This window comes from Crinia signifera, chromosome 12, assembly GCF_055691185.1.
Source record: "Crinia signifera chromosome 12, ASM5569118v1, whole genome shotgun sequence".
NCBI lineage: Eukaryota > Metazoa > Chordata > Amphibia > Anura > Myobatrachidae > Crinia > Crinia signifera.
In genome coordinates this window covers 40,766,494-41,054,851 of record NC_139228.1, presented here as the reverse complement: position 1 = coordinate 41,054,851, position 288,358 = coordinate 40,766,494, and the positions used below count along the sequence as shown (strand labels likewise).

At 45.7% G+C, this 288,358-nt stretch overlaps 1 protein-coding gene, 1 long non-coding RNA gene and 1 other non-coding gene across 3 annotated transcripts; 1 reads left to right on the top strand and 2 right to left on the bottom strand.

Moving 5' to 3' along the window:
* Positions 1–51,715: 51,715 nt before the first annotated feature.
* LOC146050932 (U2 spliceosomal RNA) lies at positions 51,716–51,902 on the bottom strand. The gene has a single exon (XR_014466383.1). It is a non-coding gene; the product is annotated as a U2 spliceosomal RNA (small nuclear RNA).
* An 8,070-nt stretch (positions 51,903–59,972) lies between these two features.
* PRKCH (protein kinase C eta) lies at positions 59,973–245,768 on the top strand. Its single transcript, XM_083166713.1, has 14 exons — positions 59,973–60,743; positions 125,196–125,259; positions 130,379–130,529; positions 139,104–139,138; positions 144,725–144,813; positions 148,414–148,543; positions 148,812–148,939; positions 150,938–151,075; positions 156,250–156,423; positions 189,217–189,371; positions 229,597–229,735; positions 230,754–230,942; positions 242,304–242,447; positions 243,699–245,768. Exons 1-14 carry the CDS (start codon positions 60,378–60,380, stop codon positions 243,876–243,878), a joined length of 2,082 nt encoding a protein of 693 aa, XP_083022839.1. The 5' UTR covers positions 59,973–60,377; the 3' UTR covers positions 243,879–245,768.
* On the bottom strand, positions 192,954–215,576 carry LOC146049993 (uncharacterized). Its single transcript, XR_014466250.1, has 2 exons — positions 215,485–215,576; positions 192,954–194,250 (listed from the first exon to the last, which is right to left on the bottom strand). It is a non-coding gene; the product is annotated as an uncharacterized LOC146049993 (long non-coding RNA).
* Positions 245,769–288,358: the final 42,590 nt, after the last annotated feature.

Sequence of the window (288,358 nt, the reverse complement as noted above, 5' to 3'; positions counted from 1 at the left end):
CCTTCTGAGTCCTGCCATGCACCCAAATGGTATGTTTTGGTCACATGTGAGGCATTGCCGTACTCGGGAGAAATTGGGGCACAGATTTTGGGGTGCTTTGTCTCCTTCATTCCTTGTGAAAATGAAAAATTTTGAGCCGGAACTGCATTTTTGTGTAAAAAATTTAATTTTTCATTTTCACTGCCCAGTTGTACCACAATTGGTGAAACCCCTGGGGGTTTGAAATGTACACTATACCCCTAGTTGAATTCCCTGAGGGGTGTAGTTTGCAAAATGGGGTCACTTGTGGGGGGGTTCCACTGTATTGGTGCTTTGGGGGTCTTGCTAATGCGACATAGCACCCACCAACATTCCACCAGAATCTGTGCTGCAAAATCCAAATATCACTCCTTCCCTTCTGAGTCCTGCCATTTTTTGGTCACACATGAGGCATTGCCGTACTCGAGAGAAATTGGGGCACAGATTTTGGGGTGCTTTGTCTCCTTCATTCCTTGTGAAAATGAAAAATTTTGAGCCAGAACTGCATTTTTGTGTAAAAAATTTAATTTTTCATTTTCACTGCCCAGTTGTACCACAATTGGTGAAACCCCTGGGGGTTTGAAATGTACACTATACCCCTAGTTGAATTCCCTGAGGGGTGTAGTTTGCAAAATGGGGTCACTTGTGGGGGGGTTCCACTGTATTGGTGCTTCGGGGGTCTTGATAATGCGACATAGCACCCACCAACATTCCACCAGAATCTGTGCTGCAAAATCCAAATATCACTCCTTCCCTTCTGAGTCCTGCCATGCACCCAAATGGTATGTTTTGGTCACATGTGAGGCATTGCCGTACTCGGGAGAAATTGGGGCACAGATTTTGGGGTGCTTTGTCTCCTTAATTCCTTGTGAAAATGAAAAATTTTGAGCCGGAACTGCATTTTTGTGTAAAAAATTTAATTTTTCATTTTCACTGCCCAGTTGTACCACAATTGGTGAAACCCCTGGGGGTTTGAAATGTACACTATACCCCTAGTTGAATTCCCTGAGGGGTGACGTTTGCAAAATGGGGTCACTTGTGGGGGGGTTCCACTGTATTGGTGCTTTGGGGGTCTTGCGAATGCGACATAGCACCCACCAACATTCCACCAGAATCTGTGCTGCAAAATCCAAATATCACTCCTTCCCTTCTGAGTCCTGCCATTTTTTGGTCACACATGAGGCATTGCCGTACTCGAGAGAAATTGGGGCACAGATTTTGGGGTGCTTTGTCTCCTTCATTCCTTGTGAAAATGAAAAATTTTGAGCCAGAACTGCATTTTTGTGTAAAAAATTTAATTTTTCATTTTCACTGCCCAGTTGTACCACAATTGGTGAAACCCCTGGGGGTTTGAAATGTACACTATACCCCTAGTTGAATTCCCTGAGGGGTGTAGTTTGCAAAATGGGGTCACTTGTGGGGGGGTTCCACTGTATTGGTGCTTCGGGGGTCTTGATAATGCGACATAGCACCCACCAACATTCCACCAGAATCTGTGCTGCAAAATCCAAATATCACTCCTTCCCTTCTGAGTCCTGCCATGCACCCAAATGGTATTTTTTGGTCACATGTGAGGCATTGCCGTACTCGGGAGAAATTTGGGCACAGATTTTGGGGTGCTTTGTCTCCTTTATTCCTTGTGAAAATGAAAAATTTTGAGCCAGAACTGCATTTTTGTGTAAAAAATTTAATTTTTCATTTTCACTGCCCAGTTGTACCACAATTGGTGAAACCCCTGGGGGTTTGAAATGTACACTATACCCCTAGTTGAATTCCCTGAGGGGTATAGTTTGCAAAATGGGGTCACTTGTGGGGGGGTTCCACTGTATTGGTGCTTCGGGGGTCTTGCTAATGCGACATAGCACCCACCAACATTCCACCAGAATCTGTGCTGCAAAATCCAAATATCACTCCTTCCCTTCTGAGTCCTGCCATGCACCCAAATGGTATTTTTTGGTCACATGTGAGGCATTGCCGTACTCGGGAGAAATTGGGGCACAGATTTTGGGGTGCTTTGTCTCCTTCATTCCTTGTGAAAATGAAAAATTTTGAGCCAGAACTGCATTTTTGTGTAAAAAATGTAATTTTTCATTTTCACAGCCCAGTTGTACCACAATTGGTGAAACCCCTGGGGGTTTGAAATGTACACTATACACCTAGATGAATTCCCTGAGGGGTGTAGTTTGCAAAATGGGGTCACTTGTGAGGGGGTTCCTAACTTTTAGCATCTTATGGTGCCTAGAAACCTACATGGTGCCTAAAAAATAATCTCATAAAAAGGAGGCTCCAAAATCAAGTAGGTGCTCCTTCTATTATGAAGCCTGTGGTTTGGTCATCGTGCACACTAGGGCCACATATAGGATATTTATGAAAACAAAAGAATTGGGGGAATCAATTTTTAGTCACATTTCTCTAGTAAAATCTACTGTGTTCCTTAGAAAAATGTATTAAAATTGAAAATCTGCAAAAAAAATGAAATTTTGAAATTTCACCTACACTTTGTTTTAATTCCTGTGAAACACCTAAAGGGTTAACAAACTTCCAAAATGCTGTTTTGAATACTGTGAGGGGTGCAGTTTTTGAAATGGCATCATTTATGGGGGTGTCTCACATACAAGTCCCTCAAAGTCACATCAGAACTGAACTGGTCCCTAAAAAAATCAGTGTTTGAAATTTTCTTGAAAATTTGAGAATTTGCTATTCATATTTTAAGCCTCCTAGTGTCCAAAAAAATTAAAAGGAGGTTGAAATAATGATGGCAGCATAAAGTAGACATATGGTCTTTGTTAGTTATTAACTATTTTGAGTGGTATGATTATTTGTCTCACAAGCAGAAAATTTAACATTTTGAAAATTGCTAAATTTTCCATTTTTTTACGACATTTTGGTATTTTTCACAAAAAAACACAGACTGTATCGACCCAAATTTACCACTAACTTGAAGTACAATGTGTCACAAGAAAACATTCTCAAAATCACTGGGATAAGTAAAAGCAAAAAAAAGTTATCCCCACTTAAGTGATTCATGTCAGATTTGAAAAAAAGGGCTTTGTCAGGAAGGCAAAAACAGGCTGCGGCGGGAAGGGATTAATGATGGGGGTGATGACTGGACTGACTGGACACTGCAAGCAAGGAATTAGTCTGTAGGTTTGGAAAAAAGCATAGTGTGATTGGCTCCCAGCGGCCAAGTTTATGTTTCAAATATTGCACTGCACTGGATAGTCCAACCGCCACCGGCTTCTCTGCCCCAATAGCTGTAAATATATAAATAGTAATTAGTGTTACCCTTGAACTACAAGTCCCAGCATCTGACTAATCATGTTGGGACTTGTAGAGCAAGGTTAACTAATTACTATCTATATTGCCCAGTAGCCAGCATTGTCCTCCCTGCCTTGGCTTTTCCCTGCATCACATGCAGGGAAGAGAACTGAAAGCTCCCCTGCACCTGACCCAACAGGCAACAGGGACCACGGGCAGCCGGAGGGAGGAGTTGGGTAGCGGGAGTTTGGCGCTGCAGGCAGCCGAGTCCCGCAGCCTGGTGTGCAGATAAGTCCTGCTACCACTCTGCCGATTATTACAGCTGAAGCTCACTGCAATTGGCCACCAGTTCCACTGCTGCCCCTACTCCTGCCAGCACCGCTTCCCTACTGGTTAAATTAAAAATAAAATAAAATCACTGTCTGAGTGTGTGTAACTTGGGGACAAAATAAATTAAAATCATTGTGAGTGTGTGGGACTTGGGAGGGGTCGGGATACATTTTTTAGATATGTGCCCTGGCCACTTTTTGCGGTTTTGGTTTTGGAACTATATCTGCCTCTGGTTTTGGATCTGTATTCGGTTTTGGCAAAACCGCCCTTTTTGGTTTTGGTTTTGGATCTGTATTTTTTTTTTTTTAAACTCATAAAAACTGCTAAAATCACAGAATTTTGGCCTGCTTTTGTTCCTATTGTTTTATTAACCTCAATTACCTTCATTTCCACTAATTTCCTGTCTATTTTGAACACTTTAAAAATAATAGTGTGACACTTTAATAAACTACATGAAGAAATGCTCCCAACAGCGCCTAAAGAAAAGAGGAGCAAGATGGAACTGTCCTTGGGCCCTTCCACCCATCCTTACGTTGTATAAACAGGACATGAACACTTTTACAAACCAATCATTTCAGCCACAGTGTCTGCCACACGACTGTGGCTGTGTTTGGGCCCCCACAAAAAAAAAGAAGCAATGCTCCAAACAGCGTGTAATGGTCACCACAGTCTCACAGTATCGTAATAACACAGCTAGGGTATGGACAGCAGTCACAGTACCCCATAAACAGATGGGGTACGGACAGCAGTCACAGTACCGTATAAACAGATGGGGTATGGACGGCACTCACAGTACCTTATAAACAGATTCGGTATGGACAGCAGTCAAGGTACCTTATAAACAGATGAGGTACGGACAGCAGTCACCGTACCTTATAAACAGATGGAGTACCAGCAGTCACAGTAACGTATAAACAGATAAGGTATGGAGCAGCAGAGAGTAGTCACGGTACCATATAAACAGATGGGGTACCAGCAGTCACACTACCGTATAAACAGATGGGGTACGGACAGCAGTCACAGTACCTTATAAACAGATGGGGTACGGACAGCAGTCACACTACCGTATAAATAGATGGGGTACCAGCAGTCACAGTACCGTATAAAGAGATGGGGTACGGACAGCAGTCACAGGGGATGCGGTCATTTGGTCTACTGCATTATGGTCGACAGTCATTAGGTCGAATCCATTAGGTCGACATGCTAAAAGGTCGACATGACTCTAGGTCGACATGGGAAAAGGTCGACATGATTCTAGTTCGAAAGGTCATTAGTTCGACAGGTCATTAGTTCGACAAGGTCATTAGTTCGACATTGTCTATGTCGACATTCACAAGGTCGACATGGAGTTTTTCACTGTTTTTTGAGCCAACATGTGCCGACAGGCGGTATTTCATGCCCTACCATCCACTAGGGCGTGGTGGGAGAATAAAATAGTGTGCCGAGCGTAGCGAGGCACCGTGCCCGACGCATAGCGAGCGATGCGAGGGGATGCAGTGCACTTTAAACTGTGTCCATGTCGACTGTGTTGACATTCAGGTAAAAAAACAGTGAAAAACCCCATGTCGACCTTGTGAATGTCGACATAGACAATGTCGAACTAATGACCTTGTCGAACTAATGACCTGTCGAACTAATGACCTTTCGAACTAGAATCATGTCGACCTTTTCCCATGTCGACCTAGAGTCATGTCGACCTTTTAGCATGTCGACCTAATGGATTCGACCTAATGACTTTCTACCATAATGCAATAGACCAAATGATCCCAACCCCAGTCACAGTACCTTATAAACAGATGGGGTATGGAGCTACGGAGAGCATTCAAAGTATGTGGTTCAGATAATTTTTTTTTCTTTGTTTAACTTTTAATAATTTTATTATTTTTAAGTAAACAGTGGGGTACGGCCTGCGGTCACATCAGTACCTTATGAACTGATACGGAGCTGCGGACAGCAGTCACAGTACCGTATAAAGAGATGGGGTAGGGACAGCAGTGACAGTACCTTATAAACAGATGGGGTACGGAGCTACGGAGAGCATTCAAAATACTACTAACTACTTGTTTGCAGAGCGTTCCAGCGGAACGTGCTGTTCCCCCTCTCTGGATCCCATATAATGGGGACGAGCCACAGGCTCGACGCCTTATATGGAATTCAGGTCTCGTGAGAATCCGCCAGCGGGAAGGCGCCGTTCGGCCTCGCTTTGGGATCCGAGTCTGCCGGAAATTGTAGAGCCGCGACTCGGCAATACTCGGATCCCGTAGTTCGTTGCGGTCCGTTTTTTTTCAGAATCCGGACTGCACATCTCTAATTTTGGTACTCTTTACCTAGCACGGCGCCCATCGCGGGCATCGCGGTCATCAAATGCACTAAAAATCGGGTGCGACGCGATGCCCGCGATTTCCCATAGGGATCAATGTTAAAAGTGTGATTGGACGCGATTTTACTGTTCAATGCCTCAATGCCCGCGATTTTTCCATAGAAAACAATGTTAAATGGGCCACAGAGCCCAAATACTCCCCCTGAAGTCTGAAATGGCCCCCACAATTGTTAACGCCACCCCACGATCAACGTGAACCCGAAGCGTGGCGAGCGCAGCGAGCCCGCGAGGGGCGGCGGTACGCGTCCTCCGACCTTTTCATACCCCCACTATCCACGTCGGCGTGGAGTTGAGAATAGAATAGTGTGGCGAGCGCAGCGAGCCACCGAGCCCGAAGCGTGGCGAGCAGTGTTCCCTCTAAGCTGTGCGCACGTGCGCGCGCACACAACTCGACGAGTGTGCGCACAGACATTACAACAGAGCGCACAAAGCAGCAGTGGTCCCTTGTTGCAGTTGTGGACTCAATTAATGTGTGTTTCATCCATTAACTACATTGTGTGTTGTGTTTTGAATGTTTAAACGTTTAATATCATTTTGAAGTAAAGTTAACACAAATGCTGAACGTCATTTTCCAGTTATATATGTGACGCACAAAAAAATTAATTTCCTTACAAAGTTGCACAGCCAAAATCTTTTGCCGCACACAGCCTTCATAAAATTAGAGGGAACATTGGTGGCGAGCGCAGCGAGCCCCGCGATGGGATGCGGATACCTTCACAGCTAAACGCGTCCCTTTGCGGGCTTCACAGGTAGCCGCGTCCCCTCGCGGGGCTCGCTGCGCTCGCCACACTATTCTATTCTCAACTCCACGCCGACGTGGATAGTGGGGGTATGAAACGGTCGGAGGACGCGTACCGCCGCCCCTCGCGGGCTCGCTGCGCTCGCCACGCTTCGGGTTCACGTTGATCGTGGGGTGGCGTTAACAATTGTGGGGGCCATTTCAGACTTCAGGGGGACTATTAGGGCTCTGTGGCCCATTTAACATTGTTTCCTATGGAAAAATCGCGGGCATTGAGGCATTGAACAGTAAAATCGCGTCCAATCACACTTTTAACATTGATCCCTATGGGAAATCGCGGGCATCGCGGGCATCGCGTCGCACCCGTTTTTTTAGTACCTGCGATGCCCGCGATTTTTTACCCCCGATGACCGCGATGGACATCGTGGGCGCCGTGCTAGGTAAAGAGTACCCTAATTTTTTATATGATAAATCATGTTATGTATAATGTGTGTCTGTGTAAGTGCAGTGTTAACTAAACACTTACAGTACAAACTAATACTGCTGACCAGGTCCCTGCAGCAGACACTGACACTCCGCAGCTCAGGGGCAGCGGGTACAGGCTGTCAGTGAGTGACAGCCTGCTCCGCTGTCCTATCACATCTTTCTCAGAGACAGGGGTGTGCGTTCCCGCCACTGAGGCAGAGGAGTAGATGCTGCTTCCCCATACAATTTCAATGGACTTCTCAGCCTCTTTCACCTATGGCAGCTACACCCCTGTATATAACACATGTAACTGTAACAGGGAAGGTGGCCCCTCTCGGGTCTGGGTCCCATAGAAGCTGCACCCCCTGCGCCTATGGTAGCTACACCCCTGTATATAACACATGTAACTGTAACAGGGAAGGTGGCCCCTCTCAGCTCTGGCCCCATAGCAGCTGCACTCCCTGCACCTATGGTAGCTACACCCCTGTATATAACACATGTAACTGTGACAGGGAAGGTGGCCCCTCTCAGCTCCTGGTCTCATAGCAGCTGCACCCCCTGCACCTATGGCAGTTACACCCTGTATATAACTATAACACATGTAACTGTGACAGGGAAGGTGGCCCCTCTCAGCTCCTGGTCTCATAGCAGCTGCACCCCCTGCACCTATGGCAGTTACACCCTGTATATAACTATAACACATGTAACTGTAACAGGGAAGGTGGCCCCTCTCAGCTCTGGCCCCATAGCAGCTGCACTCCCTGCACCTATGTTAGCTACACCCCTGTATATAACACATGTAACTGTAACAGGGAAGGTAGCCCCTCTCAGCTCTGGCCCCATAGCAGCTGCACTCCCTGCACCTATGTTAGCTACACCCCTGTATATAACACATGTAACTGTAACAAGGAAGGTGGCACCTCTCAGCTCTGGCCCCATAGCATCTGCACTCCCTGCACCTATGGTAGCTACACCCCTGTATATAACACATGTAACTGTGACAGGGAAGGTGGCCCCTCTCAGCTCTGGGTCCCATAGCAGCTGCACTACCTGCACCTAAGGTACCTACACCCCTGTACATAACGCATGTAACTAACAGGGAAGGTGGCCCCTCTCAGCTCTTGGCTTTATAGCAGCTGTACTCACTGTTTATTTGGTATTTAAGATACAGATTTCTTATGATGTGAACTATAAAACCTTATTCCAATCTGATGTGATACAGTGTATGTAATATTGTACTTCGGCTTGCTTAGGATACACTCATTGCCCTTTAGATTACAGCCAGGACACAAGGTTGTGACCTGGCTGTAATAATTTTTCGTCTTTGGGATTAATTGCACCACAATGCCACATTTGTATCGTATTATGTAGTTGTGTTTTGAGCAGATCATTTAAGTAGATTTATGTCCTGATTTTTTAAAATGGTAAACACTGTATACATTTTACATTTACAATCGCCACACTATTCTATTCTCAACTCCACGCCGACGTGGATAGTGGGGGTATGAAAAGGTCGGAGGACGCGTACCGCCGCCCCTCGCGGCCCCCCTGTCGCCGGGCCTGCAGCACACTAGTGAAAAACTAAAGTATAAGTATAAGAAAAAAGCAAAATCTCGGTTAAAAAGTGTTACATAAGTGAAAAATGCTACAAAGTATAATATTGGTGGAAAAGCAATATCATTAAACAAATGTTATGGTGTGCCACCCCAAGGCAACCCAGCCACACCAAACCAAGGGAAGCCACGCCCCAAATTCAACCCTAAAACTAGCCAGCTTTTCGGCGTCCCGCACCCCAGATTAAAACTTTATTAGGACCCCACTAGATATGTACATGGTCACCTAGATGCTGGTTCGTGGGCTAGGATTTCTTGGCCATTAAATTTACCAATATCCTCAATTATTGCTCAATATTAGCGCATCAGCACTGTAGTTCTTTATTTGTAGAACTACAGGTCCCAGCATGATAGCGCCTCATGATACATGTGTGTCAATAGGGTGTGCATCCCACATTAACCCCCCCCCCCCCCCCCCGCCCAGGATAAGAGGTAAGCACAATATACTTCATATAATAATTTTTACTGAACTTCCCAATAAGAAACTTTTGTCCTAGTGAAGCTGCAATAACCCTATCACAGTTCTCTATACAAAGTACATGCTGACATTTTTATAACTGCCATTTTCAGACACTTTATTGACCATTTTACCTGTAAAAAATGTTAATGTGCAGAAGAGAAAATATTTAAATGGTTTCGAAATCTTGAGGGCAGATCTCTTTAGAATGCTTTCTTTGGACTCTGCAATGTTTTTTCTTTGGCATTCATGCTGTGGTCAGTGCAGATCATCAGAATATTTAGCAGAGGCAGTGAGACTTGCGCATTTCCTATAGATTTCCCATAGGGAGGCCTCCACGCCCTTCTCTCTGTGTTCTAGGTAATGCATGTTAAACACAGGGGCTTTTTCTGCTGACTTCAAATGTGCTGCTACTTTGTTTTAAAGAATATTTAATCCAACCATGTGTTTCTGATCAGTTCCAGTTCTCCATAAGTAAAATATCTGCTTATATGTCGGCTTCTTATGCTGACTCAATTAGATGGCCATAGATAACATAAGATGTATGTATTTCATGATGAATTAATAAATTAGCTAAACAAATAGATCAATAGCTTTGGTAAATTTAGCTGGGACAAAAAAAAACAAATCATATTTTGGAAAATCAAAATCATATTTTATATTGGAGAGCTACAAAGGCAGTTCTTAGTACATAATACAGTCATTATCAGGCCTAGATTTCATTTATGAATCCTCCTACCAGAACAACAGCAAAGCCAGATTGAGAACAAACAGGGTCCTTAGCTGGCATCTCACCACTTTTAAGCCCACCACCAAGGTCTGATCAACCAATAGGCTGGTCAGGCTGCAGTCTGGGGTGCTGGGTCTTGGGAGGGCCCAGCGAGCGTGGGTCTCTGCAGATTCCATTCGACGGCATGGAATATGAATAAGTAGCCTCACAAAACGGCCATTGCCATCTAGGAGACAAACACTAGAGGTCCTACTATACCACTCGCGTCTGTCAGAAGAAGAATACCCGGAAGTGCTGATTCCACTCTGAGCAGTAACTCCCTGGCAACGAGCATATAGCCCCCTATCAACGAGCATATGTAAACCTAGGTAACAAATCAGAAACCCCAGGCAACAAAAATGTAACCCCTAGCAATGAGCAAAAAACCCATGGCAACAAGCAAGAAATCCCTGGCAATGACCATATAATCCCCATCAACAAGCATATGTAAACCATGTCAACAAGCAAGAAACCTCTGGCAATGAGCATATAAACCCTGGCAACAAGCATATAACCCGACAACAAGTAAGTAACCGCCTGGCAACAAGCACAAAACCCCAGGAAAAGAGCAAAAAACCCTGGCAATGAGCACATATCCCTGGCAACAAGCACCTAACCACTGGCAATGAGCATGAAACCCCTGACAACAAGAAAGAAACCACCGTGGAGCCCCTGGGGAACTGCATATGATACAGTGTACGTGGTCCTTTAGCAGACAATGTATCATATGCGACCCCAGCAAGTGTGACCACATACGATAAAACTTATGTGCAGCGCTTGTGATCTCCGGATCAGATGTACATGGGACCATGCATTGGAATCGGAGGGTAGGCACGTACGATTTGGGTACTTTTCACTGATTTCATGAATTCATTTTTATTTTATCATATGATTAATATAGAATCTGGATTGCTTCAGTAGGTAAATCCACCAGGTAACCTGCATTATGTGTTTGTACAGTTGCCTAGAGCCACTCAAAAAACTCAAAAAGTGGGGGTATGGCCTATTGACAAGGGGTGTGGTCTATGCCAGTACTGCTCCTCACGGCTGTGAGGGCATAGCCATGCTCCCCGCCCCTGTGTCTCCGGGACAGCGTGGCATGTGCACAGCGTCTGTACACCACTGATCTGCTCAGCAGAACAGTGCCGGCCAAGGGGACTTCCAAGTGCTCCACCCCCGCGGGACACTGCCAACCCCAAACAGGAGACAGAACCGTCCCAAAAAATGGGGTGGACCTGCAATAATCGGGACAGTTGGGAGGCATGTATTGTGTGGTCATCAAGTTTTAACTACATCTTCACAGAGCAGCCATACCGAGCCAATACACACTAAAGTTAGCACTTTTTGCTGAAATTAAAACCTTAAAAAAAAATTGCTGTGTCTAGGGCCCAATATACTCTCGTACAACTCTAATTATTTCCATCTTAATCCATTAGAAACCAGATAGCCAAGTACAGCCTAGTGTGCAAAAGTACTTTCAAAGAATAATAGTTGCTTTATTAATTTATAACTTGCAACTTTATTCATTTTTTTTTTTATTCATGTACATATTTCAGTAATAAATCATGGAGGCTTTTTTCCCCTAATGCATAACTTTTCAGGTATGTCAGATATAGAGAAATAACTGGCTCTCACATACCGGGATTGGTTGTACCGGATCTATAGATTTATTTGTTTTGGCTCGTTGTGTTTCTTTAGGAAGAGAAATCATCAAAATAAAGTACTTCCTCTGTGTATTGTCACAGGAAACACTACTTCTGTGCTTTTTCAAATATCATAATGTTTTTTTTCAACATGTACAACCTACAATTAACTGCTAGACTCCTGCTTCCCTCATGCTCACCCTTAAACAACCCAGCTCCCATTCAATGGTGATCAGAGGTAAATTGATATCAAAACCATGAGTGTGTGTGTGTGTGTGTGTGTGTGTGTGTGTGTGTGTGTGTGTGTGTGTGAGTGTGTGTGTGTGTGTGTGTGTGTGTGTATAAATATATAATTTTTCATATAGATGTAATTTGTTTAGGAGCCTTCTGAATAAAAAATAAATGCTTTTATTTAAAACAGCTGGAGAGGATTGAATGGAGTGCTGAAGAGGTCAAGGTTCAGCTCTTACACTACTCTCTGTGGAACTTTGAAGCTGACATTTTGCAGATTATACGTGTCTCTGTACACACTGGGCATGGCATATAAATTGGACTAAGAGGCCCCTTATTTGTTCTCTGTTTTTTTATGAGCCAATAGAGATCTTCTTTGAAGCCGCATACGCAAGAAAATAAAAGTAATTTTAATGTTCTAGGGCCATTCGCCGTAAATCATATTAACATCGTCATTTCCATTCCATAGGGGTATGTGTATCTGAGTTATGTTTGTATAACATTTTCCTACAACTTTATTCAGAGGTTCATTTAACTCCGGCAAAAAATACTCTTTCTGGTGTCATAACAGTGTGTAATATATCACAAGTTATACAGAGAGAGAGAGAGAGAGAGAGAGAGAGAGAGAGAGAGAGAGATTGTAACTTGTAAAAGCAATGGTTTAAGTCATTTGTGCAATTAATAAAAAATTGTCATTTTATTAGCATTTTATATGTTTATATTCAGTCACGTGGATGTGTGTGTAGAGGCTGTATGTTCGTCTCACAGCTGCACAATTTGGAAAGTGGAATATATAAGAGGGCAATATTAATGGCAATAAAAAAGGCTTAGAGGTAATCTTTCATTAAAAACATATTACCTTATAAATCTTAAAAAGCAGTCGTGAGCATAAAATTTTATGTTTCTGACTGTTGTATTCCAGGAATCGAGTTCCACGCAGTAAAGGTTCTGTCGTTATCTCCATTTCTCACTTAGAAGGGCTCCACAAATTATTTTGGAAAATTTAAATATTGGAAAATCAGTTAAAACGCTGTGTTGCTTATCTCAGTATATTGTTTATAATATCCCAGAAAACATTCATAGGAATGCCACTCCCCTTCAATAACATCAGCTTTATCTGGCATCTATGGGCTGCAGCTGATGCAGTCCCTAGAAGCCAGTCTGTTTAGCAGTGACGCCCTGCCCCTGGACCTAAGCATCGTCCCCATTGGCACCATACTTAAACCCAGCCTCCTGGTGATTTCAGCCTTCATTCACTCGGAGAGTGGGGAGGAAAGGGCTGCAAACCCCCCAGCCAGACAAGTAATGAGCCTCCGCTGTTGTTTATCTTAAGAGGCATACACATGGTGCGATATGAACTACTGATATGGACTACATAGTCACCATGTATGTAGCTTGTAATACTGATGCCCGCCAATGCAGTGTTGGAATTGCAAGAACAAAGAGACTGGCACTTCAATTTTGAGTAGAAAGTGTATAATGATAATCTGGTGTAGTATTTAAATAAGCTATTCCTAGTATAGCCAAAATCGCACTGTGTATAATAGTCAATATCAGTGGCTCTGGGCTCCGGAGAGTTCAAGGACAATCACAAAGTCAAAATTAGCCATAGCCAAAATTGTACCATGTGTATGCACCTGTACACTGATAAGCACAATCAAGGGCTCCTGGACACTGGACACAGCTCCTGTACACTGGACACAGCCCCTGTACACAGCCCCTGGATACTGCCCCTGGACACAGCCCCTGGACACTGGACACAGCTCCTGTACACAGCTCCTGTACACTGGACACAACCCCTGTACACTGGACACAGCCCCTGTACACAGCCCCTGTACACTGGACACAGCCCCTGTACACTGGACACAACCCCTGTACACTGGACACAAACCCTGTAAACTGGACACAGACCCTGTCACACTGTACACAGGCCCTGTCACACTGGACACAAGCCCTGTCACACTGAACACAGCCCCTGTACAGCTCCTTGTACACTGGCCACTGCAGCCCCTGTACACTGGACTTGTGTACAGCAGCCCCTGCAGACCCTAATCGAGTGAGCAGCAGCAAAATAATATATTATTATTATAGCACAGCACACAGCACAGAGCATAACCACCCTCTTCCCTCTCCTATGCTGGAGTAAAGATGGCGGGACGCGCGTGCGTCTTATATAGAATCAAGATCCCGCGAGAATCCGACAGCGCGATGATGACGTTTTGCCTCATTTTCGGTCCAGAATTTAGGCGGGAACTCCCGAGCCGGCTCGGATCCAGACTCGGATCGCGATATTCGGATCTGTCGGATCCCGGAGATCCGGACCCGCTCATCTCTATTTATTACTAGTTTCTTATATAGCGCACACATATTCCGCAGCGCTTTACAGAGTATAGTTGAACATTCCCATCAGTACCTGCCCCAGTGGAGCTTACAATCTATATTCCCTACCACATGTACACGCACACACAGACATTCTAGGGTTAATTTTTGTTGGAAGCCAATTGACCTACCAGTATATTTATTGGTTGGTTATAACATCTTTAAATACGATATGTGCAACTTGTGTGCTTGGTGATAAGCCTTTAATAGAGCAATTCTGGATATCTTAAGCTAGGTACACACCTACATACAATCTTGCTTTACATTCAAGCGTTCAATTGACCCTACTCTCTATTGAACGCCCCCAAACTACAGCCGATATGCACGTACACATCTATACAATTTTACTTTTTAGGTTCGATTACCACCCATCCAAACTATCTTAATAAAATGATTGTACCACTGTACATACTCTCCCGATTCTGGCTAAAGCCACGTCAGATGTAAACAAAATTACCATAATAGGCTGGATAAGGGGCATGATTACAGAACCGAAACAAAGAACCTACACAAAGAGACTTCTATCGCATCACTATAGTCAGTACTATTTTTCTGGAAAAATAGGTCCAGGAACTCCAGGTCTGGGGGCGGATCAATTAAATAAAAAAAAATATATATAATAGAGAGAGGGAGAGAGAGATAGATCTATATATTGTATTTAGAAACAAAGGCACTCACAGGTGACTTTAAAATACAATTTATCTTATGAAAAGTAGATGTTCAGTTCCTGATGATGTCATATTTCATTAGAGGTTCAGGAACTGAGTTCCTGCTGGTTCCTGCTGAAAAATAACACTGACTATAGTACTGGGGAGAGAACATGTTCATTCGTATTGTTTTGTTTTTCTCCCGCTCATGATGAGCTTGAGGAAAAGAAAGGCTTGTGCTTGTAGTTTTGCTAGTATGGCGACAATATTACACGCTATAATTGGAAAAAAAAGTGGAGCAAGAAGTGTAGCTGCAGGACCAAAGACTGGCTTCTGAGGTGAGACACATTCTCCCATCTGTCATTAGTACAGGAGATCTGAGAGAACAACCAGGAAGACTTCAGTCATTTCCTTTGTATGGATGACATTACCTTCATGGATCTTCCCACACTGGTGACCCTTTTCATTCAGTAAGAGGAAAGAGGTGGTCTATTTCTGCCGATCAGAGACTGGTGGCAACTCTACGTTATCTGGCTACTGGGGAGGTCCCCTGTGCATCTGAGGTACAGCACAGATATATCCTCTCAAGCTTATATGGGGTTATTAGGGCAGTACGGACGGTGTAATGGTTAGCATTACTGCCTCACAGCACTGAGGTCATGGGGTTGATTCCCACCACGACTCTAACTGTGCGGAGTTTGTATATTCTCCCTGTGCTTGCGTGGGTTTCCTCCGGGTACTCTAGTTTCCTCCCATAATCCAAAAATATACTGAACTGTGCTCTCCTGCTTGGTAGCATCTTATATTAGAGGCTGGGATGGGCAGAGCTATGACACAGCGAGCCCTGAGTGTGGCCACTGCTCGTTGGCCACCAACCCACATGCACGAAGTGGTGTGGCTTTATAGAAGCAGCTTCAATCATTGTATAGGCTCATGTTCGAAATAATGTTTATTGGTAGCACTAAAATGTGGCATATTGTGAAGTGGGGACACTACAATGTAGCAAAGTGGGTGCACTGTGTGGCATAATGTGAACTAGGGCACTACTATGGATTAACTTTCCAATTTAGCTGGTTGGAATGAACATCCGGAAATTTTTGGGAACAAATGACAATTGACCATTTGCTCCTAAACATGGAAAATAGACGAAAATGGTCAATTAAGAAAAATTGATTAAATCGATTTATGCAGATGACTGCTTTTGTCCATTTTCCAACTTTTGGGAGCAAATGGTTGATTGTAAAGTGTTCCCAAAAATGTCCAGATTTTCATTCCAACCAGCCAGATTGGAAAGATAATGTTCTAGTGTGTATGGGCCTTTACCATGGGCTTTATTCTGGGGCAAAAAATGAACAACTACTGTGAAGAGAGATTTCTCCCTAGAACAGGGGAAGCCAACTCCAGTCCTCGAGAGCTACCAACAGTTCACCTTTTCCAGACAACCTAGCTGCTGCACAGGTGCACTCATTACTGACTGACACATTTTAAAAGATCCACAGGTGGAGCTAATTACTTCCTTTGTGATTCTGTGTGGAGATCTGGAAAACATGCACTTTTGGTAGCTCTCGAGGACTGGAGTTGACTACCCCAGCCCTAGAAGCATCGGGCTAACGTCCCACAATGTTCTGACTTTGAATTATAACTTTTTCATGTGAATCATCAAAACAGTATATAGATCATTGCCTTATAATGAAAATATATTAACCTGCCCTTATGATACATAAAATGCTAGTAAATAGATAACTAAATCACATCTTGATATATATATATATACATAAAGCACTATAAAAAAAAATGAGAAAAACTTTTATTGCATACCGCAACGCATTTTTCTTTGAGTAGTTTCATAAATGTAATGATACTGTAAAATTACCTCAATATATTATGTATTTAGAATAATTGTTTTAGGGAAATAAAAGGGATTTAAATACACAGAGCTATGCCCTGGGGTATTGGATTTCACTCTGGGACAAGTTCTATTATTTGTTTTATTGAAAGATTATACTGATTATACTTTTTTTATGTTATTAGGTGTTTTAAATTGTGAATGCGGAGGACCTACAAGAAACAGACTGCCAGGGAATTTCGCTGCAGGCACTGTAGCCACCTAATTAATTTTCAAACAAAGCTTTCAGTGGTTAATTTGCATTAGGCGAAATGTAAATCATGAAGAGACAAATGGGGTTAAATTGCTATTGCGGGATGTGGGACACAGTTTATGGGCAGTGTAAGTACGAGCTGTGGAAATCCCACACAGACAGGGATGACCCACTAGACCACACTGCTATTCTTACAGCAAATTCAATCTCATTTAAAGGATTTCGGGTACTTGTAAGATATTTCACAGCGCATAAATAATTTACAAAAGAGTTCTAGTAAAACACAAGTAGTTTTGCATAGTGAAAGTTTTGTAGCCACAATTCTTCTTTTGCCGTTGCAATTTGACTTTTTTAAGTGTGAGGTGCACTACAAACACTAGAATTTAGAACAACTGTATCCCAAAGCCTGTGCTAATATTAGAGATGTGCACTGGACCATGGGCGTTTTAAAAGAGGGGGAGGCCAGTGTGCAATCTCCTCCGTCCGGGCCCCCTCCTCTCTCCTCGCAATTTGTAGAGTCTGAGCTCTAGAGGTCTCAGATGCTAATGTGCATGCACCAATGGCCGCGGCACCAAGGCCAAATTGAAGTAACAATGTTGTGGTCTGGAGGAGGCGTTCTCTCCTCTCCTCCTCCCCAGTGCTGGAGGAGATGTCACTGCTGCCATAGTGCTGCTGGAATATGGAGCAGCTGCCCTCTGCGTTCTCCCTCCCAATTTGCGCCCCACTGTGCATTTTGCGGAACCCCGTGACCCCCCTCCTGCGACTCGCGGACCCCCACGAGAAGGGGAGATTCTGTGCCGCCCCCCGCAGGTGCCGCCCATAGGCATGTGCCTCACATGCCTAGTGGGGAATCGGGCCCTGCGCGGCACCACAGTATTTCTTCCATTGCTGCAGAACTCCGGAAGGGTAAATATTCATAATAAAATGGAGTTGCATTGTGGGCCCACAAGTACTACCTAGGGGCCAAGAAATCTCCATCCTTTGACGGAGATCCTAGTATCATCCCTCCCCCATTGACGACATGCCTCATTTTTTTGAGAAACAAGAGAACATTTCCACCCCCACACGTCATCTGACTGTCAATTACTTTCAATCTGATACAGACATACCTACAGTATATCTACAGTATGCTACGTTTTGCCATCTGCTGGCAGAGAGTGAAACTACATCTCTTTCTCACACATGCACAAACACGGAAGGTGTTAATTTTCTGTATCCATTTTTTTGGAATACAGGAGGGAACCATACCCACCGGAGGATACCCACATAAACATGATGTGTCTGTAAAACAAAAACCATACATATCAGGCCCTGGGTGGGAATTGAACTCTTGACCTGAGTGCGGTGAAGCAGTAATGCTAACCACCATGCCGCCATGCTGCTGGCTAAAGATGTCGAAACTAAGAAAATCCACCCCTACAATTTAATTATCACAAATGTATTTAGTTCTAATCTTTCCGTAGGGTGTGTTAAAAGGATTAATGATCTCCTAACTAATTTTCAAGTAATTATTCTGAACATGTTGTCAACACATACTAAGCAATGAGTTAATGTCACATACCTTGCTCAGACCAGGACCTAGCCCCCCACCCCCCAGGAGAGTTGACCTTCCCTCACACAACAGCTGCTAGGGTTCATTAACTTAAACCATCATGAAACAAAAAAATCCTTTTAAGATCTTTCAACTTCTTTAAAGAGAACTGGGGAGAAGAAGAAAATCTATAAACTGGTGGCCTGGCTACTACGGTATGGAGTGGCTTAGGGCACAATGGGTGGCAAGAGATGATATATGGGAAACAGATGGAAATGCTTTGGTGATTGTACTAGGTATTGCATTTACTGCCAAATGACATCGGCAATGCACAGTCATTACTGAGCAATAATTGCTCCCGATTGCAGGAACTTTATCATATGCGTTTTACAGAAGAGCAACAGGAGTCATCTTATCACCAACATTCCGCAGGGAACACTGTGACATAACAGCGTGGACAACAAGAGGTTAACGATTTAAGCTACCTCTGCTGTGAAAGCATGCTCAGAGTCTGGTACTCCCATTATACTGTCAATTGCTGGTTTGATTGCAGCGTGTAAATGTCACCACAGGGGGCCAGGGAGAGGGCAGTTGATGCTACATTGAAGGGGTCAATAGGGTCAACAACTGCTGAAGGGAATGACTGTAAAAAAGGAAATTTAGAACTTACTTGAGTATTGTTGTGGGAATTATTATTATTACTACTTTACATCTGTACAACAGATCTCTATGGAGCAGCAGGAAAATGCTAACAAGTCAACAAATAAATTCTATTATAAACATAATGGAAGTACAGATGGAGAAGCTGACATTGGAGCTGCTCCTGGAGATTCTATCACATTTCGACAGCCGTCGCTTCCTGCCGCCAGCCGACAGAAGGGGGCGCGCGCTTACGAGACGCTGCCCCATTCTGCCTGAGCCCCCTGCCGCTGCCCTCCGCTGGCTCCCTCAAAGCCCCCGCACCCCTACTGCCTGTCTCCCTGAAGCCCCTCCCCCAGAAGCACTGCTGAAAGTATCCTCTCCGGACTACTCCCGCAGAGGAGAAATAAAAGTCGGATGCCACATTGGGAGCAGCGGCGCAGGCAGTGAATAAGAATGCTCAATGAAGTAGCAAAAATTCAGTAATGCAGCAAAAAGGATGCTCAGTATCTGTACACAGGCCTCATAGTATTGTTGATAGATTAGACGTTACCATGAAAACTCTGGCCATTCCCGTGGTAATAGCCCGGTGACGCTGGTGCGGGGGAAGGGCAGCTGACGTCATCGGATGTCAGCTGCCCATACACTTCCCGTACAGGGCGCGCGTGGGTCTAAGACACCACAGAGGTGTCTTAGATCTGCGAGCGCTTGCAAAATCATTCGATGGTCGGCGACCATCGAATGATTTTTGTCCCCACGTGCAAGGCTGCGAATGGGCGTTTATGCAAATCAGGGGAACGCTGTGTGCAAGAAGGAGTGGCGGCCGGCCGTGCGGGCGGCATTTGGTGGACTCGCAAAGCTGCAAAATTTGCAGCTTTGCAAGTCAACTAGAATAAGGTCCTCTGTGTGAGCAATATGGAGCGTGTGGGTCTTGGTTTTTAAGTAGCTAAATAATGACTTAATCTGTTTAGTTGCTATTGGCAAGATCTTGACTTTTATTATAATAAACCAGAGTCCTGCCACCTATCAGCACTATTATCACAGCCACAGGCTGCCTCTAAATAATAGACAGCTGAACATTTTTTTTTCATTCACTGCTGACTGTGAATTATAGGCAGCTCACACCCGGAAAGCACAAAGGGGCGGGGGCCCCTGTCACAGACAGGGTAGAGAGCACTGTGTTCCTGCCCCTACCAAGGTACATGCTCCCGTTTCTCCACACCATGCAGGACATTGTGCTTGTACCCCTGCCACCCACTGCCTCTCCCTGTCCTCAACTGTTCCCCATCACCCTCTGCCTCCTCAATTAGTGTAGCGTGTTCCCTCGCATGGCTCCCTTTACTCGCTATGCTTCAGGCCAGATGTTTCGCTCCACTACTGTTGTGCTGGGCACACTTTACCATTCCCAATAGGAGTCCACTTGGATGTTAAAGTATGGAAAAGTCCCCCCAAAAACTAAAAAACTCATGTTTCGACCACTGCCATGCTGACCTTTTGCTTATGTCAACCATTTGTCAAAGTAGACCTAGCACATGTCGACCTAGGGAATGTCAACCTTTTGTCAATGTAGACTGGGAATAAGAGCTACTGGTGACACCACCCAAAATAAATGGACACTAAGCCTCCACCTATTGCCTGTCGACTCAGCTTAGCTGTCACTGTTCTAATTAAATGCGTGACCTAATTATAGGATGTTCATAGAGTTACTGCTGAATATCATTTGTAAGATGCTTGTAAAGAATAAACTGTGCCTATGATGAGGTGACCTTGAGATACCATATGGCTGCACCTGAATGACGTCCGACAGGTAACCTCACCTCCTTTTCCCTCATGTCACCTGTATTCTGTTACTTGTTAATCAGGCAATCGAAACACTGTGGGATTTTTTCTTGACGAAGTACAAATGTCTAATTTCCTTTAATATATAATCAGTGGTGTAACTATAAATTTTACTCCCCTCCCCTGCTGTAAAAGTTTGTGGTGCCACATAGCATATACATGTACAGTCAGCAACCAACCAACATTTCGGAGCCCAATCACCCCTTTTATCAAGGTGTACAGAACTGTTCTACACACCTTGATGAATGGGCATTCGGGCCCTGAAATGTCAATTGATTGCTTTACAGGTTTTTAATACAGGCATTGGAAAATATCTGCTGAGTGCTGATAATTGATTACTTATTTGCACATACAAATATTCCCAGCGGCACACCTGTGCATGTGACATGATGATGTCACATGAAGTACTGGGAACACAGAGGGACATAAAGCCGAATTAAGGCTCCAGGAGGCCTGGGGAACATGCGCAGCATACATAAACACACACAAGCATACATACATATTGCATACATACATACACAACACTGCATAAATACATACACAGCACTGCTTACAAACAATACACACATCCACACTACACACATATATACAAGTACCATGAAGAATAATTTATGTCAGGGATCTCCCGCTATATACAGTAACACACACACAGGACAGTGAGGTCCATCTCCCTCTCACCTGAGATAATATACACAGTCCCGCTGCCACAGCTCATTCAAGGACACCAGCTCCTTCCTCCGGTGATCAGGTTTCGCTCTGCTGGGAGCGCTGTAGGATGTTGGTGCTGTAGGAGGTTGGCAGCTTGGGTGAGGGGGTGGCGGCCTCTCGCTTCTCTTCACGCAGTAGAGGGAGCCTGAGGTGGTCAGATACCATTGGCAGGAGGCACCGGGGGTGGCAGGGGGTGTCCGGCTACAGACAGAGAGGGGTGAGGGAGAGTGTCCGCCCAAGAGCTTTCTGGGCTCCTGGCTCTCACACAGCCTACTCACAGTCAATAGGAGTGCGACCTTGCAGCATAAGCCTCATAACACGCACCTGCAGTAGCAGCTCAGGTATTGTTGGTGCTCCCCGCAGACTCTGCCGGTGCTGCTCCCCCAAGCCACCGTGGGGTCTGCTGTACTATAGTTACGCCACTGTATATAATGCTGGTAAACTCAACACTCTGGTGACAGAAGGCCAGATATATCAAGCTTCAAAAAGTGATAAAATGGAGAGTGATACCAGCCAGCCAATCAGCTCCTACCTGTCATGTTACAGGCTGGGTTTGGAAATGACAGGCAGGAGCTGATTGGCTGGTCGTTTATCACTCTCTATTTTATTACTTTTTGAAGCTTGATATATCTGTCCTTGAAAGTTAGATGCAAATATACTCACATACATATATATATATATATATATATATATATATATATCACACTTCTATTACGCAAAATATCATTTGTCCGAGACACCAGGAAGTTCAAGGGAAATTGCTCGGCAATATTGCTCATGGAGCAATTCGTCTAATGTGTACCCAGCATAAGATCGTGTTTAGTTGTTCCGGACAACAGGATCCTATTTGTGTACATCACTTTCATCAGAGTCCCCAAGTGACTTTGCAGGTAATAATTTTAGAGCAAAATGTAGGTCTATATTGTATCTGTTACTGTTATTTTCCCACAACAGCATTGCATTTCCTCTTCTGGGGGGTTTATTCTTTCCCAAACTGAGATGAATCAATTATTTCAAGTTTTCATTGCAAATAATTGGTTACTCCAGTTACCGATGGTGCCGCTCGAGCAAAACAGAGTCAAATTAAATGCTTCATAAAATTACAACATGTTTTCTCGAAGGTTTGATTCTGATTTTATTAGCCAGACCTTGATTTTGCAGGGGCAGACGAATGAAAAAAATAGTTCTGGAAATGAAACCGTGTAGTAAGGTTTCCATCTAGTGGTTCCTCTGTGCAGTTACATAAACTACAGAACTGTACTTGTTTTCCTCTTGTTTAGTTTAACATTTTAAAATGATGGCGGTTATCAGACCTGATTGGTTCTCTGCTAATTTGCAGATACCTGTAATCAGGTAATCACCATCCAGCCAAAGTGAAAACCCCCTTTGTTTCATTAAGTAAAGTTCTATTTAAAAGTTTCATATATCTGTCTGTTGCTGCATGAGAAGAGGTGGGACACCACTGGTGACTGCAAAAAGACAGGTGAATGAATAATTGGAATTCTACATACCTTTCAAATAATTTAGATTGATTCACGAGGTGCTCATCGGGTGCGCCAGCGCTGCATTTCTGGCTGCTGGTGCCAGGGGCGAATTTAGGGGTCAGGCCGCCCCTAGGCACAACATTTTTGTGCCCCCCCCCCTCCCCCTATTTTAATGTAATCATATATGTATATAAATTGTTATTTATATATTTCATAAAAATGTAACTGTAGCCCACCTTAATATTTTTTTAAGCACTCTGGACTGCTCACTGTACGGAGGACCCGGAGGGAGGGAGGCACTTATTAGTACAGTGATTAGCACAGTGTCTCTGTCAGTCTCTCTCCGGCTCACACACTGTGACTGACTGAGCGCAGGGAGGATCTGTGCACCGCTCAGCTCAGCTGCTGGATACACAGCAGCCAATACACTGTGTGTGTGTGTGTAGAGTAGCCAATGGGCGGGAGCTGGCAGCAGTGAGCCTGAGCCATTTCCAGACGCGCAGGGGGACCATCGGACCCAGCCACTAAGCGGTGATGTAATGTGCATGGCAGAGTGGGTGGGCAGTGGCGGGTGACGAGCGGCCGCCGACATATGATAATTCATGTCTGCGGCGGCGGCGCTCGTCACTCGCCGCTGCCCACCTGCTGTGCCATTTAACAGAATGTCAGCCTGCCTGCCGCCCTTAATTGGTGCCGCCCTGAGGCCGCTGCCTCACAGGCCTAGGCACAAATCCGGCCCTGGCTGGCGCACCTCACACACTTGTGCATCCATTGCACAAGCGTCACAGATGAATGTGTGCCACATTTGCCGGTGTGCCTTGGTGAATGGTGCGCCGAAAGCATTCACTTCTGATGATTGCGCTGGTTCCACAGATTTCCTTATATCTGATATTTAGAGGAAAGTGGAATAAGATAACCAAGACTTGTCAAAAAAACTGGTCTAGTGTCTCAATTTACCCCAGGTCCAGTGGCGTAGTTATAGTACTCACAGACCTTGCAGTGGCTTGAAGCCACTTGGTGGCTTGTGAGTGCTGGGGGTACTGTGGGGACATCTTTCTCAGGCCTCCCCACTGCTGTGAGGAGGCCTGAGGAGAAGCCGGCCTGAGAAGCAGCAACGTGGGAGAGATGTCCCACCCAAAATTGAGACAGGGTTTGAGAATCTTCACGATCCAAGCCAGGATCTGAGTCTGACTTGGATTTTCCTGCTAGACTTGGATCCCAGATTGAGGCAAAACATCATCACCCCACTGTTGGATTAAGGACTACATGACTGTGACAGCCTGCTGGGTAGATGTATTGCCTTATGCAGCAATGCCAACTCATTCCTAGGCAAGCTATGCTGTGTATCACCGGTTTCCATAAGAGGTACACTGCTGAGGACCTCTTAGAGAAACTGAGGGACAACATCGCACAATGGCTTACCCCGCTTAGACTCTCCTGGGGATTTATGATATCTGACAACGCCACCAATATTGTGTGAGCAAATTCCAGCACGTCCTATTTTTTGTTCACACAATTAGTTTGGTGGTGCCGAATTTTTTTAAAAAAATGACAGGGACATGCAGGAAATGCTGTCAGTGGCCCGAAACATTTAAGGCCACTTTCGACATTCAGCAACTGCATGTTGAAGGCTGGAGTGCCAGCAAACTCTCTTGAATCTGCCCTGCCATCATCTAAAGCAAGAGGTAGTAATGGGGTTGAATTCTACCCTCTGTATGCTTCAGAGGATGGGGGAGCAGCAAAAGGCTATTCAAGCCTAAACATCCACCTATGACATAGGCAAAGGAGGGGGATGCACCTGACTCAAGAGCAGTGGAGAATGATTTCCGTGTTGTGCAAGGTTTCAGACACTGCCAGCTTGAGTCAGGTCATTCCACTCATCAGGCTTTTGCAGAAGCTGCTGGAGAAATTGAAGAAGGAGCTAAAAGGAGTGATTCCACTTAGTATGTGGGACTTGAGGATGGAGCCCTTCATTTACTTTGCCAGGATTCAGGGGTGGTCAATCTGTTGAAATCAGAAGACAACATTTTGTCCACTGTGCTCAATCCTAGGTTAAAATCCTACATTGTATCTCTCATTCCTGCAGACACAATGCTTCAGAGATGCAAAGACCTGCTGGTGAGAAAATTGTCAGCTCAAGTGGAGTATGATGCGGCAACAGCTCCTCCTTCATTTTCTCCTGCAACTGGGGCTGCGAGGAAAAAAATTTTTTTTCATAGCAGTTATGCAGGGCAGTTAGGAGCAATTTGGAGCCCCCCCCCCCTCCAGTGTTCACTCTGAAAGAGTTTTAGTCCGGTCAGGAACCTTGTCAGCAATCATCGTAGCAGGTTGCTTCCACAAAATGTGGAGCTGATCAGTGGTTAAAGTGGGGGGGGAACGAGGTGGAACTGAGTTCCACCACCTGTTATGGTAGGTGGAACTAATTTTACCTACACCTTGGGCCTACACAGTAATTCCAACAGACAAACACCACCCACGTCAATCGATAATGCAGCCACATCCGATGTACCCCTTCCTAAGTCCCTGGTTGCTCCATGGTTCTCTTCCACCTCCAGCCCACCACCATGTCTCCCCTGTCTCGTTCATTGCACAGCAATTTACAACTGTAATGTCTCTGCTTATTTGTCTGGCTGTTGCAACGACCAAGTGGCACCGCTGATGGCTGCCTATGTGCTGTGCAAATCAGCAAATATATATTCCCTGTGTCTGCCCTGTCCATGTCTATCACATTCCTTATGGTACATCTAGTGTACTGTATATCTGAATGTGCTATGTATATCTGTACTGCCCTGTTTACTTGTTACCTAACTGGCTGTTGCACAGCAATCCAAATCTAATTCCTTGTATACTCAAGTACTGTATACCTGGTCAAATAAAGCTGATTCTGAAATGATTGGTTTGTTAAAGTGTGCACGTCTTGTTCACACAATATACTGTAAGAATGGGAGGGAGGGCCCAAGGACAATTCTATCTTGCACCTCTTTTCTATGCATTATATGCTCTTTGGAGCATTGCCAGCTTGGTTTTCGTTGGCCCGCCCCCAACAAACCAACAAGGCTTAGCCTTTGACGCTGTGACCTAATCTCACACCTGCTCGTATCATACTCCAGTATACCTTCATCAGCTCAGCCGTATATGAGCATCCATTTTTTTCTTTAGCTCCTCATCCTTGTCTTTGCCAACTCCTACAATGACACATTGACATTTCTCCTGCCTAGCACCTGCAACCTCCACCACCAACATCTTTTTTTTCATTGCATCATGTGCTCTTTGGAGCATTGGCAGCTTGTTTTGTGGGGGCACAAACAAACCAATCATTGCAGCCAAAAGACTTGCAGGTGCGCTTACATGTGTGTAACTGGGAGCTGTGATAAAGGAAAACAAAATATGTATATAAAAATGCAATTGAAAAAGAAACCCAAAGGATTTTCACAAAAATAATTCTACAGACTCCGAGAAGGGGAAAATACCCAATCTTCATCCTATGGTATAAACCAATTTATTTGCATCCCAGCATTTAATCCGGTATGTCCGGTTCCCGGGGGGCTAGCAACGCGAGAGTGGGCCTGGAGCTGTAGCTCCATCAGGCCCATTGTTAATCCGGCCCTGACCTATCCGCTTGCATGCTAGTGAGGGGATTCAGGAGGGGGGAGGGTTGGGTGTTCAGCGGGGCAGCCTAGTGAGCAGGTCTGAATTAGACCCTTAATTAGAACTTCAGCTATTTTGATTTAAACAGCTGTGCTGCAGCCTGGATATACATCGCTCCGTGTATGGGCACCATTACCTGCAGTGATCTAGACAGATCCCTTAGGGCCAGATGTATCAAGCTTCAAAAAGTGATAAAATGGAGAGTGATAAACAACCAGACAATCAGCTCCTAACTGCCATGTTACATGCTGTGTTTGAAAAATAACAGGTAGGAGCTGATTGGCTGGCTGTTTGTCACTCTCATCTTTATCACTTTTTGAAGCTTAATACATTTAGCCCTTAGAAAATAGCATAAAATTTCCCCATGTGTATGCCCATTAGGCCTATTGCATGTGTTCTATTTGCACAGAATTTGGTTATGTACTTTTTTAAGATACTATAGGCTCCTTGTGGCACCATATAAATAAAGGATAATATAAAGGATAAATAAAGGATAATAAACATAGCAATAGATGCAATTGAAATTTCATTATAGCAATTTATTGTCTGATAGTTTTAAAAGGAATATGTACATTTTATAATATGCATGAAATTAGATTCAGTTGTGATTAACATTTAATTTATTTATGGGTGGCCCTGTTTAAACATAATTTGGAACACATATCAGTTGGTAATATTAATGAACTATGGTTTTAAGCTATATAAAACACATACTTGTATTATCATTTATCACATCACTTTATTGCTTTTAATTATATAAAGTGCTCTAAGAAGCATTGAATAATGTAATTAATCACTTTCCTTTCTCATTTTAGAAACACAAAAGAGAATAACATCAATGTAATGTCTCATGTTTAAATGCTCACAATGATATATTAACATATTGAGGAAAAGCACTTACTTAATTACTCTTTATGTGATGCACACTCTCACGTGCCCCTACATGATGTGCGAAAGCACCATGCGTTTTGAACTAGATGCGATGCAATCTAGTTCAAAAAGTACGGGCAGCACAGACTTTATGTGCTCTGCGGCGGGATGTGCGCTGGAGCACGCATCGCATCAGACACGTACATCGCACCGGGTATAATTACTCTTTCCAAGATGCTTACTTTCATTGGGGCATATGCAATTGTGTGCTCATTTTTTTTTTGCTATTCAACTGAAGGTTAGAAAATGAGCTTCAGTGATATCTATAGCAATCACTTTTTTGTTCTTGCAGCCCCAGGGTAAGTCTGAGTTTCCTAAAATCATTATCTTAAGGAAAAACTATTAGGACTTGCTCTGGACCCTTCCCCCTCCCCGATGACTAATTAAGCCATTGGAAGTGAAGCCCTGTACACACAAGGCGACGGGTTTAACAGCCGATATCATTGATATTGGCAGTAATCGAAGCTGTATAATTTTGTGAATACACACTGAATGATAGCACAATATTGATATATATATATATACACGACACATGACGGGAACCCTGGAAATATAAATGACACATGGTGGACCCCTGGAATTATGCACGACACATAATGGTACCCCATGGATTATAAACGTGGCATGGCAGCACCCCTGGAATTATAACGCACACATGGCAGAACCCCTGGACTAATACGGCACACATGGCAGCACCTCTGGAATTATACATAACACATTGGGAACACCTGGAATTATACAGCACACATGGAGCACCCCTGGAATAATACATGACACAGGGCAGCACCCCTGGATTTATATGGCACACATGGGGCACCCCTGGAATTATGCATGACACATGGCAGCACCCCTGGACTGATACTGCACACATGGGGCACCCCCGGAATTATACAGCATACATGACAGGACCGCTGGACTGATACGTCACATGGTGGCACCCCTGGGATTATATGGCACACATGGGACACTCCTGGAATTATGCATGACACATGGCAGCACCCCTTGAATTATATGGCACACATGTAAATGACACATGGCAGAACACCTGCATTTATACACAACACATGGCGGCACCCTGAAATTATACACGACACATGGCCTTGACTTATACACTACAGATTACGCGAACCCTGATTTATAAATGACACATATCAGCACCCCTGGAATTATAGAAGACACATGGCAGCACCCCTGGATTTATACATGACACATGGCAGCACCCCTGAAATTATACACGACATATGGCGTGTATTGTCACATCCATGTTGTCTGAAATCTAAAGCGGGAATGAAGATGGTGCCGATCCCCGGGCTCTGGGTCTTGTGAGAATCCGACAGCAGGAAGATGATGGATCTGGAAAATGGCGGGACGGATCTGACAGCTAGCAAGTCGCTTTGGATCAGGTAAGTTTGAGGGGTTTGGTTCTCTAGGAACCGATCCTGCTCCTGTCTACTTGTAGCACAAGCACTAGTGATAGTAGAAGTGGTAGTATACAATGGAGCCTATGTGAGTCTGGTGCTTGTAATTCTAATTGTGATTATACGTGATATCAAAATGACTTTACTATAAAGATACTATACAGTTTATAATGGTAAATAATAAACATTTTTTTATACAGTATAATTGTTTGGACAGAAGTCCTTCTGTTAGTATAGTAAGAGACTTTTATATATTACACTGTAATCTCATAACATGCAGTACTGTATGTATTTTTATAGCGCTGCAAGCTTCCCAAATGCATGAAATCTGCTTAACTTCATTTTCCCAAGTAACTACAGATGTGAAGGGGCACAGAATACATTGCAAAGTAGGTGGCTTTCATCTAGAGATGTGCAGGTTCGGATTTACCCGAATTACTAGGATCTCAAATCGGGATCTAATTGGCTATCGGCTGTGACATGTTTTGGCTCCAATACATATGACAGCCGGATAGCCAATAAGATCCCGATATGAGATCCGACCAATTCCAGGTAAATCTGAATCTGCGCATCTTTACTTGAACCAATATCATTTGTGATGTCCCAATGCCTGTGATGTCACTATGACTTCCTCAGTGTGTGGGAAGAACTACACGGATCAGCTGCCTGAACCAATGATAGAGGAAAACTCAGCTCTTTATCTGCACACAACACGTCCTGTAGTAAATGTGCTCCAATATGTAACTGCCAAAGTCATATTGTGATAGGTAACATATATAAACATCATACAATTTCATATATTATACATTTCTCTGCATGACTGTGCTGCAGTGTTGGACCTTCCTCGACTATGGGTCATTGGGTTGATCCAATTTAGGTGAACATGCATTGAGGGTCAACAGGCCTTAGAGGGACACCTGAAATAGGTCAACATGGGTAAGGTCAACAGGGTTGGAAGGTCAACACAAGCATTAAGTCAACAATGGGAAGGTCGACAGTCAAAAGGTGGACATGAATTTTTCCAAAAATGTTGTCACGTATGTAGACACAGTCGACATGAACAGTGTCCCCTCACATGGCTTGCTGCACTTGACATACTTTGGGCATGGTACCTCGCTGTGCTCCCATCACGCCGTAGGGTATGAAATACCACCTGTCGGCACATGTCGGCTAAAAAACGTGAAAACCTTATGTTGACCTTTTGACTGTCAACCTTCCCATGTCGACCTAACCTAAGGCCTGTCGACCTTTAGTGGTCGACCCAATGCATGTCCACCATAGTAGGGTCAACCTTATGACCATATACCCTGGGCGTTGCTTCTATGGTCCGACGTTGGAGACGGCCTCCTTCCACCTGTGTTCCCCTCTGGTCCTGTGCGAGTGGTGCTGTATCTTGGTCTGAGGTCTCTGCGGCTGAAGCTGAGCGGCGCTTATCCCCCACAGGAGTATCCGGGCTGTGACGGTGTGATGATCTGGCTGGCAAGCATTATACTTTTAACCCCTGTGTACGTGAGCTTTGTTTGATCAGTAAAATTCTGTTACTTTGTGCTCATTGGTGCGTCTTTTCTAATTTTTTGCAAGATTCCCCATGTCTGGATCTATGGCACGATCCTAAAGAAAAAGACTGCACACACTTGGAGTTGATGTGGAATTATTGACACTTAACACTGAGGACTTTTTGCGCTGGGTATATCTTTGTGTGTGTGTGTGTGTGTATATATATATATATATATATATATATATATATATATTATATGAACAAATTAACCTCTGTTGTGCGCTAATCCTAATTGATAACAGGCTGTTCCTCCTATAAGACTCTCCTGTTAGTGAAAGCCAAGACAAACAAGAAAAAAGATGGGGCTATCGGAGTGCGCTCAATCTAGTAGTATCACCTAACCAATCAGTACAGTTGGTATATTGACATGATATAACCATCAGATTTGTATATAGCATACCTCCCAACAGTCCCGATTTTATCGGGACAGTCCCGATTGTCAGGGCCTGTCCCGCTGTCCCACCCGCGGGCGGCAGTGTCCCGCGGTGTGGGGGGGCTGTTGGGAGTCCCCCCTGTCAGCTGCTAAGCAGCGGGGAATAAACGGTGTGCGCATGCACACAGCATCTATTCCCGCAGCCAGGGGGCTGGGGGCATGGCTAGAGGCTCACAGAGCCTCTGGGTCATGCCCCACAAGGTATATCGGGCGCAGATAAATATAAGAATATATGTGTAATTTAAAGTATCAAATAATTAATATAATTATGGATTAGCCACAGTTTTAATTTAATGTCGGGCTGCTCCCACAAGAATTATCAAATTCAACAAAGAAAACAAAATATTTATAAATTAAGAGAGCGCACTGAGTTGATTGAATAATTATATAATGTATATAAGACAATGTATTAACATTTCACATGTAAATTTGCACACATAGATAACAATTTATTATAAAAAAAATAATAATAATAGTAAAAATCAATATTCAAGTTATATATAAAAGCATAACATATGTCCAGCAGCATCACACAGTTAACCTATCCACTTTAGGTTGGCTCTTACCCACTTTATATAATGTCACAGTCTCCTTTAGGTGGGGAGCCTCTAGTGTCCTAATCTCCAAAGTTTTTGAACGGAGCCCAAGATAGGCACCGGGGGGACAATCTCCTTAATGTTTGTTATATAGGAGTATTCCTTTAAATGTTTGGAGATCCCAATGTGGAAAGAAAAAGTCTCCTTTATATATATGGTGTCCGCTGTATAATGGGTGTAGTGACGTGAGCAAGGTTAGGGCTATGTAGTGGGGGTGATTTGATGTTGGCGGTCCGCTACAACAGGCGTGGCTCTGTTGGAATCTGAGCCTGCGCCGGGAGCAGATCCACACACACCCACCTCTCGCTTCCTTCTCTGATGGCAATGAGAGGCGACGTACTCACCTGGCCAGGTGTCAGTAGCAACGAGATCAGGTTACTCCTTAGTGCGGCTGAAGAACAGCGGGACAGCGGGTATCCGTGGGGAGATAAAGGGGTCCAGTTGTAAACGAGCAGCTTTGGGTGTTTTAACTGGTGTTGCTGGATAGCAGATTCCACTAGCTTGACATGTTTCTCCGTCCCCACTACAGTATCTGACAGTTTCCTCAGAAGCATACTTTCTTTTTTTAAAACCAACCCAACGTGTTTCGTCAAAATGACTTCATCAGGGGTGTGGTTACAGGTGATACAAACAGAAGAAAAGGGGGCATACTTTAAGCATCATAGTACACAATGTGAATACACAAAATGTTTTTAAAATACAAATATATGGTACATACCGAAAGTAGAAAGAGTGTTCTTAAAACACTTAAAATGGTTTTTTTGTTAAAAATCTATAAAAATATGAAATAATGTGGTTCAGAGGAAGAGCAAGCAAAAAGCAAAAGATAAAATTCATAAATGACGATGGGAGTATATAGATAGAGTTTCTCACCTACCAATCACTGATCATTCAAATAATTGAACCTCTATAAGATCTTGATAGGAGTCAAGTCTTTAATCTGATCAAAGAAACAAAATGGATACAATTTTCACCTAGTCCCCATAGTAACAATAATTTATAATGGTGAAAATATCATTCATTACGTAGTAGTAGTAGAGGAGAACGGTCACCTACCGCTATTTCAAATATCAAAGTTAGGCACCGCCTACTTTTAGAAGTTCTTATAAAGGTAAACAATCCTCCGTTCAGAAACAATCACCCAGAAGGATGGTATACCTACGGAAAATAATAATACAATGGTGTCCTATTGTGAGATGTAAAATTGACATAAGACTAATTTTCATACAATACTATATCTCCATAGGATGGGAGAAAAAGGAGCATATTCTCCTCCCTAATTGATTTAGGGGTTAATTATTTATTACTAATAACCCAAAACAAAGAGTGTCACATAACCCACATAATAAATATACATACATAAAAACATACATACATCAGGGCCAGAGTGTAAGGCTTCTCAGCACCCTAGGCAAAACTACAACCTACTCTCCCCCCCCCCCCCCCCCCCCCCCAAAAAAAAAAAAAAGTTCTGTAAAGATTGGGACATTTGGGAGGTATGCAGAATCACAAGTAAAATAATTAGCTCCACCTGTGGATCTTATTCAGAGTTGATCGCTGATGTGCAAATTCGCTATCCGTTCAGAATCAGAATCAGAATCAACTTTAGGATTTTTTTGTGGATTTACAGTGCAGCATCAAGCAGGGATGAAGGGGGGGGGGGGGGGGGGGGTAGGCATTAAATACATTACATTAGGACATTACATGCAGGGGACACATGCCCGCTGAGCTGCACAGCGCCTAGGCAGCCATTAGCGCGGCCACTGGTCATTGCAGCAGCCAGGTAGGTAACAATATAAGCATGGAGACAGGGGGTTACATATGGCTGAGTGCACAGTTCCTAGGCAGCCATTAGCGGTGCCATCTTCCTGTAGCAGAACCAGCGCCCATGCTGGCTCTCCAGGCTGGTTCTCCTACAGGAAGATGGCGCCGCAAATGGCTGCCTAGGAACTGTGCACTCAGCCATATGTAACCCCCTGTCTCCTCTGATTAAAAACCCTCCCATGACTAGGCTGCTGCTCTCGTCCATGGGCCTTAGAAGCATGTAATGAGCTCCACTAATCAGAGCTCAGCACAAACCTCTCAGCCTCTGCCCTCTTGTGCAAAGTGTCATTGGACTTAGTCAACTCCCAGTAAAGCACTGCACACTTGTGCAGTCAGTGTTCCTTGGCACCCGATGCTCAGCACCATTAATCATTGTTACATTGGCAGATAGGTGAAGCTGCAGCACTACCCCACTCCCATGCACTGCGCTGGTTCTCCTACAGGAAGATGGCAGCGCAAATGCCTGCCTAGGAACTGTGCACTCAGCCATATGTAACCCCCTGTCTCCATGCTTAAATTGTTACCTACCTGGCTGCTTCAACGACCAGTGGCGCCGCTGATGGCTGCCTAGGTGCTGTGCAGGTCGGTAGGTATGTGTTCCCTTTGTGATAACTGTACTATCCCTGCGTATATTGTTACCTACCTGGCTGCTGCAATGACCAGTGGCGCTGCATACTTACTGATTTATCGCACATGTCCCAGCCAAAACAGTGACAAATATATCAAATGGATCAAATCCCAATCTTTTCGCAATTTGACTGACAGGAAGCCGCCATTTGGGAATGGTAACCATCCATTTTCAGGGAGTATCCAAAAAAGCACAAGGGTGCCCAGGCATTTTAAGGGAGGGTGTGTGACGTCAGCTCCGGCCTCTATCGTACGGCCTCTGTCGCAGAGTTGTGGAAGTGTCAGATTAACTCATATTTGCAGAGTGGAATAAAAATCATTCATGGTGATTGAATTGTACTGTATATGGATGTGCTACAGGATAGCGAATTGCTATATTTTTCCAATTTACTCGCAGATTTGCACAGGGCGGGTCTTCTTTCTGTCTGGGCGGCGGCTATCTACTTACAGTGTTCTGCAACTTTGAAGATGAGCGACCAGGTCAGAACCAGGCCCCTAATTGGGGTGAAGGTATGACAGTTTGTGAGGTATTGGTAGTCACTGGTGGACGGCAGCCACACACTCCTGTCATGGTTTGAATGGTTCTATTAGAAAAGAGAGATGAGAGGGAAGTCCAGCGTCATGGGATGGCCCTTGTACTGTGTGCTAGGCAACCATCTTGTGCACGTGTGTCTGTTATTGTCACAATTCCCAGTCACCAAAAGTTAGCAGGAATATTAACTTTCTATTTTATCAAAAAAGCATATTTACTCTGGTATGGAAACTTCACGTGCAGCATGAATATGAATATCATTATGTTACCAATACTAACAATTTGTGATTCCAATTTTTCCTTTAATGGAATTTGCATGTTTCCTGCTGAGAGCAATGAAAGGCCTGAAATATTACCTTTCACAAGTATAAGCTGTATCCTCGTTTGGAAATACTGTGCTGCAGGGATCTGTAAGATGATCGGCCAAGAATCACAATGGGAACAAATAATTTTATTTCTCCAAAGTTACATGCAGTGAAAACACTCTGCACTGGGCAGCTAAGGCGCAAAGCCGGTCCTTCATGAATTTATGCAGCATTTACACTTCACAGTCCCAGGTTCGGCCTTTGTGTCAGCAATTCCCCTAGATGAGTCTGTAATATAAACCATATTAAATCAAATAAACTAATAAATAGTACCGGAAGGAAGAGATAAACTAAAATCAGGAAGTGCCCGGCAATACCCTTGGAGAGCATAACAAACTTGGGATGATATTATATATAAAGCACAACTCTAGTTTCTCTTCACAATACATTAATCTTGCTGATTTAAAAATCAATAAATAGGGGTGGGCAGCAAGGTAAGGGGCCAGGAGGGGATAGGGCCAGAGTGTGAGATGAGGAACAGGGTGATGGAGGAGAGGATGGTGCCAGAATGTGAGATGAGGAGCAGGGTGATGGAGGAGGGGATGGTGCCAGAATGTGAGATGAGGAGCAGGGTGATGGAGGAGGGCATGGTGCCAGAATGTGAGATGAGGAGCAGGTAGATGGAGGAGGGGATGGTGCCAGAATGTGAGATGAGGAACAGGGTGATGGAGGAGGGGATGGTGCCATAATGTGAGATGAGGAGCAGGGTGATGGAGAAGGGGATGGGGCCAGGAGGGGATGGTGCCAGAGTGTAAGATGAGGAGCAGGGTGATGGAGGAGGGATAGTGCCAGAGTGTGAGATGAGGAGCAGAGTGATGGAGCAGTGGATGGTGCCAAAATGTGAGATAAGGAGTAGTTAGATGCAGGAGGGGATGGGGCCAGAATGTGATATGTGGAGCATGGTGATGGAAGAGGGGATGGTGCCAGAATGTGAGAAGAGGAGCAGGGTGATGGAAGAGGGGATGGTGCAAGAATATGTGATGAGGAGCAGGGGGAATGGAGGAGGGGATGGTGCCAGAATGTGAGATGAGGAGCAGGGTGATGGAGGAGGGGATGGTGCCAGAATGTGAGATGAGGAACATGGTGATGGAGGAGAGGATGGTGCCAGAATGTAAGATGAGGAGCAGGGTGATGGAGGAGAGGATGGTGCCAGAAAGTGAGATAAGGAGCAGTTAGATGCAGGAGGGGATGGGGCCAGAATGTGATATGTGGAGCATGGTGATGGAGGAGGGGATGGTGCCAGAATGTGAGATGAGGAACATGGTGATGGAGGAGAGGATGGTGCCAGAATGTGAGATGAGGAGCAGGGTCATGGAGGAGAGGATGGTGCCAGAATGTGAGATAAGGAGCAGGTAGATGGAGGAGGGGATGGTTCCAGAATGTGAGAAGAGGAGCAGGGTGATGGAGAAGGGGATGGGGCCAGGAGGGGATGGTGCCAGAGTGTAAGATAAGGAGCAGGGTGATGGAGGAGGGGATAGTGCCAGAGTGTGAGATGAGGAGCAGAGTGATGGAGCAGTGGATGGTGCCAAAATGTGAGATAAGGAGTAGTTAGATGCAGGAGGGGATAGGGCCAGAATGTGATATGTGGAGCATGGTGATGGAAGAGGGGATGGTGCCAGAATGTGAGAAGAGGAGCAGGGTGATGGAAGAGGGGATGGTGCAAGAATATGTGATGAGGAGCAGGGGGAATGGAGGAGGGGATGGTGCCAGAATGTGAGATGAGGAGCAGGGTGATGGAGGAGGGGATGGTGGCAGAATGTGAGATGAGGAACATGGTGATGGAGGAGAGGATGGTGCCAGAATGTAAGATGAGGAGCAGGGTGATGGAGGAGAGGATGGTGCCAGAAAGTGAGATAAGGAGCAGTTAGATGCAGGAGGGGATGGGGCCAGAATGTGATATGTGGAGCATGGTGATGGAGGAGGGGATGGTGCCAGAATGTGAGATGAGGAACATGGTGATGGAGGAGAGGATGGTGCCAGAATGTGAGATGAGGAGCAGGGTCATGGAGGAGAGGATGGTGCCAGAATGTGAGATAAGGAGCAGGTAGATGGAGGAGGGGATGGTTCCAGAATGTGAGAAGAGGAGCATGGTGATGGAGGAGGGGATGGTGCCAGAATGTGAGACGAGGAGCAGGGTGATGGAGGAGGGGATGGTGCCAGAATGTGAGATGAGGAGCAGGGTGATGGAGGAGGGGATGGTGCCAGAATGTGAGAAGAGGAGCAGGGTGATGGAAGAGGGGATGGTGCCAGAATGTGTGATGAGGAGCAGGGGGAATGGAGGAGGGGATGGTGCCAGAATGTGAGATGAGGTGCAGGGTGATGGAGGAGGGGATGGTGCCAGAATGTGAGATGAGGAGCATGGTGATGGAGGAGAGGATGGTGCCAGAATGTAAGATGAGGAGCAGGGTGATGGAGGAGATGATGGTGCCAAAATGTGAGATAAGGAGCAGTTAGATGCAGGAGGGGATGGGGCCAGAATGTGATATGTGGAGCATGGTGATGGAAGAGGGGATGGTGCCAGAATATGAGATGAGGAACATGGTGATGGAGGAGAGGATGGTGCCAAAATGTGAGATGAGGAGCAGAGTCATGGAGGAGAGGATGGTGCCAGAATGTGAGATAAGGAGCAGGTAGATGGAGGAGGGGATGGTTCCAGAATGTGAGAAGAGGAGTAGGGTGATGGAGGAGGGTATGGTGCCAGAATGTGAGATGAGGAGCAGGGTGATGGAGGAGGGCATGGTGCCAGAATGTGAGATGAGGAGCAGGTAGATGGAGCAGGGGATGGTGCCAGAATGTGAGATGAGGAGCAGGGTGATGGAGGAGGGGATGGTTCCATAATGTGAGATGAGGAGCAGGGTGATGGAGAAGGGGATGGGGCCAGGAGGGGATGGTGCCAGAGTGTAAGATGAGGAGCAGGGTGATGGAGGAGGGGATAGTGCCAGAGTGTGAGATGAGGAGCAGAGTGATGGAGGAGAGGATGGTGCCAAAATGTGAGATAAGGAGCAGTTAGATGCAGGAGGGGATAGGGCCAGAATGTGATATGTGGAGCATGGTGATGGAAGAGGGGATGGTGCCAGAATGTGATATGTGGAGCAGGGTGATGGAAGAGGGGATGGTGCCAGAATGTGTGATGAGGAGCAGGGGGAATGGAGGAGGGGATGGTGCCAGAATGTGAGATGAGGATCAGGGTGATTTAGGAGAGGATGGTGCCAGAATGTAAGATGAGGAGCAGGGTGATGGAGGAGGGGATGGTGCCAAAATGTGAGATAAGGAGCAGTTAGATGCAGGAGGGGATGGGGCCAGAATGTGATATGTGGAGCATGGTGATGGAAGAGGGGATGGTGCCAGAATGTGAGAAGAGGAGCAGGGTGATGGAAGAGGGGATGGTGCCAGAATGTGTGATGAGGAGCAGGGGGAATAGAGGAGGGGATGGTGCCAGAATGTGAGATGAGGAACATGGTGATTTAGGAGAGGATGGTGCCAGAATGTAAGATGAGGAGCAGGGTGATGGAAGAGAGGATGGTGCCAAAATGTGAGATAAGGAGCAGTTAGATGCAGGAGGGGATGGGGCCAGAATGTGATATGTGGAGCATGGTGATGGAGGAGGGGATGGTGCCAGAATGTGAGAAGAGGAGCAGGGTGATGGAGGAGGGGATGGTGCCAGAATGTGAGATGAGGAGCAGTTAGATGCAGGAGGGGATGGGGCCAGAATGTGATATGTGGAGCATGGTGATGGAGGAGGGGATGGTGCCAGAATGTGAGATGAGGAACATGGTGATGGAGGAGAGGATGGTGCCAGAATGTGAGATGAGGAGCAGGGTCATGGAGGAGAGGATGGTGCCAGAATGTGAGATAAGGAGCAGGTAGATGGAGGAGGGGATGGTGCCAGAATGTGAGATGAGGTGCAGGGTGATGGAGGAGGGGATGGTGCCAGAATGTGAGATGAGGAGCAGGGTGATGGAGAAGGGGATGGGGCCAGGAGGGGATGGGGCCAGAGTGTAAGATGAGGAGCAGGGTGATGGAGGAGGGGATAGTGCCAGAGTGTGAGATGAGGAGCAGAGTGATGGAGGAGGGCATGGTGCCAGAATGTGAGATGAGGAGCAGGTAGATGGAGGAGGGGATGGTGCCAGAATGTGAGATGAGGAGCAGGTTGATGGGGGAGGGGATGGTGCCATAATGTGAGATGAGGAGCAGGGTGATGGAGAAGGGGATGGGGCCAGGAGGGGATGGTGCCAGAGTGTAAGATGAGGAGCAGGGTGATGGAGGAGGGGATAGTGTCAGAGTGTGAGATGAGGAGCAGAGGGATGGAGGAGAGGATGGTGCCAAAATGTTAGATAAGGAGCAGTTAGATGCAGTAGGGGATTGGGCCAGAATGTGATATGTGGAGCATGGTGATGGAGAAGGGATGTGGTTGCAGTGGGAGATAGGAAGCAGGGAGATGAAGGAGAGTATGGGGTTGGATTGAGAGGAAAGGAGCACAGTGATGGAGGATGGGATTTGGCCAGAGAGTGAGGAAAGAAGCAGGGTGATGGAGAAGATGGAGAAGAGGATGAGGCTGGAGTATGATGGAAGAAGCAAGTATTTTAACCAAGGTTAACCAAATATGGAAGTCCTGTGCGAACCTTCCATGTGCACACAGTTTAACAGCATATTGTCTGCTATTCTTAGCTTAATAATCACAATGCCACAGAACCCAGGTGGTTAGAAGTAGGGGAGGAATGCATGTGTTAAATATGAGAGTGGGAGAAATTAGCCCATTTACAGATATCTGGGTACTAGGTTTGTGCCTATATCACATATTTTTGCACTGTAAAGAAGACACATGGCTATGGCACCTGGGAAATTCGTCCTTGATTTTTCCTTGATTGTTTCCTGAAAGTCCTAAACTATGAACTATGAAGGTCATTGGTAAGGATATTTCCTACAGCTAAGAACCTACAGTATACACAGAGGCAGCTGCAGTTATGTACAAAACAAGGCAGTTGTATTGTTATCCTTCTCCAACAATATTAGGAGAAGGATAATAGCCTTTGCTCAGTACATTGGCAATAATACTGCACTACCCATTTGTTAAAAAAAAAAAGAAATGCTTAAATAGGATTGTTGAACCCCGTCTGGCATATTTATTAACATTATTTTACTACCCTTTTCACATTATTTTATCACCTAAATGTACTTAATGGGCAATTGGATGAGAATTCTCTCAATTCTCCTTCCAGCCCTTAATATTGCATTACTTAATAGTAAATAGAAAATAAATAGAAGAAAACTATAGCCGCGGGTGGCCGATATAGAGTCTAGTTCTGGTTCACTCGTAGTGAACTGAAATCGGCCCGTGCCCCAATGGTTGTGATTTGCAGGCGCACACCCCGACAGCTAAAGGCCAAGGTGGTTTGCTCTGTCGCCGGGCCATTGACATAGAGTGGTGCCGGCCGGGGCGGTGGACTTGGGTAGCGTCCATGGGAACCCCCAGCATGTCATGGACAGCCCCATGAAAACTTTGGAAATTCCCACTGGGGGCGGGCAACTGACACCACATGACATCAGCCGCCTGCCCTGTCTTTGTCCTGCTGCCTGCAAATATATGTCAGTCTCCACTGACTTATATTTGCGAAGGCAGGGGAAATCATTTGATGGTCGCCAATCATCGAATGATTTCTCCTGCTGCGGGCACGTGCGAGAGGATGTATCTTTGTGACACTCCCCCTTGCATGGTTGTGAAGGGAAATGGAGGCGGGGGAGGCGTAACAAGGAATCGGTAAGCTGTGAGTTTCGCAGCTTACCAAGTCAACCATAATCACCCCAATTGTCCTTACGCACTGAATGATATTGTCCATTGATATCGTTCAGTGATGTCTGCATGACCTGCGTGTTTGGAAGATATTAATCACTGTGAACGACGCATGGTAGCGCGCATCGCTAATGATATTGTGTACACACTAGTCGATATTTTGAACAATGTCGCTCAGAAGCCTCCTGTCTAAGGTGCTCATACGATGAGCACCGTGCGTTTTGAACTAGAGCACATCGAATCTAGTTCAAAACGCATGGGATATGTTAAAGCACGATGCGTTTTGCACTGAAAGCAATAAGATCTAGTTCAAAAACTACGGGTCACACATACTTTTTGTGCTTTGCAATGTGCGATGCGCGGGAGTGCATATCGCCTCACTAAGAAGGATCGCACTGTGTATGGGCGCCTAACTTGTATGCAGAGCCGGCCCTAGGCATAGGCAAACTAGGCAAATGCCTAGGGCATTTGGAATGCCTAGGGGCCCCAGCAGCTTCTGCTGATTAAAATGATATGTAGCATGCCTATATTCTGTGTGTGAGTGAGGCTGTATCTGCATATGAAATAGTGTATTCATGGAAATCACTGTAACATAGCATTCTGTATGCAGGTACAGCCACAGTCGCACACAGAATATAGGCATGCCGCATATCATTATAATCATCCGAAGCTCCTTGTGTGTCCTGGTCACATAATCATGCAAAAAATACGAATTTTCAGCAAAAAACGTTAGCAGAACTGGCCAGGAGCTGCATGGCCTATTGAGGCAAGATGTATGAGGAAACATCTCTATCCAAGCAGAGGCAGAGGTCACAGTGTTAGCGGCTGTGTGAGTTCTGTCTGTGGGTGGGTTGGTTGTGCAATAGTGTTCGGCATATGTGTGAGGGGCATTAGGTGTGTCATGTGTATAAGGGCATTAATAATGTGCAACAGGCATTATGTGTGTCATGTGTATAAGGGCATTAATAATGTGCAACATATGTGTAAGGGGCATTATGTGTGTCCTTATGTGTATGAAGGGCATTAATAATGTGCAACATATGTGTAAGGGGCATTATGTGTGTCATTATATGTATGAAGGGCATTAATAAAGGTTGGCATAATGTGTAAGGGGCATTATGGTTATAAGGACATTAATAATGTGTGTTATGTGTTAGGGGAATTACTTTGTGGTATTATCAGGGGTGCAGAGAGAAAGGGGTAGGGGGTACAAAAAACCCAGGCCAAAGTCTGATAGAAGGGCCCAGTGGGGGCCCTGGGGCCCCTCCCCTTAAGTGACAGCAGCAGCTGCAGCTCTTCTCCTCTGCCCAGCACACACTGCTTTGTGCTGGGTTGCAGTGTGGCCATGGAGGTGCTTAAAGTACAATATTTTCTCAGGATTTTTTTCTAAGGGTATAATTTGAATGTGAGGTGTAATGTATATAAGGTATACTGTGGTACTACTGTGTGATGTAACGTGAATAAGGGACACTATCGCATGATATAATGTGAATAAAGTTGCACTACTGTGTGGCATAATTTGAATTGGGGGTACTATTGTGTGGCCATGCCCCTTCCCGGCAAGAACACACCCCTGTTTGGGCTCCGCAACGTGCATTGTTTCTATTTCAAATATTGCGGGTAGGAGCACCAAAATGATGACTGCCATGATGAGGGTTGATGAGGGTTGATGGTGCTTGGAAAGGGGTGCAGGGTCAGAGGCGGAACTAGTGGCGGTGCTAGGGGGCACCAGCCAAAATCTTGACTAGGGCGTCATTTAGGCTAGGGCCGGCTCTGCTTGTATGGGGCTTTAATTGTTCACATGAGTTTTTGTTGATTATTTAATTTTTTTTTGGGAAACTTTTTCATACTTTCCCATCCACTTGGACTCCGATGGAGAATGGTTGTGTGCGCAGTGGTAGCAAAGCGCCTAGCCCGAGGCATGGCGAGCAAAATGAGCGAGCAGTGTCCAGGGTCACCTAGTCTATATGGGGTTTAAGATTATCTTTGGCATGAAAAGCATGGGTTATATGAGATGCTAAATAATTGATTCACTGTAAATCTATAGTATATTGAGTCTGGAGAACTGCAGTGTAGTTCTAGAAATGAACTCATCTGTATATGTGTATGAGCCTTAGTTATGTTACAAATATATTATATATATATATATATATATATATATATATATACATGGCTAGTAACATTTCTGCCAGGCAGATCAGTGAAATTAAGAACAAATGTAATCACATGGATTATACAAACCAACTACAGAACATACATGGCTCTAATCTCCAGACAGACATATTTCTGGCACTGTGTGTCCCTGTGGTTCATAAAATTATTCTACTACATGTACAGTAAGATTCTTTAAACTACACAAACTAAATCATATACAGTTAGTTACATAGCAAACTGTACATAATATACTGTGCACATCATTTTATCCAAATGCCTGTGGGAGTCGGACATGTGAGTCTACCTGCAGGTCGGGCTGGTTGGATATGAAAAAGAGAGATGAAAGCTGGCAAATCATAGGACACACATTAGCATTAGTAACATGCAAAGGGTGTGAATCGTATTGTCGACCCGATTTATGTCGACAGTCATTAGGCAGCAAGGTCGACAGGGTTCCGTTCTAGGTCAACATGAGTGAATGTCGACAGGTGTCTAGGTCGACATGGGACAAGGTCGACATGGGTTTAGGTCGACAAATGTGTTAGGTCGACATGGGTTAGGTCGACAGGTCGACATGGGTTTTTCAGTTTTTTTACCCGAAAGTCGACAGTCAACATGGACACAGTTGGAAGTCAACCGCAGCCCCTCGCATCGCTCACTTTGCTCGCTGTGCTCTGCACACTATTTTATTCTCCCAACGCACCCTAGTGGATGGTAGGGCATGAAATACCACCTGTTGGCACATGTCAGCTCAAAAAACAGTGAAAAAACCCATGTCGACCTGTCGACCTAACCCATGTCAACCTAACGCATTTGTCGACCTTGCCCCATGTCGACCTTGCCCCATGTCGATCTAGACACCTGTCGACCTTCATCCATGTTGACCTAGAACCCTGTCGACCTTGTTGCCTGTCGACCCAACGATGTCAACCTAAGTCGGGTCGACAATATGACCGTATCCCCATGCAAAGCGTGTTGTACTTCTAACTTCCTTACATAGTATAAAGCAAAGTTCCTGAAGCGCGTCTCTCTGTCAAAACGTGTTAATCTCCAAAGCCACTGCCCAAATTCTTCTGCAGTATTCACTGTTATGTAGTGCAGATCTTCCAGAAGGGTTATGTATATATTCATCATCACCCTATCCCAAACACAATGGAGTTTATCATACAGCAGAGGAACGCGGCACTGGCCTATGTAGCCATGCCTGCCCACTGTGTAAATCATATCCCAGTGCTAGCAGTACAGCTGATGTTATAAGTAGAGATGTGCGGCGGCCACTTTTTCGGGTTTTGGTTTTGGATCTGGATCTCCCTTCGTGTTTTGGATCTGGATTGGTTTTGGCAAAACCACCCTTGCGGGTTTTGGTTTTGGTTTTGGATCTGGATTTATTTGGAAAAATGCTAAAAATTGCTAAAATAATAGTTTTCGGGCCTGTTTTTGCCCCTAAAGTGTTATTAAGCTCAATAACATTAGTTTCCACTCATTTCTAGACAATTTTGATCACTTCACAGCTCACAAAATCGTTTTCATATACTGTAGTAGGGCCATAAGGTTATCCCGAGGTAGCCGGATGACTAAGCTAGGCGACAGCAGTGGGCATCACATACATGTGGACCTTACACTTCCAACCTGGCACATGTTGGAAGCAGAGCAGCACTACAGGGGTAGACAGGGTGGCAGTTTAATAACCCCCCCCCCTTGTAGCTGCGCTCCTCTGTTAGAACCTCCACACAAGTACCAAGAGCCCAATGTGGATTGATTTTGCAGTTTGGCATGTGCAGCCAAGGAGCAGTGGGTGTTTGGTCACACTGGACACAGGATATATGTCGTCACACTGGACAATGGATATATGTCACGCTGGACACAGGATATATGCCGGAACACATTACATGTCACACTGGACACAGGATATATGTTGTGACTTGTGACACTGGACACAGGATATATTGTCGTCACACTGGCCACTGGATATATGTCGTCACACTGGACACAGGATATATGTCGTCACACTGGACAATGGATATATGTTGTCACACTGGACACAGGATATATGTCGTCACACTGGACAATGGATATATGTCGTCACACTGGACACAGGATATATGTCGTCACAGTGGACACAGGATATATGTCGTCACACTGGACAATGGATATAGGTCACGCTGGACACAGGATATATGCCGGCACACATTACATGTCACACTGGACACAGGATATATGTCGTCACACTGGACAATGGATATATGTCATGCTGGACACAGGATATATGTCGTCACACTGGACACAGGATATATGTCGTCACACTGGACACAGGATATATGTCGTCACACTGGACACAGGATATGTCGTCAGTCGTCACACAGGACAGGACACAGGATATATGTCGTGAGTGACTCGTGACACTGGACAATGGATAAGATATAGGCCGTCACACTGGACACAGCTCCTTAATGCTGCCCCTGTACACAGTGTACTACTCAGCAGCACTGCAGCCCCTGCGTGTGAGCACTGCAGCACTGAGTTAGTTAGTTAAATCACAAAAAAACACAGGGTTCAGGGCTAAATAAAATTAATCACAAGGGCTTAGGGCTAAATAAATCACAACAGGGCACGGGCCACAGGACAGCCCCTGGACAGTGGACACTGCAGCCCCTGCGTGTGAGCACTGCAGCACCTAGTTAGTTAAATCACACTACAGGGCTCAGGCCACAAGTCTACAACACAGGGCAGTGAGGGCAGGTCACGGAGCACAGCACAGCACGGAGCACATGGCACGGAGCACAGCACAGGGCAGTGAGGGCAGGTCACGGAGCACAGCACAGCACGGAGCACATGGCACGGAGCACAGCACAGGGCAGTGACGGCACAGGTCAGGTCACGGAGCACATGGCACAGAGCACAGCACGGAGCACACGGAGCTTCCCAACCACCCTCTTCCCTCTCCAAGATTGGAGTGAAGATGGCGGGGCGCGCGTGCGTCTTTTATAAGATCCCGCTCCCGCGAGAATCCGACAGCGCGATGATGACGTTCGGCCTCGTTATTGGTCCGGAATTCAGGCGGGAACTCCCGAGCTGGCTTGGATCTGGCCCGGATCCCCGATATTCGGATCTGTCGGATCTCGGGAATCCGGACCTGCTCATCTCTAGTTATAAGTCTATTCATGTTCCCATTCTCTATACTTGTAGACTAAGCTAAAATGTAGCGCTTCAGTAAAATCCTACCCGTTACCCCAGCCAGGCAAACAACTTATAGGATGTACACATGTTTCGATGTAGTCTATTTGTCTATTCGATTTTGGTTATATAAGCAAATTAAACCGAACGCATTCAATTCTGATTTGATCCCAATGCGCGGCCCCGTAGCATAGAAATTGGATATACAAATAGACTGTGCAGACAAGACCATATATATACAGATCTGTACTATATGGTCTACATCAGAGGTTCTCAAACTGTGGGTCCTGACCCCAAAGTGGGTCCCGACCTGCTCAGCATCCGACTCCATGTTGCTGACCATCAGGCTGATGACTTTTCTGGAAAATCTGTTGAATTGTCTGTTATTTTAGACTCCTCCAATCATTTTGAGCCTCCACAATGCTGCTGCGCCATGCATGTCCTGTCTGCTGACTACACATGCGATGTGATGAACTTCTGCAGTAACTTGCTGGGGTCCTGATATTATTTTTATTGTCTGATGGGGTCCCAGAGCAAATTAGTTTGAGGTTCCCTGGTCTACATGGAATGTGTACACTGTGCCAGGAGAGTCCATCCCGATTCTATCCTGCTTTGATTACCTTGTGACTCCTGAGGAAGTTCCTATTAAGATCGAAACGCTGAGATGGAAACACTAACAATGATGGTATTCATTGATTAAATACACAGCATTTTTATGTGCATAATATAAAGCTGGTAAATGGTCCTGTTTTTTTTCTATCTATAGAATTGCTCTGTTGAATTATACCCAGGGTTGCCTACCCTCCCGGAATGGCCGGGAGTCTCCCGAAAATTGGGTCCCCCTCCCGGCCCCCCGGAAGGGTGGACAACCCTCCTGGATTCAGGGGGACCCCCCCGATGCGCCCCTGATCGCGGCATTTAAATGCCACAATCCGCGGGTCTCAGAGGAGGGGGTGGAGCTAAAATGGCAAAATAGCATCATTTTAGCCCCGCCCCCTCCACAGAGATCCGTGGATGCAGCTGTTTAACACAATGTGGCGGGGCTTAGTGACATTGTGCTCAAGCCCCGCCCCCAAAACAGCTGCTGAAACTCTCCTCTCCGGGCTTCTCCCGGAGAGGACAATATTAAAGTCGGCAGCCCTGATTATACCTTGTACTGCGTAGCACTGTGGTGTATTTTCTGCAGTGCATTGTTGTTATAAATATACATTACCATGTATGAGCCAGCAGTATTTACAATATATATTTATTATATAAATATATATATATATTATATATATATATATTTATTACGTGGCCCGGGTGACACACTCTCAAAAGGTTAGGCAAACAAATTCCCACTGGAGACTGACCATACCCCTAAACATGGGCCCATACCACTGCATCAACTGATGGGCCCCAGTCCAATACAGATGATCCAAGTCAGGAGGGCGGGCCTGGAGACGAGGCGTGCGTATTTTTACAGTTGCAAATTAATTGACCCACTGAGGCTGTTCGCATGCACAGTAAATGATCTTGCGAACATAGATTTCTATGATGTAGGATTGAGCCCCACTAATTCTGATCCCTGTCCAAGAATTATCGGCTGTTTTTACCAATTCCACAAACCTCTGCGGCATCCACCATACACCACCTTCTCTGGCAACCGCTTAATTTCCATTTTACCACCCAGCGCCTGTTGGCGGGCTGACAAGCGGCGCTGAGGGCAGCCTACTGAAGACGTTTTATGGAGATAAACATCACAGCCGGTGCCTGTCACTTTTCTGACGTGTGGCGCTGAAATCCGTGATCTGCAGACAGCGCCTTGGTTATCTACTGCTGGACCCCTATTGGGCGAGATTCAGCAAGCTGAAAATGCCGTAAAAACCCAGTTTTCGGGGTTTTTACCGCTTTTTCATATGCAGCAAAGCCCCACCGCCGGGGCTTCACTGCGGGGGGTTACGCCAGTTCTAGATGGCGTAACCCCATGGAAGCCTATGGGCTTCCCTTCGCATCCCCCGCCGCCCCGCGCACCCCCCGCCGATCAGCGCCGCACCCCCCTCACCTGTGTCCGGGCAGCCTCCTGCTGTGCTGCCCAGACCAGTGATCTCCTCCTCCCTGCACAGCTTCCGAGTGCAGGGAGGAGGAAAGGAGCCGTCACACAGCCGGGTAAGGGAGCAGGGAGGGAGGGGGGAACCCGCTGCACATCGCCAGCCTTCGCTTTGGCGTTAATAATCGCATATGTTAATGCATATGCGATTATTAACAATGCGAATGCCGGCGATGTACAGCGTGGGTTATTAGTGAATCCCGCCCATTATCAGGACCCAGTAAGAATTACAGGTATAATAATGCCTACCGTATATAACAGACTCTATGTGGTGCAACATTTGGTGACGTTACTTATTATATTGCTCAAATAACAACATGGTTTTCTTTAATGGACACAAACGAATCCACTAAGAAGTGGCAACCATTTGCTCTTTTTGTGGAGAAAAAACTGAGATCCACTATACTCTTATGAGCCGGGATATTGCTAATAAATTGTCTACATAAATGGAATGTGCTCAGGGATTATAACAATTAGTGTAAACTGGATTGTAGTAAGGTTGTTTGATATTAAATGTATTTTAATTGCTTGAATTTTTATAAATAAATATAATTCAACTGGTACATGTGCGCTCTCTTTGTTAGATTTATTTTGAATATGGAGGAGATTGCGGGAGGGGTGCGTTTTTGGGATCCTGCCTCGGGAATGGAGGGCTGGGGACACTGGTGGGAGATCGGGGGGGGGGGGGGAAGGGGGGGTGCAGCTGGGTACTCATCCCGGAGATTGTGGAGGTGCGCCGTGGACACTGCCGGGAGATCACGGGGGGATTGGGAGGGTAGCTGGGAACCAGAAAGGAATGGAGGTGGTGCGCTGTGCAGACACACGGGAGAATGCGGGGTTGGGTGTTTGGTGCCGCTGGGGACTCTGCCGCGGGAAGTGGAGGATGTGGGGGGGGGGCACTGTTGGTAGATCACATGCGGGGGGAGTGCGGTTGGGGAACCTTCCACGGGAATGGAGGTTTGAAGAAACTCAGAAGCCCGAGGTGTGCTCCCTACCACCAGTGCTGTGCCTAAACACGTGCAAAGGGGGCCGTGCGATCGAAGTGGGCCATCTCCCGAAGGAGACGGTCCCCGTTTTTCCCCTAACCCCTCTCAACCATAAGGCCGAAGAGGGGAAAATAGGGAACGGTGGGTCCTCTTCGCCGAAGCATAGAGAGACCCTCATTCCTCAACCCCCGGAAGGGTTAGGACGGTGGGTCCTCCGCACCCGAAGGTTTGGAGAGACCCTCAGTAGACTTCCCTCCGCCTTGCGGCTCGGGGTCGTCCTCGGGGGGCACAAAGCTCTCCCCAAAAGGCGAGAGCTTCGGCACATTGGGGAAATGGAAGGCCCAAAAGGGTCGACCACACTACCCAAAAAAACGTGACAAAACTACAAAAAACAAGGAACGTGAAAAGTGACGAACGTGAGAGGGGGAAGAGAAATAAATAATAAAGATACCCTAGCCAGAGGGCCAGGGTGGGGGTGTGAAAAATTGTCCTACCCCATCCAAAAGGACGAGGTAAGGACGTGCAGCGCTACCTGAAGGGAAGTGCACAGTGCAAGTGCTTACTAGTGCATGGTGATTTTGGGATCACCCGTGCATGTTCGGCACCCCCGAGTTTCCCCGGGGGCACAGTGCAGCCTCGGACTCCAAGCAACCGACCGATCAGCGTCCGACCAAGGTTTCTCTGTTCCCATCGTAGGGCATTTTCCAGCCCCTGGCATGGGAATGGGTACTCCACTGGGCTTTTCGACTGACTCCCTTAGGGGCTGCGACCCCCTCGGAAGAGCAATCTACTCAGTCTCAGTGTTTCTCCGATCCCAAGGTTAAGGTACTAAGCTGGGCCTTTCGCGGTCTCCCCATCAGAGGCTACGAACCTCTGGAACAGGAGCCATCTACTCAGTCCCAGCCAATGTTCCCTCTAATTTTACGAAGGCTGTGTGCGGCAAAAGATTTTGGCTGTGCAACTTTGGAAGGAAATTTTTATTTTTGTGCGTCACTTCTATATATAACTGGAAAACAACGTGATATTAAACATTCAAAACATTTAAACATTCAAAACACAGCACACAATGTAGTTATTGGGTGAAACACACATTAATTTAGTCCACAACTGCAAAAAGGGACCACTGCTGCTTTGTGCGCTCTGTTGTAATGTCTGTGCGCATGCTTGGCAAATTGTGTGCGCGCGCACACGCGCACAGCTTAGAGGGAACACTGGTCCCAGCCTTTCTCCGCTCCTTGGGAATGGATACTAGACTGAGCCTTTCGCTGTCTCATCCTTCGGGGGCTACGAACCCCGTCAAGAGAGTCAAACTACTAGGCCCAGTGTTTCTCCCCCCCTCTTACCAGTGGATTTACGGAAACAACACCTCCTACCAAAGGCAGAGGTGAAGGTACTCAGCCAGACTTTTTACCACTCCCAGGCAAAAAAAAAGAGGGGTCCCACACCCTCCGCCCATCAGAGCAGCTACTCAGTCCAGCCTTTCTCTATTCTCTGCCAGAGGCCAGTCCATACCCACTGATAAGAACAGATACGGTACTCTTTACCTAGCACGGCGCCCACGATGTCCATCGCGGTCATCGGGTGTAAAAAATCGCGGGCATCGCGTCCATCGTATGCACTAAAGTAACGGGTGCGACGCGACCGACGCGATGCCCGCGATTTCCCATAGGGATCAATGTTAAATTTTTCAATGGACCCGATTTTTCACTTCAATGCCTCAATGCCCGCGATTTTGCCATAGGAAACAATGTTAAATGGGCCACAGAGCCCAAATAGGCATCCTTAGCAGTGAAATGTCCCCCACAATTTTTAACGCCACCCCACGATCCACGTGAACCCGAAGCGTGGCGAGCGCAGCGAGCCCGCGAAGGGTGGCGGTACGCGTCCTCCGACCTTTTCATACCCCCACTATCTACGTCGGCGTGGAGTTGAGAATAGAATAGTGTGGCGAGCGCAGCGAGCCACCGAGGCCGAAGCGTGGCGAGCGCAGCGAGCCCCGCGAGGGGACGCGGATACCTGTGAAGCCCGCGTAGGGCCGCGTTTACCTGTGAAGGTATCCGCGTCCCCTCGCTGGGCTCGCTGCGCTCGCCACGCTTCGGGCTCGGTGGCGCGCTGCGCGCCCCACACTATTCTTTTCTCAACTCCACGCCGACGTGGATAGTGGGGGTATGAAAAGGTCGGAGGACGCGTACCGCCGCCCCTCGCGGGCTCGCTGCGCTCGCCACGCTTCGGGTTCGCGTGGATCGTGGGGTGGCGTTAAAAATTGTGGGGGACATTTCACTGCTAAGGATGCCTATTTGGGCTCTGTGGCCCATTTAACATTGTTTCCTATGGCAAAATCGCGGGCATTGAGGCATTGAAGTGAAAAATCGGGTCCATTGAAAAATGTAACAATGATCCCTATGGAAAATCGCGGGCATCGCGTCGGTCGCGGCGCACCCGTTACTTTAGTGCATACGATGGACGCGATGCCCGCGATGGGCGCCGTCCTAGGTAAAGAGTACCACAGATACTACACTTGATCTTAGCCAAAAGGCCGAGAATGGAGGTGGTGCAGTGGGGAGACATTGGGAGATTAGGGGGGGGGGGGGTTGCGGCTGGGGACTCTGCCGGGGGATTGTGGAGATGCACCGGGCACACTTCCGGGAGATCTCGGCCGGGGGTGGGGGGGGGGCAGCTGGTGTTTGCGGGGATCAGCAGCAGCAGGCGGCTGTCTTATCTTCCCTACAGCCAGGACATCACCTCCATAGAGGAACAACAGCGGCACCCGTGATCTGCTACAACCACGCCTGGCTGGGGGCGGGCTGAGGAAGATTAGTTTACTCTGTCAACGTGTTAGCATGGTGCTGTATGCAGGGTCCCGATCTGTCAGTGTATGGTCCGGGCAGGAGAGATGGGGGTAAATAGATGGCATTGAGTGTCTGCCAATGAACTGCTCTCCACCATTGTGCTGTGGTTGTCTGTGTCAATCTGTCAGTGTGTGTATTCCTTGTGTTTATAACGCTGGGCGTGGGGCAGAGTTCACTCTATGACTCCGCCCTGTGTTATACACACACTCACAGATTGACAGTTCTGGGCTATTATATAAGAGAAGATATTCCTGGGTGGAACTCACCATTATACTCTCCAGCTACCAGGCTGACATCACTAGTTCATCTATTATAAATATATATTTTACAGGATATAAGTATATAATAATATTTAGATATATTCTGCAGGATGTTTTACATATAATCTTGTTCTTTGTGTGGAGTGTGTGTGTAAATGTATTACTTGTTACAAACACAATAATAACTCATAGTGACAGACATTAGACAACGATGGGGATGAGCAGCTCCAGTATTTCCGGAGAACACATATTACTCTAATAAAACAGTTACCTTTTGCAAATGTCTTTAGACTTGGTCAACTCGACTATATAAAATACACACCAGTATAATTCCCAATGACACGACTTGTCCCTGTCTTGAATTAAGAACAAATTGTACGGTACATTTAAAATAACCATTTATTAAAATAGAATTGTTTTACGGAGACAGAAAACATATGGGGCAGTAAGGATGCCAACATAAACTCTCTAGGGTCTGATGAGATTATGCAAGATGTTCTTTCCAAATATTATGCCCACTGTGTTTACCTTAGAAGTGGATTTGTGCAGAACTAGACAAAGCCACTTGAGAAATAAGATAATTGAGTATCCCTTTCTTTGTAATGTTACTGTATGTTGTGTTTGATGGTCATGGACACTGCCACTAAGAGGGGGGCTGGTACTAATGCCCCAGGATCACCAATAGCACCCTCACCACTACCACCAGCTCCGCCCCACCTGGCCCCTGACCTGTCAGTAGCAGCAGCTTCATTTGCAGGCATGGCTGTGTCGGTGCAGGGAGGTTGCTGCTTAACAGCAGTCTCTTCTAGGGATGGCCATCGTTGCCATTGCCATCGATAGTGCAACTGCCCATCGATAGTGGCATACTAGCTACCTGGCTTATTGGAGAACACCAACATAAAAGGAACTCATACATAACAACATTGGAAGTGGCATTGCATTACCCTAAAGGCACATACAATGCATTCACAAAAAAGTGGAGTATACTGTAATGCTTAAAGCAAGTGTACAATCTAAAGGGAAATAGGCATTAATACACAAGGATACCACTGCTAATAATGGTCCAGTCAGATTAAGGAGGTTCTTGGTGGGCTGTATGATATAGTCCAGTGGTGTAACTATCGCACCACAGACCCCGCAGTGGCTTGGGGGAGCTAGCGCCAGCGAGGTCTGTGGGGTTCGCTACATAAAATGGAGTTTGAGGGAGCCACGGCAGGGTGTGCCTGAAGTGAGAGGCAGAGCACCCACACTGAGAGATTGGCTCCTGCGCGAAAAGACATCAATCCACCTCGCCATCCATCCCCACTGCTACATCTGCGCTCCTGGAGGAGGTGGGAGGGTGAAGTGACCCCAGACTCCATTCGCGACACTGTGCAGTGCAGTGCTGGGCTTCGACGGCTGAGTCTGAATGTAAAGCTGCTGCCTGCGCCGGGAGTGGCTGGCGCTCAGGCTGCAGAATGAGCCAGGGTCCCAGCCACACGTGCTAGCACAGAACTTGACCTCCCTCACCTGCCCGTCGGTGCCTGCTGCCCACCTGCTACAGTACCTACCGCATCTCCCACCTGCTATTAGAGGTTAGAAAAGTGGCAGATATTTTGGTAGTACTTTTTATGATCTATTTATTTATTGATCTGTTTATTGGAGTATGATACAGTTGTGCAGGGGGGACACGGGGACAGAGAGGTGCAGAAGGGGCAGTGGGATGGAGAGATGCAGGGGTACATAGAAATTGACAAGTATTCCTCTGGGTGACTGGTCCCTGGCCCAGAAGCGCACTTTATGAGACTCATGCCCCAAGGTAGAGCTCCTATTGTTTAAAGCATTAAACAGCAGTAAAATAGGCACCATGTATAGCCTTAATCAATGGGAGCGCTTCCTTGCTGTGGGCACCCGTGTACTGCCTCCCTCCTTCCATGCCCAGAGTAATGCAAGAAGCATGTAACCCCTGGCAACAAGCATGTAACCCCTGGCAATGAGTATGTAGGAGAGAACATTTATAATTAATGTTGGGAGGGGGGGGGGTGCTGCAGACTTTTTGGGCTTGGGGGAGAGTCCCCACACCCCCCTTCCCTGCTGATTCAATTACCGGAATTTGCGGATCCACAGAGAAGTGGCGGGTCAAAAATGACGCAAGTGCCGCATTTCATGTAATTTAAGCCCTGCCCCCTCTCCGCAGTGACACAAGCATTAGATCGACAATGGGAAGGTCAACAGTCAAAGGGTTTTTTGTCCGAAATGGCGACATCGTCGACATGGACACCATCTAAATGTGCTTGGCATGCTTCGGTTACTGTGCCTTGATGCCTTCGGCACACTATTATATTCTCCCAACATGCCGTAGTGGAGGGTAGAGTATGAAATACCGCCTGTCAGCAAAAAATGTGAAAAACCCCATGTTGACCCTTTGACTGTCAACATTCCCATTGTCACCCCACCGATGCCGGCTTCCTGTAAGTCTGCTTGAGAATGACTTGTGATCAGAAAAGACGCTGGATTTCTCAGCTGAATGGCCTCACGCATGCTCGCTACGATCCATATGCATGCGCAGTTGTTCGATAATCAGACACCCTGTGAAATTGCAGGGCTACAATCACTTCAGAATAACCCCCTTTGACAGTTCTCTGGGCGGGATGTATTAATATACATCGCTGCCCTTCGCATGGCAGCCGCCGCGATGCTGCCGCATATGTACTAACATATGCGGCTAGCATCGGGTTGTGGTGACGGAGACCCCCGCGATACCTTTGATGTGGTCTGTGAGGGTGTCCGTCACCTCCCGGCGGCTGCCAGTGTCCCCCTGCGTCTCCTCCTCCCCCCTGAAGCCAGATGTCCTGCCGGCTGTGACACCTGCTGGGGGAGGAGGAGATCAGGAGGACGGGAGGGTGGGGGGGCGCGCGCGTACATCGGGCGGCGATAGAAGCCCATAGACTTCTATAGGGTATCGCCACCCTCTGGGTGGCGATACCCTGCCAAGCGAAAACGGGGCGGACGGGTGATGGTAAATAGAAAAATGCGGTAAAACCCCCGTTTTACCGCATTTTCCCTTTAGTACATCTCGCCCTCTGTGTCCAGATGACTTGTGTTTCATCTACATACACCTTTTAGGAAAAGTTTCAGTTGAGTGCTGACGGCTGATAATGACAGCAGCAGCAGCAGCAGCAGCAGCAGCACTAATGCTTTTCCTCATTGGCTGAGCGCCTGTTGTCCGCTGCAGCTGATGGTACTTAATTCCTTATCGTTGTGGATTTGTTATGTGACATCAAAGCTGTCTATTCGCTTGCTTGCATTTCCATTTGGACTATTGCAAGACAGAAAATATTTATTCAATTTAAAAAAGAAAACAACAACAGATGTTTGAGTTTAATTACAATGTCTTTAATTTAGTTTGTAGCTTGTATTTGTGTTTGTATATAATTACATTTTATGTGGAACATGCCACTTTGGCATTTATTAGGATCAAGACATTGGGGGAAATTTACTAAGGCGAATATGCCTGAAATTGGCGTATTATTAGGCAGTCGTATGAAAATATGACTGCCTATGCTTTTTTTTGGCATTTACTATGCCGACGCCTATTCGTCAATTAGTATTCTTTTGACAGGCATATTTGTATTCCTAATCAGGAATATGAATGCATCATCAAAAGAATATGACTAGGAATCACCATTCATTTGAATGGTGAGTCCTAATTTGCTAACCAGCCATATGTAATATACGGCTGGTAACTTCAGCGAAAATATGTGTGGAAAATACAATTCATTTCCCAGGCGTATTTGGGTGAAGACTGCACGGATAGAGCTGGTCCTGGTTTAAAAAATTCATGGGGCAAAAAAATGTTGGGGATACCTGGAATTTTTAAAATCAGCATCAAGCTCAAAGTCTGGTCCTGGTTCCCAAAATACGGGGGACAAAACTAATAGGGGTCCCCCATATTTTGTGAACCAGCACCAGGCCCAACCAGCCAGCATAGATGCCACAGTCGGGGACATTTATTATATAAGGTCCCACAGCCAAACCATTATCCCCCTGACCCGTCAGCCCAGGCAGGAAGCCTTGGGGTGTGGGGATCCCTTAATAAAGGGATACCCCCTCCAGGATTAACCCTGCCCAGGCTGATGATGTCATTATGATATGGGTCACGTGATCACATCACATGACCTTGCCGCAGTGTAATGACTTTAAAGCCCATAACACTTCGGGCGTCAGTCACGTGACCAATATCCCGGAAGTACTGTGCCCGGAGATGTCACATTGACGTTTGATTACAGGCCTCATTTGGCCTGCCGGGGACTACAATACCCATGCGTCATCAGACGCCGGTCACATGATACATACTTGCCTACCTGACCTCTCCATGAGGGATAAAATTCTCCGTTCTTGGACTTCCCTCCCTGGTAATGTATGATTGCCATCACCTGCGGTGAAACACATTTCTTGTCAATTAACTAGCTCACCACAGGTGATGGCAATCATACATTACCAGGGAAGTCCAGGAACAGAGCATTTTCTCCCTCATGGAGAGGGTCAGGTAGGCAAATATGTCTTTAGATATATTGGGCATCAGCTCTGTTGCACAGCCGACGCGATATAACTGTGAATGACGCCGTTCACAGATCGCTCTGTCAATGGTTCACACTGGCCAATGATGCATTGATATATCACCCATATCGTCCTCCGACCTTTTCATACCCCCACTCTCCACTTCGGTGTGGAGTTGATTTTAGATAGTGTGGCGAGCCCGAAGCGTGGCGAGTGCAGCGAGCCCCTCGAGGAGACGCGGATTACTTTACATGTATTCCGCAGCCCCTCACGGGGCTCGCTGCAATCGCCACGCTTCGGGCTCGGTGGCTCGCTGCGCTCGCCACACTATCTAAAATCAACTCCACACCGACGTGGATAGTGGGGGTATGAAAAGGTTGGAGGACGCGTACCGCCGCTCCTCGCGGGCTCGCTATGCTTTGGGTTGGCGTTGATAGTGGGGGTCGCGTTGACAATGGGGGGGGGGGGGGCATTTAACATTCTGGAGGCATTTAACATTGTATGGCATTGTACATTATTTTTACACTGAAGTTTAGTTTTTAGTTTCAACACACCCAGGGCCGGCGCCACCACTAGGCAGGACTAGGCATTTGCATAGGGTGCCGGCCACTGGAGGGCGGTACTGAGCCACCGAGGTACCATAAAGAGGTACCAGAAAGCTTCCTATCCCGCCCGGCGTGAATTATTGCTGTCCCCCGGGCGCGCTGCCCGCTCCCTGCTGGGGGGATTTCAGCAAGGACGGAGAGGACTCGCAGCACCCGGAAGCTGCATATCGCGGCTTGTAACAGCAGGTACAGTGCTCCGGGGGGTGGGGGGTGCGAGCGCCCACCGCAGTATCGGCTGCAACCCCCCCCCCCCGCCGTGCCGCAGCAAGTATCGTCCGCACCCTCCCCACAACCCCCCCCCGGGCAGGCGGCGCTTTTTTTTTTTGCATGGGGCGGGCGGGGGGCTCGCACCGGCCCTGAACACACCACACCCAAATGTAACTCTCTCTGCACATGTTACATCTGCCACAACTGCAGTGCAGCATGGTTTTGCCCATTTTGAGAACAAATTTGTACTGCGATCAGCTCTGAATAAGGGCCATAGTGTGTATGCACCTTCACTATCTCTGCATATGTTACATCTGCCCCACCTTCACTGCAGCATGTGTTTGCCCATTTGAGAAATATTTTGCATTTGCGATCAACTCTGAATCAGTCCTTATCATTTTTTTTATTGCAAGAATCCAACTATTCTATATTGTATTTATATGATTGTGTCTTATTAAGATCTGTGTTATTTTTGTAGGCAATAAATCAATTTCCTATTTAACTGCTATGTTCCATTTTATAATTCCTCTTTGGCAGCTGACTGATCTGTTCCTAACAGTTATTTTTGTACGTAATCCTCATGGGTCTATATAGCATGGAATATTTGTGAAGTAAATACTTAGGGCAGGATGCACTAGTGAAAATGCCAGAAACAAACAAGATTTTCATATGCACTAAAGCCCCTCCATCAGGGTACCACTGTCACTATAAAGGGAATCATCAGAAGAAGCTATGCACTTCTCTCCACAGCTCTGGGATCTCTTCCTGCATACCCCACGGCTGGTGCTATCTGTGCATGATCCGGAGGTCCAGCACCGTAGCTGCATCACAAAGGACAGTTCTTATCGGGAGAGCTGTCCTTTACATTAATAATTGCATATGTTAGTGCATGTGCGATTATTATGAATGCGATAAGTGTCAATGTGCGACGAAGTAGAGTGGCTGACGTTAGCGCATTTAGTTACAGATAAAGCACAGACGAATCAGCTTCTGTCATTTCACATGCTGTGTTTGGAAAAGTCACAGGAGCTGATTGGTTGATGTTTTATCTCTCGCCCAGACAGGCTGTGCGCTCCTCCACAGGCTTCCAAGTTATGAAATCAACATGGAAGCCTCTGGGCGGTTCTCACCATAGGACCCTATGTTATGAGTTTACCATGGAGTCCTATGGTGGGAACCTGCAAATGAGCCTGACCGCAAAGTCAGATGGGGTCACCTTTGCCGGTTCCCACAAAAGGACTCTCAGATTTGCACAGGGCGGCGGCTAACCATTCGCAAATTTGCAAATGAGCGATCAGGTCTGAATTAGCCAATCATGGGGTATGGGTGAAAACCGGACCAGGACAAAATCCCCGGACCGCCGGACCAGACAACAAACTCTGCATTTTGGAGCTTGTAGCCTCCGGTCCGTGGGTGTCCTGTCCTGGGGCGTCCTGTCCGGGGGGGCACCCTGTGACACCTGTCACCAGGTAGAGGAGGAGGGGTAGAATAAAGCCTCCCTGTATGGTCCGGGCATGTAGCAAAAACCGGACGGTCCGGACCACATGGGGAGGCTGTGATCTCCCCTCCACCATGTCCCTGGTGATAGCTATCACAGGGGGACCCCCGGACAAGACACCCCCCGAACAGGACACCCCCCGGACCGGACCCTACAAGCTCCGGACTGCAGATTTTGATGTCCTGTCCGGCAGTCCGGAGTGTGGTCCGGGTCCGGTTTTTACATAGTCCCCCAATTATGTTCTTATTTAGACAAAGAGTTCTTCAGTCTACCCCTCAGGTGCATTTGGTGTGTACAAGATCATTTCCTACAGCAATTGGGTGTAAATCTAATGCAATGGTTAGCCTTATTGTTATTGTTCTCCTTCATTTGCATATATCCATAATGGCAATTTGCAGACTATTACCAGATGCAGTACTTGCAGAATTGACCTTATGCAAACTCGCACCAACATGTTGTACCTAGCAAATACATAACTTTTTTTGCAATCAAAATATATACCTGACAAAAAGTATTAATTTATCTTGTCTCCTTGGTGTAATCATACAATCGTCCTTACATGTATATGCTTGTATCTAACAACTTTGTAACAAAGCAGATTGGCAACAAAGGCTCACATTTGCACTGCCTGCAAAGTGCATGTCTGACCGCTAGGGGCGGTGTTGCACCCGGCTCCTGTAGTGGAAGGCTTCCTGGTTGTGAGTGACTCGCCTCTCACACCAGCAGCAGCAGTCTCGGGACTCAGTGCACAGAGCTGATCTGTGCACCGGATCCCAGTGCTCGGGCTGCGTGACTTCGGACTGATTAATAAGGGACGGAAGAAGACTGCGCCTACTGCTAATCTCTGTGCCAGCCCAGGGAGGGGTGCAGAAACTTTGGGAGCCTCTCTAAGGTGAGACTGGCTGCAAACACTGAATGAGGTCTGGGTTAAACCCCTCTCTCGGAGTCTTGGCAATGGGCAGAGGAAGACTTGCTGCAGGTGCAAAGTGACAGAGACCACCTGCCCCAGTAAGGAGTGTTTGCAAGCTGGATTCGCAACTGCCCACCACCCCAAGATCTCCTTCCATGTCTATGGCTGGGACCATGAGGTTTAGTGGTAATCTAAAGCTGAAGATCGGAGAAGCAGTGGGTCTGCAGCCCACCCGGTGGTCCCTGAGGCACTCAGTGTTTAAGAAGGGATCGTCCTTACTGGACCCTTACATCACTATCAATGTGGATGAGTGCACCATCGGGAAGACCACCGTCAAGCACCGGACTAACAAGCCCACCTACAATGAGGAGTTCTGTGTGACCATCTGTGAGGGCAGCAAGATGGAGCTGGCTGTCTTCCATGGGACCCCTATAGGGTATGATGACTTTGTGGCCAACTGCAACCTCAGCTTCCAGGACCTCCTCAGGAACTGCGGACCAGCAGACTCCTTTGAAGGCTGGGTAAGTCAGATCAGTGGTCCATGGAGATCTCAGTTCAAGTAAGAGATATTGCATTTCTTGCAGCAAGTGGGAGGTTAATCATGATAGTCCTACTACAGTGGAGCTAGCCAGCAATGTCTGTGTTACATTGGGGGTTATTCTAGTATCTGGGGGTATCTTTGTCAGAAAGAGTGAACCAGAATAAGGCCCATTGTGTACCACCTACTCCTGATGCAGGTGTTCCTCTGAAACAGAAAGGGAGACATTTGGTAAGAAATCTCCATATATTTTTATTTAAAGCGGCAATCATTTACACTGCTGATTGCTGCTTTAAAAAACTCGGAGATTTCTTACCAAATCTCACCCTTTCTGATTCTCTCATCCTATTAAATTTCACCCCTGATATTCTCCAACTGAGCGCTGATCTCACATCCAGTGTTCCTATTACAGATAATCACTGGGTTAAACAACCTGCTAACAAACTATATTGTCCAAAGCATATTATTAATGTTATTGGTTTTTTAATAGTCATTCTTTATTTTACTTAACTGTGAAAATTATTCTATATTTACTAAACATCAGCGCATAAAAGTTTGATGAGATCTGCGTTGTTCCTCCTTGGAGTGTAATAAGAATACTTGAATGCTGAGTGTATACTGTAATACTTCTTGTGGCTTTGGGACTTTAAGAAATAAAAATAGGGGTTTCCACATTTATAAGGAATGTACAATATGTCTACTCCATTAGGGAGAATGTAAAATGAAATGCAATAATATTTTGTTTAAAAATAAAATTATTTTAGGGACCTGGGTATTAAATTGGGGCAGTGCGTATCGCAACGGCCTTTTTTTGTTTTTACTCAAACTATCCCACTATGTACTAACGTAACTTGCAGGGACTGTGGTTGGGAGAAATGGTGGGTGAGATTTAATAGGATGAGAGATTCAGAAAGTGAGAGATTTGGTGAGAAATCGCCAGTTTTTTTAAAGCGGCAATCATTTACACTGCAAAATCAAACTGGTTTTGCAGTGTAAATGATTGCGGCTTTAAAAAAACTGGCGATTTCTCACCAAATCTCTCACTTTCTGAATCTCTCATCCTATTATATCTCACCCGATGTCTCTACAAGTCACCGCTTGTTCACATCTGGGGATGGCATTAAGCAACAGGGCCAAATTAGTGTTGTCTTTGTTATTATGTTGTTCTGGCCCTACACATTTTTTGCAAAGGTCATATAAAAATATCCTCAATAACCTATACCAGCAGCATTCTCTTTAACAAAGTGACACGTTTATTAAGAGTTAATGCACAATACATTGTGCACGGCCACAGCTGGGTACACATTAGACAATATTTGTAATGATTTGGCCGATTCCGACGTATCGGGACTTTAGAATTGTTCCAGTGTTTATGACACGCTCCCATGAGTCGTTTCGGGTTGTTCATGCGTGCAGCTCAATCTGATGATACCGCTATCGATGTCACGCTGCCGATTGCCCTCTGTCCTTCTGCCGCTTGTGTTGAAAAGTGTGTATGCACCCCATTGAATCCCGCTTGCAAACTCTCGGTTGAGCAGCCCGAGAACGGGACAGGGTCACGGCTGTCATGCCAGCTCAACAGCCCTGACCCAAGATTGAATGCCCCCCTGTGGCACTGAAGATGCACATGCCCATGCATTGTCAGCTACAGCCTCCATCGGTCATAAATGTAGGACCGTCGGGGATGTCGTTAGCAAGGGCCATGCAACATGGCCACAGCTGTTGCTACCGTTATCGGCAAGAAAATATTTGTTGGTGCAGGCAAATTACCTATACAGTATATCATCTATCATGACTATGAGCCTAAAATAAGCACAATGAGATCAAATAATTCTCCCATGTGCTATATGTCTATTATTGCCCCAATATGGGATCATCTGTAGACCTGTCTGGCTTGAATTGTGATGCGGTGACGCTGAGTGCTTGTCGAATTTGACTGTCCATGTTATAAACTGATCAATGTGCTCACTGGACCGGTCGGTCTGTGTGTGGTTAGCATAAGTAAATAAGGACTCTTCCTGTAAACGCTTGCACTGTAAACTGCCCATACAGTACATGTGCAAATGTGGGGATTTAATTTGATTGTTTGCAATCAGATTGGCTACGTATTGTTTTGTGTGCAGCCTACAGTACTGCATCTGTTCAAAATCAAATGGGTATTCCTGGCATTTTCAGTATTAGGACTGAAATATGATCTGCTGATATGAACAGATATGTGCAGATGTTAGCCAGGTACACACTGGGCAATATGCCATCCGCCAAGCGGCATTGCCAGAGACATAGTTCAAGTTAATGAAGGATAGAACATTGGGGGTTATTCAGACCTGATCGCTGCTCTGCTAAATTGCTGAACCCTGCAATCGGGTATCGTCCGCCCAGACAGAGTGATGTCCCACTTAGTGCAAGCCTAGGAATTGCTTAGCAGGGCTTGGGAAAATGAGCTGGATCAGCGATTAGCTACAAATCCATTTGCCAGCCGCAAACCATAGGATGACTTTCCCAACGTGTTCAGTCTTTGTGTAGCCCAGGACTTACTCGGCCGCTGCGATAGAAGCAGTCGGATTGGTGCCAGAGGTGACCTCGCACGCCTTCCCATCAAACGACTGGGCACACCTACCTTTTCCCTGACACTCCAAGAAACCAGCCACGTGACACCCACAAATGCCGGCTTCCTGTCAATCAACATGTGATTTAAAAAAGTAGCAGGATTCTTTTGCAGGATGCCCGCTACAACGCGTACGCATGCACAGTCACAATATCACCCTGGACTGCAAATTCTCTGCCGTGCTATCAACACTCAGTGATTGTTACATCCTTCATTAATATTGCTATAGTGTGTATGGGTGATCTGGGCTGACGGGGATGATGAAAGGACTCCCCATCACTCCAGTGTGTACCCAGCTATAGGCTACTTTGTTGATGAAACAAATGATCAGATTAGCTAATTATGTATAGTAGACAGTTGGGCCTACTTAATAAAGTGGTGTTGCCAAAAGCGACCAAAGAACACGTATTGAGCACTGAGTAGTCAGGAGTGTGGTTTACTTGGATTGCCGGCATTGAACTCGTCCAACATTCATTAAGTAAAATGTCAACAAAATTTCCCTGGTGCTCTAGTGGTGACTTATCTGGTATAATAGTGTTCATTCTAGCACCCTGCTCCTTGTAAAATCCTTGCAGTTCCTCCTTCTTGCCTGGGGTGTCGCTGTCTGCTGTGGTGCTTCAAGAACAGTCGAGTTTGAATCTCAATGTTGAGATACAAACCAGACTGTTGTAGAAACACCACAGCAGAGAGTGACACCCCAGGCTGGAAGGAGGAACTGCAAGGATTTTACAAGGAGCAGGGTGCTAGAATGAAGACTATATAACAGGTCATATGACTCCAGCTGTAACTGCTGGGCCTGGCAGTCCGGTGATGATGTCCTTTGGTGGATTTGGCGGATATTCCAGCAGGGAGTATAGCCCTAACCATTAATCCTCCACTGGAGATCCATGCAGAATGTTGACGTTTTACATGTCTGTATTGTGAGCATTCCAGCATTCTGCAGATAGCGACATGTCATCGTCGTATGATTGTCGACGTTGTAAATGTCAACTACATGACTACATCCAATAGTGGGGAAATGAAACAATTTAGCTGCAAGTATAGGACACGTATTCTGTTTGTACTATTTAATTCAGCAAGCCATTCAATGCCGGGGCGAGTGCGACCGCTCACCCACTGTCACAGCTCGCCCTGTCAGTATTCAACTGACCCCCCCTCCGTTTATGGAGCTACGGGGAATCAGCATATGCGGCCGCAGAAACAGTGAGACTCGCGGTTAAATGCAGGGGGTTACCTGCATTAGCCGCGCGCCTCTCTGTTTGGGGGAATCCTCGCCGCCCTGTGAGGAACATTGAATACGGTGAGTGGCTGGCGCAGGGGTTAAATAGCAAGGATGGCTTGTTTTCTACGATCCCCCCGTTTAACCCCCTCGCCAGCCACATTTAATAAAGGCCATAATGTATTAAGGAAATATTTGTATCACTAGCTCTTTGGTATTAGAAACAAATAGGGCTATTTCACACACTCCGGCTCCTGCCGGGCGGCGAAAACCCGTACGGCCAAAAGCCATGCCGCACACTTTAGTTGTAAATGGACACTATTGTGTCCATTGACACGGGACAGCCACGGCCCAACCGTCCGGTTGCAGCCGGTTACCACCACTGGAAGGGACGGCTGCCGGGCTGTGGCCATCCACTCCATTCTAAACTGCTGTGTGCTGCACTACTTCCAGGGCCGGCACCACCACTAGGCAGCCTTAGGCATTTGCCTAGGGCGCCGGCCACTGGAGGGCGGCAATTGTGAGCAGCCCCCCCCCCTGGATGGAGGTAAGTGCCGCCGCTGCATCCCCCTCCCCCTCAGATTTCTCTGTGAGCGACCCACCCCCTGTGAAGTGACCTACGGTCGCTTCGCGCAAACATTCCCTCCCCCCCCCCCCCGTGAACCTACGCAGCCAGCAGCGCAGCATTACCCAGCGGCAGCATCACCCGGGCGCAACGCACCTTACCATGGAGCAACGTGGCGGCCACAACGCAGCCATCCCCCCGCCCATTGGAACAGGTGAGCACCGGGGCGCCCCCCTCCCTATCCCGCCTGGGGCGCTCCGGTGACTTGCACCGGCACTGACTGCTTCCTGGCCCTAAGGGTTTTCACCGCCCGGCAGGAGCCGGAGTGTGTGAAATAGCCCATAGGGGAATGTTGAATGTACTGCTCATGTTCAGTCTGAGTGTGAATAAGACCATGTAGTGCCCTAGGCAACATGTCAATGTAGAACACTGGGTGCCTCAGTGCCAACTGGGCCATAGACAGAAGTCTATGTTATCTAATAATAATATTATTCCGTTCTCGTATTCGGCTGTAGAGAGCTTGTTGTTGTGCTGAGAATAACCGAATGATGAGAAGACACCAGATGACACAGTGTGAAACCCATAGAGCCAGAAGGAAATCTCGCATATACAAACACTATACATACTGTCCATACACATCCGGATGTATCGGCACAGTTCTACAACATAGCTATTAAGCCACATACACATTAGGCGATCCCCACCAACCCTGATATAGTGGGTGTGGCAGGGTGCTGGCATCAGCAAGTGCATACACACTTGCCAATGCTTAGGGTGGGGGGGGGGGGGGGGGGCAGGCAGGGGAGCCATTTCTCCCCTTTGATGATTATACAAATCAGCCATTCGCATATCTGTGGTGGTTCGGGTGGGGGGTCGTGCAGACGGCATTTTGGGGACTCACAAGGCTGCGAAATTCGCACGGTGTCCCTGTAAAAGGTTTATTTTAAGAAGCTAAATCAACTATGCAGCAGTGAAGCAGCCTTGCTATGATAATGTTCCTCTTCTCCTCACTTACAGCTCTCCCCTACACAGCACCCATCTTTGCCTGAACACTCTCCTACTGCTAAAGGCTCTTCTCTCTACAGCTGCCAGCCCCTAGTAGTACGCTGATTACTCCCTGGCTACTTACATATACGCTGTATTGTGTATTGAATTGTGGTGCACTTTGTTACCTGTTCTCTATTTTTGTTATTAATTTACTGTAATGTTAAGCTCTGTCTCCCTGTACTGTTGTATTGTATGCTCTCTGTACAGCTCCTTGAAACATGTGTGGCACCGTCAAAAGGTCAACATGGGGTTTTGCACTTTTTTTTTGTACCAAATTTCGACACCGTCAACCAGGGGCGTAACTATAGCACCGCATGTGCATGTGGGGGCGCCGGGGGCTGCGGTGCTATAGTTACCCCCCCCCCCCAATCCCCCGCAGACTTACGTATCTCGCTGGTCCCGGCGGCTCCGTTCTTCTGATGAGGACCACCACAAAATGGCCGCCCCTATATAGCACACTGTTCTCTGAAACTGTCTGCTGTATGGGGGCGGCCATTTTGTGGTGGTCCTCAGCAGAAGAACGGAGCCGCCGGGACCAGCGCGATAGGTAAGACTGCGGGGGAGGGGGTTAGCATAGGCGACGGGGCGGCCGGGGGGGGGGGGTGGGGGTGCTTGACGGGGCGGCGGCGGGGGTGGGTATGGGCGCTCCCCCCCCCTAATGGCGGGGGGGCGCCCAAAATGTAGCTACGCCACTGCCGTCAACATGGGCACTGAAACGTTGCATTGCGTCCCCTCACATGGCTCGCTGTGCTTGGCACACTATTGTATTCTCCTACCACGCCCTAGTGGATGGTAGGGCATGAAATACCGCCTGTCAGCTCAAAAAAAAAAGTTAAAAATCTCCCATCTGAATTTTAGTAACTTCTTTACCCTATCACCCTAGCTGAATCCCCAATGCCTTATTCTAGGGGTTGTTGCACAGCCACAACCATAAATTGGAGCTTTTTGATGAAAGCGAGTGCTCCAGGTGACTTGGCCTGCCAAAAAGACTTAGCCATGCAACCTTCTGGTATTCGTGATTGAAAAATCCTAGGATCCTGTATTGGCTTCCCTGTTATAAAAAAACCCGCCCCTGACACTGTGCATACAGTATTTACTTACATGGGCGGGTACAGCCGGGGGGGCAGCTGTACTGCCGGGAGCTAGTTGGTGATGCTGAAAGCGAGGCTGGCGGTGTGGCCAAGGAGGCAGACGGTGTAACCGGGAAGGGAGAATACGGGCAGCGGGTGCTCAGGTGCTGCCTTACATTAGACTGTGCATGCGCGGTCTAATCCTGAATCCTGGGATTGGCAACTTTAATCCCGTGTTCGAAATCCCGGCAATTTTGGGGCCAACTCCCAGGATCCCAACGAATCTGACCCCAATATTGGCCACCCTAGACGTAGCCCATTCTTGCCTACCTCCAAGAAATCAGTTCGGCAAACCCCATTCCGCAAATCAAATGCCGGCATTTTCAGCTCTTCGGGAAACGGGGACTAAAATGACACATTGTTATTTCATACCCTCCTCGTGGACCAGCAAATTGTGCCATTTACAGTAAGGGGCGGGGCTTGATGATGCCAGGCCTCTAGGGAGGAGAAAAAGAAGTAGGTGAGTATGGCGTGGCCTTTCCCACACATTGGACCCTATTCCGATTGACTCGCAAGGCTGAAAAATTTGTCCATCAGACGCTGCACGCAGTGCATCCATTCGCAGGCGGGGAGATATCGTTCGATGCTCGCCGACCATGCTGACCACTTGAGCTGCGGGCATCCTGTGCGAGGACAGCGCGGGCAGCTGACATTACGGTGATGTCAGCTGCCCGCCCCCCCCCCCCCCGACACACACACACACATGTTCGTCACGGCCTCATTAGCCTGAGAACGCCCATGTAACGCTCGGCATTCCCATATGCTAATGAGGTTGCCCGGAGCCCCCGCTCTTCTTCACCCCCCCACTCGCCGTGTGGCCTGTGTGCACCCAGCGAACCCGTTGTTCGCCGTGGGTTCACGCACCCTGTGTCTGTACATGCGCAGAAACGCGCCTGCGTATGCGCAGACGCAAAACATTGCCCGAAGCGATCTAAATAAGGTCCAAAGTTACAGAAATACGCACTGAGATTAACTTTAATAATATATAACGTGGAATCATTGTTTTTACATGTCCAGTAATTAGATTATAGAAACATAAGTGGTATTAAACGATTAGGTGCTTAGAAAAAACATGGCACCTCTAACAAAATCTGTGAACAATAAAGCAGTAATAACACTAGATGCAGTGGCGTAAGTTCGTTCCAGTTGCCCGGAGGCAAGATATATATTGGTGCCCCCCCAACACACACACACACACACACACACACACACAACCCTATATAACCTTATATAAAATATATATTTCTGTTCAGTACTTAGATAGAGAATACATATATATTTCAGAACTCAAAAGCTAACTCAGAAAGAAATATCGTTGGCTTTTAAATAACTGATTTAAACTTGCAGGGGAGGAAAGGTGCCCCCTTGGGTGCAGGAGCCTGGCGGCAGATGACTCCATTGCCTCCCAGAGTTCTGCCTCTGACTAGATGTGTAGATTACTTATTGTGAAGTGACTCGGCAATATATATATATATGTTTCAGTTAGTATCCCTACTGGCTAAGCCGTCTCCTCTATCATGACCAAACATGCCAAGCTGAATTATGCATTGTATATATATTGTCAATTACTGTATTATGAGGCAGATCTGCATTTACTGACTTATTGTTGTAGGCCTACAAACTTACTTCCAGTTTATGGGAGAAATTGTGTGGTGCTTAAGTTTCATTAGTCTTAACATGGATCAAGCCCATCAAGAGGAATGACGGGGACCCGCTTTAGGACTTATTGCATACAATAGCAGGCTGTAAGTGCTGCATTCTTAAATGTATTACTCTGCAGCTGAAATAAACACCCTGTCCAAGAGAACTTGGCTACTGCATAAGGCAATAAGCACTAATACCCAACCAGTACAGACTCTGCGGTAACAGTAAGACCAGGCAATATGGGGGAGAAGCGGTATCCGCGCACATTATTTGTTCTGATACCTCTTCTCACCTATGGAAAATATTACCAGCAAATGCTGGTGAAGCATAGCTATCTAAAAGTTAAGGTCCATACACACAGAGCCGGCCCTAGGCATACTAGGCAATTTGCTAGGGCGGCGGCCTATGCCTAGGGGCGGCAGCCTCCCATGCCATTGGGGATTAGTGGGGGCCGCCTGGCGAACGCCCGTCCTGCCCGCTGAATGTCCACCATGCCCACCCACGAGTAGTACGCCCTATTGGGGACTCACTGTTGCACAGTATTAATCGATATGGAATTGCATTACTTGTATGTGCCTACTGTTAATGTTTAACAAGACCTGGTGTGGCAGCATATTGTGCGAATTGTGGCCCATGGAGTACACTGTTGCCATTTACTGCAATTGTTCTTGCATAATTACGTACAGCGGTGACCCGTGATCCAGTGCCGTTCAATAAAACATCTGTTCACCATCCACACGTGTGGTGATCGCATTATTGTGTGTGGGGGGTTCTTTGTCCCTTTGCCCACAGAGTTCAGGCGAGTGAAGCGGAAGAACCACTGACAGACAGCGATGAGGACCGCAAAGAGAGGAAAAGGAGTACAAGATAACAGCCACATACCTGCACGCAGTCTGACAACATCACACACAAATGATGAGTGGTACTGACCATTCTGACAACTGCGACCATCAATTTTGATAGCTGCAGTTGTCGTTACTCATTCACCACAGCGAGAACAGCTCTGCGTATTTTCCACAATTTTGTGCTTCAGGCTATTCAATTATCTCTCTGAGTCTATGGGTGAAAACACGAAGGGCAGGATCACTGATTGAGCACAATTTCAAATGTGAGTACAATATTTATTGTTGCTTTGTGTGAGAGGTCGTTGGTCATCATCTTGCAGGCTGTTGCCACATTTGACCATAGGACATGTGTATGTGGTCAGATTTGGGTTTGGTTTGAGATGTCAAAGCAAAAAAGTGACACTTTTTTTTAAACCAGTACTTCCCTGTGGTAATGGGTTTTGTTCTATATAACAAAGTTATTACTTCCTCTATATGTATAGAAGTAGAGTTGTGTTATTAGACTTTTTCCTATGGGGGTGTGCTAGGTTACCTACCCAGCAGATCCATGTCTATTACTCAAGCAATATTTGTTTAATGAGATGAAACGTCTTTGAAAGACCCAACCAGTTCATCCAGACATCTGTTTTGTGTTTATACCTAAAAGTAGCTTTCACTTATTACCCATTGATTTCTTGTGTTCCTGGACTTCAACCAAACTAAAACCGCTATTAGAGTTGATATGTTATACTGGTTTTTGTATATTGCATACAATTCTGTTTTTCTCTGACTGTGGCGTAGATCTGCCATAGCTTCTACAGGCCCATACACACCAGACAATGTTGGCCATGGCCATCATAGTTGGCAATATCGGCCGCGGGTGCCCAATGCTGGGCCCGATTTCAGACCTACTCACCGGTGTGGGAGGGATTGGAACCCAGTGAGCAGGAAAACACTGCCCCGCCCCTGTGCACACAGGGGGAAAAGTGACTCGCCATCGAATTTTCCCCTGCTCGGCAAAGGCCGTGGTGAGAAGGAGGCCGCTGCTGACGTCAGTGGCCCACCCTCCCAACTCCTGGGCAACGTCTGCGTTTTCTGGGGCATGCTCAGGAAATTCCGGTGTTCCTCCCCATAAATTGCCTGGTGCCTGTCCTTCACCTTGCGTATGGCCAGTGAACGCTAGCCTTCACATGGTCCGTATGCAGTTGCTACTGAATAAATTTATCTTGACTTTTTACTTTTTTATCGCCCCTATTACTTCCTTTTAAGTGTTTACTTTTTTATACATACCAGTAAATGAAAATAGTTTGAAGGTCTAAAGCCCCATGCACGCGAAGCGATTTATGGCTGTTTTCTAAGGCATCTAGACAGAAAGTAAGTACAGTATGGATCGCTCCGTGCTGCAGTCAAATCGCCAGTGAACACTGGTCCGCACAGATCGCTCTGCAAACATCGCTGGTGCGTCGCATGTGTGCTGAGCGATCTGTGCTTAAGCTCCTCTCAGCACTGAGGCTCCGTCGCCCCATTTGTACGGGGCTTTAAACCTCTTACAGGAAAAAGATATATTCATACTGTGTCACCCCATTTTCCTTGCTGACTAGAAAAAGGGCATGAGCAATGTGTATTACAGATGTTATGTTGATCTGTGGTGTGGACAAAAATAGTAATAAATGCGTAATCTAAATGTAAAACAAACCTATCATGAATAGGAGCTAATTTTCTTAACAGTAGAAAGTGCTGCTAGTGTCCTCATTTTAGGTGGGCGATGTGGGGGTATGGATGCGTCATTGCGCCACTCTCTCCTATCTGGGAGAAAGGGGTGGGTGGAATTAGTGCGGTATGTGGTTGTCAGTCATCGGAGAGGGAGAGGTGGGTGGTATTAGTGCGGTATGTGGTTGTCAGTCATCGGAGAGGGAGAGGTGGGTGGTATTAGTGCGGGATGTAGTTGTCAGTCATCGGAGAGGGAGAGGTGGGTGGTATTAGTGCGGGATGTAGTTGTCAGTCATCAGAGAGGGAGAGGTGGGTGGTATTTGTGGGGGATGTGGTTGTCCGTCATCGGGAAGGGAGAGGTGGGTGGTATTAGCGCGGTATGTGGATGCATCATTAGGGAGGGTTGGGTGGTATTAGTGCGGTATGTGGATGCCTCATTAGAGAGGGAGGGTTCGGTGGTGGTATTAGTGCGGTATGTGGATGCGTCAGTAGGGAAGGAGGGTTAGGTGGTATTAGTGCGGGATGTGGATTTCAATCATCTGTAGTATTCATTCTAGCACCCGCTATCTTTGAAAATCCATGCAGTTCCTCTTCCCTGCCTGGGTGTCGCTGTCTGCTGTAGTGCTTCTAGCACAGTGTAGTCTGTATTTCAGCACTGATATCCAAACCAGACCTGTGCTAGAAACACCACAGCAGACAGCGACACTCCAGGCACGGAAGAGAAACTGCATGGATTTTCAAAGATAGCGGGTGCTAGAATGAACACTAATTGGGGAGGGACGGGTTGATGGTATTGGTGCACAATATGGAGGCCAGTCATCAAGGACGGAGGGGTCGGTGGTATTAGTGTGGGATGTGGATGTGTTATTGAGAAAGGAGGGGTGGGTGGTATTAGTGCAGGATGTGGAAGCCAGTCACAGGGGAGAGGTGGGTGGTATTAGTGCAGAATGTATGTGTCAGTCATCGAGGGAGGAGTGAGTGGTACTAGTGCGGTATGTGAATGCCTCATTAAAGAGGGAGGGTTGGGTGGTATTAGTGCGGGATGTGGATGCGTCATTAGGGAGGGAGAGCTGGGTGGTATTAGTGTGGTATGTGAATGCCTCATTAAAGAGGGAGGGTTGGGTGGTATTAGTGCGGGATGTGGATGCGTCATTAGGGAGGGAGGGTTGGGTGGTATTTGTGTGGGATGTGAATATCTGTTATCGGGGAGGGAGGGGTTGATGGAATTAGTGCACCATATGGGATGGAGGGGTTAGTGGTATTAGTGTGGGATGTGGATGTGCCATTGGGAAAGAAGGGGTGGGTGGTATTATTGCAGGATGTGGAAGCCAGTCATCAGGGAGAGGTGGGTGGTATTAGTGAGGGATGTGTATGCCAGTCATCGAGAGAGGGGTGGTTGGTATTAGTGGGGGTTGTGGATGCCAGTCCATCGGAGAGGGAGGGATGGGGGATGTGGATGCCAGTCATCGGGGAGGGAGGAGTGGGTTGTATTGGTGGTGGATGTGGAGGTGTCATTGGGGAGGGAGGGGTGGGATGTGGATGCTAGATAAAAGCCCACTTTTCAGGTGGGTGGGAGTGCCACCGGTTGTTCTTGAAGAGAAGGCAAGCATGACAAGTGGTGAAGGTGGAGGTTGCATTTATCTAGAACAGTCAATAATGTGCAAATGGTTTTGCCCAGTTGCTTGATTTTTATTATTATTATTTTTAACTTTACCTACTATCATGAATCGAGCCGTTAGTTGCAATATTGCTCATGGAGCCATTTTAGGGGCAAATCCACTGGGGGCAAAGTTTTGCTTGGAAAAAAAAATTGAAGCCCTTGCGCCAAATTTTTAAATACTGTGGCCATCGCCAGCTCCCCATACCCGTGCATGAGTCTAAGCAAATAACTGTCTCTCATTTTCTGTCCACTAATTAAATAGCAAAACCCTGTGGCTGTAGGGAAACCTGTCACTGAGGGGTTCTCACAGTTAATGTGTTTGGGATTGTACAGTATATGTGCTGGTGTTTTTGGAAGCGATAGCAGAGATATCAGGAACTGTGTAATTGATAGTTATTATATTAGTGTTTTCATTTTGCTTGTTCTCTGTTGTCTGCATATAACTGCAACAAGTAATTTCTATTTATAACTTTCTAAACATTTACTAGCTGGCAGAATTTTAACGTGGAACACATTTTGGGGGTATTTTCTCATGAGCAGGGCCCTCTGCTTTTTTTTCTCTTACTTAAACCATCTTTGATGGCAACAAATCCTTCAGTTTTTTGCCACACTGAGAATTATCCCAGTGTCCTCTGCCGATACAGCTATGGTTGTGTACATTGGAGGCTTTCACCTATGGGCAGCAGGGCTGCAGCTCCCCCCAGGTAAAATTTTCCACTGTAGTGAAGCCAGATGCAGTTTGTGAGACTGCACTGGCTTCCCTGTAACTGGCAGTAACATCCTATTGAAAGTCCGACCTGGCAGTCCCATTGGGGGTTGTCTCCATAGAAGCTGGCTGCATGCGCAGTACAGAGGTCGGTACTACACATGCGCCAGTCCCGGCACCTGCCATTACAGTACAGGCACGAGGTATGAGCCGCTACTGGTTATTTACCCTTTACTTGTCCTCCTATTATAGTTATCTGTAAGTCACTGTTTTGCTTATTCATTTATGTAATTGAGCTCTGCAGATCCCTAGTGGCACCATATAAAGATGGAGGGGAAGAAAGATGATGATAATAAAATATAGAGATTCCAAAACCAGTAGTAGTTGTAACTACTGTATGGAATCTGTGTATGCCCGGAGAGAAGCTGTGCAGTTAACCCAAAAACAAATGGTATTTACCATGATTACATGGTGTCCTTCCACTTAAGAGGTCAGTGTTAATTGTTAAAGACATAAATTTACATAAATACCCTACAATTACTTCTCCATGCACAACATAGGAAAGTCTATGAAATAATTATCATGACAGTGTGTGGCGTCTAAAGGTGGCCACACCAGAATGATTTTTTTTTTACTGATTTCTGATCGATCGATTTTACATGTTTATACTGATAATCGTCCAATCTCGATCGGATGCGAGCTTACGCGGATCTTTTGCTAATGCTGCATAAAAGATCAAAAGATTTAGCAAAAGATCCATAGGAATGCACATCGGATCTTAAGAGAAATCTTTGGTAAAGATGTGCGCTTGCCTGAAATCTTTTGTCCAGGAAGGACAAAAAATTTCAAGGCTAATGCTGGGTACACACCAGGACGACTAGGGCCCGATCCCCTCAATCTAGATCCAATTCCGAACAATTGGATGTAGATTGTGTGCTGATTGTGCCCTTTTCTGTCCTGGTGTGGACCGATACCGATCCGATGCGCGGTCCCGCGGGTCGGTCGTTATTGAGATCCTACCTGCTGCAGGTAGGATCTCAATGATGACCATACAGCCGGGTGCGGGTCGCCATCGGATCGGACCCGCTCACGGTGCACATCGTGAGCGGGTCGTGCCCCCCCCGCGTCACCGTGAGCGGGTCGTCCTGGTGTGTACCCTACATAATTTATGTGCACATCAGATCACAGATCTTTCTAGTGTATGGGCACCTTAAGATTTAGCCATTATCAAACTTTGTGCTTTAATACTAAATCTACCTATCTGTACAGTGTAGTATTTGGGGTGTGGTATGGCGGTCCTTCAGGGGGGATCCCGATGGTCAGTATCCCGATTTTCCAGTGCTCCGACCGGGGGGGGGGGGGGCGAGCACACAGGTTCTATACCAGGGGCAATAAGTGGCCCCCCAGCTGTTTATGAACTACACATCCCAGCATGCATTGCATCAGTATCAGCATGGCCAAATAGCAAAACTAAGGCAAAGCATGCTGGGATGTGTAGTTCATCAACAGCTGGAGGGCCGCATATTGCCCACCCCTGTTCTATACTCTACTACCTCTATGGGGAGTAGCCCCCTGTCAGTTGGGATCCCTCCTGTCGGAGCGCCAGCAGTCGGGAATCCTAAATCAGGATACTGACCGTCGGGATCCCCCTGTCGGGCAGTCATCTCGCACACTAGTATTTGTCCTTGCTAATTCCTTTATGATATACCATTTTTTTTAAATATTAAACTGCAGAGATCACTGTTCCACTTGCAGCTAACTGTACTTCTCAGTTGCATCCAAGCGCATCAGATGCACTGAAACGGAACAAGAAAAATACACTGAATTCTGGTAAACTGACATACTGTAAACAAAACAAATACTTGCACTGATACAGTCACATCTGTTTACATATACTTTCATTACGTCCTCAAATCAGAGCAAATACATTTTTGGTGTTTCAAATATTTATGAATTGTAGTGAACAGAACATGTAGCGTTTATTCACCGCACCCCACTTCAATTATGCCCCCATCATTTTGTCTCACAAAATCATTTCTGAACACCTGCTTCCTATTTGTAAGCTTTACATATTGCGGACCCTTGGGATCAACCTGCTGTTCATAGACTAGATCAGTAATCATGAGGTCATTGTCGGTGATCTCTCTCGGTAATGGAGCTTGGAGCTTGCAGCTGACAAAGTAGACTTCATATCTACTTAAGCATTATAGGATAGGATTGACATAGCTGCATTTTTCTTACCATTACTTTCTACCTAGTATAGTGATCAAATATCACTTGTATGACAACAGCATGGGTCACACGTGATTGGCATTGCTATCATTGGGCCTCATTCAACCTTGATTGCAGAGCAAATTTGTTCTAAAAAATGAGCATAACCATGTGCACTGCAGGTGGGGCAAATGTAATATGTGCAGAGGGAGTTAAGGGCACCATACACTAGTTTGATTTGACCCAATATCACCCACATCCAACGGATCGGGCTGTGAAATTGGGCCAAATTGGATGTGTTTTTTTTATATCCGCTCCGACCTGATGCGTGGTCCCATGGGTAATACCAGCAGATGACCGAGCGGGCCTGCGATGATGTGGGACCGCACATCAGTGCTCATTGCTGCTCCGTAAACACCAAGCTACTTTCAAAGTACTTTGAAAGTAGCTCAAACGAGTAAACTGAGCGGCTTTCAGCTCAAAGTCACCCAGTGTGTGTGGGGCTTAAGGATTGTTTCATATTTACATTATAAAATGTTTTTCTATCCAGGATAGAAAGTTCACTGATCAGTGTTAACCCTTTCAGGTCCAACGTCTAGTCAGGCTCAACAGCCCTAGCGCTAGTATAAGATCCGATTCAAAATAAGAAAATTAACATCATTCAACAGACCATTTCTAAATAAATAAAAAAAATACAATGAATTTCAACTAGCCTGTTTGAATTGCAAAAACAAACTTTTGGACTGCAAAGGGTTGAAGATTTATACAGAAAAGCATATACCTCATCCTGATCAGACATATTACTGCAAGGTTACATTGGGTGTGGTATGATCTGTTGACAATCCTAATATATTTTCAATAGCCATTGCATGTACAGCACTGTTTGTAATGTAGCATGCACAAGTAGGTGCAAATAAGAACACAGTATAGACTTCCGGGACACAGTATACAATTATAATTCTAAGATAAATACTACACCCCTGCTGCAGTGATTTTCATGTGTGAGATGTTTTGATTTATTTCCTCCTGTACAATTCTCTGCTTCTGGTGCTTTAAAAAAAAAAAACGATTTTCTTATTTATATTTTAGTTTGAAAATTAAAAGATAATAAAAAATAGTATCTGACATTCATGTAATCAAAAATAAAAAAAGAAGTTAAATCCCAGATTTATCATCATCATCATCATCATCTGTCTGTGAGTCTCCGAAACACTGCCATCTGCTGGCTACATCTTTCTCACACATGCACAAACACAAAAGGTAGTAGACTAGCTTTCGAAGCTTTTGCTTCGAGCGGGTTTACTAGATTTATATATGTTTAGTGCCCATGCGGCTATGAAACACTGCCATCTGTTGGCAATGAGTGAAACTACATCTACAACAAGGGATAAACTATTACAAACCTAGGTTGAACTAGATGGACGCAAGTCTTTATTCAGCCTCACCTACTATGTAACTATGTATGTAACTATGTACTAGCTTTGGAAGCATTTGCTTTGAGCTGGCTTACACTGCCATCTGTTGGCAGCAAGTAAAACTAAATCTACTAGCTTTTTGAAGCATTAGTTTCGAGTGGATTTACTAGTTGTTATTATTTTTTGTGATATGGGAAATGGAGGAACTGACTGCTGAAATTAACTGCTCAGGGTATTTTGGGGCCTAACTCAGGGACAGATTGGACCACCAGGAAAGATATGGCTTGGCTTATCCCATGCTCCCCTCTGCTGAGCCTGGCAACATTGCTGGGCGGCCTGTGACAACTAAAGGTACCTACTGTCGCACTGTGGAATGTAAACTAAAAGCTCCGGGCTCATTGTCACTCATCTCTGTCCCCTTACTGATCCTCCACTGTTTCTGTGGTATGGGAAGGCCATTCCCTGGGGCTTCCTGAGTAAAGCAGAACCATGCAGCGTGAGGAGAGAGGGGTGTGTTCTGCCTCAAGAAAGTAGGAGCCGGAGGAGTGGGGCAAAGATGTATGCGTCCTATGCGAGGCAGCTGTATCCATATGCTGTATCCCATCTTTCCCGCTGCTTCTCACCTATTTTATAATAATAATAATGATATTTATATAGCGCTTTTCTTCCAATAGGACTCAAAGTGCTTCACCATTGTCTTTACAGCTCAAAATACAAAACAAGCTTAACAGTAGATGTCCGTGAAATGCTTGAGTAAATATGTCTTTAATCTATTTTTAAAGGATTCTGCAGTGGGGGCTTCTCGCACTGTGCGAGGAAGAGCGTTCCATAGAGTTGGAGCAGCAAAGTTGAAAGCTCGACCCCCCAGATGAATTCAGGGAGATTCTGGGTACTGTTAGTAGTCCTTCAGTGGATCGTAGTAGTCGAGAAGGACAGTAAGGAATCAGCAGCTGCTGCAGGTACCTTGGGCCTTGGTCATGTAGGGCCTTGAAAGTGAGTAAGCTAATCTTGAAAACAATTCGCCATTTTACAGGTAGCCAGTGAAGGGAGTAGAGAATGGGAGTTATGTGGCTGGAGCGGGGCTGGTTGGTTAATAGTCTGGCGGCTGCATTTTGTACCAGCTGCAAGCGGTGCAATTCTTTTGCTGGAAGACCCAGGTAGAGAGCATTGCAGTAGTCTAGTCGTGATGATATAAATGCATGTATGACTTTAGGCAGGTCTTCTGAGTGAATTAAGTGCTTGATTCTGGTTATGTTTCTCAGATGAAAGAATGAGGATTTGATTGTGGCTGACACCTGATGTTTAAGTGTCAGGCCACTATCCAGGACCACACCAAGATTTTGGCCACTGCTTCCTACTGCTGCTCCCATCCTGCCCCCAAGTCCCACTACTGCTATTCTCTTGCCCCTTGTTCCATACTTCTATAACGATCATCCTGCCCTCTTCAACCCACCACTATACTATTCTACTACTAATCCCATTCTGCACCCTGCTCCACACTATTACTTCTCCTTCTTTCCACTAATTCTACTCCCATTTTGTCCCCTGCTTCCCTCTCACCTTGGCCCCTGCTCCACACTACTGCTACCCCTTCTTCCCACTAATTCTACTGCCGTTTTGTCCCCTGCGTCCCACTACTAGTGCTCTTAGCCTGCTCCCTGCAGCAGTGGAGAATATGGAGCTTGGGCTCCAAGCCTCATAATACAAGACCCACCCACATAAGAACCACCCTAACCACCTTTCCTGACTTGGGAACATTACCATATCCCCCAGCCCATCGTGCTTTCACTTCCCGCCATACATATTTGTGAAATGTACTTCCACCCTGGGAGACCTTAATAAAATGTATGTTCTTCCTCAGTAACAGTACATAAATACACTTGTGCTAAACCTTCCCTTTTAGGCTAAGCTTTTATTGATGTGTATTTTCTCTGTAGGGGCTAGTGTGGGGATGTGTGTTTTGTGAGGGGCTATGTTTATTTACATTTTTTCCTGTGGGGGACAATTTTTGGTACTTGTTTCCTAGCACGGCGCCCAAGATTTCCATCTTATGCCATCGCATGCCATATAGCCGCATACAATGTATGCAATGCGATTTGTAATTGTATAAGCACCCTAATGGGTGCTTACAATGTTAAATGCACCCCCACTATCAACGCAAACCTGAAGCGTGGCGAGCGGCGGCGGTATGCGTCCTCCGACCTTTTCATACCCCCACTATCCACGTTGGCGTGGAGTTGATTTTAGGTAGTGTGGCGAGCGGAAGCGTATTACTTTACATGTATTCCGCGTCTCCTCGCTGCGCTCGCCACACTATATAAAAATCATTTTACTTTGATCCCTTTACTGTTCAGCACATAATTCATGAGCCATATCTATGAAAACCCTGGTTCCGGACGCTTGTTCTTTCAGTAGCCTCAATGGAGCTTTGCACCAACCTATCTTATAGTAAGTAAGTAAGTATTATTTATATAGAGCACTTTCTCCAACTGGACTCAAGGCGCTTTACAGACATCAAAACAATCACATAATACATAGAATTTGGGTAGTACAGCAATAGATAAAGCACACAGATATAAAAGAAAGCACAATAGACACACTGGTATGTATTCAATGCTGTTTGCGAGTGGTGACAGCGAGCAGGGCTTCCTGCTCGCTGTCACCACTCACCCTGACAGCATTCAACACAGCCTCCGCATCCGCCAATTCCCCCTCGCTCCATTTTTTGAGCGAGGGGGAATTGGCAGATGCGGCTCCAGAAGCAGCGAGACCCGCGGCTAAAAACTGCGAGTTTTCTGCAGCAGCCGCGGGTCTCGCTGTTTTGGGGAAATCTCGCCGTCCTGTGACGGCGAGGATTTCCCCAGCAGGTTGAATAGTGCGAGCGGCTGGCGCGGGGGTTAAACAGCGAGGATAGCTGGTTTTCAGCAATCCTCGCTGTTTAACCCCCTCGCCGGCCGCTCGCTGCGGCATTGAATACATGCCAATGTAGTGTTGGTGCAGGCAATTTGGTTAATAACTTCCATGAGTTATGTATTCCGCCCTAACAGGTACCAGGTGAGGTAGCCATTTTAGATGCACTGTGTAGGATTACCCTGGATGGAATTGGTTACCCCTAGAACAAATGATGGAAAATAAAGTGATTGCTGTGAAGTTGAAGGTCCAAATAATACAGTCAGGTCCATGTATTTTTCATCCCATCCACAAGTGTACTAAATGAGGCAGCCATGTTGGAAGCACTACGAAAGTTACACATAGTAATGGATTATCTGGGATCCTAACCTCTGTTACTGGGTCATCTTTTTTATTTTATTTATATTTTTAACCTTTCCATTTATGTACCTTTCTCTTTAGCTTATTTTATACTTTCTTTGGCATAACCTTTATCTAAAAAATGGTTATCCATTTCTTTAATTTATATATCACAAATCTGTTTCTCAGTGCAGTTCTGTTAAACCCGAAGGAACTGACCAGATGGAATTCCGTATAGCCAGTTCCTGTGGTGCTGACTGTCACAGATGGAGGACTGGGAGGGTTCGTGTGGTGCTCAGGAACCACTCTAGGACTAGCAGAAGTAGGGTTAAAACGTGCTGGTTTAATGATGGAAGGTTTCACAAGACTACAAAAAAATAAGGTAGTGTCCCTTTAAGAAACAAACTTGCAAAGCAACAGTACTCAAATACTTCTTTGAGCAGGTGCAGAATACTAAAAAGTCTTAACACAGGTTTGTGCTTCTTGCGTGAAATAGAATTGATAGTCTTTACTGAGTAGTGAGGATGATGACGGCTGATAATTATGGAGAAAGAAGTTAATTGCAGGTGTCTGGAGTTGATTGCTGGAAAGAGGTGCAGATGATGGATGTACTGAGAAGCCCAAACTTGAACAGCTGAAAGATGTGGAGTATGATTGAAGTAATAAGCTGTGAAGAGTTGGCAGGATTGGAACCGGAGTCAGATTGAATACTGCAGGCAGATCAATGGTGGGTATTTGGAGTATACTGGAGTGACACCCAGCGGGTGGACTGACAGGATCGAACACACACACACACACAGACAGGTTAGGGCTGAAGGCAGTGTATTGTGGAGAGTCCCAAAACCGACAATGACCACCAGGAAAGGAAGCAGGAATGAGCCGCAGAGAGCCAGGAGTCTCCAGCTGTAGCTAGCTAGGAAGACTTTTTGCACTAACAATGGTTTGCACTAGACAGCCTCCCTAAATCCCTAGAGAGCAGCTGCCAATGGCTAACCAGCCCAGAGGGGCAGGAACTAACCTGGCTGACCCAAAGATGATTTTGCCCATATCCAAGATGGCGGCGCCAGCCTCACGCCGGTTCCAGAGTCACTGCTGCCACCAGAACCTGTGGCTCCCACTGCACCTTCCAGCCGTTGCCCTGTTGCCGCCCGCCTGCCGCCCGGGACTTGCTGCACGATAGGAGAGCCACGGGCGGGCATGGAGGGGTGAATAGTGAACCCACCGTGCTCCGTCGGGGCTACTCCTGACACTGTCCCTCTCAATGTAACTGTTTACTTCTGTAATATTTAATATTAATATTAAAATTATTCACAATTAGAGATCAACAAAAGGAGTAGAATTTATCTTCTGTTACAGTCCAAATAAACATTTAGAAAATGTTCCAAGAACAACAGGACTGCCCCCAATGTATTGCATTTCCAAATTGCTTGTTACTTCCAAAACTCGATACATAATTAGCAGTAGCTGCAGGGAAATTGGTGCCCATCTCAGTACCAATGTGTATGCAATATGACCCATTACAATAGAAGTAGTTATTAGTTACAATATAATACTTCTAGAAATAAACTCATTCACTTGTATTGATCATCAGATGTATCCATAAAACTTGATACTGCCTGTAGGCCCATTTCCCTGTCTAATTGTATGTTTCAACTCTATTCGAAACATTGACTGTGACTTTCAATTAAGCTTTTGTTCCCTCATTAGGGGTTGTATGTACAAATCAGTAAGTACAGACACGTTTGAGGTGACACTATTAGTACTCCAAACTATACAATCATGTTCCAGTTCACTTTTAATCACCTTTTGGAAACTCTGTTAATTCAGGAATCTCCTTTTGAAATCAGTTTTATAGGGTCATAACTAACTACTGCGTCTCTTCACCTGCTGGTTGGAAGCAGGCCAGTGTAGATTTTTTCCTGGCATCCCTGAATTTGTGTCATTTGCTATCTCTTTTACAAGAAACTCTGGAGGCATCAGCAAACCCCTGCTCTAGAATTGTGGGACCTTAGGGCAGCTGCCCAGTCAGCCCATCCGTTAAGCTGGCCAGGAGCTCACTGTCTTCTCTTCGAGACTTCAGTGCTTGATACTGTATTACACTTTTTTTTTGTTTTATTATACTTCTTTTTTTCTTCTTCGTACTTGCTCTACCTTATCTTTTACAATTTTACAGAAGCAGTCCATAAAACTCCATTTCTGATGAGCCGGAAAGAAGGTGGACTTGAATGAAGACTAGGAAGGACCTCATATTTCCCCAATCTCAACCTTTTCTTTTTTCTTATTATTACAAAAACTTTGACTTTTAATTTATGACTATCCTTTTGAAAATCCACCAAAAAAACAAAAGAATCAGTTTTTCTCTTTCAATGGTCCTGGTGACACAGCTCAACACTGGGATGTAGGAGGGTCCGAAGGAGCCAGGCACCTATCCTAAAGCTTTAGAGGGTAGGCTCCTCCCCTACTGCATCCCTGGACTCTTCAGTTCGTGTTAGGTGCCCACTGGAGTGGGTGCTATTCTAAAGGGCTGCAGGAGCAGCCGAAGAATTAGAGTAGTTAGGGGATTTTTATTGTTTTATTAACTTTCACCCTAGCTAGGTAGGCACAGTGTGAGGATTCTCATAGTGAATCCTCACACTGCTGGCGCAGCAGGAGCTGACAGAAGCGCGTCCTGTCAGCTCACTGTGCACAAGGGAGACACTGTCTGGTCCCCCTGTGCAGCGCTTATAGCCTTTTCTAAAAGGCTGCCTGGGCTCCGGAGTACCCTGAAACCGGCTCCACGTTTAGGTGGGGATCATGGGGGACAGGCGCTCCGTGATGGCGGCGGCCATTTTATGCGGAGCTTACACGCTGAGCTCCTAGATGAGAGGACAGCAGCGTTGTGACAGGCATGTTCCAAGTGATCCCCATTTGAGGGGGAGACACTGGAACTAGGAAATCCTACCTAAGGAGCGGCTTGCTGGGGGTGGTTGGCGCCAAAAGGTCACGGACCCCGCAGCAGCAGGGACCTGTGGTCTCTTCCTTCACTCTGACTTTGGCGCCTTTCAGAACGCTTGCAGCGGAGCTGAGCTGGCTTACTGATCCTGGCAGAGTGACTTGGATTTCCTGGGCATCGCTTCCCCGCAGTTGAAACCAACAGACAGATAAGTGATTGGGTGCATTGCCTCTGTATAAACGCTTGTACATGGTTTGCACTGTGTATACTGATAGATATACATTTATCACTTGCATCATGTCTGAGCATCAGGCTGTGGTTTTGGGGGAGGGAGCCCTTAATGCACTGAGCGCGTGCAATGTTTGCACACAAAAGTTTGTCCCTGAGCAGATGGCCAAGGGGGGCTTATGTATTACTTGCGCTGATGTGAGACCCATGGGCAGTGATCCCCATAGGGCAGAGCATATGGAACCTGCGTGGGCCAGGGCCCTAGGCAGGTCAGTAAACGCTTTGGTGCAGCTTTTGGACAGGCAGAGTGATGGGCTGGTAGAATCACAGAGACCTATGCCATCATCTCAGCAGTCGTCTGGCTCCTTGCCTCTTACCCAAGCAGATCCTGCACTTATCCAGGTGATGCAGGATACTGCAAAAGGGATTAACAGGTTCAGTGAAATGCTGGACAAAATGGATGAAAATGTGGCAGGGACCCCTAGAAGGTCTTATGCTTTAACTACTGTGGTAGATGAAGAGGAAGGAGAGTATACTGACATCCCCTGGGATCAGGGTGATGATTTGGAAGAGAACTCTGCTGCTGGTATAGAGGATCTCATTGTAGCTGTGAAGCAGGCTTTAAAGCTGACTGTGGAGGATAAGACTCCTGTTAAAGGTGTTTTTAAGCGACAGCGGAAGGAGGCTGTTACTTTTCCTTCAGATGAGGGGTTACAGGAATTGTTAGAAGGGGCTTGGAAAACTCCTGATAGGAGGCTTCAGATGCCAAAACGATTCCTAAATCTGTACCCCATGCCAGAGTCTCATGCGGAGCTCTGGGAAAGGGTCCCAGTTGTGGACGCTTCAGTGGCACGTTTGTCCAAGGCTACTGTATTACCAGTACAGGGCGGTGCAGCTTTTAAAGATTCTGTGGATAAAAAGCTGGAGGGAAACCTCAAGGCTATCTTTGAAGGGGTGGGGTTTACCTTACGACCCCTTATTGCTTCAGCCTGGGTTTCTAAGGCCATGATAGAGTGGGCTGGTGAATTATGCACCATGCTGCAGGCTGACCCGAGTGCATTACTGCTTGCAGAAAAGATTAAGGCAGCAGCAGAATATGCAGTTGAAGCAGAGGAGGAAGCTATTAAAATGGCAACCCGAGTGTCCACAGTCTCCATTAATGCCAGGAGAGTGCTTTGGCTTAAAGCCTGGGAAGCAGACAATGAGTCCAAGAAGGCTCTGGAAACATTAGCCTTCAAAGGAAAGGTACTCTTTGGTACCGAATTAGAGGAGATTATAAAACAGGCCACAGGCGGCAAAAGTACATTCCTGCCGGCCTCCTCAGCAAAGCAGACATCCAGATTTTCTGCTTTTAAGCCGTCCTTTCGGCCCTCCCCTAGAGGTGGTGCGTCCTTTCGAGGACAGTCTTTCAGGGGAAGGTTTCAGCCCTCTAGAGGCAAAACACAAAAGTCAAAATTTGGCTCTTTTCACAAGAAGCCTGCCAATAAAGGAGAGGATAAACCCTCTGCATGACTGTCAGGGGCTTTGCCCGACAGTGACAAAAGTGGGCGGGCGTCTCACACTCTTCAGGGACGCTTGGGCTTCTCTAGACCAGGATGTCTGGGTGCTAGACATCATAACACAGGGTTACAAAATCCCTTTCAGAGGGCCACCTCCGAAGAGGTTCATTCCCACATCCTTACCAAAGGAGGCACGGCTGCGTACAGCTCTTGTGAGAGCAGCGCACTCCCTTTTGGAAAAAGGGGTGGTGACACTAGTCCCCAAGACAGAGTGGAAGAAAGGCTTTTACTCCACGCTGTTCCTGGTGCCCAAACCAGACGGGTCTTTCAGACCAATACTAAATTTGAAGTCTCTAAATGTTCATTTATGGGTAGACCATTTCAAAATGGAGTCTCTACGGTCAGTACTCCTGAGTCTGGACCAGGGAGAATTTTTGGCGTCCATGGATGTCCAGGACGCATATTTGCACGTTCCTATACACCCGGAGCATCAGACCTTGTTGAGGTTTGCCATAGGAGACCTGCATTTACAATTCCGGGCGTTACCCTTTGGGCTAGCAACCGCGCCAAGGGTATTCACAAAGATAATGTCAGTAATGGCGGCGGTGCTGAGGCTCAGGGGAATCATAGTAATACCCTATTTGGACGATCTCCTGTTCAAAGCAGAGTCAGCAGCCATGCTGCAGAGTCACTTGGCAGAGGCCATCAGTTTTTTGCAGGCTCACGGCTGGATTTTAAATTTGCAAAAATCTCAGCTGGTACCGTCACAAAGGCTCCAATTCTTGGGAGTCATACTGGACACCCATCTTCATCGGGTATTCCTCCCGGAGGTAAAGGCCAGGGATCTGGTCACCCTAGTCCAGGAGATTCTCAGGGCTCAGAGCATTTCAGTATGGAGGTGCCTCAAGCTCCTGGGGAAGATGGTGGCGTCATTCGAGACGCTTCAATTTGCCAGGTTCCACTCTCGGAGGTTCCAATGGAACATTTTGTCAGCTTGGTCAGGAGATACTTTGACCATGAAATCCGAGATGATAGTGCTGTCTTCGGACACCCGAGAATCCTTGAAATGGTGGACAGAAGTAGATTCCCTTCAGTGGGGTCGGTCATTACAGACCTGGGACTGGTTGATAGTAACTACCGACGCCAGTCTCAGGGGCTGGGGGGCAATAGTCCTGGATCTCAGGCTTCAGGGCCTGTGGACGGCAGAGGAATCAGCGTTACCAATCAACATCTTGGAGCTGAGAGCTGTCTGGAAAGTCATTTCCTTGGCGGGAGACAGGTTACAGAACCTCCCTTTGAGGATTCAGACCGACAATGCCACAGCTGTGGCGTATCTGAATCACCAGGGAGGTACACGCAGCAAATTGGCCATGTGGGAGGTGTCCAGAATCTTCCTATGGGCGGAACAGAATGTTCCAGCTGTATCGGCTATATTCATCCCAGGAATAGAGAATATAGAAGCCGACTTCCTGAGCAGGGAGGAGCTCAAGGAAGGGGAATGGAGCTTACACCCTCAGGTGTTTCACCAAATCACTTCGATGTGGGGAACTCCGGATGTGGACCTGATGGCATCCAGGATCAACCGTCAAGTGCCCAGGTTCTATGCCAGAACAAGGGATCCACTAGCGGAGGCAGTGGATGCCATGACTATTCACTGGCAGGGAGATCTCCTTTATGCATTCCCACCAGTACCAATGTTACCGAGACTTCTGAAGAAAATACAGGGGCAGAAGGTTCCAGTGATCTTAGTGGCCCCGGATTGGCCAAGGAGATCCTGGTACTCGAGGCTTCAGAGGTTGTCTGTGGACTCATGGCGTCTACCTCTGAGACCAGACCTTCTAAGACAAGGCCCATTCAATCACCTGGATTCAGATCGATTGATTTTGACGGCCTGGCTATTGAAACCACCATTTTGAAAAGAAAAGGGTTTTCTGAGGCAGTAGTACAGACTATGATAAAAGCCAGAAAAGCTGTATCTTCGGCAAATTATTATAGAGTCTGGAAGACTTACATTCGATGGTGTGAGAGAAGAAAGGCTCATACATCTCATTTTAAGCTATCAAGAATGATGGAATTCTTACAAGATGGTTTTTCATCGGGCCTAAGCCTTCAGTCACTGAAGGTGCAGATTTCGGCCTTGTCCATCTATTTCCAGAAAAAGATAGCCATTTTGCCGGAAATTCAAAACTTTTTACAAGGAGTATCCAGGTTGAAACCTCCATACAAGCAACCAGTAGCACCTTGGGATCTATCACTGGTTTTGGAATGCCTTCAAAAGGCACCTTTTGAACCTTTAAGGTCGGCTGACTTTAAGTTTCTCACGTGGAAGCTAGTGTTTTTGTTAGCAGTAGCATCTGCTAAAAGAGTTTCAGAATTGGGAGCTTTATCATGTAAATCTCCCTTCTTAATTTTTCATGATGACAGGGCTGTTTTAAGAACAGTGCCTCAGTTTTTACCGAAGGTGGTATCTACCTTCCATTTAAATCAGGAGATAGTTCTACCTGTGTTTCAACCCCCAGAGGGTTCTAAGAAAAGGGACAAGTTGAGAACTTTGGATGTTGTGCGTGCCTTACGCATATATGTGGACAGAGTGAAGAGTGTCAGGAAGACTGACACATTGTTGGTATTGTATGACGTACACAAGATTGGTTGGCCTGCATCTAAGCAGACTATTGCTAGGTGGTTGCGGTCTGTGATAGCCTTTGCATACACCAAAGTGGGTAGACCAGTACCGGCCAAAATAAATGCGCATACCACCAGGTCAGTTGCCACCTCTTGGGCGGTTCGACATGGGGCCACAGCTGAGCAGGTTTGCAGAGCTGCCACTTGGTCATCTGTTCACACATTTGCCAAATTCTATAGATTCCATGAGTTCGCGTCGGAGGACGCATCATTCGGGCGAGCAGTGCTGAGAGCTGCAGACCTGAGCGTACCCTCCCAAAGGACCGGCTCTGGAACGTCCCAGTGTTGAGCTGTGTCACCAGGACCATTGAAAGAGAAAAAGGGATTTTTGTAAGAACTTACCGTTCGAATCCCTTTCTCTGATATGGTCCTGGTGACACAGCGATCCCTCCCTTACGCTCAGTAAGTATGCCAGAAGTTTCATGATGTTCATGTTAAAATGGTTAAAAGTTAACAGTTTTCTGTTATAAAATGTGCATATAATATGTGCAGGCGTTTGTACTGAGTTAATGTATTCCAGTGGCTTTGAAAGATGAACTGAAGAGTCCAGGGATGCAGTAGGGGAGGAGCCTACCCTCTAAAGCTTTAGGATAGGTGCCTGGCTCCTTCGGACCCTCCTACATCCCAGTGTTGAGCTGTGTCACCAGGACCATATCAGAGAAAGGGATTCGAACGGTAAGTTCTTACAAAAATCCCTTTTTCTGTTTGGGGCAAATTTGAGGCACTTTCTTCCTGTACCAAAAGTGTTCTTTTTACGAAGATTAAATACGTCTTTTCTTTCTCCCTTTCCTTTTCCACCCCTCTTACCTATTTTAGTCTTACCGGTTTTATTTTAATTCTTTGGGCCTATATTTAAAACCGTTTTCTGTGTCTGAACCCCCAATCTAAAAAGGAATTTGTGCAACTTTCTCACCTTTTTCTCACAAAATCTAATTGAGCTACAGTAGATCATACTGTAATTCATAATCTGTTCTAGGGCCCATACCTCTTCTTCAAAACCCTGTTCTCCCCATCTCCAATTTTGAGGAGGTGGATTACAACTTCCAGTGGAGGTGGACTACAAGCTTCAGCTTCAATTTAACCCCTCATCAGCTGCCCGAACCAGCCTGGACGGACCGGAACCTCTTTGCCCCCAGTACCATCAGCGGTGTATGCCACACCTATATTGGATATATAAAAGGGACTTTGGACCACAAAAATAACAATCTGCAGTATAAATTTGGATCCATGACCCCATAATCCAACAGGTGGACGGTAACTATTACTACTCTTAACATAATATAGAGACGGTCCATTATCTTCCCAGGTGCTAATAGGAACGGACAGTGAGGATAATATATACCCTAATAATAGTCCTGCCACATTGTTTTTTGTAATTTAAATTGCCTTGTTATAAAAAATTTTTTTATGTAAAATGACAATCTTTTTCTTTTTTTTTTTCAAATTTTTTATATGAAACATGTCCTATCCAATGGTTTAATTGCTTTATATTTTATGAAGATAAAAATTGTGTAAAGTCAATCCAATATTATTGTGATTTTTAATTAGCGCTGCACACCCACCTACATTTCGTGGGAAATCAGGAGAAGGGTTAAGTTACAGGCCTTTTAAGATACCGAGCTGTCCCTGCTGCAAGACCACTGTCCTGAGAGGGTGATGTCATCACGGGCATTGCGCTGCAACGTTACACACCCCCAGCATGCTGCAAACTCCTGACTAAGTCCGAAGACATCAGTGGTGAGTGCAAACCGGGGTCCCTTCAGTGGGGTACCCCGGTTCATTGTGCGGCAAGATGGCGGCTGCTGTCGTGGTGTCCCTGCACAGGGACCGCGCAGGCCCCCTGTCACAGACTGAACCACCAGGGCAGTTCCCCACAAGAGTGCTGTGAAATACAGGCAGCGCCAGTATAAACATTAGTATAATCCCAGCGCCATTACAGGGGGCGGGGCTTGCTCAGAGCGGGACCAGAGAGCTCTGTAGGTGCCAACACTGCTTCCTCCTGCTGCGCCATTACTATCTGGCAGAAGCTCCTCAGTGGTGAGGCATTGAAGAGGGACATCCGCAGTGTGTGTTACACTGTGCACTCAATATATGTATGCATATTACTTGAGGTATTTATGCTCATAAACCAACTCATTCTGGGAGTTCAGGTTAAGGGTGTGCTGGTCCCCTCAGTTTCTCTGAGTACTTCCCCAAGGGCTTATTAAGCTGTACATACATATCAGTGTTAGAAGCTTACACATAGTTTCTATACACTTCACACTGATTGATATCTGTATTTCACTGTGTCATTCTGTGTGTTTGTGGGAGGTTACAGTTCTCAAGCATGGTGAGAAAGATAACCTGTGTGATCTGCAGCACAAAGTTTGTTCCTGGGTCCACTTCGCAAATTACTTGTGATCAATGTATGTCTCCACAACTTAGTGGGGTGTCACCTCAACTTAGTGGGACGCCGCAATCAGACTCCCAGGATCCTGCGTGGGCCACTGGTATAAAAGCCATGCTGCAAACTGTGTCCTCACAATTGGCTACAAACACTGTGCAGATTAAGCAGGTGCAGCAGGATTTAACAGTCCTGTCAGCAAGGGTGGATAATATTGCCTCCACCCCGGGTCAATCACTCATGCGCGCCTCGGCCGCCATTTTGCCTGATTCTGAAGAGGAACAGGAAAACAAAAAGGAAGAGGAGCCATCACAGGACTCTCATACTTCCCTTCGTGGCCCTGAGCCTCTTGTTATTGCTATTAGAGAGGTGTACGATCTCTATCTGGCTGAATCAGAGGAGGGTGACCCCTTTTTTGTTTCTGAAAGAAAACAGAATATTGTCTTTCCTGAGCAGGCTGAATTAGAGGACATATTTAAGGAAGCCTGGAAACAGCCAGAAAAGTTTCAGCTGTCCAAAAGGTTCAAATCCACATTTCCCTTTGACCCAGTCAGTAGGAAGGTGGGGAGGAGCCTCCTGTAGTTGACGCCTCAGTATCCAGGTGTTCCAAAAAGGTGGTGCTCCCAGACCCAGGGTCTGCCACTCTGAGGGATAATTCAGATAAAAAGCTGGATACCACCCTATATATGGCAAGCGGGGCATCTCAGAGACCAGTCCTCGCCAGTTGCTGGATGGCAAAGTCTATTCACATTTGGGGGACTCAAAAACAGGAGGGCATGTTGGCAGATATGTCTGTGGCACAAGTGGCAGAAAAACTGCACCATATCCAGGACACTGCAAAAGTACTTTGTGAGGCTCAAAAGGAGCTAGGTGCCATTAATGCCCGCACCTCAGCCATGGCGGTGTCGAGTCGCAGGGCCATGTGCTTACGCCAGTGGGTAGCTGACGCTGACTCCAAGAGTTGTGTAGAAAATCTTCCCTTTAAAGGGGAAAAGCTGTTCGGTAGTGAGATACAGTAGATGAGCTAATTTCCAAAGCAATGGCTTTTGACTTCATCCACGTAAACCAGATGCCCTTTCGGGCTACAAGGCCTAAGCAGAGGGCAAGAGGAGCTTCCTCTGCTGCCAGAGGTGGCCAGGGCAAGTTCAGAAAGGCTGCAGCCCCAGTGCCATAAGACCGAAACTCTGGTGCAGCCACTTCAAAGCCCTCAGCGTGACTCGTGGTCCCCCCCATGAGAGCTTCTTGAGGTGGGGGGGTCAGTTAGCGCACTTCAGCCAAATGTGGGATGCCTCTCACCTGGATTCCTGGGTAAGGGATCTTATTTCCAATGGCTACAGGCTGGAGTTCACCGGAACGCCCCCTCACAGGTTCTTCCGATCAGGACTACCAGCAGCTGCGGAGGACCAGGTGATCCTGATTGGTAAAATCAAGGGTCATTATACCGGTCACTGTGGAGGAACAGGGCAGGGGTTATTACTCCAACCTGTTCGTAGTACCAAAACCGGACGGTTCGGTACGGCCCATCCTGAACCTAAAGAATCTGAATTCACACATATGTATTTAGATATTGACCTATATCCTTCCTCTCATATGTTTTACCTCAACTGGTTCTTGGGTGGGGAATCAGAGGGGAGGAGCCAGTACACCCAGTTCAAAGTTATATATGTGTCTGTCTCCTGCGGATACCCTCTAATACCCAATGTCTTGAGACCATCCCAGTATCCCATAAGGACTTTGTAAAAAGGATTTACCGGTGGGTATTAAAATCCTATTTTTTTTTTATTCTTATGGATTCATTTTTAAGGGTTCTTCTACCTGAATTTCTCCTCACTATTCTCCTTAGCCTCTTTCACAATTATTTGTCTTTATTTCTCTTTCAACTCTTTTTTAACTCTTTATTTTTCTTACAATTTCAGTCTCTGCCCTTTTTAAAATCATCTCGGTCCCTGAATGGTTTCACCATAGCCTGAAGTGAAATAAGCTTATCATTCAGAGTCTGTAGATCGCATCCCCATTATTTTAAAATTAATTCAATAAGCCTAAAGGAACACTGATTTAAAATGAGATTCCACTCTTTTCTAAAATCTTCATTTGCATTATTAAAGGAGGGTGGTTTAATAATTTTCAAACCTTTGGGAATCAGTTGGTCTGTTTGATATCTCCCCAAAATTATGATATTCTACCATATAGGATTTTCCATTAATATTGTATTTTCTAATGTATGCATTACAGAATATAAATCCTCATCTCAAATATTATCATCATTCTTATTGTTTCCAGAAATATTTTCTAGGAGTTTCCTCCTATGGTATCCGAATGGCTGTCTGACCATGTGTAGGTCGAAAGTCAATAGGTTGGAGGCAAAAGTGGAGACTCTATTTAGTCTTTCACAGGCTGAAATCTTAAGTGTTTGGTTAGATTTTATTTACTTTCCTTGGTTATAGTGTCTGAAATTGGGCATTTTAGTCCTTCCATATTTGGATGCATGGATGTACACGAGGGAAGTGCCTTGCAGCCCAAAAGCTGCAGATGCGACTTTAACTAAAGACACAATGGAGACCCTATGAGGAAGCATTCTGACCCCTCAACTGCCTCCATACATTTCCTGGGCTGGTTTTCCATTCTCAATCCGCCCCTGGCCTGACTACCTACTTCATCAGACAATGGTAATTATGATGGATCAGATGCTTTGGTGATCATCGATTCCTTCTTTGATCTCTTTTATTTGTTTTTTTCACAATTATGGATTGAGATCCATTTTTGTGTTTTCGGGCTGGTCAAGAGTTTCGCTTAACTTTTAAAATGCTCAATGCAAATTGAAATAAAAATAAAAATAAATTCCTATTTCCAATTAACATTAATATAATTTGCAATTAGTTTTTAACTTTTCTGATGATCTCCAGAAGCATATATAATCATTTCAATTTGTGAGTTTGGAATTTCAGCCGACATGCAGAAAATGAGTTAGAAAGATCATGCACAATTAAATGATATGTGTGTTGCCTCACACGTCATTACTTCACGTGAACTTAAATGTACAAGTCCTGCAGTAATTATCGCGTCTGCAAATGTGACTGATGTCGCACAGTTTTGTTTTCACCCTTAGGAGGGAATTAAGCTGTATTTTCATATGCAATCATTACCGCAGGTATTGTAAAGTGAATGTCTTAATTTTACATAAAAAATGATGCGCAAGGCAAGAGCCTCTACTACAGTACAGGCCTCTGAACTACAGTTCTCTTTCCTGTGACCATTAACTCTTCAAGCAGCAACGTTTGTTAAAATGTTGTTGTTTTCTATGCATGGGGCTGCTGAGAAATATTTACTCGGTATAAATTGGATTCATGTGAGTAGGGATGCCAATCCCGGAACATTTTTTAGGGATTTCAAAATACTCATATACCTAATTTAAAAAAAAACACCCGTCCTCCCCAAAGCGTCTCCACCGCATATTTACCTACATGTGCAGCGGCAGGTGGTGGGAGTGGGGTGTGAAGTGGTGCTGCCGAAAGCAGATGGATGGGTGCGGGGATGATGCTGGAAGCAGGTGGGCGGCAGTGGCATGGCCTGCGCATTGGGACCTCTGACCATCACGCTGCGCAGAGCCACACGCAAGAGAACAGGAACAGCCAGGCAGCGTCTGAGCAGGTACACATGTGCAGTCTAGTCTCGAAATCCCAGGATTGGAAACTCCAATCCCGGGTTTGAAATCCCTGCAATAACTACTAAAATATTTATATGGTGCAGAATTTTGTAGTCTTTCTTCTTTACTATATGTTGGTGTATGGGGGGAGGGTACATTAAATATCTCAGTGATGGGAATGCTGGCGATTAAAAGACCAACTTTGGCGTTTTGATGCGGAAAAGCCCAACAGGGGCTCCATAAATTACCTTTCCATCTCCTCTAACCCACCCTGCTTGAAGCCTAACCATAACCCTCCCCCATGCTGCCTAACCCCCGTCGCCCACCGCCTAACCCTAACCTCCCTTGTAAGTGCCTATACTTAACTCTCCATCCGCGCAGTCTAACACTAACACCCATGGCAGCCTAACGCTATATTTTGCCTTAGCTACTGACCCTAACCCACCCTGGCATACTTACGTTCAGGATGCCAGCTGTTAGGATTCCGGCGTCGGCATCTCATCCATGTCGAAGTTCCAATGCCGGTGACTGCCGGATTATAACTGCATCCCCTGGAAAAACATGGGGGTTGATCTTGTAAGAGGTGGGGAGACACCCAGTATTGTTCATACCTCCCCTGCATCTCACAATAGGCCCTTCATAAATGTCAGCCCTATGTCACCCTTATTCTGGCCCTGTGAATTTATAAGGAGGTTTGAGAAATGCATTGTGGACAGAGTTTACCTGCTTGTCCTATGTGTCTAAATCTGCCTTTGACACATTTCTGGGCACAGTTATGCCATCATCTGGAGTATTCCCTATAGTAATTTTGCACTCCCAAGCTCCTACAATGTGGAGCTGAATGCTGTACGTAATGCCACCGGTGCAGGCCAGAGCTCCAATTTTGCTGTCGTAGTGCCCTGCGCTGAGTGGCAGCTCCTGGTTGGCTCCAGGTCCACAAGCTCGGATTTGGCTCATGGCCAGCTCTGTATTCCCCAATACCACCGCTACTAGTCCTCGTCATCAGTGCAGACTTGCACCTTCGCTACAAACTAGGTGTAAAAGAAGCAACTCAAGAAAAGTACATTTTTCTCCTGTCCAACTCATACACACTGGGCATTTTTGCACCTAGCCTCCTTTTATGAGGGGAGACAAACATTTTGCTAATTTGTAAGTGTTGGTTGTGCCTGGTGGGCCACTTAAAACCCTGATAATGTCAATGAATTCTCATGGCTTGAAACCTGTTCCTTTGCAGAGAAAATCATCATACAGGGGTCATTCAGGAAGTGCTGATCACGCTCCTTTCACCTGGCCGTCGCACAGTCATTCTGATAGACTCTGCAATTCTGTTCTCACTTCAGGGGAAATGCAGAACAGAGGAAGTGAAATGAGAAATATTCCGCTTTACATTGCCCTATTTAATACCAGAAACATGGGGGTGCTTTGGCATCGAAGAGAGAAGTAATTAGCAAAATATGGTTGTGTGAACTATACTTGCAGATGGTGTTTTTCTGTCAGGATTCTTTGCAGATTATTATATGCGTTTATTGGAACAGTTTTCGCATAGTGATGTCACTTGAACATGTAAATCCAGGATTTAGGTTAAACTGTCAGTCACATGGTATTTTTTTCCTTTTTTTTTTTTGTTTTTTTTTTTTTAGTAGGACTCAGGCATTTTGGTGGTTCTTATACATCTAGTGTAATTCAATTTTTATTTAAGTCTCATCTGAAAAGTACAACAATACATACATACATTCTACGATTGTTTCATTCAAATAGGATGTGTATACATTTCTGTTAAAACTTTAATATCCTGTTCCTCACCAGCTTTGAGGGGTTTCTTTACTAAGATGTGCTATTGAAGATGGAATGTTGCTATGGGCAACTATCAGATTCTATCTGCTGTCTTCCTTAAGGCGCTAATTGGTGATTCACGTGCTCAGGTGTTGATGTTCGGTGCAATGAAATATATACAACGGCATACAAGCTTTCAAGATTTACATAGACAAGGTGTTAGTCTGACACTAACATGTGGGTTTGTGTTAGTAACCAGTCCTTTTGGTCTAGAAGGGTTTAGATGATAAAGTCCTTTCCCATTCGCGGCACAGTGACGCCAAGACATTTTTTCTACTTGCACTATTGGGTATAACACAACACTTTGAATCCTCATGCCACAGAGACAACAACCTAATGCATTTCGGACATCAATGTCCTTCCCCAGAAGCCACTTGGACTTGTTACTAACATTAGCACCTACTGTTCTTGTTGGTTTTTGGTGAAGACCCTAAACACCGGTATCAGCTGCGCAAATAGTGTATTATTGTTTTTGAATACAGATGTTATTGACACCGAAATAGTGTACGTGGCAACTTTTTCAATTGCGACCTTCTGTCGAAGCCGATCTTTTGAGTGTCTACTTTTTGCTGATGACCTTGACATGGTCTGTGAGCTACAAAGTTTAAACACCGAGAATTAGCAGCGCTCTTATTTAATGATGAGTGAATGCCACTTAAAATGAATGTTTTAATATTAAACATGAATGCTCATGGAACACTTTAAATGCACATATGTGGATAATAACATATATCAATGTAAATGGTCTGTGAGCTATACCCCACCCAGAAAATTATTATTTTTTTCCCCAGTGACTGTTGCATGTGTGCAGCCATGGTTGTTAAAGCATACTGGGCTCAGTAGTGTGAAAAACAGTAGATACCTATGTACTGTCTGCCAGGCATTGAAAATATGTGTTTAGTTTGGCAGAATTTGGCACTGGAATTATACTATGGTCTGTTGCCATGTCCACTGTGTAACATTAACCTTTCTTGTATGCAACAACCTGAAGCTAGTCTAGAGCCATACTTGGTCCTGGCACAATATACAGGTATAGGCCAATATCTGTTGGTAAGCTTCGCATTTATCTGACTGGGTCCGTATATTATACCAACTCATTAACCCGAAATCGCATGTTTTACATGAATATTTCTGATTCACCTGAGTGGCTTAATAGTATGGGGGTTATTATTTGTTCACTCGCAAAGGCAAATTGAGTTACATTGGTTGGAGTGTGTACTTCAAACTGATATCTATATTGCAGTGTAAAAATAAAGCAGCCAGTATTTACCCGGCACAGAAACAAAATAGCTCACCCATATCTAACTCTCTCTGCACATGTTACATCAGCCCCACCTGCAGTGCAGCATGGTTTTGTCCATCTGAGAGTGAATTTGCCTTTGCGAGTGAATCAGAATAACCCCCTATATCTCAAAGATCTTTTCACCAAGAAAATTCATTGTGTTTTGCATAGTTGTTGTAGTTTCTATGGCAATGGTCCCGTGAGCAAGACCCAATTAAATTCTCCTCCTCGTACCGCATGATCTTCCTTGTAGGAGGCTAAATAAATTTTTTGTATATTCACTAAATTAAATTATGGACTTACAAAACAATGAGTTGAGTGCTTTTGGCATGGAAATATGGATATAAGTACTTGTAATTTGCAGGCTAAATTTAATTAGCCGCTATAAGTTTCCACAGGCTTATTGCTCCCCCGGGGCTATCCAGTTGACCCCGAAGTCAGCCCCGCTGCAGCAATTATCAGGGATTTTTGGGGGTCCTCAGCAGGCTCCAAAAACATTCCCAGATAATTTGATTATTTTCAGGAAGCAGACAGCATGAATACATAGGTCTGTGAGCAAAAAATGGTCTGTCATTGAATTGCAGTTGGGGGTGGGGGGGGGAGGTTTGGAGTAAAAAGCCCCCCTTTTTGTTGTGCTGCTTTAAATATTATATAATATTATTGGGGGGTAATTCACACACGCTGGGTGGTCATTTCTTGATAGACTGGGCATTTGTACCGCCTGTAGTAAGCATGTAACAAGACCGTCCTGTGATTAAATCCTGCTACTTTTTTTAATCGCTGGCTATTCACATGGTGATCGACCAGACGTGAGCATCTGGGGTTAGGAACCGGCGTTTCATAGGAGTGCCAAGAAAAACGCAAGGCTTCCCTGGGAGTGACAGGGAAAACATGTCAGTGGGCAAGCATTTTAGGTGAGGGCGTGTGACATCATCAGTAACAGGCCGGATATGCCTGATTTCATCGCAGCCCCCGATTGTTTCTGGCTACTCTGAGTCTGCGATGACTGATGCCCAGTGGAAAAATCACTTACGAATGGTTTGAGATATATTCGCATGCAAATAGATCTGCAGCCGTACACTTCCATTCGCACAGGGATCCCATTCATTTGTAAGGCAGGATTTAACTCTTAGCAGGCAGGCGTCTACCTGATGCTGGCCGCTGCAAATACTGCAATACGAACCGGTAAAAAGCAGAGTTCTAACCGGTTCGTTGCCCTGTTGCTTGGTGGTGTTAACGGGTTAAACAAGTCGAGCGACCAGTGTTCCGTTCACATTATGGAGGAGGCAGCGCTTGGAGCAGTGCCAGCTCTAAGTGCTGCCTCCTCTCCCGATGACGCACCGACTCCATGCCGTACCCCCGGATGACATCAGCGAATTGGCAATAATGCCGGGTCGCTGTGAGGATGTGAACATCCCAAAATGCAGGTTCGTGCTGGGACCGAACCAATTCAAAGTCCCGGTGCGAACCTGCATTTTGCGATGTGAAACTGGTATTATTCATGTATTAAACAAAAATGTAAATGCTACAAATAGTTACTACAGTGAAAACAGTGTATTCTTATGTGCGTGATTTCTTATACACATTTCTAATCGAATTATCCATCACGGGTCTTCATGCTGCACTCCAGCAGCAGGCACAGAACTAGAATCGGTTATTATAATACACATTGCTTTTTGAATATTGCAATTAATGTGGATAATCTTTGGCTACACGGATACTTTACCCAGCTTCTACTTACATTACTGAGGTCATGGGTTGTGATTCCCACCATGGCCCTAACTGTGCAGAGTTTGTATTTTCTCCCCTTGCTTGCGTGGATTTCCTCCGGGTACTCTGGTTTCCTCCCACAATCAAAAAATATACTTGTAGGTTAATGGAGCGAAGGAGTGCATTCCACTGAAGGGGTGCAGCACAGGCAAAGTCCTGACCTCTGACGTGGGAAGCAGTGATCAGGGTGGAGGAGAGACGGCAGTTGTCGGCCGACCGTAGAGGAAATAATAATCATCACCATCATCCTCGGCAAAAATGTGCGAACATGTGACCGTAAGAGGTCTCTGCGTACTTTTATTATTTCTTTTTAAAATCATAATTTATTCGTGCCAAGTAAATGAAGTCCCAAAATAAAATAATAGTTTCTTGGCCTCTGCAGCAGAAGAGATTATCCTAGCAGACCAAACATACAGTAAATAAACCTGAAACCCGGGTTTAAATGGCATCCGGTGCAATAGCAGTTCATTGTCTGTTTTGTGGCCTCTCTGCCCTCTATTGTCTTGCTGCCTATTCAAAATGTAATAGTCAAACAGGTACAATCTGTGCTGTATCGCTGCTGTACTGGACTATAGCTCCTTAAAGGTGGCCATGCGATAGCAGCGTGCGATGCGATGGACATACTTTTTGTACTGCCCGTGGATCGCATCGCATGCAAAACAATGCATCACAATGGTGCCCATACACTTATGCGATTAGATGCGATATCGCTTTTGCATCGCATCTTTTGTGGTGCCCAGTGTTTTTTCCAGCACCTGATGTCGCATGCCATCTGCGATGAGAGATCGGGTGCTGGAAGAGAGGTGGCAGTGGAATTGGCACCTGAGCATTGGCGGCTGTGTAGAGGGGCCGGAGTGCTGGTGACCAGAGCGGTGGAGCCTTAAAGCACTGGACGGCCCTCTGTATGGTTGAGGTAGCTCTCTCAGCCAATCAGCAGCTGCTTGAATGTGAGGCCACTCTCTCTCTCAGCCCTTCTCAGCCAATCAGAGGGCCGTTCAGTGTTTCAAATTCATCTGCTGCCGCTGCTGGGTCCCGCCGCCTGAAAGCGCTTCTTCACAGGCTCCACCGATCCAGTCCTCAGCCGCCAGCGCTCAAGGAACCCGCTCCCCGCCAGCGCTGCGGTCCCGCTCCTCCACCGACACCAGTGCTCCGGTCCCTGCCCCGCTCCCCAAACTCACCGTTGATTGCATTCGAGCGATTGCATGTGGTTAAAAACCTCATGCAATTCAAAAAAAATATTATGTGCAGCACATAATCTCTATCGATGCAACATTTCAATGGGGTGCCCACGCATCGCGTCGAATGTCGCCTTAAAAATGCATCCAATCATTCCATTTATCGGCCAGATATGCATGCAATATCTCACATGTGTATGGGCAGCATAACATCAATAACCAGAGATAACAGAGTGTCGTTTTAAGCCTTGTGGAGGGTCTCTCATGCTCCTGTCTCCGCCTCCACTTCACTGTATTCCTGGGTATTATTGGACTCGGTACTGTGCATGTGCAGACCCTGGATACTATGGGCTGCAGCCGAAGCTGCCCCTAGAGGCAACCCAGAGGCAGGGCCGGCAAGAGGTGACTTGCCCTGGCTTGCTGGAGGGGCCCGGTGGACTGCTTTGGGTGACTGGTAGGTCGGACTTCTAATAGGGAGTCACTTCCAGTCACAGTGAAGGAACTGCAGTCTCACAGATGGCATCTGGCTTAACTTATTCAGGACACAGTGGTGGATTTTACCTGGGGGGCTGCCACTGTTGAGAGGAGTTTCCACTTCAGCTCACCCCTGAAAGGACCAGCTAAAAACCTTGCTTGTGACCAGGGTAAAAATCCTGGGTCACTTTATTCAACAGGGATTTTTTGCTTGTAGCCATTTCCACTGTCCAAAAATATTGGGTATGTATTCATGTGAAAAAAAAAAACACAGAATTTTTATGTCGGTGGAAAAGGGATATTAGTATAATGTATATCTGAATTGCTTACAATTAATGTGTACTTTTTATGATAGAGCTTCGGTTACTTTTTAATGGGTAAACAGAAGGACCACCTTGAGCGTCACTTCCCACCAATTATAGTACCATGGACCATTCATCTAAGTACATTGAAGCACAACTGATGGTCAACTGGGCAGTGACTTTGTTTTTTTTATTTCATTCTTTAATCTTATAAGCATGGAACTTTTGTGGGAACCCCCAAAAAATAAAAAGTGGTTCCCCCTGTCTGGACAACAACCAGCTCTGGGCTGAATGCCCAGGGTTATGTCTGAACTCCTGATGGTAGTGGGTGCAGGTTCATGGTATGATGATCGGCGAGTAATTTGCCAATCCACGTGTTTTCTGACAATTTTTAAGTTGAGTTTTACAGGAGTCATTACTAGCTGCATTTACAGCTGCCACTGGAAGACTGTGATGTGACTGATCTTCTCTTCTCGGGTACAGTACTGTTCCACCAGGCGCAGGTTATTGGAGCTGAAGTGCTTTCTTGGATCTGATTCACCTTTGTTAGCAAAGCATAAAAACACAACTGGGGAAAAACCATGCTGCACTGCAAGGGGGCAGATGTGACCGAGAGAGTAAAGGGGCATACTCACAGGGTGATAATATCCCATTTTCTGCCATCCAGCAATGCCGCCATAGCTACCTGGCATTTTATACCTCTTGTGCTGCCCGTGTCAGGCCACTTCTATTAAAAAAAATTCAGAACCACTTCCAGTTTCCGATCCACCACTGATGGTGTAATTATTGTGTGTGGTGGATGGGGACTATGCTTACCCTGCTTTCCTTCAAGACAGAACTATTGTTCCTAGCATTGTAAAGTGAGAGACATAATGATTTGAGGCTCTGTTTACCAGATGTACTAAGTGGTTGTTGTCTTTACCAACAATTGATTGAATTACTAGTTAAACAGAACTTGCTTTGTTAATTCTACCTGATGGCCTTCTGGGTAAAACAATTGAGGGTTTCAATGCAAAGTTCAATGAACTTGAAAGGTAAAGTCTATAGAACCTTCTGTAAAGGTGTTTTCCCTGCAACATTGCCTTGCCAACTCTTCTGCTTCCTGTCAGTCTGTTGAATGGTTCCAAACAACTTACATGTACGGTTGAGTATCCCGTATCCAAAAACCGAAATATTCCCCTCAAAACTTGGTTTTTCAGAATATTTCGGTTTTTTTTTTTTTCCTCCACCTGCCCCTTTTTTAATACTTACCACGTCCCCCGGTGTCCGCGCCGGGCTTCAGGATCCTCTTCAGCGGCATCTCCGGCCCCTGGGGTGCATTGCGCAAGTGCAGCGGCGTGCCGGTGAGGTCACTGGCATGCCTGCAAACTCTCGCAATGCCCCCCTGGGACCGCTGAAGAGGATCCTGAAAGCCGCCGGGGGACCATCGGGGCACCACCAGGGGACCAGGTAAGTATGTTAAAAAAAATTATTAGCAGGGAAATGTACACTCCCGGGATAGGCCTGGCCGTTTTCATGCTCATGCTGTCGTGAGTTCAGGGGAAGCAGGAGCAGAAAAATCCCGTTGGATCTCTCTTTGCAAACAGATTTCTTTACCATAGGTAGCATTAAGGTCCTAAGAACTAAAGCAGCATCCACCAGACATAATCATGGAACTCCGTTTTCAAGTCCTGATGAATAAAGAACGGGCCCATTACTAAAGCCATGCACAGACATCCACCTGTGTGATGGGGCCATTATGAATTGTCAACCAATGAGATTTTGACATTTGACTAAATGATAAAGGTCATGAACATCAGTGCACGGAGTGATGAGTCATGTTTTACACACTGCTGTCATCAAGCCGATTACCTGCGTATTTTACTATTGTTGTTCAGCATGTGACACAAATACAAAGCACGAGGCAGCAGTGCACTGACAGCCACAACCCACTCACCTGAAAGTCAAGGTAATTAAAGACTGCAAAAAGAACACACCTGGGGTTGTGGCTGAGTGAAAAGATATTTTAATTCTCATATTTCCTGCTGTTCTTTGTGACGACAAAATACTTTTTGTTGTTGTCCTTTTTGTAGCTTTTTGCAAAGATTCTTGCGCCGTTCATTGCAAGCTATACCATTATTGCAGTGTGTATCCTGTGCAGCGAGGCATGCAAGGCAGAGTGCAATACGAGGACACTGGCTGGGAGAAATACTTTCCTAAAAATACCCAAAGATGAAGCAATCTACACATGGGTCCAGATATGTTGTTGCCCTGGTGGGCATACTCATTGCGGCACTGTTCTGGAATGCCAGGCTGCATACACTTGCTCCAGCGGGTTTTGCATTCTGGGATGCACGTGTAGACACGCCCCTGAAATCCCATAATTTGCATGTTGCAATGCGTATGTATTACACCACCAGCGTATCTGGATGTATTTCTATTTAATAGAAGTCATGTGCGGGCATGAGAAATCCCATATATTAAAGTCCACTGCTCTTAGGCACCCTTACATATGCCTGCACGTTCAGAAGGAAGTGAGGGAGCAGCTGACATCCTGTGATGTCAGCTGTCCGTCCACGTCACAGCCTCATTAGCATGCGTTAGACGTTCCTATATGCTAATGGGGTCACCACACGCCCCCTCTCCGCCCTCCACCCGCTGTCCTGGGTGGGTGCACCCAGCGATCCAAATATTTGCAGTGGGTGCACGCACCCGGCGTATGCACATGTGTAGAAATGCGCACAGCTAAAACATCAGACCCCGTGCGAACGCAGCCAATCTGCAAACGAACCTGAATAAGATCCTTAGTGCCAGATGCTATGCAGTCAATTGAATAGCTCTGCAATCCTTGCAGTGCTAAATTAATCACCCCCAAATATTCTATACTGGGCATATACATCCTGTTGACCACAGTACTACCGCCTTGATTGCGTGGACATGATCATATTCTTCCTTATTTGAAATATGTTGACTTGTTTTTCATATAATCTTCTGCCTCCTAATACCACATAACTGTGCCAATATAGGCTTAATAGCAGGACACCTGATCAGCTCCTCACCAAGCTCCCTGTGACTACTTAAGCATCAAGCCCTTAAACCGGGACACTGGGACTGACACCATCATTGTTAGAGAGGGAGCAACAACAGCTGCCACCAACCAATGATGATTAGTGGATGACAAGAGGAGGAGGGGCTGGCAACCAGATCTGGACCCATTGACATCAGAGATGGGTGGTATCGGACTGGAGCAGGAAGAGACCAGTGAATAGTTGAGCTGGTGATGGTAGTTGTCAACTGGTTTGGGCATCTGTAGATCTGGGGACAAACCTGAGAACCGCTTAAGGCACACAAGTGGGACACGGCACAGTGGTTGAAAAACGTTGATGTACTTTGTACTTGTCCTCTATTGTATTCAACTGTAAGTCACTGTGTTGCTTATACATTTATGTACTCTGTAATTGGGCTCTGGGGATACCTTGTGGTGCTATAGAAATAAAGAATGATCATATATCGGACTACAGCCAAAAGCTGCAGGTAAGAGAGAAAATAATGGGATAGGGACACTGAGAGGGGGGGGGGGGGGGGGAGTAGATTGGGAAACACTGATAAAGAAGAGAGAGTTAAGAAAGGGGAAGACAGATGAGGAATATGGTAGGAGCAGAGACCGGAAGATACAGTGAAAGGTAGGGGAAGAATCCAAGGAACCGGCAAATACTGCCTTCTAATGTTACATTAGTGCAGTAGAATTGTGTAGCACACTATAGATACAATCATTCATGTGATGTACAAGCTTGTCCTGTATTTCTTTCAGAAAATAAATTTGTCATCTGACAATTTGATGGAGATTTCCTAAAAGGTAAATAAATGACCTACTTACCTGCTGGGTGTTCAGCGCCGTTCTGCTAAGCTGGGCAGATTCTCCAAGGGATGGGTAAGGTTGCCGTGTTCTGCATGGGGGACTGTAGGTTTATGTTGATTTTTTTGCCAGACTGCTAAAACCATACCTCCCAATTATGGAGAGGAGCAAGGACAGAAACCCACGGCACGCATCTGAAATTTGGGTGCGTGGCCTCACGGCCAGGGGGCATAGCCTATGATTGCGGCACTCCCACAAGTGTACAGTGCAGGCCCCCGTTTTCATCACTGTGGGGGCATGGCCTGCACTCTGTGTGCTGCTGGCCATGCCCCCAGCCCCTCTGTCTCCCTAAATAGACTCTGCGCATGGGCAAATCATTTACTCACTGTTCTGCTCAGCAGAGCAGCAGCAGACGAGGAGGACTCCCCAAAAAAAAACCCATGACTGTCCCGAATCAGGACAGTTGGGATGTATGCTAAAACACACTATAGTATATACTGTAGGCTATGTCCCATACTGTAGTATGCTGCTGTGTAGTTTGGTGTTGACTGCTGATTTTACAGAGCTTTGTGAGCGTGCTGAATGGGGTAGGTTCTGGAATTGGCGTGTTTCTGCTTAAAAACAGGTGCAATACAGCCTATGTTATAAAGTGTTAAATAGAACATGTTCTGCATGAAATAAGCCGGTTCTGATATTGGTTGACTCCCATCACTGATTAAATAGATGAGTTATCTTAGCATGTAAAATTTGTAACAGGATGATGATCCTTAAGTAAAAAGTGTGTGTGCCTAATAGAAATCTAGATAAGTGTATATAATATTACCTTGTTAATATGCATATGATATATATTGTGCTAATTGTTTTGTGTGGAGTGGTCTGATACACAAGACCTCACCATCCAATGTTGTTCAGTTGTCTCTCTGTTGTTGTACATGCATAGAGTAGACTTGGGCCATGTGGTGATAGTCAGTTGTGTTTTCCTTTGTTGTGCCAAGGCATGCCCAAACTTGAGCATTCAATTATGACTTGTTCCAGCAGTCTGAAGCATGGGAATGAAGGTTTTATCCTACAGTCTCCGTGTGCTTATAAACAGAAACTGGCCATGCAGTGATTCATACCTGGTAGTAGCTTGTTTTAATGCGGTCTGTCAGGGAGTATCTGCAGAATAGCCCTACTCCCAGGTGACACGTGAACTTGACGGACAGGTATAGTATAAAATGTCATGCTAAGAGACCCCGTCTGAAGCAACAGGAATTAGTTCTACCCTACTAGTCTGTGCATGTCTGTCCCGTGATGGGAATAAAAAGCCGCATATTGCCGTACTAGTTAGGTCAGGGTTGCCTACCCTCCTGGAATGACCGGGAGGCTCCCGAAAATCAGGTCCTCCTACCAGTCCTCCAGAAAGGTGGGCAACCCTCCCGGATACCGCAACCCCCGCGCACGCATCTCCTCTGCGGCAGCAGTAATTTCCTGCGATTCGTGGCTTTTCCGGGGAGGGGGCGGGGCTATAAAGACTTTTTAAAAGTAGGCAACCCTGAGTTAGGTTGACATGGTAAAAACGGTCGACACGGACATTTGGTCGTCATTCATAAGGTTGACTTTCTTTTTCAAAAAACGGTGGTTTTTCATTCTTCGCTATTCAAGTGGGCACGGAGACGCGGTCGCGGTACATTGCTATGTGCCCACGACTTCCAACGACAACAACACAAAAAAACATGTCAACCTAATGCTTGTGTCGACCTTTTGACCATATCAACCTAACGTGTGTCGTCCTTTAGTGGTCCACCTAATGTATGCCGACCGAATGACCCATTCCCTTCTAGACTTCTCTTGTTGAAAGATCCACACTAAGCAGTAACTTGGCGCTTTTGTTCAAGAGACATATTCTATAAGTCAGTTTGGTACTTGCTGGTGCTTCCATTTCATCATTTGACTGGGTGACCTCTCTGACTTTTGCATTTTGAGCCTGTCAGGGGGGCCCTGGATTGGACACACAGTTTTTTTAATTTGGTGGCTAGTGCGCCGGAGTCAGCTGTTCAGCGGCAGCATTGGGAGTGCGGATGTGGGCCAGTGTGGGGGCAGCAGCATCACAGAGGTCCTTCTGTGTCGTTCCGCTCTCTGATTCCAGGGCCTGCTGAGAGCCAGCCATGTGACTTGGGAGTTTACCGTGGCTCAGTGACCGGAGGATACTTAGGGTCCCTCGGTGTCAGGAGGAACTGGGTCAGAGAGAGGCCACATCCTGTGGGAGTACCAAGCACTCTGCAGAATCCAGCCCGCCCCGCTCCCCACATTCCCATTATAGCTGCCACCAGCAGCAGCAGGTGCTAGTGCCATGTCTCCAGTCTAGCAGTCCCAGACCTGGTTCCCCACCCATATCTAGGTCACTGTGTTCCAAGGTGGAAGGTGGGTGGCTGGTTATTCTGTGTCTGCTGCCTCCCTCCATGCTGCTGGGGTGGAGATCCAACTCTGAAAGTCAGCATGTAACCCCTGGCAGAGAATGGTAACCCCTGGCAAAGAATATAACACATGGCAGAGCATATAACTCCATGGCAACGAACATGTTAACCACTGGCAGAGCATGTAACCCCTGGCAGAGCAGGTTAATCCCATGGCAAAGAGCATGTTAACCCCTGGCAGAGAATGTTAACCCCTGGCAGAGCAGGTTAATCCCATGACAACAAGCATGTTGACCCCCTAATATGCAATGAGCATTACGGTGTGTGGAATAACATGTAATGGGCATTATGGCATGTGGAAAAATGTGTAATAGGTATTACGGTGTATGGCATATAATGTACTGCCCACTAAGGTGTGTGGCATAATGTGTAATGAGCATTATGGCATGTGGTATAATATGTAATGGATGTGTGACATGTTTAATAGGCATTACGGTGTAACTTTTGTCCCTGTATCCACCTTGGAAGCAGTGGCATAACAACTGGTCCGCAGAATGTGCAGGGAGCTCCTTCCGTGGGGGCCCCAGGAAGTTGTTGTACTGGGGCCCAGGATTTCTCTTGGCGGCCCTGGTAATAGCATTAATTCATCCCCCCCACCCCCATCACAGCAAATGTGACTTCCGGTGGCGAAGGGACAAGGCTTAATGAAGCAAATTTGCATCTATTCGCTCCATGCCTTCTGATTGGACCCAGGTTTCAAGCAGTTATACCTATTCTGAACGCTTCAATATGAAGCGGGTGGAATGTGGGAGGAGCAACCACTCTTTCAGGGGTGTGGGATACTAGTTAAAGCAAAAATAAGTATGGGAACATGTTTGTGCCGGTCCCGGGTTCTTACAGGTGTTAATAATTTTTCCATAAGCCAAGAAACTTCATATAGTTATAAAATAGCAAGTGCTGCTACTATATGTGTTTTTGTCATATTTATTGTGTTTATTTATTTTGTATATATGCAAATGTTTTGAGCATCTGGATTCTAGGTGTGTAGCAATATTGTGTGCAACAGACCTTTTTGCCTGCAGCCATCTGGTCAGAGTATCATAGTAATGATGTCGCTGAATGTGTTATAATATAATCACCACACACAAACTATAAATCTGCCACATGAGGAAATGAAGAGGGTGTGTCAAGATCCAAGGAGTGAAGAACAAATATTATTTTATCCTGCCTGTCAAACGCTAGCAAATGATAACTCATCCTAGCCACTAGCATGGAAACTTGGGAATCAAGGCCTACAAATTTGCTTAACGCGCTTTCTGTGGTGCAGACCGGGTGTGTAGAGTAGCACTACTCTACTGTACTTCAACTGCAGGAAGATTGGCATTTTCAAAACTCCACTTGCAGCTAATGAGACTAAATCTGATTGGGAAGTAAAAGAAAAAGAAAGTAACTTTGGAACAACCCATGTTGCAAATGCTAGGGGAGCATAGACATGTTTATTTTATCTGCAAGGTATACTGGTCATTTTTTGTTGGACAGCTTTATATTTACATTGCAATTATAGATTTCAGTCTAAATTTCTCTGCACATGTTACATCTGCCCCACCTGCAGTGCAACATGTTTTTGCCCAGGTGCACAGTTAATTGTTTTTGCTGTTCATGGGTTTTTTCTTTTGTGTGTGTGTGTGTGTGGAGGGGGGGGGGGGGGGTACATCCATCAGGACCTATGCAATATATCTAATTGATCTTAAAAGATATGTATTATTAATAATATTGGCATGAAGTTTTGTTCTGAGATGTTTCTCTTATCCACAATGATAGACATAGTGTTCATTCTAGCAACCGCCATATTTGAAAACCCATGCAGTTCCTTTTCCCTGCCTGGGGTGTCGCTGTCTGCTGTAGTGCTTCTAGCACAGTGTGGTCTGTATATCAGCACTGATATGCAAACCAGACCTGTGCTAGAAACACCAGAGCAGACAGCGACACCCCTGGCAGGGAAGAGGAACTGCATGGGTTTTCAAATATAGCGGTTGCTAGAATGAACACTAAGACATACTGTATGGCTGCTGATCTTATTCTGAACCCAAATAAAACACCTTACGCGTTTTGTCCATTAGGACTTCATCATGTGCATGTCGGGATTAAGAGGTACATTAAAGTAAAACTTCAAAGTGGTCCCACCGAAGGGAATGAAAAAATGACCTGTGGAGGGAATCAGAAGGTTGAAATCCCAGGATCCCGACAATATCGATCCTGGTTTTGGTCCCTCTAGTTACAAGTAAAAAATCTTTTCTTTTCTAATTTAAAAAAAATATATTTTTCATTTTAATTTATTATTTCCTTTAAGCCTAAGCTATAAGAGGGTACATGTCCGCACTGGAAGAGTGATGGCGCAGTAAGACAGTCAGAATCACTAATTACCCTTTGATGAAGCTGCAGTAAAATGTGTTACCTCTTGAGCTGTTCATGCTTGTTCTAATGCATCTGTGATGATAAGTGTGTAAATATACTGAAGTGAGAGAATTCCCATAATAATGTGGATCCCTAACAGTGAGGTGAATATAGGACTATAGCTGTGCAAACAACATTATCTGTTAGATTACAGAATGCGGGTATACCTGCTATAAAAACTAAGTATTATGATAGTGTATTTAGGATTAAGCGTTGTGACTGGGTGAACTTAAGTAACCTGTGCTGATCCTTGTTAACTTCCTGATTCCATTCCGCCACATACTACTGAGTTTATAAATGTACACACACACAAGAGTGGTATGAGTTGGGTTTATGCAGCAGCGTAACAAGGTGCCTGTGCCAGCCCCGCTCTCTGACCACGTGACATCATGATGTCAGGCAGAGGTAATTGGTCCACCAGCACCTGGAGGAACAGTACTGCCCAAGCGACCCAACAGATTTTAGGGTGTGTTTCTGGTGCATCCGAAAGGCATTGCCTACGCACATGGGGAGATAATAAAAGTGTGGATGAGATTTCAGCAGCTGCATTCAGCATCGCTAGAAAACAACTATGGCCCCGCGATAAAGTGATATGCTAGACAATTATGTGTACAATGCGGGTGTTGCGCGCCCCTTGGGGTCACTTTCACTTGGCCAAATAGACTGTGCAGACAAGGCAATTTTTGACAGCCGTACACACAGTGTATTTGGCCTATAGCCAAATCAGCCTAGTCAAAATGGGCCTAGTCATAATTGCTGCCTGCACAGTCTGTGTGTACGCCCCTTAGGTTTACCCTATGGAGTATGTGACAAGCATCTTACACAATTAGTCCAATTTTCTTTAGAAAAATTTGGGGCCCCCAGCATTTCGGTTCTCATTGTTTAAAATTAAAAAACTTAGATGAAAATAATTTGTTTCAAATATTTCTTATGCGAGATTTTCATTTATTTATTTCTTTATAACATTTGAAACTCGATCTGCGGTACTCCGGCTGCTGGTGCATAGTTAATTGGCTCTACCCTTGTAGCCCTCCTAACCCCTGCTAGGGAGCAGGATGGATCCTGTCCGGAATCGCTTAGCCTGCGCTGCAGCTGATATAGTGCGCACACACACACGCCTTATTTGTTTAACTTTTTTTTAAGGGAGGGGTGCACCAAACGCCAACTTGCCTGGGGTCATTCGGGATGAGCTTACACCTCTGCATGAAGGACAACATCTGTGCCTTTTGGGAGTGTGTGGACAGAGATGAAACCCCCAATTATATTGGATCTTTAGCATCCAGAATAGAGTGGGTGAAAATGGCTGGACAGGAACCGTCCGCTGAGGCAACCACCTCTGAAGTGGACCAATATTGCATGTACAACACTTGTACATGCAAAAGGGAGGAAATACAGTCCCAAAGCGGATTATTGTTACCGTCCTTGTCCCTAAACCAGGGGTTCCCAATCTTTTTTGAATCACGGCACCCTAGAGTATCAGAATTTGTCCACGGCACCCCTAGGTCCAACAAAAAAAATCTAAAATCAAGTAGATTGTGTTTATATGTGCTTCTAATGCTGGGTACACACCAGGACGACTAGGGCCCGATCCCCACAATCTAGATCCAATTCCGATCAATTGGATGTAGATTGTGTGGTGATTGGGCCCTTTTCTGACCTGGTGTGGACCGATACCGATCCGATGCGCGGTCCCGCGGGTCGGTCGGTCGTTGCAGGTAGGATCTCAATGACGACCATACAGCCGGGTGCAGGTCGCCATCGGACCCGCTCACGGTGCACATCGTGAGCGGGTCGTGCCCCCCCGCGTCACCGTGAGCGGGTCGGACGAGACACTGACGACCCGCTCACGATGTGCATCGTGAGCGGGTCGTCCTGGTGTGTACCCCGCATTAGGTTCAGTTATGTGTTAAATGGCAGGATTTGCTTCTGTTTTTACACATATTTTATGATTGGCACCCACCAACACTGGTTTTACCCATAAATACTTAACCATAAATTATTTGCATTGGTCCTGAACCACCAACCTGCGGCACCCCTGCAAGTGTCCCGAAGCACCCCAGGGAGCCACGGCACACAGTTTGGGAACCACTGCCCTAAACTGTAATTCAGCCGGTCAGGCCACATGGCAACTTGGGCAAACATTATATTTACCACAGCATGGCCTATATAATAGTGAGACTTTGAACAGATGTTACACTTGGTTGTGACTATGGGGGAGACCTAGACAGTGACAGATAGCCAGGGGTCAGGAGTAAAATGCATAACTATTCAAATATAAATATAGATAGATCGATTTATTTATTTATTTTTTTTTTATATATTTTGTTGATTTTTATGTTGTTGTTTTTTTAGTTAAAAAGTGGCACCTATAGCAGTAGGGCACATATGCACACAGACAGTGTAGAAAGACTAAATAAGTTGTTAGCCCACTTGGCGCTGCCAGCCAGTATTACCAACGGAGCTGTGTATCACAGTGGCACTGGTAAACTGTTTGTGGTAGATTGGGGTGACACTATTTTTTCTTTTGCTCAATAAAGAGATAGATTATCTGGTTTGTCTCGGGGGCTTGAAAATAAGCAGTACATGAATGTTTAATAAGTACCTTTACTTGAATGGACGGGGCAACCAAGTGACTCTGGGCCCAATTCAGAGATCGCCGATTTGGAGCCCACCGATCAGGTAAACGTCACCCCACGCTGCCCTGCACATGCAACATGAAACATCCCACCCACATGCACGGCTGCAAATACATATGCACCCGTGCAAACGGGGAAGTCCATTCATATACACTCTGCTGACGTCAGTGGCACCCCCATCCCCCCAATGGCCAGGCAACACCTGTGGTTTCCAGGGCACTCCCAGAAAATGCCGGCGTTCTGCCCCCAAAAAACCCGGAGCCTGTCAACTTGCTGTCTTCGCTCATAGGGGGACCTTGCAGTCGTTCAATGATCGCTTGGAAAGCAAATTCACAGCTCAGTGATTCAGGCCTCTGTATCAAAAATTCAGCTCAGTCTCTCAGTTTCCCTATTACACATCTGGTATAGGGCAAAGTGAGAACAATACAGATCACTCGAAGCTAACACATTTTAGTGTTAAATAAAAAAAGCTATATTCCAGGTCTTTAAATTCGCCCTGATTATTGTACTAGTTGGGGGCAGGAACATCGGCTTGGTATAGTGCATTCTTTAAACGCAAACAATTCACTAGGAGAATTGTTTATAACCGCTTACAATCCCATGTCCATATGAATCATTTCTCTGCGGACTTCTATTCCTAGAGTGTCTGTCATGATCACATAAATACACAGAGTGCGAACACTAGTTTAGCAATTATTTTCACATATTGTGTTGGAGTAGCTTTAAATATAGACACCCAAGTGACAAAGAACACTTCTTATAGAACCTGCGTGGAGCGCTAGTAATATAGCGGATAACAGGTTTTTTGTTTATCGCAGGAAAGTTATTTCTAGTGGTTATGAAGAGGAAGGAGTAGCAATCTCTTGTAGAGTCCAAAACAACAGTATTCTAAATGAGTTCTACACAAGCCTTCTATAAGGGTTGGGATCGTTTGATCTACAACAACTAGGTCGACCAGCATTGGGTTGACACCACTACGTCGACATGGGTCTAGGTCGACATGGGTCTAGGTCGACATGGGTCTAGATCGACATGCCATTAGGTCGACATGCCATTAGGTCGACATGGGCTAGGTCGACAGTCAAAAGGTCAACATGGAGCTTTTCACTGTTTTTTGAATGTTGAAACAGTCAACATGGACACAGTTTGAAGTGCACCACATTGCTCGCTATGCTTTGGGCACAGTGTCTCGCTACGCTTGGCACACTATTTTATTCTCCATCCACGCCCTAGTTGATGGTAGGGCATGAAATACCGCCTGTCGGCCCATGTCGACCTTTTGACTGTCGACCCAGTCCATGTCGGCCTAATGCTTGCGTCGACCTTGACCCATGTCGACCTTAACCCATGTCGACCTAGTGGTGTCGACCCAGTGCTTGTCGACCCAGTTGTTGTAGACCTAATGACCGTATACCTTCTATAACTGTGTCTGCATCTACTTTACAACAAAGTAGTTATTTCATGCAAACACTTAGGTGAGCTCACTAACCCAATCCTATCTATCATTGTACGCAGCTAATATACTGTGGGACCTATACGTGTGAACATACAGATCCCACTATCATAAATGAGACTTAACCACTAGGAGTTTGGGTATAGTGCTCATCAATCAGTATCATTTTATTATTCGGTTTTGTGGATCTGATGCTGTATACCCTGTTGTATAACCTTTGGTTTAATGTGTTCTATTGAGTTAAATATTTTTTATGTGTTATAAATACAGATTCATTTTTACTACATGGATCTGCGCTCTCTTATATAACTTTCCAGTTTTCCGGGAGGGTGCATTACGTCGGGACCGGCCTCGATCAGCCGGAATCTATTACGCTGGCTGAGTAGATCTTGGGTTACGCACAGTCAGCGAACAGCGGGAAAATCATTTGATGGGAAATGAGTTTTGTATGGATTTGCAGCTGTGCAACTACCTGTAACATTTTCACAAGCCTTTTGCAGGCATACACAGGGCGGGATTTCACTATGGCAGGGAGGTGGTTATCTGAACTGCACATAATAACCCTATATGTTATTGTAAAAAAAAGTTATACAGGTATATATTGTGACAAGGAATCACATAGACTGGATAAATAAAGTTTTGTTCTTTATTTGTAGCCGGTGGACAGAATACAAGGTAACAGCATGGCAATTCTTCAGTTATAGCATAGCAGGTTTTCCACAGTAACAATAGATTCCAGAGAACACTTAAGGTAATCCCCACGTTTCCTGCCTATCGCCCAGCCTCTTTTAGGCATTGGGAGCAATGACCCCCTGCTCTGGACAAACATATAAGAGTAATACCGTTTTCAGACCGCAAATGCCAGGTTACACCCGGGATTAGGACATGGGTCTCATCCCCAGAGCGACACGACATTTGTGGTCTGAAAGCTCCTTGCCCGACCCGGCTTATTGCCGGGTTAGTCACATCGGTTGGAGCTGAGCGGAGGTGCATCACCGGAGGCTTGGGAGGAGGCAGCACTTGGAGCTGACAGCACTGCCTCCTCCACACTGTGAACAGGACCCGGGTCGCTCGACCCAGGCACCCGTTCACACTGCACTTGACATGGGTCAGAGCCGTGTTCAACCCTGGTCATTACCAGGGTTGAACTCCCGTGTTGCTTGATCCGAGGTGGCCCTTTCAGACCGCACCTCATACATATATATATATACATACACACACGTACGTACTGTATAGATAGTTTGAACTATAGAGTTGTTCATGTATTGAATTAACGCTTAGATCCATTTTCATCCTTGTATTTAATGGTGACATGGTTTGAATGTAACACAATAAGGTTACGCCCACTTGACATTCACTATTTGTGAAGCTAGTCATAAGTTTGAGAACATGTGGACCACAAGTTTCCAATGAATGTTTCCATTGTAGCAGTGTATCAGTGTGATCAGGTCAGATAAGTTATTTGCAGTTTATACATTTTTCGCCTTTTCTTAGAAACCATTAAATAAACGTATTATTCAAATGAGGCGTTCAATGGGTTCATTGTATGTTTTATTGTTCTTGTCAGACAACATAAATGAACCATGTGTGGTGATCCAGTGATTTTTATTTACTGAGATTTTGCTCTCCACTGGGCCTAATTTACTAATCACAACAGCTGAGGACTCTGCCGAATCTTCTGGTTGTCACGCAACTCCATGTACAGTAAAACTGGCAGCTGAGGTTATTGATGACAAAGAAGCAGAGTATTGCACAGGCTGATGGGAGATTTGGGTGCAGTGAGTGCATTCTGCCAAGTATTCGCCATAAGAGCATCTACTTTGTATGTGACAATTAGATATTATTTTGCACAATATTAAGATTAGAAACCGTTTTATTTGGTGTGTTCAAAAAAATGCATAAGTGTTTTAAAGGAGGGTGTATGACGTCAGCACTGACCTTGATCTGTTAATTGCAGAGTTGTGGAAGAGTAAGTCTTAAGGTCCATACACACTGGGCGACTTTGAGCTGAAAGTCGCTCAAAACAGCAGGTTTGAGCGGCTTTCAGCTCAAAGCCGCCCAGTGTGTACGCCCCGGCGATGAGCGGTGAGCGCTGCTGCGCGCTCCCGCAACATCGCCGGGAAAGCCATTCATCTGCTGGTTATAACAGCAGATGAGCGGCTTTGCATAGCGCTCCGCTACACAAAGCCGTCCTCCCCCGTCCGTCGGCGCCGGGCAGGGGGAAAGCCGCTCAGTCTGTATGCACTGAGTGGCTTTCCCCGCAGCGATGATTGACATCATCGCTGTCCATACACGCTGGCCATAGCTCCCCAGTGTGTATGGACCTTTATGCACATTTGCACAGACTAGGGAAAACATTTGATGGTTAGTGAATTGTGTATGAATTTGCGAGTGGATTGCAAGTAGCGATCCATTGTCGGCGGCTAACTACTCGCAGTCGTCTGCAACTTTGCACATCATTGGTCTGAATCAGACTTATTGTTTGCTGTGGGGATTGGTTGACGGTTCATCACTCTTCACTTTATGAGTTTTTAAAGCTTGGTGCATCTTCAAGTTTCAGTTGGTTATGTGTTAAAAATAAGGTTAAAATATAACAAAAACAAATATAATGCATAAAGCAAAGTATGACGGTGCGATACAGTATCCCTTTCAATTAAATTTGCACTATATAATCCATATTGAATTGAAAATGACCCTGAATCGCACAGTTAGCCGCATTTGATCTAGATTCGATCCCAATGCGCGGCCCCGCTGTGTCGGTATCGAAAGCAAGTCAATTCTTTCTTCGATCTGCCCCCATGCCGCCCCTCCCGGCCAATGCTGGCACTCCGACACTCATCGGTATCGATGGCCACCAGATAGCATCAATATTGGCCCTTCTGCACGATATTGACCAAAATATCATTCAGTGTGTATGTTATGAACGATGATGTGCGTACCCACTGGTTGTTCAACGACTGTGCAGGCAGCTCAGTTTGTATCCTTTTCAACAAAAGCCTATATAGACTGAAGCTAGATCGTTCATCGTCTTTCGGCAAATCGTTCAATGTATGCATCACATATTTCGTCCATCACACTAAGGGAAATTGGTCACCAGTGTCTTTCAGTGCATACATCGTTCAGTGTGTACGCACCATTATGATTAATTTCAGTCATTATTTTAGGTAAGGTAATGAATGTGTGATTGATCAATGACATATCTGTCATCTTCTTCCAGTGCATGGATAAAATGTATAATGTAGTATGAAATTGCAGAACTGTGTCTGGTTTGATGGCTTTGGAACACTATGGTACATCTATGCTCCGGTTTATCAAAGTATTATTTTTGGGAACTGTATTTCATGCAGGTGGTGTTTAAGGACTGTGCTCCCCTGTTTCTGTAAAAGGACCCCAGCTTATTTGGTTGGTTAGAAGCGTTAAAATGGGGCATACATTTAAGAATCAATCAGAATGGACTCCAGCTTGTTTTTTCTTCTTCCGTGCCCTCCCTCACTGCCCTCCCTCACTGCCCTCCCTTCCGTGCCCTCCCTCACTGCCCTCCCTTCCGTGCCCTCCCTCACTTCAGCATCACACAGCCTGACATTCTGGGAGGTATAATGGGAAATGGAGCCCTGGAAATACAGCTGCACAGAACACCTAGAAAATGAGAGGTGGACCATTGAGCTTTAAGGATTTCTAATGATATAAGTAATAATAATTGTACTATGTGTTCACTTCATAAAGTAAGAGAAATGTTGTTTGTGCCCATTCATGTAGCACTACAAGTAGTGATCATTCGAGCACACTGGCTCTTTCAAAACCTGTGCAGTTCCTCTTCCTGCCTGGGGTGTCACTCTGCTGTTGTGCTTCTACACCACAAACTATAAGCATATGTATGTATGTGTGTATGTATATAATGTGTGTGTGTCTCTGAAACACTGCCATCTGTTGGCAGTGAGTGAAACTACATCTCTTTCTCTTACACATGCATAAACAGAGACAATCACAAGGCAGCACACTAACTTTCGAAGCATTTGCTTCATGTGGGCTTACGTGTATGTGTGTGTATATATATATATTATATCTGCCCACAACTATTTTGTTCTTGCACAGTGATATCACCTATTTCAACAAACAACTTGCTGTGGTTTTGTGACGATAGATACACCAACAGACCAGGCCTAAATGTAACATGCAATACCATGTGTATCTTGCTGTCTTAAGTTGGTGGGTTTTTTTTTTTTTTTAACTCTAAGTCTGTAGCGAACAAAAAACTTTGAAAACAACCCTTCTGGGAAGAGTAAACTTAGAGGCCGCATCTATGTAACCATGGCAGAGGCGGTTGGGGCACGGTGCTGTGATTTTACAGCAGAGAATGAAGAAACTAACGTGAATCAGTGGGTAGCATGTAGTAAGTGGGGAGCTGACCCACTATCTTGGGAGTCCGGGAGAGCCCCTGAAATTCGAGACTAGGATATTTTTAGAGAGACTAGAACAAAACACGGGTACACAATGTGTTCTTTTTGTGTGCAAGGTATTACAAAACAATAAAACATGGAAGGATGACTGAGAAGGGGACGATAATTTTTTAGGGAGAGGAATTTTTAGGATGAGCTATAGACCCAGCGGAAGCCAGAGGGGGCGGGGGATCCATTGACAAAGAGAAGATCTCCTAAAAATGAGCCACTGGTCAAAAACCTATACAAAAGTAATAATACAGTTACTTTTGTATAGATTTTTGACCAGTGACTCAAATTATGAACCTAATCTGAGGGAACTAGATAAAAAAAAAAAAAAACAACAAAAGACTTAGGGAATCCATGGACATTTCTAGTACCACAAAATACCTACCTATATAATGGATATAGATAAGTTATTCATAGTGAAAGTCTTGCTTGATTTCTTGTGGTGGTTGATGTGATGTGTGATGATTAATTTTGATTGCATTTACTTAAGGGTTTCAGGACATTATGTTTGTAAATAGAGAATTTTACACTTCTGTTTATTTTTTCTTATTATATGATCCTGTACATTTGGTGTTTTGTGGATTCCCTGCAGGTTTGTGCTAAATATGATATTGCTTCTGTACTTCAACCTTGTTATTTTGTCAATTACTTTTCAGTTCTGTGTAGTCCCACGTTGCCTGCGCACTGCTTTTCCCAAATATGACCTTCAACTTTGCATTTCTTGCATATACATAGGTATAAAAAGTAAATACATGGCTTGAAACAAAAAATGATATTCAGAATATGTATTTTGTATGTTATGTGAAGTGTGGATACCCAAGCAATTGGATTGTTAGGAATGAAGATCAGAAAGTTGCCCAACAAGTTTTCAGACATTCTGAGGGCAGGGCAGTAACATATGATCTTGTTTTCCCCTAACCGGTACTCCTAGTTTACACACGGAGTATGAAACTGCAGTATTACTAATGGGACAGTAAGATGTGCTTGACGTGAAAGACTGTTGAATTTTTGAACTGGTAAAGACATTTAATCACCCACAGAAACTGACTGCTATCTATACTATATGTCCTGTGTGACTGGGTGTTCAAAACAGGTGTTTTTTTTTTTTTTTACCATGGGCCTGATATTTTGTTGCTTGATGTTGGATGTAGTGCAATTTTTTTTTTTAAACTTTACTTGTATTCAATAGCAATTGTGTTCATAGCCATACGGAGTCGCAGTGATGATATCAGACATGCTCGTAGAGAAATACACTGGAACTGTATTGGGAGGGGCCTATACAGATACACAGAGATGATCTTTGTTATGGGAATGTCGTGGGTGTGTCACTGAAGTGATATGCTATGCTGTGCGATTTGAACTATATCGTATCTAGTTCAAAACGCATACGATAGGCTAAATCAGCGTGCGTTTTAAACTAGATACGATGCGATCTAGTCCAAAAAGTACCTGCAGTTAATACTTTTTGGACTGTACAATGTTATGTGCCCAGGAGCGCGCATCACTTCGGCAGGTGTGCATGGGCAGCAATAGGGTGGACTGATGATCAATCATTCCTGTTGGAGGCCATAATCAGATGGAAAATCAATGGTGCATCGAAAGATGTACCAGGCAGTGTTTCTGCACCTTCAGACGTTTAAAAAATGGGCCTCTCTCTACTTCAGGGGTGTCAAACTCAAGTTCATCGGGGGACGCATCAGCAGTTTGGTCACCCTCAAAGGGCCGCTGTAAAATAATAATGCAATGACAGCACAGGCTGCTCCCGCTGTATAATATAACAATAGTAATGCCATGACACAAATTATTATACAGGGGGAGCATCCTGTGGTGTCATTGCATTATTATTATTATACAGAGGGAGCAGCCTGTGGTGTTATGGCATTACTTTTATATTATACAGGGGGAGCAGCCTGTGGTGTCATAATGCCATGACACCACAGGCTGCAACCCATGTACAATAATAATGACACCACAGGCTGCTCCCCCTGTATAATATAAAAGTAATGCCATGACACCACCACCAGATAGATTTTTTTTTTATGTAACTTACTGTATTTTATCCCTCAGGCTCCTTTACTGCTGCTGCGGCTCCAGTAATTTAAATTCCACTCTCTGCGCCGCGGCCTGTCCTGCTGCGGCCCCCCAACTCAGCCTGCCTTCCTTCCTCTCTGCAGACACGTGGGTGGGAGGCGTCATCGTCATGACGTCCCCACCCAGCGTCTGCCACTGCCTCGATAAGAGGGAACAGGCTGCCGGGCCCTCCTCCACGTAGCCGTGGAGGCCGGCGGCCATGTTCCTGTGGCCGAAGACATCTTAAAAGACCACAGTAACATGGCCGCCGGCAGTGCAAATACCTCTCAAAAAAAGATCTAAAAAAAGAGAATAAAAGGTGAAGGCTGGCGGCGGCTGCGCGGGCCACATGACGAGGTCTGTCGGGCCGGATTTGGCCCGCGGGCCTTGTGTTTGACACCCGTGCTCTACTTGAACATTAAGACACAGATGTAAACAGGGGAATGGCTTTGTAGCGCCATGTCACGTGTATAATGTTACAGACGTGTGACCAGCAAAAGACTCGGAATCGGGTCTGTGTTTTTCAAGCTACAGTAGCCGATTCCATTTTGAAAAGTATTGGAATATCTAATAAATTAAATCGGAACTGGGTGGGGGTCTAGCGACACAGCTCCATAAGCAAACAGCAAAGACCCGGCGGCTTTCCTCAGCGGCTGCTGGAACGGGAGGGGGTCCCCAGGCAGTGACCCGGCGGCTTCCCAGTGGCAGCGCTCACTACCATCACCACGGCCAGCGACAGCAAGCCGGGTAAGTACCTTTCACATCAGTCTGTGTCCCGGGCTGGTCCCAGGAGCAATCCTGCTAGCTAGCAGGGTTGAAATCTCAGCACATCAGTGCGGGATTTTGCCCCAGGAGCCTTTCACACCAGCGCTAGTCCCAGGTTGTTCCCAGGGTCAACCCGGGTATTTTGGCTGGTGTGAAAGGGGTATTACTAATACTAGTTTATCAGCTGCTCCATAGGTATCACTACAGTTTCTTCTTTGCATCTGGGTCCCATAGTTACTAGACAGGGGCTTCTCACTGAACTACTACTGTAGCACTGCGGAGGAACTGAGGGGCCCAACACTGGATTATAAAAATGACACCTGGCCCAGTCAGTTGTTGGCTATAATTTTACTGCCAAATTAAGCAAACTGCATGGATTCCAAAAATAATGGGTGGGGTATAGGGTTCCGACAGTCGGGATCCCGACAGTCATTAGCCCGACGTCGGTATCCCGACTGGCAGCATGGCGAGCGCAACAAAGCCCCTTTGCGGGCTCGCCACGAGGGAGAATAGCCGGTGGCCGTCGGCAACCCATCTGCCGGTGTTTTAACAGTCGGCATCCCAACGTCGGGCAAATGACTGTCGGGATCCCGTTCGCACCCAAAAATAATACCCACCAGTTTACAAGCATGGGATCATTTTGGAGCGATAGACTTCGATACAAAAACTGCAGTAAGTGTAAAACCCTATCAATAAATATCAGACAAGGAAGAGTGGAAGATAAATAGAAGCCAATGTAACACATTTTCTGCATTTCTGAAATATACTCTATGGCCAGTATGTCATATGGATGTTTGACATACTGTTGAAACGGAGACTCCTAATTTTACTATAACAAAGTCTTGGGATTTCTAACATAGTTATGTGACTTATGGAAGTTTCCGAACCGGTTTTCTTATAAAGACACAGTGATTAGCATTACTGTTCCAAAGCAATGGTGGTTGTGTGTTCAATTCCAAACAGGGCCCCATCTGTGTGGTATTTGTATGTTCACTTTTGCGACTTGTCATGGGGAGAACTTGCATTATAATTCCCTTGAACCACGTAGGAGCTTCCCGGGGCATCCGAATCACGTGTGATATATCACATGTGGTCCTTGTCCATGCGATAAATCACATTCAATCCCATTCCCCGCTACCAGGATGCTGCTCATGTCGGAGGTCGAACCTTCAAGCAGGTATGACCTCTGACTCTGATACAATGTGCAGGGGGCCACGCGTCGGACACTGTTCCCCTTGAATTTCGGGCCAGATCAATCGGAATCAGGTGAAAAGTGGCTAAAATTGGACAAGTCTATGGCCAGCTTCAGTTTTCACCAGGTGGTGTGGTTTAATTAGCTCAGAAGTAATTAACTAGTTTGTGTGTGTGTGGTTAGAAATATAGACTGTATGATTGAAAGGTGCATGGACTAATGCTAATGATTTGCTCTCTAAAGAGTTGCCTACCTGACCCTCTCCTTCAGGGGACAGTATTCAATGGCGATTCTCGGCATGTGCAGCAAATCCTGTTTAGGGTTCGCTGCACATTCACCGCGTTCCAGAGGGCTGGAGCATTCGCTGTCAGCCCTCCCTGTCGCCCTATTCAACGCCGCAGGGGCTCACTGCCCCTGACTGCGAATTTTAACCCCTACGGCAAACGCCGCAGGGAGCCAGGGGACAGCGGCAGGCAGGGAGATGGAAGTCTCCCTGCCTGCGCCGGAATGTGTGTGGGGGTGGGAGTGCTCCCGGGAAATAGGCAACAGCAGCTGCCCCCCGGAGAGCAGGCAGGGATGCGGGTAGGGAGCCGCTGCACTGCTCCTGCTCGTGCATATGTAATGAACGGGAGCAGTGTGAAGTGAATATGTAATGAGCGGGAGCAGTGTGAAGTGAATATGTAATGAGCGGGAGCAGTGTGAAGTGAATATGTAATGAGCGGGAGCAGTGTGAAGTGAATATGTAATGAGCGGGAGCAGTGTGAAGTGAATATGTAATGAGCGGGAGCAGTGTGAAGTGAATATGTAATGAGCGGGAGCAGTGTGAAGTGAATATGTAATGAGTGGATCGTAAATCACAAATGCGTAATCCAAACGGATGAACAAAATGTAAGACTAATGCTAATTATATTCGCATCCCTAGTGAATTAAGGGGAGTGGATCAAAATTTTTACATGGACTAGGTCGACATGGAAAAGGTTGATGTTGCCGAAAGGACAAAACAAGCAAAAAATCAGAAAGGTAGACACACAAAAAAGATCTACATGAATTGTTCATGTTGTTGGTGTTAATATGGACACCTGTCAACATGGACTCCAATTAGTGCAGCACGTGTCCTCGCAGGGATCGCTTCGCTCAGCTCACGTTTCCTTTCCCAACTGTAGTTTATCGTGGATCGTAAAGCATGAAAAAGTCCAACAAAAGAAAAAATTGGGAAAAATTAATGTCTGCCGTTTCGTGTCAACCATTGTTATGTTGACCACATGGTGTCTAATGATTGTGTCCCTATCACCCTTAATTCAGTCCAGATTCAAAAAAGCAACACGGTTTGTTCAAGAAACAAAATGACTTTCTATGCAAGAGAAGGAAATACATTTATATTGTTTCTCTGCAGGGCAAATACTGTCTGCTTTTGCATGTAGCCCACAGATGATAGACCGTTATATTTTTACACTTGAATTTACATTTCAGTTTTAACACACCCCATCCACATTTAAATCTCTCTGCACGTGTTACATCTACCCCACCTGCAATGCAGCATGGCTTTGCCCATTTGCATGATTTTTTTTCTTTGCTGTATGAGGCCCTAAGTATTAGGGGTTATATGTTTGCAGTCATCAGGAGCCACTAGACCAGTGGTAGCCAACCCCAGCTCGAGAGCTACCAACAGTGCACATTTTCCAGACAACCTAGCTGCTGCACTCATTAATCACTGACGCATTTTAAAAGATACACAGATGGAGCTAATTAGCTCACTTGTGATTCTGTGAGGAGACCTGCAAAACATGCACTGTTGGTAGCTCTCGAGGACTAGGGTTGGCTACTCCAGCACTAGACTGTCATCGTGATGCATTATGGTCCAATAATGATATCTGCCGATACTTCAGTTAGCGTATCCCTATGACATTACTTAAGGCTAACTTACACCCATTCCACATGTCTGTGCATAAGTCTATAGGCCCTTTACACTAATCCGATTTCACCCAATCCAGACAGATCCGTCAGATAAATCAGCCCAAATTGGATGTGTTTCACATATGATCCGATGTGCGGTCCCAAGCGGGTGCAAGCTGTTCCGACCTCCGACTCTTACCTCCCTCCCGGCAGCAGGGAATGGGGTCGCATGCGATACATTGCAAGTGAAAGAACGACATGTGATTCACTGTATGCAATCCGGACACCTGGGAAGGTCCCGGGCGGCTCGAAGGGGGTTGGATGGCCATACGCTGCTGCGATACATCACAGTAGTGTACGGCTCAGCTTATGACATGCACAAATCTGGTTACAGATAATGATATGTACAGTAGGGGAATCCGTATAGCTGTCATTTAGACACTTTAATCAAACAGGAGTGTATCGCTTGTTGTCTTGTGCATTGCGTTAGTAGGTAGGTGAAACTTAGTGCTACCTACAGTATGTGGCATGGGCCACAATCTCCTGGTGAAATGATCATACCCATTCTCATCATTATTGGTTCAGCCAACAAACTTCCTGTCTCCTCTGTGAGTAGAATGTATGGGATGCGGTCATTGGGTCACCAGCATGATGGTCGACATGTCTTAAGGTTGACAGGGACATTAGGTCAATGCGGTGCTACGTTTTAGTGTTTATGTTGACTGTGTTGACATTCCGGTTAAAAAATAAAAAAGTCGACCTTTTTTCACTGTCGACCTTACCCATGTCGACCTAATGACCCTGTCGACCTTACCCATGTCGAACTAATGAACCTGTTGACCCAAAGTCATGTTGACCTTCCTACATGTCGACTTTAACTCATGTCGACCTAATGCTTGTTGACCATAATGCTGGTGACCCAATGATCCATACCCGGATGTACAGTAGGCTGAGGAAGGTAATACAGAATAGCGGTTACCCAGTAGTGCTGTGATGTAGAGTTACCTGTGAAGGTGACATGACTGGAAGATGTCTGTTTACATTATGCATAAAAAGCAATTAACGCAACTGTATATAAACAATCGTTTCTCTGTTGTTTTTTCCCCAGATTGATTTGGAACCAGAGGGCAAAGTGTTTGTTGCCATAACGCTGATAGGTAGCTTTACAGAAGGTGAGCTATTTTTATTATATCTTTTAAATAACTTGTAATATAGCATTCATTTTTAAATGACATGTTAATACTTTCTCCCTTTTTATTTTGCCTTCTGTAATGATCATATAACTGCTAAGCTTTCTTTATTATGAGCCTTTTTTTTCTGTATGGTTAGATTATTACTGTGATTGTGCATGGTGATATTACTTGTCAGGGTCAGATTAACAAATAGACTATTTAGGCTGCAGCCTAGGGTTCCAGGACTGTGGAGGAGAAGGGGGGGGGGGGGGGGGAGATCAAGGCTTTATTTATTCCCTTATACCCTTTTACACCAAAATCCCTGGTCGGACCCTAGTCTTTGAACACAGGAGTTTCCAGGGTTGGACCCAGCTTCATACCCCACACAGCACTTCAACCTGGGTCGGACCTAGGTCTGCACCATTTACACTGAACCTGGGTCAGCCCTGCTTTTCCCTATGGATGACATTAAAAATGTCAATTTTAGGACTGATAAACTGCCAACCAACCTTCCCTCAATGATTTAAATAAAAATTAAAAGACATGAAAAGTTAGTTTTCAAAAAGTTATATTCAGTGCTCAAGCACACATAGGGGTATAAAAGTGCAGCATCTCCCATGTGCTCCCCCCAGCCCCCTTCCCCTGCAGCAGCAGACCAAATCTCCCATGTGCTCCCCTGGGATACGGTCAGTTGGTCGACCTAAAGATGGTAGACAGTCATTAGGTCGACACCACTAAGTCGACATATTGCAAGGTCCACAGGGGTCTAGGTTGACATGGGACAAGGGCAGCAGGTCATTAGGTCGACAGTCAAAAGGTCAACATGGGGGTTTTCACTGTTTATTGAGCCAACATGTGCTGACAGGTGGTATTTCATGCCCTAATATCCACTAGTGCAATGATGGCTAACCTTGACACTCCAGCTGTTGTTGAACTATACATCCCAGCATGCCCTGCTACAGTTTTACTATTTAGCCATGCTAAAACTGATGCAGGGCATGCTGGGATGTGTAGTTCAACAACAGCTGGAGTGTCAAGTTAGCCATCACTGTGTCCATGTCGACTGTGTCGACATTCGGGGGGAAAAAAACATGTCGACCTTTTGACTGTCGACCTAGACCATGTCGACCTAATGACACGTCGACATTGTCCCATGTCGACCTAGACCCCTGTGGACCTTGCAGTGTGTCGACCTAGTGGTGTTGACCTAATGACTGCCGACAATCTTTAGGTCGACCATACAATCCATACCCCTCCCCCCAGCCCCCCCAAAAAGAACATAAATGATTTCTGTAGGTAGGGTATATTCCTTGGTGTAAAGGGGGCATTAGAGATCACCCATCCCGATGTACTGTGTGGGGTGAAGTTCTTAAGGTGACTACCAGATTGATGTGCCAATGTAACTACTGACTGATCCATTATCTTAAAAACTTTTCCACCAGCAGCATTGGCTGAGTCATTGACTGATTTTACGCCAGTCATTATAATGGAGAGGTTTTACAGGCATTGCACACTCCAATTAAAATGAATAGGCCATTGAAATTAATTGTAGTAAAAATGCTGGTTTGCTGTCTGTTAACCACTAGTTTGTGTGTACATAATGCAGTAACACGCTGACATTGGTTTTCTTTGGAATATGGTGTTATTCCTTAAATTATTATTTATTTATTATTTATTTAACCGTTTCTTATATAGCGCAGCATATTCCATTGCGCTTTACAAAGGAGACAGTGATACAACAAACAGGGTATTTACAGACAGTCAAAATTTAGGAGGGCCCTGCTCGCAAGCTTACAATCTATAGGGAAATAGGTATTGATACATAAGGATAGATACTGTATTCTTTATTGCATCGATTCCACCAGTATGCAAGGTTCTATGACTGGTTCTGGAATTTTATACGCTTGCCTGAAGTGATGAGTTTTTAGGGAACGCTTATAGGGTTGGAGACTGGAGGAGAGTCTTATTGTGCTTGGGAGGACATTCCACAGATTCAACAATGTTAAATGGATTTAACATTGTTCAAATATATTCACTTATTACAGACAAACACAATGATACACTGAAGTCATTATACATGCATGTAGTACCATTTTATTTGGACATGCTGTTGCATACAGTATTTGGATAAGTATTCAGAACATCTATCCACCAAAGTCTATGACCAAGTTAGTCAACGACTTGATTCTTCAATACCATTTCCAACAACTGGATCAGAGTGTTTAACCTTTATTAAAGCAATAGTACAGTACAAGAGATCTATGTGCCGCAGTGTATTACAGAGTCACCAGAGAGGTGTTACTCGCCTATCCGGAAATCTCTGCCACAGTGGCGTAACTATACCTCCGCAGCCCCCGCGGTGGCGGGGGGGCGCAGAGAAATTGGGGGCGCCGCCGGGGGGCTGCGGAGGTATAGTTACCTGTGGTCTTCGTCTCGCCCGGCTCTCTGCCGGGACCTGCCTGACGTCACAGTCCCGGCCGGCCGGCTCCTGCTGCAATGAAAACTGACTATTATAAAATGGCTGCCCCCATACTGCAGACAGTTTTCTGTCTGCAGTATGGGGGCAGCCATTTTCTAAGAGTCAGTCTTCATTGCAGCAGCAGGAGCCGGCCGGGACCGTGACGTCAGGCAGGTCCCGGCAGAGAGCCGGGCGAGACGAAGACTGCGGGGACAGGTAAGTGTAAGAAGGGGGGTCAGGTTAGGTGGCGGGCGGCGGGGGGGGGGGGGGGGGGAGGTGTTCGAGGGGGGCGCAGAAAAACCATCCGGCGGGGGGGCGCTAAAAACTTAGTTACGCCCCTGCTCTGCCAGTATGTTTGATAGAAGCATTGTGCTGATGCAGTATGTTATCGCTTATGGGCAGCCATGTTGCACATGCCATAGAGTAAGGAAAAAGCAATAGTTGGCGTGTAAAACAGACTATTCTTACTCAAGGACGTCTGACGGTGTGTGGAGCAACGTGTATCTAACGTGTTATTAAAGCAATGAAGAGATACGTTTTCCTGGTATGCTGTATTAGCAGCGGCTAAAGATGTTGCAGGGATGACCTCTGATTTCTCTATACCAGTGATTTTCAACCTTTTTACCTTGCGACACACTAAATAAGATTTTAAAATTGGCAAGGCACACGTTGAGATTCACACAGGGCAAAACACATTGGCCCCCACAGGGAAAAAAAAACAAACCTATTGGCCCCCATATAAAAAAACAACCACACTGGTCCCCACAGGTAACAAAAATAAAATACAATGGGGCAGATGTATTAAGCTTTAACAAGAGATAAATCCAAGGGTGATAAGGAGAGATCAAAAATCAGCCAATCACCTGCTAACTGCCATGTTACAGCCGTTGTTTGAAAAAAAGTCAGTAAGGAGCTGATTGGCTGGATGTTTATCTCTCCTTATCACCCTTGGATTTATCTCTTGTTAAGGCTTAATACATCTGCCCCATTGGCCCTTACAAGAAAAGAAGAGACCAGTAAATAACAGTTGGAGAACTGGTGGTGGCTGTAAACTGGTTTGGGTATCTTTAGATCTGGGGGCACACTTGAGAACCGCTCAAGGCACACTAGTGTTCCACGCCACAGTGGTTGAAGAACATTGCTCTATAGACTGCCTCTTAATACATTTTGGAAAAAGGAAAACTGCGGTAAAATGGGTGTTATCACCACTTTGTACATTTGCCACCAAGTCACTATACTTAATCAGAAGTAGATTTCGACTTACTGACAATGTATGTCTCACATACTGTGTTTTGTTCTAAGTAAGATATTTTAGTTTGTAGGTTTCTTTGAATAACTTTTTGCAATTCCATGTACAGCTGCAGTTATTATACAGGTGTATTACACATGATAGATCTGACCGCCTTCTGCTGTGTATACTAATAAACTCAGTGTTCCATTTCCTGTGACGCACACTGACCACACACTGACCACTTCATGTGCACAGTTAATAATCTAGCATGAGCTGTCATCCTGTGAGACTTCTAGCTTTATATTTTTACAGTCACCTATATTATGATCTTATATATCTTATGATAAACCCACTACTAGATGCATGCTACAGTGTACCCAGTGTCATTGGCTGCTGTGGGTGGTGGTGGGGAAGGGTGGTCTAGGGACAATGCAAAGGGAGTAGCGCCACAAGCAGGAGGAGGGGAACTGAATAGAAGCCTAGGCATTTGTGAAAGTCACCTTCTGAGTATACCAGACCTTATTATTCTTCGCTGGCATTCAAACAACATAAGTGTCTGGTTTTTATAATACCTCCCAGATAAAATAGACTTCTATATGCCTTTGAGACTTATCTATTGGCCTTTTTCAGCACTGAAGCCTGAATTTATTATGTAACGTGTAAGATCTGATGTTATTGCCTTTTCCAATATTTAAGAGCTCGTTAGACATTGGTCTCTATGTAAATACCTGAGGTGCACATCAAATAGTTAAAGTAGGTCCAAACAGCGCCAAATAGGCAAAGTAGGGACCGGCCTAAGGGCCCCGTGATTTTTAAGGGATCAAAATCATATTGATGTGCTATTTAAAAAAAATAAAAATACAATCAATCATTCTTAAATTGTTTCCAAAAGATAGAGAATAAAAAATTGATCAACTCAAAGAAATGGAAACTTTACATTAAAGACTATAGAAAATCCTGTATTATTACTGTAATGTACCCATTAACATCTTAAAGTCCATAAACCATTGATATCCGATTATATTACAGATCCTAGACCAGTGATGGTTAACCTTGACACTCCAGCTGTTGTTTAGCATGGCCAAATAGTAAATCTGTAGCAGGGCATGCTGGGATGTGTAGTTCAACATCAACTGGAGTGTCAAGGTTAGCCATCACTGTCCTAGACTGTTGGTTGATCAAATACTTAAACATATTTGTGAATGGGCCCCGAGATTTCGATTGTATAGGGGCCTCTATAGGGTTTAATCCGGCACTGGTTACTATTAAGATACTACTGAAATATCAGTAACTAGGTTATATGATAGACACACATGATAAATGGAAATACATGCCAGAAAGCCCTCTCTTAAAGTGATTTATCAAAATTTGTACATAGCACTTATGGAATATCTTCTGTAACGGATCTTCCATTGTCACTGACTTTGTAGGAACAATGCGGGATGGACGGCGGCTTAGGCACTTTACAAGGAAACGCCATAGGGCTATGAGACGGAGGGTGCACCAAGTGAACGGGCACAAGTTTATGGCAACGTATCTCCGGCAACCAACATACTGCTCACACTGCAAAGATTTCATCTGGTAAGCATGACATAGAAAAATATACCCTTGCGGATTAAATGTTGGATTCTAACGATTGTTCTGTCCTGTGTAAATGCTTTTCTTTGCTTGGTTGGCTAACTGGTTTAGAAATGTTCAATGGTTGGATCAAGGCATGTTTGCTGTTAGAGGAAATGTTTAACTGCAAATCTTCCATGCCAAATCATGCTGCTTTCCCACTGCAGACCCGTTTTAAGTTACAGGTAATCTTAAACGGTATTTAGCATTCCCACTGCAGCAGATTACAGTTTTAAATGCCATTTAAGTACCATTCCCATTGCAGGTAAAACGTTTTAGCTCTTCAAAACGTTTTTACAGCACAAATGAGTGCCTATGACTTTAATGGGCTTTTCAGGGTTAAAAAGGTGCACACCCACAGTTGTTGACACATAATAAAAGGAGGGGGAGGGGCCAGTGGTGCGTACAAATCCCGCAGCCGTCAACATTTGTGCTATGTGTCGGCTCAATTTAACCCATGGTGGACAGTAATATATACATTGCTGGCCAGTGCCAGCTATGTATATATTACTGCCTAATAACTAAATCATTGGTGCCCAGTGGTGCCTGTAATAAATAGATTGCTGGCATGTGCCAGCAATCTATATATTACTGGCTTATGACTGTCATTGGTGCCCAGTGGTTCCAGAAATATATAGATTGCTGGCATGTGCCAGCAATCTATATATTACTGGCTTAGGATTGTCATTGGTGCCCAGTGGTTCCAGAAATATATAGATTGCTGGCATGTGCCAGCAATCTATATATTACTGGCTTAGGATTGTCATTGGTGCCCAGTGGTTCCAGAAATATATAGATTGCTGGCATGTGCCAGCAATCTATATATTACTGGCTTAGGATTGTCATTGGTGCCCAGTGGTTCCAGAAATATATAGATTGCTGGCATGTGCCAGCAATCTATATATTACTGGCTTACAAAATAAAACATTGGTGGCCAGTGCTGCTCCGTGTGGAGCAGGACGGAGGAAGGCGGGGCATGTGGCCGGACCCAGGAGGACAAGAAAAAGAGGACCTGCGGGGCGGACCGGACCAGCGTCGCTAACGGCAGCCAGCCGGACACAGCGGGGCAGCGTGGACAAGTGAGTATAACAGGAGGGGGGGGGCGGGGGGTGGCAGCGGGGCGTACCGCCGGGCTGAAAGTGGTTAATCTTTCAGCCCGGCAGCGTACACACACGGAGATGATGGCTGAAAAAATCAGCCATCATCTCTACCGTTTAAGATGCATTCCCATTGCCTCTTAAACGGTAGATTACCGTGTAAAACTCTGCTTTGGAAACGGGTTGAAATACCGTTTAACTTTAAACGGTATTTCAACTCTGGCGCTTTCCCACTGCAGCCTTAAACGGTATTTTGTCCTCAAAAATCGGCAATATACTGTTTTAAGGCTGCAGTGGGAAAGGGGCATCAATCTACAATTGTCTGAGGCTTCAGCACTCCCTACAACCTCATCTTTTCATTAAGGTCTAGCAGATCTCCTGAATCACCCCAACCGTCCCTATCCCTCCACACACACACATAAGTACTTCCCCCCATTTCATGTAATAGTCTTCGAGTTGCAAGTTTTAAAGTGTCAATAATTTAAAACCCTGAACAAACCTATATTGGCCTATTTAAAATATTGCTGCTGTGGCTGCCTGGAGCTCACTCGTTATGAGAATCTAGAGCAGGAGATATAGGCATAAAGGGTTAAGTGTAATTTTTCACGTGCATGGTTTCCTCTCAGTGTACTTTTCTGCCTACACTATCCCGATCCTGTGATTGGCCACCCTAGTCACCAGGAAGCGAATAGATGGAAAATAGTGCCAGGAAAGGTGACTGGAGCTCAGAGGCAAGTGCCAGACATTTGGAGGCCCAAGTTGAGGACAGTTTTCTGGAGACAGACAATGCTAGTGATCAGCTTATGGAGCTATGTTCGGATGTATGTGCAATATTTTATGGTTATTAAACTTTCATTGACTTTACTTAAAAACAGACACATAGAACAACTTGGCTCATTCGTCTTCCCCTTTTGCAACCTTATAGTAACATCAAAATATGTTTGATCCTTAGATCTTTGTAAGGAGAACCTTATGTCTATCCCAGGAATGTTTAACAGTGCCCGTCCTCATCTTCTGGTACTTTTCTTTCTTTGAAGTATCTTCCCCTTCTGGACCTTGGTAAATCCCTTGATATATTTGAAAGTTTCTATCATTTCCCCCCTTTCCTTTCTCTGCTCCAAACTATACATCTTTTAGTCTTTCCAGGTGAGTTTTGTGATGTAGGCCATGTACCATCCTTTTTTTTAGAGATGTGCACCGGCCACTTTTTGGGTTTTGGGTTCTGATTACCTTGAGGTTTTGGGTTCTAATGGGTTTTGACAAAACACCTCCTAAGTGTTTTGTGTTTGGATTTTTTTGGGTTTTGGGTTCTGATTTTTTTGTTAAAAAAGCATAAAAACAGCTAAAATCGCAGAATTTGGTGTTTTTTTTTGCTCCTACGCTATATTGACCTCAATAACATTCATTTACACTCATTTCCAGTGTATTCTGAACACCTCACACCTCACAATATTGTTTTTATTGCAAAAGTTTGCACTGAGGTAGCTGGATAACTATGCTAAGCCGCCCAAAAAGACGTGTAATTGCAGCCGTTCTCAAAAAAGTTTAGCCGCCCCCAAAGAAGTGTAATTGCAGCCGCCCCCAAAGAAGTGTAATTGCAGCCGCCCAAAAAGAAGTGTAATTGCAGCCGCCCCCAAAGAAGTTTAATTGCCTCTCAGCAGTGGGCACCAGACCAGACAGGTAGATATACGGCAGTATTTATTTATTAGGCAGTGAGCCCCAGACCAGACGGTACATACGGCAGTATAGGCAGTGAGCCCCAGACCACAAAGGTAGAGATATACGGCAGTATTTAATTATTTATTAGCCAGTGAGCCCCAGACCAGACGGTACATACGGCAGTATAGCCAGTGAGCCCCAGACCACAAAAGTAGAGATATACGGCAGTATTTAATTATTTATTAGCCAGTGAGCCCCAGACCAGACGGTACATACAGCAGTATAGCCAGTGAGCCCCAGACCACAAAGGTAGAGATATACGGCAGTATTTAATTATTTATTAGGCAGGCAGTATTTAATTATTTATTAGCCAGTGAGCCCCAGACCACAGACCGCCAGACTGGCAGATTCAGTGCAGGCAGCAATGCAGCACCAGTGGACTATATATATTTATTTAATATAATTAATTAATTATGAATATATATAATAAATGGCACAGCACAGCACCAGAGGTATGCCCCAGCACAGAGGAGACAGTAGTACTACAGGCAGGTACACAGTTAGACTGTTCTCCTAAGCAGAGGAGAACATAGTACACAGCAGCACTGAGGGAGACAGCCCTAGCAAATAAAATAATTAATTACAGCACAGCTCACCAGAGGTAGACCGCACAGAGGAGACAGTAGTACTACAAGTACACAGTTAGACTGTTGTCCTAAGCTGAGAACAGAGTACACAGCAGCACTGAGGGAGACAGCCCCAGCAAATAAAATAATCAATTACAGGCAGCACAGCACACCAGAGGTAGACCGCACAGAGGAGACAGTAGTACTACAAGTACACAGTTAGACTACTACACAGCAGCACTGAGAGACAGCACCAGCGATTGCAAAAGCTCAAGGCCAAGCTCAAGTTTAAGCCCCAGCAGCAGCACCAACACACCCTCTCCCAACCCACTACTTGACTGGAGTGAAGATGGCGGGCGCGCGGCAGCTGCTTATAAAGCCTCGCGAAATCCGACGCCGGGAGATGACGTTCTAATCACGCGGACGGACCGAGTCAGGCGGGAATCTCCGAGCGCTGCTCGGAATGATGACGTCCGTGGGGGCTCGGATCTCTGAAATCCGAGCCCGCACATCTCTACTTTTTTTGTACAGTCTCTAATGTATTTATATCTTTCTGGAGATATGTCCTCCAGAACTGAGTACACTATTCTAAACGAGGCCGACCAATGACCCATACAGTGGGATTACTTCTTTCTGCTGCTGATTCCCCTCACTATACATCCAAGCATCTGACTTGCCTTCTTTATCATTTCATTACATTGCTTACCTGCCTTTGCCCTTACACATCGCCAAAACCTGGGTTGACTGTGGTCGAGGTCGAAGTGTTAAAGTGCCTAAGTGCACCAAGTGAACACCCCAGGGTTAAAGCAGGATTATACAAAGGTTAATGTGCAGTGTGAAAGTATCTTACCCAGATTATTCAATCCTGATATCAGAAAAAGGTGGCTGTTCCTGTGTCTCCCTTGATGATGTCAGCAGCCAGATCCCTGGACACACAGGTAGCACACTGCAGACATCAAGAGAGCAGCAGTGTGCGGTTTAATTGCCATGACCAATTGGAGTGATGAGGAGATGAGGGGGCTGTTGAGGATCAGGGGGGGGGGCTGAGATATGCAGGGGGATTGCAAGCACTGTCAAAGATGCCAAATAGTTTACAATCAATCATGAATTTAGGGCTACGCACGTGCTCGGTTAGCCATGATTGCTGCAATGTTGGGATATTGTGAGCAGTCCCCAACCCTCTCCTCTTGTTTCCTTTTGACACCTCATCTTTGTGAGACAGAAATAGTACATTTTTAATTTTAATGACATCCAAAGTGTTTACACGGGTGACACGGGTTTACTGTGAATGGGGCCAACCTGGGAATATCTCTGGTTGAAAGTGTAGTGTGAAAGGGTCGAACCTGGGTTTGTGATGTGAAAGCAGTCACCGGACTCCTAGATCCGTTTCCTCGTCAGTGGTGTCACTCACTACCTCTCTACCACAGCTGAGCATCTTCATCATGGCTACAGGCCCCGTTACTGGAGTACAACCTCTCTCATTCTGCAATACTGGGCGCCAACAGGATTAAGTCTAAAAGTATGCATCTTGCTACACTTAATATGCATGCGTTGATTTATAATACTAAAGGAAAGTCTCAATAGATTACAAAGGAAGACATTGAGTATTGGTGCCAGGAGCAAATGGAGGCCAGACACAGGGGTAAATGTATGAAGCAGTGATAACTGAGGAGAAATAAGCCATAGGAGAAGTGGCCCATGGCAACCAATTAGCAACTATAATTTGCATAATATAAAATTATACAAAGCAACTGATTGGTTACCATGGGCCACTTATCCCCTGTGGCCTGTGGGCCAATCAGAATGTTGGGGAGGGGCTTCAGCTATGCTCTGTGTCCCAGCACCTTGGGGGGAACAGATATCAGTACTCCTGTGCCATCGATGCAGGGAAACCATCTGGTTCTCCCACATCGATGGCGATCAACATCTACCATTAACCCTCAATGATTTCAAATCATCGATGGTCGATGGCCATCCCTAATGCACAGAGTAATTATGTACAGCTTCTGTCGCAAGTAGATTGTGTGGTCACCTCTCTATGGAATGAACCTCATTCATGTTTTGATTTTGCATTCTTTCTTCTATAGAGACCGATCATGTTTGGCTGTAGGAAATCTGTGAATATACATACTGGGATGTTCTTCGCAGTGCCCACATATAGGTCACAGAGCACGCCTTCAGTAATCAACCCTCCGGCTCTATCTTTGTGAGCACATGGGTAATCTACAAAGACTTTCACATATGACAGAACACAGGCACAGCTGTAATGTTCTAACCACTCTGTTCCACTCAGTGATTCACCTAATAATATGGACACATAGCAAACTACCTCTATATCCTTTATCAAAAGCCATAGGTTTCTTCGATATCATTTTTGTTATCTGTATAATATCTGCAACAAAATATTCATCCCATTTGGCTTTTTCACATTTAAATGTTTTTATGTTATGGACCTGTAAGGTATTTAGGGGTCTGTTTTTGCTATAAGCCAGCACTGACGATGGGGGGGATGCTCTAACATCCGCGCCCCCTTACCGCCCATCGCCAGCTACCGCTAAATAATTATCGCATATGATCTAACATATGCAATAATTATCACAAAAGACAGGCGGCTCCCCCCTCCCTCTCTTACCCGGCCTGGATGATGATGATGATGCTGCTGCTGCAGGGGGGGGGGGGGGCTGGCTCTCCTCCTCCCTGCACCCGGAAGAGGATATAAAGTGCAGGGAGGAGGAGGTCACAGGTCCGGGTAGCACAACTCGGTGCTGCCCGGACACAGGTAAGGGGGGTCGGTTCGGGGGCTGCGGTGGGTCAGTGCGGGGCAGCGGGTGGTCGCGTTAGAAGCCCATAGGCTTCTGTGGGGCATCGCCAGATTTTTCTGGCGATGCCCCCCGGCTGGGGATGCTTAGAGCATCCCAAAATGCGGTAAAAACCCCGATAACAGGGTTTTTACCGCATTTTTAGTTTAGAGACTCTCCACCGATGATTATAAATGACCGCGCAATGCCTCTTTGCCAGTACTAGATCACATGTTAAAGGTAAGCAACGTCATCCTGAGCCTTAACCAGGTGCCTTATTTTGCCATTCCCCTTATGGGGGTGTATGGGGAAAAGTGGTAAGTGCTAGGACATATCTTAAGGCTGGAGAACTCTAAAAGTGCCCATACATTGGTCCGATTTGGACACTTTTCACGTGTTTCCGATGGATCGGGCTGAGAAATCAGGTGAAAATTGGGCAAATCGGATGTGTTTGACATCCATTCCGATGAGCGGTCCCACACACATCAAATTGGAGCTGAAAATTCTATGTGCAGCACATAGGATTGCAATCGGACCCATCATATGCTTTTTAGCATCTGCGATATATCGCATCCAATTTCCCTTGAACTTTCCTGGCAGCTCCGCGGGAGTCCTTTTTATGTGCGATAAATGACTTCTGCAGTGTTAACTCTAATAAATTGCACAAAGACCTGCAATAGCCATTCTTGCCAGCCGTTTGGCTGGTCACATCATAAGAAATAGATTCCTCATTTAATAAATTAAATTGTCTGCTTTTGTTTTTATTTGTAATCAATAAAAAAGTTGTTTAGTATTATATTTTACTATATTATTCATATATATTCTTGGGTATAATATTATATTTGTTTATATAATATTTCCACACCGTCAAAGTGACGGAACATCATAACTGTCAGCGCTGGCAGCTGTACGCGCCTGAACCAAGCAACATTTGAATTAGTTTGTCATGTGCCATCTAGTGGACAGAACGCTCTAGTGTCATGTGCCGTCTAGTGGATAGTAAACATAAGCAATTATTATTTTTTGCTTTTTTATGTTTTTAGAAAAAAAAATGTCAGAGTAAATACTTTATAAAGTAGGATCTCTTATTGAATGTAATAGCAAACCTTGGTCAACTTTTGTCAAAATCTGGAGGCAGCTTCAAAAGTTTAATGTCAAGGTGTGTAGGTGACTATGCACAGGGCTGCATTGCAGAGACCCCTGGCTGACTAACTTGTGGGGGCCCCAACCAATAGAACTGTCACTTAAATGTTCTGGTGATGTATATTGTGTAAATAGACCAAGCACCACAAATGTGCTAAATTCACTGTAGTGTTCCCCGTTCACATTATGCCATACAGAACCCCCACATTACAGTGCCGCACCATACTGGTGATGTAGCAATGTTGGGGGGATAAAATATTTGGTACTTGTGTACTATCACGGCGCCCATCGCATCGCAGACCATATCGCATGCGATGCGACGCGATATCGGCGATGTTCCACAATGTCATACAATTTTAAAATTGTATGGTATTGTATATGGCATACAATGCGATGGGATGCGATTATAACTTGTATAAGCACCCTAATGGGTGCTTACAATGTTAAATGCACCCCCAAGTATAAACGTAAACCCGAAGCGTGGCGAGCGCAGCGGTACGCGTCCTACGACCTTTTCATACCCCAACTATCCACGTCGGTGTGGAGTTGATTTTATAAAGTGTGGCGAGCGTAGCGAGCCACCGAGCCCGAAGCGTCCCCTCGCGGGCTTCACAGGTATCCGCGTCCCTCGCCACACTTCGGCTCGGTGGCTCGTTGCGCTTGCCACACTTTATAAAATCAACTCCACACCGATGTGGATAGTGGGGGTATGAAAAGGTCGTAGGATGTGTACCGCCGCCCCTCGCGGGCTCGCTGCGCTCGCCACGCTTCGGGTTCACGTTTTTACTTGGGGGGTTGCGTGGGGGTGCATTTAACCATTGTAAGCACCCATTAGGGTGCTTATACAATTTAATATAGTATATGGGTCAAAATCGCATTGCATGCCATCGGGTGTATGGCATGCGATGCGATAAAAAATCGGGCGACTAATTATCGTGGGCGCCGTGCTAGTACACAAGTACCAAAAATCCTCCTCTGATTATGCACTTGTGTATTGCATATCACAGTGTATACTCCACATAATCCTGGGGTGATATGATAGCCAGGATGTTTAGGTGGTTGGTGGGGTTATCTTTATCATTTTGTATATCCCCAATTGTAACTTATCTATGTTTCAAGTCACAAGATGTGAACCTTTAGTGCTCTATTCATATACAAAAGTGTTATCTGTATGTGCTTGGTAACTTTATAACTGCAATCTTTCTCTTCTAACAGGGGAGTGTTTGGCAAGCAGGGATACCAGTGCCAAGGTACGGGGACACCTTCTTACATTCTTAATTGAGCATTTTATTGTTTTGTTTCTGGGATTAGAACACTGCTGAATGTATTCTGTTTCCTACATATGGTCATTCTATAACGATGGCAGTGTGAGGTTATTTAGGGAAACGTTTCTCGGGTGTTCAATCTGTATAGTAGCGCACAACTGATCACGCGCCAATCTTCCTGTTCTCCAGGGAGGCTGCGTTCTGGGGATGTAGTCGCTAAGTCGACACTATAAAGGTCGACATACATTAGGTTGACCACTAAAGGTTGACAGGGCTTCGGTCGACACATGAAATAGGTCAACATGGCAAAGGTTGACAAGGCCAGAAGGTCGACACAAGCATTAGGTCGACAATCAACAGTCAACATGAGTTTGTCTTTTTTTTTTTTAACCAACAGCTACCCTGTAGCACTGGCTGAGGGGCTCTATGAAACACCATACGCTCCGTCAGTGTACATGGAACCTTGAGTATAGCTGTGCCTGCTATCTATCAATAAACCAACACCACTGGTTAAGTAACTGAGCTCTTCAGGTTGAATCCTCTGTCGGTGTGTGCCAATATAACTCCGCAATATCAACAGCTGCACACCCGTCATTTCTAACCATAACCTTATAGTAATTATATAACAAATGCGTAACAGTGTATCGAGGGCTGAAACTAGCATAGTGCCATAGGCATCAGTACAGAGGGAAAGAAGAGGAATATGGAACCAAGGTGGCCTACCCTCCCGGAGGCTCCCCAAACATCAGATCCCCTTCCCGACTCCCCGGAAATGTGGGCAACCCTCCCGGATACCGGCAGCACCCCCTGAATCTCCCTGGCTGCAGCAGTAAATTACCGCGATTTGGGGGGAGGGGGTGGTGCTAAAGATGGAAATTGCATATACATCAGGCCCCACCCCCCAAAGTGCTGCTGACAGTATCCTCTCCGGGCTTCTCTCGGAGAGGCAACCCTGGGGAACACACTGTTCCTCTGTAACCATAAGGAGTGGGCATTTCCTATATAACCACATCTGTGAGTGAGAGCAGCCGGCACTTACCTTGAGCCAGGCACAGCAAGTACCATGCCCATCTGAGCTATGCCATGGTGCTGCCTTTGGGCTCTCTCACTGCTTGGATGCCTGCAGTAATGCCCTTCTCCTGTTTCCAGGGTGTGTCTGGCAGGAGACTCTGCAAATCTCTAGTGGGAATTCCTTAGCCAGACTGAGCCCATAGTGTCTGGTTCCTAGCTGTGGGAGTGGGGTCCTCCACTCGTCAGCATTACCTCCAGTCACACTCCTCTGCTCATCCCACCATGTTACAGGGCGCACCGGCTCTTCCCCCCTCCAGTATGATGTCACCGCGTGGTACTGTATGACAGGGGGAAGGCACCCACCCTGACATGAACCTCGCCCACTTAGCCGCGCCCCGACTAACTCTGAGTGACAGTCAGCGGCATAGGAGTCAGAGTTGGGCGGCAGGCAGATAAGTGCACAAATTTAATGCCCTCCTAACCTAGCACCCCGGTTGCATCTCCCCCTAGTCGCCCCCCCAGTTATGGCCCTGTGCTGGGAATCTATAAACATTCTGCCAGATATCAGTGAAGCCTGATGGTAAATAAACTTTGTGACAAAATGGCAGCTAGCAGCACGTACCTACTGATTTTGTAGCATAGAACCAGCTACCCAGCTACCAGTGACCATATCATGCCAGGAAAGTGTTTGGCTCCCTGATCCAGTTAAATTAAAATAAATGCAATTGTTATGCATCCCCTGTGGGTGGGGATGTGTTGGTGTTGGGTAAATACCTCAGGAGACTCTTTAGGACCTGCTTCCTCTTTGTGATATTTCGGGGTTTCTATGGTAACAGGTGCATCTGCTCGTACAGATTTCCCAACCATAAAACGTGAGCAAGGTGCAGACATAAATATGCAGTAAAATCTTCCAGAGTTTAAGTCATGGGTGTACTGTAATAAATGTGTCAAATAATAGCCTTTTATATTTTTCTTAGCACATAACATAGTTTCAGCAATCACATGACTCATCCATTAATTAGACCCTGACACTCTCTTTCTGATTTGGACTGGCTCTTACACTTTTATTTTTCTCAGTAACATCTGCTCACTTATCTCTTCAGAGGTATCTTAAGGTGGCCATACATCTACAGATCTAACTGTCACTCATCCATTACCAGCAAAAAGCTGGTAATGGATGAGTGACAGTTTTTGGCAGTTTTCCAGCATTTCAAAGCAAATGGTCAACGGTCATTTGCTCTCATCCATTACCAGGATTTTTGTTCCAACCAGCCCGATCTGACAAAGACCTTTAAAGCCTGTACCCAAGGGATAGAAGTGAGGAGGATTTTTAATTCTGTGGGCACAAGGTCAGGTGGTTAAATACTTTATACTCTCTATTAGCCATAAATAATGTCAAAAAGACATGGAACATACCTAACACCCTTCGTGGTGGATGATGATCATGTGCAGTGTGGATCGTACCAAGTCTCAGAAGGCTCTACTTCCTCATGCCATGGCACAGCAGAGGAAAAAGAGGACCCCCCCCCCCAAAAAAAGATACTATATTACAAAAAAAATGTACAAACGTAGTAGTAGTGGTGGCAGTAGTTGGTACTTGTTGGTAGTTAGATGTTTGTAGCTAGTAATTGTTAATAGATGTTGTTGGTAGCTTGTAGTTGGTAGTTGAAACTTGTTGGTAGTAGTGGTTTTAGTTGTTTTTATTGGTTGTAGTTGTTGACATACCAACATGGCCAATTCCAGGATGACAGAATGCTCTGTTCCTGGACTAACTTGCCAATGGCAGTTGAAGAGATGAGGCTGCAGCACATATCAAAATAGGAAAGCCACACCAACTGCTACCCCAACCGCTGCACCAGTCTTACTGACAGTTGGTGTAATTCCCCTGTTTAAATTTTGGTCCATGCTGCAGCCCCACCTCTAGAGCTGTCACTGGCAAGGAAGTCCAGGAACAGAGCATTGTGTCCCTCCTGGAATGGGTCCTGTTGGAAGGTATGGTTCTTGGTAGTTGTAATTATAGTGGTTGGTGTTGGTAGATGGTAGTTGTTTCTGGTAGTTGCTAGTTGATTGTAGTTGTTAGTGGTTGTACAGTAGTTAGTAGCAGTAGTAGCCAATATGGTGGTATTTGCAAAAAAATTCTTGTTCTAATTAGCAAAAGAAAAAATATATGACCATAAGCTGTACCCAATAAATGTTCCCAGCTCTCTGTCCAATCAAAATCTACTCTGATCATCATATGAATCTTGACAAGAATCTTTTTTTTTGCTTTGTTATCCAACTTTGAGTATGGAAAAACTGTGTGGAACTGCACAAATTGTTACTGTATACATTTCCTATAATACAGAATTGCTGCATAACCCCAGGAAGGCGGAGGTGTAAGGCTTTAAAGAAGTTTCCAAATATAGAGATGTGGTTTTTTTGTCTGATGGAAATTGTGTGTATTCTATAGCACTGTCTAACTGCTACTCTGATAGCCCTCACAGAATAATACAACATTTAACCCTTTAGGCCCATACACACTAGGCGACTGAGCTGAAAGCCGCTCAAAACAGCCTGTTTGAGGGGCTTTCAGCTCAAAGCCGCCCAGTGTGTATGCCCCAGCGATGAGCGGTGAGCGCTGCTACGCGCTCCCGCATCATCGCCAGGAAAGCCGCTCATCTGCTGGTAATACCAGCAGATGAGTGGCGTTGAGGATGACACGCCGCCGCTCGCAAAGCTCACTGTGTGCTAGTTTCTACGTGTACCGTCTCAGAGCAGGCGACTAGACGGACGGCGCTACATTTGACATGCCGCCGCTCGCCAAAGCCCTACGTATCCGTAGCTAATTTGTCACCTCTGCCTCCCAGCAGATACGTGGTGCCGGAGTGGTGGCAGTCCATACCGGCTACTACTCGCTGGGGAGACCTGCAGCACTGATTAAACGGTGACTGCCCAAGTACTGGTGCCCACTAGAGAAGGGTGATCATAACCCTGAATCCAATGAAACATTGTCAAGACAGGACCAGTCACAATACTAGCTCCGCAGTTCAAAAACCATAGCGTTTTAGGTAGCAGGCACTTTCAGCTATTTGGACACTATTCAACAATCTGACAGGTTGTCAAGTGAAGTGTGAAGCACTCCTATATTAAAAGTGTTTACTGCCTGTCAGTACGGTTTAAATTGTCAAAGTCCCACAGGGGACCATAGGGGAATTGGGCCACACTGAGCGAGGATAAAAAAAATTTCCTTTTTAATACACTGTCTGTGTTATATGTTTTACTGTATGTCTATATTTCGCCTCTTTGTCTTTTAACAAAAGCTAAATTTTATGCTACCAGTCCTATTCTATGAGGTGCACCACATAGAAAGACATTCCTTTCTCTTTTTCTGATTCAAAAATAAGTGTATTTCTGGATACAAATACACCTATTTTTTACAAATTTTTTTAAGTAAATTTCCCCCATAATGTCATTTAGTTTGGCCCCCTTTCCCCCCACTATCCGCATCATCCCGAAGTGTGGCGGGGCGCGTCCGCCCGACCTTTTCATACCCCCACTATCCATGTCGGCATGGAGTTGAATTTATATAGTGTGGTGAGCGCAGCGAGCCACCTAGCCCGAAGTGTGGCGAGCGATGCGATTTCACTACGTTTGCGTACGTAGTGAAATCGGGCGCCGTGCTAATACACAAGTACCATAATTTGTTTTTAAACCCCATCAATTGTAAATGAATCCGTGTGCATTGCATTAAATGCACCATTGAACAGTTCTTACACATATGCCTCTACACTAATGTTTATAATTAAGCTCAGACACACCTATTTCCAACTTAAATGGGGGTTTTCAATCCCTGCCGCAATTTCCGACAGGGAAATAGCGGCAAATGCCTATGCAATGCTATCTTGATGGAGGCAGATTGACAGAACGGGCCCAACTTTAAAATCTGACATTGAATTCCGTCTGGCAATTTACAGTCGAGCAAAACGATAACGGGCCAGGGTCACGGCTGTCGGGACGTACTGACAGTCGTGACCCAGGATTGAATACCCCTCTAAATCTTTTGCTAATTTTCAATCTGCCCCATGTGCCAAGCACCACGGTTTTGCCTAGTGAAAATTCCTCCTTTTTTAATTTGCTTTAAATCAGGTTATTTTGCCTGTTTTCCACAAACCTGTCCTCGTTTTGCATATAGATGGTTCAGTGTAGCTTTGCTCAATGTAAACACACAAATGGAGACTCCTGTTTTTGGTGTAGTTCCTCTCACCCTTAGATGAGTGGGTGGATCTCCCCCATTCTGTCCACGATCGCGATATGTGGGGCCGCGCATAGCTTTCACTAAGGCCCCTACACACGGAGCGATATAGGGCATGTTGCAAGCGATCTAGAGAGATCACTTACAAAATGCCCAGAAATCACCCGGTGTGTAGGCCCCTTAAGCACACTTTCAAGAATTAACGGCAAATAGACAGTTCCAAGTATACAATTGAATTAGGAGATGTTTATCCACAGCGACTAATCCACTTAAATGCACAGATGCCTGATTTTTAATGTTTTTAAATGGTTTCTCTTCTCTCAACGCAGTTTGCACGTGCGTGGTTCACAAGCGCTGCCACCAGCTCATCGTCACGGCTTGCACCTGCATGAACAACTCAGCTAAAGTGGAAAAAAAGGTAACGTATCATAGGGGATTTTTTTTTCACTCTTCACACTATTCTGGTCTGTGCATCTTGGTCTCCAAAACCACATCCTGTCTCTCATATAAAAGACAAAATCCCCTTGAACCAATAAACATTGTTGGCCTGATTCTGAGTTGAAAACAAAAATAACAAAAGAAGTAACTGTGCACCTTGGAAACTTTTATGATGCAAAGTTGGTGCAGAAGTAATATGTACATAGGGATATAGATCTGGGAGGGGCGATTTCAAACTCTGATTTAAATTGCAGTGTGAAAATCAAGTCAACATTCAGGCTAATTGAATCAGGGCTGCAGCCTCCCCAGGTAAAATTCGCCACTGTCGCTGCCTAAAGTGAAGTCAGATGCAGTCTGTGAGACTGCTTGTGCTTCACTGTGACTGGCAGTGACTTCCTATTGGAAGTCTGACCTGCCTGTCACTTAAGGCAGTCCCATTGGGAGGTATTCCCTCCTTCCGGGAAGCCTCTACATGGGCTGCTTACCGGCAGCCATAAAAGCCGGGTTCTGCGCATGCGTAGTACGAGGACGATACTGCGCATGTGCCTGACCCAGAATATGCCTCTGGGGGCCGCTGAAAAAGCAGCCTATAGAGGCTGGGGGCTGGCGCATGTGCAGTACCGAAGAAACTACTGCGCATGTGCTGGCCTGCGGCAGGGACCGGGACTGAGGGCTGGGACAGGGATCCTGGGACCATAATGAGCACAGCTGCGGCCGGCAGTGGAGGGGGGGGGGGGGCATTGCGTCAGCCCCCCTCCTTCCCAGAGGTAAGAGCTGCCGCTGGTGGCAACACTACACTTGTGTGTGCTCTACAATTCACTCCAGCTGGTGTATTATTTGCCATGCACACCATCTCATGCTTTTGCTCAGTTTAGGAAATCTTGTGGGTTATGGACCGGTTCATAGGGGTTGCAATAGTGTTCACCAGCCTTTGGGAAGAGTTTGGATCCCTTAGGAAGCTCCATGCTAAATGCAGAATAGGTGCACCAGGTTTTCCAGGAAAAAAGGGGTTTATATACGAAGATCTGTGTTTGGTCGAAATTCAACGTGGTCAGCTTTGCTCGTGTTTTCGGAAACCAAACACAAATGTACAAACAGGCGTATTTGCTTCGTTTCGTGTGTTCCAATGGTGTATGCAATTGTGTTGTCTTGGGCGAGTTTTCTTAAAACATCCCCTGAATACAAAACACGGGCAAGTAAAACGCATGTGAACATGGAGATGTGTTCGGATTGGTACATAATGTCATTTAGACACTGGAAAAGCTTCTAATCACACCCCACACTTCCTGTGTTTTGTGGGCTGCTGAGTTGGAAGAGGGACAGTGAGGTGTTACTGCGCAGTCACAAGAGCGGATTTCTTAATTGTTGTCTGGTGTGTAAGTCCCCTGTTTATAATTGTTGTCGGTTATCTGTCTGTCACATTTTTATATCTTCATTCAGGGCCATCTTAACGGTATTATCCACCCATTCACAGGAATAAACACTTTGATTGGTGGATAGCTCCAGCCGTCCACCAATCAGCATGCTGGCAGCCTTTCACTGTCTGGCTATAGGCTGGATGTCAGGTAGAGAATCCTGCCTGCTTGCCTGCTCTTATTGTGCACTCAGGGTGGCCTGGAACCCTTCTCTGCCTGCCTTCCAAGAATCGCAGGAGGGACAACCGACCCCCAGAGTCATGCAATAATGCACTATGGTGTAACATACTGTATGTATAATGTATCATTTAAGTGCAGAGTCTTGAACCTGATCCTCAGAGAAGTAGGAGAGCTGTCAGGCAGAGGCGCCCATCAGGGGTTTACCCTGTGGTCCAGCCCAACCATGCTGTCATGGTTTCTCTCGGTGTGTGTCTATGGGATGTGTGTGTTTGTGGTGGGAGGAGGATGTCCGTTGCAGAGTAAAGCCCCATACACACTAGAGGATATTGCTCAGAAAGGGGACTCTGAGCAATACCTTTTAAAATATTATCTAGTGCAGGGGTGGCCAACCAGTCAGAGACAAAGGGCCCAAAAATATGTTTAGGGATGCCGAAGAGCCAACATCATTCACATACATACAGTTATACACCGCCACCCTCATACATACATACAGTTATACACCGTCACCCTCCTAAATACATGTATACACAGCCACCCTCATACATAAATGTATACACCGCCACCCTCATACATACACCACCCCCCCCCCCCCAAAGACGCAGCTCTACTGCGGCTCTGTACATGTATTCAAATTCTCCCCTCTCTCTAACACAACCCCCTGCCTGCGGCACAAGGCCACCCTCCCTGGGTAACTTACTGATAGAAGATTGCTGCCCCTACATATCTCCCTGTTTATGGCAGCCACTGCTCTTCAACTCCGCTCTGTTGCCGATGGTCCTGTGCATTGCACAGGAAAAGTAAAAGCGGGGTGGAGAGGAGGGTGCAATTGGGCGCACACAGTGCAGGGACAGGGGTGACGCCAGACGTCCGCCATATATGGGGAAGGGGGTGTGTGCCGCAGCCGGCCCGCTATGCTGCCGCTCACTGTGTGGGGAGGCGTGGGCTGCCCGATCACTGCTACTCTCAGTGGTCGGGGAAAAGCACTACACTGCAACGGAGGGTGATTGAAGAGCCGCAGCTCATTAAGGAAAGAGCCACGGGTTGGCCACCCCTGATCTAGTGTGTACACTCAATATCATTAGCAGTGCACGCTCCTAGGCATTAACGATCCCTCCTGTCTGCTGAACATGCAGGTCAGTTTGGCTATATACGAATGCAGGCCTGGCCAACCTGTGGCTCTCCAGATGTTGTGAGACTACAAATCCCATCATGCCTTGCCACAGTTTTGCTATAAGGGAGTGTTAAAACTGTGGCAAGGCATGCTGGGATTTGTAGTTTCACAACATCTGGAGAGCCACAGGTTGGCCGGTCCTGCGCTAATGTATACAAAATAGAATGCATGTTTTGTTTTCATATTTAATGGCATACACCAGTAATTCTCCATTACCCGCAACAACTGATATTTCAGGATATCTGACTGGAAGCATGTGGGAAACTTACTTTAGTAGGACTAAATACAAAATCCAGAAAACATAATCTGTGTAGGCAGAGTCAGAAATAACAATGGTGCACATGTAGCTGCAAACCCCCCTAATCCTGATCATACTTGGCAGCACCCAGGGATCCGTGATTGGAGCTCCTGGAGGCCAGCCTGCCTGCCTGCCTGCCTGCCTGCTGCTGTGAGAACTACATTGCTGTTAAGTGAGCTGCCACTTTGCAGCATCACGCTACTGCATTGGGGGTCACAGATGACTGATAGTCCTCACCAGAGCACCAATCACCGATTCCAGGGTAGATGAGAATGATTTAAAAAAAAAAAACTTTTTTTTTTTAACTGTAATCAGCCTGTGTGTCTATTGAAGATAGGCAAAAAAGAAACTGCTAGTTTTCAAAATCTTCCAAGACATCTAACCAGCAGATACTACAAGTGTAGAAAACATTGTCAATGAAAACCTGCTATGTGACTTAAGACTTTTAGGTATTTATTATATGTAGATGTTTTTTGATGCTACTTTTATGTAATTAATAGTGTGTTCTGTTATTAGATCTTTGAACAGAGGTTCAGTATCAATTTACCTCATAAATTCCGCTATCACAACTACAAAGTGCCAACATTTTGTGACCATTGTGGATCTCTGTTATGGGGGGTGTTGAAGCAAGGACTACAATGTAAAAGTAAGAACTTGTTCAATTTGTCTTTATAAAATCTTGTAGAAAAAGTGCAAGTTGACAATCCCTGCTGCATAACTACTTTATAGGGAGAAATACCCACTACAGCGACATTTTTCTTGCAATGTTTGATATCTTTCCAATGTCTTGAACCTATGTTGTATTTTTTAAATCCCACAGCAACAGTATTTGAGACACAATTGCACGTATGTAGATAATATGTAGAATGTTGTGTGTACTTTTATTTAAAATGTCTTCTTTTTTTTTCTTACAGTATGTAAAATGAATGTACACAAGCGTTGTGAGGCAAACGTGGCACATAACTGCGGAGTGAATTCAGTGGAGTTAGCAAATGCTTTGGCGGGTATGGGTCTACAGCCTGGGAATATTGCCTTCACACGGGTAAGCCATGGGAACAAAGGAAGGGCTGCAACCTGAAATAATATAGTTTCCCATTCTTTCCTAATACTGTCAGGGAATAAGGCGGAAATGTTTCAGTACAGACATTAAGACAAAATCTGATGCAGAATGCTATCCCATACGTCCACAAGGTGGCAGTCAGGAACAGTAATTATTGGCTGTAAATAGATCTGTTTGGATCTTTTATTGTAGTTGAAGCAATTGATTATGTATAGTTTGCTTTAGTTTTCCCTTGACTTCATTAAATTATTACAGAACAGCAGTGTAAGTACAGGTAAAAAAAGAACTATTCAAGATTTTCATAGATTTACAAGGCAAAGCAGCAGCTTAGAGTTTAAAACTATAAAGTCCCCAGCACTATAGGCCTAACTAGGGATGCTGGGAATCTGGATTGAAAAATGCTCAATCCTGTGCTTCCCCGGATCCCAAGATTGGCAACCCTGAAAGGAAAAACGCCTGCGCAGCCTGACCTATGACCTAGTCACTCTGCGCAGGCCGCACGCTGGGGGTTGGAAACAGCCGGGCAATGCCTGAGCGCTGGCCAGCATTAGACTGCGCATGTGCACTCTAATCCCAAAATCCCGGCATTGGAACTAAATCCCGGGATCACGCTGATCCAGGGATTGGCCACTTTAGGCCTAACCCCCCACTGTTGTGAAGCATGTTCTATTTTGTTATCAAATGTTAGCAGTCTGGTATATTTTACCGCTCTTTTTGTTTTTTTACACACCCCACATGCATTGGGGCAGCAATGGTTCTGCTCTGTTTATGGTATAGATGATAGACAATGTCTAGGTCGACGGTCACTATGTTGACTATTAATGGTCGACACACTGTAGGTCAACAAGAACAAAATGTCGCCATGAACATGGTCAACACTAAAATTGTTGATGCAATTTTCGTGGGTTTTAGGTCTATGTCAACATATATTGACATGGACGCTGTTTAGGTGTAGTGAGTCCCCTGGCATGCTTTGGGCACACTATTGTAATTGAAATCTATGCCCAATTGGATGGTAAAGTTTGAACCAAGTCAGTTTAAAGAAATAAAAAGTGGACTTCGACATTGTCGACCCGGAGACCGGATACCGCTGTTCCTGGGAGCCTGTGTGACCGCACAACTCACGCTACGCTAGTAGGGCCCTGCATATACCCTCCCAGTGCTGCTCAGCATGAAGGTGCCCATACACGGTACAGTAATTGGATGTGTCTTGGACTACATCTCATCACATGCGATCCGAAGCTAGTTCAAAAGGGATGTGCAGCTGATACACCAGCAGAATGCAACGTGTATGGGCACCTTAAGACAGATAACATGGCACATAACAGCCTACCGTACATAGTACTATACTCAATATATGCTGCACATGTCTTGGAAAATCTCAACTACCAATTGTCTGCCTCTGTCTATTCAATATAAAGTTAGTGAAAGCTTGCAAATGGCATGTCTGTGAGTTTTCATTGTTAAGTAAAAACTCTTGCATTTATTAATGACTGGGCACCACAGTTGCTGTTTGGAGGAGGGTGCCGGCTGATTGGACTATATAGCATTTTTGTCGTGGCGGCACTCCCACTGTGCGAGTTAGATGATTTCCAAATGAATATAAATCCAGACGACAGCATACTTGCTGACTTTGATTTACGGGATGGGGGGCGGTGGCACTCGGAAGAAAACCACACGCCAGGCTTCTAATATGCCAACATTTCAAAGCCAAGAGGCTCCTTTATCAAGGTGCAGGAGAATCAGATTCAGATCAGATTCAGATTCTCCTGCACCTTGATAAAGGAGCCTCTTGGCTTTGAAACGTTGGCATATTAGAACTAAGCCTGGTGTGTGTTTTTCTTCCGAGTGCCGCCGTCCCCATCGCACACACAAACATATATATATATATATATATATATATATATATATAAACATGTCTTTAGAGCTGTAATATTGTTAAACCCCGATTTAATAAGAACCTTTCCAATGCATTTCCAGCACTCAGACAAGAGCCCAGTCAGGTGGTCAGAAAATGGCTCAGAAGACGACTCTCTCTCCAGCACATCCTCGCAGTACAAATTTGGTATAGAAGATTTCACCTTTATCCGTGTTCTGGGGAAAGGCAGCTTTGGAAAGGTTAGTATTATTTATTTCATTATTACCAGTTTCTTATATAGCGCACACATATTCCGCAGCGCTTTACAGAGGATATTTGAACATTCACATCAGTCCCTGCCCCAGTGGAGTTTACAATCTATATTCCCTACCACATGTACACACAGACATTCTAGGGTTATTTTTGTTGGAATCCAAATGTATCATTCTGTTTGGATGGACGTTCAATTCACTCCAGCTTTATAACAACATATTGCCTAAAACCAACACACTATGGGGGAGATTCTGTAAAGCAACTATGTGGTAAAACCCCTGTTATCAGGGTTTTTGCCGCATTTTGATATGCAGCAAAACCCGCATGGCAAATGCTGGTGATACCCCATAGAAGCCTATGGGCTTCTTAACGCGACCCACGCCACCCCGAACGGACCCACGCTGCCTCATGCCAACACCCCCCCCCCCCCCCCTCACCTGCTGTTTCCAGGCAGCACAGCGTGTGCTGCCTGGTCCTGTGACCTACTCCCTGCACTGTATCCTCTTCCGGGTGCAGGGAGGAGGAGAGGCCACCCGGCAGCAGTAGCCCCGGGTAAGGGAGGGAGGGGGGAGCCGCCAGGACCCGCAGCAGATCGCCAGCAAGATCGGAGAGGACAGCTCTTAACTCAAGAGCTGTCCTTTGCCATAGTTATCGCATATGTTACACCATATGCGATAATTAGGTGTGCGGTAGCCGACGATGTGCAGCAGAGCTGGGGTGCAGATGTTACAGCATCCCGCAGTATATATCAAACTTTGTGACGTTGCAGATATAAGTCTAAGTATAAAAATTGCTCCAACCTGCACGAATGAGCTCTAACTAGCTGCCACACTGAGCTTACTGATACTGCTTTCACATTGCAAATCTCCTCTTAGACCTGGTATTGTAAACGTTTCTCTAAATGGGTTTAAGCCAGTTAAACACCATTCAGATTGCATGCTCTAAACGGTATATTAGCTTTTCAGTACGGTTTTTGTACCTATCAGATCCAACCCGTTTCACCCCTCCCCTGGTACCTGGGCAGCTCGATCCCCCCACTCCCCTAATACCTGGAAAGCCAGCCGGTACTCCTTGCAGCGTGTGTCCATGCCTTGCTGTGGAGGCAGCAAGGTCCCTTCGGGGAATGTGAAGTGAGCGTCGGGGTCCGGGGCCCTGCGGCGGATGGGAACTAGCTGTTCAGGTACTAGGGGAGGGGGGAACCGTGCTGCTCAGGTACTGGGGGAAGGGGCGACCGAGCTGCCCAGGTACCAGGTAAGGGGGGGTTTGGACTGCACTGCCCAGGTACTAAAATTTGTTTTAAACGAATAGTGGATTTGTATTTTGTTATAGTCTACTAGCGCTGTTTAATCTGTGTTTTTAGTTTTGTTGGAAGCCTGTATATTTTTGGATTGTGGGAGGAAACCTGAGTACCCGGAGGAAACCCACGCAAGCACGGGGAGAATATACAAACTCCGCACAGTTAGGGCCATTTTGGGAATCAAACCCATAACCTTGAAAAATAAATAAATCTGCGTGGGTTCCCCCCGCCCGGCAGTTACCAGCCCCGGGCTCATTGAGCCAGTCCTGGTTGCAAATATACAGTCCTGGTTGCAAATATACAGGGGGAAAAAACTGGGGTCCCCCTGTATTTCTGTAACCAGCAACCAGGCTCTTGGCCCGGTCCAGGTTCCCAAAATATGGGGGACAAATGGAGTAGGGGTCTCCCGTATTTCAACAACCAGCACTGGGCTCTAACAGTCAGTAGTGTCATGCCACAGCCAGGGGACTACTATCATATTAGGTCCCCTGGCCAAAACATGATCACCCGGGCTGCTCAATAGAAAGGGGTCCCCCAGAAGTGGGCTCTGGGGGAGCTCCGCACCAGATTGACTCTGCATGGCTCCATAAAAGCCCATTTTAAATATTTATCGGCACCCTCGAGCCTGGCAATGGCAGGTGTGTATGCACTTGCCAATGCCAGCCCCCCACCACCAATATCGGCATTGGCGGGGATCGGGTAATGTGTATGGGGTTTAACCCTTTGAGTTCAAACGTTGCTGTGAGAGATGTGCAAAATATCTGCTAAGAATGCCAGCGCCGCTTACAGCGATAGTTCTTTTTGTTGGTGCAATGTTTCACAAAATTAATTGACTTCAGATCATTTCCCGACAATAAATAAAGTGATTTGTATTATTCAACTTCAACCCTGGCATTTTCAGCAGATATTTTGCACATCTCTTCACAGCAAAGTTGACACTCAAAAGGGTTAAATGGAATTTCAGGTAGAACATTTTTTTCTCCATTCTTTTCACTTCTTGATACATCCACCCCATGTGCTGGAGCAGGCACCACTTTCCCGCAGTCTCCATGGCACAATTATGTGGATGCAATGCTCACGATGCTCAAAGGAAACAAAAAGTTCCCTTACAAGGAGAGCAAAAGCTCTACACTCTCAGAGATAAATACATGGACCTTTTAGTCTGTACAAATAACTAATAGGTAAGTCTGTTAACAAGCTCACACTAATGCTGGGTACACACCAGCATGATGCAGCTCGTGAGCAGGTTGCAGGAACGTACGACCCGCTCACGAGCTGACGGAGCCCACAACCTGACAACGACCCGCACCGAAAATCCACCTGATATGATCGCGATCCGATCGTGACCCGCGCCCACTTCAATGGTCATTTCTCAGACAGGTAGGATCTCAGAAAAGACCGCATCAGAACGGCAGTGAAATGGCCCAAAACATGGCCAATTTATATACAATAGGTCGAAATTGTATCTAAATTGGCTCATTTTGGGCCAAATCGTCCTGGTGTGTACCCCACATAAATAGCCTACAGCACAGGTTCTCAAAGTCAGTCCTCAGGACCCCACACAGTGCACGTTTATCAGCTCTCCTCACAGAATCAAGTGAAATAATTAGCTCCACCTGTGGATCTTTCAAAATGTGTCAGTCAGTAATGAGTGCACCTGTCAGGTGACCTGGAAAATGTGACCTGTGTGGGGTCCTGAGGACCGAGTTTGAGAACCACTGACCTACAGTAAATAGCTGATCAAACCACTTTCTCCTATCCTGGCTGCCTGCTGAGGTGGTTGTGCATCTGAGGTCAGGGAAAAGTGGCATTCCTTGTTGGGGTATACGAGGGACTGTGTATATATTAGACATACAGTATTATATCATAGCCCAGGCATTCGAGTAATTGTTTTACTAATAAAAAGACTTTATGAAAACAGTAAGCATTGCCGATCATTGCAATTTTTCCCATGCCCCGCCTGTAATTAAATTGCGTCTTGTAAGCCTCTCCCGATACAGATTTTTTAATAAACCCTGTTCAAATATTGACCTCTCTATATTGCCTCCATAATCTCGTCAAAGTAACCTGATTTTACATTAGCGCTGTTCTTACGACAAAAAAATAATCTTTCTTACAAATTGCAAACGCTGTATAAACCTTAATACCCTCCCCAGTGATGGCAGTTATGATTGATGTATTTGGGCTGATGCCGGTTTTAGGTTTGCAGATAAATTTCCTTTGCTAATCTTGTTTTGGTTTCTGATCTCTAATTAGGAAGTAGCTGAGTGGGACAAATGATTACTTTCTGTAAATAACAAATTGCTCTTTGGCAGAAATGGTTGTGACAAGCTTAATTGCATGGTAATTAGAATAAAATCTTCATAATTATTACATCCGTGTTTATAAGCTGCCTTGCATTGGCTGACTGTGTGAATGAACCCATGAGTGTTTTTTGTTTAATGGAAAAAGTAAAGATATGAATTTGTGTTACTACATTAAGGGGTATATGCAATGCTTTTTGCAAGCAGTGATGCCTGCTCGCTGTCACAGCTCGCAGGGTCAGTATTCAACTGGCCCCCTGCACACGCCGTTTCCCTGTTGCTAGGTTTTTGCATGTGCGGCCACTAAAACAGCGAGGCTTGCGGCTAAATGCAGCGGGCTCCCTGCATTAGCCGGGAACCTTGCTGTTTGGGGGAATCCTCGCTGTCAGATGACGGAATGTAGAATATTGTGAGCGGCCCTCGTGGGGGTTAAACGGCGAGGGTTGCTTCCCAGCAGTTTAACCCCCCTCGCCGGCCACATTGAATACGGGCCTAAGTATTAACAATCGGAGAGTTTCACTTTAGATGTCTAATTTCTTGTTTCATTCAGGATTACATATAGTTATAAACAGGGCTATTTTTCAGCAGGCTCCAGCAGGAACTGAGGCCCTTATTCTAGTTCACTCTTTCTGACAAAATATTTCTTAGATGGACAAAACCATGTGCACTGCAGGTGAGGCAGGTGTAAAACCCCACCCAAATCTAATTATCTCTGCAAAAGTAACACCTGCCTCACCTGCAGTGCACATGGTTTTGTCCATCTAAGAAATATTTTGTCAGAAAGAGTGAACTAGAATAAGGGCCTCAGTTCCTGCTGGAGCCTGCTTAAAAATAGCCCTGGTTATAAATGCTTTATTTAAACGGTAATATTCTGTAAAGGGCCGACACACACACACACACACACACACGCACGCACATAGCAAGATGCCCCTAAAGCACCACACACAAGCTGTTCTGTAGGTGAGACAAAAAGGGTTACTAATACCTTTCAACCCTAAGCGCATGCTGATCAGCACAAGGTTTGCTATTCTCCAAGATGATTCCACATAAGGAGCAGGATGTTCTATCACATTAATGCATTATCTGGGTTTTACTTGGTATGCAGGAAAACCCGCACTCCAGGTTCCCGCTGTGGAGGGTATCACCAGTGAAAGCTGGTAATACCCCATAGAAGCTTATGGGCTTCTTACCGATATCCCCTGCCACCTCACACTGACCCATACCACCCCGTGCCAAACCCCCCTCACCTGATGTCCGGACCAGTGACCTCCTCCTCCCTAGCCCTGTACTTCCCCTTCCGGGTGGAGGAGGAGGAGAGCCAGGCACAGCAGGAGGCGGATCTTAGAGCATCCCAAGATCCTTACTTATAGCAGTATCGGCCTGGTAAAATGTACAGTGCAGGTCATAGAAAAACAAGATAAAACCATATTAGTAAATCTATAGTTCTTGTGAGCTCATTTGCAAGTCCCATTTCCATTGAGTATACTGTATGTTTGCCGCTTGTCACTTATTCCATTTATGTTTTGACCTCACCGTCTCATGGCTGTGCTCTGCTCCTCAGGTGATGCTCGCCAAATCTAGAGATTCCGATAGCCTGTACGCAGTCAAGGTGCTAAAGAAGGACGTTATTCTTCAGGATGACGATGTGGAATGTACCATGACTGAGAAGCGCATTCTGTCCCTGGCGTGTAACCACCCGTTCCTTACACAGCTCTTCTGCTGCTTCCAGACTCCGGTGAGTCCTGTCTCTACTACATTTCCAGATATTTAGCGATGAGAAATGTCATTCTACCCGCTGTGATGTCACCGGGCAAAGGGGGTGAATCGAGCTGGCTTTGAAATTTTAATAAACAATGACAAAAAAGAGCGCCTCCTAGTGCAATAAAAGGCTTCTGTGATGCAGTGAAATTATCACGGCGCCCATCACATCGCATACTACTAATTAAGGTATGCGATGGGACCCGATTTTCAGGTCCAAAGACCCGCACTGTACAAAAAAAATATTGCATTGCATGCCATTAAAATGGCATGTGATGCAATGCGATTTTTAATTGTACAGGCACCCTGATGGGTGATTACTATGTTAAATGCACCCCCATTGTTAACGCCACCCCCACTATCAACGCCAACCCAAAGCGTGGCGAGCGCCAGCGGTACGCGTCCTCCGACCTTTTCATACCCCCCACTATCCACGTTGGCGTGGAGTTGATTTTAGACAGTGTGGCGAGCGCAGCGAGAATACATGTGAAGTAATCCGCGTCCCCTCTCGGGGCTCGCTGTGCTCGCCATGCTTCGGGCATCTAAAATCAACTCCACGCTGAAGTGGATAGTGGGGGTATGAAAAGGTCAGAGGACGCATACCGCCGCCCCTCGCAGGCGCGCTGCGCTCACCATGCTTTGGGTTGGCGTTGATAGTGAGGGTGGCGTTAACAATGGGGGTGCATTTAACATAGTAATCACCCATCAGGGTGCATGTACAATTAAAAATCGGGTCAAATCGCATCACATGCGATGCAACTAATACGATGCCCTACGATGGAAATCTTGGGCGCCGTGATAATACACAAGTACCGGGTGGTGATATCACAGTCACCTCCCCTGGGACATAGCAATCAGTGACCTTTGTGGTCTATCTGCCCGCCACCCCAGACGCCCACTGACTAGTTGACACTGGAGTCTGGTAGTGGGCAGACAGTCTATGGAGGCCGCTGACTGTTGCAGACATATAGACTACTTATTAGGAAGCAGTTGCAGATACATGTAGTGTTTTGTATTAAGTGGATCCCCTCTGGTAGTTTTGACTTGCACTGCAGCACTGATGTTGTAACTGTCATTGGTTAGAAGCGGATTAGTTGCTATGGCCAACACCTTCACTTCACTCTTCTTATTTATTTATTTATTTACAGTTTCTTATATAGCGCAGCAGATTCCGTTGCGCTTTACAATAGTAGACAGTGATAAAACAAACTGGGTAACAGACAGACAGACTTGGAGGTAGGAGAGCCCTGCTGCAAGCTTACAATCTATAGGGATATAGGGGGGGAACACAAGGACAGGCACCAGTTATAGCATAGCAGTCCCACCAAGTTGCAGGTCCAGAAGGGAAGCTATATAATACATAAGTGCCTCAGAAGGTTATGCGTGTAGAACTTAAATATGATAGGCTTGCCTGAAGAGGTGAGTTTTCAGGGAACACTTGAAAGTTTGGAGGCTAGCGAAGAGTCTTATTGTGCGTGGAAGGGCATTCCATAGGGTGGGAGCAGCCCTATGAAAGTCCTGTAATAGTGAATGGGAGCTAGTGATTTGTGCAGAAGAGAGATGCAGACCTTGTGCAGAGCGGAGTGGCCTAGATGGGAGATATTTTGTGATAAGTAAAGAGATATAAGCTGGTGCAGTATGGTTAATAGCTTTATATGCGAGTAGAAGGGTTTTATATTGAATACGGTAAAACACAGGTAACCAATTGAGGGACTGGCAGAGCAGATCAGCAGACGATGAGCATCTTGCTAGGAAGATCAGCCTAGCAGCAGCATTTACGATGGATTGCAGTGACGAGAGTCTGTTCTTAGGAAGACCAGTTAGGAGACTATACATAAACCCCATTAGTATTTTTATTCAATGAACATATGTTTTTATCTGATATTTAGAGGTGGTTACCCCCATTGGACATGTGACAAGTTTGCACACTGGATAAGAGCCAGGTTCTGTAAACCTTCTAACACAGAAGTAACCGTGATCTGAAACATTAGAAAATAAGCATTTGAAGATGCAGGTTTCCAGTTTTCAAGATGTTTTTTTATTGTATTGTATTGATTACTAGCACTAAAGGATAGTAGCTGTAAGTTTTTAAGGTATTTGAGTGCTACCCTAGTGCACAGTATATAAACAAAAACTGGTACATTTTGTGTACAGTAATATGTTGAGGGTGTAAACCAGGGGTTCAAAGTTTTTGAGTCACGGCACACCGAAGCATTAGAAATGTTTTCGCGACACCCCCTAGGCTAAAGGTTTCTTATTGAGAAAGTCAGAAACCAATATTAAGTTAAATAGTGTTTATATCTCATCCTTAGGGTCAGTTATGTGGGAATGGGCAGATTTCACTTCTGTTTGTCCACAATTTGACTATTATATTGGACATAAAATACTTGAATTGGTCCTGGACCACCAACCCAGGGCCCTGCAAGTCCCCCATGGCACCCCAGGGTGCCACGGCACACAGTGTGGGAACCACTGGTTTAAGCAAATGTAATGAATATTGTCCAGTAGGTGGCACAATTGCATAAAAATACACCTGTAATCGTCAACAAAATAACAGAGCATTTTGTTATATAGAAGACATTTAGGCGCCGATACACAACTGTTCGCACAGGTTCAAATACAGCCACAGACGATCACTTTTGCCTCCGCTCCCCTGCAGTGTAATCCCACCTTACGAATGTTTGTGCTCGGTTTCTAAATGTATGCGTATGGATGCACATCCGAGTGAATATGTCCAAATCCATTTGTGTTTTCACTTTCACTTATCATCGACAGATTTCTGAGCTGGTCCTTGCTGTTCGCAGCTGCCGTATAGCACCGAGCTAACTCTGCGGCTGCGCTGAAAACAGGCACATCCGGGTCACAGCAGATGTGGTACTATCAAGCTCAAGCACTTCTGCTTTTTTACGGTCACACTCAGCGTTTTCCCATCCATGCACACCGTTTTTCTTGTCCCACAAAACACCCGCGATCCACCCCCACATGCCCACTCCCTGTCAATCAACTGTTCGCAGCCGGGACTCGTGCCCGCGCATTGCGGGATCTTTGCATGCGCACTTTATCAATATTTTCTCGGCGTCCAAATTCAGACCTGTGCGAACAGATCTGAATGGGCCCTTTAGTACAGGGAAACTTACAGACCAGGTTAGATCATAAGTGTGGAAGCTGTTTCATTGCCTGTTTAGTCCATTAACCACATAGATGTAATGATGTATGGCCTAATCAATGCATGCCTACGCAGCTGTGATTTTACAGAATTGCTAATCATCGCAAGTGACGCACCCCCCCCCCCCCAATCACAGTCCTCAGTAACTACATACATATTCACAGCGTTGATGCAATAATGAAACATCGACGCCCCAAGTGAGTCTATGGCCACGCAGACTGGCCGAAATGGTTGTGACATGTCTGCGTTTTTGCTGCCACACCCCCTTACCTCACACAAATGGCCCCTCATCTGTGGCTGACACTAAGATGACATGCTAATTGCTCAATTGCATGAATATTGGCATTGTGTACAAACATGATTTAGGGTCTTAGATCTGGTTTTGCCTTTTCAAAAAGCAATACCTTTTTTAAATCCTGCAAAAATAAAAAGAAATCACTGAATAATGTGCACTTCCTAAAAATTGGACTATCATATATAAACGTGAGGGGAAGTCTAGTAATGCAATGAAGAAGTGCATCATTGTAACTGAGACCAAATAATTTCAAAAGAGTATTAAAAAATAAATCCAGGGGGCCTGAAGGACTGGGAGTAAGACGTGTCTACTGGCTCTCCTGTCTGACATCCTGTTTTTATACCCTTTGAGGCTACATTTCCCACCGATACAGGCATATCGGGTCAACGGAGTGTCTCCTGCACCCCTGGCAGTGATCCGTCGTCGCCACCTAGCGCTTTTGGCGTAGAGTTCTCCCCGGTAGGGCACACCAGTGGAGTGCTCAGTGCTGACTAATCCTGCATAGGGAGCTGTGTCCGGCGGCTGCGTTCCTAACCAGACGGGGCTGCGGCTGTTGTCTCCTGCCTTCATGGCAGGGTGAGTAGATTTAATCTCCCCTGGCTGCTGGCTGGTCCCTTGCCATTGTGGCCGGAGTTTGGGAGCGTCCTGCGGCCATCTTGGATCTGCCTGCTGCACCATTTCACTTGGTGACGGTGAAGCACTTGTTCTTATCTTCAGCACATCTCATGTACAGTACATCTGGGCTTTCTACCTCAAGTCCTGTTGTTCATACTTTCTGGCTTTTGTCACTGCTATACCACTGATTGCACTCCTATTGTCATTCTGTGACGCAGCACTGCTCAGCTTGTTAGCTTCACTATGATCACCTCCCAAATACAGTTTATCCGGGACTCTAATTACAGGCTCCTTAGTAAACTAGATCTGCTTCATGCTGACCTGTCTACTGCTGCACCTGTTTCTATACAGAGGGATGAGGAGGCTACAACTATCCCATGCGACTGCAGTAACCAAGATATTAATATTCCCCCGGATATTAAGCGAGTGGATGGTGTAGCATGTGCAGGTGCTTATGTGAAGAAAACTAGGGGGCCAAATAATATTCTATAGTCCAGCTACGGCTCTACGTATGTACTTTTCCTGACTTCTCCTATAAACGTTCATCTACAGATGGAGCCGGCTCCATCTGTTCCTAATGCCCACCAGATCCCCTTCACTGGCACGCGCGTCCCAGTATCACGGCGGCTGGGCAGCGTCTCCCTGCCTGTCTCCGCTTCAGGGAGCGAGGGGGACCGGCGGGAGGCTCCGTTGCCACGGGACGCACAAGCGCCCCTGGCAGTAGCCGGCCGCTGGAAAGATGTATTGGCAGAGTGTCTATAGTATGTGCAGGGTGGTTGTTAAACACACACTCCGAAGATATAACCAACTGAAGGCTTTATTCAAGTGGCAGGCTTGTAGGATTACAACAGTACTTTTGCAGTTAACTTCAGGCAGTAATACAACTGGTACATTGGGAATGACAGTGTCTGATTGTTACTTAGCTGTAGCGTTTGGCTTGTGCAGGGTTAATGGCTATCAACTGGTTTACGCTGGCGGTATCTCTCCCAGTCGTCGCTGCTGCCAATGATGATGGATCTCCCTGTGCAAAGGTCACGCTGGTAACGGGATTACAGCGGGGCTTGCTCTTACGCGCTCCGGTGCACGTGGAGCTACAAACAGCATGGATGGAGTCACACACGCTCTCTCTGAGGCACACACTACCCGGGGACTTCCTAACAGGAAAAGGGAACGCTGCCAGCAGGGTCAGGGGTCTCTGCCCTGCTATTCGCTTGCGCGAGCTGTCACTCAGGGTGACGCCTAGCTACGTTGCTGCAAGGGGACAAGGCAGACTGTGAGCCTTACACTAGACAGTGTATGGAGACAGGCGCTGAGCGCTACAATCTAACACTCCCCCTCGCTCAAGGCTGTCTTCGGCTACATAAAAGAACTTAACACAATGCTTTGTCCTTTTGTGATACCTGTAACCGAAAATGTGGTTAGAGAGAAAGAGACATTCAGAACATCAAAACTTCAAATCAACATTTTTTGAACTTAGACAAGTCCACAGTCCTTCACGAACTTAATAAGCAAGTTTGTCGACAGTCCTTTAGTGAGCATGTCAGCAACATTCTGTTCACTTGCAATGTATTCAACATCGATGGACTTGTTCTCCACTAGTTCTCTGATGAAGTGGTGTCTTATCGCGATGTGTTTCGACCTTCCATGGTGCTTGGTAGTACAGGAAAGATCTATTGCTCCCCTGTTGTCACATGCGATACTGATAGTCTCTTCTTCATAAAGTAGACCTAACTCACACAAAGTCTCTTTGATCCAGAGTGCTTCCTTTGATGTCTCTGTAAGAGCCATGTATTCGGCCTCAGTTGTTGAGAGGGCAACGGTTGGTTGTTTTCTACTCGCCCAACTAACTGCTGCTCCGGCCAGTGTGAACAGGTAACCGGTGTGGGAACGACGATCATCTTCATCTGCTCCCCAGTCTGCATCGCAGAAGACTTTCAAATTTGAATTGCTTGTCTTGGCGAATTTTAGTTTCAAGGAACTTGTACCTTTTAGGTATCTCAGGATCCTCTTCACTGCGATCCAGTGTTGTCTTCCAGGATTTATTGCAAATTGGCTCACCCGACTGACTGCATGAGTGATGTCTGGACGGGTTCCAATACTTGCATACATAAGACTTCCAACCACGCTCTTGTAAGGAACATCTTGCATTTCCTCTGTTTCTTCTGGTGTGGTTGGTGACATACCTTTTGTAATCTTGATGCTTTTGTCAATTGGTGTATTTACTGACTTGGAGTCTGCCATTCCATACTTCAAGATTGTCGCCTCGATGTACATTTGTTGGTCGACTGTGACTGTTCCCTTTTGCAAGTTTTGAACAATCCTCATGCCCAACAGATGATTTGCTGGACCTAAGTCTTTCAACTTGAATCTCTGTTTCAGTTGATCTCTCACACTTGTGATGTGATCTTCGTGACCTGCTATAAGTATATCATCCACATAGACTGCTATGATGAACAACTTTTCTCCTAGAGTTTTGTGATAAAGGCAGTGGTCAGTCTCTGATCTAATAAAATTCATTTCAAGTAGTACTGTGTCCAATTTTATGTACCAGCAACGACCACTCTGCTTCAGGCCGTATATGGATTTCTTCAGAAGACACACCTTTTCTGTCTGAAGTTCATCCTCATTATAATGATCTGGTCTTTCCATATAGATCTCTTCAAGTAACTCTCCATTTAGGAATGCTGAGTCGAAGTCTAGTTGATATAGCAGTAAGTCTTGTAAGGTGGCGACTGCAATTACTAACCTGAGAGTGTTATACCTCGCAACAGGTGAGTATATCTCCCCATAGTCAATTCCGGATCTCTGTGTGTATCCCTTAGCAACAAGACGGGCTTTGTAACGGGCAACTTCTCCGTCTGAATTTAACTTCTTGCAGAAGACCCACTTGTTCTTGACTGTCTTGCGATTGCTTGGCCTATCTACTATGGTCCAAGTATCATTCTCTCTCAGTGCTGATAGCTCTGTGTCTATTGCAGATTTCCACTTCTCCCAATCACTGCACGCTTTCGCTTCTCGAATACTCTGAGGTTCACTGAAAACAATATTCGCATATTCTTCCTCATATCTTCTGGCTGGTATGCCTTTGTTTCTCCTTATAGAAGCTCTGTTTGTTGGTTCGCTTCTTTCTTCAGTATTTTCTGTTTCAGGTATGCTTTCTATTTCACACACCTCTACTAGTGCTTGCTTTTCTTGTTCTTTTGCTTTTGTGGGTGATGCCGTTTCTTGAAATATCACATCTCTTGATTTCAGAAGACGTCTGTTCTCTGCATCCCAGAGCCTGTACCCTTTGCTCTCCTCACAATAGCCTAGCAATATGCACTGTCTTGATTTTGGGTCAAGTTTCTTCCTTTTCTCCTTTGGTATATGCGCATAAGCTCTGCTCCCAAAGACACGGAGATGGCTGATGTCTGGCTTCTTCCCAGACCAGGCCTCTAAGGGGGTTTTCCCTTTCACGGCCACTGTAGGTGTTCTGTTTTTCAGGTATACTGCAGTAGATACAGCTTCTGCCCAAAAACTTTTCTCTAGGCCAGCATCATTCACCATCGCTCGTGCTCTTTCAACGATTGTTCTGTTCGCCCTTTCACTTACGCCATTCTGTTCAGGCGTATAGGCCATCGTCAGCTGATGCTTTATGCCATGCCTCTTTAGGAAGTCGGTTACTTCTCCATTTTCGTACTCTCCCCCATTGTCGGATCTCAGGACCTTTAGCTTTAGGCCCGTCTGAGTCTCCACTAGGTTCTTGTACTCCACAATTTTCTTGATCACCTCACTTTTCTTCCTTATGAAGTATACGTGTGTCATTCTTGTGGCGTCATCGATGAGAGTCATGAAGTATTTGTAACCACTGGTTGACTCCTCTTCCATTGGTCCGCACACATCTGTGTGCACCAGAGCTAATTTTGATTCTGCTCTGCCTGCTGACTTGGGAAATGGGTTGCGGGTCTGCTTGCCTTTTATGCAACTCTCGCACACAGGTCTTCCGGTGTCTTTCACTGTGATTCCTGTTGCCATCCCATCAGCTAGTTTCTGGACATTATCATATCCTAAGTGTCCCAAACGTCTGTGCCAGAGTTCCATCGACTCATTTTCAGCAGAGGCTGCCAAAGCTACACATTCATTTGTGTCTAGGACGTATAGTTGGTTGCATCGGGTTGCTGAAGCAATTACAGTCCCCTTTTCATTATGCACCATGCACCTGCCCTTTGCAAACTGGACTCTGTAGCCTTTTGCCTCGAGTACGCTGATAGCGATGAGGTTACTTCCCAATTCTGGTACATACAGGACGTCTTGAATATCTGTGACTACTGTCTGTCCCTCAATTCTTAGTCTCACTGTGATTGTCCCAACATTTGATGCAGTAAGGACCTTTTCACCAATCCCGGTAACTGTTGTGGGTGTACACTGTGTTAAAGAATTGAACCACTCCTTGTTGCAGCTGAAGTGTCTAGAGGCTCCCGAGTCCATGTACCAGAGATCCCTCCTTGGCTTGTCTGTTACATTCAGTGCTGACTCGTTCTTCTTGTCATGCCGCTTGTGCATGCCACTAGTATTCTTCATCCTGCATTCTGAAGCCTTGTGCCCTACTTTGTGGCACACATAACATTTGAACGTGCATTTCTTGGGTTTTGCACCCTTTGCTACTAAGGCAGAACCCTCAGCCATGGCATCCTTGTGGATTCTCTCTTGGAACTGTAGTAGCTTGGCTCTCACAACTTCAGTTGTAAGCTTGGTTTCATTTGACTCTAGTGCGACAACTAGGAAGTCAAATTCTTCTGTCAAGTTCTGCAGCATTACCATCGCCACTTCTTCCTCATCCACTTTTGCTCCTACACATGCCAATTGCTGAGCTATCGATAGTATCTTATCAATATACTCGTTCATGTCCTTGCATGCATTCAGCTTTGTTCCATACAGTGTGCGTCTCAGACTTATCCTTCTCATTAAGCCTTTATTCTCATAAGCACCTTGTAGAGTTGTCCACATGTCCTTAGCGGACTCCTTCCCACAGATAGTAGAATAAACATGCTGCTCCACAGCCAGGCCTATTGTGCCAATGGCCTTGTCTACCTCTTCTGGGTTTGGACTATCTCCTGGGGCTATTGTGACTTTCCATAGCTTCTCCCTCTTAAGCTGCATTTCCATAGCAAACTTCCATGTAGTATAATTCTCAGAGCCTTTGAGCTTTGGAAAGTTCATGCTATGCCCTGTACTGTGCATTCTCGTTAACTCTTCCACAAATGGCAATTTCAGAAATAATTCCTTTGTGTTCTTTTATGTACTGCGCTAGCACTTTGTCTTTAGGGGGTTAATCTTCGCGCACGTGGCGTGCTGGGCCCATAACCTATTGGCAGAGTGTCTATAGTACGTGCAGGGTGGTTGTTAAACACACACTCCGAAGATATAACCAACTGAAGGCTTTATTCAAGTGGCAGGCTTGTAGGATTACAACAGTACTTTTGCAGTTAACTTCAGGCAGTAATACAACTGGTACATTGGGAATGACAGTGTCTGATTGTTACTTAGCTGTAGCGTTTGGCTTGTGCAGGGTTAATGGCTATCAACTGGTTTACGCTGGCGGTATCTCTCCCAGTCGTCGCTGCTGCCAATGATGATGGATCTCCCTGTGCAAAGGTCACGCTGGTAACGGGATTACAGCGGGGCTTGCTCTTACGCGCTCCGGTGCACGTGGAGCTACAAACAGCATGGATGGAGTCACACACGCTCTCTCTGAGGCACACACTACCCGGGGACTTCCTAACAGGAAAAGGGAACGCTGCCAGCAGGGTCAGGGGTCTCTGCCCTGCTATTCGCTTGCGCGAGCTGTCACTCAGGGTGACGCCTAGCTACGTTGCTGCAAGGGGACAAGGCAGACTGTGAGCCTTACACTAGACAGTGTATGGAGACAGGCGCTGAGCGCTACAATCTAACAAGATGTAGCCTGCTACATCTATACACATGAATTTCCAGGAGATGCCTAATACTGAAGAAAAGATTACTAATCCTACCGTCCTTGTTGATATTGCCACTAATGGTCTATATATATATATATATATATATATATATATATATATATATATATATTAATGGTAGTACTATGGGCCAGTTAGGTTCTTTAGCTTTACATTACTCTCAAGCTTGTTGCCGTTTCTCTAAGACGTGCGAGGCGAGGGCTAGGCTTTTGGCTTCTTGCTTAACCGAACTCTATCATGTGGAGGTCCCCTTCCCACTGACGTCGCTACCTATCCTGCTATCTGCTGGGACACCCCGAGAACCTCAACATGAAAGGTTTACTCTCCATGCGCCTGTGTGTTTGGAACGTGGGTCTGATGCCCAGACTATAGTTGCAGATTATTTCGGCCTGGCCGGATTGAGACTGTTACATTTAATAGCAATGGCAGTCTTGTCTGTACCGATTGTACTGGGAAATTTTGCATAGTTAGGTGTGTGTGTGTGTGTGGGGGGGGGGGGGGGGGGGGGGGGGTACAGTTAAGGGATCCAGGTATGCCTCAGCTGGGGGTGGGTAGTACAGGGTGGGGGTTTATATGGGAGGTTTGTTTTGGGTCGTTTGGGTGGGCTTGTTAATTTATATTTCCTATTTCCCCTGTTTGACCAGACATTTGATTCTGCAATGATCATCTCTCCTAGTACAGTCATTTTAATCCATAATGTCATACCTTTTGCTTTATTTTGGTGTGATATTTCACTCTGTATGTATGTGTGTCATACACCCGGTATTCTCTAGAACCCAAATGGTGCCTTTGGGCAATAGGAATTGATATATCCTGCAATGAAGAGATTTTACTTGATATGTCCACACATACTACCCCCATTTTTCTGTTGTTTTTATACACCACTGTATTACTAACAATACCCTGGCTACACATTGATGTATAAGTACCATGTGATGATGCCTCATTACTCGTGGAATTCATTGTCTGTGTCTATAACACCATATGTCTATATCGGGAGTTTTCTTTGCATATTTCAAAATTTCAATAAAAATGATTGAATTTAAAAAATAAATCCAGTGTAGTTCTATTTAGACGGTAGCTGTATTCTATTTGCCTGAACTAAATGTCAGGGCTATGCTGACCCTTCGTGCCCTTGTCTCTCCTGTGCTTACTGTATAGAATGTGTTTGGAGTAATTGTAAACCACAAGGGCTGTGCTCATTTTGTAATGCCAAGTGTCAGAATTCCATGGACGACTTTTGTACAGCATAGATCAGGAGCTTTCCAAGGCTGCTGCTGACAGCTTTAAGCAAATGACTTCAGTGTAATGTATAGGTATCTTACAGTATGTGGAATTTGAGATCATCATTGAAGATGCTTTAAAAGTCACCATTAGACCTCTTTAGTACTTAGATTTGTCAGCAAGTTGACTGTCCCGTGTGTTACACCTATGGATTCCTAGAGTAGGTGCTGTAAGGGCAGGGCCAGTGCACTTAGGGTATATATTTAGAATGTTTTGAGTCTGTCCCACTTATACTTATGTACATAACACCCATGCTATATTATAAGGCAAAACAAAACATGTATTGAAAGCTACACCTTTGGTATATAACTGAGCATTTGCATAGATATTAATGTCATGGATTCATAGTGCTCTGCTAACAAACCCTTATTCAGTGTTGTGATGAGTTGTTAGGTACAGTATAACTGCATATGCTTACTGAATTCTATTAGAATTCTCTGCTAAGTGCAGAAGCCAAGCGTTCTGTTATAAGCATCGGTGCTATTTGTTGTCTGCACAGCAAATAAGTACAATACACTCATTGCTGTGACTGTAGCAGCAAATTAACGGTGACACAGCAGCTAGTAATTCCATGAGGATGTAGAGAGTCACTAGTGTGGTTGTAGCAGGTCCCTAGTTTTTGTATGTTGAGATCCATTATCAATTTATTTAATGCGAAGTACGTTCTTTTATATTGTTTGTATGGAGACTTTTTTTTTTCTTTGTTTAAACTGTGAACCATGGAGAAAGTCGTCCTTCTGGCACCTCCTGAAAGCCAAAGGGCTCATAGCTGATTGGATAATTCAAATCAACAACTTGTTAACTACCCACAAATCCTGCTGTTGCTAAGGCCAAATGTACCAAAGAGGTAAAACCTTTACTCAAAGTAAATAATCAGCTTGGAGCTATCATTTATCAATTATAATAGCTGACTAGTTGCTATGGCAATTTTTTCACCTGTCCTCTTTAGGTGAAGGTGTGTTACATCTCCCCCCTTTGCATGTGGTGTGGTATTTGTGGGATATTAATATCTGAAGTGGAAACCTATTAGCTATAATTTTAAAGAATGTACTTGATAAATAATAACTATAAGCTGTTTGGTTGCTTCGGACAACTTGTCCCTTCTAATTAGTAATTATAAGTAAGGTTTTTATACATTTCCACCCAAGTCATCTGATCTTGTCTGTCCTTATTGGCTGGTGCAAATTGTTGCCCCTTTGTCTTTTGAAAATGTATTTTCTAGGTACAGGTACACCACCGATTTTCCGGAAACAGTTGATCCGGAACCTCTTTTTAATCCGGACACTTTTGATTTTCCGGATTAAAGGAGTTTAGGGACAATTTACAACCTAAATTGTAAATTGTCTGGATTAAAAGAGGTTGATGAACTCTTTTAATCCGGAACACTTTCTGCGCATGGGCGTAACACGCAATAGGCGCAAGTGGCCCTCTAACCTCCAAGTCTGTCTGTTACCCAGTTTGTTTTATCACTGTCTACTATTGTAAAGCGCAACGGAATCTGCTGCGCTATATAAGAAACTGCAAATAAATAAAATAAGTGTCAGTGAGTACAGCTTCCGCTGACATTGCAGGTGACACAGGAAGCATCATGTTGTCTGAGGTCAAAGCAAGTACCACATATCGGCAGATCACACAGCATGAGAAAGTGCCACTGGGTACAGCTTCCAAGGATCCCGCAGGTGACACAGCAGGCAGCAGTGGGGCTGATATGGCGTCCAAGGTCCCAGCAAGTACCGCACATAAAGACACCGCATAAACAGGTGCCACTGGGTACAGCTTCCAAGGACACCGCAGGTGACACAGCAGGCAGGAGTGGGGCTGATATGGCTTCCAAGGTCCCAGCAAGTACCGCACATAAAGACACAGCATAAACAGGTGCCACTGGGTACAGCTTCCAAGGATCCCGCAGGTGACACAGCAGGCAGCAGTGTGGCTGATATGGCGTCCAAGGTCCCAGCAAGTACCGCACATAAAGACAGCATAAACAGGTGCCACTGGGTACAGCTTCCAAGGACACCGCAGGTGACACAGCAGGCAGCAGTGGGGCTGATATGGCGTCCAAGGTCCCAGCAAGTACCACACATAAAGACACAGCATAAACAGGTGCCACTGGGTACAGCTTCCAAGGACACTGCCGGTGACACAGCAGGCAGCAGTGGGGCTGATATGGCATCCAAGGTCCCAGCAAGAGTTTCAGTCATACTGCACTTACGGTTAATGGTTGTTCAAAATATACCTGATACCTGTTTTGCTTATACAGCACGTAGTACACTGTAATAAACAGTTTTGCATACACTACTGTGTTTATTCATTCATTAATATTATGCTGTAGCATATATTTGACTATTTATTGCTTTAGACATGTACTGAAGGTGCAAAATTAGTAATAACTAGAAATCCTTCTATAATCCGGCAAAATCGATAATCCGGCATGGCATTGGAACCAATCATGCCGGAAAATCGGTGGTGTACCTGTATTACAGAACATTGTTTGCAAGATTTTTTTTCCATATAAAATATCAAACATTCTTTCTATCTCATGAGAGTCATTGCTTTGCTTTTGTTCACTTTTCTTGTTAACAGTCAAGAATGTCTGTGTGTGGGTGTTTCCTTTCCACAGTGCTGAGCCCTGTTCTGGTTTCCTGTTTATTTCACCTGATTGTAACCCACTTACATTACTCAACTGACAAATAATTCTGCAGTTCAATCGCAAAGTCAAGTCACAAACTTTAATACAATGTGCACATGAGGCAGGAGTGTGAGTTTATTAAGACAAAATGTGTTTCACAACTGCCTGGGAAAACAGGGGAGGGCCGATGAAGTAATAATAAATGAAGGCACCATCATTTATTTCCAATTTACCAACATAAAGTTGTAACCTAAGAATAAAAAGTGATGTTCTAGAATATGTAGCACAATTTTAAAGTCCAAATAAAAAATAGTATTTGACGTTGATATATAGAAAAGACTTGCTCTCTCTCACTGCCTTGTGGCAACTAAGTTGCCATGCTTGGAGGGAAGAGTGTCTCTACCGGAGCAGAAACTTAACAGTGACTTACAATGCAGAGACGGTGATGTCACCATGACTCAGTGCCAGCTTTTTGACTCTCTTCAGTACCCTTTGGAGATTGTCGTAAATGATATGGGAGGAGCTTTATCTGTTCTTAATAGAGGCATGAGGTTTTATCTAATGAACTGCAGTGGATTGTTGTGTTATGTTTTTCTGAATACTGGATACTACCGGCAGTCCCAGATAAAACCCCAAGGGACCCCCGTAGCATTAGTTTACCAACCATCAGTCTATGATCTGGAAACTACAATGTGAATCTGATGTCTATGGTTTATGGACTTGTGTATGAGCCCACTACATTATCACGGTATTTTCAGTCTTTAATGTAAACTTTCTTTGAGTTGATTCTTTTTTTTGTTGTTGTTCTTCTATCTTTTGGACACTATTTAAGAAAGCTTTATTGTAATTAAATCAATATTATTTTGATCTGTTTTCATTTGGCCCCTAAAAGGTACAGGGCCCATTGGCCAAAGCCTACTCTACCTATTCGGTAATCTAGCACCAAATTATATTATTATTATAATTATTTGTAAGGCGTCCAAAGTGGTTTGCATTGGGTATAGGTCATTGGGTTGACCACTGAAGGTCGGTTGACATGGGTTAGGTCGACACCTGAAATAGGTTGACATGCTTAAGGTCGACACCAACATTAGATTGACAGTATCTAGGTCAACAGTCAAAAGGTCAATATGGGGTTTTCACTTTTTTTGTCCAGAATGTCAGCATGGTCACCGTATCGTGCACCCCGTCCCCTCGCATGGCTCACTCCACTCCCCATCGATTAAAAAAAAAAGTGAAAAACCCAAGTCGACCTTTTGACTGTTGCCCTAATGCTTGTGTTGCCCTTCCAACCCTGTCAGCCTTAATCATGTTGACCTATTTCCGGGGTTGACCAAACCCAAGTCTACCTTCAGTGTTTGACCCAATGTATGTTGACCTTGACTGTGATGACCTAATGACCGTATACCATTTGCAGCGTTGTATATATGGACTACGGGAATCCTGCACAGTGGTGGTATGAGACTAGTGCGGCACTTCTGTGATTGTGGTGGTTATTTACACCTGATCGCAGCCCTACCATTACGCAAGGCAGATGCTTATCTAATGACTGCGCATGCATACGGACTGTAGTGCACATGCATGACGCCATCCAGCGATAAAATGTAGTGATTTTTTTTCTGATCTCTAGCAGCTCATAAGTTTTTGTGTTTACAGGGATGGCGTATGATGGCGTATGATGTCAGCTCCGGGTTCGATCAGCGTGTTCCTATCGCACAGGCAGAGTAGGTTCTGGGTTACGCACAAACAGTGCACACTGGGAAAATCATTTCATGGTGAGGGAGTTGGGAATGGATTTGCAGCTATTCACCTATCATGATATAATGCTACAGTAGCTGTAGCTAGACCATTCCTCCCAATGTTATTCACCTATCATGATATAATGCTACAGTAGCTGTAGCTAGACCATTCCTCCCAATGTTATTCACCTATCATGATATAATGCTACAGTAGCTGTAGCTAGACCATTCCTCCCAATGTTATTCACCTATCATGATATAATGCTACAGTAGCTGTAGGTAGACCATTCCTCCCAATGTTATTCACCTATCATGATATAATGCTACAGTAGCTGTATGTAGACTATTCCTCCCAATGTTATTCACCTATCATGATATAATGCTACAGTAGCTGTAGGTAGATTATTCCTCCCAATGTTATTCACCTATCATGATATAATGCTACAGTAGCTGTAGCTAGACCATTCCTCCCAATGTTATTCACCTCTCATGATATAATGCTACAGTAGCTGTAGCTAGACCATTCCTCCCAATGTTATTCACCTATCATGATATAATGCTACAGTAGCTGTAGCTAGACCATTCCTCCCAATGTTATTCACCTATCATGATATAATGCTACATTAGCTGTAGCTAGGCCATTCCTCCCAATGTTATTCACCTATCATGATATAATGCTACAGTAGCTGTAGCTAGACCATTCCTCCCAATGTTATTCACCTCTCATGATATAATGCTACAGTAGCTGTAGCTAGACCATTCCTCCCAATGTTATTCACCTATCATGATATAATGCTACAGTAGCTGTAGCTAGACCATTCCTCCCAATGTTATTCACCTATCATGATATAATGCTACATTAGCTGTAGCTAGGCCATTCCTCCCAATGTTATTCACCTATCATGATATAATGCTACAGTAGCTGTAGCTAGACCATTCCTCCCAATGTTATTCACCTATCATGATATAATGCTACATTAGCTGTATGTAGACCATTCCTCCCAATGTTATTCACCTATCATGATATAATGCTACAGTAGCTGTATGTAGACCATTCCTCCCAATGTTATTCACCTATCATGATATAATGCTACAGTAGCTGTAGCTAGACCATTCCTCCCAATGTTATTCACCTATCATGATATAATGCTACAGTAGCTGTAGCTGGACCATTCCTCCCAATGTTATTCACCTATCATGATATAATGCTACAGTAGCTGTAGGTAGGCCATTCCTCCCAATGGTATTCACCTCTCATGATATAATGCTACAGTAGCTGTATGTAGACCATTCCTCCCAATGTTATTCACCTATCATGATATAATGCTACAGTAGCTGTAGCTAGACCATTCCTCCCAATGGTATTCACCTCTCATGATATAATGCTACAGTAGCTGTAGCTAGACCATTCCTCCCAATGTTGAGGCTGGCCAATTAGTGACTCCTCCTCACACCTTTACCCACAAAAGGGGCGTGGTCATGACAAATGGGGAATAGCTTCACAGGAATTCTGCAAACTCAAGCCACGCCTCCCGCTTACAGTTACTGCGGGGGCATGCTCAGCACCTGCGACCAACTCTGAATCAGGCCCATAGCTGTTAACCATTGATGCTCGATCACCATTTATAGCATCAGACTGGGATATGAAAGGCCCAATTAATAGCGGAAGCAACAATTGTGGTCTGCTTGTGGGGGTCTGGTCAGCCAGTTTCAGTAAACAAATGATATATTTGATTCCCCTGTGATCTATGAATGAATATATGCAGAAAAAGGACTTTGCATACATAATGTTTGGCATTTGCTGGCACGTTATTAAATATATACTTTGCTTATACTGGATATGTTTTGCTTTTGGAGTGTACAAGTCTCTTGACATCAGAAATAGACATCCCGTGTCCCAGCGCAGTGGTTTGGAATGTGAAAGTATTTTTACTCCTGTGCCTTGTGATCGCTACAAGTCTCTGCTCATGTGTTACAGGATAAGGGCGAGGACTTGAACTCATGGTGAGGTCAGGTGACATTTGGCTCATACTGTACATATCACACATTGCTTACTGCCAGTGCTAATACAAGGATGGGAAGTCATAGCCCTTTTGTCTTAAGCCCCTGTATGAATGGCGTATGGGAAAACAATGCCTGTTAAGTGAAAACAAAACCTTGTAGTCTGTCCGGGTATGGCTCATTGGGTAGACCACTGAAGTTGACAGGCCTTAGGTCGATACCTGAAATGGGTAAGGTCGACAGCGTTGGAAGTTCGACATAAGCATTAGGCCGACAACAGTCGAAAGGTTGACATGAGTTTTTTGTGGGTTTATTTTTTCCCTCTGCGCTCGCCATGCTCCGGGCAGTTGTTTTTAGTTTTATTCTCCCGCCACGCCATAGCAGATGGAACGGCAGGAAATACCACCTGTCTGCTCAACAACAACAACAACAAAAACATGAAAAACTCATTTTGACCTTTTGATTATCGACCTTCCCATACAGGGAGCACGTAAAGCTAAGGCACCTTCTAAATCATTCGATGGCCGCTGACCTTCAGGGCATCATTCCATTTCCTGCATGATAAACCATATGATAAAGTACAGTAGCCCATAGATTCCATATTAGGTGCCGTAATTTATGAGTTTCCCCATCTGTTAAGCCCCAAAATTGGCATTCTACAGATTGTTCTTTGCATCCCTAGATTAAAGGCTACCTCTGAGGCTTAACACAAAATCCTTTTCACAGCATTTCTATCCGATCTGTGGGTCTGATTCCAGTTGTCACATAATGTAGTAGTAATTGTGACAATTGCTAAATTATACAAAAGCATCCAGAGGCCCCTTGTGTAAGAGGCCACCTCCTGCATGCTTCTGTGGCACCTTTTTGGCTCAGTCAACATGGACACTGTATAAGTACCGCGTCCCCTCGCATGACTGGCTGTGCTTGCCATGCTTCGCTCGGCACACAATTATATTTGGCACACTATTATATTCTCCATCTATGCCCACTGGTAAAGTATAAACAAGTTGGTTTAAATAAACTCATGTCGACCATCTGCTTGTCCTTTTGACTGTCAGCCTAGATACTGTCCACCTAATGACTGCATACCCTACATATGTGCAGGGCACCATTCATCAGAATTGTATGTATGCAGTCAGGTTTACATGCAAATATAAATCAGGCCCTATGTTATTGTTTTGATGAGTGGTATTTCCAATATTTTAGCATCCCATATTTATTTACCCTCCCGGAATGACCGGGAGGGTCCAGAAAATCAGGTCCCTCTCCCGTCCCCCTGCAAGGGTGGGCAAACTGCCTACATTTAGCAGGGCCCCCGTGCCCACTCCCTCTGCCAGTCAAATACCAGATATACATAGGCTCATTTGGGAGGGGCTAAAATAAAGCAAATCCCATCATTTAGTACCACCCCCTCCATGAATTGCAGCATTGAAAGGAAAGCGGCTTAATGAGGGCAAGCCCTCTCTGGTCTTCTCCTGGAAAGGAGAACCTTAATGTAGGCATTTTGTGGGCTTTTCAAGGCTACCGCATCTTGGGCGATTTTGATTGCTGGATTTAAGGGAACAATAATACCTGCATTTGTATTCAACATTATTGCCCCTTTAAATCCAGAATCTGAAACCACCAAGATACTGCAGCTTTGAAAAGAGCTGCCTAATAGATTTACCCGCAAATAAATTACAATACAAAACTTACCTGGAAAGACCAAAGGATCTTAATATGTATAGTTTAGAGCACAGAAGGGAAAGGGGGGACATGATAGAAACTTTCAAATATATCAAGGGTGTTAACAAGGTACAGGTGGGAGACATTCTTCACAGGAAGAGGAGCAGCAGAACACGAGGACATGCACTGACACTAGGGGGAGGAAGATTCAGGGGAAACTTGCGGAAAATTTACTTCACAGAAAGGCTAGTGGAATGGCATCCCATCAGAGGTGGTAGACACGAATACAGTAGTACAATTTAATCATGCAGGGATAGGCATATTGATATCCTCACAAAGAAATAAGGATCAAATATGGTTTGAGGTAACATGTTTAAAAAAGGGGCAAACTAGATGGGCCAAGTGGTTCTTATCTGCCGTCAAATTCTATGTTTCGATGTTACTCCAAGGATCCTGCTTTAACATAAAGTATATTAATTTAAGGATTACATTTTAAAACCACCTTTCGTGCAACTTACTGCTGTGGAATAGATTTATTGTTTTATCTTTATAGCAATGTTTTACTATCACTGCTGCTCTACTTATTTCTCTATGTGATATCTCTACTTATATCTAATGAAAATAAATAAAAACCAAACAAAAATATAGTAAATCTGTTTGCCGTTGTATGAATAATACAAAGAGTTTTTCTTGGCTATAAACCAAGAATATGACAAAAGGATAATATTAACATGTATATACATTCCCAGACTGTTACTCTGTTATATATAACATGGCTACTGCAAAAGTAGACTTCTGAAAAAGACTTGATAGAGTGGAACCAGTTCTGTCTTGTCGTGTGCATGCTAATGTTACACTTGGTAATTGTATGTTTCTTTTTACTCTGTTTTACTGGCAAAAGAGAATAGTGAATCAAGCTGGGTACACATTAGATTATGTGTACCCAACATAACATTGCAGGCAATGGGACCCAACGGGAACCGGCATTCGCAAGTGCATAAGCAATTACCGATGTTAGCCCAATGTCGGGGGCTATCAGTGGCGTAACAATAGGTCGCGGGGGGGTGCTGTGTAAGTGCGGGCGCCGGGGGTCTGCGGGGCTATTGTGATAATGGTCCATCATAAAATATCCGCCCCCATACAGCAGACAGTTCTTAGAAACTATCTGCTGTATGGGGGCGGACATTTTGTGATGGTCCGTTTTCATACCAGCAGAAGCCTGGAGGGGAGCCGGTGCTGACTGCAGACAAAATCAATTCAGATACTTACGCCACTGGGGGCTATGCTGCATTTGGCAACACGGCCCTCTTTTCCAATATTCCCCACGCGTACAGAGGATTTCACTGATGACGCATCACACACAATGTGTACACACTGGACGACTTGGACAGTTTGTCATTCCGAATCTCCATAATTGGTCATATCATTTGGTAAGAGCTATTTTAGCTTCTGTAAAAGCTGAATGAAGGGATCCTGGAAGCGTGGAATGAGAGAGAAGGTGGGCTCCATCCATTAAGCTCAGTCTGGGTCTTTTGGGCCTGTAGCCTCAGAAGGTTAATCAGTGTGAACACCTGCATGGAGGTATTAAAAGCCTGTCTGCCAGGACACGAAGTCTCTCTTTGCCTTAGTAGCAAGCTGCTGGCCTGCAGAAAGAGATGACATTACTGCCTGAAGTGAGTGATGTAATGAAGTGTTTTGGCGAGTTGGACAGTAGTTCATCTCACACATCTTCAGTTAGAGCGTAAAGGTGCATACACACTGGGCATTATTTACAGCGATGATGGGAAAATCACTGGGCTGAAAATCGCTCAGTGTGTATGCATTTTCGCCCATCTTATACGGCCTACACACATGCCAATATTAAGGCATTTTCTTAGCAACTTTGCTTAGTTTGGCAAAGTCGCTTAGAAAATGCCCCTACATCAGTGTGTGTGTAGGGGCTATAGCGACAGCAATGCGCGTCCCGTTGCTGCCGCTGGCCAAGATTGATGAGCAGTGTCCATCAATATCGGCATTGCCAGGGTTCTCTCACCGGAGAACACTGGTGCTGTCCGCTCGCTTAGTATACAGTATATTGCGGAGAAACGCGTAAAGGTCTCTATACACCTGACCCATCAAAGGAGAGGAGACGGAGCAGAGCGCCCGATATTGGCTTATACACTCCTCCACCAAATCACCCCGAGGCTCTAAAAGACGCTGTCACCCAACGGTCAGTTATACAGCACCCTCTGACCCTTAATTGTGGCCGAATGGACACCGTGGTTTAGCGCACGTGCAACGCTGTACTCAGTACAAGCAGGAGCACACAGCAACCCAGAGACAGCCGGAATGTCAGCACAATAGAAGTGCGGCAAAGATATATACTCCAATTAAGACCGTGACGCTGTGCAACAAACAGGGTCATTCCCCTGCACCAAAAATCACCGGTGGCGTCTACTCACCACAAAGACCCCTAACTACACAGGACGGGTGAGATAACACATATTACATGTGATGAAATAAATCAAAAGTGTGGAGTGCTTTTAGCCTAAACTGGGGCTAAGTCCTGTTACGTTTACCAATTTCCATATAGACTGTAGAAGCCAGCTTGTCTGGCTGAAAACAGCATAAACTCACCTGGCTATTGGCAGGAATCCTTAGCTCACACACTTGATCTGGGCTTGAGGGTTCGGCTTGTCTTGATTGACGGGTTGGCTGATTTGAATGACGGTTCAGGATAGGCTGGTTGAGGTCAGAGGTGGAGATTGATGGGGTGATGTTCTTGGTTCCAGAAGATTCTGCCTCTTGCTTCAGGAAACGTTGAGGAGGACTGTTGAGTACAAAGACATTATTGTTAATAACTGTCACCGATATTCTATATTTCCTTCTTATTTCTCTCCTAATCTTTCTATATTCTCTATACCCATCTCTTTTCACCCCAGTTATCTATACTATCACTGCTAACCTATATTCACCACTTTAAATACCTTCCCCTGTTGCTAGCTGTTCTATCCCCTCTATTCTATAATGCCTGCCAGGCCCAAGCGTTCTGTGGGGGCTCCCACTAGATATGCCAGCCTGGATGAGGCTGAGGTTAGGGCTAGGGCTAGGCCTCCTGCGCGCGGCGACGTAAGGGGCTTATCCCCTTCGCCACGCAGGAGAGATGCTGGCGCCAGGGCTCTTTCCCCCTCCCAGGGATTGCCCAGAGTTGATGGGGCTGGTGCCAGGCGTCACGGGGCTCAATCCGCGACGCCGCATGCACCCACTTACAATGGCGACGGGCGGCGGGGGAGATCGCGCGGTGGTCCGTTAGGAGCACCGTCGCTGGTCACTCCTCCCCCCGCCCGAGTAGTCAGCAGGCGCAGGGGGACGCGTTCGGCTGCGGTAACCGCAGCTTACCACGCAGCGGACGGGGAGGGGGATGCCAGGATACATCCTGCTCCGGCTCCCCCTTCACCAGCGCTGCTCTCTTCTCCCCCCGGCCGGCCATGTAGTAAGCGCCGGGCGTCGCGCCCGGCAGCAGTCACCGCGGCGCAAATAAGCGGGGATGTGATGGGTGAGGGGGACGCCGGGATGCAGCCCGGCCCGGCTCCCTCTCCCCTTGGTAAAAATAATGGCAGGCGCGCTGGGGGACGGGATAGACATCCCGTTGCCCCTAGCAACAACAGGGCGCCAGCCAGTAAAGGAGGCAGGGAAAAAAGTGTGCTGCCAAAGGGATCAAGGGGCAACGGTCGGGGGACCGGAGCTCCGAATACAAGCAAGAAAGGGGGTGCAGTGCCTATGAGCACTGGGAGTGGAAAGGCAGCAAGATGTAGAAATGGCCGCAGGGCTGCAGCCAGAGATGCTGAAGAGGGTGTTGCAGGCACTTCAATGCCTGGAGCGCCCTCTGCTGGAGAAAGGGGGAACAGCAGGAGGTCACATAAAAAGGGAGATAATAGCAATGTGGCAGCAGCGCCATCTAGTGGCATTAATTATAATGGCAACCCCAGGGGGAAATTTATTGAGGACATGAGGCATAAGTTAACTTATGCCGAATTTGAAATGTTTAAGTCGGCCGTAGCTACGTGGCAGGATAATGGCGAGGATTCGTCCGAATCTGTATCCTCAAGCGGTAACTCAGGTGAAGTGGATTCGCAAAGCAGCGAATCCGGTCCACAAGAGGAAGCTCCCTTTGCTGTTGCAAGCGGAGAAGGTGAGGCTAGCGACGGGGACCAACAAAGTGATTCTGAAATGAATCCTGTAGAGGGGGTTAGAAATCCTAACGCCAGATCTAGACGGGCAGCGAGGAGAAGGTTGGTCGCGGAGAAGGCTAGGGAAATCAATATGGCGCCACAAGGGGCCAGGACGCAACCGGGTCGCTCATATGCAGACGCGGTTGCAGGGAGGAACACAGAGGGTAACACCGTGTCATTAGACACATCGGCGCTTACATCTATATGCGCAGCGGTGGTGTCGGCAGTGGCTCCTCTGTTAACCACCGGGACAGGTGGGCAGGGGGGAACTGCCCCTTCGGCAACTTTGGAGTCAGTATCTGACCTCATAGCCAAAGCGATAGCTCCGACTATTACTGCGGCGCGAGGGGGAAATGTCATTTCCTCTGCTGAAAGGGTTTCGCCGAATGTTCCACCTGTGATGGGGGTTGTTAACGAACCTCTATTGACAGGTCAAGATTCCACGGAACAAGTCATGGAAGGCCCATCGTCGAGTCGAGGAGGCGGTGAACGTAGAAGAAGAAGGGCAGCATCATCTGATACTGGTGAGTCCACGAATGATCCTGACTGGTCAGAGGAGGATAATGCAGGGTCTAGCAGTGGGGGGTCAGAGGATTCATCAGTAGAGAAGAAAGCTAAGAGGAAAAGATCTGCAAAGTCTCGTAAGAGACGGCGCAGAAATGAGACCTCTGATTCCTCATTGGCATCGACGTCTTCCGAGGATAAGTCATCTTCGGACGGCGTCGCGAGGAGGCGAAGGCGGAAAAGGCGTAGGGAATATAGGTCCCATAGCTCAGGATCCTCTAACGTATCGGTCGAGTCCGATGCGGTCCAATGCGCAAACACCGCTGTTAAGCGGGGTTTGCGTCCTAGGGCTAGGGATAGGATCAGAAAAGGGCGCTATGTTGATATCTTTGCTTTAACAAGCAAAGATAGGCGGGCCCTTCTAGCCGCAAGGAAGAAAGGACCAGCTAGCGAGGATGCCTTTCGTACTTATAATAATTGGGTGAGAGGCATACTTATTTTTGCGGCCTGTTATTTAGAGACACATCCGGATGAGTATGTGAACCTGGTAAGATACCAGTTCCTTATTCATAAACTCTACACCTCTTACGTCGGACCCGGTTGGCGGGTCTATGACGAAGAGTTTAGGAGAAAGCAGCATGGCCGGGAGGTGTACGATTTTGGTAAGAAAGACGTGGAATTATACGGCGAAGTTGCCGAATCGGCTACACCTATTAGGGCTCCTGAGAATAAGGGGTGGGTAAGGCAGTATGGGAGCAGGCCTTACAATAATATTAATAAGGGAAGTAATACGAAACATGGCCATGGTAGGTGCTACTCATTTAATAATGGGCAATGCAACCTGGGTAACCGGTGTCGTTTTCGGCACCTTTGTATCAGATGCGGAGGTCAACACGCAATCAAGGATTGCACAAAACCTCCAACTGGTGGGGGAGGTGGGGCTCAATCCACGACAAAACAAAGCCGCGGTCCAGCGGCACCTGTCGTTGGATAGAGCCCCAACTCCAATTGTATTGGTCAGGATGTTACCATGGCTGGAACGGTATCCGGACAGAGATGGAGCAATATTTTTGCAGTCCGGATTTTCAGAGGGTTTTCAATTACCTGTTTCCGCTCCAATTAGTACGGGTAGTAAGGGAAACTTACGCTCGGCCATGGAACACCCTGACATAATATCACAAAAAGTCGAAGCCGAGGTAAAACTAGGTCGCATGGCAGGCCCGTTTGCAACACCACCAGTTGAGGGACTAATTTTGTCCCCTATTGGGGTGGTGCCCAAAAAAGTTAAGGGAAAGTTCAGGCTGATTCAGCATCTTTCTTGTCCTAGAGGGTCGTCTGTCAATGACGCCATCGATGATGAATTATGCACTGTTAATTATTGTTTATTTGAGGATGCTATAGGCATCATTAAAAAAATTGGTCCTGGTGCTCTCATGTGCAAATTGGATGTTGAATCAGCTTTTAGACTATTACCTTTGCATAAGAACGCATTTCGGTACATGGGATTTAAATTAAATGGGGGCTTTTACATAGATAAATGTTTGCCCATGGGTTGCTCCATTTCATGCGCTTATTTTGAGCGCTTCAGCACATTTTTGCAGTGGTGCCTGCAGGAAGTGTCGGGAGTTGACAGCATTACTCATTATTTGGACGACTTTCTTTTAGTGGGTCCTCCGAATTCTGACCTGTGCCTTAGTTTACTAGAAGCAGCACTTGAGTTATTTAGGGATTTCGGGGTTCCCGTGGCGGGGGAAAAAACCGAGGGACCTACTACTGATTTGGTGTACCTCGGAATTGAAATTGATTCCGATCGAGGTCTGTGTAAACTTCCACTAGATAAAGTACACCGGTTACATGACGAAATAACTTATGCCATCGCGGCTGCTAAGTTAACACTTAGACAGGCTCAATCTTTATTGGGCATGTTTAATTTCGCATGTAGAGTAATACCCATGGGCAAAATATTTTGTAGAAAGCTGCAGCGAGCGACCGTCGGGATTCGCAAACCCCACCATTTTCTACGTCTATCTTCAGAAATGAAGAGGGATCTGAAAGTGTGGGAAATGTTTCTGGATAATTTCAACGGCATATGCATATGGCAAGCTCCAGCCGTTGCAAATGCGGAGTTGGAATTATATACGGACGCAGCAGGATCTTCCGGATTCGGCGCATTTTATGCGGAACGTTGGTGCGCAGAGGCTTGGCCCGAATCTTGGGCACGAGACGGCATGACCAAGAATATGCTATTATTGGAAATATTTCCAATAATGGTCGCCTTAGAGCTCTGGGGCGCGGAATTGGGAAACAGGGAGGTTGTCTTTTGGTGTGATAACTTAGGGGTGGTCCAATCCATTACACAACTAAGGTCAACCTCTCTCCCAGTTTTGCGCATTCTAGCACGGATAGTGTTGATGTGCTTGGCGAACAATATTACGTTGCGAGCCAAGCACGTCCCTGGCGTACTTAATGAAGTAGCAGATGCATTGTCACGTTTCGAATGGGGAAGATTCAGGCAACTTGTGCCGCTAGCCCAGAAGTATGGTGAACAATGTCCATCTTTTTTATGGCAGGTGCCTCTGGAGGGGTAGAGGAGCTGGCCCTGCGGTCGCTAGCGCCAGCAACATTTAGAGCTTATCTGGCCTCATGGGAGCGCTGGAGCGAGTTCTTGCTGGAACAGGGTGGCACAGGTAAGAGCTATAAGCGTCTTATTAATGCCTATGTATGGAGCCTGTACACGGAGGGTAAGTCCAGAAGTTTTGTTGGACGCTCTCTGGCAGGCATATCATTCTTTTTGCGTCTTGGTGGGAAGAGAGACATCACCAAGTCTTTCTTGCTTTCCAGGATGCTAAAGGGATGGGCCAGAGCCAGGCCGGTTTTGCCCGACAGGCGACGGCCGATTGATGCCGGCCTGTTGCGTCGAATCTCGAGGTCCTTAAGAGTGATTTGCTCAAACGATTACGAGGTTCGACTTTTCAGGTTGGCATTTGCCATGGCTTTCCATGGGGCGTTCAGAGTAGGCGAGTTGGTGTCCGCAACCAGGGCATCTCCCTCGCCTATGCTGTTCGGCCACGTCGACGTGCACCACGACGGTTTATGGTGCAAGATTCAGCGCTCAAAGACCGACGTAGCGGGCAGGGGGCAGTGGGTCCATTTGGGTCGGAGTGGCGACCGCCGGATTTGTCCGGTGGCGGCGGCTCTGGCTTACGTGGAGTTGCGGCCTCAATTGCCCGGGGCCTGGCTGATGCACATCGACGGGTCCCCACTTACTAACTTCCAGTTCAGGTCGGTTTTCAGGCGCTGTATATTGCATCAGGGTCTTTCTCCAGCCGACTTTGGGACACACTCTTTTCGTATCGGCGCCGCTTCGGCAGCCGCTGCGGCGGGTTGGTCTCAGGTCGACATACGAGCACTCGGAAGATGGCGGTCTGGTGCATTTAAGCGATACATCAGGCCGACATAATCCAGTGAGCCCATTTGAGGAGTAGCCGCTCGCCCAAACACGCTTTAGTGTTTGAGGGGCCTTGAGGAATTTTTTGTGTTATCACCAGTCTTAAATTAGGCTCTAGCCAACTGGTGGAAGATTTGTGTTTTTTGCCTCAAGTCAAATCGGGTGACCCACCCCCCCCCCTCCCACCGTAGATTAAGGTACAACAGGTAGGGATTATACATAATTCAAGTGGGTCAATAATCAAATTAGTCTTAAATAGATCACCTAAATCACATTCCTAATAGTTATCAACAATTTAATATAGAACTGCAAAATCACCTTTAAGGGAATCTCCCGGGCCCCCCTTTAAAATGTTGCCAGATGTTTGCCATTAATTCAAATTTTCTAACGGTATATATCATTTCAACTTACAGGTCAACGCTTGGACACCAATATGATTTGGATGGTGGGACATTCATTTATTTATTGGTTGTCCTTGTCCCAGGTCACCACGGATACGGAACGTTTCCCTGAGACGCGATTTATCCGTTGGCTGGGGCGTAGAGGTATGAGGTGGTCCGAGTTGAGGGGTCTCTTGGATGAGTCAGTTAGGGCGTTTGGTTACCCAATGTTTGTCATCATCCACTTGGGGGGCAACGACCTCACGCATAATTCCGGTCTCAATATTCGATTTGAGATTAGGAATTTATTGCTGGACCTGATCAGAGAATGGAGATTTTGCCGTTTCTTCTGGTCAGAGATTATACCTAGGAGGGTTTGGAGAGATGCACTCAATCCGGGCGCCATTGATTTGGTACGTAGGCGGATCAATTCCGTAGTCGGCAGGGCTATAGCAACGGAGGGCGGAGTGGTCGTCAGGCACGAGGCCATTTCCTTTAGAAACGAGACCCTGTACAGGCCGGATGGGGTGCATCTCTCTTTAGTCGGGATGGATTTGTTTTTCCAGAATTTAATAGACGCATTGAGAAGTTTAGAGGTTTAGCTGAGGGAGTATTCGAAATTAGGTTGGTGGCGGGTCAGTTCAAGCTGAACTGATATGGCGGAAAGAACGGTAATTAAATTAGAGCTGTATTTACACTTAGATGCTGGTTGATGTCGGGATCTGGGCATCACCGACCCAGGTGGGCCCACATCTGGACCTTAACGATCATCTACTTCGGATAGCGTAAATTCTGGCGGACATTTGTAGTTTAGGGCAGGTGGCCCAATTTTTTGATGACTCGGGCAGAGTGGTGAGCTCTGCCTTAGTGCTATTTGCGAGGTCAGGGGCAGAAGCAGAAGGTCAACCCCCTGGCCTTAAGGGCAATTGGCCCCTTTTGAAAAGTCCGCTTCATAATTGAGCCGTTGTCTTGGACGCTGGCAGGTGGCCGGTCCTTGGCAATTAAGGGCAATTGGCCCTTAGATCCGGAGTTTGTTATTTTTATTACTTTGTTATTTTCCAGCAATGTTATTTATTTTGCATGCCGTTCTTTGCCCGCCACCTTAGTTAGAGCAGGGACATAAATTTTAGTTAGATTCAAATAGGCCGCCCCTGCTCAAAATAAATAAGCCGTCCCCTTTAAGCCCATTCAGTTGTACGCGTCTTTATTTCTTAGATAAGTGGGGTGAGTGTGGATGAATGCCTATGTCTGTGTGGAGTTTAAGACTGTAGAAGCCAGCTTGTCTGGCTGAAAACAGCATAAACTCACCTGGCTATTGGCAGGAATCCTTAGCTCACACACTTGATCTGGGCTTGAGGGTTCGGCTTGTCTTGATTGACGGGTTGGCTGATTTGAATGACGGTTCAGGATAGGCTGGTTGAGGTCAGAGGTGGAGATTGATGGGGTGATGTTCTTGGTTCCAGAAGATTCTGCCTCTTGCTTCAGGAAACGTTGCCCTCCCGCCCGCCCCATTTATTAGTCAGAATTAGTTGTTGAGAAGTCGTTTGCATTATTCGTTTAGTTGTTGTCGGCTTATTTTGTGTTGGCGGAAAGAACGGTAATTAAATTAGAGCTGTATTTACACTTAGATGCTGGTTGATGTCGGGATCTGGGCATCACCGACCCAGGTGGGCCCACATCTGGACCTTAACGATCATCTACTTCGGATAGCGTAAATTCTGGCGGACATTTGTAGTTTAGGGCAGGTGGCCCAATTTTTTGATGACTCGGGCAGAGTGGTGAGCTCTGCCTTAGTGCTATTTGCGAGGTCAGGGGCAGAAGCAGAAGGTCAACCCCCTGGCCTTAAGGGCAATTGGCCCCTTTTGAAAAGTCCGCTTCATAATTGAGCCGTTGTCTTGGACGCTGGCAGGTGGCCGGTCCTTGGCAATTAAGGGCAATTGGCCCTTAGATCCGGAGTTTGTTATTTTTATTACTTTGTTATTTTCCAGCAATGTTATTTATTTTGCATGCCGTTCTTTGCCCGCCACCTTAGTTAGAGCAGGGACATAAATTTTAGTTAGATTCAAATAGGCCGCCCCTGCTCAAAATAAATAAGCCGTCCCCTTTAAGCCCATTCAGTTGTACGCGTCTTTATTTCTTAGATAAGTGGGGTGAGTGTGGATGAATGCCTATGTCTGTGTGGAGTTTATGGATATATGGATATGAACAATAACTAATTAAGATCTCGTAAGTGCAATTGCGCTAAGTACATCTGCCTATCCTACAACAGAGACTTACACATGTTCCAATAGGAGTATGGACAGATCATTAGTAATCTGCCGTATCGAACTCATTGGGTCAGGTTAATCATATGTGTGTGATTTTTTTCATGTTTTTCATATTTATGGCTTATTTTTTAGCTGCTTTTTAATACATTTATTGTGATAATAAAAACCATTGTATTTTCTATGAACAACAGCACTCTCTTTTATCTAGATAATTTGTTGCATATAGTGTTCCAGTAAACTATCCTGGGAGCTGCTTTTTTTCACCCCCTAGGGTGTGTATTCTAATAGACCCCCCTCAACCCAGCATTTAATGTGTTAAAGATGACCATGAGTCGTATTTAATATATAAATTCTTATTCTAAATTGTTCTATTAATTTTGGAACACTCATGACCATTTATTCTTATATCTTCTAGGTCTTGCGCCCAATTTCTTTTTTAGTATAGTATACAGAGCTGACAGCTCGTTCTGTGTGCTGAGCGACAGAGGAGCAGAACGGCCCAACCTACCTTAGCTAGGTCGCCCTACACACATCGGCATGTGTGTAGGGCCCGATTTTCCCGGCGGTGGACAGCTCTCTATACAGGACATTAGGGAAAGCTGCCCACCCGTCAGAGTTGAGCTCCGTAAGAGTGGGGCTAAGCTCTGCATACATTTCCGCACAAAGTCCCTGAGGCTGAACGAGCCTCTGTGTAGCCTAATTACTGTACAACATGGGGATGGGTCAAGACTATCGGTCACGAGAGCCCACCACCACCCAGTGTAGCATAATGTGTTATGCACATACATTTGCAATTATAGACTGTATGTGCATACAGCACATTAGGATGTGCCTAAAGGTGCATACTGTACATTTTTTTTGACCAATTTCATTGAAAGACATTTAGCTTGAACCTAGTGTCCTGGACGAAAGATGTTGACGAAAGACGAAAGATCTAGCTACAGTTTATAGGCTTGTTTTGAAATAATTGAGCTGTTTGCACAGTTGACGAACAACCTTGATGAACAACTGGCGGGTATGCGCATCATCATTTGTCTTTTGTCGCAAACTCACTGAAAGATATTTTGACCAGTTTCGTTCAGAATGGCCAAAATTAACAAAATTGGTCAAAAAAGTTGGTCTATAAAATTATACAGTGTGTATGCACCTTTAGTAGCACAATCAGCTGTTTTGCTCATTAAAATGATAAATAGCACGGCTATACATGCTATGCAATTGTGATTTTATCTGCATAAAACTGAGGCTAATTGTAACAAATGCCCTGCACTGGCGTGTCACTGTTTTAGTTGCTGAAGAAAGTGTACCTGTCTACCCCAGGAGATGGCATCCTTACCCCAATCTGCTCTATCTATATACACACCTCACTTGGCAGCCGGTCAAAGCAACATGGTTGGTGTAGTGGTTAGCATTACTGCTACAGGGCACTGAGGTCATGAGTTCAATTCCTGTTCATGGCAGATCTGTATGGAATGTGTACGTTCTTGTATGGGGTTTCTCCTGGTGCTCCAGGTCCCTACCAAACTAAAAAAATATACTAGTAGATTGATTGGCTGTTGACAAATAAATGAACCCTAGTATTTGTGTCCATGTGATACGGAGTATAGATTGTAATCTCAACGTTGGCAACTCTCCGCTCTATGAAAACTAGTGGAATCTGATGCACTTCCTGACTAATACAATGAAGTCCTGGTGACATCAGTTCATGCCTGAGTGATGTCACTATTTTTACTAAGTTGTTCAGTTGCATTCCTATAGTTTTTATTTATACAACAAAATGGCTTCCTCCAATGTATGAGGGTCCGGTACTTCTTAACCATTTGAGATCCCTATCACTGTGGTGGTTATGTTTATTTGGAATATTGGGGCAGATTTATTAAGCTTGGAGAAGAGATAAACTGGAGATAAAGCGGAGAAAAGGTAAAAGGAGATAAAGCACCAGCCAATCAGCTGTGTTTGAAAAAGACAGTTGGGAGTTGATTGGCTGGTGCTTTATCTCCTTTTACCTTTTTCTCCGCTTTATCTCCAGTTTATCTCTTCTCCAAGCTTAATAAATCTGCCCCATTGTTTGAAATATAGTTTTCACTTAAGTTAATTTATAATGTTTATAATGTTTAATGCAGGCATGTCCAACGTTGGCCTTACAGATGTTGTGAAACTACACATCCCAGCATGCTTTGCCACAGTTATGCTATTAGAGAATGCTAAAACTATTGCAAAGCATGCTGGGATGTGTAGTTTCAAAACATCTGGAGGGCCAACGTTGGACATGCCTGGTTTAATGTAAGATGTTTTAGAAATCTATGTCTGCTAAATTGTGCTCATCATAATACGCAGCAAAGTAGATTTTGTGGGGAGTAACCGAATTTATAGGTTGGCAGCTGGAACCGTAATGTCACTACAGCGTCGTGTTACTTCCTGGTGACTATATAGGCTTCCTATTGGTCCAGCTAAAAAATCTCTGGCCCTACATTGTATGTCTACACTCATGCTGTCATTAAGATGGTGAAATAACGTTGCTGTAAACATGTAACTTCATCTGCAATAGGCAGTATTTATTATATCATCCTTGTATTTGACGATTTTCTCTTCAAAAGGACCGGTTATTTTTCGTGATGGAGTTTGTAAATGGCGGAGACTTGATGTTCCATATCCAGAAGTCTCGGCGGTTTGATGAGGCCCGGGCCTGCTTCTATAGTGCTGAAATCACTTCTGCCCTCATGTTTCTTCATGACAAAGGAGTCATTTATAGGTAAGGAAAGACATTCAGTTCCTCTCCAGTGTCTGTTGATGTAACCAATGTATGTATCTGTGTATTCTTCCCAATGTACATGTGCTTAAAAATATGTTGGTGCTTTGTACATTGTGTTTGTACATTTATGTAAAATAACAGTAGCAAATTAAGTATAGGCTTGTAAAAATTCTGCAGCCACGTTACTTAATGTAGTGGTTCTCAAACGTTCTCGATTTGCGGCACTTTAGACTCTAAGCGTTATTTTTTGCGCCACCCCTACACCATGGGAGGGTAACATTTATCAGTGGATTGCTGTTGGAACCTTGCACACTAATACAGTGTGAGTCATCTGCCATGAAATCTTAGACGTTAATGCCATCATAATTGGACTTGTTTGTACTTCTGTTTGCCAACCTTGGTTTTCCCATCACATGCAGCAGAAGAGAATGAAAGAAATGAATGAAGAGTGGAAGGTGAGGGAGGAGTTGTGTTCCCCCTGCTTACGTGCGTTTCCTCCCACAATCCCAAAAATATACTTGTAGGTTAATTGGCTCCCAACAAAATTTAACAATAGAATGTCTGTCCGTGCGTGTACATGTGGTATGGAAAAGAGTGTCAGCTCCACTGGAGCAGGGACTGATGTGAGTCTTCATATATTCTCTGTAAAGCGCAGCATAATATGTGTTTGCTATATAAATAAGTGGTAATAAATAAGGGGACATTGTATTGTGGCGCATGGTGTAGAACAGGGGAGGCCAGATTCTAGTGTCCCGGGATCTACTTTTAGTTCACATATTTAGCGGAGATCTACCAATGGGCCTGATTCGGAGGTGGCCCATATACTGATATTTAGTTTTGCTATTCCGCATGCATGAAAGTACCGGAAACCCCTTACTGCAGACCCGTAAATCGAACTGTACGATGGCGGGCACAGTGGCACATGGCATTGCTGCCAGTAGAGATGGTAACTGTATATTTCTGCAGATATGAATATATAAGAATCAGCAACTGCACATACATACGTACATACATATGTGCGTACGTACGTACGTACGTACATACATACATACATACATATACATATATATACATACATACATATATACATTCATACACAAACATACATTCATACACAAACCTACATATACATACATATATATATATATATATATATATATATATATATATATATATATATATATATATATACATACATACATACATACATACATACATATTCATATGTTTGCTAGGCTGATAACATACACAACCTACTGAACAGTCTGTATCACTGGAACCATTACCACAGCCCACAGTTATCACTCCTGGGATCGTGCCTATATTATATGCAATTCAGAGTTTAACATCTTCCAAATGTAACACGGAATTAATATCGCTTTTCTTATTTATTTTTTTACTTTCGGTCAGTTATATAATTGTCTGTGATTGGAACCTCTACAGTGTGAATCCTGTTCTACCCCTTTCATATCGCAAAATGCAGGGTCGCACTGGGACTTTGAAATGGTTCAGTCCCGGAGCAACCCTACATTCTACTCTGTTCACATCCATTCAGCAAACTGCCAATATTGCCGGTTCACTGACCTCACCCAGGGGCGTAGCAGAGCATCATCGGAGGCGGGGGAGGAGGCAACGCTTAGTGCTGGCGCTGCTCCAAGCACTGCCTCCTCCATTGGTGTGAACGGAAAACGGGTCTCTCAACCTTAGTAACCTGTTCACACCGCAAAGCAACACGGCAATGAACCGGTAAGAACCCTTCTTTTTTACTGGTTCATATTGCCATGTTGCTACCGCTTTGCAGGACCCGATAACCCCTTTCACATCGCACCAATTACCGGGTCTTACCGGCATGAAGGTAATTACAGTAGGTGCGATGTGAAAGGGTATAGGTGGCTTTTTATTTTACCCTTGTATTTCCTATTGTCATGTATTGCTAATTGCACATTGTAACCTACGTAGTGCATCCAAGATGGCCGCCTCGCTGGGACTCTCCTGTGTAGAAAGAGCCGTGACTGGTTCTGATAATTATGCAATGATCTCTCCTAATCCCAATGTGCATAGGAGGAGTAATCTTTGGCATTGATAACACAAAATGTCTGTCAAACCTTTGTATTTTATTCATTGTTTCTGTATTCTCTGAAAACCTAAACTTCTGTAATACGTTCATGTTATCTGTAACATGTCTTGTGCCGAATTGGAGAAAATATTGTAGAAATATAATTCTTCTTCTTCTTCCTCTTCCTCTTTCTCTTCCTCCTTTGTTAAATCTTCTTTTTATTTGTATTTATTATTATTATTATTATTATTATTTATCAGGAGTTTATAACCCATATATCATATAACCGACTTGCATTATTCACATACAACACATACAAATATAGTGTTTCCCTACCAAACCTTGAGCGCATATTAGTCAGAGGAATTGATTCATTACTCCATAAGCCCCACCCATTTGTATGGTCACCTCAGTGATCAGGGTGTAAGCCTACTCCATAAGCCTTCCATTTGTATGGTTACCTCAGAGATCAGGGTGTAAACCTACTCCATATGCCCCTCCCATTTGTATGTTTACCTCAGAGATCAGGGTGTAAGCCTACTCCATAAGCCCCGCCCATTTGTATGGTCACCTCAGTGTTTGGGGTGTAAGCTTACTCCATAAGCCCCACCCATTTGTATGGTCACCTCAGTGATCGGGGTGTAAGCTTACTCCATAAGCCCCACCCATTTGTATGGTCACCTCAGTGATCAGGGTGTAAGCCTACCCCATAAGCCCTGCCCATTTGTATGGTCACCTCAGTGATCAGGGTGTAAGCCTGCTCCATAAGCCCCGCCCATTTGTATTGTCTCCTCAGTGATCAGGGTGTAAGCTACTCCATAACCCCGCCCATTTGTATGGTCACCTCAGTCATCAGGGTGTAAGCCTACTCCATACGCCCCTCCCATTTGTATGGTCACCTCAGTGATCAGGGTGTAAACCTACTCTATAATCCCCTCCCATTTGTATGGTCACCTCAGTGATCAAGGTGTAAACCTACTCCATACGCCCCTCCCATTTGTATGGTTACCTCAGATCAGGGTGTAAGCCTACTCCATAAGCCCCACCCATTTGTATGGTTACCTCAGAGATCAGGGTGTAAGCCTACTCCATACACCCCTCCCATTTGTATGGTCACCTCAGTGATCAGGGTATAAGCCTACTCCATAATCCCCTCCCATTTGTATGGTTACCTCAGATCAGGGTGTAAGCCTACTCCATAAGCCCCACCCATTTGTATGGTTACCTCAGAGATCAGGGTTTAAGCCTACTCCATACGCCCCTCCCATTTGTATGGTCACCTCAGTGATCAGGGTATAAGCCTACTCCATAATCCCCGCCCATTTGTAGGTCACCTCAGTGATCAGGATGTAAACCTACTCTATACGCCCCTCCCATTTGTATGGTCACCTCAGTGATCAGGGTGTAAGCCTACTCCATTTACTTTCCATTACCACCTCTAATCTCATTTACCCACCAGCTCCCACTGCGACCTCCTGACCTTTGGGGGCATTTATTAATATAAATAAAGACAAATTCACACAAAATATATTTAAAAAATAAATAAAAACTTTTATTTTAAGTAAAATGTATATATTCTTTTTACTCTGCATTATACAATAGGGAATACTGGAACAGGATTGTTCCAGAACTCTTACACACTTGTCCTATAAGAGGAACAAGATGGTGGAGTCATCCATCAGCACTCAGGAGAGGAAAAACCCCCTGTGGGGGAAACCTCTGGGGACCCATGGCTGACGGACTGCCCGTCCCTCTAGGCATTAAGAGACTTTGCAGAGTTTGCCCAAACCACCCACCCACTAACCTTATATAACCCGTCATCCCTTCTGTCACCCCAAATCTGTATTTTAACTTTTTCCCAGATGATGAATAACGCACCCGATGGCACCGGGGGGCACGCGCATGTCCACGGTAGGGGGGAGAGACAGACAAGGGAGGGGGGCGAGACAGACAAGGTAAAGGGGCAAGACAGACAAGGTAGGGGGCGAGACAGACAAGGTAGGGGGAAAGAGACAAGGTAGCTACCTATTAGTATTAGGACTCCATGTAAGAAACAGCCAGAACCCCTTTAGGACTCGTCTCTGGTGCTATAAGGGGTTAGGGCTGCAATGATATATATAGGACAGCTCTAACTCTGTTTCCTATGTCCCCACCGGGTCTGATCTCTATACACATACACAGACGGCCGTCATGTATGTGCATTAGTCAGTAACCCATTGCCAACAGGCTGCTGGCAACACAGCAGAGGATACAGCGGAGGAGGGGACACCACTGGTCCTCGCTGGAAAGATACTGTGTGTGATGGTAAATACCAGCGGCATATCCTGTGTATCACACGGACACTAACACAATATGCTGCCAGAATTTAGTATCACTCTTACATGGAGCCCAAACTATGATAAAACTATAACAACAGTATCAGATAATAACAAAGTAATGGGTACAGCACCGTATACATCTCTCCCACCTCTGCACATTAATAAGTAGGGATCCGTACGGGGACTTGATGCAGCATAGTAGGACACCTTGTGCCTTGCGACACGTCCTAACCGCTCCATACAGGGTTTATTCAGCGCCATCCAGACACCGCCCTTAGGTGTCCCAGGTGCAGCCCTAGTGACTGCTTAGTACGGTACTTCCCCCCTAGGTGGGAGATTTGTTTTTATCCAATACTGTCCTGTCGGTCAGTTGATCAGTCATATATTACAGTAGTCACGCTCCGAGTCTGCCGCCGCATCGCACTAACCTGCCCTTATCTCTGTCCAGTCACTAACCTTATGTGAGTATGTCCTCCTGCTGGTGAGCTGCGCACTGCCTGGAGTCCTGTGAGGTGAATGAGTGAGACAGCATCAGTACAGCCCTGATTATGACATCACTATACCCTCACAGACTGATTGGCTGTTTGTGGTTTGAGGGTTTGAGGCCCATTATGACATCTCAGCTCCTTTGTCTTTTGCATGACTGACCTAAGGGAAATGTGATTTCACTTCTTATTTTAAATATTACATTCACATCAGAATCTAATGTATTATTTGATGGCAGGATTTCCCTATAAATCTTTGGTAATGTGAGGTTTTATATGAACACAATTTTCACTGTAGTTACATTGTTTTCTAGCAGGGGTGGCCAGATTTTTGTGTCCCAGGATCATACCTCCCAACATAACCCATTCCAGGAGGGACAAGATGCTCTCTTTCTGGACATTCATGTCAGTGGCAGTTGCAGGGCTGCAGCACAGTCCACAATTCAGATAGGGGAGTCCCACCAACTGCCACCCTAAACACCACAGTCTGGACTCACTGGCAGGTGTGGCTCCCCTTTTTGAATTTGCGACATTGGTGCAGTCCCACCTCTGCAACTACCACTGGCAGCAAGTCCAGGAGCAGAGCATTGTGTCCCTCCTGGAATGGGTCATTTTGGGAGGTATGCGGGATCTACTTTTAGTTCACATATTTAGCGGAGATCTACCATTGTCAATGGGCCTGATTCGGAGGTGGCCCATATACTGATATTTTGTTTTGCTATTCCGCATACATGAAAGTACCGGAAACCCCTTACTGCAGACCAGTAAATCTAACTGTACGATGGCGGGCACAGTGGCACATGGCATTGCTGCCAGTAGAGATGGTAACTGTATATTTCTGCAGATATGAATACATAAGAATCAACAACTGTACATACATACGTACATATACACACACATACATACATACATACATACATATATATACATACATACATACATACACACATAAATACATACATACATATATACATACATACACACATAAATACATACATATACATACATACATACATAGCATCCACCACTGAACCAGGCTCACAGGCCCTATGCTTCCCACAATAGATTTTGTTTTGCTGACCGCTCTTACACACATAGGGCCATATTCTGCTTGCCTTGCTCGGACACCAATTCATTTGCAGAGTATATATTAGCCCACTGCGCATGTGTACCATTCGCAAAGCGCATGTGTAGGTTTGGGCAACCGTGCACACTCGCGACCTTACGAGTAGAAATACTCTAGTGAACAAACTCGTGCAGAGTAGTTGTAATGTGGGCGTATGGATTGGCACGGTCACAAAACTGGGCACAACTGGGCGGTAACTGGGGCGTATACTGGGGTGGTGGCTACATGTGCTGGTCGATGGGTTCGCTCCACTGTGAGAGCGCTAGGACTGATTGAGCTTAATCATTCGCTCGGTAAAAGTAAGTTTCAGCCGATTCTCTGCCCCACATTCGCAGGGGCGATCAACACGGACAATTGCTAAAATACCTACACACACTATACACCCATGCAGCATACAAGTTTCTCTACTATTAGTTATATAATCACATATATAAGAATGGTAGATGCTATATGGGTACGAGTTCCTCAATCACTCAGACACCGAGCAGATGAAACCAAAATATGGTTTATTTTTATCACAGCACACGAAAGTAGATGAAGACAGGAAAAAGAGTCAAATGTAGCATATAAACGTTATCGGGTAGCAGTCCAATGGCAGTCCTTGTAGCAGCAGTTCCAAAGCACAAAACTATCACTTAATCCACACAGCAGTGATAGCCGAAACCTGTGTAAATCCACACAACACAGACGCTCCACACCAGAGCTTGGTAGGATGCCCCCTTCCCGGGCAAACGATGTGTTCCACAAGATCCAGTGAAGGGTAGGACCCCTGAGACCGGATTGCGACTAACATACTGAGCTGGCAGGTGTACAAGTCATTTTAAAAACTTCCAATTTCCCACGCTTCTCCATACCATATATGTAAAGATCCATGTTCCCTAGTCCATTTTTATAACAAGGCTGTGACAGAGGCACTGGATACTATAGCCCCATTGCGTATTCGACCCTGCAAACCACACCATCAAGCTCCCTGGTTTGACAACAGTATTCGTGATCTCAAGAAAAGGGGTCGTATACTGGAAAGACGATGGAGGAAGACAAACCTGGCAGAGGATAAATTAAATCTAATCAAACACATTGGAATATACCAATCAACAATCACCCGCAAGAAAACAGTGTTCCTTTCAAATGAGATCATGACAGCAAAAAATAGGCCCGCTCAGCTTTTCCGTACAGTGGAGATGCTTTGCAAACCAGCATGCCTGCAGCCTGATGTAACCCTCTCGCAGTCAAGATGCAATGAGTTCGCTAAATTCTTTGCAGATAAAGTATCTATCATCCGGGCTGGAATCCCCACAGTGACACCAAAGGAGTTCCAACAGACCAAGCCTACCAGTTTAAGACACTTGCCTTCATGGGACATCTTTGACCAAGTGGATGTACAATACATTGCTGGAATTTCCAGACTGTTGCGTCCCTCCTCCTGTGATCTGGACCCTGCCCCATCCAAGCTTCTTTTAGGGTGTATGGAAATAATCGGCCCTGCATTTGCAAAAATAGTTCAATGCTCTTTGCAGACAGGCGTTTTTCCCGAACCACTAAAGGAAGCAATAGTCAGACCACTTCTTAAAAAATCTAATTTAGACCCTGACTGCATGACCAACTACAGGCCAGTATCAAATCTTCCTTTTCTAGGAAAGGTTATTGAGAAAGTGGTTGCAACTCAACTAGAGACCCACCTGTTAACCCATGACATTTATGATCCATTCCAGTCAGGATTCAGGAGAAGACATAGCACAGAAACAGCTCTGGTATGTGTGCTCAATGATCTTCTAAATGCAAGGGATAGAGGAGACTGTTCAATCCTAATCCTTCTGGACCTCTCTGCAGCATTTGACACCATTGACCATGGGATTCTAATTGAGCGCCTGAAGAATTTCTGTGGCCTGGGTGGCACAGTCCTTAGCTGGTTCAAATCATTTCTCGCTGGCAGGTCACAGAGAGTTGCATCGGGAGTATACTCTTCACCACCAGTGCCGTTGTCTTGTGGTGTCCCACAGGGCTCTATACTATCTCCCATGCTTTTTGCAGTATACATGCTTCCACTTGGTGACATAATCAGACGTCACGGCCTGGTCTACCACTGCTATGCAGATGATACCCAACTGTACCTGTCCTTTGCTCCAGGCACCGTTAACACAATAACAACCTTAAATGGCTGCCTAGCTGAGCTCCAGGAGTGGATGAGTGCCAGTTGGCTGAGACTGAACCCAGATAAAACAGAAGTCCTGATGATAAATCACAGGACAAGACGGCAGCATAGCCAACTGACAGGTCTTAAGCTGGGGGGCACAGCACTAAAAAACTCTGATCATGTGCGGAATCTTGGTGTTGTCCTGGATAATGGCCTGACACTTAAACATCAGGTGTCAGCCACAATCAAATCCTCATTCTTTCATCTGAGAAACATAGCCAGAATCAAGCATTTAATTCCCTCAGAAGACCTTCCTAAAGTCATACATGCATTTATATCATCACGACTAGACTACTGCAATGCTCTCTACCTGGGTCTTCCAGCAAAAGAATTGCACCGCTTGCAGCTGGTACAAAATGCAGCCGCCAGACTATTAACTAACCAGCCCCGCTCCTGCCACATTACTCCCATTCTCTACGCCCTGCACTGGCTACCTGTAAAATGGCGAATCGTTTTCAAGATTGGCTTACTCACTTTCAAGGCCCTACATGACCAGGGCCCAAGATACCTGCAACAGCTGCTGATCCCCTACTGTCCTACTCGATTACTACGATCCACTGAAGAAGGACTACTAACAGTACCCAGAATCTCCCTGAATTCATCTGGGGGTCGAGCTTTCAACTTTGCTGCTCCAACTCTGTGGAACTCTCTTCCTCGCACAGTGCGAGAAGCGCCCACTATAGAATCCTTTAAAAATAGACTAAAGACATACTTATTTACCCAAGCATTTTACTGACATCTACTGTTAAGCTTGTTTTGTATTTCGAGCTGTAAAGACAATGTGTGAAGCACTTTGAGTCCTATTGGGAGAAAAGTGCTATATAAATATCATTATTATTATTATTATTATTATTATATGTGATTGGATTACTAATAGTATTACTAATACTGGCCATAGTGACCTTCAAATGAAATTGGTTTCATTTTGATAGATTTTATTTTGTATTTTAATTGCTTTGATACCTTTTATGTTTATTTTTGGATTACATTTGATTTCTATTTTAGCGCAGTCTGTCTTTTTCTCTCTTTGTGTTCTTTCTATATGTGGTCCAAGTACCCGCATCTGACTGCTGCCTGAACAGAAGATTTATGATTGCTCATAATTTGTTACATTGTGGTCAGCCATTTTCTTCTGTTATAGGATCTATTAGTCAGTCAGCGACTGATAACCAGGACACAAGCACGGAACCACTCGGATATTGTATCATATTAACGGAGCAGGCGGTGGCTGTACTCCAGCAGCATCAGCCTGCAGCCACTGTACCACCCATATCAGACAATTACACCCCACACACTACATCCAGGAGTCGCTCAGGGTGTACTTGGTGCTGTGAGGAGCCTCTGTGCTATTACAGAGCAGTAAGCCCAGCATTACAATCTGTGGGTGTGGGGCCAGACTGATATATAGCAGCTGCAGAGGGCTATTCACAGCACTCCGGTGATGTCATGACATCAGGGGCACTACCGGGAGCCGGCGTTCTGAAACGCCAGATGTTCAAGTTCACTTGTATTTTGTTAATTTGGCCATGATCTACCAGCGGATGCCCCAAGATCTACTGGTAGATCAGGATCTACCTTTTGGCCAGGTCTGGTGTAGAAGGTAAGGAGAACAGATGGGATGGGGCACCAACATTAGACACACACACACAGAGGGCCAAATAAACAATGGGGAAGGTGGATCTCCAGCCAGGGGGTCCTCCCGGCAAACTAATTCACGGGGGGGGGGGGGGGGGGGCTGCCGGGGGATTCAAATCATGTGACCTGTAACTGACACCCAAAACAATAGAATCTGTAGAATCTAGGGTGACCACTGGCTAACAATGTTTTCTGTGGATGTCCATCTGACACAGATGGAGGGCAAACATCGGCCACAGAAGTCTGATTGGGGGCCGTTGTTAGTTAAAAACAATCAAAGGTAAACCTGTTGATGGACAACCCTCTGCCATGTGTGGATCATTGGATAGACAGCAACTAGGTCGACAAGCATTAGATCGACAGGTTCATAAGGTCAACAGTTACAAGGTCGACATGTAATTTTTCGCTTTTTTTTGTCCCGAATGTCGACATGGACACTGAAATGTGGCACCGTGTTTATGGTAAATAATTTATAAGCAGAAAGTTATTTTTCCTTTTACCCTATATGTACCAAGGACTTGTTGCAGGAACACTGAAACATAGGGAGATGCCTTTATCTAGTCATCTAGAAACAACAGTTTCAGTCTGTCTGGGAGCTAGGGAAAAAAAAAAAACAATATTATGCTACTATAAAATACATTTAAAATGGTGGATTATTTGGTTGATTGAAGCCTTACACGCATCGTTGTTTTATTATTCTGTGATCTTGTAAAATGCAGAACAATCTGGTTTAATGCATTAACTTAGAAACTGAGATACTTGTTGGAACAAGTGGATATCTGAGTCAGGACATACCATGCGCGTCGCTAGAATTTAAACAGGATGTACAGGATCATTCTCCTAAGCGGAGGGATGCTGTGAACCTCAGCCAGTGGCTGCCATTATTTATTTATTTTATTTATTTAGTATTACATTTCTTTTTTTACTTTCACCACAACTTGTTTGCGTTTTTTTTTTTATGTGTTTCATGTTTTGGGGGTTTTAGGTGTAGAGTAGACTTTTATGGTTCACGTCGCACAAAGTTTGCAGAGGCTCTCTCATTGCGGGGGGAGCTAAAGAATCCATTCCCCAGTGGAAAAATTTGGCCAACCCCTTATAGAAAGGGGTGACCCCAGAGGCGTAACTATAAATTTTGCTCCCCCCTGCCAAAAATGTTGCTCCCCCTCTGCCATGGCCGCACTCGTGCTGCAGCTGACTCTCCTCCGGTGGGCAGCGACAGGTAGCAGCATATCAGTGTGTCGAGCGGGTGCCATCGCCCACACAGACCCCACTGTGGCTTGCTCCCCCAAGCGGCAGCTGGGGCTGCCTTACAGTAGTTACGCCACTGGGTAAGCCCCTAAGCTTTGTGGCAGAGGGAAACCTGAAGACTCCTGCTCTAGAAGATGTGAAGAAATGGGGCCCTTCTTCTATTGGAGGGGTCCAAAGATCCAAGCCCTCAGCACAGTTTTTCACTGCACTGCGTGATTGGAGCATGGACTGTAGTCTTCACTAGGAAATAAAGTGCCCCTAGAAGGGCAATAAATGCTCTTCAAATACTACAATTTTTATAGGACTATAATCTTTATGTGAGAATGTGAAAAATAATTTTTGACACATCTACTTTTTATTTTTCTGCAAATTTATGTTTGCATACTGTATTTTGCTATATACATTTTAGGGTAGAGTAAAAAAGTTGAAATTTATATATTCAACATCGGCTAGTGTGGAAAAGTTGTGACTTCACCTGAAAAAGAAACGTAAAAAGGCGTTTTGCTCTAAGTCAATATCTTCTGTTCTGGCAAGACACACAAGTTTCGCTTTTTAGATGAAAATAACGAAACGTATAAAGAAGCTCTGATCTAGTTAAAACTATATCAGGATGTCTTAGAGTAGTTCATTAATATACTTTAGCATAGTAAAAAGAGCTTGTCCTAGTGCAAATTTACGGACTTTGGCGGGATAAATAAATCCCTCATAACTGACCCGTTTTCATGGGGTTTTCCACCTTTTCTTTTTTTTTTTGAGACAACATGTGCCGACAGGGGGTATTTCATGCCGTACCAGCCACTAGTGTGCCAAGTAAAGAGGAGAAAAAGTAGCGCTAAACCAATGAGGAGTTTTAGGATTAAAATAACATTTAATGGTACACATGCATTCACAAAAAAACATATAATAAAAACATGTACATGTTGCACTAAAAAGACCACTGATATTATTGAATATATCAGGATTACCTTTGAAAAAGCTGTCCCTTAGAGACAGTGAAATGCGTCAGAAGCTGCGCACCCACCGGTCCCCGACTGCCCCGGTGATTTATGCCATCTTGGGCCATTCCGGGCAAAACCTGCTACTATTCTGTCCTCCCCCATTAGATAACCATTTGGGGACTTTCAACTTCCTATATGGGCCCATGAAACTCAGGCCCCTACAAGACACTTGAACATCTTATAAACGGTTGGTGGAGAACATGTAATAATCTGGATTCAGAGCACATTTGTTTCATTTCTTTGTTTTTATTCATGCTGGCTTTACAGTATTTTAGTGAAGAATTAACAAATGAACTGTACTAGATCAACCAGTCTGCTTTAAGTTTTTAACGTTGCTTATTTTTGTATTCTTTTTGTTGTCTCATCCTGTTCTAAAGCAGCAGCTGGGTTTAAACCACTCCCATAGAGTGCCCCTGGTCCAATCTCCCTCAGCAAGATTGGTCCACACCACATTTTTTCTTGGCTACCTCGGTAGTCTGTTTTTCCTCACTAGTGTGCCGAGCGTAGGAGTAAAACCCCATGTCAACGTTTTGACCTTACCAATGTTTACCTAATGCTTGTGTCCACCTAAGCCCATGTCGACCTTTTCAGGTGTTGACATTGGCCCAGTGTCGACATTCAGTGGTCCACCCAATGCATGTCAACCTTAGTGCTGTGGACCCTATGACCCATACCCCATTGGTTCATACATCTGACATCACAGTGCTTCTTTTGTTTCTACGGTAAATTCATTATGCTTATTCTTCTACAAGTCATGCCTCGTGTGGAAATTTACATATATTCTACAACTCATACCTAACTGAAAGTTTACATTCTGTATCTGTAGATGATTTATCCACCAGTACTTAGTTTATTTTTAACTCCCAGCTAGGAGTAAAGATGCCCTCATAATCACTATTATTACAGGTATCAGGCCAAACTTCCTTGAGCAAAACCATGCTTTTCCTGCTTTAATGTCTGACTTTTGTGAGGTCCACGATGAGACTGACCAAGTTTACTCCACATCTGCTGCTCACTTGCATCTCAGACAGGTTATCATGACATAGGCCAATTTGCCATACAAGTCCAGACCAAAACTCAGAATTTAAATGGGTCCATTAGGCTGTAGTCAACACTTTTTTTGGGCAGTATTGTGAACATGCATCAAGGGAAAGCAGGCATCTCTGGGATTTGTAGCCACACTTACTTCAATTGCCTTGATCAATAACATTCATCTCTATTTCGGATAACCTGAACAAGGGATGGATTATCATAGAGAAACTTTCATGTATCTTCTATTCTCTAGTGCCCCTCATACGTTCTGTAAATTTTGAACCTGTGAAGTTGGAAAGTCCCAGTCTGGGCTTCCTGACCTGAACTTTTTTAAAGAAGGACTTAAATGACTTATGCTGTTGTGGAATTAAGGGCCATGTTCTCAGATATGCTCACAATTTAGAATGCTTCATTTGCAAAAAAAATTTAAATTCTTTAGTAACTTAATACTAGTATTTTAATGCCTTTATCATAATATTTTGTTACATCAGTTTCCGTTGAATTTTTTATGAATGTAGTTTCAAAAAACTTAAACCCAATAATAATATTAGAAGCACCCTATGGCTTTCATTGTGATTAACAACGTTTGCTCTTGAAATAGGCGTATTACTGTGTATAAAAAGTGTACATTCCTTTTTTATGATTTCTAAAGCCGTCCTGTTTCAAAAGTATACTCCATCTTGTACCAAAATCATGACAAATTCTTTCCTTTTTGCATCAATTAACTGTAACAAAACAAACAAGTCCCAGGTGTATCTGTAGGAACATTCTACTTTTTCCCAGGTATTATTTTATTCTATGCAAAGTATAAATTTATAATGCACAGCAAAACCTTGATATATCTAAGTGACATTATTTCCTTGCAAGATAAAACTAATGTTGCACTTTTCTGCTGTAATGACCTTTATTAGAGGTCGGGAAAGTGTGTTGCTGAGACTCCTATATCAAGTGTATAAAGCTGAGCCAGCCAGAATTCTCCAGTTACTGTACATGTGTTCTGTGGCTTTTGTAGAGGGAGTGCAGACCTTTCGATAGGTTAGTGTATGGTGTATTTGTCTAAATAATAACAACTTGTATCTAAATACTTTAAAAACTAATATCCAGGTAACAAAGACTGCTGATGAAGTGTAATAAATATTTTAAATACACCCGTTCTGCAATTTTCAGGAATACAATTTAGACAAACATATAATTACTACCAGTTTTGCATGGTTAATTTGCGTTGTGTTCATTGTTGCTAACATGTTAGAATGGGATGCAGTTAGAATCCCGGCGGTCAAAATCCCCACGGCGGAATCCCGACCCTTTCTCCCTCTATAGGTGTCCACGACACCCATAGAGGGAGAATAAATTAGTGTGTAGAGAGGCACCGGGCCCGCTGAGAGGCAGCGAGCCCGCAAGGGGGGGTCGATCCACGTCCCCCCCCCCCCCCTTGTCTGTATTTTAATCGCAGGGATTTGTACCAATCCCGTTACAACTTACACTTCTCTTTGTATCATTAAAACACTACATGACAGGACACACTTTATCATTGTTCTCAGTAATCATTCAAAGCAGTACATTCAGTTAAATCATACCTCCCAACTTTGTCCATATCAGAATAGGGACACTCGTGCGGCGAAGCCGTGTGAGCGCCTGAAAAGGGGGTGTGGTTTATGCAAATTAGGCAACGTCTCCGTTTTCACCCGCGGATAGATGCTGTGCGAATGCGCACAGCGTCTATCATGTCAGATTGGGGGGGACTCATAACTGCCCCCGCAGCGGGAAACTGCCGGCCGCGGGAGGGATGCAGGAATGTCCCCAAAAACCAGGACATTCCCGCGTTTAGCTGGACAGTTGGGAGGTATGGTTAAATATACCTGTGTATCATTAGGCAATTTAAATACATGTTACAAAAATTATCCACCCCTGCAGCTCCAACCACCTTCCAAATGTAATGGCCTTCAAGTTTGGCTGTGCGGGATATGCTGGCCGAACTCACTGATGCCCCTTGCAGACCGCACTTAAAACCGGTATTTTGCCGATTTTTTTAACCGTTTTAAAACGGTAATCTGTGCGGTCTGAAAGGTGCAGGACCACTTTACCGTTTTACAAAAGCCGTTGTTGTAAAACTGTTAAAATGGAGGGTCCTACCCGTATCAAAATCGGGTCTGAAACGGTATTTAGGACCCAGCCAATAAGCTGGGTCTTAAATTCAGCACAGTGAATATTTAATGAGCTCATTAAATATTCATTTCACTGGAGCCCCCCGCTGCCACCCCCTGCGTGGGTTAACATCCCCGGACCCCCCCCCGCCCCGCATTGTGTTTAAGACCCCCCCCCCCCCCCTCTCTGTGAAGCCGATACCTCCTGAGTTTGCCGATCCTGGCAGCCGCAGTACTGTATGGACGGATGCGCTTATGAAAAAAAAAAAGAACTTTTGGAAAATGGCTGCCCGATAGGAAAACCAGTTTAAAAAATGGCTGCCCCCATACGAAAGACAGTTTTTTAAACTGGTTTTCCTATGGGGCAGCCATTATCCGAAAGTCCCTTTTTCTTCCATAAGCGCAGCCAGCCGTCCATACTGCCGGGATCCTAGGGGGGGGAGGGGGTGTTAACCCACGGGGGGGAGGGGTTAACTGGGGGGTTGTGTGTGTTAACCTGCGGGGGAGGGGGACGCACTGAAAGTTTCCAAAAACGGGTCTGCCAGTGTCCAAAAAAAACGCACTTAAACGGTAATATACTGTTTAAGAGATCCGGTGTGAAAGGGGTTTTAGCTGGCAGACCCGTTTTTGGAAACATTTTCAAATACAGGGTCAAAGCTAGTTTTGCGGTCTGAAAGCAGCATCACAAGGCAAAAACCTTTAATGATTTCCTTTTTTTTTTTTAAACCTCTGCGTTCGGCCTGCATCCTGCACAGCCACCAAACTCGGAGGCTTTTACTTTTGGCCGCACATCTCCTCACACACTCCATACCTACTCTGCCAACAACTGCCTTGTCTCTGAGTCACTATCAATTTCAAACCCCCACTCTTCCTTTCTCCCAAGCTGCCCCCAACTTATGTAACACCCTTCGGCCTCCTATTACCAAACATTAGCCCAGACTTCCAGCCTTGAACATACTGCAAAAATAAAAGGTGAGTTTTTTTGTAGTCTACAACCTCTTCTTACTTTCCATAATATAACCCCATCTGCACCTCAAATTTGAGAACTTTATATCATTGTTAAAAATTCAATAAAAAATATACAAAATATATTAAAGTCTAACATGAATGAAATGATGCATCCATTTCAGTTCAGTCCCTGAATTAAGCATGTAATTTTAAAGACCTATTTCTTGTATGCTAGTGCCCGTCTCTAGGTCATTAATACATCAAGTAATACACAATACATTTATGTGCATTTTTAAAGTGCACGATGTGTGACATCAGTTCTTTACATATACTATAAACATGTTGGCTACTAGACGTCTTATAAACTGCCTAGTTGTTTCACCCACATCCATTTTTTTTGCACTGTAAAGTGTAGATTACATAACATGTGATACACATAACACAATCTTTAATAGCAAGTCTTTTTTTACCACAAATTCTGATTATTATTTTTTTTGCTTTTAACATGTTTACACATAATTGAAGAACCACCGCGATAAAAATCTTTTTGTTCTTATTTAATTTTTTTTTACTAGTTCCTACAATATACTCTTACATTCATTAGCACGCCATCTTGGTTTAACAACTGGACACCCCAAAAGTCATGCATACTACACAGAGGCGTAGGGAGGGCGGAGCCACCGGAGCTCATGCTCTGGGCGCCGATTGGTCGAATGGCGCCGCCGGCCCGCCCCCCCTCCGCAAATGATCCCTGGAGGATCATACTTAATAGTACACGGTAATGGCGGGCAGCGTGTGCGGTGGCTGCCCTGCCCGGCGCCTGTCTCCTGCTCGCCCGGCGGTCCCTGCCGCCAAGTGCACAGTCCGGGCGGCTGACTCACTCCTGTCTAAATTGCTGCTGCTACCCGGTCCGGCTTCCGGGCAGTGCAGCAGCACTCCAGTCACCTGGATGTTTATGGGTGATTACTGTGCAGATGCACGGAACCCAATGACATCCGTTTCAGTGTATGTCCATTGTAAGCTGAAGTCTCTGAGAGGTTCTCAGAGGGTAGTGTCTAGATCCCATGCAGTTTAGGTAATTTTCCCATCATGCCCTGGGTCCACGTATACCTGGAGGGGGAATATAAATCTGTGGCGAGCGAAGCGAGCCACCGTGCCCGAAGCGTGCGAGCGTAGCGAGCCCGCGAGGGTCCAATGCTGCAAAAATAAAACAAAATTAACGACACCTACATGAATTACACATAAATTTAAAAACGTTGTGAGGGCATCTAACAACTTCCGCCCTCACTGAACGTCACTTCCTGTAAGCTATACTGCATGGGAACTAGTCTCTACCGTTCTCAGAGACTTCAGCGTTCCCAGTAATCCAGTGCGCGGGTGGCGTCATGACGTCGCCCGCGCACCGCAAGTGAGGAGCAGGAAGCAAAGCAGCAACAACGGAGAGATGACAGCAGCGTGTGACTCGGGAGCCCTGTGTCAGTGGGGGATTCTCATAAGCAGTGAGGAGGCACAGCGGCAGCACGGAGGCTCAGCCGGCAGCGGGGATCCTGACAAGTACAGTCAAATTGTGGTAAAATGCACTACATGTGGGGTGGGAGGGTTTTCTCCAGTCTTCTATGCTCTTACACGGAGGGAGGGGGAAGTGGGCATATTCACAAGTGTAATGTCGTCCCAGTTGCTGCCTGTGATTGAAGTTTTGTGCCTTCCTTAAAAGTACATAAACATTTTTAATGGGGCACAAAACTCCATCATAGGCTGCAACTGAAACAACATTACACTTGCGAAGAGACCCTCCTCTCACTGCATAACCATATTTCGGCTCAATCTGTGTGTGAATTTCGCCGCATTCCGTGTGACTTTTTGTGAATTTTTTGCGCTTTTTAGTGTGACTTATAATGATTTTTGGCGCATTCTGTGTGACTTATTGTGCATTTTGGCGTATTCTGTGTGACTTATTGTGATTTTTGGCGCATTCCGTATGACTTATTGTGCATTTTGGCGTATTCTGTGTGACTTATTGTGATTTTTGGCGCATTCCGTGTGACTTATTGTGCATTTTGGCGTATTCTGTGTGACTTATTGTGATTTTTGGTGCATTCCATGTGACTTATTGTGATTTTTGGCGCATTCTGTGTGACATTGTGATTTTTGGCGCATTCTGTGTGACTTATTACAGTGTCTTATATATTGCAGCTGATTCTGTCAGTGTGTTATATAGCGCAGCAGAATCAGTTACAGCGTCTTATATAGCGCAGCAGATTCCGTTACAGTGTCTTATATAGCGCAGCAGATTCCGTTACAGTGTCTTATATAGCGCAGCAGATTCCGTTACAGTGTCTTATATAGCGCAGCAGATTCCGTTACAGTGTCTTATATAGCGCAGCAGATTCCGTTACAGTTTCTTATATAGCGCAGCAGATTCCGTTACAGTGTCTTATATAGCGCAGCAGATTCCGTTACAGCGTCTTATATAGCGCAGCAGATTCCGTTACAGTGTCTTATATAGCGCAGCAGATTCCGTTACAGCGTCTTATATAGCGCAGCAGATTCCATTACAGCGTCTTATATAGCGCAGCAGATTCCGTTACAGCGTCTTATATAGCGCAGCAGATTCCGTTACAGTGTCTTATAAAGTGTCTTATTTTTTACGGTTTTTATTTTCAAATGTAACATGCCAACACATGTTAGCCACACCCACAATTCATTCATTACCGAGGGGGGGGGGCGCGAAATATGTCCTTGCTCCGGGCACCATGGCACCTAGCTACACCGCTGATACTACATTTATGTGCATTATTAAAGCCCACAAAGTGTGGGTTAATAGTCCTTTATGTATAATAGAAACATGCTTTGTTTGGCGTGTTTTTGGGTTTCGAAATGTTTTATCCGAGTAGAAAAAAATGAATGCATCCTGGAATGGAAATAACATTGTGTGAATCACACATTAAATCTTTAATAAGTTTCATTGTTTACCACAAATTCTGCGTGTTCATTTTTATTGCTTTTAACATTTTTGTCCATAATGCAGGAACCACCAGGGTGATAACCTTTTCTTCATATTAACCTTTATCCTGGTTCCTGTAATGAGCGCAGCTTATTAGGTATGCTTGGAAAGTATCCGGTCATGTTTTACTTTTTATATTCTTTCACTCTCTTGGGACAAAGAAGAGAACCTTGTATTTTACATATGGGCCAGATGTATTGCAGTGGGGCAATTCAGTTGGTTGTGGTTATTTTATAGTGATCTAATTGATCCCAATTGTCCCTGAAGTAAGCCTGTAGGTTGCACTTAACAGGGATTTTTTTCTGATGCTAAGCAGGCTAAAAAAAAATGTAAAAAAACTTGCGTTTTAATAGCTAGCTGTTGCAGACTGCTGCAGTGTTAACACCTAGGTCTGGGTACCTAGATTCCATGAAAACAGATCATTTACCGTTGGAACAAATCAGGCTGTAATTGAATTTCAATTCATTCAGCTTTTCTGTTGGAACAAGTATCCCATCCATAATCACACACCTGACTCTAGCCTGTGGCTAGGAACTCATCAGCCCTAAATCCAATGCACTCTGCTTTGGCAGGCCGGGTGATGTGGCTTTCCATCTGTCCTCCTTTACACATTACCTGAGCAGCAGTAGCAGGTGTGACAAGTCCATTCATCACTTGTCAGGCTCAGGATTTACCAAGAGTTACCGCCCTCTCCCAAGGGATAATATTCATAGAAAGAGAAGGAATGAGTACATATTAGTTCATTAAATACGTGTTCAGCTGCACAGCAGTTGAATAGATTTTCCCTTTTTTAATAATGTTATAGATTTTAGACAGAATTGTGGGGGTTGTGGTATACCAGCCCGACAGTCAGAATTCCAACGGTCAGTATACAGACATTGGAATCCTGATTGCTGGTACTCCGAAAGGGGTATGAGCACATTGTACTTTGTAAAGTGCAATGGAATATGCTGCGCTATATAAGAAACTGTTAATAAATAAATAAATAAATAATTGAAGCCCTTTGCAGGCTCAGTGGCTCCCCACAGCTTCTAACTCCCTCTGAGGTTTAGTTATATTGTGGTGTAAATTCTGATGTGTTCCACATGTGTTCTGATTGGCAGCCACTAGCACTGGTTTTACCTATCACTTCAACCCTAAATAATTTTGATCTGGTCCTGGACCACCAATCTGAGTCCCCCCTGCAAGAGCACCCCAGGGTGCCTAGGCACACAGGGGCAGGTTTTATTAAGCTTGGTGAAGTGATTAAGTGGCTGGTTCTTTATCACTGGCCAATCAGCTCCTAAATGTAAAATTAAAGGCTGAGTTTGAAAAATTAAATTATGGGGCTGATTAGCTGGTGAAAAAGTACCAGCCACTTAATCACTTCACCAAGCTTAATAAATCTGCCCCACAGTTTGAGAACCACTGGTTTAAGCAATAGTTATTTAAACCGATAGTAACAATGGACCTGCTAATACTTATTCATTCCTACTTCAATAGTCTTTTGTGAGCCAAACGTTCTTAAGGGGAGATTTGCTGAGCGTTCTGAGAGATCGCTCAGCACAAAGCGATGTGTTAGCGCGGCGTGATCTGTCCGTATCGTTGTTCTCCGGTGAGAACACTGGCTCTGCCCAGTGATGATATTAGATTTATCCAGCATGTTAACATACCTAATGGGGCCTACACACGGAGCAATGTCGGGGGCATTTCCACCCCATGTGTAAGCCTTATTTGGCCATAGGTACAATAATTCTGATCCACAGCTTGATCCATGGTGCTCATTCACAGAGTGCTTTATTTCTTTATGTGAATCCAGTGATCACTAGATTATTTCTTCCCATCATTATGGCTGTAAAAAAGTGGTTATGTTATGTGTAGGCCAGACATCCATAAAAACCATTATTGTGGTGTTCATGGTGCGTACAGATCCTGGCCACATCTGTTTGCTTAACTGGTTCACTGAATCAACTACATTTTGGCAGAATTTGATGAATTTATATGGATTGGAAAAAATCTGCGAAATCCATGAATGATGTCCAAACTAGTTTGATTTTTATGGTGTTTAATTCTGAACACTAACCGCAAACTTCAAACCCAATCTGGATTTGCTGTGTAAATGATTCCTGCTTTAATAATTCAAAATCCCGCACAGCCTGCAACTTGCAGACAATTAATGTCATCCCCAGACCATACTTGCTTACTTTTATCTTCACCTCTCTGAGAGAAGCCCGGAGAGGCGCCACGTCTGGGGACAAGGTGGACATCACTTGAAAACTCTGTGATTCGCGGGGCGCTGAGAGGGGGCGGGGCTTAAATGATGCAAAATGTGGCCGTCCTCTCTCCGCGATTTCCAGTATTTGAATCAGTGGGGAAGGGGTTGTCAGGGCTCAGCATGCGGGAGAATTGCCCACCTTCCAGGGGGCCAGGAGCCGGACCCAATTTTCAGTTCCGGGAGAGTAGGCAAGCCTGCCCTAGACTTCATACATATGTGCCCAACTGTAGGAAAATATAGCTTGCCTCTTTCGTGTGGCCAGCAAAGTGAAGTACAGGCCAGGTAACAGATACATTTGAAAAACGTTTTCACTGGGAACATTAAACAGTATACATTTTTTTTCAGTGTGATCACTTCCATATAAACCAATGAGACAAATCACCAATCTGAAATATGTGTATATCAGACATAGGATTTTTTTTGCAAATGCATGTTTCTGTTAGTATGTTCATGTCTGTCAATTGAATGAAAAATAACTGTTTTATAAAGAAGCCACCATTTTCATCTTTCTCTGACCATTGAGGCAATATTGACATCCTATCCATCAGTAAGAAAGTGTGGTGTTGTACCGGTGTATGACTGTAGATGGCGTAATAGGCCAATGAGCTAAGTACCGAGTTTGGCAACTCTATGATTGCTTCTCTACAGTACATTGAAGTCTAATTTAAAGCATTCATTCCAGCAGCCCTTATTTTAGAGGGACAAACCACTGTTTTTTTGTGATCAGGGCCGTGAGTGCGTTGTCCTGATCTACCTCAAAAATTGGAAGGTACAATCCAGTGATGCTCTATGTATATCAGCTGAGAATTTGTGCCACACTTGCATGCTGTCAATAAATACAGCATAGAAAGTCTGGTAGGAGGGAAACAAGAGAGGGATTCGGGGCAGCTAGGCATGCCTCACGGTCCTAGACTTGCCCCTTTTCACATGAGCATACCGACCCCGTGATGTGGACATGCCCCTCATTGATTTGATCATCCCCCCTGATCCCCATTAGCTGTCTCTAATATTGGCATGTATGTAGTGATAGATGTTAGCAGAAGCCCAAAGCTTGGGGACATTCTAGCATACAGTATATATTTGCATATTTTGGGCATTTTCTTTGCACATTTTTATAGTTATGTCTTCATATTTCATTAGTGCACTATTTTGCATAACTTCATATGCTAGATGTTAGATTTTGCAGTGAATATTCTTATAAAAAGGTGGCTGCTGCTAGGAGTAAACCTATCTTTTTCATTCCCTGCATACATATGTATCTGCGAATGTAAGTTAGTTTGTACGTGCATCTGTTTTCTCTGTGTAATGGTTAGCATTACTCCCTCACAGCGCTGAGGTCATGGGTTCAATTCCCACCATGGCCCTAACTGTGCGGAGTTTGTATATTCTCCCCGTGCTTGCGTGGGTTTCCTCCGGGTACTACGGTTTCCTCCAACAATCCAAAAATATACTGGTAGGCAAATTGGCTCCAGACAGATTAGCCCTAGAATGTCTGTGTGTGAGCGTGTACATGTGGTAGGGAATATAGATTGTAAGCTCCACTGGGGCAGGGACTGATGTGAATGGTCAAATATTCTCTGTAAAGCGCTGCGGAATATGTGTGCGCTATATAAGAAACCTTTAATAAATAATAACCACACTGATCAGGCAGTCAGAACCTTAGGGATGGTCATTTGTATGATCTCTATCGATGGAGCCCAGCCTTAAGCTGCCGACATACGGTAAGATTTTTAAAACGATGTTGCCATTTCCAACTGATCGGAATGAACAATCGTTTAAAAACATACCATATGCTGGCTTAGATAGAGGGAGCTGTGAAGACAGAGATTGTAACAGGGTTGCCTACCCTCCTGGAATGGCCGGGAGGGTCCCGGAAATCGGGTCCCCCTCCCGGTCCCCCGGAAAGAGGGGCAACCCTCCCGCATAACCGCCTTGCTCCTGCGTCCCCCGGTCGCAAAACCTCCTGGTCCGCAAATCAAATGACGCGAATAGCTCCGTTTAGCTCCGCCCACCGCAGTGCAATGCCATAAAAACCGGCATTGCACGTTGGGGGCGTGATTAAAACGGTGCTGTCGCTCTGGCCATGCCCCCAACAAGTAGCCACCCGTGTGGCTCCGCGCCCACCACTTTTCACTCCCGGAGCACACACCCCCCTGAACTAGCTGCCCTCTCCCGGAAAGGGCAGCCAGAAAGTCGGTAAGTATGGATTGGAGGTAGGAACAGATAGGGACTGGGCATGGGGTGAAGAGTTTGTGCATTAAAAATGTGCTTGAGTGGGTTTTCTTTGAGTACTCACACTTAAAAAAAAAAAATACTGGTAGGTTAATTGGCTCCCAGTAAAATGAACCCTATGATGCATATGTGTGTGCTTGTACCTGTGGTACGGAATATAGATTGTAAGCTCCACTGGGCCAGGGACTGATATTAACGTTCAAATATTCTCTGTAAAGAGCTGCGGAATATGTGCACACTATATAAATAACTTAATAACTGTCACAGCTCAAAGTGAAAGTACATTGCAGAAGCCAACAGTTTGACAGACTTTTAACTAGTTATATTATATACATTTTGCTCTGCACAAGTATTTTAGTCACACTCATTGGACCAAATATGTGTGTACAGCAGGGAGCTGGTGACCAGCTATTCCAATCAACATATCTGTGGTATTTTGTGCTGTATTTCCTGGCGTGTTAAATCACAGGGCACTTAAAAAGCTGAAAGCTCAGACGCCAGTCCTAAATTAGTATTTCCCTGCTCTGTCACTAAAATACCCAGAAAACCTTAAGGTCAGAGAGATAACGTGTGACCTCATCTATACAAGATAGAGGAGGTGGGGAGGCTGGGCATGCACCAAGCTTGAGGTCAAAAGAAAAAAGTTTGGTACCGTGTTAGCCAGTTGATAAGAAAAGTTTTATTGTTCCTCAGTGAGAAAAACAAAATAGCAATCTAGCAAATATGATACCTTTTAATGGCTAACAAAAATAAATGTTGTTAAAATGCAAGCTTTCGAGACTTCTTAGGTCTCTTCCTCAGGCATGGTATAACAAGGTGTGTGAAGAACCACATATATATACACAGCAGAGTAGGAACAAGATGTGATAGATGGACATTCTTAAGATCAAAACAAAACAAAATAACAGAATGAGCTTGTAAATTGAGTCCTTAATTAGTTTGTAGATAAGTAGTGTGAAAGTTTTATTGTCTCTAAGTTGATGACAGACCAGAGTTAGAGCTCCGATGCCCTCACTCTCTCTGGGCCAGATTCCTCACAATCAGGATCATATGAAAGTGATTATACTAAAAGGAAATTTCAAATCACAAAGAGACAGGAGGGTCTGGGAATACAAATTAATGACAACGTTTGACACCCTTAACACAGGACTGAATCTATCCGAGGGATTTATGGCCCACTACAACATCTGAGGAATCTGGCCCAGAGAGAGTGAGGGCATCGGAGCTCTAACTCTGGTCTGTCATCAACTTAGAGACAATAAAACTTTCACACTACTTATCTACAAACTAATTAAGGACTCAATTTACAAGCTCATTCTGTTATTTTGTTTTGTTTTGATCTTAAGAATGTCCATCTATCACATCTTGTTCCTACTCTGCTGTGTATATATATGTGGTTCTTCACACACCTTGTTATACCATGCCTGAGGAAGAGACCTAAGAAGTCTCGAAAGCTTGCATTTTAACAACATTTATTTTTGTTAGCCATTAAAAGGTATCATATTTGCTAGATTGCTATTTTGTTTTTCTCACTGAGGAACAATAAAACTTTTCCAAGCTTGAGGGAAATGAATCACTGATATTATGACATCACACCTGGGCACATGGAGTTGTACTCTGTGAAAAATACAGAGTACATATGACATTGCACCATTTGTTTGTAAATGCTGATGAGTACAGATAAATTAATCTGGATTTCCAGATGCCCATGTAAGCAAAGATTCAATGCCAAGGTAAATGCACAACACAGATATCCACAAGTTCTAAGGCATAATATGATTACCACCACTGACATGACACAAAATACCATAGGTTTGTAATTATGTCCGTTATGCTAAAGGAGGTGTGTGTGTGTTTATACACAGGGCTGCCATCAGCATTTGTGGGTTCCAGAACTGTCAAATACCCCCGACCCCTTACCTCTATCTAATAGTTACGGCCTGGCTGAGCCTGTAAACACAAAATCAGCAGACAATGGTGTTACAGTCTGTGCACCGAGCCAGCCCCAGGCCTCTTTCAGCCTTTCGTTGACTTACTACCCTTCTTGTAAGTGTGTCAGCGTCTCTCCCATGCTGCTTCTCAGGCTGTTGGCTCCTCTTATTGCTTCACTCGTGTGGTGTGATGTCATGATGTCACTTTTACAGCACAATAAACTTTATTGTACAGCGGCAACGGCATGACTTTCTCTCCTGTGAGACAGCTTGGGCTACCGCCAGATGCTGGCCCATGGGTCGGTGCTGACATGAGAACGGAGGCCCCACAATCACAGTGCATGTGACAATAAGGTCAGCAGCCAGTGGTTTGGGGGCAGAAATCACAAATCACTGATTTGCAGAGCTCTGTGATCAGGTAATCGCCACCCAGTGAAACCCCGTACTTGCAAGGTTGTGAATATCGCAACCCTGTGAAGAGTTGCAAATCCATTTGCAACTTACTCACCATTGAAGGATTTTTCCAGTGTGTGCAGTCTGTGAGTAACCCAGGATCTAGGAATAACTGTTCTCCTGGCATCTGCCAAGCCCAGATTTGCCCATCTGACTGCCAAACAGCGAAATCTGATTTGTCACATTTCTACTGCTCCAAAGTCCACTGTTCACCACTCCCACCGACTGGTAACATAGGACTAGGTGACGTGAGGCTTGCATGCATGCAGCTGTTTGGCCATGGAATCCCATTCTATTAAGCACAGTTGTTGTGCTTACATTAATGCCAGTAGAATGAAGGCCTTAGCATTTTATGTGGTCTTCTGCTTCGTGGCTGAGTTACTGATGGTAATAAACACTTTCACTTTCTAATAATATCACTTACAATTGACCACGGAATATCCAGCAGGGTTGAAATTTCATGAACCGTCTTATTGCACAGGTGGCATCCCATCACAGTACCATGCTTGAAGCCACGTCGCTCTTCACAACAACCTATTTTGTATCACAAGTGTTTGAAAAGCGAGACTGCATGGCTAGGTGCTTGATTCTCTTTATCAGGCTGTGGATATTGGTCTGATTGACACATCTGAAAGCGATTATAAACATAGTGTGTGTGTTTGTGAGGGGGTATTCCCTCTTATCTTATCATTGTAATCCCCGGTGTTGAACTAATTCATGCTTAAGAAAGGTGTTTCAGCGCAGGTGACGGCAATTATAGATGGGAGAGGGAAGTCAAAGTAGAGTATTTTGGATTATTCAGCAAAGTTTCCATTTTAGCAGATGACTTAAACCTGTTCAGGGTGAATAGAACAGACAACGATGTCTCCACACATCAGAGCGATGTAAATAAATGAGATGAGTGGGCGAAAAATTGGAAAATGCAAGGTGATGCATCTTGGGAGACATAACCAGTGTGCTAGTTATAACCTAAGCACGGTGGCATTGGGTAAATCAGAACTGGAAAAGGATCTACTGTAGGAGTCCAAATTGACAACAAACTGGGGTGCAGTGCTCAGCGTCATGTAGCCGCAAATAAGGCCAACAGGAGCCTAGCCTGTATAAGAAGGGGCATGGAGGCTAGGGACATACATGTAATACTGCCACTTTACAAAACATTGGTTAGACCACATCTAGAGTTTGGAGTGCAATTCTGGGCCCAGCAACAGATTGGACAAATTGGGATTGTTTACTCTGGAAAAGAGACGTTTAGGGGGAGACATGCTCAACATTTACAAATATATCAGGGGCCAATAAAAGGAACGGTCAGGTGCCCTTTTTGCTTTGAGGAAGGACTCTAGGACACTTGGGCATACATTTCAACTAGAGGAGAGAAGATTTCGTACCCTTTGAAGGAAAAGCTTTTTACGGTCAGGGCAATGAAATGAAGGATAGGTGGTGTCGGCAGATGGAGAGGTGGTGTCCGCAGATGGAGAGGTGGTGTAAGCAGATGGAGAGGTGGTGTCGGCACACACAATAAATACATTTAAAATAAGGGGTACAACAGAATAAATACATTTAAAACCATCCAGGGGTACAACCAACATCCGTAATGTGTCCAAAATTAAATCAAAACACACAATTCATATATAAGGATATAACAAATAAACATTCCCTCTAACCAAAGGTTGAACTTGATGGACGCATGTCTTTTAGTCAGGTTATGTACCTAGGCTCTTGACGCTTTAAGTGGGATACAGTTAAGGAAACCTGAGAATGGAGAAGGATGGAGTACTAGTAGACACTCTGCTGAATAAATGTTCCCAGTGCCAGACAGCTTCCGCAAAGGCTCCTGGAGTACATACATTGAAGAGATGCACACACATAATATTACCACTGTATAAGTTCTTACTCACCGAGAAGGACGGATAAGTTAAAAGGTTCTAAAGTGGGTAGTGAGCAGAATAGGACAATAGACAAAATGTACTACTTTATGCTTGGTGTGTGTGTGTGTGGGGGGGGGGGGGGTAATGTTGTGGCTTGGTGGTAATATATAACTCATTCAAACATGTCTGAGACCATTACAAATATGTGACTACTAAACATTTCATACCAAACACCGTACAGGTGACAGTGACTATTTGTAGTTGTTTGCAGATAAGGGTTCTTCTCTGCTGGCTTGTCCGAATATAGGACTTTTCCCAATTTCTTTTGCTGCATCGTACATGTTGCTCTTACCGTATAGAGCATGTAGCCGCCAGGCAGTAATTCCCATGACCTTAATCTGGCCAGTATGGAACAGTTCTTGGAAAGAAGAGATTAACCGCAGATGCGAGATAACATAAATGAATGTATGATAATCACATTTATTAGACAACAGATGCTCCGCAGACTCCTGTGTGAGGTCTCCCTGTTCCACTTGTAGCACTTTCACTAAGGAGGATTTGCTTACAATCTACCTGTCAATATAATACAAAGCAAACATTGAAGGGGATTCGGAGCATTAAGACATTTACTTTTAAAGCACTCGGATTACCTCCGCAAGCCTGTTATATAATCACTTGTTTAGGAAAACGTTCCCGCACTTCATACCTAGTTCATTCATGTAAAACACATGGTACCAGCCTTGCTGGGGATCTCCAAAATACTGTACGTTCTTCCTCCAGTTCTTGTTTGCTTCACCATGGCTGTCCTTGCTAATCGCAATTACCTGGACTCAGCTCACATAGATGATGCTGCTAGGCAGCCTTGACGCACACACACACACACACACACACACACACCTTTGCAAATAAACAATGATACCCCCAAATAAAAACCTTAATTATCCATTTGGGTGCATCCCTGACCCTGTTATAATCAGAGGCGGCTGCTACTTACAAGTGACAGAGGGGCTGCCGCTATCCCCTGCCCAATAAATAATCAGCTGTCAGCCTGGGTCCCAGGACCTGCTCGATGCATCACTCAGGTGCTGGGACCTGCGTGTGTGCAAGGGCGGATCCAGGAGAAAATGACCGGGGGAGAGGAGTAGAGTAGAGAAAAGGCGGGAATGGCATTAAAAATGAGTCCTGGCAAGTACACAGGCCCACCTTGGCGTGAATAGGGGAGAACGTATTTATGCACTCCAGAAAAGGGGGTGTGGTCACTGAAAAGTGCGTGGCCTTCAGTGTAGTGTACCACACCATATACCACTTCTACACATTATGCAACAAAATAGTAGACCCCATTATACTTGCCCCTTACACATGATACCAAACAGATTGAGCCAAAGTTTACATAATGCCACATGGATTGAGCCAAAGTTCACATAATATCACAAGGATTGAGGCAAAATTCACATAATGCTACACAGATTGTTCTTTATTCCCGGTGGTGACGGGCGGCAGCTCATCACACCAGCCCCACGCTGTCCCCATCACACCAGCCCCACACTGTCCCCTATCACACCAGCCCCACACTGTACTGTCCCCATTGCACCAGTCCCACACTATTCCCATTGCACCTTGCCCTCACTTGTACGCATCACACCTGATCTGCCCCTTTTTGTCCCCCTGCTCCTTTCAAACTCCATAAAATCCCCCCAAATTTCGCCCTTACACTGGTGTGTGGAGCTGGAGGTGGGTGGCTGGTGCAGCAGTAAATGAGAGGCCAGAGCGGGGATACAGTGGCAGCGTGGGAGGCTGGAGGAAGGAGCGGCAGTCAGGACATGGTGGCAGCGGGGGGCAGCTGGTGACATCATGCAGGAAAAGTGTACATTCTTTGGACAATAGAGGCAGCAGTCAGAGCCAGCTTGACTCACCAGTCACCACACGGTCCACGCCAGGGCAGTGCTGCACTGCAGGGCAGGCCAGTCTCCTCATGTGTAACAGGTGGCTCCCAGACCCAGGCCACTGTCTTGTGACACTTCGGCATCCTGTTGGCGGAAAGACAGGAAGACGAGGTTGTGGCAGTCACATATTGGATCCTCTGCCATGCATAGATCATGTGCGCAGGGGAGCCAATTCTCACAGACAAGGGCGGGCATACAGTGACCGGAGCCTCCTAAAAAAAAAGAATTGTACCTGAATGGCAGGGGGGCACGTGCCCAGGTACACCCATGCATATGTGCACTGTGACTGTGCATTCCCCTGGCTTTTATGGCCTGCACCGACTGCAGCCCATAAAAGACAGATTGGGCTGTACGATAAGACAGGGAGTGGCTTCCTATAGGAAGCCAGCTTTCTGTTTATTACAGCCTGGACTGACAGTCCTGGAGGGAGGCAACAACTCCTAATGGGACTGCCTTGTGTGTCTGTAATTGTCAGACATGACTTCCAATAAAAAGTCATTGCCAGTCACCATGAAATCAGTGCAGTCTCATGGACTACAGCTGGCTCACTGACACTTGGGTAAATTGACTAAAGCTTCTAAAAATGAAGAGGTGATGTTGTCTATAGCAACCAATAAGATTCTGTGTAGCATTTCTAGAAAATCCTAGAAAATAAAAGACACAATCTGATTGGTTTGTATGGGCAATATTACCTCCTCTATTTTTTAGAAGCTTTAGTAAATTTAACCCACAGCGGGTGGTATATTTACCTGGAGGGGTGCAGTCCCTGCAGCCCATAGGTACAGTCCACCACTGGTTATACAGTTTGAGTATCCCTTTTCCAAAATGCTTGAGACCAGAAGAATTTTGGTTAACGGATTATTCCGTATTTCAGAATATTTTTATATTTCAATGATGTATCTTGAGGTATCTTGGATTTATGTTGTACACATCAAACATATGACATGCACACAAATATATTTTATTTGTGCATAAAACAAGTTTGTGTACAATCTCAGATACTGAATTTGAATGCCAAGCAATCATTTTCTTGCACATATTTAGTGCAGTTACAAATAATGTAGTGTAGTGCTTTTAGCAAAAAAAAAAAAACATTTTCACTTTCTGGAATGTATGGTTTTCGGAATCATTTGGATAAGGGATACTCAACCTGTAGTGCATTAGTTTGCAGCTCTGCAGATGTTGTCATCCTGGCAGCTAGTGTTCAGGTCTGCAATAATTACATAAATGCTGAAAGATGCTCTTTGTTATGTCAGGCATTTTCTCTCTAGCAGCATAGTAGTGTACAGAAGTCACCTGGGATGGCACAGGTAAGGGACTGTGGGGACTTCAGTCTTGGGCCCAGACAGAAAGTGGGCCCAGGAGTGGAGTCTGTAATGTATCATTTGTCATTAACAAAGTTCACATGTCCCTTGAAGCAATGTAGAAGTTGAGTAGTGCTGCCTACAGAGGTCTAACCAGGCATGCCAGGTGTTTGAGAAATGGTAGTGCCCTGCCTATTTTGTCAGTCCTGGGCCCCACAATTTCTGATGACAGCCCATTGGTTTACTAGTCGGGGGACTGAGTTATATAAAATAACTCCAAAAATTGCAGTCATATTTTTTTTATTAGCTCCATCATGGCATATCTACTTTGACAGCATGTTTTTCTGCTAATGACCAAGAGACATTTTACTAAGGAACTGACCACACACACACACACACACACACACACACACCTCAGAAAATGGCTGGGCTGGGGGAAAACGGCTCAGTGTGTATGCACTGAGCGTTTTTCAGCCCAGCTATTTTCCCCTTCATCGTGCACCATACACACAGGACATAATCGCCCAGTATTTATGAACCTTATAAGTAAACTGAGCTGCTTTTAGCTCAAAATCGCCCTGTGTGTATGGACTTTAAGAGTTACAGCAGCAGATGTCTGTATTTGGCAATCCATGTGAGAGAGGAAGCTGATAGTAGTAGGTACTGCTATTTGATGCTGAAGTCAGTTTGTCTAACCTTTGCTGTACCGTCATAGTAGATCTGACACCCAGAACAGCTGCGTCACTGCTGAGGCTGATTTCCAAATGTTTGACAGAAGCCAGAGAAGTTTGTTGTGCTGGACTGAGACCAGGGGCTGAAGACTTATTATTATTATTCACAAAGCTGATGTGTCAGTAAGGCTTATGGTGTGTACACACGATGAGATTCCTTTGCTATTCGACTAATACAGCTACAGGCATGTCGAAAGTCCGGCCCGGGGGCCAATTGCGGCCCGTGCTGTCATTGCTGCAATTGTATATCACCCTTCTCCACAATCACCGTGACAGCAGTGTTTGGGGAGGGGGGTGCAGCAAGGGGGAAGCTTGCTCCCATAACATGCAGAGTGGAGGAGGGCAGCAGCGGGAGCCCAAGCATCTCCTGTTCTTGCAGTTACTGCTTTGCTTTTCCGTCCTCTGGCTCACACAAGGGACTGGGAAACATACAGAGAAGGGAGGGGGCAGGCAGGGGGACATACAGTCAATGGGGGCAGAGTGGGGGACATACAGTGAAGGAGGGTCAGGCTGGGGGACATACAGTGAATGAAGGCAGTGATGGACATTCATTGAAAGGGGGGCAGGCTGTGGAATATAGTGAATGGGAGTCATACAGTGAATGGGGGCAGATTGGGGGACATACAGTGAAGGAGGGTCAGGCTTTGGGACATACAGTGAATGGGAGGGTCAGTCTTTGGGACATACAGTGACTGGAGGCAATGATGGACATTCAGAGAAGGGGGACAGGCTGGGGGACAGAGTGTATGGGTGCAGAGTGGGGAACATACAGTGAATGGTGTACATACAGTGAAGGAGGAGCAGGCTGGGGGACATACAGAGAAATATGGTCAGGCAGGGGAATATACAGTGAAGGGGGCAGAGTGGAGGACATACAGTGAATGGGGGCAGGCTGGAGGAAATACAGAGAAGGGGGGCAGTCTAGGGAATATACAGTGAAGGGGCAGGCTGGGGGACATTAAGTGAATCTGATGCGATTAATGATTCAAAGAATGTCAGGCTGAATGGTCGGCCCCTCACATTTTCACCTCACCAAAACTGGCCCTCGTCGCAAAAAGTTTGGACACCCCTGGACTAATATATTCAATTGCTGTGCAATCTTTGCTAACTCTGTACTATTTACACACAATTCATACTATCTACATTCAATCTGCACTATAGTCATTACTGCACTGTCTTATTTGGCTTTTTTATTTCAGCTGAATGGGAGCGCGCATCGGCGTCGAATCAGGATTGAAAGCAAAAAGACATGTTCGATCTCCATTCGACGTCTATGCAATACCGATTCGATTTTAACTATATAGTAAAACTTGAAGGGTAAATTACAGTACATCAGGTGTACACAATATTAGTGTTAGTACACAATGGGCGGGAGCTTGTTTTCGGCAAGGATTGCCGAAAACAAGCCATCCTCACCACTTAACCCCACGCCGGCCACTGGCCCTACTCAACGTTCCGGGGGGCTCCTCACAGTCAGAGGATGGCGAGGATTCCCCCAAATGGTGAGGTTCGCCACTAATGCAGCAAGCCTGCTGCATTTAGCCAAGAGCCTCGCCATTTTGCTAGCCACACCCGCAGTTACCACCTCGCTGCAAAAACCCAGTGAGGTGGAAATGGCGAGTGCGGGGGGTCATTTGAATACTGACCCGCGAGCTGTGACGGTGAGGTTTCAGCACTGCTTGCCAGCACAGCTCGCTAAAGAGCATTTGAATATACCCCAGTGTGTACAGAGTCTATTTTTCCAGTTTGTAATCTTTAACTTTGGAGAGCAGAGAATGTTATTTAGCCAAACAGTCTGCATATAATAATTGCTGCAACCAGCTTGATCAAGTCAGAGCTGCCAACCTGCTCAGGATTTGCAGCCTCAGGCTAATAGTCTCGACATTCTCTGCATATCATGCCTGCTGAAATACGTAAAATGTTTCCACCCCACACGTATGCTTTTATACAGATTATTATTTTGAACATTTTAAAAATCAAGTAAACTGATGTTTATTTATGTATTTATTTACAGTTTCTTATATAGCGCAGCAGATTCTGTTTCGCTTTACAATTGTAGACCGTGATAGAACAAACGGTAAAAACAGACAGACCTGGAGGTAGGAGGGCTCTGCTGCAAGCTTAGGGGGTTATTCAATCACCACCGCTGTTTCTGATGGGGGAAATAGCTGGGGTCACCTATTCAATGCTGTTGTACCCGACAGCATTGAAGAGGTATCTTTGCAGAAAGGACTCGACTTTGGCAAAAACGGCCATGGATTGTTGAGATCACAGCTGGATCTCGACAATCCATGGCCGTTTTTGCTGACACAACCCCCTTTTTGCCGATCGACAGGTGGGACATTGAAACCTACCTGCCGGTAAACTGGCAAGTGGAACAAAAATGGACCAGGCCCTGACTGTTCGGGCGTACCGATAGTCGGGACCAGGGAATACCCCCCTTAAAATCTATAGGATGTTTGCACATTAATATATTTTAAGCCACTTTCCAACATTAATATCTGAATATCATTCCATATGCAGGAGGCGGGGACCCGCTCATTAAATATTTACTGCGCTGGGTCCCGCTCTTAGATATGCACAGAGCCGGACCAGCTTGAGCTCACTACTGCCTGGGTCCTAAATACCGTTTCAGACCCGTTCAGACTGCAAAAAAATGGGTCTGAAACTGCTTTTTTACAGTTTTGAAATACAAATTTTTTTTTTTAAACGGTAAATTCACTCTGGACCTTTCAGACCGCACATATTTCCGTTTTGAAACGGTAAAAAAAATACTGGGTAATAAGTGCGGTCTGAAAGGGTCATTAGTTTGTCTCCTAGATGCATAAGCTCCAAACGGGTTTACTAGTGTGGTATATACTGTACTACATGCACCGATCCTCTTACAATGAACATTCTGATTAGCGGGATAAGGAAATTTTGATGGTTCCCAACCTGTTTTGCAAATCAGCTCATATCGCACCTTCTAGTTGAACATTTCAGGACATGCCAGAGTTAAAGTATAGAATAAAATATATATATAAGTCTGAAAAAGTACATATTAATGCTAAAGTAGAATAAAGACCTAAATAATATGACATGTTATTTTTTGCATTGTTTTTTTGTTCCTGTGATTTGTTGATTGCTGTTAACCGGCTTGTGTTAGCTCCTTGAGATTCCTGAGGAATGTGATCTGTGGATGCTGAGAGCTATATTTAGAACTGTTACATAACCATGTAATACGCTTCAAATCCAGATCCGATGCCTGTGTGTGTAATACTTACTTAGCTAAACTTACAGATTCCATTGTATCCTACATTCCATTCAGAAAATCACAAGCAGACTGCAGAAATATGGCAGGACCCCTTGCTGAGTAAGCTCACTCACTTGGTACTGTATATAGAACTTTGTATTATATAGCAGCACACACCTGTATCCGTGTGCTGATTGGGCGCCTCTGGGTACTCTTTACCTAGAAGGGCGCCCACGATTTTGATCTTGGGCATCGTAAGGGGAAAAAATTGCGTCGGTCGCATCGCATGCGACCAAAAAATCGCATGCGATGCGACCGACGCGATTACCGTGATTTCCCGAAGCGTGGCGAGCGCAGCGAGCACCGCGAGGGGACGCGGACACCTTCACAGGTATACGCGTCCCCTCGCGGGCTTCACAGGTGTCCGCGTCCCCTCGCGGGGCTCGCCGCGCTTTGGGCTCGGTGGCTCGCTGCACTCGCCACACTTTCTATTCTCAACTCCACGCCGATGTGGATAGTGGGGGTATGAAAAGGTCGTAGGACGCGTACCGCCGCCGCTCGCCACATTGATCGTGGGGTGGCGTTAACAATTGGGGGGGGCCATTTCACACTTCAGGGTGGCTATTTGGCCTCTGTGGGCCTTTTAACATTGTTCCCTATGGAAAATCGGGTCAATTGGGACATTTAACATTGTTCCCTATGGGAAATCGCGGTGGTCGCATCGCATGCGATTTTTTGGTACATGCGATGGCCGCGATGGGCGCCCTTCTAGGTAAAGAGTACCCTTCTCTGCTTCCTTACATATAGAGGGGGAGAGTAGGGGCATGTCAATTTTAACCAAGTACAGTGAGGAAATAATTGCGGAAAAGACAGAACCGTGCAGAGACGTGTATACTGCCAGTAGCTGTTTACCTGAGAGCAGTGCCAGATTAAGCCTTCGGGGGGCCCAGGGCACTTTAGACAGGGGGGCCCCCTTGCACTTGTCATTACTGGCCGCAAACTGCATGGGGGAATATTACACTGTCAAAACACAGAGTAAAGGCAGTATAAACTTGGTCAATGGGTAACTTCAGGGGATATATATATATATATATATATATATATATATACATACATACATCATACATACATACCACATGAAAAGCCTGTGTTTGTCCCTCTGCACCTTACTCTGTAGGAGACCTCACAGTCCCAGTGCTGCCTCTGATTAAAAACCCTCCCATGACTAGGCTGCTTTTGCTGTTATCCATGGGCCTGAGAAGCATGTAATGAGCTCCACCAATCAGAGCTCAGCACAAACGTCTCAGCCTCTGGTGCAAAGTGTCATGGGACTTAGTCAACTCCCAGTAATGCACTGCACACTTGGCTCCCGATGCTCAGCACCATTAATCATTGTCACATTGGCAGATAGGTGAAGCTGCAGCACTGCCCCACTCCCATGCACAAAACCTTTAGCTAAAAGAAAAATGAAAAATACATGCCCACAGGGGGCCCCTAGCTAGAGGGGGGCCCAGGGGCACTGACCCCTTGTGCCCCCATTATAATCCGGCCCTGCCTGAGAGCACCTTAAGGATGGTGTAAGTACACGATGATGGTGATCAGCAGTAGTTCGTTTGTTCCAACTGACCTACTGTAGACTAAACTCTGAAGTTGCTTTCTGCATTGATCATATTTATATGCAGTGGCAAACGCAGGAATTCTAGAGAGGGGATTCCAAATGCAGTTTACATTCTCCCACTCTGCGGAACATTGGAGCAAGTGCGAGAGTCAGGGGAAATGGTAGAAGAACCGAGTAATGACACCGGAAATTAATGTACACTTTGATGGATACTGCATTTAAATAATATATAAGTGGTCAGGAAAAGTACTGTAATTTTTAGGCACATAGTTCCTACTTCCCATCCAGGCAGGGAGACAGCTTATCACCTGCCTGATTACAGTATTTGTTCTGCATACCGTTTCAGAGCCGTTCACACTACACACTGGATCGGCTCTGAAACGGATAGGACACTGCTTTTAACCCGTTTTGAATTACCGGTTTTCTTAAACCGGTAAATTCAGCACGAACCGTTTACATTACAGCTAGAACCGTTTTAAAGCTGTAATGTGAAAGGGGTTTGAACATCCCACAAACCCTCCCAGGAAATGGTGCGGGAGTCTTCTCCATTGGGACCAAAGTTAATACCGTATTGCCCAGTCAGCCTTCTCCCTGTGATCCCCGCCCATATCACATCATTCTGCTTGCCCTGCCCCCTGCTTTCCCCAAGGTGGCTGCCCCTTCCCTAAAAGTAGGCAACCCTGCATTAGTCTTGCTGTCTTTGAAGCATTATTACCCCCTATCCCTGTGTCCATAGGTTTCTATTATAGTATTAACCCTCCGACAGACACATATTAAGACATCTTGTGGCCCTAGATAAGATACAGGCCAGGGCCCCCTCCCTTACTATACTTTTTCTTTAGTAATAAAGCTTGTGCTGTTTGCATTAATACATCTGGAATTTTCATCTTGATGAATTGGATCCATAATGTGTCAGTAGGTTCCGATTCTGTCCCCCATCAAAAATGATGAAAGTCTTAAATCACAAAGCTCTGGATGTACAACGCTTGCATCTGTGATTCAATACATCCCGCCTCTTATCTGGTAACGCTGGTACAATATGTACTTAGAAATGCAATTAAATTTGCAAAGGTCAGCTCTCCCAATAAGAACTGTCCTCTGCAATGAAAGGACTTCTGGGTTTTAAGAATCAAATGATCCAAAAGCATGTATCCAGGAGAGTGCTGCATATTAATAGTCTGTGATGGTGAGCAGGGGGCTGGCAAGATCCAAAGTCCAAGCACTTTTCTTCTGCCTAGTCAACTGGGGAACTACATATCTTATACTGATCAGCCGTCAGAAGAGAGCTCCGGTAACAGAGAGCCTATTATAACTCTCCTGGTTCTCTATAACGAACTAGCCTGGTTTTTTTTTCTTTATGCTGGTGTGAAAAACCATCTCATTGCATGATGCAGCAGTTTCATTGAACACATATATGCCATGCTGCAAAGGAAAATATGATTGATGAGAAAGTGGTGAGGCGTGAAAGCGATTTTCCTGGAATGCGGTTTATGGACAGAAAAAGATTCCTTTGTGCTTGTTTCCAAGGTCAGAGCTGCAATCCAATCGCAGTGCCTCAAGTCTTGAGCCCCTGGGTTTATGTCTGGGATGTATGCCCAATATCCCAGTGACCACAGAGCAGAATACCTCAGACTGACTAGAAGCCATTATTCAGGATGAGAAATGTCACATAACTCCCTAGAAGCTCTGTAAAGTGCTCCTCCAGCCTACTGCTGTGAGTGCCAGCCGAGGCTTTTAACCCTTTCCGGCTAACAGGGCTTATTGTCGCACTCCATAGCCTCTTATTGCATTCATGTAAGCATAGAAAGTTCATTAACTGTACTTCGATTTCAGGCGAAGAAATTGCATAACATCCACAAATACACTTGTGACATGTATACAGTAAACCAGAGGCGTAACTCTGGGAGGCAATGGAGTCATCTGCCGCTGGGCTCCTGCTCCCAAGGGGGCACCTCTCCTCCCCAGCAAATTTAAATCCGTTCATTGAAAGCCTTCAATATCGCAATATACTTATATATATATAGTAGGCCCATAGACATCACTCTCTCTTTATTTGAAACATAACCTACATAACATACATGCATACGTGTATTTATATAAGAAGCTGTGTGTGTGTGTGTGGGGGGGGGGTTTGGGGGCACCAATATTTATCTTGCCTCCGGGCAACTACTACCGGGTTAATTCTGTAACTACTATACAATGTAAAAATAGGCTCTGACAGTCTTGCAATGACTAGCTCCCAAATCCAACCCAAAGATGTCTCCTGTGCTTCACCTTTTCTCTGGAACATCCTCCCACTCTCTATCAGGAATTCTCCCAGTTTCTATGCCCTAGAAACAAATAATTTTACCCAACTCAACCTAAATTCCTCCTCTCCGCCCAATTCATACTAGAGGATATTGTGAAAGATATCGCTTAGAAAGGGGCTTCTGAGAGATAACGTTCGCAATATCGTCAAGTCTGTACACTCAATACAGTTAACGATACGCACCACCACACCCCTTAATTATGATTCATGTGTACGGAACATACAGGTCGATTCGGCTATATAGCCAAAGACCCGCATGTTCAGTGGGTCATGTGACGTCACATATACCAATATCATTCAGTGTGTATGCACAATGGCCCACATTCCAATTGTTCGCATGGGGTACCGATGTTTTTTTACTTTGATGAGCATAATGATTTATGCGAATGGCTACGGCGACTTGCATAGTCACCGAGACGATCACACGGACCGGTGCGTTCCAGAGGCATGTGGCGGCCGGGCAGGTGTCACCAGTGGAAATGCCCAGTGTCCCCATGAAACGCTGGGCGTTTCCATGGTATTGTGGGCAGGACAAGGTGTGCCGGGAGTGGGCGGCTGACACCAGCCGGCCGCCTTGTCTTCAGCTGGAAGCCCACAAATATAAACCAGTCTCCATTCGTCAGGCGACCATTGAATAATTTCTCCAGCAGCGGGCACATGCGAGGAGATGTGTCTTTGTGACACATCCCCTTGCATGGTTGCAAAGAGAAACAATGGAGGGGGAGGGGGGGCGGAGATTCACCGGGGCAGCGTCATAAGGACTCAGTAAGCTGCAAGTTTTTTCGCAGCTTACCGAGTCAATCAGAGTCACCACCCCCAATATTGGGAAGCATGGCTGATAATTATATTGGCTGCGGCCCCTATCGTTTAGTGTGCATGGGGCTTAAGAGTGTCAGACTCTGTTCCCTGTCCCTTATTGTATCCAGCTATTGCCCCGCTCTAGCATATAAACTCTTGTGATCCGGCACTCCTGCTATCTTCTGATTTACAATTGTATTTGTAAACCTGCCTATACACTGTTCTGTAGATCACTCATGTACTAGGTCATTTTAATATATGTTCCAACCATTATGGATGGTGCTACGGAGCCCATGTGGCGGCATCTAGGTAAATAGAATACAATTATTAATGGATGTAATAACCATTTTGGTTTTCTTTCATTGCAGAGATCTGAAGCTGGACAATGTTTTGCTCGATCACGAAGGTCATTGCAAACTGGCTGACTTTGGGATGTGCAAAGAGGGGATTCGTGAAGGATGTACAACGTCGACGTTCTGCGGGACACCTGATTACATTGCACCAGAGGTAGCATTCATTTTCCTCTTTTTTTCCCTTCTATATATGAATGTCATGGATTCAGCTGCAATATGATGAGTCACATGAGCCCAGCTGTAGGCTCAGCACAGTGTGAGGGCTATGAAGGGTCCTGCTGCTGCCTGCCACCACTGGGCCAGTCCCCATGTAAGTGCAGTTAGTGTTTTCATTGAAGAACACCATCCCAGGATTAAAAAAGCCTCGGGATTGACATGTTTACATGCAATACATACCTCATTCCTTCTGTAACCAGTTCAATACCCAAGATAATATCCTCAAGCCCATTATAGATTGCACTATGACCACCATTGGCTGCCCAATGCTCTACATTCAAAGTTCTCAGCCTTCACCTGATGCTTGTCTGTTGCTGGTCATTCAGTATTAATGAGAGCCAACTGTATGATCATCTCCGATGTTGTTTCTCCTGTGTATAGAAAACACAAATTTCATGAAGTTGTCCTTTAGTAGCTCGGCCACATGCCTGGATCATCAGTGGGCAATTTAGGCCAATAACCATTGGGGTTGTTTTACCAATTGAGAAGAAAGGGGTCTAAATCGGTGTGTTACATATGGCCCTATGGGGTCTTAACCTGGCTGTGCCCTAGCATAATAGTATAAACCAGGGATCCTCAAACTGTTCTGCTCTGGGACCCCATCAGACAATAAAAATAATGACAGGACCCCAGCAAGTTACTGCTGAAGGCCATCACATCACACATGTGTAGTCAGCAGACAGCACATACATGGCAGCATTGTGGAGGCACAAAGTGATGGGAGGAGTCTAAAATAACAGACAATTCATCAGACTTTTCAGACTCCTTGAATCATTGACTGGTATTAGAAAAGTCATCAGCCTGATGGTCAGCAACATGGAGCAGCGACCCCATGCTAAGAAGGTCGGGACCCACAGTTTGAGAACCGCTGGTATAAACTAATAACACAAAGTGAAGGAGCTTGGTCCTCCAACAGCTATACATTGATGAATATGTTTTTTTATTTTTGTATAAAGATCTTACAAGAGATGCTGTACGGACCTCCAGTGGACTGGTGGGCCATGGGGGTTCTTCTTTATGAGATGCTTTGTGGTCATGCCCCCTTTGAAGCAGAGAACGAGGATGATCTTTTTGAAGCAATCTTGAATGATGAAGTTGCATATCCGGCGTGGCTCTCCCAGGATGCCACGGGAATTCTTCAGGCTGTAAGTGTCTTTGTAATGTCTCCCATAATGTCTTGCTCATGAGCCACCTAGCATGACGAAAATCTGCTCTATTGATGTAGTAATTCAACATATGCACTAGTTTTACAAATTTTTGAAACTTTTCACTGTTATTTGTGTTTAGATATGTTAAATGTTCGTATATTTGTATTTGATGCAACAATTAAAAAGATGTAAAAGTATATTACATTTTAAACACATGAAGCGGTATGCAATTGTTGTTCACCAGCATTTCAGCTCGCTATCCCCAGGGGTAGTAAGGTGAAATGCGAGAATGCATGGCTAAACCAGACCATAATGTGCGCAAAATATGTAAAATAATACTTCTGCTATATATTGCCCGAAAATCTCCCATCATTTTAGACAGGAGATCGGGCGTGAAATAACAATTGAATACCACATTATATGTTGTATAAAAACTACACAGCAAGAATATTCCTGTTTAGTGTATGCCAACATTTCATTCTCTGATGTTCTTGGACAAAGAAGTACCTGTTTAGATACTGTCTTAAGTAGTGTAATGCAAGTGTCACACATTGGCCGCATGTAATTCATCTGCACAAATGTCCCACCTCTAATTGAAGTCGTTAATGCAGTTAAATAGTAATTAGGTAGAATAATAACTTGTCATGAATTGGTGGAAGGTAGAATTGTACATGCGAAGCCCCAGTGGTGTAAGTTCGTCCCAATTGCCCGGAGGCAAGATAAATATTGGTGGTCCCCCCCCACACACACACACACACCTTACATACAGTAAATATATATGTATGTATATTATGTTTAAAAATAAAGAAACTGTGACTTCTATGGTCCTGCTGTGAGGGGGAGTCAGCCACGGAAGTGATATCAATGGCTTTCAATTAACTGACTCAAACTTGCAGGGTAGGAGAGGTGCCCCCTTGGGAGCAGGAGCCTAGCGCCAGATGACTCCATTGCCTTCCAGAGTTCTACCTCTGCGAAGCCCATAATCTCAGTACTAAGAAGTCCACCATAACTACCTTGGTACCCCCACTTCACTCATCCCAAATGACCCCACATATCGCAATTTACTGCTCAGGATTTCTATAAAACTGGAATAATCTCATTAAGGGCCAGATGCACTAAACTTCAAAAGTGCTAAAATGAGAGTGATAAACAGCCAGCCAATCAGCTCCTACGTGCCATGTCACAGTCGGTGTTCCAAAAATGTCAGGTAGGAGCTGATTGGTTGGTTTTTTAGCACTCTCCATTTTAGCACTTTTGAAGCTTAGTGCATCTGGCCCCAATTCTTTTACAAATGGTCACTGTACTTTTTTTTTTTATGCAAAAACCAAACTAGATGTTCTGTACATATTTTTAAAATGTTATTATTTAAAATTTGTATTCAGCTGAGAAAAACATGAAAGAAAGGATTTACATTAAACGCTGGTATATTAATAGTTCTTTCAGATACGGGGGTAAATGTAATAACCTGTGAACTGCAGGCATCCATGGTTCCGTGCAAGTCTGCCCAATGTTCTATAGTAACAATCATTAAAGTCAAAACCAGGTAATTTATGTTAAAACATTGGGCAGACAGTTATGGAACCCACATGTTTGCAAGCGCTTACATTTACCCCTTTTGTCTCTGTCTGGATATAGCCGCTTACTTGAGCTCTAAAGGACAACAGTTCCACAAAGAAGCACAGCTACATGGTTTAGTGTGCATTTAATGTAAATCCCCACTCCCATTATTCCCTAATCCCTGTGCAGTCTAGAGATGCAGCTATGCACATGCAGAGTAATGATGAGAACACATATTATTATATAAATATGTACAGTATAATAATCTCATTCATCTCCCTGCAGGGAGATCCCACAATTAACTGTATGGAAAAGAAAGTTATGACACAAGACGACTGTGTCTTTAATATTTTACTTTGATCTCCTTGTAGTAGAGTGGGCCTGGCTCTCTTTATATTTCTTGTTTTGGGAACCAGATACCAGATTTATTTTCTGGTATATGCTCCTAATTCAGGGATGGGGAACCTTTGGATCTCCAGCTGTTACTGAACTACACATCCCAGCATGCACTTCTACAGATTTGCTATTTGGCCATGCTAAAATTGTAGCAAAGCATTCTGGGATGTGTAGTTCAACAACAGCTGGAGGGTTGAAGGGTCCCCTTCCCTGTCCTAACTATTTATTTTAAAATATTTGTGATTATTGACAATGTATTTATATATATATATATATATATATATATATATATTTTTTTTTTTTATGAAATGTATGTAATTTTCCCATCCTGTTGCTTAGTCTAGCAGACTTCCTGTGGGAGCAAACCATACAATTGAACTTTCCATTCCACTAGCCTGGGAAGGGTGTTACTACTGTAGTTGCTTCTTAGGCAGCAAGACCATGATACTCGTTAATGTACTTTCAACAAGGCGTTACCATGTAAGAGAAGGATATGTAGTCAGAATGCATTTTCTGCACATAGGGGGGGGGGCAGATGTATTAAGCCTTAACAAGAGATAAAAGCAAGGGTGATAAGGAGAGATAAACGTCCAGCCAATCAGCTCCTTACTGACTTTTTTTTCAAACACAGGCTGTAACATGGCAATTAGCAGGTGATTGGCTGGGTGTTTATATCTCCTTATCACCCTTGCTTTTATCTCTTGTTAAGGCTTAATACATCTGCCCCAGGGTAATATTCAGACCGGATCGTTTGGATCTGAATTCTCTACCTCGGCTGATGATGAGGGTTTGCTCATGTGCAAGGCCCCGGAGTGAATGCCTTCGGTGAGTTTTACACTTGCTGGGGCATTTGCGCAATGGTGGTCAGGAAGGAGGCTGGCCCCCAATTCGGCATATAGCAGCCATCTGCAAAGTAAGTATAGATATACATTCCAGCAGAGGCTGGAAAAATATTTTTTTTTCTCCATGCAGTCGCATGCGAGCGGATGTGTAAGTGTACAAGGGTGTGCGTTCGGTGGCGCACTATTTACCTGCTCATTAGGCAGTGAATATTTGCAGGTCTGAATCAGGCTCATGGTTGCCTACCATCCTGCAGGAGGCTCCTGTTTCAGTCATAAATCTCCCGCTGCCCTGCATTGACCTAATCTCCCAGATTCTTCAGATTCTGCCAGTGGTGCCATTAAGGAGTTTCTTTACAGTATTTTGCTGTAATCACTAAAGGCCCCCATACACTAGCCGATTTTGGTCAGATTTCAGCCAGATCAGACGGATCTGGCAGAAATCGGACCAAAATCGGCTAGTTTGGATGTCCCCTCAGATCCGATGCGCGGTCCCGTGCGCATCGGATCTGCGTCGGGTGGTCGGACCTGCTGCACGTCCGACCACCCGACTTGGGACCTAGTGGGGCGGCGCGGCGGTGGAGGGAGCAGGGGGGGCTGGGGACGCGACGCGGCTGCGGGGGACACAGGCGGCATAGAGCCGGATAGGGGAAGCCGGCCGGGAGCTGTCAGTAATGAATAAAAAAAAAAAGCCCATACAATGAATGGGCGGCCTGTGATTGGCTGAGCGCTCTCTCAGCCAGTCAGCAATTGGCTGAGAGAGCGCTCAGCAGCCAATCACAGGCTGCCCATTCATTGTATGGGCTTTTTTTTTTTTATTCATTACTGACAGCTCCCGGCCGGCTTCCCCTGCCTGGCTCTATGCCGCCTGTGTCCCCCGCAGCGTCCCCAGCCCCCCTGCACCGCCTTGCCGCACAGACGCTGGGGGACAGCGTCCCCAGCAGCGGGGGACACAGACGCTGTCCCCCGCAGCGTCCCCAGCAGCGGGGGACACAGAGTCCCCAGCCCCCCTGCTCCCTCTACCGCACAGACGCTGGGGAACAGCGTCCCCAGCAGCGGGGGACACAGACGCTGTCCCCCGCAGCGGGGGACACAGAGTCCCCAGCCCCCCTGCTCCCTCTACCGCACAGACGCTGGGGAACAGCGTCCCCAGCAGTGGGGGACACAGACGCTGTCCCCCGCAGCGTCCCCAGCAGCGGGGGACACAGAGTCCCCTGCTCCCACCTCTGTAGCCCCCCCCCCCTGCTCCCCGGGTTTTTTACATGTGATAAATCGAGACGATTTATCACATGTAAAAAATGGCACATCAAGTGCCAGTCTAATCAAGCTCCCCCGGGGAGCAGCCGGGGAAGCTCAGGGGGAAGTCGGGGGCGACTTGTCCTAAGGACAAGTCGCCCTAGTGTATGGGGGCCTTAAGATTAGCTGTAGCTGTTCATGTCTGGAGTGTCTGCTATAGACTCTCATTATCCCCCTTGGGGGAAGTTGACAGGAGAGACGGCAGCACATGATCACACAGCCTTTCATTTGCTCCCAAAATTTCCACATTTTCATTCCAACCAGCCAGATTGGAAAAATAATCTTCTAGTGTGGATGGGCCTCTAGCCTTTACTAAAGGTGTTGGTGCCTTTACTAGTGATGATAGCTGCCTTCATGGCTGGGGACATTATTGCAGAAGGCTCATAATATGGAAAGTTGCTTAGGATTTAAGCCCCATACACACTACACTATTTTTTTCAATAAAGATATCGGTTAGCAGGGCCCTTCTGAGCGAAATCATCATCTGTGCAATCTGACTATATGATCAGCGACTGCATTGCCAAGGGGGGACCCGGTGAGGTCATATCGATAGCTCAGTGTGTATGCACTATCTTCGTTTGCCAGTGGTACAGGCAGTGACGCTAGTCAGCTAGAGTGTACAGGGCTTTACCAGCGGCGTAACTTCATTAAAGTTGCCCAGAGGCAAGATAGATTTTGCGACACCCCCCACCCAGATCAGGCATCTGCTGAGGAAAGTAGATGTGTATCCACCACAACCCGACCTCCACCCTCCCTGCGCGCAGGCGATTGCTGAGTAACAAAAGACATCCCCTACACAGGGAGCTCCTCACAACGTCCAGCACACAGACACAGGTGCTGAGGGTGGTTTGTGATGGATGCATGTAAGTAGCTTGTGTTAAGCTCAGCTGGGCAGGAAGCAGAGGACCGTACCGGGGGAGGGTTTAAAACAGAATAGGCGGAGACACCAGCACTCTCTGCCCCACAGCAGCTGCAGCAGTGGTGGTGCCGCCAATCCCCTGTTTAATACTTCTCTCCTCTAGCTCAGACAATGGCCAAAGTGGGGGCATTGTGTGCCTGGACAATGGAGCGTAGAAGTGGTGCCCCCTTCAGGACTTGGTGCCCAGCAGCGGGAGCCTCCATTGTCTCTGGGTGTACCACCACTAGGCTTTAGAATCACTGTAGCTGTCTGGTATTACAACCATTTACGTGAGACTCTTCTTTGATAAAGTACAGAACCAATAAGATACAAACACAGTAATATTACATTGGCGTTTTGGACTGGGAAATAGAAGATTTGTCTCCAGGCAATTGCTGAGCATTGAAGATTATACTAAATATAAAATAATAAATATATTAAAAATTATATTATAAATATATTATATTCAAGGTCATTGACTCGTGTTTAGATTGTAGGTTCTGGTTACAGTAATTATGGTACTTACCCAGATACACAGCACATACAAAAGCTGCACTACTGCTCAGGTTGTGCCATAAATATCCACTTTCTTCAATTTCGGGAACTATTTGTAAATCTGTCCCTTGCTTTCCCCACCTGCCGAATCTGTAACAGAGCTCGTATTCACCACTCAGCGGTGGAATGTCTGCTCTGGAGACAGGTCAGTGCAAACTCACATAGCATCAGACAGACATGAATAAGATGAACTAACTAGCCATCCTGGTTTTATGTGGCTGGGCACACAGTAATAAAATTCATGGCTTGAATATAGCACAGTCAGCATAATTGGGATCTTTTTAAATGAATCAACTCTTCCCATCCTGAAAATGATAGAGAGGATACACAAGCCTGGACATGCAGCCCAGTGGCGTAGCTACACATGTGGCAGACCCTGCGGTGGCTTGGGGGAGCAGCACCAGCAGTCTGTGGTGGGCGCCGCTGGCTGAACTGACAGGTGACCCAGGCAGCAGTGAGCCCTGAGCTGGTCCCGTCCTGTACATATCTAATGAGTGGGGACCAAGTGCAGTGCATATTGAATGAGTGGGTCCCTGCCCCGTGCATATGTAACTACTTTTTTGGGCAGGGAGGAGAAACATTTCTAGCTACGCCATTGATGCAGCCTCATCATTTCTATCTGTTTAGTAGAAACTTGAGGCACTCTTGTTTTCTAGCAGTTTTCTGCTAAACAGGAGGCACAGGTTCTTCTATAGACATAGGCCCCTATACAAGACTGCACATGATGCATACCTCCCAACATCTGTGTCTTGCTAAAAAGTGGAATACTCATAGAAAAGAATATGGTTAAGCCAAATTACAGAATTCTTACTTGGTATTACTCAGCAATACTACATGTAACAAATAAATTGGTCATCATCACAATATACGTCTATTTCAAATACTTTTGCTGACCTAATTTAAACTTTTCCTGGGAAATTCATACATACAAGGTACTGGGAGTTACATGCAGCTTACATGAGTGGTACTGTACTCTGTACCACCAAGCCACCTCCCTGCCCACTCCTCCATTCTGTCCTGCTGTGTGCAGCATCCCTCCCGCAGCCGCGTACTTACCTAACGGCGGGTCCTCCTCTCTCACTCTCGCATTGAAGGATGGCGGAAACCAGACAGGGGAATTATAGTTATTTTGTTGACAACAGTAATGCTACTTTCAGACCGCATAACTGGCTTTGACCCTGTATTTGGAAAGGTTTCCAAAAACGGGTCTGCCAGGTAAAACCCCTTTCACACTGCATCTCTTAAACGGTATATTACCATTTGCACCGTTTTTTTTACCTGGCAGACCCGTTTTTGGAAACTTTTAAAATACAGGGTCCAAGCCAAGTGTGGTCTTAGGCAGCCCCCCCCCCCCCCCCCCCCCCCCCACATGGACAGCCAGCCGGCATGCCTCGCTCTGGACAGGGGAGCCGGGATCAGATGCTGCTGAGGACAGGGGAGCCGGGATCAGATGCTGCAGGGGAGACGAGACCCCGGTTCCGAGGGTGATGATATGGGCTGCACCTTCACATGTTTCTCCAGCCCACACATTGCCACCTCTGTTCCCCTGCTCCTATTTGGGGAGACCCGATGTACAGTGGCTGCTCTGCGGTTGGCAGCGCTAGCAGGGGGACACTGGGGACCAATATACAGGTATCTCCTTGCTTCCGATATGGGTGATCATTCCCCCCCCCCCGGAGCTCCCGCTGCCCGAACTCCACTGCTGAAGGTAGCGACTGCCCCTCTCCGGGACCTGCAGCCTGACTATGAGAGCGGTGAGCAGGCTGCAGGTACACCGCCTGGGACAGGACAGACTGCCGCTCCCACCCGTCCCCGCTCACCTCCTTGGCTCCCTGCCGGCGGTAGCTACAGGTGGATTTCCACGGTGGTCCCGCAATGAAGTTGTCCATTCAGCCCCCCCCCCCCCCGCCTGCTGCAGTGCCGAGTACAGTGACCCACACGCAGAGCACCCACAGGTACCCGTCCGGTCATTGCCCATCAAGCGCCCTCACACCGATCTGGGGGGCGGCGGCATGCTGGGCACGGTGCGTGGAAACTTCGCCTGATTCCCTGTGCTGCCCGGGGGGAGTACCGTTTTAGACCCGTTCAGACAACAAAAAAAATGGGTAGGACCCTACTTTTTTACAGTTTCCAAAAAACATTGGATTTTTTTGAAACGGTAAAATCACTCTGCACCTTTCAGACCGCACCAGTGGCGTAACTCCCGGAGGCAATGGAGACATTTTTTTTTTTTTATCAGCATACAATTAGTTGCAAATAAACCTCAAAAATAGCCCCACAGCACCTGCAGATGTCTAATGCTGTACACAGGATTTTTTTTCTTGGAAGGCTTCCTCCCTGCGCCGCACTGTGACCCGGCGCTTCCTTCCTGCGCTCACTGTGACCCGGCGCTTCCTCCGCGCCACGTGATGTCACAACCCTTCCGCCCACCTCCTCTGCTGCAGAAGTCTCTCTCGACGCAATGTCCCAAGCCAGGGGCAGGCAAAGGTTCAGGAGCTTCGTGACAGCATCCGCCCCGACTGACTTTTATTACAATGGATTGGCAGCCTAGAGTAGTGTCAGTCGCTATGAGGTTCCCCACACTACGCACATATTGGCCCGGCCTGCACACTCTACCACTACCTGGCCAGCAGCAGCAGGGCAAAGCAGTGCCGTGATTGGCAGGTGTAAAGGAAGCGGGGCCAAAAAATATGCACCATCACTAGATTTTAGGTAAAATATGCAATAACTAGTAAAATATGCAAATACATAAGCAAGTGCATATAATCCTGTCTTTACAAATCAAGCTCACAGTACATTGATCTACAGTATTTATCTGCCTGTTTTCTCAAACTGCAAGCCATGTGGAATTCAGGAAACCCTTCTTTAGTTGTTAATGCATCCAATGGTTTTCTACTCTTATGGGATGGAGGGAGTAGTATGAATAGAGGAAGGAAATGTTAAACATAAACATTTCATCTTCGACGACAATGAAGTAATGGAAGTTACAGACTTTATTGCAATGTATATGCAGGATATACTGATAACAATTGTCACATCTTTAAGAGTTAATTTTGTAATTACAGTGATAAATTGCTGCTAGCTGGCGGTGATCTAGAAGTTATATTAGGAAATGTCTGCAATGGTTTAGTTCTGCAATGGAAAATCTATTTCTCCAGGAGTAATAGTAGCAGGTGGCCAGGCTTGAATTAAATTGAGTCATTTGTTAGAATATTATAAATGGAGCCAATCACCTGACAGCTAATATCCTTAAGATAAGGTCAGCTACAGTAAGAGCTGCAGCTGTTGGGCAGATCTCATTGCTTGGAGTAGCAGGAGCCGGTACAGTAGGTTACTGGATCACTGCCTGGGGGATCCGTGACGCTGGAAAGAAACTGTTAGGGCGGTATTCAATGAGCCTGATTCGCCATGTTTTTATGGCGAATTTGTGCTGTTTGGCGAATTTTGGACTAAAACGGTGAATCCCCCTATTCAATGACCACATGGCGAATACATTTTAAGGTTTTTTTCGCCATGATTCACCGAGTAGCAATCGCTATCTTTTTATGGAGAAGTGGAATGTGAACTTTTAAATAAAAGTGTTTTGTTTTTTACATTTGGTGTCAAAAAATCAGGAATTTTATTCTGAGGAGGGGCGTGCTACTTTTATTCATGTGCTGTAAGCACATGAATATATATTTAATTAAAAAAAATATATATATATTTTTTTTTTTACACAGCAGCCAGCAGGGGGCGCCGGAGCCGAGCCGCTCATTACATATTCATATATTCACTGCACCCGATCGTTACGATCGGGTATAGTGAATATACGGTCCCCTGCTGGCACCCCCGGGGGGCAGCCTGTGCTGCCTGGCACCCGGGGAGCCCACCTCCCCCCCCACAAACGTTCTGGGGCAGGCAGAGAGACTTCCATCTCTCTGCCTGCCACTGTCCTCAGGCTCCCTGCGGCATTCGCCGCAGGAGCTCATATTCGCCGGTCAGGGGCTCGCTGCCCCTGACTCGTTGAATACCGGAGCCGGCGAGGCTCCGGAACGTGGCGAATGTGCAGCGAATCCAAAAAAGGATTCGCTGCACCTCGCAGGTATTCTCATTGAATTCCGCCCTTAGTGTTTAATTCTAAGTGATAATTATACGTCATCACTTACATGTTATGTATGGAAGAATTTTCGGTACTTGTTTCCTAGCACGGCGCCCACGATTTGATCTTACTGCATCTTATACATCTCATCGCATCACATACAATATAGCGGGATGCAATGCGATGCGATTTTTAATTGTACAAGCACCCAGATGGGTGCTTACAATGTTAAATGCACCCCCATTGTCAATGCCACCCCCACTATCAATGCTAACCCGAAGTGTGTCGAGCGGCGGCGGTACGCGTCCTCCGACCTTTTCGTAACCACTCTATCCACGTCGGCGTGGAGTTGACTCTAGATAGTGTGGCGAGCCCGAAGCGTGGCGAGCAGACGCGGATGACTTAACATGTATTCCGCGTCCCCTCGCGGGGCTCGCTGCACTCGCCACGCTTCAGGCTCGGTGGTTTGCTGCGCTCGCCACACTATCTACAGTCAAGTCCACACCGACGTGTATAGTGGGGGTATGAAAAGGTCGCAGGACACGCTCGCCACGCTTCGGTTTGGCATTGATAGTGGGGGTGGTGTTGACAATGGGGGAGCATTTAACATTGTAAGCACCCATCTGTGTGCGATCGCACACATGCGATGCTGTGCGATATTTGATTGTACATTCCGGGTCATTTACCCGATTATCGCATCGCATACCTTATGTTATGGTATGCGATGGGCACCGAATTTTCTATTGTTCTTAAACCTTTTTAAAACTCCTATCTACCATGTTTAAATACAAATGACCCCCTTTATCTCTGTTCTTTCTAACAACTCCAAGCTTTATATGTTTTGCTGCTTGACATATTTACTGAACTGTCTTCTAATTCAATATCTACTACGCATAACAGACAGATTTAAAAGTGGAGCTTTTTTAAAAGCAGGTCATGTGACTGCAGTCAAAGGGGGTCCCGCACAAGAGGAAGAAATGTGCATAACTCCCAAATGTCCTCATATAGGCAGCACTGTCCAAATCTAAGTGTATCGTCCCTCCATCCTGACAGTTGGCACATTTGTCCCTGTTGCTGGAATGTTGGAAAGTACACCGACAGCTGGTCCATTATTAGGCAAATATTGGTGGGATATGAAAATGTAATTAGGCAGTTTTATGATTTATAAATAATAAAATTACTCTATATATAATTCAGACTAAAAAGTAGCTGTATGGGATACTGACGTACCGGAACAGATATTGCTGGTAATCAATATACAGTATATATGTAGGCGCAGTCTACTCTCTCAGTATGGGGCAGATGTATGTAAGCCTGATATAGAGATAGTGGAAGGTGATAACACACCAGCCAATCAGCTATGTTTGAAAAATGACAGCTAGGAGTTTATTGGCTGGGGCATTATCACCTTCCACTTTATCTCTTCACCAGGCCTACTTCATCTGCCCCAATGTTTGGTAGAGTCCTCCAAGCTTTGATTGGTCCACATCACAGTGAGTAAATGAGCAAGGCTGACCATCAGTGGGTTAAACTTTCAATTGTTACCCTGTGGAGGATTTGATACCATTGGTGTTATCCACCAATGGTATCATCTATGGTTAAATGCACTGATGGCCATCACTAGTTCCATCCCTGGGCAATGTATAGGGCAATGGGACGCGTAATATGTCACCATAAGCACATTACATCTGTTTGTATGTGTGTAAGTTTGCTGACTGTTTCCTGTCTTCTCTTGGTAGTTCATGAAGAAAAAGCCCAGTAAACGACTCGGCAGCCTGGCTCTAGGGGGGGAGAAAGCCATCATATGGCACCCATTTTTCAAAGATATTAATTGGGATCAGCTAAACAAAAAAGAAATCGAGCCTCCGTTTAGACCTCGGATTGTAAGTATTTAACCACCTTCTCTGTGACTACTGTTTAATTGCAATTATTGTTAATCAACGTCCATTTTGCAAATCTATTATGCAGAACAAAATGCTTTACCTGTAAAGTACAGACTATAACATAACTTTGTAATAACCAAATGAAGATATGCCTGTTTAAAATGCATGTAATAAATATCCCAAACATCAGAGATAGTCATTCCAGGACTGGGGGCCTACAGTATATGTTACTGAGGCGGCACGCCTAAAGGTGTGCCTAGAACTGATCAGTTCTAGGCTGCCCCTTCTCTGCTGCTGGTCCCCTCCTGTAACTGCCATATGCCAGGTACGCATGACACCCACTCACTGGTGCTCTGCTGTGCAGCACAATAATGCACTGATATACCTCCCCAACCACCTGGCGATCAGGACAGTACAGTCCTAATTGTGCCAATTGTGACACATGACAGAGCCTTCAGAAAGTGACTGTCCTGCCAATATCTGAATGTCTGGGGAGTAATGCTGCTATGTGAATACACGTATGTACATAATACCGGTTAATGCATGAGCTGTGCTGCCATCACTTATAACTGAATTTTAGGCGTAGATTCACTGAAGCATTTGAAAGGTATGGCTGTAGTGATACCCATAGCAATCAATCAGGTTTTAGTCATTTATCTAGTACATTGGAGAAAATTGGTAAAATTCCAATGTTCAAGACTAATCAACAATTACCAGAAACATTTCTGCACAAGGAGGTCATCCCAGATACTTCAAGCAAAGGTTCACATACTTTTGACACTGACAGATAAGTGATATAGGGGCATATGTATTAAGCCTTAACAAGAGATAAATGCAAGGGTGATAAGGAGAGATAAACGTCCAGCCAATCACATCCTAACTGACTTTTTTCAAACACAGCCTGTAACATGGCAGTTGGCAGGTGATTGGCTGGATGTTTATCTCTCCTTAGCACCCTTGGATTTATCTCTTGTTAAAAGCTTAATACATCTGCCCCATTGGGTCATTTTCCACATTCAAAAATGAACACGTCTAATTTATTTGTCTAATTTGTTTTATTTGGGTCGCTGAGGTAGTTTTAGGCCAAATTTTACCAGAAATAAAGAAATTCTAAAAAGTTTACAAACTTTGAAACCCCACTTTATTTTTATATATCTATTTGAACTTTTTTAAATTAATTCATTTGGATTAATACAAAAACAGTGGTCAATGATCTGACTGGCAGCTCATCTTTTTCTTTTTTATACACAGAAAACCAGAGAGGATGTGAGCAACTTTGACCCTGAGTTCATTAAGGAGGAAGCCGTGTTAACCCCCATTGATGAGAGGCTTCTCCCCATGATTAATCAGGACGAGTTCAGAAACTTCTCTTACACTGCTCCAGAACCTATGAACATTTCACAGGATGGAAATGCCCGGATGTTGCAATAAGACCAGGCGCTGATGAGTAAAATATGACAGTAGCAGAGAACAGAGGAGAACGCTTATGTCTTTGTTGGCATAATGCATTCCTGCACTCAGAAGTTGAATTATTTATAGTGCTGGTACTGTATTGCCTTGTTCTGTAGTTTAAGCATCTATTGATGTTGGAAAGTGGAAGGTTCCAGCGTTGACACATTAAAGACTGTGATAGAGGATTTCTCAAGAATTGAACTTCACAATCTTGCTGTCTCCAGCTTGCAATCTGCCTCCAAATCTGTACCAAACTAGCAAGACGGCTAAAGAAGATCCGTGCTTCCGGCTGAAACTTCAGTCTCTATGTGGAACTGCATCCGTGCTAGATCAAACTATAGTGCTCGGTCAGATGTCAAAGTGGTTCGTCTCCAAGAAAGACACCTGATATTTGGGACGGAGAATGTAAAGGGCTTTTTAAACAGAACTAGTCAATTTTCATCCCATAGTAATTCTGTTATGCAACTTATAGATGCGGATGTGGCCACAGGAATTTGCAGTATACGTTGATGAACCTGAAGTTACAGGTCACAAAGAAGCTAAGCCATACTCAATGAGACAATGATATAGTGATACCACTGTTACCAGCTGATTGGACCATAGTTACAGCCAGTTGTTATTATGGAAAGTGTCAAAGCTGGAGAAGCAGCTTTCTTCCAGACAAAAATCTTCCACCACAAGGTAGCGAGTGTGAACTATGTGGTCATAAAAATATGCACCTATATGTTCACCTTTATGAGCACAAGACATGTGTGTGCAAAGATCAGTGTGCTGTTTTCCTATTCTGAAATGCTTCTTTCCAATTTTTTGTACGTTTTCTAGTAGTTTTACAAGAAACAAAACGGAATTCCCAGTTAGACATGCTGGTATTTAAGGCAGTGGTTCCCAAACTGCGTTCCTAGGCGCCCTGGAGTGCCACAAGTCTATTGTAGGGGTGCACGTGTTGGAGGTCCAGGACCTATTAAATATATTTATAGACAAAACCAGTGCTTGTAGCTGCCATTCATAAAGATGTGTACAATCAGAAGCACAATCACCTGAAAGGGCCATCTTAACACTCAGGGCTCAATGGGCAACTGCCCAAGGGCCCCCAAGTTCTGGGGCCTTCGAGACAGGGCAGATCCAGTTGTGGGCATCTGCCTCCTGAGCTTCATTGGAGGCAGTATAGAATGCTGCCTGGTGCTAGTCATCAATCAGAGTTCAGCATTCTCTAGCTGCCTGCTGATTGGTGAATGGCTGGAGCTATCTGCCAATCAGAGTGCTGATAACCATTCCCTGTAGGAAACAAGTGGAGAGATGGGGCACCGGTCCACAGCAGGGGCATGTTATGATTTTTTTTATTTTGTTTACATATATTCCTGTAACTGGGTGTGAAGGGGCCCAAATGCATTGTTTTGCCCAGGGCATAATATATTTTTCCAAATTTTTGAATATAAAACTTTTATTCTAAGGGTGCCATGAAAAACTATGATGCTGATATTCTAGTGTACCCTAATTTAAGAAGGTTTGGGAACCACTGATTTAATGCCACCCATGACCAAACAACAGTGTGTAGCACAAGCACTAAGGAGTTAAAGTCTTCCCTAAACACACACTTGCTGTGGAGTCTTAAAATGATGGAGAACACTTGACTGTATACTTAAAATGTCATCACTCCAATACCCTCTTCCTTACAATAGGTAGGTTATTGGTCTGATGGTCCAGCAGTGTCGGTACATGCTGCCCCATCTGTAGCTGCAAGTCATTGACTTTGAAATGATAGTATAAATGCAATATGCCATTATGTATTTAGTATATATTTTCCTAAATGAAATGAATAATAACTTTTTAAACTTGTATCTGCTCTTTTTACTAAATATATAAATGTTATTGTTTTTATTTTTATCGCACTTCTGAAAAACCATTGGTGTAAAGGGATCCCCTAAGGACTGATAGCAACATCCACTCCCAGTACAAATGCTGTTGAAGTAGCACGCAAATCCCTAGGTCTTGACTCCTGAGGAAAGCTCATTAACAACCAGCTGTAACCGGTTCGGTATAATAGTATCCATAATACATAGAGTACCCGGTGAGATGACAAACCCTTTGTTCTACTAGTGAGAAGTGACTCAATAAAAAAAGTTGACGTCTCCAGACATTTTATAGTTTGTAGATAAATAATATAGCTTCCAGACGTGATTACTGCTGGTTTGTGTGACGATGAGGAATACGCTGGTCTGCTACAATGCTGCTTGGTTTGGCTGTAGTTCATATTGTACATTAGTATGACACAAGAAGTAACATTCAGCTTTAGGTTCCTCATAAAATTGGTAGTGTAAAGGCCCATATACACTGGGCGACTTTGAGCTGAAAGACGCTCCAAACAGCCTGTTTGAGCGGCTGTAATACCAGCAGATGAGCGGCGTTGAGAACGGCTTTGCATAGCACTGCGCTATGCAACGCCGTCCTCCCCCCTCCATCGGCGCCATTCAGGGGGAAAGCCACTCAGTGTGTATGCGCTGAGCGGCTTTTCCCACAGCGGTGATTGACATGTGGTAGCGTGCATGACTGCTCATCGCTGCCCCGAACACACTTGACGGCTTTCCAGCTGAAAGCAGCTCAGACGAGTAAACTGAGCTGCTTTCAGCCCAGTGTGTATGGACAATCTCATAAACAGATGGATTAGCAGAATGAGAGATTTTTACAGTTCTCTAGTTAGATTACAAATTACTTGTATTCTGTTTTGGACCTGTTGTATACAGAAGAATAATTAATAATACTATTGGAATTTGGGGCAGATTTATTAAGCCTGATGACGTTATAAATTGTCTGGTGATAACACACCAGCCAATCTGCTTCTAACTAACAAGTTAGAGACTGTGTTTGAAAAAAGACAGTTAGAAGCGGATCTGCATTTGCTGGTCTTCCATTTGTTTGTTTTTAATCAACTAAGTGGCCAAGTTAAATTAATTCATCACATTATATTTTTAGAGGACTATTCACATATTAGTATTGCAGGGAAATATAAACCAGTATGGGGTGAGTATAGGTCTACTATACCTTTTGCCTGTACGTATAGTACGCGTAAATACAGCAAGATCAGCCTACAAACTAAAGATATTGAATTAAATATATTTTTAAATCCTCCACAAATATTAATGGATGCTGCGCTCAATTACGATGCTCGGAGGCAATATAAATATTGGTGCCCCCCAAATAGCTCAATCAGTAAGGTGTCTGTCTCCAGTGAGACAGGTTGTGGGTTCTAATACAGGGTGTGACACATTAAAAAAATGGTTAGGAGAAGGAGTCAGCCACAGAAGCAATGTCAATGGCTTTCAATTAACGGTACTTGTGTATTTTGGCGGCGCCCATCGCATACCATAACGCATGCGATGCGACGCGATTTCGGTGGTTAGTGTACGATGGCATACAATTTTTAAATTGTATGCCATTGTACATGGCATACAATGCCATACGATGCGATGCGATTAAACATTGTATAAGCACCCTAATGGGTGCTTATACAATGTTAAGCACCCTAATGGGTGCTTACAATGTTAAATGCACCCTCACGCCACCCCCCCACTATAAACGTGAACCCGAAGTGTGGCGAGCGCAGCGAGCCCGCGAGGGGCGGCAGCGTGGAGTGGAGTGGAGTTGAGAATAGATTAGTGTGGCGAGGGGACGCGGATACCTGTGAAGCCCGCTAAGGGACGCGTTTACCTGTGAAGGTATCCGCGTCTCCTCGCGGGGCTCGCCACGCTTCGGGCTCGGTGGCTCGCTGCGCTCGCCACACTAATCTATTCTCAACTCCACGCCGACGTGGATAGTGGGGGTATGAAAAGGTCAAAACCCTTTAGGGTGCTTATACGATTTTTAATCGTATAGGGGGTCAATATCGCGTCGCATCGCATCGTATGCCATCGGGTGCATGGCATGCGATGCGATACATTCATCAGGCGATGTACATTGGGGGCGCCACAATAATACACAAGTACCTAATTAACTGATTCTAACTGGCAGGGAGGGAGAGGTGCCCTCTTGGGAGCAGGAGCCCAGTGGCATATGACTCCATTGCCTCCCAGAGTTATGCCTCTGTGTTTGGAGTATTCTGGTCTTCGGTTTCATGTTGTATCATGCAGCAGCCACCAGAACACTCAGCGTGTAGTAAACTTAAATAGGAAACCCTTCATTGTGGAATTGAAATCTCACTACGCAGAGCGTGTCACTGCTTGCCTCATTTATATACCGCAGATGTGTAGTGCAAGGTAACGGATCTGCGATTTCTCACATCAGAGTCTTGCAGCTTCTGTCCTTTTGTTCAACTCAGAGATGTCTCCAAAAGGGAGATGTTTGTGACTTGCAAGCATCCGCGATGCACTACTGATCCCAGCATGTCTGTAAAGTAATATCACTCAGTTGTTGCAAACATTACAATGGATAGTGTACCTTAATGTTACACAATTTATGAATCGCTAGATGAATGTGAATGCGGAATTTATTAGGACCCTCGGGTGAACGTAGGGGCATTCTAGATCCATTCACGATAAGGGCAAGGTTCCATTGGCTTAATCCTTGTAGAAAGAAGTTGGGGAGAACCCATTTCATAATACAGACCCGGTCCTCACTAACATGAACTGAACTGGTGGCTGCCTTATAGCAGCACATACTGTACATCACCTGCCTCTATTAAGAGTTCAGTGAACTTTGCAATGACCTAAATAATACATTAGACAAACAGACTGAATACAATGCAATTTAAATGGCACCTCACCTTTTGACAGGGGCTTTTCTCCCTTGTGGAGGTCACCAACCCCCATAGAGGGAGAATAGAAACTGTGGCGAGTGCAGCAAGCCTGCAAGGGGCTTTATTGCGCTCGTTGCCCCTGTTGGAATACCAGTAATGGGGATTCTGATATGGCAATGGGGTAACTACCATAGGTGCAAGGGGTGCAACTGCTATGGGGCCCACAGCTAAAGGGGGCCCATCTTCCCTGTTTAAGTTACATGTGTTATATAGATTAATCACCATAGGTTGGTAAATAGGGGCCCTTACAAACTTTTGCTTTTGGGGCCTACAAATATCTAGTTATGCCCCTGCGATGTGGTATACTGACTGTCCGAATCCCAACTGTAGGACCGTCATCACACGCCCCACTGGTTAGAGCCAAAGATTTGCATTAACACTTTTATAATCACAATTTTTCTGATGTCTTTATATTTTACTTCATATTCAATATTTTAATACATTTAATATATTCTAACATATTCAATGTAACCATGAGTGCCCTATTAGGAATTTGATGGTGGTTAGAAAATACCAGTTTTGGTTTAAATATTCTTCATGTGCACCTCCTGGCTTTTGCATTTAGGGCGGGATGCTCTAAACGAAAAACTGGTAAAAACCCCGTTATCTGGGTCTTTACCGCATTTTTATATGCAGGAAAACCCGCATGCCGGGTTTTCACTGTGGGGCGTATCGCCAGCAAAAGCTGGCGATACCCCATAGAAGCCTATGGGCTTCTTAACGCGAACCATGTCAACCCCCCCCCCTTTACGGACCCCCGCCGACCCCCCACTTACCTGTTTCCAGGCAGCACAGTGCTGTGCTGCCCGTACCAGTGACCCTGCAGTGTACATCTTTTTCCGGGTGCAGGGAGGAAGAGGCGGAGCCTACCCACAGCAGCCGGGTAAGGAAGAACAGCTGGGGACCCGCTCACCCTCTGCCGGCTGCTGCGTGCCTATTGCTATACTAATCGCATATGTTAAAGCATATACAATTAGTATCAGTGCAGTAGCTGGCGGAGGGGATTAGAGCATCCCACCCATAGACATTTATGTCGTCTATTGCCCAGGATCTTATTGTCGTGTACACTTCTTCTCTTTTCTGTACCCAATAACTGCTACAAGAAGACCTCATTAAGATGGTAAGAATTTCGGACATCTATACTTCTGTTTAGTCTCTGTAAATTGTTCTACCTTTCTGTAAACACTAGTGCACCACACGTTTCCTCATTCCGAAGCTTTCTCATAATTCAACCTTACATGTTGTAGGTCACCAAGTTGCAATTGTCTGCAAATGTCCAGGTTTCCTGACCCCTGGCAGTTTGTGCTGTTATTTCCTTAGTGTTTGCGTACAATCTAAAACGCATTACCTTGAATGTTTTCATTTCTGGCTAAATTTGGGAACTTCAAAGGGAACCTGGAATGTCATTTTATAAGTCTGTTTAATACGGTTATGTGTGTTCAGTTTCACCTCCAATTGTTTAAGAATGGCAAAAAGAAAGTTTCTTTTGAATAAGAAAAGCAAAAGCAAGACTACGGACTTGGAAAAACCTTACCTACTGTGAAAAAGATATTTATTATTACAAATCTATAACCTACAATTACATGGAAACAGAAGATCGAGATTGTCATTCACAAATGAGTCTACAATCTAAAGGTGCCCACACATACTGTAGGATGATTTTATGCACAATTCAATCTGTCGCCCAATTTCCCTTGAAAACCAGAACACTCCTGGCCAAATAATATCGTTCCCACACTCAGAACGATTGAGTAAATGATCAGAAGATTAGATACTTCGTTTAATGACTGCAAAACCTTAACACATCATTGGTACATCGTTCATCATGATTATACACAGAACGATGTGGCCCAATGCTGCACGACTGGTCATTTGTCTAACCACCTGCTGAAGGGATCAGCGAGCAAGATCATCGTTATCACGCCCACACACAGATCATGTTTTAATAATAAATCATTCCAATTGGTCGGAAACAGACATATCTTTTAAAAAATCAAGGCAAAGGGTGATCGATCGCACTGGAAATTAAATCAATAGATTCAAATGACCTCATTATTGTCATTCATTGAATGTATAACGAGGTGTGCTACCGCAAAACAGTGGGGGAGTAATTCCAGGGAAACAACAGAAAGTCTTTTTTTGCGCTGCACAAAAGGATAGGAATATAAAATGTAACTTTTAAAATTATTGCGAAAATATAAAAATAAACATACAACGTGAATAGACCGGAGACATTTTTGCACAGCTTCGGGAGGGACGCATGTGAAGCAGTGAGGAAAGGGAACACCCGCCTAGCGAGCCAGATAGCTGAATCTACCCGAGCAATCAATTGAGTGACAGAAGTAGCAGCCAGAAAGCCCTCACATACCAGATAGGGGTCTTGTTGGCTGCTTACCCGCACATGTACGGTTAGGTAGTAAGACACCGGTTGCTGAAAAGCGATACATCTCCAACCCAGGGGTCCTAGAGAGGTGGAGGAACTCTTCCATCTGCCACCTAGTAATTGATTAGACCCCTCCCCTCCACCCATTAGGCAATTAGACGACTGCTAATAAATGAATAATAATCACAAAATTAAACAATCAGATTACATTCATTAATCATAATCACACAATCACCCCAATAGGGGTCTTGTTGGATGTTAAACTGATCGAAACAGTTACAAACTTGCAGACAAACTTTGTGCTGCATGAAACGCCCACCGCTCCTTGGATGCACATGATAAACAGTGCACAATTAAGCCAGATAGGGGTCTTTTTTTGGGGCCTAGTTTTCTAAACTGCCATCCTGTCTGCCGCTGCAGTGCCACTCTTACATGAGCCACGAGTTTGTGCCACACACTTGTGTGGCTTAGCATAGTTATCCAAGTACCTCGGTGCAGCCTTTTGCCCTAAAAACAATATTGTGAGGTGTTCAGAATAGACTGGAAATGAGTGGAAATGAATGTTTATTGAGGTTAATAATAGCGTAGGAGCAAAAAAAAAAAAAACTAATTCTGCGATTTTAGCAGTTTTTATGTTTTTGTTTTTTTTAAATCAGAACCTGAAACGTTTAGGGGGTGTTTTGGCAAAACCCATTAGAACCCAAAACCTGAAGGTAATCAGAACCCAAAACAAGAAAAGTGGGCGGTGCACATCCCTAGAAGGTACGCATGTGATGAATTGCAAACTATCCTGCCTCCCAGGAAGGTCCCGACTGGCTGAAGGGGGGATCGGTCTGCTATGAATGGCGGTCCTGCTCTAGCACCCCTTCATGGCCCTGTACAGCACAAAAGTGAATTTACTCAGTTTTGTATAACTCATTGTGTAATAGAGAAATCCCAGCTACACAGGGGTTACTGTGCTGTTATGTAATATAAAGTTGTGTCATCCCAATGTCTCAAGACCTGGGATATCTGCTATGTTTAATTGCACTTCTGCAGAACATTACAATATACTTTATGCTTCTGTGGAAATTGGAAGCCGGACACAGGCAACCGCAGAATCTGCCAACAATGAGAATAAAACAATGCAGCACAAATGTTCCTATCTGCCATCTATTTCCACAGCTAGGACTAATATTCCAGAACTCCACATGTAGGGCATTTGCAGGGATGCACATTGTTGCTGCTGGTAGGTGGCCGGGTCCAGGGGTGTTTAGCGAAGTGCGGTTAGAGGCACAGTTACACCTTACTTTGCACGGTAGCGGAAAAACGAGATTTGATTTTGTGCAGCTGGATAATTGGAGTTGGCATGATGTAGAGAATACAATTAGTGCAATTTTCCTAGTTTCTCGGGTGAACGCACATAATTTCTCCCTTGCAGAAAGGACCTTCTCTGTGGTATTGTACACCAGGCCTCATACTATACCATTATTTGGATGAATTCCTTATTTTCTAATGACACAGTTGGGTAAAACACATTTCTAGATGTACTTCAAGTTAGGCAATAGATAGCTTTAAAATACACAACTGACTCCTGGCACTCGTGCCACACTGATATATGGCTACCACAAATTCATGCTGATGGTAGTATTGCACATTGCAAAGAAAAATAAAAAATCCTTAAAATCTAACCAAGATAAAGATAATCTAATGGTTCAAAGCTGTTCTGCAGAACATTGCAAAGTCTGTGGGTGGAATTTGGCCCTAAGTGAACCCAAAACAGACTCAAATCAGTTGCTGATCCTAAACCACAGTGTGTATATGTATATGCTGTGTATTACTACAAGTTATTTCTATGTCTCACAGCTGCAGGAACTATTATGTTTGTGACCACACAAAAATCTGTATTCAAAAATACAGTGCAAACAACATACTGTATATTATTTTTTTGCACTCATTTCTGTCTTAATTTAAATACTCAAATATATGTATCTCATATATTTAGCCAGATATGTCAATCATGTGTGTGTATAACGCTAGGCGGAGTTACACAGTCACCGCCCAGTGTTATACACACAGAGTCTAGCACTCCGATCTGTCACTCATGTGTTACAGTCTGCAGTGGGTGGTTGGCAAGATGGCGACCGCCAACCACCGGCTTCTACCTTCCGCGGGACCTGCCACCCGCACCAGCCAGGTGACAGTGTGCTGTGGTAGCCCCAGGGGGAGCAGGGCTGCCTGGCTTTCTCCGGGTGGGGTCCCCAGTCCCGGGAGCGGCCACCGCGGGGCGCCGGACCAAAGTTCCGGCAGGCGGCAGTTAGATATCTAGGCCCCGGCTTCCGGATGGCAGGTAGGCCCCAACTAGCATGAATGTGTTTAGCATGCCCTGGCTCTGCAGCAGCAACCTGCCGGCTCCAGGGGGGACTGGTGGCAGTGATGTGGGGAGGTTGTGAGCGCGGGCAGGAGGGGCACAGAGGGCAGCAGAAAAGGGAGCTTGTGGGGTATTGGGGCAGGAGCTCAGGAAAGTTGCCCGGTGTCCTCTTCCACCACACCCGCTGTCCACACAGTTGCGCTGAGAAGCCACTTCTCAGCCAGGACATGGGAGGCCAAGCACAGAGTACGTGAGTTGTATCGCTACCCACACCACACCCCCTCCTGGCAGCATCTCTGCCACCCCACCCCCCCACCACCACCACTGCCCCCTTCTCCCGGGAGGTTCTCTGGCCACACACAACCCCTCCCCGCCAGCATCTCCACATGCATCCCCCTTCTGCCACCATCTCCACCCGGACCATACCCTCCCACTAGCATCGTTGCAGGGCCCTCCCCCCCACAACATCTCCACCCACTACCCCCCCAACATATCCCACCAGCATCACTGCCCAGACCCACCCCCAAAACCCGCCAGCACCTCTACCCAACATCTCCCCCTGCAACACCCCACCCCCCCTAATCTCACGACAGCATCTCCGCCCGTACAATGTACGCCACTCCCACGCAAGCTCACGAGTTCAGAAAGTGAGAGATTTTGGGAGAGTTTTTCCATGTTTTTTAAAGCAGAAATCAATTACATGGCAAAATCAACCTGGTTTTGCAGTGGCCAAACATTTTGGGAGAAATACATAAAAAATAACATGGTGCTGAATGTAATATACTCCATAGAATTATTATGTCAATTGACCAATGAGAGCTACTATCTGATAGTCTCTATGAGTTACAGCACTTCTACTTCCTCTGCTATACTTTCTGCACTCTCTATATACCAGCAACTAAGTGGACCCTTGGGGTTTATTTTGACCAATTTCATGAAGCAAAAACCGTTGTTGATCATGTGGAACAAAAAGTACCAGACGCACGGTATAACAGTTATCATTAGTGTCACACAGCACTGCGGTCATGGGTTCAGTATTGGACTAAGGCTTGAAGGACCCTTCAGGAGAATCGAGTGATAGGAGCCCATGTTTATGTGTGTGTTTGGGGCAGACTAGACGGCAAAAGGGATCCTTAGCAAAATATAATCTAATGTAAACTTTTACTGGGTCCAATAGACTACCCGCTATTTACATTTGACCCGATTCATGCATTATAATTTACTGTTTCTCTTATAAATGACAATGTCTATCACTGCTACCACCTTACTGCCATAGTTATTGGTTCTAAAATATACTGGAGCTTTAATGTTTAATTAGAGCCTGATTTAGGGCTGCCCATACCAATTATTAATATATACAGCTTGTGTGTTTATGTGTGTGAATACGGGAAGTGACCACTTTGTTATGACCACCTGGTGATTTTATGCAAAGTAGCTATTAAGCTGATAAAGGAGTGGCAAAGGTGTGCAGAGACTGTAACAGTGGTGCGAGCATTAGCAAATCAACTGCACTGGCAAATTGTTTTAGGATGGCAATTGGTAAAGTGCACATAGAGAAGATGAACAGTCAAAACAATTGGGTCAGGATGCAAGATGGGCGGAAACGGCTAATGGATGTTTACCCGCTTAGTAAACAGTTAGGACAGGGTCAAGTTTGTCTGGCGCGGTGCACCAAAATTAGAGAAACAAAAAACACATAAAATGTAGCCTTTATAACTAGTATTAAAACTGAAAAATATTTTTTTTAAAGAAAAGAAAAACACAAAATTGACAGACAAAAGTGAGTACAGTGCTGGTTAAAAAAGCTCATGCATGGCGACCATGTATCTGATGATAATCTATTGTAATCATTTCAGCATGTAGTGAAACTTTTATAGCCATATGCATACAATGGTGATGTCATTGAAATCAGGAGTACCAAATTCTCAAGTTAATGTTGCCGTTTTAGTAATCCTTTTATTATCGGGGCAGAAGTGTTACATTAATGTCTTCAGTCGATTGAATATTTCCCCACATGTACCACATTAGCAAGTGTGTTTAATTGCCTCTTGCAAAATATGTATTTTATAATGGGCCGAGGTACTTAGATACATATGATCCCTGTCCACCTAGAGCTACCTTATTGTCAGATTGTTTCTGAGTCATTCATATCTGAGATACCTGTAGCTCCCATCATGAGGAAGCAATAACAATTAAATATGTGGACTAAAATAGTCATAAATTAGGTGCCGGTCAGGTTGATCAACTCAATATTATATTAGCTGACAGCTCCCCTAATTTTCAGAGGAGAAAAGGTGCTATTGTTTGTGGGTTACCGATGTTAGCATGTCAGTACGTCATATTAAATCCACAGAGGTACAGAGATGGGATGCAGTTTAAATCCCAGCGGTCGGGATCCCGGCGTTCAGAATCCCGACCGCCGAAATCCCGACACTTTCTCCCTCCGTGGGTGTCCACGACACCCCTGGAGGGAGAATAAATTAGTGTGCCGAGCGTAGCGAGGCACCGGGCCCGCTGCGTGGCGATCCACGTCCCCCCCTTGTCGGGATTTCGGCGGTCGGGATTCCGGCGTCGTGATTTTGAACGCCGGGATCCCGACCGCCGGGATTTCATACTGAATCCACAGGGATTGTAGGGTTTTGTCAGTAGTCAGTCAATACTAGGACAGACGCACTTGTCCTTATAAGGACTTGATTAATAAATCGCTAAGTGCGAGAACAAAGATAACTTGACATGTGGACTTCAATTAATACGTGTGGAACCATGGGCTGCTGAGTGTATGTTTATTAATTCAAGATTAAGCACTGGTCAAGTTGATAAACTATATTATATAATAGCTGAAAACTCTCCTTCCTCTCAGGGATTGAAAGCACCCCTGTCTCCATGGTTTATATGTATAAAAACATAGGGGTTGTTCGGTTGTGTCAGTGTTGAGTAGGCACTGAGACGGGCACACTGGTCCTTACAGTGACTTGATTAGTAGATCGCAATGTGCCCTGGCCCCGAGGAAGCGAGGTCTGCGAAGCACGCGCTGGCACTACTAGCCATTCATGCGCTTCAGTGTATCTCTCCGCTCACTTTCCATTGATTTACCTATTTTCTAACTAAGCCCATATAAGTGCTACCATGTCCACTGAAAAGCTCACTGAATGTTGATATAATTGCACCTGTGCTGCTCTGGCGTTGATATGCCATACTGTGGTTTCATCCAACGACCAGCAGTATTTGAGACATTGCAGGGATTGCTCTCCTATTATAATATTGAGATTAGAGCAACAGGGTTTTTGCCAGTCGCACTGGAAATATCTTTAATATATATGCGACCCCCTTTATTATTTTCTGTCCCAAAGACAGGGAATTTCTTTCATGGTGTGTGCTACCACTAATACAGTAGATAGACAGATTATTGGTAGAAAGAGAAAGACTGTGTAGGTGTGGCGCACCTCAAAGAGAATATAATTGTATTTAATAAAAATTAGCTTTTATTGTCATTTGGTTAAAACTGTGACATATAAAACCACAAACATATAAGGGTAAACAAAGGTAAAAGTAAAAAGGATCAAAGATCCTCACCTAGTGGACCCCAATGTCACCAATTTCCTTTTAATAGTTTGTTCAAGTGCGACTTATCATATAATGAGCAATTGTGTTTGCCAACTGTATCTGTGTGATGTATTTTATTATCGATATGTATCACTTATACGTACAGATACAATGTTGGTCTGGTTACACACAACCTCAATTGACTGTGAATTGATATACAATTCACTACAGTGATATGACCAATGCTGTTGGTAAGATCGCTTCCAAAGGATCTCAGATCTCACAGTGTGGAGCCATCCCGAGATCTGACAGATCCACAGATCTGTTATGTCTGTTTTTTTACGGTTAACAATAGTCATATACTTATGTCGATTTGGCAAGATTGTAGCGATTTACACATGTAGCTAAATGCGGTATCATTTACAATTATGAGAGAAGAATTAACATCCGTGCTGCCCTTGTGCACCGTCTCCCTATTGCTAGGTAGAGACTGCACAAGGTCCCATGAGTGAGGTGCCAGGAGCTGGAGGAGACAACGCGACTGAGGTGGGTATTGAGATTAGCAGACTGTCACTTATTTTTGATCTGACTTGTTAGCCATATTTATGCACAATAGAGGGCTCATGAAAATGCCGGTCTCATAACCCGGCTCATCTGTGTTATCCCTCACTATGGAGGCAGCAGTGCTTTCCCACCCCCCAGAGGCAGGGGCGCCTTTAGCTATTTAGCACTAAGTCAATCAGCTTGACTAGCATCCAACTTTGAATTGCTAACCACACACTCAGTAACCATTGGCTCCATATGGAATTAAATCCACATATGAAGTTACTATTGCTCTCGCCTATAGCAATTTATTGATTATAAGGACCTGTATGTCCGTCCCAAAGCCTAGTGATTGCTAATACAACTCTACAATCACTGTGTGGGCTACACACACAAATCACAGAGACATCGGTTCTTTCCTTCCCCTGAGAGGCAGGAGATCTTATAGCAATCACGGAGCTTATTATCTTGATCAGTGCTCAATCTTGTATAAATAAGCATACACTCAGTAGCCAATGGTTCTACATGTATTAATTCAAGTCTACATATCCAGTGGATATTGCTCTCGCACATAGCAATCTACTAAAGTAACCACGTCCCTGTAAGGACCAGTGTGCCTACTCAACACTGACACAACCGAGCAATCCCTATGATTTCCTACATATAAAAGATGGAGATAGTGGTGCTTTCACTCCCCTGAGAGGCAGGGGAGTTTTCAGCTATTATGTATATTGTTTAGTTTATAAACTTGACCAGTGCTTAATCTTGTAATAATAAACATACACTCAGCAGCCCATGGTTCCACATGTATTAATTGAAGTCCACATGTCAAGTTATCTTGCACTTAGTGATTTAGTAATGGAATCTTTTTAAGGACCAATGGGTCCGTCCTAGTATTGACTGACTTCTGACACAACCCTACAATCCCTGTACCTCTGTGGAGTTAATATGCCATACTGACAATTTACCGTCAGCAGCCCACAAACGGTAGCACCTTTTCTCCTCTGAATATTGGGGGAGCTGTCAGTTAATTTAACGTTGAATTGATCAACCTGACAGGCACCGAATTCATGACTATTTTATTCCACATATTATCTCAGATACGAATGACTCAGAAACAATCTGACATTAAGGTAGCTCTAGGTGGACAGGGATCATATGTATCTAAGTGCCTCAGCCCAGTATAAAATACATATTTCTCTTTCAATGGTCCTGGTGACACAGCTTCAGATTGGAATGTAGGAGGGTCCGAAGGAGCCAGGCACCTATCCTAAAGCTTTTGGAGGGTAGGCTCCTCCCTTCTGCATCCCAGAGTTCCCCAGTTCATGTTAGGTGCCCACTGGAGTGGGTGCTATTCTAAAGGGCTGCCGGAGCAGCTGAAGGATTAGAGTTAGTTAGGAGTTTTTTATTTTATTAACTTTTACACTAGCTTAGGTAGGCATAGTGTGAGGATTCTCACTGATTCCTTACACTGAAAGCGCAGCAGGAGCTGACAGAAGCGCGTCCTGTCACTGGTCTCCCTGTGCAGCGCTTACAGCTTCTTTTAAGAGGCTGCCTGGGCTCCGGAGCACTCTGAAACCGGCTCCACGCTAGGTGGGGATCATTGGGGACAGGCTCTCCGTGATGGCGGCGGCCATTTTCCACGGAGCTTACACACTGAGCTCCTATACTGAGAGGACAGCAGTGTGTTACAGGCATGTTCTAAGTGGTCCCCAGCAGAGGGGGAGACACTGGAACTTGGAGATCCTACTGTGGGAGCGGCTGTCTGGGGGTGGTTGGCGCCAAAAGCCACGGACCCCGCAGCAGCAGGGACTTGGTCTCTTCCCTCACTCTGTTTTTGGCGCCATTCGGAATGCTTGCAGAGCTTGCTGAGCTGGCTTACAGATCCTGACAGAGTGATTGGATTTCCTGGGCATCGCTTTCCCCATTCTGCAGATTAAAGACAGATAAGTGACTGAGTACATTGGCCCTTGTACATTTAATGCGCTGTGACTGTGTTATTTTAGAACATCATGTCTGAGCAACAGTCTGTGGTTTTGGGGGAGGGAGCCTTAAATGCATTGAGCGCTTGCAGTGTTTGTACACTGAAATTTGTCCCTGAGCAGATGGCCAAGGGGGGCTTGTGTATTTCTGGCGCTGCTGTGAAACCCATGGGGAGTGAACCCCAGAGGGTAGAGCTATCGGAGCCTGCGTGGGCCAAGTCCCTGGGCAGGTCTGTTAATGCTTTGGTGCATTTGCTGGACAGGCAGAGTGATGTGCTGGTAACTTCCCCTAGACCATTGCCATTCTCTCAGCAGTCCTCTGGCTCCTTGCCTCTGACCCAGACAGATCCTGACTTATTACAGGTCATGCAGGATACTGCTAAGGGAATCAGCAGGTTTAATTACTTGTTGGACAAGTTTGATGGTGATTCTGTGGGGACCCCAAAAGGTCTTATTCAATGCCATTGTTAGCTGCTGATGAGGAAGGAGAGTACACAGACATACCCTGGGATCAGGGTGATGATTCTGAAGAGTCCTCAGCCTCAGGGGTGGAGGATTTGATTACTGCTGTTAAACAGGCATTGAATTTGTCTGTGGAAGATAAAACTCCTGCAAAGGGTGTTTTTAAGAGACAGTGTAAAGAAACTGTTACCTTCCCTGCAGACAAGGGTTTACAGGATTTATTGGAAGGGGCCTGGAAAACCCCTGATAAAAGGCTTCAGATGCCTAAAAGATTTTTAAGCCTGTACCCCATGCCTGAGGCGCATGCTGACCTCTGGGAAAAAGTCCCGGTGGTGGATGCTCCTGTTGCACGGCTGTCTAAGGCAACTGTGCTACCTGTCCAGGGAGGGGCAGCTTTTAAAGACCCCGTGGATAAAAAGCTGGAAGGTAACCTCAAGGCGATATTTGAGGGGGTGGGCTTCACTGTACGCCCGCTGATAGCATCAGCCTGGGTCTCTAAGGCCATGATTGTGTGGGCCATTGAGCTTTGTACTATGTTACATGCTGATCCAAGTGCGTTATTGCTTGCTGAGAAGCTTCAAGCAGCGGCAGAATATGTGCTTGGAGCGGAGGAGGAGGCTCTTAAAATGGCTTCCAGAGTTTCCACAGTGACCGTCAATGCCAGGAGAGTGCTTTGGCTTAAAGCCTGGGAAGCGGACAATGAATCCAAAAAGGCCTTAGAGGCTTTAGCTTTTAAAGGGAAGCTATTGTTTGGTTCAGAGCTGTAGGAAATTATTAAGCGGGCTACGGGAGGCTAGAGTACCTTTCTGCCGGCCCCTGCAACTAAACAGTCCTCACGGTTTTCTGCCTTTAGGCGTCCTTTCGGCCCTCCCCTAGAGGGGGTGCGTCCTTTCGTGGACAAGCTTTCAGGGGAAAGTTTCAGTCCTCCCGGGGCAAGGCCCCGAAGTCAAAATTTGGTTCCTTTAACAAGAAACCAAGCACCAAAGGTGAGGACAAACCCTCAGCATGACTACCTGGGAGATATCCCGATGGTGGTCAGGGTGGGGGGTCGTTTGAGATGGTTCAGGGACGCATGGACTTTGTTGGACCGGGACCCTTGGGTATTAGACATTATATCCCAGGGCTACAGAATTATCTTCAGAGGTTTTCCCTCTGAAAAGGTCCTGTCTACACCTTTGCCAAAGGAGTCTCGACTCCGAGCTGCTCTTTTGGGGGCGGCTCAGTCTCTTTTAGAGAAAGGTGTGGTGATCCCGGTACCTCAAGCAGCGTGGAAGAAAGGCTTTTATTCCACACTGTTTTTGGTCCCCAAGCCAGACGGGTCTTTCAGACCAATTTTAAATCTAAAACCCTTGAATCTCCATCTATGGGTGGATCATTTCAAGATGAAGTCTCTACGGTCTGTGCTTCTAAGCTTGGACCAGGGAGAATTTTTGGCGTCCATGGATGTACAGGACGCATATCTTCATGTCCCTATCCATACGGAGCATCAGGCTCTCTTGAGATTTGCTATAGGAGACCTGCATTTTCAGTTTCAGGCATTGCCCTTCGGTCTGGCGACAGCACCAAGGGTGTTCACCAAGATAATGGCCCTTATTCTGATCGGTGCGGACTTTTCCGCATTCTTTCGGATGGCGTTTTTTAGCCGTCTGCGCATGCGTGGAGAACGCGACGCGCATGTGCCACGCATGGTCTCCGTACTTGTTCTCACTAATCCCGTACAGAACTGTGCACCGCATACATTCGGGCAATAGGGGTGTGTTATGGGCGTCATGCGGAATGACACAGGGGCGTAGTTTCAAACTGGGCTAAACTGGGCGGAAACATGGGCGGACACGGGGGAGTACACATATATTGGTAGGCGTGCATTCGGACAGCACGCCGAATGCACGCGAACAAAAAGGGAAGAAATGTGCGGTGTCCAAAAGGTTACTCTTGCTTTGCGGACACCACTCGGTCATGCGCTAGGCAATCGGAACGCCTAATCAGGACGGACGCACCTCAACCAATGTCACCTGAACCCAATACAATCACATACTTTACCCATTACTTGTTAATTACACGCTTCTCACTGCTACAATTGGAAGCATTGCAGCTTAAAGGGAACATTACATGCTGCACTTGTCACACACTTTAACATTGCAAATAATGCACACAACTTAATAATATTAATACTAATACACATGCCACTTCTGCATGTCTAAATTAATACAGACATTTGTGGGGCCAAAATAACATTTATTAAACAAACTTAGGCAAAAAATGAAAATACATAACAAAACAAATGGTACCATACCAGGACCAAATAAAATAATAAAGAATAAATAGCCACAGCAGAATCATTGGGAACACATCAGGTGGCTTCACAACAAAAGTACAGCACCAACACTTCAAGTACAGCACACTGAAACAGGGCAACAGAGGAACCAAACATGACATTTGAACCGCGGGCAAAAGTGGTGACCCTGGGCACGGATTTGGACACAGGATGCTGACACACACAGCTCAATGGAAGATTTGGGAAGACATAACGGTGGAGATTAATGGGGACACAAGTTCATTTGCGAGCACGTTTGGCCCTGGCAGGCTCCTTGCCACGTGCAGCAGCTCTTGTGCCTCGTCCACGGCCAGAGGCTGATGGTGGCTCATGTGGAGCGCATGCTGGTGAGGGGGTGGATCTTCTTCCCCCTCTGGCAGCAGGGAGTGATGAGGATGGTAATGCACCCGAAGCGGGTGACATTAGGGCCCTATTGCTGTTAACTAGCTCCACCATAAGTTCATTATGGCGGAGGAGGAGGTCGTTTTGCCGCAGGGCTTGATCAGCCAGCACCTGCAGGCTACCAGCAATAGCTTGTTGGCTGCCAGCCATAGCTTGCTGGCTGGCACTCATAGCCTGCAGGCTCTCAGCAATACTCTGCTGGCTGGTGGTCAAACCCTGCAGCACCTCCTCGGCCCTACGCACCCGCTCGAATGCCGACTCTCCCTGCTGCACAATACTATCCAGCACACGGCCCCACATGGACAATTCAGCCGCAGACAATCCCGGCGGCTGCTGCACGGGCCTGCTACTGGGGCCAGGTGGCACAGACTCCACAACCTCCTCAAGAGAATCTTGACCAAGCGGTGGCGATGCTGTTGAACAAGAAAATTGAAATTACCACACATTCCATGCAAAATGTTAAACATCTACTTATGGCCTTGCAAATAATTACCTTCTAGAGTAGAAGCCATCACTTCCGCTGGGGACTCGCTGTCTATAGTGCTCACCCCCCGGACCTCCTCCACTGCTATACAGCACTGGGCCATCTCTGCCAGGGGGGTGAGCTTCAGCTTGGATGGCATGGGGCCAGCCCCAGAGGTCTGGCTGTGTTGCCACCGGTCGGTCAATTTCTTCTTGAGGTTGCCTTTGAAGTCGTGCCACCTGCAATCAAAGTGTACATATTAATACATGTCACTCCTCATGTTTGCTGTAGCACCCATTGCAATCTGAAACATAATACAACATGTGGCTACTGACACCAAACTTACATTATATTCTTTTTTCAAACCAATCCTTAGAAGATACAAAAACAGTCACCCTTCAATAACTATCAATTCAATGTCATGGCCTACATGTCTGTGCGTCCAAGCAACGTGAACACCCATTGCCCAACTAGATCTAATATTGAATGTAAACATTACTGGACTTGTACTACTCTAATGTAACACACATGTACTTGCCTCTTCTTAACATGCTCTGCCTGTCGAACTTGTGGAGCCACTGCATTAATCTCCGCCGTTATCTCCTCCCAGATCTTCCATCTCCTTGTGTGTGTCAACTTCACCGCTGGACACTCAATTAAATCACGTGCCCGGGTCACCAGGATGTCAAGCTCCCGCGGTTCATATGCCATGTTTCTTGTTGTGGGTTCCCGTGTTGCCCCACTGCGGCCACGGGCACTGGCACGGGCACTGCCACTGCCACGCCCACCGGTTGCTGTACCTGAAGTGCTGGGCTGGCTACTCTGTTGGGAAGCCACCTGCTGTGTTCCCAATGATTCTGCTGAGGATGGCCCAGCTGCTGATTGGCCTGCTGTTGATGGGCCAGCTCGGTCCTCTGGGTTGAGGGGTACATAGGTGGTGTTGGCCTCCATGCGGGCCAACAGATTCTGCACCACCTGCTCTTCCTCTGAGTCTGACCCTGCCATGTTTGCAACAAGTGTTTGCCTTTCTAGGACCACTTTAAATACTATTTCTGTAATTGGCGTTAATCAGCTGCAAGCTGCGTTCCGTACGGCCGCGTCCCGTACGCCAGCGTCAACCGTGCGGCGCATACGGGCCGCCCCTTGGTGTGGAAAAATATTCCCAAAAAACCTGGCAAACTCAGTAAGTCTGATTTATTTGCTAAATGCAGATTCCAACACCAATGACCAAATACAACTGAGGTCAGACATGACATGTATATTTGAATGTACTTCTGTACTCTGCACTTGTTTGCTATGTAGTACAACTGACACTACCCATTCCATATGTCAATCCAGTCCACCACTTAGCCACAAGTAATCAGTGCTAGCATCCAAATCACATGTGAAAGCACTCCAAATTCAGGCTGTATGCTAGCTACTTTTCATTCCACCTCTGTATTAGGGGCCAGTAGAAGGTAAGTGTACACATGGCAGCATGGGCAAATTTTTGGAAAAGGTCTGCCACTATTTGCTATGTTTCTGTTGCATAGCTTTCATTATAAAATACCTGTTTACTACCTTGTTGAGTTAGGTGTTAGTGTCTAGTGATGCAGACTATTTCACCTGGTGCTTATACCCATGTTTGGGGAATGTTATAGATTATATATAATGTGTTTACATCTTAGTTTAGACTGTGTGTTTAGGATGGGGGTGCGATGCAATGGGTTAGCCGTATGTTCGGGCGCATACACGCTGTTAGTGTAAAAATGAACAATAAAGTTAATACCAAATATCACTCTAACCAACCAATGACAGCACATGATAGTTTGATTAGTGCCACTCCTAAAATGGCTTCCTACCAGCGTGCAGAACCCTTTTCCACTGCGGAGCTACTGGCGCTGGTAGGAGTGATGGAGAGGAGACTGGGGCAGGCAGGCCCCTTCATAACAAATAGGGACAAGCGCCGGGCATATGTTGCGGCCCGGCGCCGCATTTTCGCCCGCACACATGTGCGGAGGACCATCGCCCAACTGGAGAGGCGATGGTCCGACCTGCGGAGGCGGGAGCCGGAGCGTCTGCAGGCTCTGAGGCGGCGTCTGCAACGCTGTAAGTATTTTGGCCAAATCCATATAATTGACAGAGGGCAGGATTCGGTCTGGTTCACAATTTTTAAAATGGAGAGTAACAAACAGGCAGCCAATCAGCTCCTACCTGGCCTTTTACAACTACAGTCTGTGACATGACAGGAAGGATCTGATTGGCTGCGTGTTTATCACTCTACATTGTATCACTTTTGAAGGCTAGTGCATCTAGGCCATTGAGTGTTTGCATTTTAACATTATTTAATATTAATATTACATGAGGTCAATTGGGTGTTTATGACATAGAAAAGCCATATACTATATGTGTGATATATAACACATATATAATGTGGTTATGAGATGTACTTGTTAGAGTAATTTAAATGGGAAATGACACTCACCCATTTTGTATGTTTAACCCACAGCACGGGAGAGAGCAAGACAGGCCCGTCAGGAGGCCCAGGAGGTGGCCAGTGCGGAGGCCACAGAGGAGGTGGCCAGTGCGGAGGCCACAGAGGAGGTGGCCAATGAGGAGATGGCCATTGAGGAGCCCAGACAAGCGGGGGCCATTGAGGAGGAGTCACAGGACCAGAGCTATGTGACAGAGGAGGATACAGAGGAGGCACAGGAGGTCGGGCAGGAGGTGGAAGTGGAGGAGGAGGAGGTGCCCCTACCCCTGGAGGATGTTCCACCACCTCCCAATGTGGAGGAGGACGACCTGGTCGTGCTGCCTGCCAGGGGTAAGTAGACATAATGCTTCATTAGTGAGTTAGGTACAGGTTGTTATGTTGCACAGCTGATTCAATTTGCCTATAATATAGTAAAGAGTAGTCCCAAAAAATGGAAAACAACAGACACACTTTGGTCTTATAGGCCCATGCTGCAAACGTGCAATCTGGATGCTCATGTAGGTGATGAGTGTTAATTTATGGATGCTCTTTGTATAGAAGCAACAAAAACACTTCAATGGAATATGGGCAGGCCTGATTTATACTGGAGTCCCATGTGGGCAGTTTGCATGGGCCCCCCTCTAGCCAGTGTGCCCGTGTTGTTGTCATGTATTTTTGTAAGGTATTATGTATGATGGATTGAGCTTAGAAATTGTTAGTTGTATGGAAGCGGATTCGTTCTGCCCTTTCACCTATGTGTCAAATGTGACAAGGAATCATGAAGTAATGGGCAGAGGAAGTAGCCGAGCAGTTTCCTGTGGTATCTATTGTATCTATTCTATCTATTCTATCTATCTATCTATCTATCTATCTATCTATCTATCTATCTATCTATCTATCTAGCTATCATGCAGTTTAGCTATTAAGCAGTAACATGCAGGTATATATGTATGGGTCAATGTGGCATGTTGTAGTGGGTGTATGTTTTGAGTTGAGTGAGGAGTCTTTGGCCAGGACAAGTGTGAGTGATCCTCAAGTGTGGTTGTGTTTTTGCTATATAGATTGTGAAATGTATATGTCACACAAGTGTGTGTGTGTGGTGGCAGCATCATGATCATATATTTGATGACATAACATACAAGAGTGGATAAGGTTTTTTTGCTATGTATGATTTCGCATGGTGTAGGTCATGGGTCTTCAACCTTTGGCCCTCCAGATGTTGTGAAACTACATGTTCCAACATGCATTGCCACATTTTTTCCTATAAGAGCATGCAAAAAAACCTCAGGGCATGCTGGGACATGTAGTTCCACAACATCTGGAGGGCCACAGGTTGAAGACCTGTGGTGTAGGTACTTAGGATTGACTGTACAAGGTGTACGTGAGTAGCATAAATAATGTTGTACCCCCTTTCTCATGCACACAGATTATCAGGAGCCACCCCAGGGAGTCAGAGGGGCTCTCATGAGCCTACGAGAGGACCTGAGGCGGATGACGGCTCATGTGGAGGACCTCTGTGTCCTGCTGTTGGACGAGTGATGGCGGTCCATTTTTTGTTTTTGTTCAAATAAAATTTTGCACTTGTTTAAGAAGTTGTCTGTGTGGTATTTTAGTCTTTAACATTCAAAGTATAAAAAGCATTTAACACACAAACATGTGCATGTTTAGATATGTACACAGCAAAAGGGTAGATGACATTTTTATCCCCATAGGGAATGTTAGGGTTAATGTATAGTGCTTGTAAGTGTTTAAGGATCAATTAGCTAAATAACAGATGACCAGGAGCAACAATCTGTTCTCAAAGTGGTTTGCTAATTGCATAAGTGTGTCATGTGATCTATGTGGGAACTCTGATAACAGTAGTCTTGTTGTATGCGGATGTACACCGCATCTGTGCGTAGTGGCCGGTTCGCGTCCGTTCTGACGCGGGAAGGCCGTGCATACGCGGACAGACCGTGTAGAATCGGAGTGTTCCCCCCGCACACGCATGGTTTATATGTCGTCCGTACACACGCCCTGTTCTTACAGAGTGAGTCCGTCCGAATGCGGAGGACACGTGGGCGTTTCTACGGACGATGGCCGCACGCTGCCGCACAGCGATGCGTGCGGCCCGCACCGAAAGAATTCGGGAATATCCGCACCGATCAGAATAAGGCCCAATGTCTGATATGGCGGCTGCTCTCCGTCTGAAAGGGATCACTGTGATTCCGTAGTTAGACGATCTGCTGTTCAAAGCAGAGTCGGCGGAGAAGTTGCAGAGTCACCTAGCAGAAGCTATCAGGTTTTTGCAAATTCATGGATGACTGTTAAACTTACAAAAATCTCAGCTTGTGCCGTCACAGAGAATCCAGTTCCTGGGGGTTATCCTGGATACCCATCTACATCTGGTGTTACTCCCAGAGACAAAGGCCAGGGACATGGCCATCTTGGTTCGGGAGATCCTGGGGCCTCAGAGTCCAACGGTTTGGAGGTGTCTCAAACTGTTGGGGAAAATGGTGGTGACTTTCGAGACGCTGCAGTTTACCAGGTTCCACTCTTGAGTTTCAGTGGGAGATTCTGACGTCTTGGTCAGGAAATACTCACACCATGAAGTCAGAGCACATAGTGTTGTCTCCAGAGACACGGTCTTCTCTGCAATGGTGGATGCAGGTGGATTCCCTTCAGTGGGGTCGGTCTCTGCAGTCCTAGGACTGGCTGGTAGTGACAACAGACGCCAGTCTCAGGGGCTGGGGGGCGGTGGTTTTGGACCTACGCCTTCAGGGTCTATGGACCTCGGAGGAGTCCATCTTGCCGATCAACATCCTGGAACTGCAGGCTGTGTGGAAGGTGATTTCTCTTGCAGGAGAAGGATTGCAGGGCCTTCCTTTGAGGATTCAGACCGACAACGACACGGCTGTGGCATACCTGAATCACCAGGGAGGCACGCGCAGCAAACTGGCCATGTGGGAGGTTTCCCGCATTTTCTTGTGGGCGGAGCTGAATATTCCAGCTTTGTCAGCGATATTCATCCCAGGGGTGGAGAATATCGAGGCCGATTTCCTGAGCAGAAAGGAACTGCTGGAGGGGGAATGGAGCCTGAACCCACAGGTTTTTCATCAAATTACATTGAAGTGGGGAACTCTGGATGTGGACCTGATGGCATCATGGTTCAATTATCAAGTTCCCAGGTTTTATGCCAGGACGAGAGACCCACTAGCCAAAGCAGTGGACGCAATGACTATCCCCTGGGAGGGGAATCTGCTGTAGGTATTCTCACCATTTCCAATGCTGGCAAGAGTATTGAAGAGAGTCCAGTCCCAAGGAATTCCAGTGATCCTAGTGGCCCCAGATTGGCCAAGGAGGTCCTGGTACTCGAGGCTTCAGAGATTGTCTGTGGACTCGTGGCGTCTACCTCTGAGGCCAGACCTGTTAAGTCAAGGGCCGTTCTTACACCAGGATTTAGCTCGGCTAAATTTGATGGCTTGGCTATTGAGAACGCCATCTTGAAGAACAAGGGGTCCTCTGAGGCTGTGGTTAACACCATGGTGAAAGCTAGGAAGTCAGTGTCTTCAGCAAACTATTATAGGGTCTGGAAGACCTATATTAAGTGGTGTGAAAGACATCATGATTTTGACTCTCTAAATTACTGGAGTTTTTGCAGGATGGCTTCTCCTCTGGATTAAGCCTTCAGTCACTCAAGGTGCAGATTTCGGCCTTGTCAATTTACTTTCAGAAAAGGATAGCGTTGTTGCCGGAGGTGCATACCTTTTTGCAAGGGGTTTCTCGATTGAAACCTCCCTACAAGCAACCAGTGGCTCCATGGGATTTGTCACTGGTTTTGGAGTGCCTTCAAAAGGCGCCTTTTGAGCCATTGAGGTCGGCTGACCTTAAGTTCCTTACATAGAAACTTGTATTTTTGTTGGCGGTTGCGTCAGCAAAGAGAATATCGGAATTGGGAGCATTGTCATGCAAGTCTCCTTTCCTTATATGTCATGATGACAGGGCTGTTCTTCGAACAGTTCCCCAATTTTTGCCAAAAGTAGTTTCTGCTTTTCATCTAAATCAGGAGATAGTTCTGCCTGTGTTCCAACCCCCAGAGGGTTCTGGAAAAAGGGACAAATTGAGGTATTTGGATGTTGTGCGCGCCTTGCGCATTTATGTGGACAGGGTGAAGAGTGTCAGGAAGACTGACACTTTGCTGGTCTTGTATGATGTGCACAAGATTGATTGGCCTGCATCTAAGCAGACTATTGCTAGGTGGTTGCGATCCGTCATTGCCTTTGCATACACTAAGGTTGGTAGGCCTGTGCCGGCCAGGATTAATGCGCATACCACCAGATCGGTCGCCACCTCTTGGGCGGTTCGACATGGGGCCACGGCTGAGCAGGTTTGCAGGGCCGCCACTTGGTCATCTGTTCACACTTTTGCCAAATTCCATAGGTTCCATGAGTTCGCGTCGGAGGACGCATCATTCAGGCGAGCAGTGATGAGAGCTGCAGACCTGAGCGTACCCACCCAAAGGACCGGCTCTGGAATGTCCCAATGTGAAGCTGTGTCACCAGGACCATTGAAAGAGAAAAAGGGATTTTTTTAAGAACTTACCGTTCGAATCCCTTTCTCTGATATGGTCCTGGTGATACAGCAATCCCTCCCTTACGCTCAGTAAGTATGCCAGTGTTCATGATGTTTCATGTTATAATTGGTTGAAAAGTTACATTTGAAATTGTGCATATAATATGTGCAGGCGTTGTACTGAGTTAATGTATTCTAGTGGCTTTGAAAGATTGAACTGAGGAACTCTGGGATGCAGAAGGGAGGAGCCTACCCTCCAAAAGCTTTAGGATAGGTGCCTGGCTCCTTCGGACCCTCCTACATCCCAATGTGAAGCTGTGTCACCAGGACCATATCAGAGAAAGGGATTTGAACGGTAAGTTCTTACAAAAATCCCTTTTTTGCTACAGGCAATTAAACACACTTGCTAATGTGGTACATGCATAACATAGTAACAAAATACAGTTTAGCATCAGTCAGATACAATATAGTATACAGCAATATATAAAACCTATCTCCCCCCCACTACATTAATAAAACCTGCTATATCAGATACAAGAATTCAATACCAAAATGGCACTGGGAAAAAAAGCTATTTTTTTATCTACCTGTTTTATCCTTAAGGCATCTAAAACGCCTACCGGACGGCAAGAGTGCGAACAATCTCTGACCCGGGTGATTCGAATCCTTCAGAATACTCCGTGCCCATTGTAAGCAACGTTTCTTCTCAACATCCGCCACCGTTGGAAGAGAAGTCCCCACAATCCACTCAGCTGTCTTAACTACCCGCTGAACCATCCTGCTACTGTACAGCTCCCATGCCATACCGTAGTGCAGCTGGTTAAGATGCTTTTAATCGCACAGCTATAGAAGTTATTTAATATATCTACCGATAAGCGGTGTCTTTCAATGGACTCTCAGAAAAAAAGGCGTTGATGAGCCTATTTAACCAAACTCCCGACATTCACAGATTAAGTCAGGTCGTCAGAGATGTGGGTTCCCAAAAACGTAAAACTATAGACCCGTTCCACATCCATTACATCACAATTGTATCTATATGGCTATAAAAGTTTGACTACATGCTGAAATGATTTCAGTAGGAGATTATCAGATACACAGTTGCCATGCATGGGCTTTTTTAACTAGCACTTTACACAAGTGTCTGTCAATTTTGTGTTTTTTTTTCTTTTGAAAATATTTTGCCGTTTTACTACTAGTAATAAAGGTTACATTTTATGTGTATTTGTTTCTCTAATTTTGGTGCACCACACCAGACAAACTTGACCCTGTCCTAACTGTTTACTTACACTGTTGTCTGTGGTAGCGTAGCACACCCCTGAATGTATGTTGAAATTGGTAGTTACTCATACATGTCAAACTCCTACATATTGAGTATTAGTCTATGTAGTCTTGCGCGACGGACCATCACACTAGATCCATCTGCTCACCCGCTCAGTAGGCAGTGAGTGTACGCTGGCTAGGTGGTATCGCTGGCCAAAAAAGGTTTAGGGGACTGCTACATTTAAACTGAATGGAGCTAAAGCTTTTTGTTGTATAATGATATTCTGTTGGCACATTAAGGACCTAAATCTGGTTCATTCTTAGGCAGGTATTCAATCTAATTTCTTGCGATGTGCAGGGAATCCTGTTTAGGATTCGCTGCACATTCACAGGGTTCCGGAGGGCTGGAGCATTCGCTGCCAGCCCTCCCTATCACCCTATTCAACGCTGCAGTGGCTCACTGCCCCTGATGGTGATTTTTAACCCGCCGCAGGGAGCCGGGGGACGGCGGCAGGCAGGGAGATGGAAGCCTCCCTGCCTACACCAGAATGTGTAGGGGGGAGGAGGGCTCCCGGGAATACAGGCAGTAGAAGTTGCCCCCCCCCCCCCGGGAGAGCTGGCAGAGGATGTGGGTAGGGAGCTGCTGCACTGGTCCCGCTCGTGCATATGTAATGAGTGGGACCAGTGTGAAGTGAATATATAATGAGCGGCTCCCCGCCCCCTGCTGGCGAATGTGCAAAAAAAAAGTCTAATTAAATATATATTCATGGGCCGCAAGCACATGAATAAAAATAGCATGGCCCTTCACAGAATAAAATGACTGATTTTTTTGCACCAAAAAAAAAATCCAAAACATTATTTTAAAAGATCACTTTCCATTTCACCTTAAAAAGATGTTGAATGCCAAGCGGTGAATCACGGCGAAAATCATGCTGAAAGCAGTTCTCCATCCTAGCATTGAATACACTCTCTGCAAATCCCAGTGAAAACCCCATTGAAATACACCAGAGAATTGCAGCGAGCATGAAACTGAGAACTTGCCGGGCATCTGCTATTCGCTTTTTGGCGAACAATGAGCATTGAATAGGGTGAATCAGATTTTCAGTGAAAAAGATTCACCACAAGGAGTGAAAACAGCCCGATTCGCCGTAAAAAAATGGTGAATCGGGAGCATTGAATACTGCCCTAAGGCAAATTCCTTCTCAAATGGCAAAACCATGTGCACTGCATGGGGGCGGGGGCGGGCAGATGTAACATGTGCAGATAGAATTAGATTTGGGTCAGTCAGTGTTGCAAGTAAGGGGGTACGGCGTGGTACGGAGTACCTGTAAGAAATATGTTGCAGGTACGCAGTACCACTTACCCCCGACCCACTGTCAATTCTATTTTTATGTTAAGTCTAAATATAATGCACCCGCAGCCCGCCCACCCAGCGTTATGATTGGTGCTGTATGAAGCTACCGGCTACTGCTGATTTAGCCTGTAACAATGACAGGCATCAGCGGCGCCGACAGCATGAATAGCAGGCGCCACAATTGTAAGCACAAGCTGCCTGGCTCTCCCCCAAGCAAGAGCCAACCCACCCCCAGTAATTCCCTGTTTCTCATTCCCTGTCTCCTGATGCCATGCCACTATTACAATTTAGTCACTCCTCTAGCTTTGTGTGACCACGCCCCCTCATGACACATGGCCACGCCCATTATTGGTGGAGGCTATCAGTACCACTAAGAAAAAAATTCTACTTGCACCACTGGGGTCAGTTATTTTGTTTCTTTGCAGAGAAAATACTGTTTTAGCTGCCCCACCTGCAGTGAGCATGGTTTTGTCCATTTGAGAAGGAATTTGCCTCTAAGAGTGAACCAGAATAAGGCCCATAGTAACATATGAGAATAAGGGGGTCAACTTTGCAAATATCGTATCATTTTGGCCATCAAGATTGCTTAAAATAACAAGCTATTGTGCTAGAAGACAGGTACGGCCTATTTCCCCAATAGAAGCATTTCCCTGATTCAGCTATTGAATCAAAAATGCAGATGGTTTTACACCCTGTACGCTGAATAAAATTAGATTTTTTTAATGACTTTCCATTGTGCTGTTTGACCATTGTCTTGTTAGACCCACAAGTTCTTGAGCAGCACATTTCCCAAAGCTGACGATGTTTCCTGGACAACCCAGAGAGATCACACTGGAGTCCTGGGGGAGCAGAGACCTGGTCAAAAAAAGCAGCTTGCAAAAATAAATCCCATATATGAGAACAGCTGTGGATGGGATTATAATTATAGAAAGCGCATTATGAATGCTATTCGTGTAATAATAATGGATATCCTGATTATGCACATTAACATATGTACTGTAGCTGGAATTTACTGTGGGCACTGTAAAAGTCTTCTCCATCAGGAGAATTCTGTGCCTACTTCTTCTTACCTCTATTTGGATATCCATGGGAGCAGGGCTGACCAAAGGGATCATAAGATGAAAGCTCTACATAAATGGCAATAGCAATGTAATTACCAAATTAAAGAGCCAGCTGTTTGGAAGTGCAAAGCCACATAATGCTGGGAAACTCTCTGTAATACTGGTGTGGAACCTTGGCATCATCCTCCTGTGACGTGGAATCATGTACTGCAACAGTACCCTGGAAATTCCAGTTCTAGAGCTCACTATAGGGAGGCTTCAAGTGCACAAATGGTAATATTGTTAACCACATTGCTCAGAAAGGGGCTTCATGCAGTGTGGACACTCAATATTGTTAACAATATGCGCATCCCGCGCATCGTTAATGATCATGGATATCTACCGAACATACCAGTCATTTTGGCAATATAACCAAACAACCTGCATGTTCGGCCGGTCCTGGAGACATCACTGAAGGACATCGGCGGCCGATATTGTTCTGTGTGTACCGACAATATCGGCTGCACGCAGCTGATATGGTTAACTATATCATCTGCGGCTGCTGTCGGGTAATTTGTATGGGGTTTAAGATTGGTAGGTAATAAATCATATGTTGGAATGAACAAAAATATTTCACAAGTTAGTAATATCAAAGAGATTGGGCCTGCTTCAGGTCCCGATGCTGATGTTCTGCATACTGTAAAGTACTTTGTGCATGTGCTGGACCTGTACTGCACATGTGCAGTAGGGATCAGTGATGTAGGATGCATGGTCAGTGATTGATCGTCTGATGCCAGAGTGTGATGATGTCACTGCCAATGCTCTGGAGGGACTAGGCTAAGATCACCGTCTGATGATGGAGATTTCCTAGACTCTTCTTAGCAGATGTGGCGGTCGGCTTGCACAATCCCAGAAGTCATGCAGCCGGCTGATGATGTCACAGATGATCTGACTGCTTGAAAAAGTCTCCAGTGCCTAGGAGACGAAACGCGTTGCCCGCCCCTTCCGCCAGAACTGTGCGCAGACTTGGACACCTACTTCCGCCCTTTTCCCGAAGTGACTGAAGCCGCCTACTTCCGGTTACGCTGTCTGCATCTCAGCGTGGACGCCGTGCCTGATATCAGCCGGGAGACCATCTACTCCCCGGCACACAGTTTGTGAAATTCCCTTCACCTTCCACTCAATACCTTGTGGATGCTGACGTCCATTTCAGCGTGACCGCTAACCTCCAGATATACCGACCAAACCAACTAGGTCGCCGCTTCCTTCCACAGAAGTGCTGCCAGTCCATCGCTACAGATCTGTGAGTGTTATTATACCGTCATCGCATTATGAGCTATCATTTGGCTTACTAACTGTGTCTCTGTGCCTACTAACAAGTTGGTTCATCAATCTGCTATTAAGCCACTACCTGTGTGGACAATTTCTGCGTGTCAGCTTACTCGCTAACCCAGGTCCGGCTTTTGTTCTAACACTGCATCATCTTTTTAAATCGTGTGCACACTAACAGACTTCAATCTGAGGGAATCCCCTACAAATTATTCTCGCTGGGACGCTAGCATACCCCTATATGGGACGTTTACCCAAGTCTGCAATCCACCCCACAGTTTCTCTGGCTCTACCAAGGAGGTTTTATAAGATTTTACAAATATTGTCTTCTGTGTATTATCCTCCAATTTGTGTTTATGTACCCACCTGATATTTATTATTATTTTTGTCTTTAGCAATCCATTGTCATAATATTGACCTTGCTACCAAGGCTTTTTTTCTATTATATGAGCTATTGTCTTTATATGTATTATATTCCAATTTGTGTTGTTATACCCACCTGATATTTAATTTTATTTTTTGTCTATATAAAAACCTATTGTTTTAAACACAGCGTGTCCTCCTCATTTTGCTTGATGTGCTACAAAATCTAGACCTATTCTATTTTAATCTATACTGTCCTGATTGACAGCGCAGTGGGTAACCCCAAACACAGATGATCTGATACTGCATCCTAGGATACAGCTTTGATCAGTTATGCAGCAGGAGGGAATGAAGCTTCCTGCTGCGCTACCATATTGGAGCTATAAGGGCAGTACGGATGGTGTAATGGTTAGCATTACTGCCTCACAGCACTGAGGTCATAGGTTCGATCCCCACCATGGCTCTAACTGTGCGGAGTTTGTATATTCTCCCCGTATTTGTGTGGGTTGCCTCCGGGTACTTCGGTTTCCTCCCACAATCCAAAAATATACTGGAAGGCTATTTGTCTTCCAGCAAAAATTAACCCTAGAATTTCTGTGTGCGTGCGGTAGGGAATATAGATTGTAAGCTCTGCTGGTGCAGGGACTGATGTGAATGTTCAAATATTCTCTGTACAGCGCTGCGGAATATGTGTGTGCTATATAAGAAACTGATAATAAATAAATAAGTGGTGAGCGTTGCTGTCAGCAGCACGTGCAATTGAATTGTACCCTCTGTATTTGACTGGGCATGAGTACATACAATAATATATATGCAGTTAGTATATACACCAGTCCATTACACCAATCCTTGCTCCAGCCCTTGTTGCAGAAATTATTATTCGTTCAGCATCTCTGGTTCTATTTTATGACTGCTGGTTCCTTGCCCTTTCCACTTCTTCATTTGGAGTTCCAGTTAGCTGGAAATGATCTGCGCAATGATTTCTTGACCACAAAATCCACAATGTATCACAATAACACATCTGTCACATTTCTTGGCATTGCTAGTCTCACACATGCCTTCCAAGGCAAGAGCAGTGGAAGCTTTAATGCCATAGGCGGGGTGTCTGGTAAAGGGTGCAGGGCCTAGAACCGGGAACCCTGTGTTTGTCAATTGGGCTGTGTCCAAAGCTCCCCGAGATGCTGGGCAGTCCCCCCTCCCTCACTACACTGGTTAGATGCCGTGCAAGTGTGTAAGCCCCAGGACAGACGGGGTAAAACCAACCTGCCCCGACAGCCTGTGACTGACGGGGCCAGGAGAGCAGTGGATTGGAGGGCGAGAGGGAGGAAGAGGCGGCGTTTGAAAAAGGAAGGGGACTCACCAGCTAGGCAGGGTGGAGCGAGGCAGCGTGAAGCGAGGAGCGTGGAGAGAGAGCAGCGTAGAGAGACCGGCAGCAGCGTGTGACCCCCGGCGCATAACGGAGCGCCCGCCGCAGAGAAGGGAGAAGCCGGACGGAAGAGCGGGTGACGTCAGCGGTGACCCCCGCCGATCTCCAGCAGCGAAGGGAGAGGAACCGCTAGCCGCCCATCACCCGCCGGGGAAGCCGCAGCAAAGGAGCGGGTGACGTCAGAGTGACCCCCGCCGACCCTGGGACGCAGGGAAAGGAAGGGAGCGCCGCAGGCAGCCAGGCTCATCCAGCGCTGCGAGAGCGGCAACCCCCGCTGACCTTCCCCATCCACCAGCCACGCAGAAAGCGCGGCAAGAGCCGTGACCCCGCTGACCTTCCCCAGCCATCAGCAGCACAGACCACGCGGCAAGAGCCGGTCCTCTGCCCACTACACCGGATCCAGCGTGGCCAAGCTGACACCCAGAGCACAGGAGAAGTGAGAGGGGCTCTGCAGGTTGCCGCACTCATCTGTCCAAGTCCACGAGGCCATTGAGGGAGACGGCCTCCATCTTGAAGTTCCAGGAGGAAGAAAGACTGGCCGCCATCTTGCCGTCTAAACGTGAGTGTTGCCTTTGAGGCCCCTTTTAGGGATCCGACACTACACCTGCCATATTCCCAACAGAACCCTACCCAACCCAGAGACAGCCCCTGCATCCTCGGAGCTGGGCATCCCCCTGTTAGTGGCCTGCCCGCAACTTCCAGGCCATCAGTCTTTCTTTCCCTGGGCCGACCTACCGAGTGAGGAAACTCGTTCACTATAAGGGCCGAGAAGGCCTCCTCACTGCTGTTAAGACTGCATACGGGCCAGTAAATACCCAAGACATTAGGCAGACCCTACCCCTGTCCCACGACTGGATATGTGCACCACCATGGGCCCCAGCCAAATCCTTGTGCACAGGTCGGGCCATTAGGGCCTGCGAGTTAGGACATTGTAGAATTGTTGCGAAGGGTTGTCAGGTGTAAGTTAGGAGGTTACCGGTAACTTTAGCTTAGTTTGGGATACGTCACTAGCACAGAGAAAGGTGTCGTAAAACATTTCCTTTTGTTTGAATGTATATTGCACCGTAAAACATTTCCTTTTGTTTGAATGTATATTGCACTGTGAAACATTTCCTTTTGCTTGAATGTTTATTGCACTGTGAAATATTTCCTGTTACTTGAATGTTTATTGCACTGTGAAACCATTTCCTTCACCTGAATGTTTATTGCACCGTAAAGCATTTCCTTCTTACCTAAAAATAAAAGGTAAATCGAATCTGATAGTGGAGTGTTCTGTGCCCCATTCCTGCATCCTGAGAAGACTCCTGACTGAGATCCGGATATTGGGGAAGATCGGCCCCCGCCGCACCCATAAGGTAACTCCTCCTTTTGGGTGTCTACAGTTTCCTGGCGTCACGAACAGGATTCAGTCGACGCGGAGTATAATCTGATCCCAGGATGGACGCACCACAGGCCGAAGGTGGGCAGGCACCCATTGTGCCCCCCAACGCCGAACAACAGGTGGCCGCCCCGGTGGTAATACCTGTACCCGCAACGGCATCTCCCGCTCCCATTACACTACCCTACTACTTCGGGGCCCCATGGATGTTGACATACAGTGGGGACCCCAACAAGGGGGCCACATTCACGGCCTTCAAGAACCAGATGAAATCCATGGCCCAGCTCTACACACCGAGAGAAGAGCAGAGGGTACAGATCCTCATCGGCCAACTCACGGGCTCGGCCCTCAGCGAGGTAGAATCATGGGAGGACGACCAAAAGAAGGACACCGACCAGATCTTGGAACGGCTAGCCACGATCTTCGAGACCGCTACCCTCCCGGAGTTGAAGATGCAACTCTACGGCCGAAAGCAACAACCGGGCGAAACCCTCCGGGACTTCGCCCTAAGTCTACAAAAGACCCTGAAACTCATCCAAGCGGCCGACAAGGATGAAGTCCGTAACAGCGACGAGGCGCTCACCCTCCAGTTCGTGGAGGGAGCATCGAACCCTAACGTCAAAACCCAGCTGCGAATCCTCAAGATGCAGATGCCAGGGAAGCCCTTCGCTGATTTTAAGAACGCCGCCATCCGGACCATCGGGAACCACGCCGACCCCGAGGTAGAATATCCAGAAATGGTGGGGGCTCGAGGGCCCGTGGCCACGAGCTCTGAACAAGTGGGCCGACTGAAAGACCGGACCGCCCAGAGTGACAAACCACCAGTGGGGAATCAAGACCAATCCCTCCAGCGCCAGGTGGAAGACCTGGTCCTCGGGATGGCTGCCATGCAGCGAGACATGCGCCAGCTGACACGGCAAACCGCGCCTACAAGCGGGGGAACCAGATGGAAAACGGAAAGACAGCAGTCGGGCCGGAATCGATGGGACCCCCCCCGAGAATATGGAAGACGGGCTTCCGACCAATTCGACCATCAGGGCCGACCCATCTGCCGACGCTGTCGGGAAGCCGGACACGTCGAGAGAAACTGTCCCTCGTCCGACCATTTAAACTCCAATGCCCCGAGGGGGAGGGCCGAACCTCGGGGGGAGTCGCTGGAATAGACCCAGACCCAGACAAATGGTGGCCCCAGTACATCGGAAGGTGTCCCACCCTGCCAATAACCATCAACGGAGTGGAGGCCGTAGCGATGGTAGACACCGGATCGCAGATCACCACAATCCAACTGCCGACCCTCCAACGCCATTGGGGAAGTCACCAGCTGTTGTCCCCGCCGCCCACATGGCTCCACCTAATCGCCAGTAATGGCCTGGAAATCGCCTGCGAAGGATACTGGGAAGCCGACATACAAATCGGGAATACGTTGCTGCCCAAACAAGGGTGCCTGGTGACCACCACAGATGAAACGAAGGTAGCGCCCATAATCCTAGGGATGAACGTCTTGCAACGCTGCCCCAACGAGCTCGTAGCTGCGTTGAAGCACCGCCTCCCTGCAGCGGAACCGCCCAGTCAACGCGCCTTACAGAAGACCATCAAAATCCTCCAGGGACATCAGAAATTCGTAAAGAGCACAGGGGAGATAGGAAAGATTCGCCTGACCGACGGTAGGCCCGTCAAGCTGAAACCCAACACGGAGACGATACTCTGGGGTAAAGCCCGCTGCAGCCCAAGTGGCGACACGTACGAAGCACTGGTTGAGGCTTACCCCGTGACCGCACAACAAGAGGTGGTAGTGGCCAGTGCCTTAGTGACAGTCGACCACGGGCGGGTCCCAGTGCGCGTTCTAAACCCCCACAATCGTACAGTCAAATTGTACCGCCACCAACCACTGGCCATGCTGAGCTGGACGACGTTTCAGGACGTGATCCATCCCGAACAGGCCCAGCAACAAAGCGCGTCGGCCACACAGGAAATGGAGCCCGCCCTAGCTGACACCTGGTGGAAGGAGATCCACATCGGGGATAAGGATACCTCGGAAGAACAGAAGGACGGGGCACTACAGGTGGTAACCGCCAATGCGGCGGCTTTCAGCAAAAACCCGACTGAGCTGGGACTGGTAGAAGACATCCGGCATGGGATCCCCACTGGTACGGCGCGCCCAGTAAGGGAGAGGCATCGACCTGTGGCCCCGGCACTGCACCAGCCTGTCCGACGAATGTTAGAAGAAATGAGGGAGAGTGGGGTGATAAGAGAGAGCCACAGCCCGTGGGCAGCACCAATGGTCCTGGTCCGGAAGAAAGACGGCCAACTACGGTTCTGTGTGGACTACAGGAAACTGAACAGCCTGACGCACCGAGACGCATATCCCTTGCCCAGGATCGAGGAGTCCCTGACAGCCCTCCGGACGGCCAGGTACTTCTCGACCCTGGACCTGACTAGTGGTTACTGGCAAGTCCAGGTGGAGGAGGGCGATAAAGAGAAGACAGCCTTTACAACTCCGATGGGGTTGTTCGAATTCAATCGCATGCCATTCGGGCTGTGCAATGCCCCAGCGACATTCCAGAGGGTGATGGAGCACTGCCTGGGGCACCGCAATTTTGACATCGTGCTCCTATACCTTGACGATGTCATTATATTCTCTGAAACCTACGAGGACCACCTGGACCACCTGCACGAAGTATTCCAACGGCTCATACAGTTCGGGCTAAAGTTGAAGCCCAGTAAATGCCACCTCCTCAAACCCGAGGTGCAGTACCTGGGGCATGTCGTGAATGCCCAAGGGGTCTCTCCGGATCCTGAGAAAGTCAGCGCCGTGAAGGATTGGCCTGTCCCGAGAACGGTGAAAGACGTCCGTCGGTTCCTAGGCTTTGTGGGATACTACCGGAGATTCGTCCGGGATTTCGCTAAAGTCGCGGCACCCCTGACCGAATTGATGAGGGGAATCCCCAAGGACGGCTACAACAAGAAGATTCCGGTGGTATGGACAGAGAGTCGACAAGAGGCGTTCGATCAGCTAAAAAAAGTACTGACCGAGGCTCCCCTGCTGGCATACCCCGACTACAGCGTTCCCTTCCGCCTGTACACCGACGCTAGTAAAAAAGGTCTCGGGGCAGTGTTGGCACAAGTCCAGGATGGGACGGAACGGACCATTGCCTACGCCAGTCGTAGTCTAAGGAAGACTGAACGGAACGATGCCAACTACAGTTCCTTCAAGCTGGAGTTCCTGGCGCTGGTGTGGGCGGTAACAGAGAAGTTCAGGGATTACTTGGCCGCCACCCCATTTGTAGCAGTCACTGATTGCAACCCACTGGCCCACCAAGCGACTGCCCGGCTGGGGGCCCTGGAACAGCGTTGGGCCTCCCGGTTGGCCAACTATCAGTACAGCATCGAATATAGGAGTGGGCGCAGCAACGCCAACGCCGACGCGCTCTCCCGCCTACCCAGCCCCGAAGAGGGAGAGGACGAAACTGACGCCTGGGAACAGGAGGAGTTGCCCCAGTTCAGTGGGCGGCACCAAAGCCCGAAACCACCTTGTACAAGTGCAGCGATCACTAGTACCGCAGGGGGAGCAGCGGAGGAGAACTGGGCCCAGCGGCAGCAAAGATGCCCGCACATCCAACAAGTCAGGAGCTATCTGGAGTCCTGGCGTTCCCCGTCACGTGAAGAACGAGATCGGGCCCCCGTCGAAGTACGCCAGCTGTGGCGACAGAGAGAACGACTGGAAGTACGGCAAGGGGTGCTCTACAGAAGGTACGTGGACCCGAAAACCCACGTGGTCAGCAAACAACTAATCGTCCCCGGGGATGCGGTAGAGGAGGTACTGCGGGCCTATCACAATCGCTCCGGACACTTTGGGTGCCAGAAGATGGAGTCGAACCTGCGAACCCGGGTGTACTGGCCCAATATGCGGGCCGATGTAGAGGACTGGTGCAAGACTTGCCCGAACTGCGCAGTGCGACGACCAGCAACATCAGCGGAGAAAGCCCCCCTCCATCCAATCGTGTCCACATATCCACTAGAGTTGGTCGCCCTGGACCATGTGAAGCTCGAACCAAGCCGCACCGGGTACCAGTACGCCCTGGTCATCGTGGACCATTATACTAAGTTTGCCGTGGCCTTACCTGTCCGAGACCTAACAGCCAAGACAACCGCCGAAGTCTTCTGGAGGGCGTTCGTCCGGCCCTACGGCTTCCCACGCCAACTATTGTCCGACCAAGGGCCGACGTTTGAATCGCAACTTTTTGCTGAACTGTGTGAACTCTATGGCTGTCGGAAACTCCACACCACTCCCTATCACCCTCAAGGAAACGGGGTGTGTGAACGAATGAATCGAACACTCATCAACATGCTACGGGCCCTACCCCAGGAGCAACGACGTGACTGGCCCGCGCTGCTGGCAGAACTGGTTTTCATCTACAATAACACTTGCCACGCCTCGACAGGGTATACCCCGTACTACCTGCTGTTCGGGAGAGCAGGGAGACTCCCAGCCGATCTGCAGCTACAACTCCCCGGGGCGGAGCCCCAATGCCAGACCCCCTGGGTTCAAGAGCACCAAGTTCGCCTCAGAGAAGCCCAATCCGTCGTGAATCAACGAATGGAGGAAGTACGAGAGCAACAGAAGCGAAACTATGATATAAATGCCCAGGCCGACCCACTGTCGGTGGGTAGCCTGGTGTTCAAAAAGAATAACAGGCCACAGAGCAAATTGGACTCCAAGTGGGAACCCTACCCATACGTGGTTACCAAAGAGCCAGAGTCAACCCTCCCGGTGTACCAGATCCGGCAACAAGATGGAGACCGCCTACAGTGGATCCATCGAAATCAGCTCAAACCATACATCGGCCGAGTCACGGGACCAGAAGCTACCGGCGAAGAGGAACCGCCCGGGGAAGTGGCAACCACGGGTCCGTTGCCTATGGCTGATATCCTGCGGAACCCACTGGACCTTCTGTTATATACAGGCTGGCCAGCCATGCCCTTGGTGCCGACCAACCCCTTGGCCGAATTGAACATTCCAGCCATGGACCGTCCTGCAAGCCCAGAGCCCGTTCCAGAAGTTGAGCCCAGGCGGCCTGTCAGAAGCACCAGGGGCGTCTTGCCAGCCCGATATCGAGAATAAGCTCTAACTGTAGTAACCTCATGTCATTCTGATGTTGTTGTATATATGTGTATGTTTAAATTGTTGTTTTATGATGACGCTACTGTAACCGTCGGGAAGTTACCCTTCTTACTGAAAGTATGTGGACTATGAAAGAAACTTTATTTATTCAGGACTTTTGAACGGTTTGAACTTGTGTCTCCGATAGTGTGGCGTGAGGACACGACCACAAAAAAGTAGGGGCGGATGTAAGCCCCAGGACAGACGGGGTAAAACCAACCTGCCCCGACAGCCTGTGACTGACGGGGCCAGGAGAGCAGTGGATTGGAGGGCGAGAGGGAGGAAGAGGCGGCGTTTGAAAAAGGAAGGGGACTCACCAGCTAGGCAGGGTGGAGCGAGGCAGCGTGAAGCGAGGAGCGTGGAGAGAGAGCAGCGTAGAGAGACCGGCAGCAGCGTGTGACCCCCGGCGCATAACGGAGCGCCCGCCGCAGAGAAGGGAGAAGCCGGACGGAAGAGCGGGTGACGTCAGCGGTGACCCCCGCCGATCTCCAGCAGCGAAGGGAGAGGAACCGCTAGCCGCCCATCACCCGCCGGGGAAGCCGCAGCAAAGGAGCGGGTGACGTCAGAGTGACCCCCGCCGACCCTGGGACGCAGGGAAAGGAAGGGAGCGCCGCAGGCAGCCAGGCTCATCCAGCGCTGCGAGAGCGGCAACCCCCGCTGACCTTCCCCATCCACCAGCCACGCAGAAAGCGCGGCAAGAGCCGTGACCCCGCTGACCTTCCCCAGCCATCAGCAGCACAGACCACGCGGCAAGAGCCGGTCCTCTGCCCACTACACCGGATCCAGCGTGGCCAAGCTGACACCCAGAGCACAGGAGAAGTGAGAGGGGCTCTGCAGGTTGCCGCACTCATCTGTCCAAGTCCACGAGGCCATTGAGGGAGACGGCCTCCATCTTGAAGTTCCAGGAGGAAGAAAGACTGGCCGCCATCTTGCCGTCTAAACGTGAGTGTTGCCTTTGAGGCCCCTTTTAGGGATCCGACACTACACCTGCCATATTCCCAACAGAACCCTACCCAACCCAGAGACAGCCCCTGCATCCTCGGAGCTGGGCATCCCCCTGTTAGTGGCCTGCCCGCAACTTCCAGGCCATCAGTCTTTCTTTCCCTGGGCCGACCTACCGAGTGAGGAAACTCGTTCACTATAAGGGCCGAGAAGGCCTCCTCACTGCTGTTAAGACTGCATACGGGCCAGTAAATACCCAAGACATTAGGCAGACCCTACCCCTGTCCCACGACTGGATATGTGCACCACCATGGGCCCCAGCCAAATCCTTGTGCACAGGTCGGGCCATTAGGGCCTGCGAGTTAGGACATTGTAGAATTGTTGCGAAGGGTTGTCAGGTGTAAGTTAGGAGGTTACCGGTAACTTTAGCTTAGTTTGGGATACGTCACTAGCACAGAGAAAGGTGTCGTAAAACATTTCCTTTTGTTTGAATGTATATTGCACCGTAAAACATTTCCTTTTGTTTGAATGTATATTGCACTGTGAAACATTTCCTTTTGCTTGAATGTTTATTGCACTGTGAAATATTTCCTGTTACTTGAATGTTTATTGCACTGTGAAACCATTTCCTTCACCTGAATGTTTATTGCACCGTAAAGCATTTCCTTCTTACCTAAAAATAAAAGGTAAATCGAATCTGATAGTGGAGTGTTCTGTGCCCCATTCCTGCATCCTGAGAAGACTCCTGACTGAGATCCGGATATTGGGGAAGATCGGCCCCCGCCGCACCCATAAGGTAACTCCTCCTTTTGGGTGTCTACAAGTGTTCATGGCATCTATTTAACGATCACTGGCTGCTCTGCAGAGCTGAGCAATAGTGATATCTGGCTCCCTCCCGTCTGTAAGTGAGACAGTTGAAAGGTGTGGTTAAGTACATGAGAAACGCATATTCAGGGCTTATGCAGAGCTAGTAGCAAATTACAGTGTGAAATGCGCACACAAATTCAGAGCTGCAGAGGATTTTGGGAAGTGGGGCGTGGCCTAGTGGCAATGGGTGTGATCTATACTCAGGGCACACACACCATTTTCATCACTGTTGGGGCATGGCCAGGGGCTCTGTGAGCCCCTGGCCATGTCCCCAGACCTTCTGTCTCTGGGAATAGCTACTGTGCATCTATTCACCGCAGAGCCGGGCAGGGGGGACTCCTAAAACACCCCCCTCACACACACACACACACACACACCGTTAGGAGGTATGCTATGGGTGTGTGAAGGGAGTCGGTGCTGCATTATGACATTGGCCCTTATTCTGATCGGTGCGGATATTCCCGCATTCTTACGGAGCGGTCCGCACGCCACGGTGTTTTCCCGCGTGCGGCCATCGTCCGTAGAAACGCCCACGTGTCCTCCGCATTCGGACGGACTCACTCTTTAAGAACAGGGCGTGTTTACGGACGACATACAAACCATGCGTGTGCGGGAGAAACACTCCGATTCTGCACGGTATTACAGAGTATTACAGAGTATGCTCGGGAATACCGCATCCGAACGGGAGCCAAGCGGTGCTACCGCCCGTAAGCGGAGTATTTACGCCAAACAACCCACTATTATGTATCTTCTGCAATACATCACATGACCCACTTATTCAATTACCTATCCTCATAAAAAAATGCTTCTTTGGAATTGGAATCAATTAGATGCCAATATATCCTTACAAGCATGCCTAACACATGCATTGCACACATTAACCCGTACAGCAATTTAAGTGCAATGGTTTGTATTAGACCCTGTGTAAAAGATTATAAACAATCTACACATATACTGTTTAATGTGCAAATAAAACCAACAACTGTGAACTTGCATAAACAATTTATTAGAAACCACAATTAACATATAAATAAAAAAATATAAAATAATAAATTAGATCAGGAGATCTCTCAGGTCCTGCAGGTCGGCTAGTAATAGCCTCAAATGGTGCTCTGCCCGCAGGAGGGCCCCACGAACCCCCTCATCTGCCGGTGTGGTGTCATCTGTGGGCATGTCAAAGGGGCAAAAATTAGTCATGTTATTCATGCATACATTTCACATACTGCGACATAAATTGCACAAATGCTAGGTGACATGTGTGTGTATATATATATATATATATATATATATATATCTATGTAGAGAGATAGAGACACACATAGATAAATAGATATGACACATACATATATACATACATGCAAACTTATTTACTACATACTGTCTTTTTTTCCCTCTACCCTTTTTTCTGCAGAAGACATAACAGTCATAGTGTTTCTTCTCAGTCACAACCCACCCATGACTAACCAATGACAAGCATGTCATGGCCTCCGTCAATAAGAACTTGTCACAATCTGCTCAGTCTAAGTTCAGTGATGGTTCGTGGCATGGGAGTTATGCAAATGTCAGGAATGCACAGTACACATCCTCAAAATCATAATTCTGTCTAAACCAACCTACAATTCTGTGACGGCAAAAAAACAATCTGAACTACAGGGGGTGTTTAGGTAGAGGAGGCTCCTGGGACACTGGCAACTTGTGACTCCATTCCAAGGTAGGCCGGGCCATACTCCATTTATAGCATACATCCTAGAGTTTATAAATAACATTCACCAACAATATAGATTCCACTATTTGATGGGTCATAATCTACGCTTGCAGCAGGTGAATTTAATCCACAAATGATCCACTCATCCCTTTACTCCAGGATCCTGTTTAACTACAACGGTTATGTGGCAGTCAAAATGGAGCTCCAACCCATCCCACAAACCTGTGTAATTGAGAGGTGTCCTGGATGAAAGGGATGCCTTGGACACCCCATCTAACCCGTACCTGTATCTGTAGCTACCCACTTTGGGGTCTATATGAATAGTATTGGAACAAAATTTTTAATCACCAGTGCTACATAACAAATACCAGTACAACTACTTCATGAATGATGCATTATGTAAACATACCGATCTGATGGGACTCCGGGGCCTGGCACGCCTCCTCCCCCTCGGAATCGGAATCCTCTGGGGCAACCGTGGCCTCCTCAGCCCCCTCCTCCGCAAGCTCCTCCGCCACCATGACCTCGTCCACCTCCTCCGCCACAACCACCTCCTCCACCACCACCACCTCCTCCTCCACCTCCTCCTCCACCACCACCACCTCCTCCTCCACCTCCTCCTCCGCCACCAACACCTCCTCCTCTGCCACCAACTCCTCTTCCACCTCCTCCACCACCACCTCCTCAGGCACCTCCTCCTCCTCCACCACCTCCTCCACCATCTCCTCCACCATCTCCTCCACTTGCTCCTCCAACATTTCCTCCTCCTCCACTTCCTCCTCCTCCACCCTTGCCGCCACCTCCTCCTCAGGGTCTTGGGCCTCCTCCTGGGCCAGGGCTGCCTCGGCCTCTTCACGGGCCTGTCGGGCTCGGGCTCGTGCTGTGTGGTAGAAAAAAAAATCATGGTCAATGTCGGGTCATTGGGGCACATGTATTAATCCATAACAAGACATACATGGAAGGGTGATAATGATGGCAAACGATGCAGGAAAGTAGGTCCTTACTGTTAATGGACTCCAAAATGTGACATTTAAATTATTATGTGATTGTTAGTAATTTGTTCAAACATTACAACCCTGGCATTTATCAATGTGTAACACATATTAGATCTGGCACATTGTATGCATCAGAATCCTCAATGCTATGTCATTACATATAAAAGCCACATGAATGCATGTTAACCAGGAAGAAGCACACATAACAGTCTATGGACTTTTAAACCCATGGACACCCACTTATCATGAGACACATTTTATTGTTTATATATGCTATGTTGTAAGTGCGAAATTTCATAGCTAAAATACTCACAATCAGCAATTTCGCCCCTGATTTGCTGTAACAGCTGGGGCTGGCGCCTGCGGAGGTCCGACCACCGCCACTCGAGCTGCCCGATGGACCTC

Bases quoted from the DNA above. Each gene is read 5' to 3' on its own strand.
- PRKCH (XM_083166713.1), top strand. From the start codon at position 60,378: ATGTCTATGGCTGGGACCATGAGGTTTAGTGGTAATCTAAAGCTGAAG. The intron at 151,076-156,249 runs GTTAGTATTATT...TCTGCTCCTCAG, and splicing joins GGAAAGGCAGCTTTGGAAAG to GTGATGCTCGCCAAATCTAG. The intron at 242,448-243,698 runs GTAAGTATTTAA...TTTTATACACAG, and splicing joins CTCCGTTTAGACCTCGGATT to AAAACCAGAGAGGATGTGAG.